This window comes from Pithys albifrons, chromosome 5, assembly GCF_047495875.1.
Source record: "Pithys albifrons albifrons isolate INPA30051 chromosome 5, PitAlb_v1, whole genome shotgun sequence".
NCBI classification, from domain to species: Eukaryota; Metazoa; Chordata; class Aves; order Passeriformes; family Thamnophilidae; genus Pithys; species Pithys albifrons.
Window position 1 is genome coordinate 24,057,585 of NC_092462.1, and position 279,746 is coordinate 24,337,330.

At 40.2% G+C, this 279,746-nt stretch overlaps 1 protein-coding gene across 2 annotated transcripts; it reads right to left on the reverse strand.

The window, feature by feature from the left end:
- Positions 1-12,575: 12,575 nt before the first annotated feature.
- On the reverse strand, positions 12,576-197,237 carry PPP3CA (protein phosphatase 3 catalytic subunit alpha). 2 transcript variants are annotated; one of them, XM_071555919.1, is made up of 14 exons: positions 196,575-197,237; positions 118,846-119,046; positions 65,960-66,084; positions 56,928-57,039; positions 55,575-55,720; positions 53,491-53,630; positions 44,737-44,814; positions 42,851-42,945; positions 34,651-34,776; positions 31,965-32,039; positions 23,831-23,915; positions 20,265-20,362; positions 17,559-17,588; positions 12,576-14,319 (listed from the first exon to the last, which is right to left on the reverse strand). In XM_071555919.1, exons 1-14 carry the CDS (start codon positions 196,630-196,632, stop codon positions 14,126-14,128), a joined length of 1,563 nt encoding a protein of 520 aa, XP_071412020.1. In that variant the 5' UTR covers positions 196,633-197,237; the 3' UTR covers positions 12,576-14,125. The 2 variants fall into 2 exon arrangements, with proteins under 2 accessions (XP_071412020.1, XP_071412021.1); XM_071555920.1 differs by lacking the exon at positions 17,559-17,588 and having other exon boundaries at positions 196,575-197,235.
- Positions 197,238-279,746: the final 82,509 nt, after the last annotated feature.

Here is a 279,746-nt window from a genome sequence, read left to right on the forward strand (position 1 = left end):
TATTTGTTCATTGGGCTGAGGCAGCCTGCTGAGGGACCTTCAACCAAAAAGAAACATGAATAAAAACTGTCATGGATGACTTGCTGCAGGGAGCCTAAACTGAGTGAAATAATGGATCTGATAGGGTGCCAGAAATCTTTATTAATTAATGGACTGGCAGTGGGAACCAAGCAGGCAGAACCAGTCCCTCCCTGTATCCATTAACATCTTTCTCTTCCCAGTCCTACAAGCCAAGATGCCAGGGGTGCACGGGGAGGAAGCAACAGGAACATCCTGATGATGGATGTGTCCACCACTGCTCCCTCCCTCCTTCCTCACACTCCTGTTATCAAGGCTTGCATCCTCACCCAGAGGCAACCCAGATGCCTTCACATTAGTTTTCAATGAAGGATACAACTGGGCAGCCCAACAGGATGTGAATGCAGGCAGACAGCCTGGAAGTTTAAACACAAGCTCTTAAGGTACAGTGGTCACGAAAGCAAACATCTCTCCCTGCCAGTACACACAAATCACCACACTGTGCTGCCCTGGGCATCACAGCAGCACCCACCTGTCCTGTCCTGCAACCAGTGCCAGCCCCTAAAACCATCTTCTGTCCTTCCAGGGCTGGGGCAAATACACACCTTGGCCATGCAGATGTCCCCAACAAAGAACAGCAGTAAGACCCTTGGTGTTGACACATTTTAGCTTGTCTCAGCAATACAAATGGCGGAGACCAAATGTTGCCACCAGTCAAACCAGGAGTCAGCCAGACTTCAAAAAATTGCTACAAATAACTTGCAATCTCCCTGGAAACACTTTGGTTGGCTTTGCAAAGAGCAGGACCCCTATTTGCAGGTGACAATGGGACATTTCAATTCTTTATTTATTTCTCTTCACCTCCCTCCCCAGTTCTATGTCCTAACACCCTCAGGTTGTAATTAGCAGTGTGCTGCTTTCCCACTGCTTACCAAAGTGTAGAGAAAAACCAGAACACGGTGGGCAGGGAAACACAAGCGGGATTAAATACCAACTTAAATCATTCTGAGGGTGTAGGACCAGGAGCGATTTTATTTTTCACATTTCACTCAGTATTTAAAAAGTACAACCACCTCCAAGCTCCAAAAGACACCTCCTCGCCTCCATTGTGCAATGGAAACGAGGGTGATGTGTGATTCCCATCCTCCAGGCTCCCTCCCTGGTTCTTACCAAACTCTTCACTGCCCCCATGGATGCTACCAGCTATGGCTCAGCCCCAGCCCTATGTACCCTATGCTTAGCCAAGTGCCTTGGACCAACCTGGAGACCAGATTCAGCACACAAGCTGTCGATTCTGCATAGGGGCAGCCTGCCACGGGAGGCTGTCACCAATGGCCTTAGACCACCTGAATAATTCCTGTCACTGGCCTCTCTCTATGTATACATGCTTTTTCATCTGAAAACTTGTGTGTCCTTTCCTCCTTTCCATTCCTGCTTTTATAGAAAGTAGCTGTCCATTGCTGAGCTGCCCCACACTCTTCCTCCCTTCCTCTCTGCTTCTAGCATTGTTACATATTAGCTGCAATGGCTTCTGCAAGTTTTGCAGCATATTTCTCACTGCTTGCCCTTTTTTCTCTCCACACCTCATCAAGTATGAGCTATTTGTAATTTTTCAAGAAATCTGTATTAGGAAGGTTTTGGCTGCTCCAAGAGGCTGTGAAGTTCTGGGAGACAACTCGTAGGAGCTGTGACCTCTGCTGTATTCCCTTCTCCTCCTGCTGGGAGGCCAGCGGGAACCCTCACCTTGCATCCCCTCCATATATGCTCCAGCTCCATCTCATCCCACAGCTTGGAAAGATGAGTGTGTGGCTTCTGCTGAGCTGCCTTGCTGACTCCAACATCTGAGGGGAGCTCAGAGCTTTCTGTCAGTGGAAGCTGGCCTGTCCTATCCTGCTGCACACTGTGGGGAGATGAGCACTGAAATCAGCTGAGGAGTGAGCCCAGACACTGCCCACACTGAGAGGGGTCTCACCAACTAGCTCAGAGCAATGTTTTTCTATATTTTGTTAAATATTTTTTCCCCTATGATTTGCAGCACTAGAAACAAAAGGTTTTAGTTATTTTTCTAATTCTCATTGTCCTTTTGGGAGTGCTGGAGCTGAGCAATGGGGCAGAGTGAGTGCCTGGTCCTCATGAGGCTCTCCCTGGCATAGCACAGACAGGGTCAGAGCAGAAAACACCCAGGCTGCTGTAGAGAGCTGGGGCCACTGTGGACTCAAGTCTTACTGCTCCAACAAGCCCTAGCTCAGCGTGAAAGCTGGGCAGATGGGCAGATAGCACAGAAAAGCTCTCACCTTCTGTAAGCAAACACTGTCTCCAATATTGGGAGAGGCAAGCATCACTGGGATGCAACCATGTCGACCTCCTGCTCTCCTTAGAGGGATGCTGCCTTGCAGAGGCTGATGGACACGTGCACAACCAGCCCTTCAGCTTCACATACTTTGCTGCATTTCACACCACAGTTCTCGCTGAGAGGGGCAGGAAAATGTCTGTCAAACACAGCCTGTAATACTCCCAATGCCTGACTAGATTTGTACTGCAAACCCAAGAGGGTGTCTGGGGCTCTTGCATGTAATTACAAGACTGATAATTGTATCAGGTGTAATCTCGCCCTCCCTCCCAGCAGCCCTGCACAGATAAGCATACGAATTGCTGTGTTGCTTTAAGCAAGGAACCCTGCTATGTCAAGGAGTGAAAACGCTGCAATTCCCTCCCTGAGCTTGTAAGATAAATCCACTCCAGCCTCTTATCAGTCACAGCACAGAGTCCCAGAGGCAGCCTGCACATCCTGGAGAGCACACAGGGCGCTGCGGAAGATAAAAATCAGCAACTCGTAATTACCACCACCACCAGCAGTTCAGGGGGTTCAAACGCCTTCTCCCCTGGTGAGCCCCATCAGCAGGTTTCTAGTGTCGGCAGGAACCGTGCACACACCTCAGCAGTTACCACCCACGCGATTTTGGGCATCACAGGCTGTATTTAGAGAGTCCCACTGTCACCATGGCAACGGGTTTTGCTTAAACTTAGGGATTCACGGGCCCTTATGCTCCAAATCTTGCATGGCAGAGGGAGAGGAAACCACGAGCTCCTTGCTGGGGGCCGTGCTGCTGCTCGCCATGGAACAGGGCTAAGGGCAGGGACCAGAAATACTTTGGCCTTTCTTTTTGCTGGAGGTATGAATGAATTGTCGGGCATTAAAAGAGTAGAAAGGAATTACTGTTTCTTCTTTCTTCCCAGCAATTCATTTCAGGAAGGGTGTCCAGAAGGAGGTACCTTGCAAGCCTTTGTTGCAAAACTGCAGCTTTGCAGGGAGGAAAGGGGAGAGGGCTGCGGAATGCATGAGGCAGCTGCACAGCCACCAAACCATGCCACACAAGGTCCTCACTGAAGGCCTGGAATTTTGGGGGACCAGCAGAAATCACTGAAGTTGGAAAAGACCTCTAAGATCGAGTCCAACTGCTAACCCAGACCACCGAGTTCACCACTAAGCCATGTCCACATGGCTTTTGAACCCTTCCAGGGACGGTGATTTTCAAGCCATCACATAGCCCAGTTCCCAGCAGCTGTTATGGGAGTATTCACTGCGATCCACTGATCACACCAGGCAAGTCTGTCCTGCAACAGCCATCCTGGAGTTTAGTACCCAAGCCAATTACAAACCCCGAGGATTTTATTCCAACGATGTACAAATGCTCACACAAGCATAACTCAATTTAATTTTCAGTGCTCAGCAGAATGCATTTTTTGTTGCACCTCAGCTGTGTTGCTGAGATAAATGATGTGTTTAGTCTTTTGACAATTTTGCTAAAGCTTCATTCCCAGCTGATCTCTTTCAAATGATCCACATTTCAGGGGTTTTTATCCTTAATTAATCTTTCTGATAATAAAAAAAGGCATTTTGGAAAAAATGCATGTTCTGCTATTAAAATGATACTTTTTCTCATTCCTCTCTTATTTCCTTCCATTCCCTGAGCCTTGGCCTTTCAATGCCCTTGCAAAAAGGCAATCCCTGAGACCTCTCCAGTACATGTGATAACTGCAGGAGACTGGAAATATTTCAGAGCCAGGAAATAATGACAATTATTCCATTAGATACAAAGATTTTCCTCCAGAAACTTCACTAAAAAAACATTACACAGTTAATAATATTACCTAAAACTCCCTTCCAGCTCTAAGTAGCCCAGATATCCTTTTGTCCTGCTGCTCCATGCCATATCACTTTCTTCTCCTTTGGCGCTGGCAAAGTTTGCTGAACTGCATAGAGTATTTTCATCCTAACAGGTGCTCTCATCATCCTGATGTGCTCTCATCAGTCCTGATGTGATGCTGACTGAGTGACCCTGGCGAACTCCTGCAGGTTTGGGTTTCCTGCAAATACGTGCGGTGTGCTCCAAGCACGGCTGCCATGCCAGGAACAGTAAGAAAAATAACATTACCCAGACATACACTTTTCAGCTTAAAAGTGCTGCTTGCTGGGTTGTGCTCTGATTCTTGAGAAATTTTGGCTTAGTGAGCTGCAGTTATCTGTCCCAGTCCCCTTGGATCTCGTGCTGTGGGGTTTGCACCCACTGGTGCCAGCAGCAGGAAGGGGCTGCAAGTGCTCTTGGTGATGGTGCTATTGCACACAGGCTGAGAGACTTTAAGCCATCACTGGGTCACCTCTCTGCTTCAGCTTTCCCAGGGAGTGGGTAGAAAGTCCCTCAGTCTTTCTAGATAAGGGCAGTGAATCAACCCAGATGAAGGGCCAGATTAGACATGCGGATACAAGGGGAGGGGCAGGAAAGGCAGACATGGCAATGCCCCACTTCTATATCCTGTCTCTTGATGCCTGTGTGATAACAAGGCAATCAAATGCTGAAAAAAGATCACATTCTCTCCCCCAAACACCTGTGCTAGTTAACATACATATATATGTATCTATTTCTATCCATATATCTCCTTGAAGGCAGAGCCTGTGCTGATGCTACATTCACACTCCTGATGACGCGTGAGCAGCTAGGAGTAGTTTTGATGCACTAAATACAAAAGTTAACTTGGGTTAACTCTGTTTAAAAACAACAATAAAAGCACAATCCGTAAGGAGGAAAAATTAGTTCCATAGTTTTACTTAAATCTTCATGCTCTAGGATTAGCACAGGAGCAAAGATGCCAAAGACTGAACCAGCAAGAGATTCCAGGCAGTGCGGAATAACTGTGTGCTCCATAGGTACTGCACAGAGACCTTTATATTAAAGGCTATTTATATCTTAATAGAATAATTCACTGTAGATCATAGAATCATAGAGACCTCAAAGATCGTCTAGTTCCGACCCCCCTGCTGTGGGCAGGGACACCTTTCACTAGATGTCATAGAACATATTTTCACTCATTATAGAAGACCACCCCAGAGATACTCATTCACAAGGATGAACCCTTTGAGTTTCAGACAAGCCACATGATGGCTTCCAGGTTTAGCAGAAGACACATAATTTAGGAGCTGCCAGCCTAGCCACAGTGGGAGCTGTGGCTGGGAAGCTGGGTGAATCAGGACCACAAGTACTGACATCATTCTCCCTATTCCCTTTCAGGAAGCTGAGACACACATCCCCAGAGAGCCTGGGCCAGGGCATGCCTGCTTTTATACCCCTTGGGGCGTAAAACTCTTAGGTCCCACAGAAGCAATTTGCTCTGACTTGGTGGGCTGGATGGCATCTCCTGGAGTAGGCTTTGACAGGAGATGCTTCCCTGGCAGCTGAGCCCTCCCTGAGTCCCCTGACAGCAGCAGCAGTGGGGCTTTCTGGGGATGGGAATCCCTGCACCCCCTCCGGAGCTTACATGAGTCATGGAGCTCTTGGAGATGGGAGGTTACTTCTGGATTTAACTTTCTGGACTGAGGGAAACACTGCCATGTCAGCACCCAGCTGTGCTTTTAGGAGGTGCGTTGTTTGGCAAGTCTTGCAAATCTATTTCCATATGTAAGCACATGCATGAATCACTCCTTTTAAGAAAAAGCTGTAGGGGTGAAGGGGCCAAGAGAAAATTTGCTGGAAGATAGTGAAGACAAAACTAACAAATATTTCTTTCTCCACTGTAACTAGAATAGCCCCCACTGAGGCAGAAAAGATCTGAAGCTCCCCTTCTCTATCTGATCCCTCTGCTTGTTTTCCCCACCAGCTCCTCAGCAAGGTTCAGTACAGCAGCAGCTGCATAGGGAACTGAGGCAAGGACTCTCCTGAGGTCATAAGGAGCTGTGATGCTGGTGCAGCCAGGCTGCTTTGGGGACTGCTGCTCCGTGTCTTCACCATGTATGAAGATGGGTGCTGCAAACCAGGGCTGGCTGGTGTTTCCCTGCCCAGCAAGCAGCTGGCAGAGTCCTAGGGCATCTGGGAAAAAGAACCAGCAGCAAAACACTGGCTGTGAACAAGGGAGAGAAAAGGACCAGGGACAAAAGAGGAAGAAAATAAAGAACAGGAAGAGAAACATGGAAAGTGCTCTCTCCAGCAGCAATCCCCCCTAGTAATCATGATCCGTCCCAGTAATCCTAGTTTTCCATGGAAGGTTGGTGAAGGTGGACAGAAACAGATGCAAAAGAGAAGTGTGAAACAACATTTCTTGCTTTGCTAAATTTCTATCTGGTACATTTGAGGAACCTTTTCACCATCCAGAACTTCCTCTCCCAACATTGACAGCTGTGATCTTCCCTTTATCTGGTTCCATTGCACTTTACCTTTCATGTACACGTTCCCAACATTCGTAACTTATTTCTGTTTGTCACAGCTGTAGCAAACAGCCCCTGTCATGCACATTTTGGTCAGTAGTTCCTTCAAGATTTAAAGCTTTGCGTATGATTATGCTCAGAACAATGGCCTCATGGTTACTCCTTATTTATATATACTTCTGTACTTACATATTCTCCAAGTATATTTTCAAAATATACCACTCATTCAGAGAGCTATTAAAGAACATTGCTATTTGACAAGTAAGCAAATGTGGTATTTTCTATTGTGACTTGGAAAGAAACTATTGCATTTTCCTGGAATAAGTGCTTCAAACTCTTAATTTGCTTCTGTCTCGACTCCTGTAGTTCTTTTTTCCATACTCTAAATCTCATTCTTGGCTTTTCTTCCACAGTCCTTCAGCCAATACTTTAAACCTCTCCCTTATCCTCATTGCATCATTTCCCACTTATTTAACCTTGCTTTTCCTATTCAAGTGTCTGGAAAAGTTTTCTGCTGCTTTTTGACCATGGTGAGCAAAGATAACTTAGCTGGATTCATGTTGGTTTTTACTGTATTCCTAGACTCCACTGGCCATCCTCAACTTACTTGGTTAACAGGTCATTTTTCCATTCCTTATGAGCTTTTTATTTCTCTCTGTTTGAGATATCCATTGCCTAGCTAGCTGCAAGCTCTACCTTGCAAGGCTAGTTGAGATTTAAGGTCCTCGTAATTCCTGCTCTCTTATCCTGCTGAGAGCCCAGGCTTTGGCCAGTCATCCCAGCTGACTTCATGGCAACTCCCTTGTGTCAGGTCCAAACCCCTTAGTAACAGGTATCCTTGCATTTAAGCTGAACTGATTCAACTCTTCAGCATGTAATACAGCACTCAATCCTGCAATCTGAGCTCCTTACTCTGTCAGGGCTGTTGAGTCCCAGCCAGCTCCTTGTCCCAGGTCTGCCTTCCAAAACTTTATTGCCCATGCCATTGCCCGCTCTCCTTTTATGCATGACTGCCTTCAGCTCACAGCCTGAACTCTACCATAATTTTTAATCACACATCCAGTCTAAGGTGAATTTTATCAGCTTACTTTCTGTCATGGTGTCCCAAAGACTTGAAGCTTTCTGTACAGTTTCTGTTCAGTTTCTGTACCACATCATCTCAGACTTGCAGTGCAGCACTGCTACCACCATCTCTTCTCCTGTCTACCTTGAGAAAGGAATCAAATAAACACCCCAGTCTCTCCTGCCAGCTCCATTCCTCATTCCTTTCCTTTCTCTGGCACCCTGGTCCATGGCTGCAGGGCTTCCTCAGCCCATCAGCTCTGCAGCCTTGTTCTAGTCAGCCACAGTGTCAGCCCCACATTCCCTTCAGTGTGTGCTTTCTTCTCATTTTAGTAAAATGCAATCTGAGTGCAAAGATTATTTAATATGTACTGAAACCAATAAAGCACCAAGTGACAGATAAACAAATTACCTTCTCCTCAGGCAACCTCCTCCTCAGGTTACTTCTCGCTCCCCAGGGAGGCACAAGATCTCTTATTTATGTGATATCCTGATAATGTGCAGATCTGCACTACAATAATGACTTTATATAAAAAATATGCTTTGAGGTTTCACCCACTTGCCTGCTGAATGCAGGAAGGGACTATTTCCCTCTGCACAAAACTGGTCAGATTTTTTTGACTTCTTTACCTTCTGAAGATGAAGCAGGAGGTGGGACACAGTACAGAACTGAGTGAAGCAGGTCCTTGCTTTTGTAGTTGATACTTGCCTGAATTATTTGGCAGTCAAATTTACTACCAAATTTGGCAACAAATATTATTCCAGTCTTTCACTGGCCTTTCAATCTGGTGATGCATTAATTTTCTCTTACTTTTTTGGATCTGTATCTCAGCTCTGCACTTGCAACATATTTCTGCTTCTTCCACTTATGTATTATTCCTCCCATCTCTTTGACTTACAATGCCAGAAATGTCTTAAAGGCACATACAGGAAACCAGGGCAAGTAATTTAACTTTTCCCTCCCTCTGCTCAGCACTTGTGAGACACAGCTGGAGAGCAGTGTCCAGGTCTGGGCTCCCTAGGACAAAGACAGACATGGACTTAGAGTGAGTTCAGCAAAGGACCAGGAAGGTGATTAAGGGACTGGAATATCTGACCTATGAGGAGAGATGGATAGTTGGGACTGTTCAGCTTGGAGAAAAGGCACATAAATACTTGATGAGGGGATGCAAAAAGGAAGAAGCCAGGCTCTTCTTGGTGAGGCCTGGCAGCAGGACAAGAGGCATTAGGCACAAAGTGAAATACAGCAGATTTTGAAAAGCAAGAAAAAAATCTTTTTTACTGTAAGAGCTGTCAAGCACTGGTACAGGTTTCCCAAAGAGCTTGCTGAGTCTTCATACTCCAAACCTGACTGCACATGGCCCCAAGCAACCTGCTCCAGCTGATCCTGCAGGAGCTGCTGGGGTGGAGGAGCCAATCTCAGTGGTGCCTGCTGGCCTCAGTGAGTCTCGATTCTGTAACATAACAGGCTTCTCTGGCATAAAACACAGGGAAATTAGTCCAGGTCAGTGTTCAACTGCTCATTTAAAGCAAAATATATTATTTAATACCCAATGTTGAAAGAAATAGGCTTGCTCAATCATAGCATGGCTGTCTACATCAATTGCCTCAGGAATGTAATAGCTAAAATATAAAACAATCACCTCTCCCTCAAGTCTTGCTGCTGTAAGAATTGACTAACTCGGTGCCCAGATCCAACCTCCAGCAAGCGACCACACCAGGCTCTGGCTAAAAGGGAGAGGGAGCCTTGGGGAACCCCAGAGCAACTTGTGATGGCTACTAGTGGGACTCCACAAAGGAGGAGACGCCGTCACGTCTGTCACCGTGCCTGCAGGCTTCCCACTAGCAGCAAAATCAGTCCTTTAGCACATTCTTTGCCAAGTTACTTTACCAAAAACAAGCTTTTAACAGGAATGACAGAGCCAAGGCAGCCCCTTCCCTTTGCAATCATGTGCTGTGGCAGAATACAGCCCAGAGCACACAGCTATCTGTCAGCTTGATGAAACCTGGTGTCACATGTAAAACTGAAACTGCTCTCAAGTTATTTAAAAAATGTAAAAAAACCCAGAGCCTCACAAAATATGTATTTTATAATGCTTACCAGGCTCGACACTGCAAAGTTAGCTCAGCAAGACTCAAAACCCAACCCCTAGCTCCAACAACTTTTCCTAACTCACATGAAGGTGGCTGCAACTATGAAAATTTACATATGAAAACATGTGAATGTAGATATATTTTTTCCTAAATCATGGAAGAACAAGAAAGTTCATCCTTTGGCATGCCCAAAATGGCCATTTTGAGGGGGATCGAACATCATTCCAAAAGCAACTAAGAAAGCAAACTATTTTCCAAATGGTTGTTTTGGTGCTTGTGGTTTTTTAACATTTGGAGTAGCTGATTCTCACATCCCTCTTTTTGTGAAAGAAGTGGGAAGATTCATGGATCTGACTAATCTGAGCAACAGTATCTTGGAAAAAAAGGAAGGGAAACCAATTTCTAAGGACTAAAATTGTAATTTCAGTTTGAACCTAGAAAGTATCCCTGAATTTTAATTTTTTTTTTACATTCTGAATGCCACTTCACTAAAAACTAATGCTAGAGAGGATGGAGAGATCAGGACTGTACTCACAAGCACCATTTTTTGGTGACTGCTTTTAGCCCTGTTTTCTGTTTCAATTTTGCTGGCCACATTCTCAGGAGAAATCCAAATTATACCCATAATTCTCTAGAAGCTCCTCCTCTGGCAATAAAAAGGGCTGTGAGATCAGCTCAGTTGGTTAAAACTTGGTTGTAATAATGCCAAGGTCATGGGTTCAATCCCCTGTGTGGGCCATTGACTTAAGAGTTGGACTCGATGATTCTTGTAGGTCCCCTCCAACTCAGAATAGTCTGTGATTCTAGGAAAATGCTTGAAGAATTTATATCCATGCCTGACAGTGGACAATACTGTCACAAGCTTAAGCAGGGTTAAACCTACTGAAATTCTGGGGGATACCCTGGACAATGTACACTAAGAGGTAATACACTTTATACTTAATAGCTGTTGAAAACTTATGATAGTGCGTAACATACAATACATGTATCCAACATACTATCTCACACAGTGCGATTAGTTTAAAAAAATACAGTAAATCCTGATGTGGGCATCAATGAGACATTTGGCATTAAGGCAGCATATCTGGTAAGAAGGAAGAAACCTGTACTGGGAGATACAGTCCAGTGTATGACACATCACTGACTGAGGCCATGAAGTCCAAAACTCAGCCTTCAGTGGCACCAGGGTTTACTTTCAATTCAACTATAGCTTCTTCTGCTCCAGGAAGAAGGAAGGACACTTAGAAGAGATTGGATAACCTGAAAAGAGACAACCCTTGGAAATTTTTTTTATCCTTTTAGCAACATTTGAGTATAGCTCAAACTATCCCTTGGCACCAGGAACTGCCCCACGGTAGGACGGCGGGGCTTACTCCAAGAGAGCCAGGCCATCTTACCTGGACACCCAGTTCACATTGCTACTTTGCATGTTTAGAGTATTTTTCATTCTTCTGAGCTATAAAAAGTTCAAAAATCTCCTTTGTGACTAGACACTTTGTACATTCCCTAATGGATTACTCATCATAGCCTGCCTTGCTTATCCATAAGCTCTTCAGCAATTACAGCAGGCATTTATAAAACCCACCCCTGATTTGTAGCATGGATATTTTGGGTTCAATCTATCAACTGAGATTCCAATGCCACACTGTCACTGCTGAGTGGAAAAACTCCTTTCTTACTGTCAGATTGGTTTGTGCTACTGCCAGGGCCCAACTCAAATGAAAGCAGACAGCACACACTGCTGCACTGCCCAGAGTGCTGCTCTGCGGTGCACAGGGCGCCTGCCGAGCGCTGGCTCAGACGTCTCCACAGGAAAACTTACCTGAGGTAACCTACGGCTGTTTAGGAGCACGTACACAGGACTGAACGGGCAAGGAAAGCAGGCACGCAAACTTCCACCCTTCCTTTTCGCAGAGACCATGCCCATAAATCAGATGAACAGCTCCACCAACCAGATGAACAGTTAAGACTCTACATGTTTCTCCCCTGTGCTATATCTCTACACAATCTGAAAGGAAAAATTAATTCTGAAATTGATCCAGCTTCCTAGTCCCAGATATTATGAATACTCTTTATTTTTGCCACCTGTCATACTTTGCCAAAATTAGCAAGAGCTAAAATGGGAAAAACTTATATTTAATAATGGTACCTGAAAGGAGGACTAAAGCAATCCCCACATCATCACACCATTGGGCATCGTCCATCAGTTCTTCACAGGATGATGGACTGTGCAGGGATGCTGAGCACAGTTAATGAGAAAACGAGAAAGCAGAGCTTTGACAGTTCACCTCTGACTAAAAGGGAAAGCACTTGAAATCCAAAATTGTTGATTTTTTTTTTCCTTAAAGGTACATCACAAATTACACTAGTTGACCTTTTCAAACACTCCAGATTAGGGGAAAGCACACAGAGGGGCACACGTTTTCTTTGCACTCTACTTGTGTGTTACATCCTGTTTGTTTTAGTGAAAATCCAACTTCCTAACCAGAACTTGGGGGAAGTCTGCACACAGTAAGTAGCCTAAACAGCTGGGTAATAAGTGAACTTCTTTCTTAGTAAAGAACTGACCTTGAGATGTGAAACAAGTCATCCTTCTCTTACACTGATGGTCTTCTCCTGTCCAAAGCAAAAGAGAACAAGAAGCACGCACGGGCATGGTGCCCACACGCTTCTGTGACTACGACAGCAAGAAAGGGAAGAATGCTTAAGTTCATGCACATTTTTATTGAGTAGTAATATAAAATGCTTCTTTCATTGTTACAAGTGCATGCTTTGATTGCCAACATTTCGAAGTCAAATTACAAAGGCAAGGCTGTAGGCTGTAGTGAATTACTTGGGCACTTATACAATTGTTAAAAAATATCAATGGACTGTTTTGTTTTGTTTCCTTTTTTTTTTGAGAATGAACCAGTTGAAACCCGTAACTGATATACAAAGGGAAAAAAGTGAAAAAATTACACATTTTGTGGCACATGACAAAACAGAACAAAATGACTAAACCATTATGACATTAACAGTTATCATGCATTTAGAATTTCACATGTAACTACGAACTTATTTAAATTTCACAAGGTTTGCTAAACATGCTACCCATCTATATGTGCACTGACAAGCTTATGTTAAAAACTTTAAGAATACTCTCCCCCTTAGATTTTTCAAAGCTTTTTTTTGATTACAAAATTTCAAAGGCATTAAGCATTTTTTTAGAGAATATAAAGTACGCCAGTATACATACATTTCCAGTATAAGTCAGACCACTAAGCGCATTACAGTCCCATACAGGCCTATACAGCCATTTTTTCTTAAAAAACATGCATAGGCAGATTTTTACAGAATATAGATGCTTTTCACTGCACTTAATATGGTGTCTTGTTCACTATACTTAAAAATGCACCACTCATAAATATTTAAATTCAGCAAGCCACAACCAAGACTTGATTTACCAAAAAAAAATCCCAGAAAACCTCCCAAACCAAACCCCCCTAAATATAAACAGCAAAAAAAGATAAATGTTATTATTCCAGTTTTTTTTAAAACAAAGAAAAGGATAATTGCTGCCAAATTAGTAAGATAAGTGTTATATTTAAAGAAGGGCATTGAAGCACACTAAAGAAACCTGAGGTAAGCATAATCTGTACAAAATTAAACTGTCGCTCTCGCTCTCTCTCTCACTCTCTCTTTTTTTTTTTGGCATTTTAAACAAATTTCCAACATTCTTTTTTTTTTTTTTTTTCTCTATATTTTTAAAGACTGCCTAATTTATTTCATAGCCATTGTCTGACAAGAGTAGCAAAACATTATCAATAAATAGTCCTTATTTAGTTTGTACATTTTGTTAAAAATGTTTCGATGTTGTTGATGTTGAGTGCTGCAACTGTAAACGTACAATAGTTAGTAAGAAATTAAACAAAGTTTTCATGTCCAGTAACAGAATAAAAGGCCTTTCAGTAATGTATCTAGACTCTCCCAATGCAGTAGGAAAACATGTTCATTCCCCTAACTTTGCAATATATACCAGCATGAGCTTTCATTTTTCTACAAGCATTTAAAGGCATATCCAAAGGAGGTGTCTCTCCCCCACCCCCCTCCCACCAAATTAAAGTTGACGATCTCTTCGTAGATGATTTTTGTAAACTGAATCCAACACCTGGCCCCCAGAGCAAGTAAGCTATTATCAGAGGCAAGAACATCCCACTGCTGATGTGCAGCAACCCCATCGCGCCCTGCAGCTCAACCCCCCCTCCCGGACAGTGGTCACTGAATATTGCTGCTATTACTGCCGTTGCTGTCCGTGCCATTAGTCTCTGTGGAGATTGCCTTGTTGATGGAGTTAAGGTTGGCATCGGATGGCACGTCTCTGCGCGGAGGCATTCGCTCATTAATTCGATCTAAGCCTTTGGCCTCTTCGAAGCTTGTGATCTTATGCTGGGGTGAAAATCCTTTGATAGCTAAATAAAGGATTATTAAAAAGTAAAATTAGCAAGGTAAAACTCTTGGCAGCTTCTTCCCCCAACTTAGCAACAAGTGTGCAAGTTCTTCTTTGCGAAGGCGACAATGAGAAGATCTGACCACACGACCGACTCCTTACCGTGCTCAGAAAGAGCTGGGGGTTCATCACCACCGTCTCTTGAAACACAACTATTGTTTTCAACACAATCAACTTCCAGCTTCTGGGGTTCAGGTTTTAACACTAAGATGGTGACATGAAACTACAGTTTGCAATTAGGAACCACTCTTAAGGCACAGCTATGAGCTGTGAGTTAGTTTTTGTTGTCATCATCTGCAGCTTTAAGGTCATTGTGCCTTGCCCTTACACCCTTTAATGAGGCAAAACTCCCACTTGACCTTCAAAAATCAGGGAAGAAGTTTTGGCTACTTGCAGATGGTGATGACATGGTAATCCCAGTCTGTGGGATATACATTAAAGCTATGTGAGATCTGGCATGACTACAACAAGTTGCCTTATGTTCTCAACACAGGTGAGCTCCTTGTTGAACGCTCAGGGCACTTCCCCTCCCTGGCACATTCCTGGACTTAGAGAAAGCAGGTTGGGTCAAACAGCAGTAACACTGTGCAATATGGACCCGGGATATTGTCATTTTGGTACATTCTTACAGTTTAGCTTTGGACACACACTAACAACAGACCAAAGTTCCAACTGATCCTGAGGACTTTTAATCTGTCTTTCAGCAGTGACACTGGTGAGGCCACACAAACCTCAGAAGGAAGCCACAGGCTGGGGAATGTATTTGAAGAGTGTGATTTTTATTTAATTTTATTCTCTCTTTAATTCAAGTGTTGAAGATCTTTAAAGCGTAAGAGGAAAAAAAGCACTGCAGGCAAATAGCACATCACAGCACTGTAGATACTTTGTCATAGCCTTCTGTGTGTTTTTCTATTGTCTGCACCAAATCATTGAACTGCACTTCCAGCACTGGCATTTCTGCTATGCCTCTATCATAACATGCCATAGAGCAGAAATGGTGTGTTAGTACCAGGAAACTGCCAACTTCCTAGAGAGAAAATGGCACGGGGAGATTCTGAGATCAAATTTAATATTGCTTTCTCCCCTTTTATCCTCTCTTTACCCCAAAGTACTCCTGCTCTCCTTCCAATATGCTGTCCCAATTTCAGACAAGTTGGCAAATTCTGTTAAAAAATGGAAAACACCCCCAAAACTCCAGAACATCCCTGGTCTGAATCTGCCACTCCTTGCATTTTGGGGAGAGTGAGAAAAGCATTTTCGTGCTGACAGTTTTGCCAACCATTCTTGTGAAAATTGACAGATCCTGTTTGCCTCATGATTTAGTTCTTTAGCCAGTTTCACAAATGTCATATTGGAACTTTGTGAAGTGTATGGGTTTTAACACTTATTATACCTCAACTCAGGAAAACAACAAAAACATAATGGTGACTAGTCAAGTGAGCAGGGATGGAGGAGTGAAAACAGAACAGGCCCTAGAGTGAGTTTTCTTAAGGTTTGGGATTTGGGTTGTTTTTTTTCCTACTGTATCTTCTCCCACAAAAACTAAGATGGCTGAGAAGCACCCAGGCCAATCCCTTAAAGCAGTAGTTTAATGGATGGGTGCACTGAAGCTGAAACACCTTCTGTGTCCTGGAGCTTGACAGTAGCACAGCTCAGCTGGTGTTACTGGGCCCTGAATCAAACTGCAGAGGGACAACTGCTAAAGGGTGAACCTTTTTCCCCATCAGAAACTTCATTTGTGCGGAGTAGTCGTTGCAACTATGGTGACAGGGTCTACCTAGCAAGGATGGCAAATCTTTAAGAATTAACCTGAAGGGTGCATATTGCCTGGCATGGGGCACGTTCAGTCAATTGTATTTCAAGTAGACGCATTATCATCTGTAATACTAAGGAGGGTGCTCTGCTGTAGTTGCTGGTCAGACAATGAGTATTAGCAGGTTACATTGAGAGTATACTAAAACACAACACATAATCACAAAAAATCACAGAAAACAGCCAAACTTTCAACAAGAATGCACACTGCAGATTAGAGATTGCTGATAGGAATAGGTAATTCCAACATAAATAGCAGCTTACTCACTGCTATTTAGAAAGCAGTTGTATTTTCTCTTACTTGTTTGTTCTGTAATTTTATTCACTGCTTTACAAAATTCAAAAACAAATTCGACTGGCCAAAAGGGCACATCTTACCAACAGGCAGCAATCATCAGATTTATTTTTTTTTAAATTAACAAAAATAAAAAACACCCACAGAAAATTTGAGAGGGGCAAGAACAAAATACAACTGAAGAATTTTGTTTTAAAGGGGAATTCTGAAAATTCTTCTTCCAAAACTTTATAATGCTGCATAAGTATTGTGCATCTACTTTGCAATACATGGTTACTTAGATTTTAACTGTAGCATTAAAGATCGCTTAAGGGTTAAATTAGAAGTCTGTCAACAAAACACCATAGTTTTCAGTACTGAACATTCACAAGTCTTCCAAGGCAGCCAGTCACTTTATATTTGTAGCTAAAATGGTGCCTGTGTTAATGGTTGCTCTAATGTAAATATCCAGTGTGTAAACTGCCACTACCAGGGGGAAGCAGACATCTTGCAGACAAATGTCTCATGTTGGTTTACTTTTAAAGAGTTGATACAAACATGCTGAACTGTAACAAAGGACCAATAAACTTTTTTTACTAGTTATCTAAAAGAAAGGAAACAAACTGAGGCAAAAATAAGAAAGAGGAGGAAAGAAACAAAATCAACGAAAAGAGAGAATATTTACAAAAAGCTGTGTGTTTTCCTAGACTCCAGATCACTGAGGACAGTTTGAGGCAGAGACAAGAGCCAGTCTCCAGCACACAGCTTTTGAGCTAAGTGTCACAAAGCATTTAGGATCTGCTGCTGACTTAGGTCCTGTGAAATCCAAGTTCCCTGATCTCTTCCTGTGGCATTATTCAGTGCTTAGTTCAACATACAGCGACTCCAACGTGATTGTAACTTTCAGAAAGAAAAAAGCTTCAACAGCAGCAACAGAAAAAAAACAAACAAAAAGAGAACATTTTCCCCTTTAAAGCAATTACATTTTGGTTAATACCGAGCCACAATTGTTAGCCCAACACCCACACAATCTGTACAAGCTACAGCAAAATGAATACACCCAGCAGAGCCCTTATCTGTTGTGGCACCAACAGAAAGGGGACTGGCCAATTTACCTTCATCAGCCTCAATAGCCTCAACAGTAGCTGAAGAGAAGAAAGGGGTAGCAAAACGAATGAGAAAAATGAGCAGAGGATTTTAACTCTAAGAACAAGTCAGTGAACAGCAAAGGAGCTACAACACTAATGTTACTGTAAGTGCTGGATTTTGGCAAAACAGACACACAGAGAATGCTTACACAAAAACAGTAATTTGCAGATTGAATTAAGCTAGAGTTTGTTTTGAAGCACAAGTTTCACAAACTAAAGCTTTTAAAGACACATTTGAGTAGTCTTCTTTCGACTCAGAAGAACTGTAAAGTGTTAATGCCTTTCATACTGCACATCTGACCTGAAAAGGTCATTATATAATTATCCCAGCTCTGAATAAGAGCAGTTTGATTTGCCCTGTCAAAAGAGAACAAAAAATGGCATAAAGCCATCATGCAAAATTCATACCACTTACAAAATCAGCCTAAAAATTATTAGCTGCCAGTACAAGGCAAAAGAGTCCCATATACAGCTTCTCACAGTTATTTTTTTTTCTCTCTCCTGACTAAAAGAAACCTCCCCACAGCATGGGACAGTTTGCTCAGAAAGCTTTCTTTGCTTGCAACCTTGCCCAGTCTGCTCTGTCTGTAAGCTTTTTTTTTGTCAACCCAATCTCCGGAAATAGCATTCTTCTAATATTTTATTTAAATCAATGGATGTAGATATAAGACTGAAAGCTGCTGGACCTCCAAAATTGCAAAGCCTGATCAGAGAGAGCAAAGTCTGTAATCAGGAGGTTGCTGCAGTGTTATGAATACCCTGTTACCACTGTTCTACCATTCATTGGTCTTAAAATATAATTTCATTTGATTTTACCCATCAGCTTTGGTATGAATTTTTTTTCACAGTGAGAGATCTAGAAGCTGATGCAAATCATCAAATGCAATCCAATAGAGTAAATATTTCAAAAGAAATTCTGATTTTCAAGAATTTCTCTGACTTAGAGAATAGCTTAAGAAGTCAAGATTTTAGGAATTCCTCTTTTTTTTTTTTTGTCTTATTTTCCCCTACATAAAATTCCATTTTTTTTGTTGTAGTTAGGATGTTAAATATGATTGAGATAAATTCTAAAGTATCTATACTACTGTCTTGCTGCATGGGGAAATGAGAGGAACCAACCCGCATGCACCAAGGTAAGCCTATGCCTCTCAAGCTGCAGAGCAAGAAGGATGGCAAAAATCAGGAAGTGAAACCAATGCAAACTTAAAAGAAAAGAAAACGTGGTAACTAGGATGAGAAATTAAAATGAATAACCAGATCCAAACCAGCACTGACACATTAGAAAAAAATAAGGACTAAAATGTGTACTTCCACAACAGAACATACTACTCATATTTTCTGTTAATACATATGGTAATATGTGTGCTTAACAGAAACTATGTCAGCTTTAGGGTGTTTGGTGAATGGGGTACTACGTGTTAACTAATGCAGAAGCTTGTGTATAGTAATGTTTTACTCAGCCAGAATACTGCAGTATGAGGAGATTTTCCTTTTAGCCATTCTAACAAGAACTTTTGGCAATTTTCTCAAGACCATTTCTATTCCTAAGATTTTGCCAGGGCAACAATAGCAGTTTCCTTGGACCAAATTTTCTGACAAATGTAAAGCAACTATAGGGAGAAAAGCCTAGGTAAAGACCACAGACCCATTAAGAAAGGCATCCTGTGAAATCATATTGCAGCATTTTCAAAGCAGAACGTTACTATGTCTGTAACACACAAGTCATCAACAAGAAAAAAGGGAAGGGAAAAGAGGGGAAAAGAAGGTTTACCACCATATACCTGAGTCTTCTGGGTAAAAGAGAGAGTAAAGGTAAAAATATGGAGAAAGAATGCTCCAGGAAGGAAACAGGAAAACAAGAGGCTGAGACTGTGTCAGGGTTACAAAGCATATCTATTTCTTAAATCTACTGCCAACAGAACCTCAATATATGAGAGACCTTTTTGTGCGTCTGCAATATACACTACAGCAGTACACACAGAAAAAAAATCACAGAGCTTACAGGAGTAAATTAAGTATTTTGCAGTTCCTTATTCCAAAAGGAATCAAAGCCATCCCTACTATAGACTTACAAATTTCCTGTAACAAGAAGCACTTGGTATAAAACTGAAAATCTATATTGTGTTTGTGTACAAGGCAAACACAGTGTTTCTAAGAGCCTCCCTTCACTTGGGCTTAAATCAGAGAGAAATTGTTCTCATGCTGTCACCTAGAATTGCTAGGAGAGAAAATCTAATTCTAGAGCTATTTTCCATTGGTGATTCTCTATGAGGAAGAACAAATCAGATAAAATAGAAGTTTGAGTGTCATTATATAAGCTGACTCTTCAGTACTCCATGTATCAAAGTTTGTTCTTAAAAAAAATCCCCCAAAGATGCTGCAAACTGTGGAAAGAGCACACTTCACATGCAATCCTGATCTACCCTTCTGAACAGTTGATTTTCAGGGACTCCACCCCCTGCCCCTTTCCCTGAAAATCAGTGGTACATAATAAGGTTTGAGAAGTGGCCTTACATGAACTGCTCACAAGTGCTCCAGCACAACAAACCACCTGTTTTATTCTGTTCTTTGCTTTTTTCTGAGACAGCTGAGGTTACTTTTCTTAGGTTCTGCAGCTGAAAACCAATTGGTTTTTTTCTACACATAACAAGACACAAAGGCAAACAGGCTTACCGCTTTGCAGTGTTTGTTTTCCTCCAGAGAGCACACCACTGGGCAGCATTCCTGTTGGAGTCAGACCTTTCAGTGTCAGCACACTCTCACTCTCTTCTCTGTGAAAGTAAAAAACAAAAGTGAAAAATTCTCTTCTTTTTTCTTAGAACATGTTTTAGACACCTTAAGCTACACATGCCCTACAATGACTTGGTTATCTGTAGTCTCCTCACCAAGACAGACTGAATTTGGTGGTACCATCAGCACCAGTGCAGCTTCCCTCCCTGCTGTGTACAGGGTTAACCTTTGCATCACGCCTTATGCAGACTCCCATTACTGTTAACACCATAATCTGCATCTGTGAAACAACAGATGTGCAAACCCACAGATCTGAGGAGAAGCAAAAGGATCACTTCTTGCCCGCAATGCATTTAAGCATCTTACGCTCTGTCATCCAAAATCAACTTAAATTGTTGTTTTGCTCTTGTCTACAGTAGCAACCAGATGCATTATTAATTGATCATCACTTAAAGAAAGGCAGCTGAAAGTTCATTAAAATTAATAAGCACTTCCACTTTGTTAGAAGTGATCTTAATAGTTTTGTATGCTAAAAAAATACTGGATTCAAGAAAATGGTTTCAAGAAACCTTCATATGTTTTGCTGGTCTTCAAATACATACAGTTTTTAATAAATGGCAAGAGGAATACAACAGCTACCCAGAGAAGCCTTTAAGTACAGCTTTCTACATGGACTGTAATGCTGCTTGTGATGACATACTTTCTCAGCAGCAAAATTGACCCCAATTCCTTAAGAGAAACCTATTTTGAAATACTTTACTTTGAAGTGTATAATGACATTAAGCTGGAAGAAGCAAACACAAAAAATTTAGTTCCACATTTACTTGAGGATAATGTAGCTTTGTCTATCAAAACTGTCTCTCAGCAATACTACTACTTCCAATTTTCTTTAGACCTATGTGGCCTGAATTACTTAGGAATTTTAAACAACTTTTGTTTACCTACTATGCATACTCTTCAAGTTCTATTTTTAGTTTGAAAATAAATCTCCTTTTACTCACTTTTCTTTGTGTAATAGTCAAAATCAAATTGTGACTGTTTTCCTTTCAAATTTCCCAGGCAATTTGAACTAATGCAACAGTGAAATATTTTCAGAATTAACACAGTATTTTATCATCAAGAGTTACACAATAAAGTTTTTACTTTCTCTTGATTATTCAGGCTATTTTATCTCTTTTTTTTATTCTAAATTAAACTGCAATGGGACTTTTAGCTTCACCTTCATAGGATAAGTTTATTCACTGTATTTTTATTATCTTTAAACTGCATATGCACAAGAAAGCTCTATATCACAGATTCTGAGATTTCTTTAGCCTTCAGTGTTCCTTAATTTCCATTTGATGTCACAGAATCACAGAATATTCTAAGTTAGAAGGGACCCACAAGGATCATTGAGTCCCATTCTTAAGTGAATGGCCCATACTGGGATCAAACCCATGACCTTGGTGTTATTAGTGCCACGTTCTAACAAACTGAGCTAATCTCAGTTTCCTCTTTATTTACACTAAAAATACAATAATAAAATTATTAACTATTTTATTAACTTCCCTTCTGTCTAAATTTATCAAAATAAAAGTCAGACAAGAAATGAAGTCAGAGAGAAGCAATGACAGGACCTCATTAGGTCTTCCTAAGCTTAAGCCAATGTTTCTATGATGGCTATTCTCAGCAAAGCTCATTTATAACATTTGAAACCCAATACAACACTATTTTGAGATTTAATTTTGAAACTAAAGTGGATGAAATTATTTCATCTTTACATTCAGGTTACATTGTCAAGGAAAGAGGCCACTCCAGCCCAGAGAAGAGCTGCCTGACTGAGTCCTTTGCAGGTGGTCAGGTGCTGATTATTAGGAAATGCTTTCCAAGAATTAGTGAAATACATTTCATAAACCAGCTATGACTCAAACAAGAACTTTTCCAGAAAAGGTTGGTATAGATGATAGTGCCACTGCAGTCTTCTCAGGGTTACACATAACTACGAGACACTCATGTGTTCCATGTGGATTGTGCCAGCAAGACAGAAAAAATAACCCCGGCTTTTCTATAGGAACTGTATTTGGAAGATTAACTCGCTGTAACTTTTGCTGTCTAGGAGCCTGGCACCTAGCTGAGGAGAATCAACCTTGCTCAGAGAAAAGAGATGACCAATGGGGAGCAATGGTGGCTGGGATGAAATGTCACTCATCCCCCTGGAAGATCAGTTAGCAAAAACCACCCACTGCAGGTTTATTTGCCGAACACACCTCTGACCTCAGGGAGGATGCACTCACAACAGATCCAGAAGCTGTGGTTGAAGGTTATGGGAGAAAGCCAGGTTTCCCAAACTTTGTTTGCTCAACTATCATCAGAGAAAAATAATTCTGCTGTTTTATGAAGGTGGTGGCAATGTCAGCTGCAGGCTCTCTGCCAGATGTGGTATGGAGGAGCAGGTGGAAACATCTTACTGCTCCCTCATCTTGTTCCGGGAAAAGGCGTGATGCCAACTTTATTTTTATGGGCACATTTTGAAGTAGCTTGTGCATCACTAGGAATTCACATGTAACACGCTGGGAACCCCAGGTACGAAGTCTTCTGTCTCAGTATGCTGTTTAGGGCTATCCTGCTGCAATCTGCGTGTGAGGGCAAACTGCTGTGCCCCACTGAGATCCTGCCTACTGCTTGCATGATGCAGGAGAGTTTCAAACAAAGCAAGTTTCAGTTTCCTCTAAAATTAGGAGTATGTTTTTCAAGTAACTATTTTATTTATTCTTCTTTTATCAGTCGTACAATTGCACCAATAAATCTTTTAGATCTCTCTTGATTCTCCACTAACTGTAACAGTCACAAACTGACTAGAGCAGAGCAATACACAGTTTCCTGAGGGAAAGGGAGAACTGTATTTGCTATATTTAGACTTCAGCACAGTACAGCATGTTTTCTCTTCTGCTCAGAGACATCAAATGGAGAGTTCTAAACACTGGGTAGCAATTAGTTACTCATGTTCCTGTGTTCGGGGGAGTGCAGCCCAAAGTAACGAGCTGCTCTTGCCTGCACAGCCATTTCCTGGATTTCTAGTTAAATGACCCTAATGCTTTCATATTTAGTCATCTTTACTCGTGGCTGTAGCAACATCTGTGGGTGACAAAGTGGGAGAGCTGGCTTCTTTTGTAATGAGAGGTGATGCATAACATACTCTTTCTGCATGTTTAAGTCCTGTCTCACAGTGGCTTGAAGTTAATTATTACACCTGGTGAGCAATTTTTTAAAAGAGGTAATTGCAATTTTTTTGCTGATGTCTTTTGTTTGTGTTTTACATTCAGCAAAAGCCCTGAGGAAGAAGGCTATTCAGAGCCATAATAACCAGCAGTATTGTATAAATAAAACAGTCTCGAAAAGGTTGCAGCAAAACTCTGATGAGTGGTATATTAAATAGCAATCTGCTGTTTGATTAACAGTTGAGTGTTCTAAGTAATCATTAAAAGGTGTCCTTTAACATTAAAAAAATCTGCAACAGCACAAAATGTTACCTTAACACTGAAAAAACTCTAGCCATTTTTCCTATTGCTCGTATCTTGTTTCTTATAACCTCTTTTCGAGCAGCAGCTGTTGCTCCTGTGGAAAACACAGGAAAAAAAGTTAACAGGGATTTGTAAACAATTCATCACGAAATACACATCCTGAATACAAGAAACATCATATTAATGCTACAGTTTCCCAAACTAAGTCACAGTTGTAGTCAAAACTGAAACCACTATTTTTTTCATTTACAGGTCAAGACTGATAACTTTGATCCTTTTTTATAACTGCATGTTTATTCATCAACATACTTTTCCATTTCAAAAACATTTTCAGAGACCATACCCTTCACAAACATGTTTCTTAGAAAAGTCAAAATGCCAAAAAGATATTCAACATGAACTGTGCCCAAATCATAAAACAAAGTTAAAAAGAAAAATAAAACAAAAATGGAATTTAAATCTATTTAATAATCTAATAATTTTAAGCAGAAAATAATCATGTTTCATTTAAAAAAAATGGGTTAAACTTAAGGCCAGAAAGGTCCATTAAGAGTTTTCCTATCCCTAGTTAAAAAGTATTTAAAAGGTAATAAACCCTAAAGGCAGAGTCCTGAAAACCAGCAGGAAATGATAGGGATTGTGTTGGTTGGCAGTGGGTAAAGGAATTCCATAAAGCAACTTCCTTCCATCACTCCTATGGCCTGCTCAAAATTACAATTATTTTGAAATTTGTGAACTCACACAATACTCTGCCCTAAATAAAAGAGAGTATGATGCAACACAGACTACAGTTCAGCTGAGTTTGCAGGTGTACTTGTTACTTGGATATCATCAAAACCTGTACATCCAAGAAAGAACCACAAGCAAGGGAAAAGCAAATAGTTCTCATTCATCAGAGCAAGGCATTTATTTTAATAAAGAACCACCCACATCCCCAAGAAAATGCCCTGTTTCACTCAGAAAACCAGTTTCATTTAATTATCAGAATCATAACCACATATATCATGAGGATTTCTCCCAAAGGTCTCTGAAGTACAGGTACCCTTGACTTGTCCCAGTGCTGCCTGCCAACTCCTGCCTCAGAAGTGCCAGAGCACAACCCAAAAACCCCTTACACATCACAGTAACACTTCCTTCTTTGCTACTCCAGAATTCAAGGACAAAAATGAAATTTTCTATTTTCAAATTCTAGCAAATTGATCCATTTTATAAAGTAGAGCCCATCACAGATGCTAAATCAGTAGAAAGGGGCAAAAATGAGGGGGACAGTTATGGCAGTAGAGGAGACAGCCCCAGGGAGGGGCAGCAGGGACACAGACAGCTGCCTGGGGACACCAGGCATGGGAGCACTGCTGAACACAGGTGATGGATGCAAGAGGTGGAAAGCTGCTGGAGACAGAGCCATGGGGCCTTGCTGTGCAGACCCTCCTTTGCTGTATTATGAGAGCACAGTGATTTCAGCTGAAAGGGCTTGTAAGGAAATACAGGCTCTGCTGAACTCAATGGCAAAAGCCCCATCTGTGCCAGTAGCATCAGCATTTCACACACTGCTCCTCCTTCTCCTTCTTCATGAGGTGCCAGCTGCTCTGGGCAGGTCTGGAGAGGTCCAACACTGCCAAGCACGAGATTTGCTGGGTGGCTTTTGGGAGATGACTGTGTAATAATTCTCACAGTTTCAGTCTTCTCAGACACTGTGACCCCTTTCTACTGCAGATTTCTCAATTACAATTAAACTTTCAGTGGTCTGAGACTACCTCTGGAAAGGGAAGCATTGCTTCATTGTAAGCACCAGGTGAGCAGGTAGCGTGGTTGATACCCTGGCACTTTAGAAGAGGTGAAAAGGTGGTACTCGATTCTTTTTTTCCTGCGCTTGAATTTCAAAGGACCTGTGTGTACTTGGTGGGTAATGTGGGAGGATGGTTAAGTCTGGTGTGTGCCTCAAAGGGATTTGATTTTGGGTGACAATAGCCAGCAAATTAAATTGTATTACACTAACTGTTACATAAGACTATGTATTACCTCTTCTATGACAGCTTTATACCCATCACTGTACTGGGTGCTTTGCAGGGCCCATCTCCACCACTACAGATTTTTGGGGATCTGAACCCGACTTCCCTTCAATCATCACATTAGTGAAGAATAAGCTTTGATGAAACCTGACAGGTGCAGTGGTGATGGAATCAGAACTGGCTTCAGCATGCAACAGTCCAACACAACACACCATCTTTCCTGCCCTGAAAGACTGTTATGACAGATGGAGCTCAAGGTCATGGAACTAATGAACTCAGTAGACTTTTACAGGGATGGCCCACAGACTAAGGGAATGGGATCTGTGTGCTTATCTACCAAAACCAGGAAAGGTGATGGTGTATTGGAAAATGTGGGACCTCATATGAGGTAATACCAGGTTACTGTCCTAGTTTTGGCTGAAAAAGTTAGTTTTCTCTTTACTAGATACTTAGAATGCAGGCTTTCAAATCTCCCACATATAAAGATAAAAATATAAAGAAAATATATAAAAAATATAAAAAAGGTATGAACACTTAAGCATAAATGCCTAGTTCTAGACAATAAAGAGTGGGAGAAACAGCTGTAATTCAGCTGTAACTGAATTAAATATAATATAATAGACTTGTAACAGCTTAATGAAAAATTTAAATAAAACACCAGTGATTCAGTTGGGTTTTTCAGGAAATAGAGGGGTGATACCTTCCTGCCTCAATTACTGTGATCTCACAGAATTTAGTCTCAAGATACACAAGACATGGGTTTCAGACTCTCTTACCCTGAAAGCATTTAAACACAATTTATCTTTTTTTTCCCCCAAGTATCACCATCCCTATTTGTTAATTACAATTCCACACTCTTCTAGTAATCTTTTAAGTAAATTAAACTTTTTCAGTCACTGTTTAACTTAGTTGACTAGAGACTAAGACTTAAGTCTAGAAGATTTGAGAACTGAAAACTGGAAATATAATTTCAGATTAAGAAGCACAACAAGGGAAAAAAGTAAACTCAGAGACTATTCTGAGATGTAGAATTGAACAGATATAAAATGATACTGAGTAAAAAAGTCAAACACAAATCTCTCACTGGCATCCTAACATGTATTATCTTGTTAAGCATTAGGAAAATTATTAAAACTTAAGCCTTCTAACTTATTGAATACCTTTCTTCTGTGCATAAATGGGATCTTCTTATGAATTCCAAAGAGGGGGAAAGAAAAAGATCAGTGATGTTTGTAGAAAGAAAATAAAAAATAATATAGAACATTTGACAACACCAATGGAAACGTAATGCTTAAGTAAAGTCTGAAAAACAGAAAAGAAACAAATTAAGCAGAGAACATCCAAAAGGAAAGAAACAGACTGAGAATGATAGGAAAAAAAAAAGAGAAAAACCTTTTCAGCTTAAAGCCTTGTTAGTAGGTTTTGCAGGAAACAAACATGCAGGCAGAAGACCAGCAGTGAAGCTTAACCTTGGTGTTACTACCCCTCAAACACAGACTTTCTCTTACACTGGTGCTGCTTTCATAAAGCTTGATCACTTCTCAGGAACAGCCCCACCTGTTCATGTGGGGTGTGCCTGTGTGATGACACCTCTTCTCTTAAAGGCATCAAGCCAGTTCCTCCAGTTTATTTACATCTGATATCTGAGAGAAGAGCTTACTCTCAACAGCCATGTCTGCTGTGACTAAAAATATCTGTGCTACCTCCTGCACGTGTGCTTTTGTTCTGATGGTCCAGCAGCTTACACTGAGCCAATTCCAATGCCACCACAGTCCAAGGTACTGCGTTTTAAAATCAAGTGTTTGAGGCCAAGACAAATGCAGCACTTGGTGCCCAGGCACAATGCACCCTGACACATGTTTTGGGGACACTGGCAATCTAGTGCACACTACGAGGTGGGTCCAGAGGCAGAGCACACCAATGGGCTGTAGAATGGCTCGCATGAAAAATAGTTTGGGCATGGAAACAACCATATCTGGCCAAATCACAGAATGAATAAATAAATAAAAAGATCGTATTAAAATGCCACTCTGTCACCAACTCACAGAAATAAATTATACACTGCAGTCCAACCTTGCTGGTTTGAAGGAAGAATAAATACAAAAAAAACCCCCTCCATTTCTATCCCAGATAAAAATTAACTCAGTGAAAAGATAAGACTGTCTCTTCAGGCAGTATCATTAACATCCTTGTCAAGGCATTGGTAAGTAACAGACCTAATGACAAGGCCTTTACTTTTGCTCCATCAGTCTCTGTGTTAGTTCTGCTGAGTTTGCCCCAGGCACAGCTTATTGTACTGAAGAGATGTGGCAAATGTCCTATGGCACCGTTCACAGCAGAACCAGGTTTTGATTGGCAGAAGACATTTGATTTGGTAATTCTCTTCTTTAGGCTTGAACTACAGCACTGTATTGGAGAAGTTGTTTTCCAGCTGAGGAATAAATGTTCCAGCTAGTGCTGTGACAGTGGCTTTTCTGCGAGAAGACTGTGAGGTACAATGCTGAAGGCAATAAAAAAATACTGCAGGTAATTTAGGAGTGTCTTCATGCCAAATCATGATAAGAATGCTTACAAAGCAAGCAATGCATTTGTGTCAAGTTGTTTATTATGTCATTGCACCCTTTTAATTAGCAGCTTAGTTTATTCAATCAAATGCACAAGGCCAGAAATGTTGCTAATTAAAATAAAACAGGACTCTGACTATATGCTGGCTAGGTAGAGGTATTTGCAGTTCCTGTTGCTAAGTGATATGTTTGATGCACAAAACATACAGCACATGAGATAACATTTGCCCAAGACATTTTTTCTGGATCAGATTATATTGAAACCACCAGAGCAAATAGGAAAAAGAGAGTACAGCAAGAGGAAACTATCAAGAGATAAGACAACCTGACCTATCATGTTCTCTCATTTTTAAAGTGAGTGAAAAATCAAAAGGCCAATACAGGCCAGCAGGGACATATGGGATAAAGGGCATTATGATATTTGGGCTTTTTCACACTAAGCATACACAGAAAGAGCCTACAAACAAATTGATCAGACCCCCATGATGAGTTTACTTAGGAAAAAAAAAAGGGGGGGGGGCAGGGAGAGAAAAAAAAAAGGAATAACATGCCACTGAGCATCCTGCTCATGGCTAGATGCACCATGCATGACTCAGAACTAAAAATAATAATACCTAAAAGGGCTCACAAGAACACCATGCAGTGAAGTCAAGCAATACTGTTGGGGCTTTGCTTTGAGGAGGGAGTGAGAGAGGAAGACAGAGGGCAAGAAAGTGTAAGAGAAGATAACAAATGAATGATCAGTGCAAACCATATTGATGAACCATTCTCACTACATGTGGGAACCCAGGTCAGGGCATGTTCAAACTGCAAGGAGAGAAAGGAAATCAGCAGCGAGCCCTGAAAAGGACTGATGATCTAAAAATAAGCAATGATTTATAAGAATCATTACATCAAACAAAATGCATCTGGCTGTTGCAGATATCAGGCATTTCCTTCTTTGGGAAATACTGCTGAAGAAAAATGCCAGCAGGTAAAAAGGACTGTACTGCTGCAGTACTCCAAGAAGTGGGACAGAAATTATTGAAGAACACCAGAAATGTTGAGCCACTACAAGACTGTCAATATATAGTCCTTACAGAAAGAGTTTTAAGCTGATAATCATTCTGATCTGTTTAATCAAGAACACAAATGAAATGCATCTTGTAATTTCTCCCCCAAAAGGCAAGGCTTTCAGGAAAAAAAAAAGAAAAAAGAAAGAAAAAAGAGAGGGAACTTAATTATCTCTGAGAGAATAAGGATTTTTGTTTGCTGTACAGATAATACATCAGAACTCACTAGGAAATCATTACAGGTATCAGCTGCTACTTAAATTTAAATCAACCCTCAGATTTACTTTAATGTCTGAATCCTTCAATCTCTTCATGTGCACAGTCCCCATGAGCCCCCTGTGTGCAGTGGGCTGGAGGCACAAGCACGAGCCCACAGCAGCTGCAGCACCAGTGCCACAGATCCCATTTTGCAGCTCTAAGGGGATTATATGGGAAAGCAGACATGAACATATGCCAGCTCTGGTTTTCAGCTACACATGCTAAAGACGACATTTCTAGTATCTTCCTTACCATAATGTTTTACACAGAGAAATCATTCATACAGAAAAAACTGAAAGCAGATTTAGACAACAGTATAAGCATTACGGTACCAGGAACAGTTTAATTATTCCTCATCTGGAAACTTTACCACTGTTAGATATTGTTATGCAGCACATACACATGCGAGCCCAGAGGATTCCAGCCTGTCTTTTTGCTGAGACACCTGCAATGCTGCAAACTCCACGTCTGGAGCAGTGCCATGGTAAAACTCCCAGGGACATGGGGTGGGAATTCACCCTCCTCCCAGAAAAACTGCAGCAGATGCAGAGACCTCCTGCAGCTGGATAGGCTGCTGTTGCCCAAGATCCCTAAAGCCTCAGTATTTCTGACTGTGCTTTTGAAAACATGGCCATGAACTGTAACTTGGGGATGGGAATCCTGACACTGAAATTTTAGAAAAAGACTACAGGCATTGGCATGTCTATGCCCAATGGAAGCTTATAGTACAACTTTAAAAGAAAAGCATTAGGCCAGGCTGAATTAATTAAAAAAAAAAATCTTTGCTTTGGCATTGCATTCAGTGGGATTTCAGCCTGCGCTTAAATTCTTTGTTGAGCCAAGGATTTTAAGCACATGGTTTCGATGCTACTGTATTTAATTTGACACAGTTTTTACTCATTGTATGCCTCCATACAGTTTCACACTCTCTTTTAATTACACAGTACTGACTTATTTAAATTTCATGAGGAAAAAAATGGGCACGATATTCAAACAGGTGTTTTCTTCTCTCCACTGATTACTGGTTTCAATAAATTCAGACTTTGTCCCAAGTTCTGCAAGATAATTGTTCATGTCCACACTCTGTGGCAGATGCAGAACAGGGAATTCCATCTGGCTTTTCAGAATAAAATCAAAATGCTATCATCCATATCAGTCTTCTGGAACAGTCTTATAGAAACATTTTGCAAAACCTGTGATCTGGCTTCCTGTTCCAAAGATTAAAAATACATACTTTGAGAGAGAAGGTTAATTATTAATTACAATGTCATTAAGTATTTGTCTTACTTCAAAGTTCTTAATTCTCCTTGTTCATTCACTCTACCTAGAGAAATCTTAAGAATATTTGGTAGTGGTAGATTTTTCCATGTTCTTATTTTCTTATTATTTTTAGCATTTCTGTTCTTTTAATAGATTACTTTTATTATTTATTATTACTTTTCACAGGGTTTTTTTAAACATTGAAAGCATTCATAGTAAGAATGTTAGGGATGCACGGGTTTTTTTTCAACTTTGCTCAGCTGAGAAGGGACATTTTGCAGAGCTGCAATTTACTCTTGCATGCAGAAAATTATGTCTAATAAAATAAATTGACTTCTAAGAATCTCCAACTTTTAAGATATGAAATACCATTTACAGTCAAACCAGCAGGTACAAGGCGACTAATCATCACATAAACATCAACCCGAATGGTAACAGAAGTTACCATTCCTCTCTTCTTAGCAGAAGTGTCAGGTTAGAACACTTGCTATGTTTACAAGTTTACTTTAATGATTCTATGCTTGTAAAGCCTTTTAGACACACAAATGCATCAAAAGAGGTGACTTAAAGAAATACTTCAACTACAAGTCTTCCAAATTCACCGTACCAATATTTTGGAAGGAGCTCTGCAGGAAGCTTACCTCATTGGAGGAAAAATATTTCACTGATGTAACTAAACTTGCTATGAGAATCCCTTCAATCTTCTGCATGAAATCAACATCTGACCCCTTTGTGACAACACAACCCAGATTTCATGGAGGGAAATACAGGTTTTTTAACCAAAAGATCAAGACCAAGAGCAGGGTTAGAACAGGGCAGAAGATCTATTAATTCTTTCCAGAGCATACAGTATAAGCAAATCCACTGGAGTGTAGCACAACAGTTGCTTTCAGTCACACAGAATGCAAATTGGACACAGAAAATTATTTCAGGGTTAGTAAATAAACTTTAAAAGTAATCTCAAGGCAAACAATCTCGACAAAGGGTGGGAGGCTCTTACCATCAAACCCATCTTCCTCTGTTCCCAGTTCATCATCTGAGCAGATGTTCAGCACATTTACCAGCATCTCTGTCACTAAAACGGAAAACAAGTGCAAAATGTTGATATTATGATTCTCTTGTCTAGCTATAGTAGTGTGAATAAAAATTCAGTGTAATAATGGCACCCACTTTTTAAAAAATAGGGTCTGTTTTACGCATATAGTAATAGAAGCTGAAAGTGTCTTATGTAGCTAATAAAAAGTACAGGTTTCCATAAAAATTTTTCCAAATATAATGAACACCACAACAAACAGACCTTACAAAAGTCATGTGCTTAATAACCTCTCATTTTGCAATTGACAATGAAGTATGCAACATTTGTTTTCTCCCCCTCAGTACACTTTTGCCTTTCACTCAACCTTGATAACAGAACTGATCCCTCTGTTCTTGCTGCTACATGGCAGTAGAATTTAATTTCCCTGGTCAGTGAATGGAACAACATTTCACTGGAAGAAGTTGCAGCAAGAGGGATCACAGAATATTTACTTATTTATCCAGGTTTTGGACACTGTACTTCCAGTTCAACAAAACATTAACCCTTGCACGATATCCTTGGTGTCCCTTGAAATTCAGGACAAATAGACTAGACACTGGAGGTTCCTTACAAATGGAATTATTCTATACTCAGTAGTTACATCATTTTTGGAGACTATATTCAGCTAGCTTACTTTGGAACTTGGGCACAAAAGGGTCAGCCACAGGCTATCCCTACCCTGGTCTCATCTCTTTCTGGAGAGACAACTGAGACGTGAACCAGAGACCACATAAGAGTAAGAACAATTTAAAAAACAACCTCAGCAAAAATCACAACCAAAGAAATGTAATTTAGAGAACAAAAAAAACAAAGTTAGGAGGTAAAATGTGAAACCATTAGCAGATTAAGAAAGAGTTCACTACATCTACACGTAATAAGCATCATTAAATGGGTTACCAGGCATGTCTAGCCTTGTACGAGCTACACAGGTTGAAAATTTAAATTTTTTAGTGAAGTGGTTATTAAGATCCTCTTCTGAGTCAACTATGATGCCTTGGAACATTAGAAGTGTGGGACAAAGCTATAGTTTTTTCCTACTTTAGTGAAGGATTTAATACTTTCCTTTGACAGGATTAGTGGAAACACTTTCCACATTAACAACAAGTGAAACTAACAGCTTCCTACCTTGGTTGGTCTTTGAGGGAAAAAATCTATATTAAAAAAAAGGAAATAAATAACAAGCTGTGCATAACACCAATTTTTACATCCATGAATATTGTTTTGCATAGAAAGGAAAATAATATCTTCACTTCTTTAGGCTCTAAAATTTCCAAGAAATTGGCAAGTGTGACTATTGGAAAGACATGAAGGAGGGAAAAAAAAGACTGAAGAATGAGGAACATCCATGGTCTCAGAACCTCAGCAAATCTGACCATGCACCCTGTAGCCCCACCTGAGGATGGGAAGCCTCTGAAAGAATGACCTTACAGAACATGTTACAGGACTGCAGTGTGTATGGAGAACACAACCAACCTAAAAACAACCTGGCTGAGTTTATGGCCAAAGAAAATAAAACCGTTTTATCTGCTTCACAAGAGTCTGCAACACACGTCAGTATGGATTATGTAATGTCTCCATTAGTGGAAACAGCTGTCTATTCTTTGTTAATCCCTGTTCCAGTGTCTATCTGCTTTGTTCACAGAGACCTCAGGAGTCTCACCAGCAGCTTTCCTCATACAAAAGAGTAGCTGAAAACAAAGCCGGTCAGGACTGCAGGTAAGAGCCACAGCTGGCTGTATTTCCAGTTGCCTATTAAGAGAGAACTGTTATTCCAAGCAGCTTTTAAGAGTTTATTACAGTTTTCTGGCAGTAATTGCTGTTGCAGCAATACTCTATAATGGATGGATCAAAGCAAGCTTCATCTCAGGCTCTGAATAAAATGACTTGGGATTTAGGCAGTTTGCATTCTGGATTCATTTAATACGCTAGACCAAAGTGTTTTCATGCCTTTTGTGTGCTTGCCATTCATAGCATGAAGCTGTATTCAGGCAACATCAAGAGCATCATGTTTCAATAAAGCATCATTTGTGTTCTTTAGAGTCTTGTTGCCAGTGATGAGGCACCATATGCCCTGTGCAGAGAAGGGGCTGAGGAACAGGTTTTCCTTCTTGCTGGCATCTCTCTACTCTCTCCAGAACAGTGAGCAAGACTGGTCTTGGTATCACCAGCTCTGTTTGCTGATGAAAAAGCAACCCACTGTCATCTTATCATAATGGTCAACTGAGTAAAGATGTAACCACATGTACTGAGGTCTGCTGAGATGTCCCTTGAGCAGTAAGCAATATCCAAGGGAATGCCCAAGAGCTTATAAAGGAAAAACTGATCAGAATTTTTGTTCAGTGAATGCACCTCCAGCCTGTAGTGCCATAAAATCTACAGCAGAAACATAATGGCATCATAGTCTGGAAAGAGTGGAAATTATAAAAATATATGAAAGTGTGATTAGGCGTTGGTAATTGCTTGCCCCTCTGAGGCCTGTTTCTACAAATTTGTCCTCAAAGGCAAGACATTTGTCTTAAAATTATTCTTGCCCTTTAAAATAAAAGAGGCCACATGCTCAGTGACTAAGAAATGATTTTGCAGTTTTTATGAACAGAACCAACTGACATACCTTTCTCACCCACAAATGGTAAGGACCAGGTAAACACATCCATGAAGTTTGGAAGCCAGTACGGATGGGGGGAGCAGTTGAACTGCCTGATATTCATAACGTTGTTCTCGTACTTCAATACTGCCGCTAGAAGGGAGAAAGAGAAGAAATAAGAGACATCAGCCATGCATGTATGTGACTGGTGACCAGACCAGTAGCACTGACAGCATGCACGGCCTGCAGAGCTGCTCACCAGCTCTCACCCACTGCATCCAGCGGCAGCACCTGACTGCCAATTACAACAGGATACAGACTCAGTAAAGTCCAAATTCATTTTCAGCCTGAAAGCAGTGTCATCAGCTTTCCCTGGCACTAAGATGGGCTGATAAGTGAATTCGTATCTCTGAGTCAAGAGTGTGAGCTCTGGAATCTGCCACCAGTGAGGAATGAAGCCCACTATCCACAAACCCCCATTTCTCAGTTATCTGAGCTCCTCACAACCATACTTTGGAGATAAGACAGACGAGCATTTATCACCCAGAGTTTCAATGCTGCTCTTCCAATGAACATTTTCAGCATGTTTCATTCACAGCATGGTACAGGAGATAACATTTGCTTCTCACATTATTCAAAGTCTAGGACTGTGCTCCCTATAATATGAATCAATACTAACACAATTTGTCTTGCATCATTTAACATTCACATCATTCTTGTCAACACAGACACACACACACAGACTAAGTTTGTTACTGGGTAGAAATACAGATATTTATGACATAGCCACTTTTAAAGCACTACAGCAAGTTCAGTGTTAACTTCTGTTAATGGACTTCAGCAGGTTCACAGCTGAAATAGTAATCTGAAAAGGTAATTTTGAGATTACCACTGAAGTCCCACCTAAGAGACTTAGAACAGAAAGACACAGAAGTCTTTAAACAATGCAGTTACAAGAGATTGCACGCAGGACCTCTAATCAACACAAGCAACAAAAACAGTCATCACAAGAAGGTGCATCATACTTTGCTTTCCCCTTTCCTCCACCTTCCCACCTGTGGCTTCCCAGGAAGGTACATGGTTCCAGTGACTGGTTATCACTTAACAGCCAGCAATGAAGTTGCACAGCTGCAATGTGAGAGAGCACTGTAGGAAATGCAAAGCTGGCTGCAGGGACCGAACAGTTTCTTCTGATTATTTATTTCCTTTCACTGACTGTGTGTCAATCAGACAAGAAACCTTATGCAGTAGGCTGTTGCTTCTCACAAAAATTTAATAGGGTGCTAAATGTCTTCGATTTTGTGGCTGATGACAGAGTCCAGAGTGATCGGGGAGTTTCTGAAAGCTACTCACTGACAGACACAGAAAACAGCTCACTGGCAATTATGTGAACTTTTGCTAGGCAGACACACTCCATTTAAATAAACCACACTTGACTCTTGCCCATCCCAGTCTGACAGTCAGCAGTCACTGTGCTGCTCAGTAAAAGAAAAAAATGGTTTAGTACTGCTATTAGCAAAATTGAGAAAACTAGTGTTGATGCTTTTAAGATTTCCACCACTTTTTGGCTGCGATCACACACAGCAGATTGAAATTCGTTCTTCTTCTATTAGTGACACAATTGCATAATAAAACTAAATAATTTGCAACTCTACAGAAAAAAAAGAGTCAAAACCACACAAAAAAGACCACTTAATGGTTGTGAAAATTCATTTAGGAGGACTAAAACTCCAAGTTCATCATATTAGTGAGCTGAGCTAGTTCCCCTTCTTCCTATTTCTTAGATTAATCCAGTAAGTCTATTTCTAAATTCTGTGAAATCTGAATAAGGATTTTTACAAGGAATCTTTAAAAGTGGCCTCTGAAAAAGCCTGAACCATATGCAGAACAGTTTGGAAAACATCAAATTAAATATAAATGGCTTTAGTTGGGTTGTTTTTTTTGAAAGGCAGATCATTTATGATAAGATTAGTATAATAAAAAAATCTTCACACCACTGTATTAATTTATATATCTCAGTATCTTAAAAAAGAAAGCTCTGGTAATAGTATTTTAAAAAACTGTCTGTTAATGTCCTGTACATCTCCTCAACAAATTATTTCAAAAGCTACTTGAATTAAAATAACACAATACAATAGAGAAGGGTAATAACAGAGAGTTCTAAAATAACCCTCCCCTTAAAAGTATAAAATAAAGTAGGGTATCACAAAGACTTTTTGGCATTTTTAATTAAAAATCTGTAATTTGCAAGAATAATGCACACGAAATATTTTTATATAGGTAACTAATGAAGATGATATTTAACATTAAATAAACAGGCTCTTGTTATGAGTGTGAAGTTCTGACTACTACTTAGAAAAAGAAACCTTCATCTGGATTGAGAAGAAAATGCCTCTCAGGTAACAGCAGGAGTTTCCCTGAGATTTTCTGGCCCCTTTTCTTCTTTGGGTCATACCTCTCTTTTTCCTCTTTGTTGTCTCAGAAAAGGTTGGGGGTTTCACCTCTGCTTCATTTTCTAGTCCACCCTAACTTGATGCCTAAGGAGATACAGGAGGCACCAGCAGCCTTGAAAGAGCTCGTTTTTTGAAGGTTATGACTGGAGGCCACACAGTCACTCATGGAGGAGACAGAAGTAAGCGGGATAGGTTCCTTTGGTAACAGAGAAAATCCTGACTCTCTCCAATATTTGCTGTTCTAGGCTGCAACCTCACTACTTTTCTTTCCAAACACACACTCAGATGGGTGCTGGCAGACCAAGCCACCAGCCACCACCATGTATCATCACCAACCACAGCAAGAATCATATTATTCTTAACAGACACACACATTTGAACCTAATTTTGATAACTGCTGTTGTAAATAAGTTTTAAAAGCTAATGTTTTTTAAAGTGAAGATGTGCAGATAGGTCAAATGACATTACACTTCTTTCCAATGCTAGTAAACTGAGATACTGGATGCTGAAATCACATCAGAGTGAAAGGAAACACTAACGCAGCAGGCAAAGAGCATTTGTGCTGTTTAGCTTTAAGCATTTAACACAGGTACCCAAGGCTGGAAATACGTATGGTGAAAACTGTGCAGGTAAGAAACTTCCTTCCTTCAGCCAGAAATGGAGACAGCCCTTCTAACCTTCTCAGGGTTAAATATAAGCTCCTGGTGCTGTATTTCCTTGGTGTCCCTCAGTTAAAGATGAGTCTGGAGCAACTGTCTCCTGGGTCATACCTGTCAGATCTGAGTGAATGTCTCAGACCATCTCAAATGGTGCTTTAAAAGCCTATGTATTTGGAGGTGGATTAAGGCCTAAGCAATATGAACAACATTAAAATGTGTGACAGACAGTTCAGAATTTCTCAAAGACATCCCATGTTCTGCTTCAAGATCTGTCAAATAATTTTTCAGTATAAATTAATGGAAACAAATAATAAGAATCGTAGAAATACTAGCCCACAATGTTTTTAGATGAAGAACCTCAAAACAATTTTAGTGAAAAATTTTACTATGTTTTTTTTCCAGACAACCAACCCTGCATTTAGAAAATGGATCAGTGAAAGGTCTCTCAAATTCTTCATACCTAAGAAAGAATTTCAATTTCTGATTTAATGCTGAATTAACTTTAGCATTATCTGTGCAACTGGGAATGTTGCCTTCTCCTCAAGCAGAGTTGCTAAGTAACCACAGCATTTTCTGCCCAAGTCAGATCAGGGATAAGGGTTAGTAAAATGCTCAAGGAGTTTAAACATTATCAAAGGAAAAAACCATTTACTATAGCAGGTAACTATCTAAATAATCCAGTGCAGAAGTGAGTCTAATTGCAGGTGGGAAAATCTTCCCTTACAGAATTCTGAAGATTTTTATTTTACATGTGCAACTGCATTTTCCAAAGCAAAAGCAGAGTAGCATTCAAGATTTTATCAACAGACTGCAAAAATCACTTTTGGCAAACTTCTCTGATTCGGCAGTGAGATGGCCTAGATACCCTGACAGCTCCTCTTTATAAGTTTTTGTTTCCGTGACAAGAACTCATCACAACTGCAGAGATAAGGCATTAAAGAAAACTGACAGGGCAAACACAAGGTTTCATCTCTTTCCTTTCTCCCAAAGTGCTGATATTTCTCAAAGATCATTCTTGTCTTCCAGGTGTATTACTCTGCCTTTTTCCAGATAAAAATTTTCCTGTTAGACCCATTCGGATCAGGTAAATTTCTTAAGGTGCATCCTTGGTATCCTGTACGCTGATACTTTATACACATTTCACTGACTTATCACTTAGGTGATACATTAACAAGCATATTGATCTACAGGTGCTTTTTAATTTTCTAGTATCCCAAACTCTCCTGCAGACTTTGTTTCTCTGCATCATCTGTTTTTCCTTTCAGCAACAACACCTGTATGTTGCCGCATGTTGGGCTTTGCTCTTGATACCTCTGGATTCTCTCGTGGTTCTCTCTCCATTACAAAACCTATTTCTTTAGAAGTGTTCAAAAGATAATAGCCTGTCTTTAAACAGCTAGTTAAAGTGTTCACTCAGCCAAAAAGCATGCACTTAGTGAAGTGACTGCCAGACACTAAAATAACAAAGTATTGCCAGTGTTTTACAAATAAATTTCCTGCCTCTGTAGAACTTCTGTAAAATCTTTCACTTGACTTTTTTTTTCTTATTTTTGGTGTGGGTGTGTGTGTGTGATGAACAGCATTACAATGAGTCCTAATTAAGACATTAAGAAATACTGAATGCAGAAATGAAGGTTTAGACGTGATACAAGGCCAGATCACACCACACAGTAACTTCTGGCACACTCTTATTCTCTTGCTATAGAGAATTTCTCAGTGATGGACACCCTTGACTCCAGAGGCTAATCTGTTCTTACACAATTTTCCCAGAATTTCTTGATAAGTACAGCCTTCCTCTGAGGCCCTGAAGTCACAGGTAACCACCACAATCCAATTAACATTTATCTTCCTGCATAAGCTTCCTCTCCAGAAGCAGCAGTCTTAGAAAAGTCATCAATGCACTGATATTTCTTGTAACAAGTTTTAATATTAATTTACGGTATTGTTTTCTTTATGCCTTTTAATAATACAAATTGAAAGCAGAAATGTTTCAGAAAGCTATGAAGACACCAAACAGGTAAGCTCAGAAGTTGCCAAAAACATGAAAATTACTTCCCTTTGCCAATGCTCTCCATTATAATGAATATGGAAGGAATTAATAATAATGAAGAAGGATAATCAAGGAAAAAGAGGGACATAAGGTTCCCAATATCTAGGTAGTTTCTGAGCCTCTGAATCACTCCCTGAAAGCCTCTCTGTCTCCATTTTACAGCACAGGGAACTCCTGACAGGAGCCTCCCAAAGGAAAACATCACTGTGGTACCCACAGCTGTGCGTGTGTGTGGCCTGGGCTTGTGACGGGACCAGCAGCCACGTGGTGGATGAATAACACACACAGCTTTCATGAGGCAATATCCAGGGACCAAAAGGATACAGGGAACTCCCTTCGGTGCCAGAATTGGGCAGATAAAGCCAAAAGAGATTCCCATAGTGGGCCGGTACGTGAGACAGCCCATGCAGAGGGTCCATGGCAGCATTGTTAACAGCAGGTATGCTGAACAGGGTCTTGTTTGGAGTAGCTTATCTTCAGCTACTCCTGTCAAACCTTCTTTTACTCTGGGATTGTTGCCTCTCTACTACTCTTTGAGGACGTATCTGATCGCAGTGACGGCTCTCCAGTGGTGACTGAAGGAACCTTTAGATAAAGTGGGCAACCAGGTCTACTCCTCCTGAAGTGCTTTGAAGAAGCACAAGAAAGTACATCTGGTTTAATGGGTATGAGAACTATCACCCTGGGGGGGAAATGAACATTCTTAGCCTCTGGCAGCTTTTTAAAAGATGTATTTATCTTAACAACACTGCATTTAAAATTGACCTATTTCATGTCAGTGGGAGCTGGAGCCACTCAGGAATTTATTTAGGGTGACTTCATTAGGTAACTGACAACCAGAGGCATACTAAGAATGCACACTATGACACAAAGGCACTTACTGGTAGGAGATTTACTCCTTTTCCAAGGACCGATAGTAACCAAACCCCAACATGATAAAAATCATCAGGTTCTGCACCAGTGCATGCTGAGTCAGCAGCTAGAGCAACTGTCCTGCAACACCTCTGGATGGAAATGCCTTCTTTCATCTCCTGAAATCAGTCAGTCAGAAACTCTGTGTTCTCAGTTAATTCCTCTGCTGTAAACCAAGGAAGCCAACAAGTAGCCACACTTTACACTTACTGAGTATGATGGTGAGTTTTATTGTTGAAGAGGGAAGCAAGCCCCCAGAGACTAGCCAGATAAAGATGCATGAGCAAAACAGCATGAAAAAGTATGCACAAAGTACTTTAAATGCCAAGAGCCAGTTCAATCAGTCACATGAAATAATGCATCAGAATGCCTAATGAGAGAAAAGGAGGCAGTTAAACTCAATGGAAATTCATTACAAAGCTGCTAAAGGTCAGCTTCTAAATTTACAACAAGCCATATATTAGAGTGGCACACTGGTGCTGATGTCACAACACTGCTGATTTGCCCGAGCTCACTCAGCAGGTATCACCAGACACACACCCAAACTCCAGCTGTGACCACAGATAACCAGTGACTCTCAGCAGCTCCCATACAGCCTTCCATTAAAAGGTTTCCCACTGAATTCAAGCCCTGCCTGCCACAGTCGAGCATCCTGGAACAAGGGAAATGACTCTCTCTTCCGAAATGGAGATAATAGAAAGGCGCTTCTCTTTGCCACCCAATCTCTGGTTTCAAATTCAAGATTATGAACATTGTAAATCACTGCTTTACATTTAAATTTGCCTTCAAGACAAAGTCTCACATTATTCACCCATTGCCTTCATTGCACAGAACTGCCTTCATGCATTAAGAAACAAAAGGTGAACACCTTCTGTCACTTTCCTTCTACCCAAAGTAGCCAACCCAGAGAGTAAACACCCTTCCCCACCAACAGCAATGATGCTACCAAGAAAATTAACACATCTCTTGCTTCATTCTGCACTTTTTTAGGTTGCTAGCAGAGCCCTTACATTATTCACTTTCACGAACGAAGCTACTGACAGTTCTGCTTGCATGGTTTGCAGAATTTTTGCACGAGATAACAGGCATATGAGAAATTTGAAGTGTACATGCCCCATTATATAAGTGAAGTGTTTCCTTCCCTTGCATACAGTTCATGGCACAACAGCTTTAAGATTATACATTTTATAATATAAAATGGTGTCTGAAGAAGCTTTCTTTTGCAAGTTTTTTAAAAAATATTGCTTACTTCCTCTGCAAACAAGCATCCAAATTAAAAATATTCATTCTCAAGAGAAATCAATCTCTCCAAGGGAGATACTTTCAAGAATATCATTGAGAAAATGTTATTTTACTTTCCTCACAGATGAACACAAATAATTTAAACTTTACTGGGAATAGGAGAAAGTGAACATTACTGCTCATTTCAAGATATAGGACGACAGGTTTATTAAAATGCTTTATTTTTAGAAACATGATTTTTTCCCCCAGTTCATTAGAGATTTCTGGGAATGCAATAAACTAATAAATTCAGAGAATTACGTTCAGCCAAGTCTTTATAGAGTGACTATTGGCTCTTATTTGTGCAGTAACCTTTTTATTTTTTGGATAATTATATTTAACTTTCTCCATTACAGTGTGCAAGGACTAAGAAACCCAAAACATAAAGAAACACAGACAATATCCATCCCATGCTTTATCTAAACACTGATGATCTGTCATAAAGTTTGTTAACTGGCTAGGCAGTTTGTCTACACGAACTCCATTAGTTTTATTGGAAAGAAGTGAAGGACTAATAATTAATTATAAGGAACACTGGGCTTTAAATATCTCACCCAGAACATTTCTTAATATATTTCTCTTAGTTAATAGAGCTGATTTTGGTTTTGCTTTCTGTGTAAGATTCACTTAATAACTTGCAGTCAAAATACAGAAATATCCTAAGGCATATTAAGAAACACAGTTATGTTCAGAGGCATACATCTGCCTGTAACAGATTTAATTAGGTCTGTATTATATAATAAATGGAACAACCATGAACTAATAAATAGAGGGAAAAAATGGGCATGAACTGATTAATGAAGGAGTGGAAAAAACTCAACATATTTGAGTAAAGAGAAGTACACTGTATATTGACAGAGTTGAATTCTTACCTTTGTTATTGTATACATCTAGATAGTTTGGTGCTGAAAAAATTGTGATTAGAGATGGGAAGCCTGTTGTTTGGCTTTTCCTGTACATACGATACCTGAGGAGAGAGAAGACACTAATTATTACCCAGTGTTGAATGTCTATTTGTCACTGACCAAATATAGTGCAAAAAACTCCTAGTGCATTACTGTACTGGCTGATGACAAATGCCAAGAAAGAGAAACATATGAGCTGTTTAAAATCCATGGCAAGGAGTATTTCCTGCAGTCTTTCTCATTACATCCATTTGGTGTGACCAGTGATGCACACCATGCTCAAAAGCTGTGCCTCTGCCTGAAGTTTAGTGAGCCGGAGGTGGGTTTTGTTATGAATTTGCTCGGTGCTGGTCCCTGCAGCCATGTGGCCTCTACAGGCATGACCCCAGGACACTCCCAGACCTTCCTCTGTGGAACTGCAGATGAAGCAAGCACCAGCAAATGGCTTGGGGCTGCAGGTACTGCCTTCAGAAGAGAAGTGCAGGTTCTCCATAACCCACTGGAGATGACCACAAGGACAGGGGAGGGGGGAAGTATGAGAATGGGAGGGGAAACAGAGGGTCCAATACTTTCAGTGCTGTGTCTAATCTCGTCCAGTCTATTAGCCATTTATTAATGTCTGCATGTTTTCATTACCTAACCTTGCTGCCTATGAAAAATAAAAGGCTTATTGGACCAACAAATAATCAATCAAGCATTAAACCTGCAAGTAATTGGAAATAAACGAACAAAACTACTTAGACACAAGCACACCAAATACTGCTCTTTAGTCCTCAGCTACAAGAAACTGAAGAATCTGGCAAACATCCACTACAGTTGCACTGAAACTGCTGTATAGTTTCAATGTAATCTCTTTTACAAAATTTAATTTTTCACCCTTTATCGGAAAGCAATACAATAAAAATGAAATTTCATTACCCCTGGGTATTTCGTGCCAGGTATTTTTGGCACAGTAATAGCTTGCTTTTAATTGCATTGACGTTTTTAAGTAGTGACAATTCAAACATTCAGAATAGCTTTTTGTATGCATAATGAATATTGACCTTATTCCTACAATATCGCTAATTTATCCTTTGCTATTCTAGTAGCATATAGTTTCTATCTCCAAACAAACACAATAATAATGTATGCATGATATGCAAAGCTATTCAGATTATGATCCTTCATTAATATCTCACAAGTATGGTTCAACTCAAATAGTGTTTTTAAAGTCATTTTTTAAAGCAGCACAAAAAATTCTATCTTTACAATGACAATAATTTCCTGGGGAACCATCAACACCTCCCGATGCTTGACCTGGACTGTTCTTGCACACAATGTTTTAAACTCCTTAAATTCATTAATGATACTCCTGCATAAAAAAATGTGTGGCTATTGAGTTCCACAACTTTTATTTTTATGAAGTGTAAAATCAGTAGGCCCACAAGTTTCAGGTAGCTATGAAAGACCTGAAAGACAGTTCTGGCCTACATGAGCCAAATCACTTCCCAGGCATGATGGCAGTCTGTGTGTCAAAAGTCTCTGGCATATCTGCAAAACATCTTTTTCTGAGATGAATTTGTTTTTCTTTCCAAGTTTGGCATCAAAATAATTTTGGTCATTTTATTTCACTTAAAAAAATCCCTTAGGCTAAATAAGTAGCATATATAGAAGGACTCTTAAGTCCCACAATTCAGTAATACTAATGTAAAAGACACTGTAATGCCAGTGTGTATTTGTATAGCATTAATAAAAGGTGAAAGGAATTGCAACTTAAGTTTTTGATTTCTTTCTCAATCATCTGTTCTTCCTCTCTGTGCTCTGTCTGAGAATGGTAAGCCATCATACATTATTATTGCCCCACACATCCTTACCCGGCATCCTGGGCTTCATGAGCTCGGAGTATGGATAACAAGTTATTGTGCTGTAGGAATTCACATACAGCAGGGTAACTGTTGGAAAAAAGATAAAAGCACCTGTTACGGCATTATCAGAAGCACCACACAAAGCTTTCAAAAAGTGTTATCATGCAACATGCATCATTCATTAAATCAGCCCCTGCTCTGCAAGCAGGTTTCAAGACAGACAACACTGGCACAAGTATCTATTTTAATCCCAGCTCATAACTGCGTGGAGGGGAATGGTAGAAGTTCCAATTCATTACATAACCAACACCCTACAGCTTGGCATAAAGAAAGCACTTTCCTTTATTACTCTAAGATTTAATGTATTCCAAAAAAGTGAAATGTAATACAATGGTTGCTTGCAACAGAAAAACTTCTCATTCACTAACACTGGTTGCGTGTGGGCACCAGAAAGTAAGGTGGTAAGTGGAAAGAGAGGGAAAGAGATGGAATGAAGACAGACAAATCAATCTCCAGACTGGAGATATTTGATCTTCCTAAACTTTATCTCACTGATAAACAAGAATTATCTTTCCCCTTGGCAAATTAAAATATAAATCCTGTGACTTCTGAAACCCCCAGAAGTGCCCATTGAATACATCGTTCCAAGACGTGGTCTACCATATGAGTGAAAACAGAATCAGGAGGTAAAAATGGTGATGGTGGAATCTCCATCATATTTTTCACTGCAAACAGACACTGCTGCATTTAAGGAGAATGAAAGAGACCTTTCTTACTACCTGAGCCCCGTGAAAACTACTCTTTTTATTTAAGACACTGAACACATGGAAATTACATACAAGAAAAATGGAACACAGCAGTTCTGATAGCACGAGTGTGAAATATTAAGTTTTACAGAGAAAAGCTATATGAATGCTACAGAACTTAAAATTACTTCATTTTGTTGCTTTAAAAAAAATTTCTTTTCCTGTAATGACTGTTTACTTCTTCTCTCCATGCTTCTACTGAAGGATAACATGCACAATGGCCACCTATCACTACAAGACAGGAAGGAAAACCTCTCTTATCCGGTTAGTAATTTAATGCAGAATTCAGGAAACCCAAAATTTCCTGGCTTCCTCTGTCAAAAGCCAATTGTAGCAGAGCAAAACAGAACAAAGAACATGTGTGGAAGAGAATGAGGAGAATTGGCACTGGAGTGAAGAAGACTTCACAGGCAAAACCTTACCAGGCCCCCTGGAAACAGCTAAGGGATGGGAAAGTCTTGATTCAGATGCCACCTAGTGCACTTCCCTTTTGTCCCTCTTCAAGTCAGTCCCATTTAATTTGTTTTGCCTCATCCAGATTTATTTCTCATCCTTGAAGACAAGCAACTGTTCAGGTGGCTGCCTTATATTTCATGATGTTTCAGCAGGGTGGGAAGCTGGCACCCCTGTGAGGTTGCAGCTGGACACATCCACATCCCTGCAGCTCGATGACCTGACACTGAAAGGCACTGCAGCACCGAATGTCAGTCAATGGCAAGGTATGCAGCAAGGTACTGGCACAGTTCTTGCTACCAGCTTAAAGGAGTTGCATTTAAAACATTAAACCTTGAGAGAAACCAAGTGTTCCCCCCTCCTGTCACTATCTGACTTCTCTTCCAGCACTGGCGGCGCAAGTCAAGCTGGCCAGGTAGTTTGAGCTGTGATTCTCCTGGGTCCCTGTGACTGATGTGAGCCTGACTAGCTCTAAGTGCCCGACCTCTGAAGGCAATGTGGTGGAGAGACAGACTGGCATGGGTGGAGAATTGAGCTGCCTTCCAAGTGCAGCCGGCCCCAAAGCAGTATCTGACCTGAGACTGGGACCAGGTCACAGATTTTCTTGGATCTGAAGCCCAGGGTGTGACATATAAATGTTACAATTATCTCTCCAAATTGCTGGGCAAATCAGAGAGCAACAGTCAAAACTTGCTCAAATAAACCCCAAACTGGTGACAAAAGGTATAAACCTTACACAAAGCTCTGAAATGTTACCTGATAGCTGGAGAAAAGCAAAATATACCCTGTGGTAACATCCAGTCACCATAATTACTTTTCACCATCAATTCATCTCTCTTCTAATTCAAATAATAGAACAGACAAAGGGTTGAAAAAAAGGAAATAAAAGGTGTTGGGGAATCCCCACAGAATCACTCAGGTTGGAAATGATCCTTTAGCTCAACCACAAACCCAGCACTGCCAAGTCCACCCCCAAACCGTTTCCCTAAGCGGCATATCTACATGTCCACTAAATACCTCCAGGGATGGTGACCCATCCACTTCCCTGGGCAGCCTGTTCCAATGTTTGACAACCCCTTCTGTGAAGAAATTTCTCCTAATACCCAATCTAAACCTCCCCTAGTGCAACATGAGGCTGTACCTTCCACACTGGCTCTGCAGCACGATGGGCTCACACTGTGCTTGTAGATAACACAAATAGACTTGCAGAGCCTCTCAATCTCCAAACACAACTCATGGCAAGGTATTATGCTAAGAACAGTGCACATTATGAAAGACACTGGCAAGAGCAGACTGTTTTGCAGTACCTTAGGAGCAAGATAAAGTCATACAGTAACACTGTTATGCAAAATACTTCTATTAAAGCTGTCCTAAATATACTGAGCAAGATGAAAGAGATCCAATATATATTACACACAAAAACCTGCTTTCACAGGTATGATTTCATGGACCACCTTCAGTGGCTATTTGCAATCAACAGTCCCATCAGTTTCTAACTTCATGCATGAAAATGATGCAAATTCACAAAAAATTCCCCCAAACAACCAAACGCCCCCACCAATCAAATGCATCATCTTCCTTCTGTTTATGTACGAGAAATGCTACTACTTGCTTTCAGCCTTCCTGAATATTTTGAAGCTGAAATGTCATTTGCAGCCAGAGGCTACAAACCCAGTGGAATGCTATATTGCTGGTTTTGGACTTGAGCCACCTAGCATATATTCTCAGATGCAGGTTTGGTATTTGGAATTGTCTAAAAAGATTGCATTCTACAATAATTTCAATTCCCAAATTACATGGAGTATCATTTTGGCAAATGCAATGATCTCCAATAACTGACAGGTTGCCATTCAAACCACTGGAATATGAGAACTAATTTGCATACATGGCTTTTCATAATTAATTGTGACTAAATGTAGACTTATGGTACATTTTGTTTGGAAATTTTTACATTAACTTCTGAAAACTGGGGTCTATAATGAAAAATGTGATAGACAGTTGATTATGTTCATTATCAGTGCAGCTGCTCGAAATGTCTGGGCTATTACTTTTTTTCCCCCCATAGTATTCTTTTCATCCAGTGTTAAGTACTGCTTTTAAAGAAGATATAATGAAGTGGTAAAAAATGCTCTTCAATAGACATGATAAGTTCTTCTTTCAATTTCAAGCACAGAAGTCGTGGGGGTTTTTATTCCTCAATTATCTTATTCTTTGTAAGTCTGTGGAAAATAGACTTCTACTGGCAGAATTTGGCTGATTCTACAGGGCCCACACCTAGAAAGGATGAGATGCCACACAGTGCTCCATGCAAATTGACCAAAAAAATACCTGCCTGCCATCTGTTCTTCTAAGTGCATAGGATGGGATCCGCAATGTGCCAGCAGTCCTATGACCCAGACCACTGCAACTCAGAAGCAGTCCACGTGGATATGTCATTTTGAAAAAACAAAACAACTCACAGGCATTTTTCTTCAGCTCCTTGCTGAAGCAGGGGCTGGGAGAAGCAAAGTTTCCACCACACGCAGCTATTACATACACTATCCACAGCTACCCATATAGCACTTTCTTAATATCTATTTGCTTTATATTAAACTTTATTCCTCAACACAAAAATACGTGTCCTTCAGGTAAAAAGCAGAAGTTCTGCAACATGCCAACAAAACAGAGATTATGGCAAAGAATCAGAAACAAACTTTCACAGAAATGACTTCTGCTTGGAAATTTTTTTCCTAACCTGTTGAAAATGACTGTCTTGTAATCAAATACCCCACTAGTTTCTCTGAGCACTGCCCTTCCAGAAACACTCTCCTCCTTGTCCCTGCTTTGCAGAGCCCAGACTGTAATTCAGATGAGCCAGAAATAAAGCAGTTGGCCAAGAGGGAAAACAAACAAACAGAAATCCCCCACACAACAGGCTTTTCCAGAGCGACCCAGCCTTCTGCCTTCATGTGTCATGCTGAATCATGGAAGAGTGGTGACTCATGGAGAAAACAAAATACCATTCTGCTAAGCTAGAGAGATGTTATTCCCCATGGAATATGTGACTGTGACATTCCCTTCTTTGGCATCCTTCTTTCATTAAAATGCCTCATGCATAGTTTACTAGTTCTGAGGTCTCTTTTGCATGATCTTCTATGCAGTTCTGGAAGAGATGCAATACTTTGCTAATAAGAACCAAAATGGCAAATGTTTTCAAATTGTTCTTCCACCAATAATGGGAAAAACTGGATGAAATTAACAAAACTCTCTTTTATATCCTTCATCATATCATAAAAAAAGAGGTGTAAACATTTCTCTAAAAAGAGGACATTCAAATTTAGTCCAAAAGCTTCTCTAAGATTATAGACAAATATAAAAATAGGTTTTCAGCAAAACTGACTGGCCTCGCACTTGAGTTTCCAAAAGCAAATGCTTTTTGCTGCTGTGCTGTCTTAAGAAGCTCCCAGAACATCCCTTTCCACCTGCTTTTTCTTGCCCTTAGCTGTGCTGTCTGCAGACCTGCACTTGGAAGTGGAGTAAGGAACTGTATGGGATTAGAACAAACAAACACATATGGTTTTTGCAGAGTCATTCTTTTAAAGTTGGATGTGTTCCCAGGTCTGATGAGCAATTCTACCAGTACATCTGGGCAGATAATCTGAAGGCAGCAAAAACCTTTTGGCCCGTGACACGGAAGGGTGGAAAAGTGGGTAAAAAAAAAAAAAGACTCATACAACTGTGCCTTTCACCCTGAGCTGAAACACGCTACAGTCTTCAAAAGCTTTCAGCAGGTATTTCTCTGGTTTTTGCATACTCACAAACTTAACTTGCATGTCAAGTACACCACTAAAATACGTGCTGGCAGGGCCAAAATTATTACTCTACCCCAGAATACCTGTAAGGCTGAACCATTTTAGTTATTCAGTGGCTACTTCACCAGCAAATGAAGTTCTCAGAGGAGTCTGAAATGTTGGTCACTCTTGCCATTTCTGCCTTTGGTTTTTTTGTTGCTTTGGAAAAATATAACAAAGTAGTCAACAGCCAAACAGCTTTATAAAGCTCAGGGCTGCATAAGCTCATATTGCTAAAGAACTGATATTCAATTCACTAAGAAAACTCTAGAGGTTGGAGCATCATGCCTGGGCAAAACTTCGGAGTATCTGCTCTACTTCTGATTTCAGTCATGCTTGCGCTGCCTCGTGCTCTTGTTAACAGTAATTAACCAAGTTTTAATTACATAGATGATCCCAGAAAGCGAGTGATAAGCTTGCACATGTGCTTAGTCCTGACAGGAAAGCCTTTATACTTTGCATAGGATAAGACACTGCTTATTAACTCAGTGGCTCAACCAAACTCTCAATGTTCTTTACCACAGCTTAGACTCAATGGAAATGAAACACGCTGGTAGGGATCCAATGACAAATTTTCATGGATAGAACCATGTGTGTTCATAATAACTTTGTCCAAATGTGATCAAAGAACATTTTGATTCTTCATCCATCCAGTAATCTTATGTTAATTGGTGACATTCCCCATCCTAGTATGGCTTACAAAGGGGAGACATTTCCCCACACCTAAACAAAGGCCTAAGCTTGCTCAGTGGCTGTCTCTCCATGACTTAGTATTATTTGCAGAGATTAAAAAATCCAGTTCAACTATTAAAGCTTTCTCATGACTGAAAGATGACATCATCAAGATGATAAGCAGCAGTTTATCTTGTCAAGTCAGATACTGTCGAATCATTAAAACTGGAAAAGACCTCCAAGATCATCAATCAAGTCCAACCTTTGATCGATCACCACTTTGTCACTTAAACCACAGCACTAAGTGCCATGTCCAGTTGTTTCTTGAACACCTCCAGGGACAGTGATTCCACCACCTCCCTGGGCAGCTGTTCCAATGCCTGACCACCCTTTCAGCGAAGAAATTCTTCCTGACACCCAGCTTGTTTCTCATAGAAATGCCTGAGTGTTATTGTATCATCTTATCCACTGAAGAATAAACAAAGTCATCCTATTAGCAGACATTTTTGAAAGAGGACCCCCTTTTACAAGCTGAGCAGCCTGGCTAAGGAAATTAATTTATTTTCTCAGTAAGTAAGTAGAAAAGGCAAGGAAAATTAGACACTAGACACGGTGCATTGATGGATAACTTTTTCTGCCAGGTATTACCATTAGGCAAGTAATTATTCACCTTCCAGAGCAACTAGGCACTTCTTTTAAAATGAATGCTTGCCTTTATATAATGTCAGATAACGTGACTAGAAGCCAGCTCTCTGCCTGAATCATTAATCAGTTTTATGTCCCTCACACATGACCTGATAAATTAGGTGTCTTCTAAATATTTCTTCTTCCCTGAAACATGCCTTTTCTGAATACGAGTCAGGACACAGACTAAGTCTGATATGCTTTCTGGGGGAAACTGATACATATTTTAAGGAAATTTTATGGTAATTGTATGAAGCAGGCCTTTGAAAAAAGCCCAACCTAAAATTTAAAAGATGTTCCAGTATATACACAGCTCTGTATTTAAGCACAAGGCATGTTTGCCAGGCTTTTCACACAGGGAAATCACTATTAATCCCTCTGCACAGTGCCTGGCAGTCCCAGGCAGGCTCCAGTATTCGGTGCTGCTGAGAGGAAGCGAAATGACTTTATCACTCAGTAATAAGCCCATTTCTGCATGGATTAATTGTTTGCAACAGTTTGACACTCCCTTTCGTAAAGAATCCAAACACAGGTATCGAGCACCTTCCAGACACTGTGGATCCTGAGGCAGTGGTGTGACCTGCCCACAAAGGTTGGTGCTGGCAGCCCAGGATGCAGGGCAAACTGCTTTGTTCTCAGCCCATTCACACTGCAGCAATTATGGCTCCAAGAAAGGACTAGGAAAACTCATTTCTGAACATCAAACCATCTGTTCCCTTCCTGCTAACAGGACCAGCAAGGGGGTTGGTTTTGTCAGCTCTGTCACCTGGTTATTGGTAGAAGCCATTGATTTACTTTTTACATGTCACTAAACAGCTACGGGGCAGTAATGTTCAAGGTGGGATTTCCTAAGACAACTAAAGGAGCTGGATTCCTCCTTTCTGATGAGTTTGTTGAGAAGACTTAGACTTGGGTGTTGCTGGCATGGGCTGAAGGAGAACTGCTGCCCTTTGAAATGCTCAACAACCTCTTAAAATTTCAATAACATCTTCACATTTCTCCCAAACAAAACTGAATTTTTTGATTAAAATTTCACTGAAAATATTGCTCATTTTGCCATTTAACCTCCTCTTCTGATAACTTTTGCTGATATCCTTGTATGTTGTTCCTAACTACCGTATCAGAAAAACCCCAACAAACAAAAAAAAAAGCTCAAATCCCTCAGAAAAATCCCTACACTGTCTGAGGAAGGTACAACGTAATCACCACCACCGTTCATGAGGTAACACAGGCTGATCCTGTGATGAAGAGAGAATGGAAGCAATGCTTGAGAGGCTCTTCATGGCCAGCTCAAGCACACCTAAGGGGGTGTCCTCTGTCTGGTGTCCACAGGAACTGGCCTCCAAAGCAACCTGCCTACCACTGGAAATGCAGAAAGGCAGCAGTCAGCACCCAGGCACAGCAGGGAAACAGGAACTTTGGGGCTTGCTTTGGTCTCCCTTGCCAAAGAGGAGACAGTAGAACATGCCCCAGCACCCAGGGAAATCCTCTCTTCTGTCCAGGAGAGAGAGTCTTCTGACTCATTACAGAGAGAGACCAAAAAACTCCATAATTAAAGAACAATTACGGTAAAGAAACAGAGAAGAAAGCTTCATTGAAATAGTCACAAACTAACTCATAGATGTGCTTTAGATGCCCTTCTATCCCCTTACTATTCCTTTTTTCAGGAATGTTCTCACAGCTATATTTTACTAACAAACATCAATAGAAAGCAATAATTCCAAAGATGAACTACAACTTGACATCTTTGCATTTAAGTCTATCCATGTTTCTTCCAGAACGTTACAGGCACTTGTCTGCATTTCAGCTCTTATTAAGTCCCATTTAATAATGCTGTTTAAATTCAGAATTTCTTGGGAAGAATTATTCCCAAACATAAACAAAATTTTGATCAAACAGAAACAAAGAAAAAGTACCTGTGAGGGAGAAATCACAATTTTTGCTTACCCTGCAGAACAACAGGTAATCAGTGTTCTAATGCTGGCATCTTTCATTTGAAATTAAGTTCTAATTTTCAAACTAGAAACGCAGTTATATGTACCCCTCTGTAGTAGTGACACATTCAATATCTAACTTACAAGAACAGAGATAAGCAAAATACACAGACTTTGGTGAATAAAATCAAGCCATTCAGGGTTTCCCAGCTGTGTCTTAAAGAAAGAGGTGCAAATAAAGTAAGTGTGCATTTATCTGAAAACAAGGCAAGTCTGCAGAAAAAGGCCTAATTACCTAAATAGTGCCACAAAGCTCAAGCAAACATTTATACTGCAAAAACAGAAGGTCACCTACAGATATCTATTCAAAGCAGTAATAATCACCTGTAGAAGTACGAGCACCCCCTGACTGTGTTGTGTGTAAAGTGTTCCTGAGTCTTCTCGTTTCCGAAGTCCTCCAATGGGTCTGACCACAGGATGTCACACATAGGTCCGTATGCAGGTGGTTCCTTGAATCGATCTAACTAAGAAAAATAGGAGACAAAGAAATACTAACTTCTTTCAACTGTGTATCACAGAAACATTGAAGCAAAATTACTGTTTTTCATTTCATGAGCAGGCAAACAGAGAGACCCAAAGCAATCTGTTTTTCAGCTTTAAAGCAATGGATTTAAGTAACAGTAAAACATTCCTTGCTAACACTGACCAAGAGGAGAAAGAACAGATAAAATTTAAAATTAAGACATACAGTGGATTTCCATTCTACACTAATTTTTGTTTGCTTTTCCCCCTCTTTTCTACTGGTTTTGCTAGTCCAGTGGACAAGAGAGAATATAGTATTTCTGTATTTCGTGATTTTTCAAACCTTATAGCACTCAATTTATGTGAGTGACACATCTCAAAAAAAAATACAATAGCTATTCCAACGCAAGTTCCCATTTTGGTTTCTGTACCTTTTAATAAAAAAGTTGTATTTAAATATCAAGGCAGTATCTCCGCATTACAGCATCTTGCCATGACATTCTTGGTGCTCTCATAACCTCAACCCTAATTAAGAGCAGCTAAAAACTCCTCTTTCTAGCCTGTCTGTATTTAAAATTTAAATTATATAGAAACATACTGCAAATAAGATGAAGTATAGTAAAACAGGGAAATAATAAAAAACAGCATTCTCCTGCAAGAACTCTTTAATATAAAAACACTGCTTGTTATCTGCCAGAATTCTTTGACGTAAGAACACCACTGTTAAGGTGGATGGATAAATACGGCTTGCTGTCCAAAACATTCTCTGCACTGACCAGGAAAGATCAAGTAATAACAGACCTTCCCCCACCTATGAAAAAAATCTGAAGAGAAAAAATTGGGGTTTTATGTTTAACACTCAGTTAAGAAGCTCTAATAAGAAACCTCTACAATTTTCACCTTTGCATTCTCATCCTGAAATATTTGCAGCATACCTACACTTCTAACTTATTTCAGCCCTCTCCAATTGACGCTTATGCAATTAAAATTCATTTAAATTAAACACAAATTCGTAAATATGCAGACCCAATTTCTGCTGATTGCCAAAGATGAACAAACCTGCTGGGCTGGGCAGAAGGAAGGTGAAGATGTTCATGAACCTAATCTGGAATCTGAGAGCTAAACACCTTTACTCTGCCATTATGTTGCTGCAAAGCCAGTTAATTTTTTTGGCAGGGAGTATTTTTGTTTACAGAGATAGCACATCTTTACCTCAGAAACAAAACTTCACATTCAGTAATTTTTTAAAGTGCAGTTAATATCTTAATTGCTTTTAAACCAAAACATGTAATTACTGGCTCAAGTCTGGGGTTTTTTTAACCATAATAATTTCTTAGTAGACTACAAACTAACCTCAGAAGACAAACTACCTTTCAGTAACTTTAAAGCTCAGAAGTACATACGTCTGTTTGCAAGTCTCGAACTGCAAACTAGAAACAAGACACTTTTCCTGCTGGAATCACTAAGAATGAATACTTCAAATATCTCCTTTTAGAAATATCAACTGAAATATCTTCTAGAAAACATCTGAAAAAAATTAATCCTTGATAACATGCAACAACACTGAATTATGTCTAGAAACTGTTTGACCTTGTTCTCTGAACTTTCATATGAGAGATTTCTGAGAAACTTCTTAGAACACAAGAGTACACACAAGTACAAACTCACTAAGCCTCACTGAGACAATTTGCTAGGCACTCAAGTGCAGAGCTATTAAAAATGTGGCAGAACCCATTGAGAATGATGCTATTGACTACTTTGAGAAAAATATTGATTATACTCATTGCACTCACAGGATACTTCTTTGTTACATCTTTTAAGTATTCTGAGGTTTTCATAGAGTTATTTTTGTGTCTTCAAAAAAGTTCAGAATTCGTAGCAAGGCACAAGGAATCATCAGATGGTGCAGTTACATTGTGCCAATGGATAATATTGAAAAGACTTACTTTTCTGATGTCATCTAAGGTGTTGATTTCTGGAGACAAGCCACCATGTACACACAGGAATTGTTGGTTCATCAGAGCAGCCAAGGGAAGGCAGTCGAAGGCATCCATGCAGGCATCATATACACGTTCTGAATATTTGATTTTACCTTTTAAACATTAAGATGGTATCAGAAAATACTATTAATATTTAAGAATAAAAAAGAATATGCTTACTATCTCAATCTTGCTCTCACTATCTTACACTGAAAGTTTGCTTCATGCAAAAAATTCTTCAGGATTATTATTATTCATCTCTGGAAAAATTCTTCATGTTCTGAGGTGAAATTAATAAAAGTTCTGCCAGGTTTATTATAATTTTTCTAAAAAAATTGTACATAAACAACTTAATACACCATTACAATCTGCCATGAAATCTGTACTGCAAGCCTTAAAAGTCTGCTGAATGGTTATCATCTATTACATTATCACTCAATATACCCTCTAAGAAGCAGTCAGAACTTTAGTCCAGTTCCTTGGAATTAATTATCTCCAGAAATGCTATTATGAAATGAACGAGGTGGTACACTAATGCTGAAATGTTAATTTACCAATATGCACACTAAACTCAATAAACCATGAAGCCTCTGAGCCTATTAACATTTCCTTTATCCCTGATGCTAAAAAGGAAACACAGACTTATGGCCACAGCTTCAGCTTACAGTGTGAAGGTGAAGGTCTACACCTAATGAACTTTTATGTGTCGCTGCATCCTTTTTGCAACACAGAAAGGAAGAGAGCATACCAAAGAGGGTAAGTCTGTTTACAGGGTAAATGTGAAAATGCTATACTTAAAAAAAAAACAAAATAGAAACTCCTTGCATTTTTCTCCTGCTGCAGATGAGGTGCCACCTCCTTCCCAGGCAATGAGGGACCTGTGCCAGAAGTGCCGGTGCTGCTGTGCCAGCTCCGTTTGCTGCCAGGCTACTGTGTGGGGCAGCAAACCCTCAGCTGCCGCAACGAGGAGCAGCAGCACAGCTTGCCAAGAGCATCCCGGCCCAGATGGCCCCACAGCAGGCCCAGGATGCCTCCCAAGCCAGGCTGGCAAGCCCAAGTGTCTCATACCTGCAGCACCAAGGGACATCCCCGAGTCTGCATGGGTGGTTGGTCACTATCTGCTGGGGGGGACACCTCTTCCCTCCTACACCACCGAGAGATGACTGCCCTCTCGGGGAACACTGATTATCATTTAAAGTTAATGATAGTTAATGTGAAAAGTACATGAAAAATTATTGATGTTAAGCCAGTATCAAAAAACAACTAAATAACAAGTCGTTGAAAAAGGAGTTAAGAGGAAAAAGATTTAGGTAGACTTACATTCTTGCTTAAATGTGAAATACTCTGTTAAATGTCTACATTCATGATTCCCACGAAGTAAAAACAGTGTTTTGGGGTAAAGAATTTTCAAGGCCCACAAGTACAGCACACACTGCAAATGAGAAACAAGAAGGAAAAATAGAATTCATAATTAATGACATAACAACTTATGTTCCCTTCCACTCCAAAAATAGCAGAGAAAAAAGGTATTCTGGGTGAAACATTTATTTTCATTCTTCATACAGTTCATGCAAACATCTCTCTGCACTTCAGCCCGGACTGGATGAAACTCCTCTGGGTAAACGCTGGTAGAATTTTACACTTCTGCTGAGCGGCCCCTCCTGGGTCAGCCGTGCAGAGCCCTGAGCAGCCCCAGCTCCCAAACACCAATTGCTGCGTGGCTCCAAAACGACGTGTGTACTCCCCACCTGGAAGGTCAGGCAGAAACCCTCTGTTGAAACAATTTCACCGGAAGATCTGCATTTCCTGGCTTAAGGAAAAGTTGCCTCCAAACAATTTAACCCACACTTCAGGAAATACCTCAGCTTCCAGTATTACACAGTTTTAACATGAATGCTTGTTCATTTTTCACTTAACATTATTCTGTACATACAGCAGGGGACAAACAATCCACAAAGCTCTTGCATTAAATGAAGTTACTACAAAGCTACTACTATAAAGCCTTTTCTCTTTCCTGAAAATTTCTATTTGAGATGACATTTCTTCTAGACATGGCTTTAAAGGTTAACAAAAAGGCTTAGAGAAGCAAAGATTTGCTCAGACCTCTCTAAACCACCCAATTAAAATAGTTGTTTTGAAAACAAAGTCACAGCTCCAAGAAAGCTTATGGACATAAGACCCACTCATTCCATGAGATGTGCCCACTGCCTGCAGGAACACTGTGCAGACCACAATGGCCTCTCAAAAACAGGAGTTAGAAAACTGAGTAAATTTTCCTCCAAGCTTTCCTTGTTTCGATATCCATGAACTGCAGAAACATTGCACAAGAAATGAAAGGTGTCAAAAAAAATCACTCTAATTTACAGCTACTTCTAACACTCCCCTCTGTTCTGTTGGAAAAAAAAATTAATTTTAGTTAACTTAATAATCAATACTGGAAATTCAGAATGTACCCTAACCACAGTTTCAGTTTAGAACAAAACCAGCACTGTTGTCAAAGGAATGCCTCTACATTATACAGTATGAATTCCCCTTTACAAGTGAGAGTGTCTTGAAAAACAGAGTAATTACTTTAATCGTCTCAACATGTAGATTTCAGCTCTCGTTTGCTACACAGTCCTCAACTTATAAAAACAAAAGAAAAAGGATGCAACATTTTTATGTTTGCACTTACACTATCCAGATAATCACACAGCAGCAGAGATTTTATATTTACTACTCTTTGCCTTGAATTTATTACATATAAACATCTGAATGCCCTGCCTGTTCTCTCTCTGTAATTTCTGTTCTTCCACTCAAAGGATCTCGAGCCAGGGGAAAACAACAAAAATACATGCAGCATCCTCTCAGCTCACACCAATTCTTCAGCCTCCCAGGCGCTATTGCCACTGCAGGAGGTGAGATGTCAGAAAGCCAGCAGATCACACTAATATAATCCCATGTGAAATTATGCTGTTAGGTCACAGGAATCAACTGCCGTGGCCCAAAAATTCCACAAAGTGTGTGCCTGGGGGAAGTCTTCTCTCCCCGTGTAATTTCCAGCAGAGTTGGGTTTGATGGTTTTGCTCCAATGGGGAAGGAAACTCACTTCTCCACACCACCAGAGCAATTCTCTGTCTCTGATGAGTTCAGCCCTCCAAGAATTCCCAGAACCTTCCACTTTCTATGAACTTAACTGGCTAATGCAAAAATTTGATGTAAATGCTGCGAGATAGGAAGCTTAAAGTGACACCTCCATTCATGCAAAGAAAGTTCCAGCATTGAAAGTTGCATCTAAGTTACCTTAGAGCTTCTAATCCTGCCAAAGCAGCTTTAGAACAGCACAGTGATTAGTGATTAGATGAAGTGACATATTAAAAAAAGTTTACATTGCCCTCATAACTGAGTTGTTCGTTTTCATAAAGCCTTGGCAAGATTAAAAGGAGCACTAGGTACTTAAAATATCCCTGAGATCTAGGAAGCAAGGAAAATCAGGAAAGATGGAGTTTTAATCTTTTTGACATTAGGTACTTGCTTATGGGTAGATCTCTACATTTCCTTATCACAGATTTATTTTTTCTTTTATTTATATGCTTCCTTTGAAGTACTCATGAACATCAGACCGAAAAGATAACAGAGAATCAATGCAGTCCAGAAAGTTGTTTCCCTGTCACTATTCAAATAATGTAAGCCCACCATTCGCATTTTGTGTTGCTTTCAATAATACCATATCAAAGGCTTATTTTGTTTAAATCAATTCTTTAATTTCCCCCCTTTTCTTTCCAGTAGTTCAGTGAACTTATGCTATAATAGTAAACAAGAACTAATTAGCCAATAAGGGTTTTTTCCCATCCAAATGAAACAGCAAATATGAGGGCAACAATTTTCATGGCTTTTCATCTTACAGTCATTTAGATACAAAAAACGTATGTCCAAACAACATATAATGAGAAAATAATTCTGGTTTTATTTTTTCTACCTGTGCTTTGCATATCAGAATTCTTACCAAAGTCAATTGCTGAAAATCTGAGTTCACAGTCTTCAGTTATTTGGTAATACTGCTTCCCAACAGTAAAATTTTAAAATACCTTTTTTTTTGTTCTTCAACTTTTTCATTAAGAACATACTACACATCAGCTCTGCTGTAACTCTGTGCAGAATGTACAGCAGGGACCTTGTGATCTGGACATCTGTAAGGGGATTTTGGCCTGTTTCACTGCATCCTATCAATAAAAACTGTATTTCACAGAAAAGTTACATCTCTTTATGCCAGTCCTCAAGCTGAACCCCTGCTTACTTGTTTTCTCTCTCTCAGCTGTTGAAACTGCAGATACCTTAAGTTTGTAACAAAGAGCTAATCTGCCCATCTCCCACTCCCAGCTCCTGTAATCAAGCTGTTTTTCTGCTGAGGTTCGGGCAGCCTCAGCATCAGGAAAGAAAAGGTCTGTGCAGTCAAGCACCCTGTAAGCCAAAGGTACATATTTTCAAAAAGGACTTGGGATTTAACTCCACTGTTGCGTGTTGAATTTGAGCCTTTGCTCAATTTGACATCTTAGCCCGTCCTGAAAAGGCAAACCAATAACCCCAGAGCTCTTCAACACATTCCAAGTTATGTGCTTAAAACAAGGAGCCTTGAAAAATCATCACCATCTCCACTCCAGTGCAACCACAGCAGCACCACCTGCCACAGAGTGCTCACTCAGGGGTGCTCTTGCACTGGTTGTGCCAGGAAAAAAAAGATGCAGCTAACTGTTAGTTGTATGGCTTTGTATGGGTAACAAAGGATGACCGCTCCCTCCAAATGACTGACAGCGCTGGGCGCTCCAACAGATGAAATTCAGTGTGAGTAAGTGTGAGGCAATTCATACTTGGAAGGGTAATCTGAGCCACACATTGCTAAGGTCTCTCCTAGCGCTCTCTGACCTGTCCAACAGTACACTGGAATAGCTCCTTCACTCTGTGAACACACACCTTATCTAAATATGAAAATTGTAATACTTTAATTGAACAGAAATAATGATACCATCACAGTACCTAATATGGCTTCCTAAAATGGAGCAACTATCCCAATGGAAACCATGTACCTTTTTACACACAAAACTGCATTCCCACTACTGGTATGACTATTTAACAGGGCTTTATTTGAGAGACAAATAAAGATACATTGCATATGTAACAAGAATAAGCTGCACCAGAGGTGCAACTTATTGCCATTTCCGACTTATTACCCCTGAACACAGGGGAAGACAATTCTGAAAATAAAAAACTGTAGTATTATATTCATTACAAACAGGGGTTCATTCTTTCTTCCCAACTTTCAGAGCATTTCAGCATGCTTTTATTTCAGTTGGGGCTTTTTGTGTTTCTAAAACCAGTGCTCTTGTACACACAGGTTTCATATTTAAAAATTAAAAAGGCTGATACTGTGGAAACAGACTTTGCGTGGAGTAACAGTGAATTTATTCCTTGTGGTCAGGATCTCAGATAATTTCAAAAATGTTCAAGAATCTCATTCTGATCATTCAACTTGTGTTTACTTTTTTTATGAACATCTGTTGAATATTCCCAAGCTACTTTGGGATTTTATTTTGACACATGCATGGTACTTTAGCACTTCAGACTTCAATTATTGCATGACTCTCTCCTAGCCAGTCTCCCAGATGATTTTATTAGAAGTAATCACCTGCAAAACTTTCCTACTTGCTTTACAGTCTTTTCTAATGTTCAGACCACATTACTCCCATTTCAGCCTTTAAAAGGACCTCAAAATATCCAAAAAGGAGGATCTCTTTTTCAATTAGGAAATTGTTTTTCTTTAACATTCCTCTAATTCTTATGGCTAATACTTTCTAAACAGGTATCCAAGTGCTTGCTCCTAACTCTTCTCTTCGGACCTCCTGTCTTGGCCCCAGCTGTTCTCTGAGAAGATGGGCCTCACACAGAGATAGAATGCAGGAGAAATGGTGCCATCCCATGTTCTCTTCCCGCAGCCAAAAGGGGTTCTTGGCATGCTGGGGACTCACTCTGGCAACAGCTGGCACAGGACCAGGCAAGCTGCGAGAATGGCTCTGACACAAACAGATGTTCCAGTCTGGGAATCTAATATATATAAAAATAATCTGAATTTGCTGAATTAGTGAATATTCACAGCTCTGAAGAGCATTGCCGTGCAAAAACACATTATTTTACGAGATGGAAATTCTTGCTATAGAGAAACATATTTGCTACTGGTAAATAAAAGAGAAATGAAATTTAGGGTAATTGAAGTCCTACAATTTTCTTTGCTCTGAGAGAAGTGAAAAACCTGCTGACTTTGCCAGTGAAATATTCCTGACCAACCCAAACTATTTTAAATCAAGATGTTTACTGGAAAACATTAACACATTACAGCAAATAGAGAAAACTGAAACAGGTTTATTCTTCCAATGAAGTCCTAGAAAGCGCCCAGAGAGTTCAGAGATAACACACAACTTCACCAGCATTAACTTCACCCACAGTTTACTAATATGAATTTATTTATATGTAATTGTTTCCTTGGGAGAGACTAGTTAATAATTTCTAACAGTTCATCAAGGTCAGAAGCATCTTAAGTCCTAGATGCCTTTTTAATTGGTGCAAGGGTCCAATGGTCAAATTCCAGACTCACTCCAAACATCTCACTTTGTTCTTGCTAGAAGTATCACAAAACTAGTTTCACCTTCTGGAATTTTGGTCTTCGAATTCAGGAAACGAAGATGTACACATGTTTTGAAACCTAAAACATAACTCCAGTTCTGTTCATTTTGAGCATTGGTTTAATTCTCCTTATCATAACTGTTTTCTCTATCAAAAATTATGACTATGTACCTTATGATAATCAATTGACATTTAAGTCTGTATTCTGTTCTATGAGACTGAGAAAGAAAATAATTCCAACAGTTCATTTACACAACGTTATTAATGCATTACAATTGGTATTTACCCTATAATTTTTCTAAGACTGTGATGAAAAACAGTCTGCATGTACACTCCTCCCTGCACTGCACAGGGTTTGTATCTGCCTTTCAAAAGAGAGTTTTCAGACTCAGGTAGAGATTAGTCATTCTTCCCTACAATCCATTCCTGCACAACCACTTATGCTCTAACTATTCTTTGGCTTTAAAAATAGTCCTCTGTTTTGATCATTTAGGTTTCTACTCTCCATGACCATAAAACTTTGAAAGTGAGAACCGAGGCGTTTCTGCTCTGGAGTCAAAGTCCTGGCACAGTGCACAAGCACAACAGGGAAATGTTATCAGTTATACGGCCAAGGAAACAAATGTACCATATCAGATTGCAGAAATTTGTTAATTTAAGTGAAGAAATGCCCAGGCTCTCCCAAAAGAGCACATGGAAAAGAGAACATAGCAGTGGGATAAAGATTCCATCTGTGCAGAGAAACCTCATCTCATTCTACCTACCATTTCACATTTTAAAATTTTACCTGTTGTAATTTCTTTGTTAGTCTCTCATCCTGTGACCCCTTGCTTAGAACTAATTTCAGAGACACAAACACCGCCCTGCTTCAAGCAGCAAAGCTAACTCTGGTAAAAATGAAGCACACACACGAAGAACTGAGCCCTTGGATGAAAAGCTCCATAGGGCAAGGACTGACATTTTTGCTGAGTTCCTTATACAAATACTTTTCTCTTTTTCCCTCTGTATTATCAAATGCCTTCCACCTACCTTATGCAATTTCTTAATGATAATAGCTTGCATTATGTAGTACCTTTCATCCAGAAGAATCCCAAATGCTTTGCAGCCCACAGAGAGGGATTATCTCGCCCACTATCAGAACTGAGCTGGGTCTAAGCTCAATGGTATCACTTTTACGCGAGATATCACACGGCAATCAAGGGGATTTTTTTTAAAGCTTACATTACTCATGATTAGTACCTTGGACCAGCTATTTAATTCTTTTGGAAAGACCCCAGAACTGCAATAGTCTCATGTCTACATAGCAGAAAGGGGAGCCAACAGATCAATGGAAGATCACTATGGTGTGGTAGAAATACATCCTGAGAACAGGTTAGGGTTGTTTACCATTGCAACTTCTCCAGGACAAAGCCCTGGCAAGAGCTGGTGTCTGATGTATGTACTCAGGTTCCTCTCTCCATCAAAAGCATTCTCCCGCTTTAAATGCCAAGTTGCATTCTTGACAATTTTCCTTTCCTTGTCACTACTTATTGTGCTGAGTTCATGCCTGAATGCACAGCTCTACATCCAAATACACTTACGAAACAGAAACCTGCTTTCCTTTCAAAAGCATTTTGTAATCAAGGTGACAGGTGGGGAAAATAAGTTATGTGACCAAAACCACCAGTGATTGGAAAAACTTACATAAAAAAGAAATAATATAAGCGACAGCCGAGATATTTTTTTGGCACTGGCAGAAGCCAGTACTGCTTCCAGTGAAAAAGCAGTGTTCCAGAATGGAAAAACTGAACTTGGAATACAATTTGCTAAGTATGAATGCACAGGTTGTTAAACGAGGAATTTTAAGGGCCTTATTCTCTGTATAGAAGTGGTTTTCTTTCTTTCATGTAGCTTGCTATTGTCTTTAACTGGTAATACCCATGGAACAATTTTGGCAAACTGTCAGACAAGCATTTGAAAGCTCAAGCAACTCTATTTGTTCTCTCGCATATTAAAAGCATATATATATACACACACACACACATATATATAAAAATAAATGAAGACAAAACTTTTCTCTGTCATATACAATTTGACTCAGTCAAAGTCTTCAGAAGATATGAATGAGGTTATCACAATGGAAAAATGGCAGTTCAAGACTGAGCTGCACAATGGTTGAAGTCTGTGAAACCCTCTCCTTCCTTCCCAGCCTTCCCCAAGTGATCCAGCGTGATAATCTACAGCAATGATTTAGCTCACAGTTCACTGTGGATCAGTTCTCAAGAAAATCATGAACTCAAGCTCAGAAAAATCACGATCAAGTGCTGACTTCAGTACAAGTCTAAATCCTGACTATATGCACTTTTGGCAGGTAGCTGACAAAACCTGGCAGTTCAAAAGTTTTTAGAGCATTTGTACTTGGAATAGCATATTTCTATTTGCAAAATGTGCCAAAAGATTCTGTTAACATTTGCAATCAGTTTTAAAATGAACTAATAAAGCAAAAGTAGTTTCACTGAATCTTATTTTCAAGAAACTTTATACTATTAATTTAACACTGGCAAGATTAATGCACTCATCCTTTCTACAAACAACTCAGCTCCTTGGCACTACATACTTTAATATCAATATGACACAGTGTACTAAGATGTGGTATGTAGAATGAAACAGCAGTATATGTGTTCTCACATGATGCCATCTTATCTAGTCACAGACACACAGATATGTCATAGGATCTGTACTGTTTCCAACAGATATTGGGCATTCCCCTTGAATCAGAGGACTTCAATCTGAACTTTTCAAAGAAAGCAGTAGAGCCATAGCTGAAAAGCTGCTGCAAGGGTTTCTGACTGACTGCTCAATGACTAGATCAAATACGATCCACACAAACAAATCCAGATCAAGTTTTATTCAACAGTTGTGCACCTCATCTGTAAGTCTGCAAAATCAAGCAGTAACACAGAACGGAGGAAAAAATCTGGTTTGTTCTATAAGCACTGGAACAAAGGATTTGTCCTTGGTATTTGACTCACTTCTAGTCAAAGGTGGGCAGGTTGAATAGGACACTATTTCTTTTAAAGCCAGGTAAAGATGTTGTCATTCAACCTCCACAAGCTATAACCTGGCACTGGAGTCTGCACCAGGTCTCAGCACCACCAACAGGACACTTGTGCATCACTTCCTCTCTATGGATTCAAGTGTTGCATCAAAAGTCAGAGACTGTGCAGTCCTGCAGGCCATATCTGAACAGAACCTACTCATTCTCTCCAGAACAGCATGTTATGTGCTGTCTTTTTATCCCATTTAATTTCCATCTAGCCCTTCCATTTTCGTAAAATTTCACATTCAGGAAACTCAGATCAAATAAACCTGCAAGTCAAACTAAACTATGCATTGTTCATTCAGTTTTTCTATTATGTCTCTTTTGTATGAGCTCATGTCTATTCATCCTGTTCAGCTTGTGCAAGCTGCAGAGCGACTGCCTCCTGCGCTGTATTTGGATGGCCACTAGTTAGCACCAAGGCCTACTCCATGTCAGCTTTCCAGCACACACAGAGTGGGATTTGGCTGGATTCCAAGTAACCTCTATAAAAACACTACCAGCAAAACTAATGTGGTATCTGCAAAGCACCTTGCAGTTACTCATATCCCTGAACTCGTTAGATGCTAAATACACATAACAGCAGCTTTGCAGCCCAAACCAGAAATTAGGAACTTACTTCAATGCTGAAGTACCCTCTGTCCACATAGTCCCCCAGGAAGAGGTACCGCGTGTTGGCAGGAGAACCGCCCACTTCAAACAGTTTCATCAAGTCAAAGAACTGACCATGGATGTCTCCACAAACTAGAAGAGAAAAGGAGCAGTATTTAGATTCACCATGCAAAGATCATCTTAGGCACGCACATTCTGAAGTCACTGTGTTACAAGAAATATTTTATGACGATTTTGTGCATAATTCACTAGTTAAACAACCAGTGAGCACTGGCAGCTACTCAAGAGAAGCTGTTTTTCTTTGATGTATATCCATGTATGTGCAGGCAAAAGGCTAACAAATAATTAAAGGAGAGCCATCAGGTAAATCTAGCCTATAATTATTTTCATAGGTATCTATCCATTCCTTCTACTGCCCACTAGAGCACACAATACTGTCAACAGTAGTAAGACAAATCAAAGCTGCCCTGAAAGAAAGAAAATGATCAAGCAAAGTTACTTTCTTTCAACATCACTCTTCTATTTTTTCTAGTCTTAAACCCAGAGGAACCACCAATTGGCTTTCCATAAAATGCACAGCATGCCTGTCCTGTGTATGCCACAGGTTAAACAGACACATTTCTGGTTTCTGCAAAGGAAAACGCTCTGCTTGCTTTCCCAAAGCATGCCTTACACAAGAGGACACTGGTGTTTCATGTTTTAACCTCTCTCCCTTTGTTTAACCTCATATAACTGCAGTTAGTTCAACTTCATTGCAATAAAGTCAATCTAACAGGCAATTTCCTTACAAAGAGCAGCCCCAATAAACGTGACAGACCAGGCAGTCCAACCCAAGCAGAGATGCCTCTGTCTGTGCCTTAAGGGCAAGAACACAGCACAGCCACCTTGGGAAATAGCAAACTCCCTGGTGGGTGATTGCAGCATCTGCAGGAGGGCAGGCAAGGCTTTTGGAGGACCCCGTGGAAGCCTAACAGTGCTGTGTCAAAACCTGCTTTGTTTCTTTCACCCAGGAGCAGAGAACTTCCTCCCGCCACACACCCTGTTCAGGGCCAAGCCTGGCCCTTTTACGGCAATGATTCTTAACAAAGATGTTAACAGTCCTGACTTACTGAGGTCAGTTTAGTCTGATTCTCCCTTCAGTGACTCAAAAACTCCATAAAATCTGATTTTCAAACTCTTAAGGGTGATTATGAAGTAACTGTATAATACCAAGGACCCAAGACAGGTTTTATCTGGAAACAGCAGCCCAGCTTCAGTGGAATTCAGATGCTCTCTCTGACGTAATGGTCTTGTTCTGTCACAGATAAGCAAATCTCACATCAGCTGCATGCCGTGGAGAAGCATGAACTCACATCTCCATATAGATACAGAGGGACTATATACAACAGCTGTAACACCAAACTCAACAAACTCACGGTGCAAACAGTGTTCACACATTATTGCCTTTCATCTCAGTCCAGTGTCACATTATGCTTTTTCACGTCTATCCCTTTTCTCTGATTGCATACTCTAATAATAGAATCTATAGTGCCATTCCATCTAAAGAACAAATACAAAAAATGCCTATCCAAACCAAAACCGACCACCCACCTTTTGAGTACAGAAAAAACCCACTGATGTTTCCGTTGCTGCTTTCATGAATATTTCTGTGAAATTGGTGACCCGATCATGATTGCTGACTAGCTGATGGTTCTTCTGTGATAGTAACATGTATTTTCCCCATAAAATAGCATATTTTATCTTATCACCACTGTGCTACATTGTATAATCTCTTTCATCAAGCTGGTTCTCAACTGTGAGTTTTAGATGACAACTTTCATGCTAAAAGCCACCAACAGTTACAATTTCTACCTAAAATAACATCTGCTATTAATTATGCAGAACAAATACTACTTAAATTCTCAAGTGATATAACACCACCACTGTTTCTCTAAAAAGCCATTTGTACCCCAAAAGCAATTTTTTTTGTAACATTTTTTATTTGGATACATCAATCTACCAAACCAATACACTCTTCTTGACTGTACTCCTCTGCATGGACACTGTGGGAAGATTAAAAACACGTGTCACATATTGATGGCCAGGCAATCTGCTCTCCCAACTTCCAGCAGCAAAGCTTTCAGTTATGTAACTGTACAGCTCTACCAATTATCGCCCGCCCCCATTTGCTCCAACTGCAAAAACCTGAAGTTAAGCAAGACTGAAAGATTTTTAAATGGATTTAACTTTTGTACTTTCACTTAAAGCACAAAGAAACTAGACTTCTTTTTGGTGTCTTTTTCCCTGGTATTGAGACATGTGTGAACAGGTAAATACATTGAGGCCTGAGGCCTTTACAGAGAAACCAGAAAGGTTACAAAGCCTTCTCCAAACAGCTCTATGTCCATGAATTTGTCACAAGTCAGAAAAGCAGCAAGCAAATCAGTGAAGACGACAGAAATAAAAAGTGCAGAGCTCTGCAATCCCATGACCTGCAAAATTATGAACTGGTCTTGAGAATTGATACTAGATGGATATTCCAGGCACTTTGCACAGAGCAGCAATACTTGGTAATAGACACAGAAATGTATCCAGGAAAAAAAAATCCAAGCCACGAAAAACCCAACCAAAACTGAAAAGCCCAGCCCTCAAAGCCAACCTTGCACACTAAAGTAGTTTCAAAAGAGCAGCTTAAAATTCAGCAGGTAAAAGCAGTGGGAAGAACACACTCAAAGTTAAGAGTCAGCACTGAGATTTAATTTATTACGGTCAGCCCCTGGAATTCCTACGGAAAAACTACATCATTACATACAGTTAATCCAGATAGTATTTTGCCTGGAATAGCATGGGATATCTTAAGGATCTCACACTTTCCAGGTTTGCATATATAAACTTGACACATCTTTTAGTGTACTCACAATCTGATGAATAGCCTTATTTACAAATAAATTAAGGTGCAATTTTGCATGCCTACACTACTATGCTCCATTTACAGATTGAAAGCAACTGTTTCTAAAGCTACAGTTCTGCCACCTTCCTTTTCCAATACTAAATTCTTATGAATCTCCAATCTGGAACATTTCCCAGGATGCTGAATCAATGCTTTATCTTTCATTAGGTAGGGGCAGAAGAGATTCAGCATTGTGCTTCTATTCATAAAGGCAGAAACATCCACCAGCCAATAGTTAGTCACAGACTTCATGTCTTCTGTTCACTAACGAAGAACTCTGCAGCACTGCCCCACCAAGAGCCCACAGGAAAGGTTCTAGATCCACTCCTACAAAACTAAGGGCACTACCTTCCTCCTTCCTCCTGCTACAGAACAAAAATTAAATGCACACTAGTTATTATGTAGACAGGTTTACTCTTTTACAAGCTTTACCTTTGGACCTGTTGGTCCTGTCAGTGTTGCCAGATAAATCCTATTTCTTTACACCTGCACAGGCCCTTCTTTGGTGTTCTGGAGCACTTGTTATCAAACAACACATGCAAAGACATATGAATGTTTTTCAATCAAGTAACAACAAAATAAAACCTAGCATAGTCAAGCAGGAATTCTTAATGAAGATCTCCAGGATAAACATATTATGGATTTAAACTATGAAAAAGGTAACATAAGACATGGTTTGTACTTGTGTGGGATTAACATTAAAAGCAGCTGTGTTTGTACAAAAAAAAACCACAAGAGGAGGAATTCACGTATTTTCCAGTATCACTGATTCCCCAGAAGTGCTATCAAGTCATGGCCTTTTTACACTCATCCATTTATGAAAACAAAGCAATATGAGAGCAATTTTTCTCCCCTAAAAAGACTGCTCTGCTTTATTTACCCAGTGCCTTTCAACTTCCTTTATATTATTAACTTGTCCCCGGGCAATGACAAAACAGTGTTTCCACTTGCTTACTATTTCCAGCAATCAGTTACGGCATCAAACTTGTTGCTCAAGAGTTTGTCCATCTGAGCCTGCCCATGGCCTACCCAACCTTCCAGGGCAGCAACCCCAGAACTGCACAACACAGTCTACACAAGTGTTTGCAGCTATTTGGAGCTGATCTCCTGATTTCCAGCAAATAATTGTTGGTATAATCAGAAAGTTTAAGAAACACTGGTTATTGGAGGACTCCTTGGAAATCTATCTCTGCTGAGGAAGGAAGACACAGGCCCCACCACAAGATGCAAGTTCACAGGACAGCCCCTGCAATTACTGAGAAATCACATTTCTGAGCAGCTGCTTCTACTTGTTACGATGGGTATTTTGATCCACTACACCTTCTTAACCTATAGCACCAAAATTCTCCCAATGTAACTGTCTGACAAATACCATTTTATTTTAAAAACAGAAATTGAACATGGAGGAGAGACAGAAGAAGAATTTTTTGTCATCCTAGTACAAATGAAATTATGTTTATGATGGCTTCACTGTGAGGATCTCTCTTTGATTTATGTCAAAGGAGCAAGCAATTTTGAAACAGGAACCACTGATTTCAAGTAGTATCAGCAGTGAAGGAAATCTAAAGCTTAGCACTGGTTTTGCCAGTTATTTATAGATGACAAAGTGGTATAACAGCGATTCAGAGTGCAGTTTCTTGGCATAAATAAAAAGTCTGTGAATGCTCTTCACAGATCTTCCTTCAGATAACTAAATGCCCCTCACTACTCAGTCCAGAGATTATTCTTGTGGTCTCCCACTCCAAATGGATATTAAGAACAAAATTTATATTCACAGTACATTAAACACTGTCAATTCAAAGACGTTCTATCTGCACCAGTTTGGATATGCTGCACTTATTTTCTCATTTACCATATACTTAATCGGTGCAACATTATAATCTGATAGTAAAATACCATTAATGTTTCAAGTGAATTTCCATTGCATGAAAGTACTCCCATCTTCAAATGCCATCAGGTATTAGGAACAGACATACAAACTCTATCAGCTTCTGAAGCAACATCTGCAAACTCATACATGTAAGACAATTAATAAGGAAAAAAAGACACCTTTTAAATCACTGCGCAGGGAATAATATTCATCACTTGACAACCTGTTTTTTACAATCACTGAGCTAGGGATGGTTTTGCATTGAGAACCAAGAGACTGTGCTTGAGCAAAGCAGCAAGCAATACTGAAAAACCTGAGAGAGAAAAACACCCTAGTGAGTTACACTGCAGAATGCAGACTGCAAATCCCAAGGGAGGCTGCTTTGCAAAATGTTTTGGAAGCATTTAGCTGCTTTTTATGCCATTAGTGAGCACAGGTTCCAAGAGCTTACTGCTTTTAAGGACACCTGGTACTTCCAAATCCTCACTGACTAAGGAATGAGTGCACCATGTAATAAACCTGCATGTGTCTGAGCTGACTTGTGGATTGTACAGACTTCCAAAATGAGAAGGCAAAGAGGCTGCATGCCCCAATGAGAAGGATATTCTAACAATTTCTCCAGGGAAGTAGTTTGAAGCAATGAAAAGTTACAAAAGACTGAGCAAAGAAGCCAGGTGAGAAAGAAGTACTTGCAAGCAACAGTGGACACACAAAGGCAAAGCAAAAACAACTAGACCAACTTTGGTAGCTGAATGGTTGAAGACTGGGCTTCCTTAGACAACTGATGAATATGAGGGAAAATGCCTGCAAGAGCTAAATGCATGAAATTCTGAGGTGGTTCAAAAAACCACAATGTGTTGCTCCTGAAGGGCTCAACTGTAAACCAGAAGGCTCTTGTTATCCTCAAACTTTAGGAACAAAGTCACATACAGGGGTCACATGTCTTTGATTATACAATCTTTCAGCTTGAATGAGCTTTGTTTCCAAGTGTGTTTCTGAGGAACATTATATATTGCCACAGCAATATGAAATGTTCAGAACACCATGGTTTTATTCCAGACTGATTTTTTTTTTTTACTTGCTAAAGAAAGCAATTTGCTTCCTTGTTTTTTGGAGAACTAGAAGGAAGGAGAAGTACAAAATAAAAGAAGAAACTCCACAAGTTTTTAGTTGTAGCTGCTCACTGAGGTGCTGCTCAAGACAAACCCTGGTTAAGTTACATACATTGTTTATCAGTTCTGTTCCTGTTCATAAGTAAAATGTTTAAAGACCTTGCAGACTTCATTAGTTACTCAAATTACAGTCAGAATCATTTAGACAGCTCAGTAGGTAACTTGTCCTAACAAAACTATGAGACCCAGCATAATGGCCCTTTGTATGAATGTTTGTTATACTACGTGTACTGAACAACAGCTCTATTTCCAAAAGAAGCATGATTTCATTCATATTCATATCTGGTTATCTAACATGATTATAACAGGCTTTCATCTATCTTTTCCCTTCAATCACTCCATGCAAATTGATGATTTGATACTACCAGAGTGAACTGGCATTAACAAAAAACTGTGATTATGTATTTTCTTGAAAAGGCCTGTTTCGCCAAAGAGAAAACCAGAAACCATGAACCATACAGGTACAGCAGAGGAACCAGCACATGAACCACCAAGGCCACGTTTGCCAATGTTTGGCTGTCAACTTTCCTTCTTTGTATATAGCAAAAAAAAAGGCAAAAAGCATCTTGGAGAAAGCTATTTTCTGTGCAACACATGAGGACACTATCCTGCATTCTGCTCTGCCAACACTTGCAACTCTGGTGTCTGTAAAGGAGGAGTTCGTTTTTTCCCACCATTCCCTGGAGGCTGGAACAAATTAATGACACTTGATTTGAAGAGACAGAATGAAAAAGAGAAAGGAAAACATCGTATCAGAAAAGACCTTCAGGACAACAGTCATTAATATTCTATGGTGAAGCAAAACAACCCCTAACCCACATGGCAGCAAGCTCTTCAAGATGTTGAGACTAGAAAAATATCTTAAAAAAAAAATTAAAAATAGCTCCACAATATTACTTTTTGTGTCACAATATTACTTGTAGTGTTTCTAAACAAAATAAAACATAAGCCTAGCCAGCAGAAGAGTGCCTTAGTGTATGTAAGAAATATCAGGAGCAACAGTCTCAGGAAACAGGCTCTACCAATCCTGCAAAACCTACAATGGCAGAGAAAAATCCCTTCCCTCCATGCCCCTACCTGAGCTGAATTTTTCAGCAGAGAAAGTGGGTATTTCTAGGTTAAAGCCACATAACAGAGTTTTAGTGGAAAGGGGATGGTGATCTAGTGAGTATTTTACAGATTTTTTTTCCTAGATCAACAGGGATAGGTATGGCCAAACTTCGTGAACGAAGATTTGGGAAGGGCTCTCCCCACGTGGGGATGTGCCCTTCGAGCCTGCGCAGTGGATTTTTTTTTTTTAGGTGAGGCACAGCGTGCGCAGAACTGGCCCCATCGTTTCAGTCCTGAGGTCCATCTGCCACGGCCGAGCGAGCTTGGACAGTGACTCAGGACTGTCACAGCACCCGGTACTAACCGGGGCTGACCCTGCTGAGCATCCGAGATCTGACGGGATCAGATGGCAGGGAGGCATTGAACTGCTCGGTACAGTCTCCACTGAGACTCGCACTCACGACCCTGTGATCAGAGTCCGGAGTGCTCACCATTACACCACAGGACCACCCACAGGGATAGGTGCTTTCATCACATATAGCAAATTAGGTGACAGAGGGAGAAAAATTCATTCCCATACACATCAAAGAAACAACCACCTCTTCCCCTGCCACCCTTCAAGGACAGCACTGCCCCTGAGCACCCTCTGTAGCAAATCTAAAAGCAAGCATAATTATCTCCTATTAATGCACCCTTACCATCAGGGAGCAATGCACGTTTCACAAATTTCCCCATCCAGAAGGATTACTTGTGAGGAAAGTGCTTCACTGGTGTTTGGGTCAGGATTTCCAGCTCATATCCTGAGATCCACGTTATTTATAGAAATAGGAAAATTCTCTTATCCTCAGTTTTACAGATGTAAAACCAAAGGCCCAAGGAATTTTAATAGTTTATAAGGTCAGAGGTTGAGTCAGTAGGAGGGCAGGGATAGCCTGAGAGGGAACAACATATCCTCATACTGCTCCATCCAATTCAACACACCAGAAGACAACTCTTCTAACGAGGAAAGAAGGTCCTGCACAAGAACTCTTCAGGCACAGCCTGGCTTTAAATAAAGGAAATTTAGGGAAGGTGAAACAAGGCAAAATGAGAAGAAGAGTTTTGAAGAGAAAAAAGCTCAAATAATGCATTTTTTTTTTGTTGATGATTTAATTTAACAGCTAGGATCAGGTTCTTTACAGCTAGTATTTCTCTCAGCAGCACAAATCCCAATCCCAGTAAAGTTAACACAAAGGCACTGGTATTATATGGATATAGTGATAGTTACGTAAAGCCCAAAGAACCTCTTGATTATTTACAGGGGCTTGATGGAAAGTATTCTCGTTTGCTCTTCTTACTGAAGAGTTTTAGTAGTACCCTCATAGACTGCAATCCAATTAATTTCCAAGCACCCAACAATTTACAAGATTTTACAGGTGTAGCAGTATTAGCATGTCACACTTCAGTACATGAATGCCTAGAATCTAAAAACCCATTCATGTTGACTTGTATATACAGGTTTTCCATATTCACCTGGGGATAACATTTGCTGTCACAGTTTCCTCATTTTGTGCCATCACACCCCCTTCAATGCTTCATCCCACTCCCACTAGTGGTTGTATTAAGAATCAGAAGCAATAAATACTCTGTGACAAAGAGCATCCTCCTTCCTTCAGGACAGCAATTTGTCTTATCAGTGGAAAACAAATATCTGCTCACCACAAACAAATGCATTTGTTCATTACCTTTGGATTTGTAGCACACTGTCTGTATTTCCCAGAAACGGAAGTTAAGGGAATATAAAAATAGTATCTCTCAAATTCCTGTGCCCTTAATAAGCAACCAGCAGCATCAACATTGATACTTGCATGCACCCTGACTTGGAAGAGACAGCACAATCAGCTTCAAAGAAATTCAGTGCATGAGTGAAAAGAATCAGCACTGAAGACCTACTGAGCTTTAACCTCAGCTTTTGCACCCCTGCCTTTAACAGGCTTGAGCCATTACTTCAGTCTAACCCTTCAGTATTAGGGGAATTCATGTGAGAGTGTATGGGTGTAAGGTTAAAGAAATCAAAAAACATGCAAATTTGCCCAATTCTAGTTCAAGACACAGATGATGATTTTTTGAAACCACAGAATCTAAATTCCATAACCAAAGTCTTATACAAATCTAATTCTTGGTGAAAAATGCTTAAAGTTTACGGAAAGTTCTTTCAAGTTAAAGCTGTCCACAGTAATTTCTGTTCTGATAAAACCTCTTATGACAATTAGTTATAGGAGCCAGTGCAAAGAGGAGTTGACCACATTAACTTCCTCTTGCTGCAAACATGTATCTAAACACGATCTTGAGTAGGTGGTTAAATTCATATGCTGATCCTAAGTCAACATGGATCACAGAATGGTTTGGGCTGAAAGGAACCTTAAAGAACACTCAGCTCCCGAAAGAAACTGCTATCAATTAATGATGATTATGAAAATAAACACAAAGAAGTCATGTTGATGAACTGAACAGCCTTCATTATGTTTCTTTGTATAACCTTGTTGTTAGGCAGATAATGAGTGCATGAAAGTTAGAGAGGACTCTGGGTAGCCCTAGGGGTGGCAGTCAGGCAGATCTGGGCTAGCTCATGCTGTGCTCCTCAAGCAAACTAACCAGGCTTTCCCAGTACACTGAGAATTGTTTTCCTAACACCTGGCTAAAGAGGGAAAACCCCCCAAAAAAGTCAGAGGAGAGGAGGGACAGAGTAGAAGTATTATTTTGGCAGACAGGCACCAACCACATCACATGCAGTAAGTTGTTTTGGGAGGTGGGCACTGGTATTCAGAAACAGAAATAAAACAAAAAAGTTGCAAAGAGTACCAGGTGAAACAAATGCAAAAAAAATTCTTTACACTGAATTGGCATTTATGGCACTCTTCTACTCTGTAGTCTACACCAGTAATCGCAAATAAGACATCCTTTCAGGCTTCTAATATAGAGTTACTAGATAGATTTTTTTATGATTCCAGATCAGACATTCCAAGGGGAGGTAAATAAGTGTTTAATATGTCATCAATCAGTCAAACAAGACTTCACTGGCATTTGATTAGGTTAAGTTGGATTTGTGAATTAAGTGTATGTGAACTCAGTATCTCCATTCGAGGATCTCCACCACCCTTTTGCCCTTTCAGGATAAAGGTCTCTGCTGCTTGAATCAGCCTCAGCCGAACAGCTCAGTCAAATACAAATCATGCAATCAGAACATACACGGCCTGAAAACGTCTCCAGCTACAATTCCAGACGAGAAAAATAAACTCATAGACTTGGGACTTCAATAAAAGTTGTACAGATATCAAATTATTCCTGAGTCAGCTTTTTATATTGCAAGGGCAAGATTTCCAGGAAGGTCAGAGGATGTAGCTACAGAGTTCATTAGTTCTGATGGGAGCTGAGTGATTACTTCTTCCATGGCACTTTCCAGATTGCTTTCAAAGAATATGGATCCCCACAATCCTGCACATATACATAATCTAAATATGAAGCAGTGTCTATGTGACCTTAGGAAACGTTATTTTAAATTATAATGTACATGCATTTAAATGAGGCATTTATAATAAAGGAAATATCTGAAAATACAATTTATTTCCTCTTAAGCAAAACCATGCTTGCTGTTCTTCAGAGACTGGTGTATGAACTACTCCTACATGCAAGCATAACACTCCAGCTCTGTAAGGCCTCCTGCATTTAAGCAGCAGAATACTGCTACATTACTATTGCTTCCAGTGCAAAAAGGCAAACCTGTATTTTAGCAGGAGATTCTTGTTCTTCAGAACCTTACTGGGCTCTTATCAGCTGCACTTCAACAACATACCTGGATAATAAAGATGTTATTATTACATTAGACCACAAAGCACACACTCCTTGGAATATTTTACGTATCACAACCCAGGCACAGCACACAGCAAAATAATGCTTTGACGGGGCACTAAAAAATGAGCATTTCCCTCTTTCTATTCTATGCAAATTAGGTACTGGTGGTATTTTCTTTAGTACAATACTATGTTTATGCATGGATTGAAGAAGTTAAGCCCTCCTTTCAAAAAGAACTTTGCTCTTTAACTCCCTTGCTCTGTAGAATGATTCATTTTTCAGAAAGAACATTGCCTACTTTTGGCTAAGATCAAATACATTACCAGTTTAAGCCATTCCAGAAAATGTTCTTTGCAAATACAACTGCTACAATTCTAACCCCGAACCAGCCACAGAGTAGCTCACTTTTGCCCTGAAAAAAACCAGTCATTAAAAACCCTGCATGTTCCTCCTCTCTCTTTAGCATGCACTTCCTGCAGCTTTAAATTCAGCTCACAGTGGTAGAGAACAAGGACGATGGAAACATTTATGGTGAAAAATGACTTGACAGAAGTAATCACTTGGAAATGCTCACAGTTACAGAGCATCTCCCTGGCTTGAAATTCTTTATCCAATGTTATTAATTTGTGGGGTGCCTGTGACTCCTCATTAACACTTAGTTTCAGGCAGAAATGTCACTTTACACCACCTCTTACAGGCTGTGAGGTCCCATCCCAAGCTGACCTCTGCAGTACACACTCCTGGCTCAACAAAGCTGTGCAACCTCTGGTCAGAGTCAAGTGAAAATGCTCAAAACCAGACCCCCATCAAGGCAATTCCAGGAGTCTTGCTGACCAGAATCCTCCACTAGAACAATGAAATCATCAACCAAAACAGTGAATCATCATGGGAAACTGAACATTCATTTAAAGAAAACAAAAACCAGTACTACCAAAAAATCCATGAAACCCAAAGCTCAAAATGCTAAATGAAGAGTCAACTTTCTCACACATTCAGGGTAAATGCAGTAAACCCATCAATGTTACAAATTTTCTTGCAATAAAATTGCTGTCACTAGTAAGGAAAACAGCCAACACACAGGACTCCATTGTGGTTTTGAGCAATCACATCTGCATCTATCCTGGGTTTATAAATTTTTATGGGTCCAGGGATACTTCCAGATGCTTAAATTTTACATTGTTGCTACCAAAAAACCCCGCAAAACCAAGAAAAAACTCTGAAAAAAATAAAGAATAAGAAAAGCTTTTAAGAGTCAGAATTGGTAGCTATTGTCTGAGAGAGAGCCAGTACTATCAGTGATATTGTCAAAGTTTGGACTGCAGCACCTGTCAAGAAATCAACTCCAACCTCAGTTCCACAGACTTTTACTACAAAAAGTGGGTCTACTCCAATTTCCTATTCCATTAATTTTGTTATTAATATCTAATTCCCTCTGTTTTCTATAGTGAGTAGCTTAATTGCCTCCTTTACAGCAGAAGAGTGGACCTGCTATCTTCTACAATGAGGACACATTTTCATGACAGAATTCATATATATTTTTCATGCAATTTTGTAGTTATTCTACCCCTTGCTTGCAAACAGGAAAGAAGTTTTATTCCAAAGAACTCGCTGCCTTGATTTTATGAAAGAAAATCTTTTGCCCTTGTTACAGATTCCTTTATGCATCACAGATTGCTGCTGCTGCTGCTTCTCCCTTGTAATGGTTGCATACAACTGATGGTCCAATTCAGCTCTCTCAGCTGTCCACCAATTCCAGGGAAACAATCCTCTTGTGGATTTGTTAACTGTCAAGTGAAAAATGTGCACTAAGAAAAAAATACCCAATTTGTACTTCACGGACTTTTTAGGCTGCTTGCTACTCCTCTGGATTGCAGTAGCCGGTTATTTGAAGTGACTGCAAGGCAGAAACACTTCAGGCACATAAAATTAATATAATTCTAATGTATTCATGTGTTTGTCTGAGCTTGCTTGTGCTTAACTGGAACTGTAAAAATTGCTTGGCAGGGTCGTTTTTTAGCCTCTTGTATATGGCCAAGGAATAAAAAAATACGTCTAAGATCATAAACCTTTATTTATTACACCCAAAAGTTTCCATGTTGTTTGAGAGTTTTTTAACTTATATTTTCATTGAAAATTTCACATAATTATCTTGTATATCTGTATTTCCCATTGAAGTATTTATTACTCAAATTGGTAGAGAAAACTCAATAAAAACCTTCCATCGATGCTGGAAAGCTGAAAAGCATGTGACCAAACAAAAAAAAATGTAAAATCAACAGATGCTTCTTATAAAAAAAGCAAGACATATTGTGTCTAAAAATATGAGTCAGTGTAGATAGGACCTTATCTTCAGAAAACATACGAGTAAGATAATCAGGTTTCAGAAGATCATCACCCACAAAAGAAGTTACTGTGTGTCTGTCTGGTTGGTGTTCAAGAGGCACAGGGATATCTGTGCATCACAGGAAGTAGAGCTGATGAACGTGCTATGAAAAAAGAACCAAACTGGAAAAAATTGACTTTCAATCCATTTTTCTCCTTTTTTGTGCTGTCTTGGATGACACACCATTCTAAAATGAAAAAACTCAAACCAACAACTAATTCTCTTAACTCAAAAGAATATATGTAGAGCTTGGGAAAAAACCACCACAAAGCAGAGTGTATCACCTTTCATAAATGTTAGCACTTTGTTCAAGAATTACAGAAGTCTGAAAGACTATTTTAAGAACTAAAAACATGAAAAAGTTACCTTGGTTTATTTCAAATACCTTTCAGTTTGGATTAAAGACTCACTGCAACTGGACCACATAGGTAAGACCTAAAACACTAGAACTGTTTTGACAATTTCTCCCAGAGGACCAAGAATTACAAACACGCCATGGACAACATCACTGTCATCCCTTTCCTCGGGGACTCACAACCCAAATACGCAGCTACAGGGATCCCAGGACCTGGGCAGGGTCTGGGACATCAGAATCCAGTGATGGAAGAGTTTGAGCTGTCCCTTCCAAGGCGAGCAAGAAACAGCTTCCAGTTCTGAGCTTCGGCAGGAAAGGACTCGGGACTTTCTTTGTGCCCCTCTTGTTGCTCTCCTGTTACAAGCGAACAGCAGCAAGGCAGCACTCAAAAGAACAAAGCTGCATCAGAGCTCTGCAGTCTAGCAAGCCTTCTGCACCAGGCACAAATCTTGCACAAGTCCAGAAAACAGTTTTCTCATTTTTTACTTTTAAAATTATTACAACAAAGTTGTAATGCTACAGGTATTCATATCTCTGCGTAAAAAACTCAAAACCCCAAACAAAACCAATCAAGAAATACCCAAGCAAACATAAACCCCAAAAAACCAACCACAATAACAATAAGGAAAAAACCCCAATACAAAAGTCAACCCTATTTAAACTGCACATTCTTAGTGAGCCATCAGTAGTAGCACAGATAAACAATAAGGATCAGAAGCGATCTGCACTGGAGCAACAATTCTTAATATTCATTGTACTCTTTGTCTCAAGATTGTTCCTGGCTGGCTTATTGTATAGAACTGAATACAAACAGCTTTCTTATATAAAACTAACTCAACTAAAGAACATAATTTCTGCAATTTAAATAAATTAGTGGGCAGTTTACAGCCAAGAAACTTATTAGCATTCAGAAGTCCCTTTACAATAAAATATTTATCCATTTACAAACTGACTCACACAGATCTCATTTACAGACATTGTTTCCCTTCAGAAAAGAACACCTCCAGAAATACTTGCAAAAGAGAAGAGGATACCCAAATAAACACACACTACTTTGCGGGTTTCTTTGTTTCTTTGTTTTCTTTGCGGGTTTCATACTCAGAGTTAGTAAATATCATTATCTTACTTGCCTTTCTTTAATTATAGTGTCCTTTAAGACATATAGGATGACACCGCAAAACACCAAGAGAGTCTCACGCCTCTGAAAACTCATTACAAGATATGGTCATTAAGAACAGGACTCTAACCCTGTCATCTTTCTGTAGATGATTCATATTAATGATGTGTGGGATTTTTTCACACCTGACTACCCAAAATACTTTTCCAGACTGAGGTTCTGTCTCTATCAGAGGTTTTTATTTGCCACCTACAAGAACATTATTCTGTGGAGTTCCTTTTTAGGTAAAAGGATAAAGAACCACCATTTAAGATAACTTTTCAGTGGACTGAGGCATTGCTGTGCTATTCAGGGCAGTCCTTGAACAGGGATGCTCTAATGATCTAAGGCTCATTAACTAGGAAGATATAAATCACCATTACAGCAGGAAACAGACTGCAACATGTAAAACTCAATTAGCGACAATGCAAGCAAATGGTAGGCTGCAAAACTTGGCTTTTCTGTAAACTAAAAGATTTTACTAGAAGAACCAGCACCAGCCTCTTTTCCTACTTTAGTTTGCTGGGCAATCAGGAAATATTTCTGTATCGTAAATCGCAACAGTAAAAGAGTTTAATGGATAACTCAAAAGGCCATTTCTATTCCCTGTACCTTCCCCTTAGTTTTTCATAATTCTTACATGCAGTGTTCCAATAGTCATTATTGGCTGACGCAGTTTCTGAGTTGCAAACCAGCACAAAAACACTTTGTTAGCATTCGAAAAACCAGTAAGCTATTTCATATAAGAGAGTATCTTGATTTTTAAAATGCATTTTAATTCACTAAAATTCTAGAAACTGAAAATTCACATTTTGGAACTGCTGAGGGATACATTCCTCAAATCAGAGAAATGGTGTAGCTGTCAGTCCAGAGAAGAGGAAAGTGCAGGGTACAAGAGGTGCAATTTCTGAGCTGGGAGAGGTCACTTGACCTGCTCCCTAAACTTTCATCACCAAGAGTAATAACTCTACACAAGGAATGGTAATTTTCTACACTCAGAAGGAAACAAAAAAGGCTATATTTTTCTTTCCAAACCATGTGTATCCTGAGCAAAATACATATCAAATATTACAAGCAAGAATGTTTGTTTCTGCTACCTGGTTAGGTCATCATTTCAGGATGAAAAGGGCTGCTGAAATACAAATGTCGAGAAAATATACTGATTTAATCACACAGTTTAACTGCCTGTTGTTGGCCACAGTGTTTAGGAATGGAGACAGTGAGGGGTTCAGAGTGACAGACGAAGATTTTGCAAGAAATTACAGAAAGAGCAATACTAATGTTAAAAAAAAGATCATGTGTATGTATCGATACGCTTTTGCCATGAAGTACAGGCAAGGTGTTTAAATCGTTTGAAATATGAATTTTGCAACTGTCATTTCCTACTTTTATTTTGCTCTTTCCCTTGTGCTTCATTTCACCCTATTTTTCAATACATCAAGACAAAGATAGCAGAGCTACTGTAGGAGAAAAAGAAAGGAGCACAATTTTCAAGGTCCCTGCTTGTCCTGAAGCTTGGACTGCATCACAACCTGGGGCACCCAAACCGATTTTCAGCCTCAATACAGGAACAGGCTCATACTTGAGTGACAGGCCCAGAACAAATAAAAAATAGATGTCAAAAAATGTACATCTGTGGAAAAAAAAGCAAAAAAATGTAGAGATGTGAAAAAAGTGAAAAAAATGTACCGATGTGAAAAAAAAAGTGAAAAAATGTAGAGATGTGAAAAAAAGATCCTGAATTGAATTTTAAGACAACAGCTGTCACCTAATAATATACTACCATCCTTTATTTTTTAAATTATGTAAGCCAGAAAAAATCTGCCATTCTGAAAGGAATAAGTAAACAAAAACAATGTATATTCAAAGTTAGAATCAAGTTCCATGTTTAATTCAAGGCATTTTTTACAGAAAATGGGCCCTCTGTAATCATCAGTCTAATGCTACCCATATACATGAGTCACATACAGATTTTGCACCTCAGACAAAAATTCTCCCTCATTGCTTTCTTTGTATTAGTGGACACAGCTTTATTTCAACAACAACAAAAGAGAAGCATATCGTTTTTTATACTGACAACCATCAGGAAAAAAAGTGGAAAATAGCAGCTTCACAACACACACTCACACATACAAAAAGCTTATGAGGCTGCAAAACAATATTAAATTTTAATACTCCTTCAAGCCTTTAAACTCTGCTGAGGTACTATACTTTTCATATTTTATCTATCAAGAAGAGCTGCATCAGCTTGGACTCTGACTTGGAATGAATCAAGAGTTCTGTGTAGGAGTCAGCATGAAGGCCCCCTCACCATGAGGGCATCGTGCCCCTCTCACTGGACTAACACGGCAGGTTCTGCACAGCCACCAGCGCGGTGACTTGGCCACGATGGCACTGCACGGACTGGGGCGAGCCAGGTCACCTTGCCCGGCTGAGCAAGGACCAGAATGGATGGCCAGAAGCTTCAGGGACTGTTGAGGAACACCTGACAGCCCACAGCATGTGGTATTCCTTCACAGGAACGATGTACAACTCCTTTATTTTTTGTTTTGAAAAAATAAAAGCACTTCTTCAGAAAGACTCTGAGCCATTAATTTCTCAGTGCTTAGTACTCATAATGTAAAACCACTGTCAAATGTTTGGTGGCTGTTCTACAGTAAAGTGAGGTAATACCTGCTTGGCTGCACTTCAAACTCATTTTTAAGGATAGTGCAGGACACTGCCTGATATAATGCAGAGTAGGCACCATGCTATGCTGAGTAGCCTCATTTACACTAGTCACTGACAGTTTTATAGCCTACAATACAATACAATACACTCACCCTCACTTCAGAAACTCATGCCAGTTCTTCCTCCTCTCAATTCAGCTTTATTTGATTTTTCCATTCAAACCTAATTCTGCTTGCCTGCACCTCCAGGGAAGCAGTTCCTGCTGTATTAGGTTTAGAGAGGGCACGCCTGATATTGATACTACAGGCATGGGAATGCATCTGATAGTCAGACACGTTATTCAAAAAGCACTTAGAGCATTCCCAGTTGAAAACAATGCAAACCAGAAATTACAACAGCTAAACAAACCTGTTTGCAAGACACCTTGGCATGAACAACAATTAGGGAAAATATGCAGAATACAACCTAATTTTAACAACTAATTATCAACAAGTGTCTCATTAGATCTTTTTCCTTCACCTCAGCTGTTGATCTCAAGGGTGTACCTTTGGGAGGGTGACAGCCAAAGAAACAGAAAAGAAATCCACCAAATCCAAGCCTACAGTCACGTAAGTGAACTTTTGTTGTTTAGAAATAAGTCCACAGCTCAAAATAAATTCCATCACGTAGAATAATAAACTATCTCTAGAACAGCAATATTACCTAACTTGGAATAGTAACAATTACAGTGGATTTGACCTGAGACGCTGGAAGAAACAACATCTATAGATTTGAAATAAAGGCAATGAAAGATCCAAATGTTAAGACTTTATATTATCATCAGTAGCATAATCCATATGGGACTAAGTACTAACCAAGATGAGCTTCATGAACTGAAGACAGACCAAGAGACTGTACAACTAAATGAAGAGTTCACAGAAAGTAACACACTGATCCTCCTGAAATCTGCCTTTGCCTGGCCACTGTGCCTCGGGCGCCTATGCCCATGAACAGACATCCAAGCTGTATTAGAGATCAACAGCAGCTGACCTGCAGGAATAGGGAAACTCCCCAAAAAACCAAAGTAAACTAGCCCACCAGAAGCTCCAGGCTCCACAGTCAAACCAGTGCAGGTGTCTATGCTGATCTGTTTAGCAAATAACTTCTGGTTTCTCTTCTGCAGATCACTGCAAGTGCAGGGTAGGAGGAAAATGCTTTCCAGGTGGCAAGCTGTCATCAAGCAGGTGAGAAGTGCCATGGTCAGGGAGGCATCTGGGAGGCATCGAGCTCAAGTGCTGAAGTGGATGTTTTGGTTTTGTTCCTACACACACTTTGGCTTTTAAAGAACAAGCACAGGTTTAAGCACATGGTCCAGCACAGACTACAAGCAAACTGACAAGCACAAAACAAGCATATAAGCAATGACTGGAAGAGAATCATTCCACCCAGTCTTATCAAATACTACCCAAGTAACACCAGCTTTATGGAGCTCTGGACAGTGTTACTGAATGGTATGCTGCTCTTTGCAGCTCATGTTGCTCTCCCACAAAAAATCTCTTATCGCACACATTGTAAAAGATGGAGAAGAATCCCATTAGCATTTCTATTAAAAGGGTTTTGAAAGCAAATCCTGGAGTTAACAAGCATGAAACATCAACCACAAAACACATCTAAAAAGCTTTTGGTTTCCCAGGAGGGTTTTGGCTTTTTTTCCTTGCTATTTTCCTTAACAGCAAATCAAATAGTAATAACAAATGGTTCTGATAATTAAATGCCTCCACATGTTACTGGAGGCGTTCATTTCACTGCACTTACACAAAAGTACAATAACTGTATGGTGTGCTGCAGCAGAATTTATTCTTCAAGAGTACTCCTCATGTACTCCTCAGGAAAGAAAATTATTAGTTCGCCAAGTGCAACAGACATTGACATTTCTCCATCATTACGATCAAGACAAAACATAACACAGCACAAATTATTATACACTAACCTAAACTCTGACATTAAAAAAAAGCCAATTAGAAAGAGAGAGTCCTCACCTGATGATACTCTCTAACTATATATCCCTAGAACTGTATAGAAATTTAGCAATTTGTTGTTCACTTCTAAGACTTAATTCATGTCTTCATGCAGCAAATCACTTCTGGATGGACTCAAAGAGGGCTACATAGGCTCTGCTGGCATTTCCAAAACAAAAACTAGAAGATTCCAAAAAAGGTCACAAAAGATAGCACGTGTCCTGATGACTCCTAACAGAGGACTAGGCAGGGTACCATAAGCAACAAAAAGACGTTTAAGTACCAAAGAAAACATTTCTTCTTCCATACTATTAGTGTAAAATAAGTGTCTGTGACTTTAGATACTGAGAGTCACAAGAGGAGAAAATAGCTTTCAAGACGGACCCGAGAAACAAGCAATGACTTTGGAAACCTTGTAAAACAACTGAAACTGCTTCAGAAGTATCAGTGTCCATCTTCTCACTAATCTTAGTTACTCATAATCACTGTTAATTGAAAGTAAGCAATCTTAAAATGGAATTTGTCTTCTACTTTCCCCTTGCTGAAATCACTTAACAAATTAGCTACCAGAACTGTCATTTACTCCATAAATACTATTTCATGGGTTGCAGAAAGCTGACTACCTGTTCAACTATGACAACTTTGCATCCTTCTGACTCAGGACAAGACTCACAGTGCTACAATAAAAAGAGGTCACAGTTCACTTGAAGAAATTAATCTGTACCTCCTTCAAATAAGCCCCTTGCAGTTCCTTCTCCCAACATGTAATAGCAAGGTTTACAACCTCAGTGGGAGGCTGAGTTAATAGCACTGCATTTCCCACATGGGAACAGCAGCTGTAAGAACAAGTGCACTGGCATATTCAAAACATGCAATTATTGGTTTGAATAAGATACCAAAGTGCTAAAAAATCTTAATGGGAAAAAGCAGAAATCATTTCACTTGGATGCTGAATGATCTACAGAGAAGACATCTTGTTTGCTTTCTTTTTAAACTTCCAAATTGATATCCTTTTCTGGCACAAGACATTGTTATTAGTCACAGAAGCTTTTTTTAAAAATTTATTTATTTAGTCAAGTCTCTCCAGCCAAAATTCACAGGCATGTAACCTCATCAGCATGAAGAACAGATGGACATTCCCAACAGGGTCTCCTATCCCCCTGGCCCTGCCTCCTCTTCCAAGCATACTCAGTATTCTTAAGTGACGAGATAGAGGTTTGGCTGCCAGCACTACTACCCATGTGCTCAGTTTTCAGAGTGCCCACCTCAGTTATCTGGCCCACTCAGTCATGTTGAGGGTGCCAATACCAGTGACTTATGATGTTCAGGCTGCTCTCATTTTCTGCTGACAAAGTACCACTACTCCTTCACTGGGTATGTATTGCCAAGAGATATAAGAGTAAATAAAAATAACGCAACTGACCTAGTCTTTTACTATTGGCTTTTCCCCTTCCATTTCAAGGAAAAGTACAGAACTTCAGGGATTTTTTTACCTCATTAAAATAAAACACCTATGATTCTCTACATTAACCCAAACAACAGCATCAGATTGTATACACAGTAAAAGTAACTTTAAGGTTGCAAGTCAGGTAGTGAGTACCTGAGTTCAGTCTCCTTTCCATTTGTGTTACCATCATCTTCAACTAGAGACCACAATATCACCTTCTTATCCCCCAGGAATCTTGCCATATGCAGCACCAAAGATGGACTGTACAGATCTTCAAAGAGCAATGCTGTGGTTTTCTCTTGCTTCAATATAAGGTCCTGTGCTGAAGTCTTGTACTTTTTCTCTCTCACATCAGGATTCAAACACGGAGCCACTTACTTTCTCTGGAGGTTAATCCAAGGCATGCAGCACCAGGCACAGGGGGGCTTCAAGTGGGACACCCTAACAGCCTTTTCACAGGAGCTGGATTCCTGTTAAACACCTATTAGCTCTGGAGATCAATTTGAGCTACAAAGGCTAGCACAAATTCTCAAGGAAAAAAAAACCTAACCAAACAACAGAATACTCAGTATGTGATGAATTCAAGAACAGTCCCCAGTACCTCAGAGGCCAAACTACAGAATCAGCAATCAGCAAAATCACAACTCAGGGTTTCAACTCGGGAGCTCATATGATGAGACAAACCTAATGAAGAGGCAGCTGTAAAATGTCTGGGTTGCACAATCAAGAAGACTGTGCTGCTGGCTCTGCCAGGGGGAGAGGCCTGGACAGGCAGCAAGATTTCAGAACAGCAGAAGGACTATAAATTCACACATAGTTCGTGTGCTTGGGTCCTTTCTGGGGGCTGACTTTAAATCACAGTTCTTGAAATTGGAAGCTCAGGCATGGACATGTACCTTGTCTCTGCTCTAACTAACAGCCTTAGTGGACTCTGCCTGGTTTGTACTACTCAAGTGAAATTGGAGCGAGATAATGAAGCCTAAAGATGACACTATGGCCGAAGTTATCTCAGATGACCTAAGTTAAAATTCCTGTCACTTGTATCAATGTTGTACTGCAGAGATTAAGTGTACTGAAAGACGTTTGGTCTGATCTTCACAGCCTCTACACTTCAAAATCTGACAAAATTCCTTTGGGACATCTGCCATAATACCTCCAATGGCTTAAACTACAATTTACAATACAATAAAACTTCAAACTCCTAAGTATGCCAGTAGTGTTAGAAAAGGAAATAGCTAATGAAATAAGATAGCTCTTGGACTCCTCTTTTTCTGCTTAATTCTGCCCCATGTCCTGTGAATCGCTGCAAATCAGGCAGAAGCACCAACTCCCAACAGCACCTACAACTGGGAGCCTTTATAAGAACAGACTTCTAAATCATCAAGACACTGAAGTAAACTTTGCTTTCAAGATTTGTTGTTGATCTTCAGCAGGTCCTTTCCTCACCCTACTCTAAAGCTATTTTAGAGCTACTTTAAAGACGAGCTTTTGAATTTATTTTTTGGATTCTGCATATACTTCCATGTTTTAATACTATGATAGGAAATCTCAAAAGAAACTACCAACTAGAATTTTGGCTCCTGCATTAATTAAAAAAAAACAACCACATGGCTACTTCTACCCTAACATTACTTTCTGAAGCCGTCAGAAGTCTAGCTGAAGACTGAAGACCTTCTTGTGATACCACACTGTGGGAAGAATTCATTTGTGCACTGAGAACAGTTCAGTCAATGATCTACACCTCTGATCATAGATGCAGAACTTTTCTTCTAACTCCCAGCTGACTTTTTATCTTTATGAACAGATGACCATCCATTCTTGCACCTATGCTGTTTTTAAAGAAAATACACCATCTTCAAGGCTACCACTTCTGTAGCCTTGGAGCATTTTGTCTGTACTTGCTTCTGTTTAATTTCATCTTACAAACAATACAATCAGAAATACATTCGTTATTCCTGACAAGTTTCACTAGGGCCTTTAAGCACACATGGATAAAAATCAGCTCAACACTTGTCTGTGTTTATTAGAAATGTCTTTTCAGACAGGACAGAATTTATATTTTTCGCACTTACAGCCATTCTGCAATTAGCTGTCAAAGCTAGGCCTTTCACCTCCACAGACAAGCTGATGAGCAGGATGCTTCACAAGGGAAACACTCAATTTCATGTAGAAAAACTAAGGATTTCGTTGCATTCCTGCTACTGTGACCTTTTAACACATTCCAGCTCTTCCCTCATTTCAAGTCCCTCTCTACTTGTCAGTGCCTCCCACAGTGTCCTCAGCAGAATTTTTCAACACGTCTGCTCTCCTATGCCAAGATAATTAATGAAAATATTATATATAATTTGCCTCCTGATCAACCTCCAAGCCTTCTGGAAAGTGCCACTTCCTTCAGTAGCACTTGGGGCACCTCATTGTAACACTGCAGTCAGCAATAGGACAAGGGGGCATGGGCTTAAGCTCTGCCAGGGGAAATTTAAGTTGGATATCAGAAAAAAATTCTTTACAGAGAGAGTAATCAGGCATTGGAATGGGCTGCTCAGAGAGGTGGTGGATTCACCATCCCTGGAAGTTTTTAAACTGAGATTGGATGTGGCACTGAGTGCCATGATCTGGTAAATGGGTTGGAGTTGGACCAGGGGTTGGAACTTGATGATCTTGGAGGTCTTTTCCAACCCAATCGATTCCATGGTTCTATGATTACAAGATTGATGGAATTTTGGTAAGAATTCCAACCTCAGGGATGACTAGATAGTTTACCTAGATGTCCAGCCTATACCCAAGCTCTCATGCAGCCAATCAGCCCTAGAACAAACTGACTGCAGTAATACAAAGGGAGTATCTTCACCCTAAGTTATGGTATCCTACGATATTCTCCTGGAATTAATTGGTATGCCCAGTACTAAGGTCCAGCTTGGAAGGACATGACCTGGCAGCTTTTTTTCTGTTGCTGTCATGCTTCTTTATAACTGTGTCTACTCTCCAACATCTGCACACACAGACTGGCAGCTGCACTTGCATCTGAACAGAATAAAGTAGAGACAATTTTGCAAAATGTAATCTATCAGCCACTGTACCTGCTCACTTTTCTTGCCTGGCTCCCCTCTTTTTGATCAACCTCCTGGCATCTCCTGTTACATGTCATATGTAGCAGGAATGCTGCAGCCAGCTTTGTAACAGACCAGCCTGATGGTCAAACTCACATTTCAACACCTTTCCTCTGTAATGCTGCAATCTGTGACCAACTTTGTCCTCAACATCCTGTCCGTAGTTCAGATGCCAACTGCCCAAACAATAGAAAAATATATTCACTGAAAGCAAACAATACTATCAAGTAGTCAGTGCAAAATTGCTGGATTGTCCTCCCCTCAATGCATGTCCTTAACAAGGACTTACATTCAGGATAAAGCCTGTAAGACAAAGCATTGCATCAATACTGAAACTCTGGGTAAGAAACCTCCTAATTCGATTAACCTCCTAATGTCACCATTAAAAAACATGTATGCACAGCCAGCTTTAATCATACTAAAGGGAACAGAAGATGGAATTGCAGATGCATAAATTGCTTTCACAGTGCACTGTGAGACAGGTCTGCTTTCGGCTACAAAAGCTCTCTCAGTCACACAGCACAGCACACACATGTGCCCATGGTTACGTGGCTGTGTGTAAATTGGCTTCATTTCACTTTCTCCACAGAAGCCGTTTGGTCCCGCAGGTCAGGATGGCAGGAGTCAGTACTGCACTGCCCGCTGAACTGCCAGCACATTCACTGATCAAACACCGTGGCTTAAGTTACAGCATTAGATCCCCTAATGTGAATAGAACCAGAAAGAACAACTACCCATTAAGGCACAAAACTGCAAATAAACGATTTCTGACATGGTGGAGGATTCAATTACCCCTCCAGAGTCTGCCATAAGCCAGCAATGTGCCCTTGCTGCAATGAAGGCTAAAGGTTCCTTCCTGCCTGCGGGAGGTGATCCCTGCCCTCAGCTCTGATAGGGACACTACTGGAGTGCTGGGTCCAGTTCTGAGCTTCAAAGAACAAGAAGAACATGGGCTACGAGAAACAGTCCAAGGGAAGCAGAGGTCCTTAAAGGGATGAGTATTCCTCCTATGAGGAAAGAGTGAGAGAAGAGAGGACTCTTTTCAGCAGCAGTGTCCAGTGACATGACAAGAGTCAGCAGACATGAACTGAAGCACAGGATGTTCCCTCTGAACATCAGGGAACACATTTTTCCTGCAACAGAGACTGAGCGCTGGCATAGGTTGCCCAAGGAGGCTGTGGAGTCTCCAGCCTCGGAGATCCCAAAAGTTGTCCTGGCATGGCCCTAGGCAACCAGCTCCAGGCAGACCTGCTTGAGCACTGAGTCTGGCACAGGTAATCTTCGCAATTCCTTTGCAACCTCACACATTCTGTGATGACATGTCAGCATGATGCCCTAAACATCTTAGAAATCCCTAAAATTCTGCCACTCAAGCACCTCTCCTCCCTTCTGCCCTACAATCATTATACAGTTGTACTATCTCAGATGCATAACACAACTGGCAGCCACAAGCCTTCCACTTACTGACCACCAGTTCCCTTTGTGTCTGGAAACAGCATGCTACTGTCATCACAGCTTCAGTGCAATAAAAAGCTTTACCAGCTGTGGTACTACAGACTAAGTATCATCCATGCAGGAAAAAAAATAAAAACCAAAGCAAGCCTCAGGAAAACTTAAGCAGCATTTATTAAATTCAGTGAACCACAGCAGTTGCAATGAAGCACCATAAAAGAGCTCCTCTTTTTTCTTACCTACCATGAGTGATATGTATACATGCTCCCAGAAAATACTAACGGTTTGCTTTTGCTCAGTTCTACTCATAGAAATCACATGCAAAATTATGATTATACCTTGAAGATCAGCAAGGTCTCAAAGGTGCACTGACAGCTCACCCTTAGCAAGGAGGGCAAAGCTCCTACTCAAAGACATGTGTCCAGTTGGTTGCTAATGGATGATCAGTTACTGCTTCATTAGAATTACCAAGTTCACCTGGCAAAAGTCCAGATGAACAGTAAAAGCCGTATCATTCTTCCAAACACCCTGCAAGGTGGTCTCCTGTTTGCACCCAGCTGCAATGTCTCAGAGCAGGCTCTTGTAATATCTGCAGAGAAAAGTCTCTTGTCGTCCCAAATGTTTGCAACCCATATGCTGTAGATCATCCAGGGTTTGACACATGCTCTGCTCACATCAGTCAGCACTTTCCACAGGGAAGACGCTTTGCCCAGGAACTAATTACAACAACTGGTTGCCCCTTTTAACCTTATCTTCTTTCTTCAGACAAGAGACATTGCTGCTGACATTACTGCCAAAGTTGCAAGTCAGGTTCTCTTGCAGCACATCAGCCATCAGGCTGGACATGGTCACCACACAGAAACAGGGCAAACGCCTGCACAGCAGCCAAACACTGCCCATGACTGCTCATCAGCAATGATCCATTACCCATTTGACAAAAGCACCAGCTACATATAATGAGCCAGACACCTCCACAGGCGACTCAGGGGAGGAATTAGAGGTTGGTTTGTTATTCTGAACATTGACACCCAGGCACAGAATTACAGACTCTCTTTTCACGTCCACTCTGCAGTGGAAGCCACCCCACAGCACAGACCATCTCTCGGCAGTGATAAGCAGCATGGCCACCCACCCACAGCGCTGATCTCGCACCTCAAAACAAGTTTAACCCTTCTAGAAACAAGCTCACATTGATACACAAAAGTTTATGAGAGGCACTTGCTTCACAGCATTTAGTATAAAGATATTGCAATATTCTTGTCAAAAAACCAAACATTTTCCATAGCTATCACAAGGCTATTTTAAATGCCATTGTTTGGGGAATGTGCAGTTAGGCATCCTGGTCCTTCCACACAGGTGAAGTCATGGATAAGGGATTACTTTGCTGGCATTTGAGCAATCTAGTCTAGTGTAAAGTGTCCTTGCCCATGGCAGGGGTAATGGAACTAGATGATCTTTGACGTACCTTCCAACCCAAACTATTCTACAGACTCTCAAGATTACAGTTCCTGTTATTCAGAAAACATCATGCCTGTCTCTCCAAAGCCCCTCACATGTATCTGTCTGTACCAGGTAATGGGCATCCCACACTAGCAACATGCTACTGATAACTCCAGGGGCACTCCTGCAACCTCAACTACACATCTAGGATCTGTCTCCTCAAAGGATGTGCTGGCAAAGACCAATGAACCATTTGCATAGTTCTTAGATATTTTTCCAAGAACAATGAGTTTAATTGTTTCAGTTTCAAGAGACCAGTCATAAATATTTCGTGTACATATCCTAATGCAGTAACACAGTGTGCACTAGCAATTAGGATGAGAGACTGATGTAAAACAATATTCTGAGAAGAGCAAGTTAATTTTTTTTCCATCTCATTTGAAATCCCTCAGGTCATTTTTATAGGCATGCATTTTGTTGAGACAGATCACTGTTAGGTTTCCTACTAGTCCCTTTCTTTAAAATTCCTTGGTTTCCCTCAACTTCATTTGCAGATGTTCAATTACCCTACAGAAATGTAACATATTTGGATGCAAGCAAAAATTACCATCTTCACTAATGGCCTCTTGGGGAAAAAAGTTTGCTTGAAGATGCACATTGGAACTGGGACACTCAATTATGCACTATCAGTCATTCCAGCAGCTTCCTACTATGGTAGGTGTCTGGGGATAAAGAGCTGGGAGTAATTTCTCCTTTTAATTCCATTTATGAGATCTCTGTAATCTCCATATTGAATTCCTTGACCTTTCTTGGCTGTACCAGCTGTACAATTCAAACCTGCAAAATTTGCCTTACACGGTCATAAAACCAAAATGGTCAAAAGGTCCGCACTATAATCTTCACATCAATTTCTTGATACTGCCCATATTGAAACTCTAGATCTAAAATCTGGTTGAGACAGTGGAGAAAGGTTGGTACATCAAAAGTTTGCAAAAATCATGGCAAAGGTACTTAACATAGATTTTCTAGAAAATGCAAAATAAACTGTTACATTTATGCTAAATACGACTTTTTGCTGCCTTCATACCCTGCACGTTTATCCTTCTCTTTCACATAATGATCTAAAGGCAGAGTTTCCTCTTCTGTGACATGGGCAACACCACAGACTACCACAGTCCTGCAGCTGAACCCGAAAAAAAAGTGCTTAACTATTTATCCTGGGGTCAGCTGGGATAGATTTAATTTTCTGAGATTGGCTCAGTTGGTTAAAACTTGGTTGTAATAATGCCAAGGTCATGGGTTCAATCCCCTGTGTGGGCCATTGACTTAAGAGTTGGACTCGATGATCCTTGTGGGTCCCTTCCGACTCAGAACAGTCTGTGATTTTTCTTAGTGGCTGGTACAGTGCTGTATTTGACTTTAGTGTGAGAATAATGTTGATAACTGCACCAAAATATGACAGGTAATGTAGTACCAAGAATTTTGCCCCAAATGCTGTTTAGTTCAAATTCTTAACATTGATTACTTAGCATCAGTAATCAAAAAAGCCCCACCACCACCACAAACCAAAAACAACGGAGGGGGCAAGGGTTGGTGGAACAGACTGATTTGTGAGGCAGAAACTATCTTTTACTAGATGACTGCAGAAAGCTTGGCATAATGGTACTGCAATCTGATTAGCATGGCTCACTACTTCTTTTATTAAATAATTTACAATAATAAACCCTCTGATGGCAGAGATTAAAATAATTGAATATTACAGTGAATTCAGGTGGTACTAAATACATGCCCAAATTTGATTCTTACAAGAGTTTCTATGATATGATAACTGACCATCAGGACTCTCCTTCTCCAGATTAACTGTTCCATGTCAATGGTGTGTACTCATCACATCAGGGGCAAGAACCCCTTACAGCCTCATCTCCATTTCAGCTGTCTCACTGACACAGTGGCATATCCAAACACCGAGCAACAACCCTCCTTTGCAGTGCATACACTAATAAAACGGAGCCCACTTATCAGCGCATACCCTCCTATTCTTCACTGGCAGCCAGAAGCTGGGCAATGTGGAGCCCCACTCCAGGGCAGAAGCTACAGGTCTATTCAAAAGGAGAAATCAGTTATCCCAGTGCATGCACAAAGAGCCCCCATGGAAGAGACTTGTGTTTCAACACTGCATTTACCCCAAAACCACCTGCCTTTCTCCAAAGTCATCTACAGTCAGATAAACAGGTCACCAACAGCAAAGCTTTGAAAAGAGCCCCACGTAACACTGATGGATAGCAGAGGGTCCTGAGTTCAGCTCTGGAAGAAAATACATATTGGTACCTGCTCTCTCTTGGATGTTTTGGCACAGGGGAAAGGAAAAGGTCTTATTCTAAACAAGACAATAAACCCCTGGATTTCTCTTTTATAATCACATACATAGATGAGCAAAAGGATTCAGAAAAGCAAAATATGAAAAACAAGACACATTTCTTCTTGCTTTTACTCCTAGTTGAGTTTCCATCTGCTGCCAGCCTTTCATCAAACCTAGCTACTTGCCACAGAAATATTAAATTAACACTTGCCCGCATTTGTAGCCTATTCTCTGATGTGCAAACCCATCCCTGCTCTCAGGCAGGTTATTGTAAGCCTCCTGAAGATAAGCAAGATGCAGATGTGCTGAATCAGGTTATGCAAGCAAGCCCAAATTTGTTATGCAGAGGCCCTTCAAGTTGTACGTAAATGTCTGCTAAAAAGACAGGAAATTTGCTCCAAGGCTGAAGAGAAAGATGCTCCCACAGTGAGAAGGGAGGCACCACCATCTCAATACAAGGGTACAGTTGCATTTTCTGCAGGAAATTCAGCAGTTTAGAGTACAACAGAAAGGGCAGGAAAAAAATCCTTCAAATAAATCAACGTGTGACTGCAAAGATGACTGGATGCTGCCTTCAGAGAAGGGAAGAAAGCAACACAAGATTTGCATGGCTTGCTGTAAGGCCAGGAAGGGCAGTATTCCTTCTACATCTATTTACATATCGATGTTCAGCAAGCCACATATTTATGGGTTTATTACAGAAAAAGGGACACGGATTTTAAAAGTGGTTATCTTTCGTCATTGCACTGTTTAGCAACTCAATGGGTAAAAGCAGGGAATTAACCTCAAGCACAATTATGTGTTGGAAATCCTTCCTCGCCTGCTGCTATTCAAGTATTTCTTTGTGTTCCCCAAGAAATAATCCAGTAAATTTTGTTCTGCCCCAGTTTGGCCTCGGAATATTTTTCATCTGTTAATTCTGGGTTGTTCCTGTTCTGCTTTTAAGGTAAGCTCAGGCAGCAGATTGTCCTGCATGGTCTGGCATCATTAGATTGCACTCTGCAATTCTGCATTTCACTCTCCTGGAGAGAACCATCTGGTCTACAGGTTTTAGGTGCTGACCACCTGGGTGGCACCAACTTCATTAAAAATTAGACACCAAAAAAAAAAAAAAAGAAATAAAGAAAAAAGACACGGTACTTTTGCACAGTACTTCCACTCACTTAGGATGTACCTGTACAACAAAAATACTTTCTGTGTTTTTAATACATTATATATACACTTGCTAGTTACTACGGTATTTCGTAATCAGGGACTTCTTGGGTTTTGTCTTTGTTTTGTTTCAATATAGTGTATTTTTCTACGGTGCCTGAAACCTGCAGAAATTTGATTGATCTTTTCACATCAGCACCACTGACTTCTCATCGGAGCAGATAGCTAGAAAGTAGATATAGGAAGGCTCTAAATTAATTTAGAATTTGTAAGAAATAGTCAATAATGAAGTCTGAAGAGGTAAACAAAATATCTGAATAAAGAGAAGGAATTAAAAAGGGAAGTAACTTTTCTTTTCAGTTGAGAGGCATAAACTGCATATAAAAATTATGCTCTGAGCTGGAAGTGCCTCATTAATCTTGTCAGCATGTATGAACGGGGAGCTTTTCAAAACCTTTTAACATCTGTCTGATTCTGTCCCTTGTAAATCCTTATCCATTTCAGTAGGATGAAACAAAGACTAGGCAGACTACTTTCTAAAAGCCTTTGGCTACAGACAGCCCACTGCACACATCATTATACACAAATCCTCGGGGTGGAATAAAAAATCAGGGTACAAGAAAATTAACTCAGTCTTCAAATCCTACCATTAGTGGGATGTTGTTTCCTGGGAGTTCATAATCCATCTCAATTTACCTTTTTAACCCCTGAAATCTCCTGTTTTCTGGAACACTACCATTACTATTTGTGGTGCTTGTTTGACACCGTGTGCCTCTGAACAGTAAACAAGCAAACCACGTATTTCACCCATGTCCCACTGCCTTTACAGCTCTACAGAGTACTACGTGAGCCAGGTGCTGACACAACCTTTCTGACAAGCAGCAAATTAACATAACTTTTCAAAGAACGAAGCCTCAAACCTCCACATGCTCCAAGAGAATACAAAAGGCCATACCACCCAATTTTCCATGTTTTTTAACATGCAGGCTGTTTTAAGGCTTCAGCACAGAGACTGGAGCAATGTATCTAGCTATAGAGCAAACATGTTCTGCTGCTCCCAGAGTGCACGTTCTTTTTCATTTCCATCACAGTTTCTGAATTGGGTCAGCCTTTAGCTCTTACTGGTAAAAAACGAAGCAGCCCAAATGAACAGAACTAATGGAAAGGGGGAGAGATGTGCACATACTGCAAGAAACACAATAAAAAATGGTGGTTGAACACCACTGAGGACTCACCTGCTCAGAAGTGACTATACCCAACAGGGTAAAACTGCATTTGCAATGTCTAACTATGCTTGACTCCAGTGTCAAAGAAGGGGAAGAGCAACATATCAAACAGCAATATCACCACACACCTTTAAACTAAGGAATTAACAGATTGACCCATGTTCTTCCCAGGTCAACTCACAAATAAAATCATGTTTTGCTCTTTTAAGCTTTCCTTAAAGAACTTCCAATCAGTTCATTAACCAAAACATTAATTTTCCCAGTGATTACTATATACCCATCTTCTTGCCCTTGCCCTTGCCCAGAAACTGCTGCATGAAGATGAAGTGTCAGTGACATGATCACAACAGTATTCAGCCACTGTTCCCGCTACAACCTCTGGAACTCGGCACTTACAGCTACCACAGGCTTAACTGAGACTAGCAGAACTAACTGTTTTCTTCTGGAGACAAGGCAGTGACAAAAATATTACTCCAAGCAAGATGTTCCATACTGTAGCCACCCGACTGTGTTAGGGACCAATAAAAGTCACTTCCATAGATGATATTGTGGCAAAGAAAAAACATTCATAGCAGCCTATGAGCTGCTTACGCTAAGAAGAGCAAACAGCTGCCAAGAGCAATCAGTCTGCCCAAGTAGTACATAATGAGATAACAAATAAAGTAAAGGCATGGAAAAGGCACAGTAGATTTCAGAAAAAGTTGCTACTAATGTGGGAACCAAAGGAGTGTTCACACCAAGGTCTCCTGTGATATTTACTGCCACACACTGCAGCAACCTCATGGAATGAATGATTAAGCAGAACTCAGTAAAACTTCCTCTGACTTCCAGAAACACCAAGCAGGAAGGCTGTACTTCACCCTGGGACAGAAGTAACCTAAAGAATACCTACTTCAACCTTATTTGCATGTATGCTACTACAAAATTAGGAGACCCCTAACAGATGTCTGACAGAAAAATATTTGGAACAAAATGTTAATAAGCAAATAAAAGCATGGTTGAAAGCTCCACAAAAATGAGCATAGCACAGAAGAGATAAGATTTGTGCTCCCTCTGTCACAGTTCACATGGATGCAAGAGCCCTTAAGCTGTTTCCAGACCCGAGCCCACTACATCAAAACTCTCTTCAGCAAACACTCTGCCCAGTTATGAAATATTAACTAGAGCAAGAATCATCGCTCAGGACTAACAGCAAACACCCATTAAGCAGAGGGCCAAGCTTTTCATTTCCTTTGAGAACTGCAGCAAACAGCACTTGCTGCCATTCTTATTCTAAAAGCTAACCTCAGTAAGTGAATTCCAAGTTGATTCTTCCTAAGTTAGGAACAAAGAACACACATACTAAATTCCAGAGGAAAACAAGGGTATTTAATATTCCTTTAAATATTATACTAGGCACTTCCATGGTGTCACATCTGTTACTGAAGTTTATCCCAGAGGTAGTGTCTAAAGTCACTCAACAGCAACACTCCAACACTCACTGCAGTATTACCACTGGCATTACCAAATGCACACAAACTGCACTTCACACTATGGGATACCAGAGGCAAAACCAGAACTAAAGCCTGCACAGCTCATCTGAGATGAGAACTGTAGTAAATTTAAGCTCACATAATACTTCAGGAACAGAAGTATTTTAAAATGAACTTAAAAAAAAAAAAAAACAAGGCCCACAAAACCCCTCAATAACCCCCAGTTCAGAGACATCTAAAGCAGGCTCCAGGCTCCATTCTGCTGGAGGAAAGACACAGGCATTCTTCTCTACATTCAGATTTTGCTGGCCTTTTTTTTTTATGTTGCATCTTACTCCAGAATTTATTAATATCTTTTCACAAACAGAGCTGAGATTAACCAATGCATCTTCACATTTCCTCACTCCGCAGGAGTCAATTTAAACAGCTTGTTAAACTGAAACTTTGTGTTTCCTTCACAAAAATGAATATTCAACAAGTGCTAAGGCACTCGGAGAGATTCACTGTGAGCCTATTGAAGTGACCTGGATTAAAGGCAGAACTAAAAAGAGACTTCCTTTTTCTTTTTAAAATGCAAGTCCTTTCAACTCTGCTTATAATGAGCCTTTCCAAAACACACTTTAAAAAAAGCGAAAACTGAATTTGCATTGCTGCAGATATAACTACCTGCCTTGCAAAAGTTCTGAGCCGTAGGTGGTGCCAGGAACTTTACTCAAGCAGTAAGAGGTGTCATATGCCTTGAGGCTTCACAAAGCACCTGCCCATATCCAGAGAAAAGGTGCCTTAGCCATCTGTCTTCCACCCTGCCTCCAAAAACATCCCCCCCGACTTCAAAGGCTGGATCTGACTTTCTGGGGCTGGGCCTTGCTCCTGACTTTAGACTACTGAGCTTACTTTAGAGCTTACTCTGGAGGTGAAAGATCTCACCCTTCTGTATGGGGGCCCTGATGAACCATGGCAGCTGATAAAAGAACTGGCACTGGTATCAAAAACCTGCAGCTCAGTTTCACCAACCTAAAAAACTTTCACAGAGAATTCTACATTTACCTGTATCTCAGTCCACAGTATTTAAAGAACAGCTGAGACAATGCAAAAACTTGCACCGACTCCACGTGTTTCTGAGGAAAGGAAGTGACCGAGAGAGAAAGGGAGCTCCACAGAGAGCAAGAGAAACAACAGGAAGAACCAAGGCCAGATGCACTGAGAAAGTAGAGAGAGGAGCCAACAGAAAGTCACGAATAGCTTTGAAAGCTGATGTGGGAGTGAGATGCGGAGGAAGATGACTGGATAAGAACTTGCACGGGGCTTTTGACCAGGCAAAGGCCCTTTTGTGCTTTCAACATGAGACAACTTAGCACAACTGCTTCAAGAACATATTCCATGAAGCTTTAAGAAACAGACATTTCCCAGTGATTTTGACTTGCCCGTTTGAGAGTTACAGTTTTTCAATCTAAGAGGGTACCTGAAAATATGTGTCAAGCTTTCCCCAGAAAGAGACATACAAATTCCCTCCCACCACCCCACTTTCAGCAAAAGGTTCTTGTGCAAGAAAATAGGATTTAATAAACAAATGGAAGCAGATTAAGTGGTCTCAGCCTTGCTATTTAAGCAGTCTGCACAGGAACATAGAACAGACATGATATTGGGTACCTGCCCCAGGAAGGCTGGAAAAATCATCAACTCCTTAAGACTTCTGCAAAAGGAGAAGGAGACATCAAAAAAAATCAACTCAGGTCTCCACAGCCTAGATGAGGAATACAGCTTAAAGCTTCCCACCAGAACTGAGGGAGCTGGGGTTGTTCAGACTGGAGAAGAGGAGGTTCAGAGGAGACCTTATCGCTCTCTAAAACTACCTGAAAGGAGGTTGTGCCAGGAGAAGTTTAGAATAGGTATCAGGAAAAATTTCTTTAGGCATTGGAAGAGGCTGTCCAGGGTAGTCCCCTGGAAGTGTAAAAAAACTGTGGGTGTGGCACTTGGGGTTATGTGACCATGATAGTGATGGATTACTGGCTGAACTCAATGATCTTAGAGGTATAATAAAGACACAAAGCAGACCAAGCAGATCCTTTACCACTAGAGGCAAAAATCTTTGCAATCTTTGAAAAGGAGAAAAACTAGCAAATGGATGCTAAGCCACCAGAAATTGCTTTTTAAACTGATATTCCTTGTAGAACCACAAAATGAACCTTGCAAGGGTGGAATTCAAAAGCCTGAGAAAACTGCAGCAAAACAGAGTATGGACACATCTCATAATGAGATACATCTATCTAGTATATAACCAGCTAGTATTTGGTATACAATTAACAAGCAGAATTGCAATTCAAGCCATAATTTTGAGCACTGGCTCAGGCAATATTCCTTTTGAAGAAGAACGTTACCTTATTTACTGTAAACACCACAAACAGAATGGTCAGGGTTGGAAGGGACCTTAAAGGTCACCCAATTCCAACCTTCCTGCCGTGGGCAGCGACACCTTCCACCAGATGAAGTTGCTCAGGGCTCTATCCCACGGATGGATGGAGGGGAGCTGCCCAGCCCAGGAGGACAGGACAGCCAGAGAGAAGTTCAGGCGGCTGCCACAAAACAGCTCCCAGCCAACCAAGCTGGCCACAAATGCTGCTCAAGATCCACAGCCACACTGGAGGAAAGGGTCACATACTGGCTCAGCACTTGAGCAGGTGAAAGGAAAATGTAGGACTTAAGATGCCAAGCTCTGCTCACCTCAGGAGATATCTTCTGCAGGACTTGTTTTGCTCTCCTTGACCACCAATACAAAAAATGGCATTATAATAATTCAGTGATTGCATCAGACTAAAAGAAGTATTTGCAATTATGTGGCTGGCAAACTAGCAGTGAGAATACAAGACCATGTTCTAAATTCCTTATGTAATGGAGCTCAATTTACAACTATAGACAGTTTTACAAAACTGCCTCAGCATTTTAACTTTAAACCCCAAAAAAGCAACAGCATATATATAAGGAAAAAAAAGAAATAAAAAAGAAAATATCAAGAGCAATCTCTTCATATATCTCCAAAAAGGAAGCAATTAAGGCTTGTACTTTTTCCCATATCATCAAGGACACTGGAAAATTGCAGAGAAAATAAGAAGATTGCCAGGAATTACACTACTTTTCTAGATGAAAGGATAGGGAAGAAGTGGGAGGAGAATGAGCTATCTTCCACATTGTGTAGTTAATTTTCCAATTGAATTGTCATCGCAATGCTTTTACTTCAAAGTTTAACACACAATTGCAGAGACATGAACTGCTACCAAATCTTCCACATGCAGCTCAGACTTTCAATCCAGAACTACACTATAATCTTTATATTAAAGATCACAAAGTAAGCCCTTGTGAAAACTCACAGAAACGTGAGGTTGCTCCAAACCCCAGTGTAACAAGCAGAAGTGATCAGTTAGTTCCTCCAACTCTGCTTTTTCTACCAAAAAATTGGGTTACATTAACATTTTTTGCTGTTCTGTATCTAACATCAAGACACTCAGTTTATCAGCCATAACCTTTGAAATATTGTACTTGTCAGGCTGCAGATCACGTTTATTTTTGGAGGATGGACTTCTCTCTCCTGCAAGAAGTATCAAGGTCTACTGAATTTGGACTCAAAGATGTGTTGCATAAAGTGTTTCAAAAGCGTACTCATGCAATGGAGAAGAAGAAAGCATGGAGAGATAACCACAGTCCTTGACTGTGTTTGTAGAGTAAGAAACTATGGAAAAATACACACCTGCATGACATTTTAAAAACACACCTGCTCCCTTCTATTTGATCCAAGAATCTTCCCCACACCACATTCCCCTCAGTTTGGTTGGTGTACTGAAATAATGTACACAGAAGGTACCACGGAGACCCAGATTAAGGAGCCACTGAAATGAGGACTTTGCACGTGTAGAAAAGTGATATTAATATGCTAATTATTTCTTCACAATGACCTTCTTAAACAGTCAGAATAATTAAAGAAAGGACAAGAAACAGCATTTTTTTCCCTGTGATTCTATGAAGCTTTTCTGCCTGATAAAGCTAAAAGGACAGCCATCCTCTGTTATAATGTCTAAAAAGTCACTGAAATTGTGTGATAATAGTAGAGAATTATGAATTTCTCTTGTCTTGAATAATCCTTCTTGCACCACCTCACCCACCCTTTTATATTCGGAAAAAGGATAAAAGGCTCCCATATCGGACAACATTTACTAAGTAAAAACTGCTGGTTTTCCTTACATACTTTATTAAGAATGCAAATATGATCTTAGTTTTCAATGTCATCATAGCCACAAAGACGAAGCTTTTCCTTTTCCACATGATTTTCACTATGCGCTTATTCTTTTAGTTTCTTATTGATACTTCCAAAACCAAACCACTGTTTTAATTTGTGACACAAACCACACAGTTTTTCAGCAAAAACAATAATTAAAAAAACCCGATCCTCCCACCTAACTGCATCATAATGAAGAGTTCTCTTTTCTGTTAATTTTACGAGTCCTGTTGTCACAGGAGTGCAGGAACGCACACGGGGAACATCTGATGGACCACAATAGGAAGGTGTTGGGTAGAAAGTTACTTTTTCTTTAAGAAGTCTCATAAAAAAGAAGTTTTTTAAAAAAATATATAAAACCATAATACTTCACTCTTCAGTCAAAGCACATCATACAATTTAACAAAAGAAATCTGTAACACTCAAAATCTTGAGGATGCTTTCCTGCCCCACGACTCAGCTCTTGTAGAAATTTCTCACTGAAGACTCACCAATTCAAAGAATTACCTTTTCAATTCCTGTTGGTTGGGTTTTCTAAATTACTCTCCTCTGCTTTCTCCTTTCTAATATTTACCTCTACACCAGACTTTCTGTGCCCATTTCTAAATGACATAGATATCAGTGAGTCATCTCTTCTGGTTGATAATGTAATTTATTTTAATTGGAAGTGAAAACTTGAGGGGTGGCAGGAGGAAACTGTTCCTATTTCCTGCTATAGTTCTCTCAGCATCTAATTACATCCATAAAGAAAAACAATGGGGAGGCTGTGTGTTATTCAGTTTAATGTGGTTAATTACACTATTCCCCGTATCCATGCAAATACACCAGAGCCTCACAACTGATACAGCACCCACACAGCACATTTATCAGCCGCAACAACTGTGCTTTGAGATCACATACGGTACACACTCCAGATATAAATACTTGTTTACTGGAAAAGGTTCCTAGTTCACAAGAAAAAAGGTAAAATGCAGCAGAACAGAGACCAAATAAAAAATTCTAACCATTCGCATCTGTGTTTTCCACAAAATTCCTGCCAATATAATTTGCTGCAATTAGAAACACACCGTTCTTACTGAAATACTTTTCTTCATGCTTTCCCTTGAACCTGTTAGTTCACTTTCAAAAGTTTGAAGAGATCTGGGCCACCTCAGAATGGAATTAAGGTACCAGTCAAATTCTTTTCAAGTCAGATTCTGTACCCAGGTATTCCCAAGGACACTAAATTACTATTTTAAACATTATCTATCCCACTGGCCAGGGTCTCAGCTCAGACAGTGACACATCAAGTGAACACACTGTTTTCATTATTACTCTTTCTTCAAAGTCTTGCATAAGCAATGCTTTGCGAGGCAGAGAGAGGGCAGTGGTCAAGGAGGGCACAAGGAAACAGCTGCTGGCACCTCAAACAGCCGCTGGCACCTCAAACAGCCTCTGAACAGCACACTCTCCTCCATACCCTCTGATAAGCTTAAAGGGGAAGAATCATCAGCAGGACACGGCAGAGTAAGAGCTTCTCATGGCAGCTGAAATGCCAACACTGCCTGTCCCAGGAAAAACGACTTGGCCTTGAGAAGACAGACAGCTCAGTGCCCAGAGAACAACTCTTCTGAGGCCAGACTTTCCAAGTGTAAAGTCACCAAGGGGAAAGAACAAATAGGTAGAAGGAACTGCATATGGTACTCCTTCTATGAAGACTTAAATGTTTCAGAGTTTTAGCATGAAACCATCTGAGCTTAGATGAGTCACTGGTGTTCCTGGAGCAAAACAGACAACATGGATAATTGATAACACAGGAGCAGACACTAAGAGGGATAGTAATGATGCTTGAAGAATATGATGGCTTTTGTGTAGAGTTAACCTCCCTCACTACACAGCTGCAACAATAGGGGGTCTGCTCAGAAACATCATGTTAAGAGGGAAGGAGGAATGTGTTCAAGTTGGAAAGAAGAAAATGGATTAGTTAAGAAAAGAATTGGCAGAATTTAACCTGGTTTACCTTTGAACCTGGCCCTACTTTGAACAAGGGGCAGCACCATGTGACTTCCAAAGGTACTGGCCAAAGCAAATTATCCTGTGATCTTAAGGAAAGGGGTTAATGTAGGAAAAGAACGAAACAAAAATAACATTATCTTCACTACTGAATGAAACCAATGCTGAAAAAAGCTGTAGTTTGGAGAACATGTCCCTGGTGCTTAGGCAAACAGTGTGATGAAATAAGAGCCAAAGAACCTGAAAATGTTATGAGAAGATAAGATGTCTTTTGGCAGACTAAGGTTTTGATTTTGTTTAAACTAGCTGAAGTGAGTAATTTAGCTTCCATAGCACAGTGAATAACCACTACTGCTACAAAATTTTAACCTTTACTCATCTAATTAACGTTAGACCTTAGAAGCTCTCCTCAAAGTAAAAAAGCTCTTATATAAAACTAGGAAAGATGATATTCATATTCCTGATATTCGTATAGATTAAAACAAAATACATGCCTTGAGGTTTTAGAACACACACATCCCCCAGGGTTTGCTCAACTAATGCAAAAATTTGGAATTTTTGCTTATGCAACTGAAATACATTTCCTTCTACCATAAAAATCTTTACCAAGCAAAGGTGTCAATCTTCATCATTTCATTGCTGCCTCAATCCAACAGAAATCCAGTTTATTTTTCACTGCCTCCCCAAGTAAGATAACCTGAAACTTTTCCCAAATGCTCATTTAGAAAAAGGAAATCAGACTTCAGAGTCAAATGCTGACTTCCATTAATTGTTTATGCTTATCTTCCTTCCCACACTTGTGGACATCTTCCAGCCTGTGCCTACAGCAAAACTGGAGACCTCTGCGTTCTTGCCTTGCCACTATGGTTACTCTTTCTCTGCTGCACATTAAAGAATGCACAGACTCGATGGCAGGTGCACCAGGAAGCAGCCAGGCATACCAAACACGTGCCACCAGATGGCATCTTCAACCAGTCACAGTTTAAGCTCGTGCCTTCAGGAGGAGATCCTGTATTTGGTAAGAGCCTTTCTTTGTATTCTGACCCCTCAAGCTTCTACACCAGCAAAGGCAGAAGCAGTTCTCCAAGACCTAGATTGGAGTCAATGATCTGAAAGCCATTTTGCACAGCTAAAATCATAATTTTACTGAGGACACACTTGTTCCCTCAACATGGATTCAGGGAGCCACAGAAGTATTCTGCACCATGCTTAATATCCTCTGCCCACACATCTCCTGAATGAGTTATCTCTAATTTTACAGTAAAATCTAGGTACAATGCCATTGGATTTCCAAAGAGGGACTACTAATTTGCACAACATTTAATTACAATCAATACTGGTCCTCTATTATGGGGTGGCTTTGGTCATAAGTAACTTCTCTATGTGTCTGGAAATTGAAGTCCACCATAATGATCAAGTCTATTTCCCTTAGCAGACAGCTCAATAAAAACAAAACAAGCAAACAAAAACCATCCCCAAACTCCAAATAATTCTAAGAGAAACAACAGACTACAAGCCTATTTTTAATCTGCTGCTATCAAATCAATACAGTAATATATATAGCATAAAAACAACCCCCAGATCTGTAACAAGGATGGTTTCACTGTGCTCAGAGAACAACCTGGTCGACACTGACTTGCTAATGCTAATCTCATTTCAAGTAAAATTTTGGTGAAATGGCTATCACCTGCCATAGGCATCAACAATTAACTGCCTTTTAGGGACACGTATTTTCTTACTTGTTTAGACTCTAAAGATGACTTTTTCCTAAAATGAGTTTTACCCTTCAAGTAGAGTTTTTTAGACTGTTGGGGGGGAAAAAAACCAACCTAGTTTTATGTATGTAGGCTGATCTCACCAGCGTCTCGTAGGTTTACTTCTCAATACTCTGTGTACCTGCACTGAGGCTACACTGAGGCTTTTCCCCCTCTTAAAGTCTGATGAGAATCAAAGGAAATGAAGTGGAACAAAGCAGCAACATTAGCTTTCATAATTTATTGCTCTAGACAACTCCAACTATTGCCTGCAACAGGGAGCAAGCCAAGCAGAAAGAAAATGGAAGTGTTCTGCCACTTTGTCAAGGGCTGAAGTCACAGGATTCATTTCTATGGCCACCAGCAATGTCCCCAGCCCACGGTGCCACAGTGCAGCCCTCGTGCTGTATGGGCACTGGGCACAAAAGAGAACATCCATGAAAAATGAGCTGAAGTGTGTTGTGTGTTGTTTTCCAAGGGATTTTTAAGGCTATGGATTATAAATTATACTTTTAAGTGTTCTTTATAATTACAGGTTAATAAAGAACAAAACTGACACAATTCACTAAATTTTACCTACTTGATTATGCAGATTTTCTTTTTGTCTGGATGTAGTGAACTCTGACAAACAGTTAATTTTGACAGCTAAATTCAACCTGTTTTGATTGAAGCAATACTTTTGTGGCATTTTCCACTTGTAAAGGTAGAATTTCTTGCAGAAGTAGATCTGGAGCTCAACATGCAGTAAAGAAAGAGAATGACAAAATAGCATAGGACACAGATTCCTCTGGGACATTTCATTCTTGCTGAATCTTCATTAGAGGATGAGGAGCAAGATCCTCCTCACTTACCATAAACATTTTAACAGGAAGTAGTTAGCATCCCAAGTGGTATCAATACATGAATTTCAACTACATTTAGATGCCCAAAGCTAACAGGAGAGAAAAAGGAGCAAACACAGTCATTGCAGAGACAGCAAGACAGCACCAAATAATAATTTGAAACTCACGATTACATGATGTGATGCCCTAAAAAAGGCACATAATGACCCCTGTGTCAAAGGAAAATGTTATAACTTGACATACTACCAGTACAAACCATGTACATTATTGCCAGAATACCCTGTGACACTTGTCAAGACCTTCTGAAATCTGAAACTGCAGTTCGAAAAGATGCTCCTGTTCAGCACAACTAACATTCATAATTGGTGCATTCATTTAGGGATCATGGATTTTTTAGAGTGTAAAGACTGTTTAAAAACATGAAATTTTTTTAAACTAATTAAAATATTTTGAACTATAGCTGATTTATGTTTTCATTTAAAAAGGCAGCATCTTCACTGATGATATTATATGTACTTGGAGATTATTCTATGAATGTTTTCTTTAGATAAATGCAGAAAATCAAATAGAGAAAGCATCTGTCTCAGCTCTGGTAGTATTTCTTAGAATAATTAGAGTACTAATGAAAAAGCTTGTAAAGGCAGGAAGAAGTAGAAGAACCACCCACCCCAGAATAACATCCTTCTACAAGTATCTTTTCCACCTTCTACTGCTCCCTGAGTTATGCTCTTTCTAAGAAATGACAGGTAATGTTTATAGTATGTCTTTAAGAACGAACCAGCGAGTTATATCTCCTTTGCACTTGCCAGCACTTCTCAGTCGGGTTCTGGTGAAAGGTTAGACACACAAAAATAAAGCACAGATGAAGGCAGGAGACAGCTGGTGTTAGCTCCAAAACACAACTGGACTGAACAACAGAGGCTGCACACCTGTACAGCACTCCCAAATCCAATGAACACACTGGCAGATCCAAGTGGCAATGACCAGCTGACACAAAACACTGTCTCTGACTTGCTCTTAGTTTGCCCCCTCACACTCCTCTAGTTCCTTTTCCTGCTGTCTCCACCACAGCTGCTCTCCAGCTGTTGCAGGTACAGTGTGATTAAGATCACATCAGCTCCCTTTCAGCCTCACGCACGTTTAAATGATGAGACACAGAGTGGGGAAAAATGGGTCATGTGTGACTGGTGGATTTTTGTTTCCTGAGGGGAAGGCAAACATGCTGGAATTTCCCTTTGCCCCCTTCTAGCTCTTACTCAATTCAGTAGTTGCTCCATCCAAAATGGTGGACAAAGGAATGTGGAGGCTGTGATTTCAGTGGTGATCCCACTGCATACCCACAGCCTTTGCCAATACAGACTATGACCTAAGATTGAGCTAAATTAACCTGAGGTGAGACTTAAAAGGAGGAATAACTAGGCAAAGCTGAGAGAATACAGAAGGCAAGAACAAAGGTTCTCTCCTTCTAAAGAGGATTACAAAGTACAAACATAATGGTTATTTGCACAAAAGAATCCAAGTGTCAAAGACCCAGTTCTAAGTGTTGTGCCAAATAAGAAACCTGATTTACAAGTTTCAGAAAAATATTTGAAAAGGTGTAATAAAAAGCACGGCCATGATGTACTTTGTCTGCTTGGAACAGTTCTTGAAGAAAAGCTAACATGCTATACTGTGCTGTCAGTATTTACATGACAAACCACCCCCACACTAAATAAAAGATGGCAAGAACAAAGTCCTAAAGGCTCAGGTATTTGCAAGCACTTGTTTTTGTATTTATGCTGATGGTTATATCTTAATAAACGTAATTCCTGTGCTGACTTAAAGCCTAATACAGATTTGATCCTACATTTCACAGCATCAAATTAAGCTCCATATCTGAAGGACACCTCAGATTTCTCAATTTCAGTTTGGTTTATTTGACTATGATTTTTGCACCAAAGAAAGCAAACTATAGATAGACTACTTATAAGAACAAGTGAGGTAGTTCTAAAGAATACAGTCAGTCAGTAGTATCCACTGTCTTGGCAATAATGACAGATTTAAGCAGCTGCTACTAGAAAACATCAGCTCTGCCAAGATGTCAATTCTGATGTCTCAAGTAGCTCAATTAAGCTACAAGACACAATCGCTTTGTTCTATCAGGGATGCAGGCAGGCACATTTCAATCTGTATCTGCAACTGACAGAAGCATTTAGAGAAGGAACAGATCAAAAAAATTTGAATACACAGAGCCTTACATCTTCACCTCTTGGAAGGCCCAGTTTTTAAGCCACAAATGATTTGATGCATTATGAGTTCTCAATAAAGCAAGCAAAATAGGTGGAGTCATGTCAGTTTTAATCAGCAAGCCAAATAAAGGATCCAAACAAGTTCACTTAGCTGTTCAACTGTATGTTTGCATGATAAATTATTTTTAATATAAGTTTAAAATGGAGGTTTTTCTGTAGTTTAATGATATTCAACAGTGATATATAATGGGAAATAGTTGTTGCAACAGCAAACTGTGTTCATGCTACATTAAGAAAAGAATATATTTAACACAAATTAAAAATTATGGCAAACATTTCTTCATAAACTCTAATTAATTTAAGTCAAGTAGCACATCTGCCTTACACAGGCATGTAAGAACAACTGGACTATCATTTGTTTTCAAGGGGGACACAAGAGTTGATGGTGCTATTGATACTTGCCCTTTCTTTCACTTCACTTTCTGCTGAAATCTCGTTTATGCAAACAAGACAGTGAATTGATATTAAGGAAGAAACAAGTCAAAGTTCACTTCTAACATTTACCTCACTGCAGGCAAAGTTAATTTCCCTGTGATGAAGGAGAATTAACTGCAGGCCATTTATTCTGAGAGTGAGAATGATTTGCTGAAGTGCATCCCGTTCTCAGGTGTTACTGGCCCAGATCAGAAGTGTTTTACCAGCACAATGCAGAAACTCAAACTGACACAGTTACACCAGGAACGTTTGCAACTCTCATGCATTTCTAAGATACAGAAAGAAGAGTCATACTGTAACCAGTACCCTGTTTGGAGGGCAGACCCCAACACACAATCTTAGTACCACAAACAAAATTAAATATCCTTTCTAAAGATACCTGTACTGAATGCATTATGGCAAAGAAGGGAAAAGAATATATCTTACCCTCAGAAGTTACAGGCTTCTAGACTTCAACAATTAAGCTTTCAGACTTGTGAATTTGAAGACACCAGCTGCTCAGGAAGACGTTTATAATTTTGATCATGTAAATGCTTTTCTCATGACACGTAAGTATTTTAGTTATACGTGTCCTGGAAATTTAATAGTTTCTTCGACAGTAATCACAGTACATAGGGTTTAGAGTATAAATTTATTTACGTAAATGTGAAATAAAGAAATTTTAGCTAAAATTGCTTTTACTCAACTGCTCATTTCAGACATACTTTGTTGTGCTCATACGGATAGATCTTACAATACTTCTACTTCTCTAATAAGCATCTTGTATATGTTCTTGCTGAAATCTTATCTTAAACTGTTTCAAAAGTAAAAATCAGAAAGAACTGGTTTTGTTTGACTGTCCAGTTGGATCAGGTCATTCCCATGTGTGCTACAGTTCAACATAATTTTAAATACTATTCCCTTTTACTATAATGTGGGCATAAATACTTTTATCAGCTCATCTTAACATTGATACCTTAGCAAGAAATTATTGATATTTATGAAGTTTTAATTTGCACAGCACTAGCAACCTACCAATATTATTTCATGATACCAAATGAGAGAAACTGGGCAAAGGAAATTTCAACTATGTGGAACATGAGAAATGTTCAGGCCCAGAAGACCCTACCATTCCATGGAATAATGTACCAGAGAATACCTGGAAGCCTCAAAGATCATAAGGCACAGGCTGGCAGGAAAGTGCTTTCCCCTTGTAGGTTTTATGGGCCTCTAATGCACAGATTTCCAAAGGTCGCCAAAGTTGCCACAGTTTTTCCCACACAGGTTGCCTCCAGATGCCTACGACCTTTCCCCTCCCATTATTTCAGAGTTCAAATTCCTAAAACCGCGTGGTCACTAAAATAAAAACATTTTAGTTATTTAAGTTGTATTTCTGTACCACTGCGACATTCAACCATGGCTATGGAATTGCTACCTAAAGACACTACAATTAAACTGCAAGGCAGTGTATTTCCCCTTAGCATGCACAAGTGTAGTACTTCTATACCTGTTGGAAATACATCCACGCCTTACCTTATGTGTTGCAAAGGGAATAGCAAGGAAGGCTCTGCAAACAGCAGTGGTTTCCTTGCATCTATCCCAGCTGTAAACAGGGGAGCTGCAAAAAACAGGACTAGTAGGGGAAAACAGTATGTCCAAGCAGAAGATCCGCAGAGACAGAGACATTTCCTACACTGCAAGAATAAGCTATTACTCTGCATTCATCCAATGCTCTCCTACCTTCACACAGCAAGCTGCATGCACGTGGCATTTCAGAAAGCTCTGAACATGGGCCAGCACAGTCAGGACTTTTCCAATGAAGCACATGAGGGTTTAAAACAGAAGTATATGCTGTTTTACTTATTTTCCATTTTTTCTAAATGAAGGAGTAAGAAATGGTGCCCCCTGTGCCTGCACATGGCCTGGCTACAGTCACCAAGTCAGAAACCACCATCATGGCCACTGCTGGTGGCGGCATCCACAAAACAGAACTGAGAACATCTGTACACAGCCAACTGCCTTGCTGATGGTCATGCATTACATATCAGTACCATATGCAAAAAAGCACAGGGTTAAAAAAATGAATATGACTTGGGTTTTTGCATTCTTAGTTTATTGCAAGAAACTCTTTTTAATAATGATGGCAGAGATTAATAAAAGGACTGCACATCAAGCACAAAAAATGAGAGATGTCACATATTAATTATTTCCAAAGCAGATATTGACCTATCTTAAACACACCAATACAAATATCTTACAAGCTTATTCACATGTGCAGTCATATGTGCAAAAGATATCATGATATTTTAATTCAGTATCTGTAAATCTAACAATATCCTCAAGAAAAATAATCGGAAAGGTACAAGCAAAGATGTATGTCAGACATTAAACAGACATACTACTTACATTTTAGCGCTATCCTGTAGTTAAGTATGTCATTTAACGAGGTAAAAATTAACCTCACAGAAATGTTAAGGTTGGAAGGTCACACAGCACAACCTGCCAGCTTTGAGGCTGAAACTGGCTGTTGCCATCAGCTACTTTTCTGTTGAAATCAAATTCTGCAACATGATTTTTTAGTTTCTGTATATTAATCCAAGCCCTTCAAGATTAGTAATACTATTTAACCTGTCATAGCTGGTAATTTTTGCAGATGTTAGCAAACAGCAATTCATCACATTCCAAAAGTGCGAGTTTGGTTGCTATGAAAAGGACCAGTAAAATGAGGCCCATTAACGTCAATAAATCATACACCCAGTAATTAAAGTGAACACCACAAACGTTGGGGGAAAAAAAAGCACTTCACATTTAGGATGTGATAGAATTAAGGCTTTTAGAACAATCTCTCTTGCATATGCTCTATGCTACAAATTCTTTTCCAAGAAGTGGGGACAGAATGAACCCTACTCACACAGTGAGCAATTCAAGCTGTGTTCTCTTCACTTGTGAGAAATGTGCTCTAGTTACAAAACTTGTATTAACCTTGCTCTGAAGACAGCACGAAGCTTGCTTATACACTTTCAACATAACTCAGTACAGCAATATCTCATCTGTCCATCTCCAAAACAGGTGAACTAAAGGTCCCTTTTACAGACTGGGAACCAAGCAAGACAACACTGCCATCAAAAGCTTTACCTAAACTTGTTTTTCTGACACTACACATTTAAAAACCCAAATAACATAAAATTGTATTGATAATTCTACAACATACAAAGGTATGTACATACAGTCACGCACAGAGAAAGTTACCCGTGCACTGAAGACAAAGGGACACATGTTTGGCTTGCAACTAAGAATGTTCAGTACTTAACAGCAGATCTTAGATCTGAAAGTGAGGGCCCATAAAAACATGCAGGTATTTAGCCAGTCATCATGCAAAGAAAGAGTAGTGTTTAGCACTCTGTATAGTAATGAACCTTTATAATAAAGCCACGTAATGCTACCCAGGTAATTATAAATCTGGCATTCCCAACTGTACTTTGGAGTATGACTTCAGTAAATATTGCTGTGAGAGAGGTTCAGAGATATACTTCCTTAGCCTTCTAGAAAAAAACCCAAAACAATTAAAATGAGCCAATTTCTGCATGAATCATTACATTGTTATGAACACAATACAGGACTGGAAATTCTAAAGCTGCCATAGAGGCATCTTTCCTATCAGCACTGAACTTCCATAGTCTAGTGGTAGATCCAACTCAAGTGGCAGATCAGCCACAAGCTTAAAACAAAGGCCACATGTCTGCAAGTAAAGAGATTATAGATAAAGAAGGTGGGAACAATCTGTTTGCAGAAGGTGGCTCCCTGTCCCCTTGCCATCTGCCTTTTCCCCAGGGGGTGAAGGTTGGCATGCACACTTCCCATGGTGCTGCAGGCATCTGGAAATCGTCCTGGGAGCCCAGGGGGTCCGACTTGCTTCTTCCACACACTGGAAACCTCACAACCCTTGTGCCAGCCCCTCACTGCTGCCAGTCTGAGACAGGTCAGTACTGGAAGCTTCTTCTCCCACAGCTGTCACTGCAGCCAGGCCCACTCCACCATGTGCCCTTTATGTCCTAGGCTGGGTGCCTTGCCCAGGTAGTCCCAACACCCTGTCAGCCTCTTGCACATCTTTCTACTGTCTGCCCAGCCATTCTCTGCCAACCTCAAACTCAGCTCCTGGCCTTTTCCTTTCCTCCCAAGCTTTGCACCTCAAGAGACAAGGATCAACCATCTCCATATAATCTCATGAGCAGTCCCTGTCATGACTTTTCAGCCCTACTTTCAGCCTTCCCCTCAATATGCTCACCTCTTTTGACTCAATTCTCTCCTCCTCTCCCAACTCACATTCACAAGTCAAGACAAAGCTGCCTCAACGCTTTACCAATGCAAGAAAAGAGTCCTGACAGCAGAGCACATGAGAGTGTCTTCTTAGGCAGGCTCTGTTCAGATTCCCATCCAGTAAAGAGCAGTCCTGCGTAACAACTGCAGGAATATTTCACCGTTGCTGTCAGCCAGAACTGCAGTGAGCAATGCATGCATGTACATATGTAGCAAATGATGAGCATTTGAGCTAAGGTCACCAATGAGTTCATCAGTAATACTTCAAAAGGCTTATAACCTTGCCAAACTTGAAAATTAAATATTAATTCAAAATGACAATCACATTGATGCTTCCAGCTAACCATATTTATACATAAATGCAAAATAATTGATTGTGCATTCCACATTAAGGCTCGTTTGATGACTCACTCCCAGTTAGCATTTCTTACTCAAATTCAGGCTTTCTCTGTAACCACTTCATTGCAGATGACTTTACTTATAGACACAACTCTGATATTTTTTCTGAGGAAAATCTTATCACCCCTTAAACAAAAGTGAAATTTCAAATGGATGGACAGCTGCACAAGGCTTTAAGAAAAAAATTTTTGTGTTCTTTAACATTTATCAAGTATATCACTGTACTAATCCACTATGCTTTTACTTCAACAGTTACACTCTTCTATCTCTCTTCTTTTTGGTGATCACCATCTCATAAATAAGCTACAGGGATATATTTCCAAAAGATGAATGCATCTCCCACAAAGGATTCTGTATTAGTGGGATTTATTAGTGATTTATGACTGTCACTCTTCAATAAGACTGCTTCGCTTCTACAAAATTTAAAATTCATTTTCTTCTCCACTGAATAAGTGGGTTTGCTTTTTCTTCCAAACGCTTGAAAAAAGCTTTCCTCTACTCAATAGTTATTTCTTGACTGCCTGTATACCTGGCACTTCCACCACATCATCAGTCAATTGACATTCTCTTTATCCAGTCAACTGCTGTCGTACTACTCACACAAAGAAAACTGTCAGGCCCACAACAACGTGCCTCACAAGCTTTCTCAACCTCCCCCTCACAATTTATTTTTTTCTGTCTTTTGATGATGACTTTCATAACTGCAGCTTTCATGTTTGTTCATACAGATTAGCACCTCTCAGCTACCCTGCAAACAAGCATTAGGAGCCCAGCTTTCCTACCCTAGCTTAAATGAGAGAAGTTACAGCCACCCTGAAGAATGCTGCAGGACCACAGTCACCACATGAGAATAATTTTAAAAGCAGCAACAAAGCATATGTAGGCTCAGCTGGAAAAAGAATCAGACTTAAATTATACCAGTGTCATACAATGGGGTAAAGTTCAGGAGATTAATCCCCAAAATACAATCCAGAACCATTCCAACACCTTCAAATGCATTTAAGAAAAAATTTAAAGAGAAAAAATAAAAAGAGGGAGAGAGAACATTAAACACGAGCTTGTGGAAATCAGCTGGGACACAACACACACCAGAGCTATCTTACAACAGTTTATACCTCTCAATGGATTAAAAAAAAAGAAAGAAAAAATTACTCAAAAAAAAAAAAGAGAGAAAATCTATGGAGAGGTAGAATTTTCTGTGTGTCTGTCACTCAGTTATGAACAATGGTATTGCACTTCTACAATTCCTTCCATTTATTCTGAAGTGTCAAAGAAAATGTCTGTAGAACCTTATTCTCGGTCAACTAAGTGCATCCTTTTATTCTTTCTATTTTCTTTATTCATCCATGGGCTGCAATATGATCGACACCTTTTCCACCAGAACTGTATGGCAGCATCACAAGCTAATTACTCCATAAAAGATGACACACATTACCTCTTCAGGTCAAGCCACAATCCCCTAGTTCAATGCAATTTTTAAAATTACAAGTCTTAATAACTTGAGTATTATTCTAGTCCAGACATTACACTCCTCAGTTTCAGAGAACATTTCCTGAAAATGAAGGTTTTGTTATTTCTGTGTTTATTTTGATGACTGCTACCAGTATTGCTAATAAAGATTGGTAACCCTCGTTCTGCAGCAGACAACCCTCCTTCTTGTACTTTTGTCAGAGTTCTTGAGAAACAAAAGTCATAAAAGGACCTGCCTTCTTAAATCAAGTTTTATACTTTGGCTTCACAGTTTAAACTGGCTGGAATTACACAGCTTTTGCCCCACAGCTCACTTTCTGTGCCACAGATCAATTACTTGCCTTCATATGCATTCATATCTGATAGCAACAAAAAGCACGGGAGGAGGCACATTAGGGCAAGCAAATGCATTCACACATTCAGAATGCAGGCAAAGGCAGGAGACAATTAGAGAAGGAAATTCAAATCTAAGGCATTTCTGGAGGATAAATGAAGGGGTGGTAGTGTTTCATAGCCAAGGGCAGGATGGGTTCTGCAACTGGCACTATTCATTAATCCTCCAGGCAACACAAACTGGGATTCTGCTAATTTTTTTCTGCACTTGTTATTTTCCTTAACATTTAATTAAAATTTCCACTTACTCTGACACCATTGTTCCTTCATAGAATCACAGAATGGTTTGTGTCAGAACTGACCTTAAAGACCAACTAGTTCAAACCCCACTACCACGGACAGGGATACGTTCCACTGGATCAGGTTGCTCAAAGCCCCATCCAACCCAGCCTTGAACACAGTTAGGGATGGGGCATCCACAGCTTCTCTGGGCAGCCTGTGCCACTGCTATACCATCCTCACAGTAAAGAGTTTCTTTGTAACATTTAACCTAAACCCATCCTCTATTAGTTTGAGACCATTATGTCTTGTCCTGTCAGTACATGCCTGTATGAAAAGTCCCTCTTCAGCTTTCCTGCAGGCCCCCATCAGGTACCAAGAAGAGCTCCCTAGAGCCTTTTCTTCTTGAGGTTGAACAGCCCCAAATCTCAGCCCATCTGCAGAGAGGTGCTCCAGTACTCTTGAGCATCTTTGTGGCTTCTTCTGGACTTGCTCCTACACATCTGTGTGCTTCCTATGTTGGGGCCCCCCAGATCTGGATGCAGTACTCCAGGTGAGGTCTCAGAAGAGCAGAGCAGAATCATCTCCCTCAACCTGCTGGTCACACTGCTCATGATGCAAGACATGTTGAACTTCTCACCCACCCAATTCCCCTCCATCATGGTTTCTATCTATCTATTCTCAGTCCAGCCTTTATTTGTGCTTGGGATTGTCCACAAGCCACATACAGGACCTTACACTTGGTCTTCCTGAATTTCATGAGGTTCCCAGCCCAGTGCTGCCTGCATGTCTGAACGGTGCTACTATGGTAAATAACACCTGTCATGGCTCGGCTTCACGAACGCAGATTTGGGCAGGGCTCTCCCCACGTGGGTGTGCCCTTCCAGCCTGTGCAGTGCATTTTTTAGGTGAGGCTCAGCGTGCACAGAACTGGCCCCACCGTTTAACTGCTGAGGTTCATCTGTTATGGTTGAGCGAGCTTAGCCAGTGACAGTGAAGTCCTCGGGACTAGAACCTACAGCCCCCGGTATTCCCAGGAGGTCTCCCATCCAAGTACTAACGGGGGCTGACCCTGCTGAGCTTCCGAGATCTGACAGGATCGCGTGTCAGGGTGGCATTTAACTGCCTAATAACATCTGTAAAATTATGGAAAACTAATACCTGGAGCAAAAGCCCAGATAACTTTTGAAGTGTCAGAAAGTAGTTCTAATCTTTTCCTAAAGACTAAAAATGTTCTCTGCCTTAGAAACAGAAAGGGCTCAGCAGACGTGATCCCTTCCTCTAAATTACAGCTGCTTGATGGCCTCCATTATCCTAGTGGTAGCAGGCAAAAAGCGAATCAAGTATTGGAGAGAATAAATGACTTTCCAGCTGCCTTTCAGCACCTTAGGAAGCCACATAAACCAATGCATTATTTAACATGTCCCTGCCAACAACCATACCCCTCCAGCATCATAAGTCCATACTAACCTGTGACAGGTGCATCTATGTCCAGCAGATTTTTTTCCTGGCGGAGAATCGAAGCTCCCTCTGTTACTATTCTCAAAGCAACGCTCTCCTCCAGTCTCCCTTCTTTCATAAGGTGTGCCTTTAAGATATCCACACGAGGTTTTCCATCGTTATCAAACACTTCCTTAGCTGTGAGCCGGTGACTTGGAGGAAACGGGACAGCTAAGAGGGAAAAAAACCCAAAAAATATGTGGTCACTTTTTACAGTAAATTTTCAATTACTGACAATGACACATTTCAAAACACATCCCTCCTGTGAAACAACGTTAACACAGATTTTCTACTGCCTCTTATAACTTGTGGTTGAAATTGTACATAGATTACCAAAGATATTATTAAAATGCATGTATTCTGCAGCATGTATTATTCACACATGCAAGAACAACTAATTCATGCTTATAAGAACTTGAAATGAATATTTGGGCCATATTTACAGGTATAAATATTCAAACAAGCCCCCCAAAAGGTATGGGAATATCAGGGAAAGGAGGCAATGGAGTTTAAACTGCTCTGGTAGCACTAGAGAATATTGATAGAAGACTTCCTTCAATTAACAGCATAAAATGCAAAAAACAACTGCAATATTTAATATCTTTGCATGAACATGCATAGATACACTCCAATTAAAATTCTAAAATCCAAGACAGACCTCTCTCTAATGACTTTGGGTAGGGGGATGGAAGATGTTTTCCCTGTGTAAGTAATAGCTAGCTACACAAGATACATTTGAAGCCCATCAAAGCACGCTTGAGTGCCAAACAGACCACTCCAGCAAAGGCAGGGCAAATGATGTATCCGACTGAAGTTGGAAATAAATGGATAAATAGGAAGGTTGTCCTAGCAACATGGCAGCGAATAGTGAGCTGCGTACTGCAGTCACATAAGGTCTGAGGCAGATGGCAAACTTCTATGTTCCTGTTCTCCAGCTGGAGTGAGAAGGCTCGGAGGTGATGCTGTCAGCTGCCAGGAAGAGGCTGAAGCCTTATCCCAGCTTAAGCCCCTTTCCCCTGCAGTTCAATCCAACTGCCATTAGGCAGCACCAGCCTCACCAGCCATAGGGCATTTACGCTGATCCCATACACAGCTGCGAGAGGGTCGGGTTGTTCAGGAGCTCCAAGCTGGGAGAGGAGGTGGCTGTAGGGCTGGTCTCAGCTGGCCACATCTGCAGCGCAACTCCGTCCCTGCCAAATGCCCTGTCTCCTGTAGAGTGTCTTACTGGCAACTTCGCCACAGTGTGAGACACAAAACTCTAATCCAGCAGATCAGTGTATCTGTTGGCTTCAATTTTTTTCTAATTTCACAATCAGTGTACTTCAAAAACAGCTCATAAATCACACACACTACTTAAAGTTCAAGCCAAGCACTCTTCACTTACACTACCAGAAGTAACAGAGCAGAAAATCAAAAATTCCACTTCCTGCAGTTATTTCTCACTGATATTTTTAATGCAAAGAGCTTCAGAAAATGCCCCCTCTTCCCCTTTTCTTTTCCTGACTCTTTTTTTCCTCCATTTTGCTGCCCCAACTCCTGCAGTCCATTCACTGAAATAGTCTGGTGGGGACTAATGCATGTGGATCCCTGAAGCCTGACTGTTGTTAGACTTAAACATGAGACAAAAAAGGGAAAAGGTGAAAATTCATGACATCCCTGACAGAACTGGGACTCTCCTGAAGAAATTACACTACAACCAAAGTTTAAAACACAGCCCTCAGCTCTGGAAAGCCCTATAGCAGCTCTGTGATGTTCCTTCTCTTAGACTGCCTTAAATCAAGCCATGTTTTGAATGGTACTGGTACCAGAGGAGGTACTGTTAAAGGCAAAAACCTTGTTGCCCTTTTCACAGCTATTGTGGGTTGAGCCTATTTCATGATGCTCACAAAAATGAGTTTATATGCTTTGTCAATATCTGCACCAGACCTTCAAAAGCAAGACAGCCATATAATAGAATGGTTTAGGGTGAAGGGGACCTTAAAGGCCATCTAGTACCAAACCCCTGCCATGGGCAGGGACACGTCCCACTGAACCATGCTGCTCAAAGCCTCATCCAACCCAGCCTTGAACACCGTGAGGGATGGGGAATCCACAGCTTCTCTGAGCAATGTGTGACAATGCCTCACCACCCTCACTGTAAGACATTTCTTCCTAATATCTAATCTAAACCTCTTTCTTTCAATTTAAAGCCATTTCCCCTTCTCCTATCTCTACATGTCCCAGTAAAAACTCCCTCTTCAGCTTTCCTTAGTTTCTCTTTAGTTACTGGAAGGCTGCAATGAGGCATCCATGGAGTCTTCTCTCTTCTATTCTCCAGGCTGAACAGCCCCAAATGTCTCAGCCTGTCTGCAGAGGAGGGGTGCAACAGCCGGCTCTCTGAGCACCTTCATGGCCCTCCTCCAGACTCTCTCAAAGAGGTCCACATCTGTCTTATGTTGGGGGCTCCAGATCTGGATGCAGTACTCTGGGTGCTCACCAGAGCAGAGCACAAGGGCAGAATCACCTCCCTCACCTGCTGACCACACTACTTTTGATGTAGCCCAGGATATGATTGACTTTCCGGTTTGCAAGAGCAGTGCCGAGACATGTTGAGTTTCTTGTCCATCAACACCCACAATACCTTTCCATCATGGCTGCTCTCAATCCATTCTCCACTCAGCCTCTTTGTGCTTCTGACTGCCCAGACCTTCCAAAGCTAAGTCAAGATCCCTTTCAAGGACCTTGCACTTGGCCCTGTTGAACTTCTTGTAGTTTGCACAGGCCTGCCTCTCAAGCCTGTCAAGGTCCCTCTGGACACCATCCCTTCCCTCCAATGTGTCGACCACACTGCAAGGGTTGCTATCGTTGGCAAAAAATACTGAGCATGCCCTCAATCCTGCTTGTCCATGTCACTGACATGTCACTGTCAGTCCCAAAATGAACCCCGAGTAATGTCCACCTGGACATCAAGTTGTAGACCACAGCCCTTTGAATGCAACCATCCAGCCAATTCCTTAGGCACTGCATGGTTTATCCACCCAATCCACATCTCCCCAATGTAGAGACAAAGATGTCACACAGGACAGCGTCAAATGCTTTGCAGAAGTCTGTGCAGATTACATCAGTCACATTTCCCTTACCCACCAAAACTGTAATCTCGCCATAGGCCACCAAATATGTCAGGCATGATTTGCCCTTGGTGAAGCTACATTGGTTGCCACCAATCACCTCCTTATTTTCCATATATTTTAGCACAGATTCCAGGAGGATCTGCTTCGTGATGTTGCCGCACACTGAGGTGAGACTGACTGACCTGCAGTTCCCTGGGTGCTCCTTTTTCCTCTTTTGTATAATGGGGGTTATGTTTCCCTTTTCTCAGTCAGTAGGAATTTCACCAGAGTGTCACAACTTCTCAAATATAATGGATAGTGGTTTAGCCACTTCACCAGTTCCCTCATGACCTACAGCTGCATCTCATCATGTCCCATGGACTTGTGCACCTTCAGGTTCCTTGAATAGTCTTGAACCTGGTCTTTCCCTGCAGTGGAGAGCAGTTCTTCACTATCGCAGTCCCTGCCTTTGCCTTCTGTGATTTGGGCAGTGTGGCTGGAGCACTTCCTTGTGAAGACCAAAGCAAAAAAGTCATTGAGTACCTCAGCCTTCTGCACTATCAAGTAACCAGATCTCCTGTATCCTTCCACAGAGGGACCACATTTTCCCCGGTGTTCCTTTGACCACTGATGTACCTATAGAAGTTTTTCTTGTTGCCCTTGATATCCCTGGTCAGATTTAATTCGATCAGGGCTTTAGTTTTCCTAACCTGATCCCTGCCTGGTTGGACAATCCCTATGTACTCCTCCCCGGCTTCCAACCTCTGTAGCCTTCCTTTTTGAATTTGCTTCCTTGGGCCTCTCTTCCCTCCAGGGTTTTATCCCACAACTCCACCAAGATCTTTCAAGAGGCCAAAGTCTGCTCTCCCAAAGTTGAGGGTAGTGAACCTGCTGTGCACCCTCCTCGCTGCCCTAAGGATCTTCTACTCCACCATTTCATGATACCACTACAGACCAGGCTGCCCTTCAGCATCACAGTTCCCATCAGCATCTCCTTTTTAACGAGAACAAGGCCAGCGTAGTACCCCTCCTCATTGGCTCCTCTACCATTTGGAGAGGGAAGTCATCATCAGTGCATTCCAGGAACCTCCTGGATGGCTTATGCTCTGCTGTGTTGTCCCTCAAACAGGTAACAGGGTGGTTGAAGAATCCTCTGAGGCCCAGGGCTTGTGCACATAAGGCTGCTTCTACCTGCCTATAGACAACCTCATCTGCTCAAGTCTTCCTGGGCATGTGGCCTGTAGCAGATTCCCACTATAATGGTGCCTGTCCCTACTCTCCTTTTAATCTTGACCCATAAGCTTTTGTTCAACTCCTCATCCATCCCTATGCAGATATACGAGCTATAAACAAATCATTATGCAACACAGAAAAAAAAGGTGAGAGAGAAGTCAGCAGTTCTCCAAGCCTCTCTCCTCCTTGTACAAAAATAAACCCCAGGAAAGCTAGCTAGTTTTAATGATCCTGCATTTCCTGCATGGAGGAAGGACAAGAGGGAGAAGTTGGTACTGACCTGCAGTCACTCTGGCAAGAAACAGCACACTGCACTAACTGGCCTTCCTCAACAAGGCAACTGTCACTGTTCCTCCCCAAAGGCACCACCATGTAAAAACCTATGCAGTGCACCATTACTTCCAGGTAACCACCATACATGCATGTATGCTGAAAGGAGATTTTACATTTATAAAGGCAAAGCAAAACAGAGAAACAATCAAGCAAACAAAAGCTATGACATAGAACCTGCTGATTTTTTTAAAAATACAGCAGACAGTGCAGCATTTTAAGGGTTCTGAAGGCAGAGCTTTAACAAAGATGTACCAGTGGCTAATTAAAGAAAAAAGATACTGTTCCAATAGCAGATGATTCATGATTAATTAGCAAAAACATGAGCGACTGAATAGACCACAAATTACATCCTCCATTATGGGAATATTAATTTTGAATGTACACATACACAGAGCTTCCACAGAAGGAACAACGTAAGAAATGGTCATGTTCATGTAGAAGTCAAACATCATTCTTTACTGGTAACAGACAAAAATCCTATAAATACAACAAACATTTTATTTCCACTGCTTTATATATAGCAATGTTACCATCTGAATACACAGGTATCCATCTGTCTCTTTTTCTGTTTGCTTTTTCTGCTTTTTCTAACCTCTGCTATTAGTGCTTGCAATAAATAACTCTCTCCCAGTGGCTTTACTGTTATCAGGAATGAACCTGAGAGTCTCATCAGACACCAACTGTGCACAGAGCATGCACAAGGAGGGAGAGCACAGAGCTGGGAGAGGAGGCCAGCAGGGAGAGGCAAGAGGAAGGAAGGAGTGGGGGTTGGCACTGCCAGCACCAAGCTCCTCGCCACAGCACAGGCTCCGGGGATGTTTTTGTAAAGAGACAGGCCTGTAAAGCAAAGGTCATAAAATGGGAGGGGCAATAAAATTTGAATCTACATACCATGTGTATCTTTAGACGTTTAGTGACAAATCACACTACCAGGTCATCACACAAGAGTCATGTATGCTTCATCATATTCTGCAAAACTTAAATCCTGGACTGGTCTCCATCTTGTTTACATCTTTATATTTGCATTAAAGTAAAAAACCAAACAAACAAGTATTCACCATGTGAAATACTACCCTGGTGGTTTGGTTATAAAATATGGACAGCAACCAAACGCGATAAAACGAAATTCTTAACCCTTTACCTCAGCCTGTCAGTAGCATTCTCCTGAAATCTGAAAACAAAAGAAAATACTCTTTAACTACTAAGTAGTGGGGATTTTTTGATTTTGGTTGGGTTTGTGTTTTTTTCTTTTACTTGTGCTTTCAGGTCTCTTGAGCATGTTCCAGCAAATGGAGGAAAAGATCAACCTGCTATTTTACTGTTCTTGCAGGCTCCTGCAAAACCCATCTCACCACTAACACAGCCACTGCAAAGGTCAGGCACATCGTTACTGTTTCCCTCAAATATTAAGCAGCCTCGCTGGAACAAATAAATAAATCATAAAGAGCTGTGCTTAATTAGAGTGGACCATGTGTGCACACATAAATAAAACACGAGCATGTGGCAAAGCAAGCACTATTTTGTTTATATATTATTCATTTTTAAATGAAGTTTTGCACTAAATTAATACTCTCAGAGGAGGCTGCCCATAGGAAAAACTCTCTTTCATCAATATTCAAGTTCCCTGCAAATTATCTTCCTCTGTAATGCCTATTCTATAATTTCATATAACTTATTACTATATGTCTGTATGTAACTATGTTTATAGCACACCATACTTTGATGAAAAATAAATGCTTTCCTCTTCATTTGTAGGGAAAACACAGCAATAACTGCCAATGTCTCAATAACCCAAAGCATTGCATTTGTCTGATGGCAACTTGCAATCTTTGGGTTTGAGAAACACTTGCCCTACAGCAGTGGCTGGAGCAGAAATTATTAAACAGGTCAACACTTATTCTAGAGGTGCCAAAAAAAAGAAGTCACACAAAGAAAGCTTTGCTTTCTTTTCATCTACTTTTTCAAAACATTCACACTTGCTATGCATAAAAAAATTTCCTGAAATGATGATAAATATCATCTCAGAAACTCCAACAAAACTGTATTTTTGAAGGCCCAGAACATTTTTAATAGTCAACCAACACTTTTTGCAGGCTGCCTTTGAAAATCTACCCCCATTTTTTATAGTGTGGTTGAACACATATCATAATGGTGAGCATTCCTGCTGAACAATAACCACATCAGTACTGCAGTTTTTACTATTTAATCAGAGTTCTGCAGTTCTGTACCATGCCGGGTCTGACTACACAACAATACATAAAGAAGGAGGCAAAGATCCACTTTGCAACCTAAAGACAACAGTTTAACACTACCTACCTAATCCCTGTACAGTTGCCTACAAACTTGTGGCTTACAGGGTTTCTGTGAACCAAAAGGGAAAGAAAGATGAATTTTTTTTTTCAAGAACACTACTTACTTCAGGTGACAGACAGGAACAAGAGGATGAGTCACTGCCATCCAGAGCTGCAAAGGGAAACAGTGAAAACCCCCAGGCAGTGCAGGGCTAACCAAAGTGGTAGGAAAGTAAAAGGGCACTACCAAAGATGCTCAGCCATGCAGGACATGGTGTTCTCATGTGACAAACCTGCCCCTTCCACAGATTTCCTCAGGCATCACAAGAATGATGCTTTCATCTCCATGCACAAGTTATCTGGAGACAGACATCATCCAAACATGCTCAGTCATTGGGACCTCTCTTTCAACCTACACATTATGTCCTCAGCAGGTATTTTTAGGAGTAGCATACAAAAAGGTGAGTTATTTAGAAGACAATTTCTTTTTAGTATGAAATTTTGCTCTACAGCACTCACGACATGTGCAAGTTTTTTGTCTCTTTGAATTTTAGACACGAAAATGTATCTCTATCTGGTCTAACTATTTATATGACAGCCTAAGAGCCAACCCAAAATCTTCTCAGTGCAGCTAAAAGTGGAACATGTCCTGATGTTTTCTAACAAAACCTATCGGGTTTCATTTTACATTAGCTACTGTCATTAGAGTAGGCACTGAAATTGGCAATCCCTTTCTAAAAGATCAAGCTTTCACCAGCTATTTTAAGCCATGACGTATTTGAGGACTGTTTTTACTAAATCTGCTCACCAGATGGTGATAGTGTTGGAAATTAAAATCTGGAAAATACATCTACAATATGAAATAAGAAGAAGCTATAAGGATTCCTATAGAAATTTAGCATGAATTTTACCCCATTGCCAACAAGTTGTTGTAGTGCAATCAGAAGTGCTCACAGCTGTATTTGTTTAAAGACACAATTAAATCAACTCCACTCATGAGCAAGGTACTTTGCTTCACAGAAAGCTGGGGTTTTCACTGGGCAAGTCAGTCAATACTGCATAAAGAAAGAGTCCAGCAAAAAGAATGTTGCATGAAGACACCTTACAGTAACAGAACCCGATAACCAAACCAGGAGCGGACAAGAGGGTCATTCCTCAACAAAACCCACAAATACCAAATTTAGGGAGAAAACAGAATGGAGTTCCTTAGACAGATATCTCAGCTGACAACATGGGAAACGGGCCACTTGAGAAGAGGCAATAACACCTGTGGCCCAGAAATAACAGAAGGTACTACAGGTTGACAAGGAAACTGCTTCACACAAGGCTGAGATGAGCCTTGCTAGCATTATTTTTTGACATACAAAAGCTCAAAATAAATTAAAAAAGGGAACAAAAGGCATTTAATCAAATACCCCAGTTATGATGACTATTTTTAATATCTTCTGACACTCCTATCAAAACTGGAGAACGTAACAGCAAAGACAGCCTTGCCTCAGAGAAGTTTGCCTAACTTTGGACAGAAGCTGTGCTAGGAAGGTGTTTGTACAAGGAAGGGCTGTGTCAATCCTGCAGTGCTGCCAACACATCGCCAAGCTGCTCCCAGGCAGTAAGGCACTTGCTGTGGCCATGCCATCACGAGGCTTCACCCCTTCATTCCAGTGAAAAGTCCCCCTCTATGAGTCCAACCCATTCCAGCACACTACAAGCAGTCTTCACGCAGTGTAACTGATACCTAAGGGAAGCAAATTCCTTACATAAAATACCCTTGCCAGAATTGAGCCTCAAACTTGCAAGGAAAAGGTGGAGTGTCCCCTGCACACCTTGTTACTTACCAAGAGAAGGAGGCTGCCTCTGACCAGCTGTGAAGCTGGGACTGACTGCACAATGTGCCAGGAGTTATTTTGTTACCTCTCAACCATAGGGACAGGGTTTTGACAGGAGGATCTCGCCTTAACTACCTCTGCCATTTTAATGAACATACAGGGATCGTTCTGCAAAGAGGTGAGTGGCATAACAGAGAGGAAGGGCAGTAACAATCACCATTAACTTGGAGCTACAGAACAGGGATGAAGCCCTGTCATTTCTGTCTAATTACCAAGCTGAGGTGCTAAGGGCTGACCCTGGCTGGACGCCAGGCATCTGTTCTCAGACCATGAAAGGCTACAGTACAATGTCCCACCACTTCAGGAACTGTTATGGTCTTTTCATGGCATTACTGGCCTTCACCAGAATATACAGTACCTACACAGCAAAACTTTTCTTCAACTCTTTAACAGAGCGTAACTGATCTCATAAGCTCAGGTCAAATTATACTTAGAAAGAACAAATATAAGGAGCTATGTCACTTTGACTCATCTCAAAAAAAATCCCATTAAAAACAACACCCACTGCTACAGGATTTGATTCTCTTTACATTCATCACAGGAAACCTTAAAAACCCTAAAGAAGAATTTATATGAAGGAGTTCTTCAAATGGGTTAGAGCAGTGATACATTATTCTTACTCTGGACTCAAATAAAGAGTAGTAATAAAAAGCAAAAAGGCCTGGATAAGCACACAAGATTTCCTTGGTGGTTTGACTTTCAACTGTTGAACTGATTGACATGTACCCCCATCTCAACCACTCTAAACGCTTTTATAATAAATTGAAGCATTAATATCAGTAACACAGAAAAATGTGTATTCCTGTAACAAGCCACATCTAACTCTAATTTTCAATCATTATCAAGCAATTAGCAATAAAAATGTTTTGTGGTTTCTAAACAAAGTCTGAAAAAAATGACATAAAAACTTTTCCAGAACATCATTTACAGGCCAACAGATACATCAGAGTGCACAGGCTGAGAACTGTGAAGAGGTACTGGTTGGAAAGGGAAAAGGAAGCAGGTACACTTGAAAAGAACTGCATTGAAGAAAAGCCTCAGAATTCATAGAAATGGGTCTGTTTGAAATATCATATTGTTGGTTATGTGGTTATTTATTGGTAACATTCTCAGAGTTATCTTTTGGCCAACTACTGGAATAAACAAACAAATCCTACCAGGCCTAGAGAGTACAAAACAACACACATCCCTATAAAATATTACAAAAATGTCTCCTTTCCTGGTGTTCAAGATCACATGTGAGTATCTTTGACCTTTATGATCTGTTCCTGTCCACAGTTCATGGATAAAAAACCAACGACAAAATAAAATAGAGGGGGAAAATTCAGTTTAGCAGGAAGCATTTCCAGTTAGGACCAACACATACAGTAAAAACTGGAAAATGTGATCGTAGCTTCCTGGCTCCATCAGAAAAGTTTGTTTTTCTACTTTGTGTGTTACACCCAAGTTTTTCCATAGGCTCCCAACTGAATACTGTTGAGCTTTGTTTTTATTAGCTTTTGGAACAGAGAACAATAATTACCCAGAGTTAAAATTCCTTTATAGGAACAAATCATTTGGAGAAAACAAAGTCAGGGAAAAAGAACTCTGTAACAATGGAAAATGCCACAGGTCTTCCAAGACTTAGATAAGGAATTAGGCACACTCCTCCATCCACAAAATACTTAAGTGATAGGTAATTTCTTTTCTATGGTAAAGCTGCATTATTGTTCCTAATTGGAAGCAATTAGGAAATGATTGCATATGAAATTATTTCGATCTACTGAGAAAAAACCAACAATCTAATCTAGGGCCTGAGAAACCTTCAGATATCAAGCCAGAATTTATGGCATCATTTTTTCCGACTTTCTGTTTCAACCTATTTCAGTCAGTTGACACTACCAAATTTCAGTGTCTTGTATGGAAAAGGTGGCAAAAAAAGGCACTGCAAACAATTCCTCCCCCAGAAGCTGAGTTGTCTCTCTGACTTTCTGAGCCTAATGGGGTACTAAGTTTGGTCAGATATCAGCTTAGCTTTGAGGCCCACCTCAAAGTTTCCAGCAACATGCAAAAGGGCAGAAAAAGAAATATCCTTTCCTTTCCAAAGCTGCTCCACTGGGGAATGTTTAAATACAACAAAGATTTAGTTTCCAAAAACTGACCACTGTGCAAAGTCTGGCACTAGTCAGAAAAATTTGTTTAAACATTTCATGGAACCATAGAATGGGACCTTAAAGACCATCTAGTTCCAACCCCCCTGCCATGGGCAGGACACCTTCCAGAACACCAGGCTGCTCAAAGCCCATCCAACTTGGCCTTGAACATTTAGTCCTAGAAGGAGGGATGAGGAAATGCAAGTAAAGCAGCCTTTATGTGCAGACATTCTGTTTTCTAACACTGCTTAAATGCCACTTTACAGAAACTGCTCAGCTTAAAAGTCAGCCTGCAGAAGTTGCTTCCTGGAACAACACCAGCACGTCTCTTGCTGCTACAAGGCAGACCACTGGGCAGAGGAAATGGAATTCCTGCTGGTGTTACAAGTAACCCTTTAAAAATACATCTTACATTTCAAATTCAGGGCCATCAGGCTGGTGATACCTTTCCCAAGGAGCCTGCAGCCTACAGGGCAGACAAGGGGACAGGGATGCTAACAAAGCTCATTACTTTACTGCCTCTGTCTTAGAGGTTCTAAGCTGCTGAACACTGATTTAAGGACTTGACAGTAACATCTTTAACTCATGTAAGTTTTATTTGGAATTTTTTTTAAAAACAAACCTTGGAAAAAACAAACAAAAAACTCGAACACCTGACCTAAATCAATAAATATCAGGATGTAAAGAACATTCAAAGCATTAATGTCTGAACTAAATCAAAAAATCATGCTAATCTGTCAGTGTTCACCCATTTTATTATTTTGCTGATCATGAGACACGCAGTAAGTAGGAGATCTACATCAGCACTTCATAAATCAGTCAGACAACTATAAAGAGTAAACACTTACAAATACAAATATGTGTAAGGACTAAGGGTAGCAGCAGCTAAATTAACATTAAAAAGTAGTTGAAAACAGCAGTTGATGGGTGGAGGTTTTCTTTGTTTGGGAGGTTTGTTCTGATTTTTTGATTTTTACTTTTATAATCCCAAACAGCTTTGCTTGCTTTAGTAACATTTTTGCCTTTGACAGAAATTTTAAATCAGTGTAATTCTACACAAGTGAATTTATCCTCACTCATACTGGTTAATGCTGTATGAGGAACTGGCCAAGCTCTACACATACCAGAGTGAAAAATACCATTTCAGAATTCAAACAGAATTCTGCTTGTTCAGCCATAATCAATAAACAGGAAACACAGAACAGGCATAAAAAAATGTGCCCAATTATATGATAAACCTAATTAGTGCTAGGTGACACCTATTACTCATCCAATAGCAGTGCTTTCTTATTCAGGGGTCAGGTCATATACCTGGAAAAACAGCATCATAAAAAGGCACCTGTCTTTCTTTTTTTTTCCTGTGCAGTTTAACATCTGGACACCACCAGTCCCCACAGCATGGCTTGGCTGTGTCTAGATTAGGATTTAGAGGCACACACTTCATGTTACACACAGTCATATTTAAACAAACAAGAACCCCACAAAGTGTTTACTAAATACCCAAAGACAGTTGAAATGACTGACTGGCTCCTCCTGGAATTGAGGTGTACTCAGCACATTGCTCAGGACAGTTTGTTATCTTGCCTGATATTGGAAATAACCCAGTTCAAACTAGAATATTTAATAGTGAAATTCGGCCCTTCATTTACAGAAGGGGCACGAGCTGAAGGCAAAGCAGGCCCTCCATGGGCACTGTAGGCAAAGATGCCTTTCTCTTCTGATGAAGTCCCATACAGGACTTGATTTTATTCCAACATGCTCAAAGAACTGATTTTCTTGTGATGTTAATAAAGTTCACACAGATCAATACTAAAGATTATGGACCACATTCACCACCATGCTATGCTGCTGTAATGCCATTAAACAAATGTTCTTTCTAATCCAGCATTAATGGATCACACTGAGCTTTGAAACTGGGTTCAGTCTGTTCTTGATGTCTAAATAAAACTTAGCAACTAAACCCAGTGACACTGGCATTACTCTCATGTAACATGGCTTTGAATCAGCCCTGGTATTTTTGTTTGGATTTCATGGCTTGCCTCTACCAGCACTTACACCACGGAGCATCCACATGGAAATTCTGCCCTGGACTCATCTCCAATGCGTATTTATTTCCACCAACTACCCTGGACTTCTCTAAAATGTTGCTTTTATTTTAAAAGTAACATATGAAGGACTTGTAAGAAAAAAAATATTTTTACAAGCAAGTTTTTCTTGACTGGACCATTATGTACTTTAATAGGCACTTTAGTTTTTTAACTGTTGTTCTGGGTTTTTTTATGGGTATACGTGGCAGAAATAGTTTCAAAGCCCTCAGAAGAGGCCTCTAGTCCGGTATTTAAAAGGATATTTAACCCAAATCCTCCCTTTATTTATTAGAGATGCTTTTATATTTTTTGTAAACCATATCTTCCCTCACATCTCAACTGCTGCTTAATAAATGTGTTAGATAAAAATAAATCTCTCTAAACTTACCATTTTGCTCATACTCTCTGAAACATTCTGTTCTTAAGCAGAACATTGGAGTTTAAAAAAACAGTTTAATGAGGCAGCAAGAGAATCAGACACCTGTGCTTTATTCCAGATCTCTTGTGTGCAAGAAATTTAATCTTCACATGCCAATGACTAAACACGCACAGGGACCTCAGCACCGGGGTGCTCAATTCTGTCATGCACCATTACGTGTTGGTCATGGTGACTCCGTGTCATGCTCTGTTAAGACCGGCACAACACAACAGGGCTCTCACAGCACACTTTCCAAAAAAAACCCCCAAAAATCCCATGAACAAGCACAGTTTCCAGAGAGACACCAAAAAGTCAGGACTCTCTCATTTGGTAATAGCGAGATGGAGTCAGACACTTATGGTCACATCTCAGTTCTGCAATGTCTCAGTGCAGAACAGGTCACTGTTATTGCAAACCAAGATCACAAGAGATTCCAATCAGCCAGAATTCACCTCACCCAGTGAAGTGCTGTGACTGAGAGACCTCAGCTCAATACCCTCTGCTCTTCTCCTGATGCACATCTTGGCTATAGAGCTGTCCAAACTGAGGTTTGGTGGTCTCCTCTCCTGTCTGTGATCAAACCCAAAATACTTTTCCAAAGATGACTCAAAATCCCTGGATCAGACAGGAGGAGGGGAAATGTGATGCTGCAGCCTAGGTAGATGCAGGCGCCAAGGAAAAACACCTGCTACAAAGGCCTCTTCCACATTTCACATTCAGTAGTCCTGGACATAAAAAATGGCCTCATCTATCCCAGAGTCAGGAATTCTGATGGCAACTTTCCACTTCTGCATGAGTGACTTTTCTCTGGTCCTAAGGAGTCTGATTTTTTTTTTTTTAATACTAAAAAGTTACATTTTCAAGACAACCTGAGGAATTTCTCTTTTCCTCCAGGAAGAAGTAATGGAGTATTAGTGCACCTTGCCAGAAGGTAAGAAATTTACTCCTCCTTGAACTCAAAAGTTTTAATTAGCCGAGGATGAAGGGGTAAGATTACGGAGGAAGAAGAGAGGGACAACTGTGGCAGTTACTGCTGCAGCATGGCAGGATTGCAGTGTGCATACATTTGTAGAAGTTGGTATAAATAATGAATGTTTAGACAAATAAAATTAAGATTTTTCTTTACATAAGAAACCATAAAAGCAGGACAAACAGGATTCAAGCGCTCTAACAAGTATGTCAAACTCAGGTTTCTTTGATTTCTGCTTCGACATGAAAGTAAGCACCATTAGGCAGAGGAGAAGCTCCAGATGCGATTTATCACGGAAATATAAAAACAGATCCATTCTGCAATGGATTGCAAATGGTAAGACACAGCCTATACATTTTCACTGGTTCTTAATCTCACAAGACCCCTCGCTAACTGTACTACCAAGAAATGAGCTTACATGTAAGGTTCATCAGAATTTTTTGGTTAAAGGAACTTAGCAAGAAACAGGAAATTTACACCTATTTGAAATATCATTTTACTGAGACATTACTGGACCAATGAATACAGCTGGCCTATTATATTATTACCAACATGAAGCAAAGTAGGACCTAGAGAAGCACACCAAGCTCACAGCCTGGAACCAAGGGGCCATTCAGCACACACAATTCTTGACGTGGCGCTTGGCTCTTCTGTCTCAGAATGCTGCGCTGCTCTGTTTCTGTTCGATGCATCACTTCAGCCCTGTGCATCATCTTGGCTCAAAGAAAACAATTCTGACTTAAGTGGAACACGGTTGTTAGTGCTTTCATTCAAACATCAAGGGGCTACTTCCTGCTACTTGCAAATCAAAGCACCATCTTTGCAAGAGCACAGTTATCACTGAGCAATGGGTTTGCATTAAGCATCTGATAAAGACCTTCGGATAAAAGGCGCATTTCACAACTCAAACAATAGGGCACACGGCAGCACAAGGACAGAGAATTCACTAGTTCTTGCTTCATGCAGATCTCCCCACTATTGAAAGAGGCTGCAGGAGGGTCACAGAAGTTCAGGGGAAAAGAACACTTTGCAGCATAAACGGGCAGTGGGAAAACAAGCACGGAAGAAAAAAAGAATAGGGAAAAGGTTCTAAGTGCTCAACACTACCTATAACACATCTGTAAGTACACACAGAGGATTTTCTCCTGTTTAATTCTTTTATATTCGTATGTACCACTGCAGTTTTAATAAAGTCCAGGGAAACAATGATCAATAAAACTACCCCTCATAGACTTCTTTTCTGCTACATAAAACCATCTCCAAGACCTCTGGTCTAGAGCTGGTCTCTAAAATCAAATGTAGTAACAATACCAACATAAAACCTGGTGATTCTCAAGGCATTCAAAATATTTAGGGTTTGGGAATTGTCTCCTCTTTCACGCTTTTAATGGCAAATTTCTGATGCAGCACACATTTAAAATGCCTGGCATGGCCTCACCTGTGATTTGATAATGCACATGCAGCAAAATCTGTGAGGTGATGCTGTGGGCTAATGCTCTGATGAAACCTTGGCTGGGCTGGGTGAGAATAACACAGAAGCAGCAAAATATTTGCTACATCTCTCAGCTGAGCCTGCAGAATAGATCCTGCAGGTACCTGATTTTTATCCCCAAAATGAGTTCTTTGAACTGTTCTCTGTCAAGGCTGGCTGTGGTTCTCTCCTTGGTAAGAGGATGAACACCTTTGGAAAATGGTTTGTTGTTCTGAGAAAGGGCAAAGCTCATCTGGTTTTGACCATATGCAAGAATTACATTAAAAAGAATACATAATATCATTAATTGGAAGTTGGAGTCAAAATATACACCTTAGTGATGTGAGAGGTACGTGAAGACTTGCACAGCCAGTACCTTATCACCACTTCCCCACAAATGCTTTGACCAAGGCAACAGTTACTCTGGGGACCAGCGTGAAAAAAGGAAGAACCTCTAAAATGTACAGAGGTATCCCAAACCAAGCAATTTGCCCCTACAAATCTCAAAGATCAGGAGGTTTTGTAGGTTTGTGGTTTGTTTTGTTTAATACACTCAGGTTTGCACCACTAAAATTAATCACAAAAATTCAAGTGATTACACTTGAAGCGATTTGTAACTTGTCATCCCGCACCATATGCAGGGAAAGCAGAAGTACCTGTAAGGTGGTCAGACTGCTCATGGACATGAAGTATTTATAATACCTATCTATGCACAATTATTCTAAACAAAACTCTCTGATATGTCTTGTATTTAACATGCAATCTTGAGGAAATAACACATGCCATAGTAGTATCAAGACATACTGCTGACATCCCTGTTACATGCTGTATGTTTAATAATAAAGGAGTGAATTAAAACTACAGAAATTAATTTACATACCCCCTCGCCTGTGTTTTTGTGTACACAAGTGAAAACTTTAGATTACAGATGTTATCTATTAATGCTATACAGAACTGGAAAAAAGTACCAAAGGCTGTACTGACTTCTACTCCCTTTTCACACAAAAAATCCCCCCACATCACACACGGCCAAGAAATTAAAAATGCTTCTCCAGGCTTGCTGGCAGGTAACATTACATTGCACTGATGTGAACAATTGGTCACTTCTGATAGTGCTGCCCAAAGAAATTACATTTTGTAGAAGTTTGAGGGAGTGTGTATCTTAAAAGCATCACTACCTCACACAAGAGATTCCATCTGAATTTGAAATGCAATGGATGCTAATTCACATGCTCCCAAAAGCTTCAAGGACCATTTCTTGCAAACACACCGAAGTGCTGAAACATTTCTCAACTATACTAATTCTTGATCAATAAAAATTCACGCACAAAAGCACATAACCATGAGAAATATCTAATCCATTTGAACAAGTTTTTGAGGGAATGGATAAAAAGAAATGCATTTGGGGGCTGGGGGCTGGTAATCCAAATTACCCCAGGCAATTTGGATCCTCAGAACCTTCCAAAACAATGTATTATACCCAAAGTGCACACCAAAAGAAACTCCTCAGTACAGGCTACATTCATTTTGACCCAAATCACTGCAGTAACCTTGCCTCTGTTCAAGGAGTATCTTCAGCAAAGACATTATCTTTTTTTCAATATTGCTCTGAGAGAAGAACACAGAAGACTCTTATGTTCTATGAGCAGCTAGTGGGCAGCTCCAGATTTGAAGTATTGTATTGAACACTGTCTTTTATCACCAGAAAGCTCATGGGAGAAGATGAGCCTTTCAAAATCCCTGCCTGTTCCACAAAAAAACTATATACAAAGAAACACAGACAGACATGCCAAGTAAGGGTTCAGTGAGGGACAGCTGCTCGTCTCCTCTTTACCCTAAGGACTAATTTTTGGTTAGGTATTAAACACTTGCTCTGTTACAAAGGTCTACAAAACCCAACCAAAAAGGTACAGAATACCTTTTTTCCAATAATCTGGTTTTTCAATAACTTTTCCAGCACAGAACAAATGAGCGACGTGACAGCAGTTCCCAGCCCTCCCATTCCTGTTCCTCGGGAATATCACTGGAGAGCTGAAACAATATTTAAACTTCCTTCCACACTTCCTTTATAGGTTTTTTTGTATTTGTGACACAACAGATACCAAGCAGAGTGAAATGTCTGCTCTTATCAACTTAATTACAGCTTTCCAGAATGGCCTACAGTACTTCCTTGTAAATGCAGCTGAGAGCTGCACTATTAATACAGCGTATGAACATAACCAAAAAGATGAAACACTCCAGCATAAAAAGAAAGTAGCGTAAAGATAAATATGTTTATAAATAGTCAACAGAGATCAATGATCACCTTTACACTGAAAATAACTTTGTTTTTTCCCCTAGAGCCTATTATGACTGGATACACAAAATCATTTTTCTGTACTTATTAAAACCAGCCCTTTGCAGACTCTGTAGTAAATGTCAGAACAGAAAAAGACTACTTGAAATGAGAATACCTGCAGTCCATTAATCAGGTCCCAGTTCTAACACAGAGGAAAGCATACCTTTTGCCATTCACTTAACACTTATTCAGTAGTGTCTTTAAGACTGCAGAACCTCTCTTACTTTGCTTTCCTCCCTCTCTCTCTCACACATACTAAAACATACTGAAAATATAATTAAACATGATGTTTACCATAAAAAAGCTGCATTTTTCACAAGGCATGTACTGTACTGCATAAGACTTACTTAACAGGACTGATTCCTGTCCTTCAATATGCAAAATCTCTATGTCAGCTGCAAAGGCCTAAATTGGCCTTTCATCTAATTTGGTTCTGAAAACACCTCATAGTGTATTTTCTGAACACTGAAGTCTAATTAATGTTACAATGCAATAAACTCCTGTGGCCTGGGTGTGTGGGGGTTGTGGGGGTGTGTAGCCATTACTCTCCGAACTCCAGCTGGCACTCCAAGTGTAACTCGTTCTATGCACTCTGCCTACGACCCAGTGGTGACCCCCCTGATCTGCTAGGGTTGATGAAAAAAGAAAGTGGGGGGGGAGTGGTTGGCTTGGGGTTTTTTCCTATTTGGAGAAGCACATCCAAGAATTAATCCATCTTTGAATCCATACATACTGCAACCCAGTTCAATGTGTATTCAAGCTCCAGGAGTCTGGGCTTCTGCCCTCCATTTTGGCATGGCCAAATTCCTTCTTTCACAGACTGCAGAACCAGCAAGGAGGTTTTCATCACAGCAAACAAAGCACAGTATATTTCAGCTCAAAGTCGAACCACATATGCTTCACATCACACACACAGGGCTTGTGTTTTTTTCTTCCTGCCAGGAGAGGTATGTTAAAAAGAAGAGAATTTGGTACTACAGATTACAAAATCTTCTCCATCAGCCTTCCTTCAACATAACTATGCACGTTCATTTTCCAAGGCACTTGCCGTGCCACTCTCATGAAGTCACTGCTTCTGACACATCATCTCCTGACTTGAGAGATCAGGTGAAGAGCAGCTACTGCCAGCGTCAGCCCTACCTGAGCCACACAACCATTACTTGGTTTGCTTTGTCACAGACCTACCTAGAGCTGTGGCAATTACTTGGCACAGAAGCTCATCAATGTACTCCATTTCAAGCTCCTGACCTGAACTGGTAGGCTTCAGCTTTCTGAATAATTTTCCAAATAATTTAATGGAATGCTTGAACTAAAGACAGTTTATGCCATGCTGCTCAGACTTCCTCTGTCTCTTTGAGGTATGACACAAAACCTCACAATACCTCCCATATTGCTTCTTAGTTAATGCCCCCAGTACTGCACAGCAGTGGAAATGTCACAGACTGTGGAGAGAGTATCCTTCACCTCAACCAGCAAATAATTTTGGATTTTATTTAAATTACAAAATAATAGAATTTAATTAGTCATTATTCATGTAAAATTTTTTTTCCTTCCCTTATTTAGCTCCTTCAAACTGCTTATCTGTGACTGCTCTGATCACAAACTATATCTGAGCTTTCTTTTCTTGAGAGACACTTTGTTTTCCTGAATAGCTTTAAGTTAATAGCCTTTAATAAAATCAACACCATTTTGTTAGACAAGAATGAGACAACTTTAGTTTCTAACAGAAAAGGATGGTGAAAGAAAGGGAGGAAATTTGCTGTGTTTGTGGGTTAATATTTCTAGTGTTATCTTCTGGGGAAAATGCAGAAAACCCTCCACTGAATTAGAGAGTCAGTAAATAAGCACCAAGTAAGGGTGGGGCGGGATGAGGGGGCAGAAAAGACCATTTGATCATTTTCCCCTGTATTGGAAAAGAAAAACTGGGGACATGCAAGTGAGACAAAAAGAATTACCTTTTTCACTCCTGTTACTATCAAGATGATTGCAGTGACTGATGATAACTGGTAAGTCACAAACAGCACCAGTTTGCCTTCCAGCAAACTACTGTGAGAAATAAGCTGCAAAACCAATCCCAAACTTTCATGTGTTCTCTCACTCCTTCTGAGCTACTTTCACAAATGAACTAAAAGAGATCCATTAGGAAAATCTAGAATTCATGGGATAGTGAATCAATTATTAGTCACCTCGCTGCCAGCAATACTTGTATCACCAATTCAGCATTCCCACTGAAAGAGAGTAATGCAACAACTGCATTGTAGATGCACATTTAACTGAGTCCTCCACCAGCTCTGAACTGAGTCCATAAATGGCTTATTTGCAATGTGAATTATGCTGGAAAGTAACATCCACTGACCTTTAAAAGGGTCCAGGAGAAAAAAGAAGAGCAAACTAAAGTCTGATTTAACTACAACTTTCTGAGCACAAACTGAGGCATTTTCAATTACCTTTCATCAAATACTCACTGAAACAGAGGAGATTAAATTAAGTGCACTTCAACTGAATCATTTACTGCAGAATCAAGCAGTCTCAAATTGCTCTGCAGCTTGATAAAGACTAGAAAATCCTGCCCTTCTGTCATGTAAGTGAAAAGCACGTACAAATGTATTATATATTATATTCATATGACACAAAGGCTTTTCTAAGATTAATATTATCTTAGCATTAAGAACATAAAGATACTGATGTTTACTAAGTAGGATTTAACACACAAGAAACAAAATCCTTTGTGCTTAATTTCTTGAACATGTATTAACAAAGTCCAAGACCGCCACTGGGAATTTCCCAAAGCAGCAAAGAATCCATCCCTTATCCAGACACAAGCAAGTCAGCAAGCTCAAACTCCAGTTTTTCAGGTTTTACCATTGTCCATCACGTTGTCACAGAATCACTTTCACATTTTTCTTGATTTAAAGATTAGACTAACAATAATCTCAAAGATTACTGGGCTAATTGCAACATCATCCACAGCGCAGTAATGTGGGTCTGAAAGATTTGTATACAACTATCACCTGCTCCCCTAGATGCAAATAATGTTATAGTTTCTAACTTTCCTCATACTAGTTCAGTATAGCGTGTCATAATTACACCTTAGAAGTTAAATAACCACATAAAGTTTTACTAATAATTTTTGGCATCATTTTCTACCTGATGTACTGTCAGACAAGCACTTGGGCACAACCTGCACCATCACCAGGCTCTTTTAAACCCCTGCTCTGATGTGACCTTTTACAGGTCTAATCTTTACAGAAACCCTGAAAACCAAGAGACTCAGCTCCAAGAGGGCAGACCTCACACTTCTAAGGCCACCAATTTCAAACTCAAACCTGTTTAACAGTTGTGTTCTGTGGGATACATTAAAGAAACACAGCACACTGACATCCAATCATTTTTCAGTATCTGAAGATCGTAAAACTTGTGTCACTGCCCTAGTAATTTAAAGGTATTTAAATATTAAAATGAATAATTAACAGCAAATTCGAAAGGATAAAATCTACATTAGAATCTTTACAATCAAACTTAATTGCTTCTGATTTAACTTCTTTGGAGAAAAAAACAAACACCAACTTACCAAATTACCTGTCTTACAAAAAATGTTATTTTACATTATTCAAGTCCTACGCTTATACTTCATATGTTGGCAATACCACTGTCAGAATCTTCCCTGCATGCAGGCAGAGGCAGACATGCAGGAGATCCACTAATTCAAAATCACAAACTCTTAAACAACAACCATCACTTGAATCGGCAACCTCAGCTGACAGGACAAACAAAACACTACTCAATTTCTGGTTTTAGTATTTCCCTCTTCTGCAGGCAGCCAAAATAATCTGACGCATCTATGCATGTCAACTTTAGCAGCAGATGTCAAGCAAGTTAAGTTGTTTGCCTATTCCCCATCCACCTCACGCCTAAAACCTTCCAAATGGAATCCCAGAACATTTCCTGACTAAAAGCTGTGCATTAAGCTGTTTTCAAGAGGAAAAAGAAGGAAAGATTGTTTGGGCTAAGCCAGCAAGAAAGAAGAAAATGTTGGGTTTTCTGATGTTCCAGAGAATGGAAAGAAAACATTACATATCCATCTTTTCCATATGAGGAACTGTGTGATTTATTGCATAATGCCACAACATAGATAGAATATATGAGGCCTTCCTCTACAAATGATGGGCCTTGGCAAAGATCCTGCAAAACAAAACTGATCCAGTTTCCACAGAAGTCCCTCTTACCTCAATCTTCACCCTAAATTTCTTGGGATGCACACTGGACTGCATTCAAATTTCCTGTTCTCTTTGGAATTTCTGACTCAATAACGAGATAAACGTAGTGAAATCACAACTCCAGCAATGTAACATACAGCACACTCAAAACGAGTTAGATAAAATTGGTTTGTGTTGAAAACAGACGATTCAGCACAAGAGCAGAAGGGCTGCTTCCCAGTGCAAGGAATCAGGTCTATAAATGACTAATAATGCATGGCCTTTCATCATGTGTGGGAGAGCTGCACTGCATAGAACACCAACAGTTCACTCAGCTGAACTCACTTCATACATTTTCCAGCAAAACACAACACAGAAGCACATGCTGAAGACGTATTTATTACAAAAAACGTTGACACACGGAAATAATGACTATCAAAAAGCAAAATATATATATCCATATATACACATGCTAATGGGAACAGGTTCAAATCCTCTCATCCAGAATTCAAAATGAACCAAGACATGCAATCACACTACATCTTGTTTTCTTTTTCCATCACTAAGAAGTGAAGTCTGCCATTAGCACCATTCAACTCTACCTGGTTGCCCGAGAACTGACATTTCAAATGCAGTAGTTGTGAGACAGTCTCTCCCTCAGCCCCCAGCGTTCAGCAGCACATACTGGAAAAACCCTAATGGCAAACCACAAGCACAGAATAAACGCATCTCTGAGGCAGGCACAGAACAGGGGAATGTATGTTTCTCTAATTAACAGACTGGTACAGTTAATGAAAAATATGAAAAGTCAAAATAAAACCACATCCAGAAACAATAACCTTCCCTGCAGCAGTAACAGGCAACACACTATTTCCAAATAGTTGTTTTGGTCCAAATACTGAGGAGCTCTATAAAGGTAAGTTTATCCATAAAGCATGGACAACCCTATTAGTCCAATAGTATTCCAACAGGAGGCTGCATTCCCTGCCTTGGCCTCTCTACTACTGATGTTTTTTCCTTTCCTTACTTCCTTTTCATGAAGCCTAAGGGCCAAGGAAAGGCTTTCTTTTTTCCAGAACTGAAAATAACCCCTGAATATCTGGAAGCTTGCATTAGCTCAGCTCTCTCAGGTTTGCCACAGAAGTCAGGCAACACTCACCATCACAGATTCCAGCAAGAAAATTGTTAGTTATTTCTTCCCCCTAATATATGGATTTTCAATTCAAATATTTTTCTTCTTCTCAGGAACAAATATTTGTATCGTTGCATGACAGCCTGCAGGGCTTTAAAGTTCCTGTGGTATGAGAATAGAGCTGGAATTTGGGTGAGAGATTTTGGGGTTTTATTTGGGAGAGCAGGAGCAAGTGGGTCCTTTTTCGTGTGCTAATATACCAAAACAGGTATCTAACATCTCACTGTGTTTACATAAGCAAGAATCCTCACCATTATACAACCAAGCTATTTGTTAGATTAGGGTTACTCCCACTTAAAAAGCCCAGAGGAATAGAAATATCTGGAGTTGTGGCACTTTCTAAGATAAGTATGCTTTTTGGACTTGCTATCAACAAATTCCTTCCAGAGTCACTTTCTGAATTCTTTCAAACATTCATCATGGCTTACCATGGCATTCAGAACAGTCCTATAGCTTAATTAGGCCATGTGGTAGTCCAGCGCTGCTCTGAACGTGCAGATGTAGGCACACCACTGTACAACCACGGCTCACTACTAGCCCTCTGCCTTTCCCCTTCTGACACCTGCCATTCCATCTGCTGTGCACTACTGGGGCCTCCTGAGCATCAGGCTCCTGCCTTCCAGAGTCATCCCGGGAAGATGATCCTCGAGCCACAAGTAAGGGACAGCAGCCAGGTCAGAAACTGGTATGCTAGAACTGTAATTTTCTCATGTTTTCCATTCCCATAAGTGCATTCACATTTCTCTGTATTGGACTTCATTTACAATTTTGTGGCTTAGTTAAGCAGGATTGGAAGAGAATTGTGTAATTCCTTAGATCTGGCCCTTAACTACCCTGAATAAATTAGTACTTTGTTACCTCACTGTTCACCTGCTCTTCCAAATCATTTATACTGCCAACACAACAGGGACTAGAAATCTCCTCTTATTTTTTCCAGTATGTATTACAATGTTTCCAGCTTTCCACAGTTGATACTGCCTATTCCAAAATTTATTTATACTTGGAAGTTACTGTTTAATTTGACATTTGGGGCTACAGAACACAGTGCTTTTCTGCAGGGGAAAAACACCCCACTGTCTTACTCATGCTCTTCATTTTGGCAGTCTCCCTCAGAAACACTTTGTCTCATCGCAGAGATCATTATCCTGAGATCATGCAGCCTGTGCAGGAATGAGCTGTGTGCCATTATGTCTCTCGCAGTAACAGACATGATTCCAGTTGCGCACAGTTACAACACATCACACTTTGTCCCTATTGTATTGCTCTTGACTCCATTAACAATGACAGCTTGATCTATTATGTGCGACTTGGCTCAAAGAGAATATAAAATAAAGAACTGGAACTTCAGGATAAGTACTGAGCAATGCTACTAGGAAAACTAGAGTTTTAATGTCATTTCAGCACACATACACAAAAATGCTTTTTCCATGTGTACAATACACATTTTGGCTTTTGTTAACATTTTATAAAATGTTAAGTCTAAATGCTACTGCAGCCTCACTGCAAGATGAACTCCCAATCTGGTGGGCCTCTTGCCCCATGACCACTAAAGCACAGAGACATATTTTTGAAGAGTTAACAAAACACAGGATGCAGACCTGATGAGACTTCATACATTTGAGCAAGGTAGAAAGCAAGAGGAGACACAAAAAGCAGTAAACAGCTGAGCGATGACATTTGTAAAGAAATCTAACTCAGCAGCTTATGCCTAATAACAAGTCAGTGCGGGGCTTGCAATTAAGTTACTTGAGATTAATAAAGGACAAAATTTTCATAAACTTGAAGTAGGTGGCCAAAATTTAGATTCATGCTTAAGAGCTAACAGATGGAAGATGAAATCAACAGCCATGGAAATCGGGACTAAAACTTCCAGGCAGCACGTTTTGATTCCATGCAATAGCTAGTTATGGGAAAAGATAGTAATGGATTTACTTTTGTGCTCATCAGCTTCAGCAACTGATACCTTATAATGCAATGAAGAGCAGGTACAAAAAAGATCTAGACCTATTTCTCAAAATACTGTGGAAAGTGACAATCTGCATGGTGGCTGAGAGGTTTCTCTGAAGCACATCAGTGTATTACGGACTGCAGTAACTAAGCCAGGAGGAAAACTGGTCTCAGATCAACTGATAAAAGGCAAATTTTGAGCACATAAGTAAATACCTTGCTAAGTATTTGCCTAAGTTGGAGTGGGGTAGGGAATCAAGGGAGTGATTATTCCTCTGTACAGTGAAGTATCCTAATTGCCCTTGTTACACACAGATCTTCACACTACACATTATCAAACATTTCACAAGAAAACATAAGAGTTGGGGGTCTAACTCACCACTGCTTATCAAGTCTAGTAACTAGAAACTGGCTTAAAGACAGTAAAGTGAACCTTTGTTCATCTGTATTGTAGCCGTGTAGCATCATTTCATTGATTTCCTGAAATACTTGAACAGGAAGATAATGGTAATGTAGGATAGAAGGTAGAGGCAACCAGATACAAGCAGCCAGTGTGATTACAAGTTAATTTATTTAATATTTCCTGAAAAATCTCTTCTTTCTGTGGTTTTCTTAGTGTTTTTTTCAGTTTCATCTGCCTTTTCAGATTTTAACAGAAATTACTGCTTGAAGCAGAATGCAAGACACAGCCCAAGGCCTCAATTAGAAATTCAAAGACTGCTTTTGAGGAAGACTTTTTTTCCTCTTCTCTTATCTGTAGATTGGTTTTGGTCTCGCTTCTTCACACAGGTGATTTGTTTTTCCCTTTTCCCCCCTCCTAAATTACAGAAGAGAAGTAGTTCTATACTTCTGTGTACCCTTTTTCATCTGCCCAACTGCATGGTTAAGACTCCTGCTCCTGAGCATTTCAGACTCCTGCATAAAACATTTGGCTGCCAAAATGCTTATTTTTAATGACTTTTCAATCCAATGAAACATGCTTATCATGGTATCATTACAAAACTCGTCACACATCACACTGTTAGTCTTTCACTGGTAGTGCACCTTCCTGATGATGATGGCTGGGCTTCGCAAAGGAAGCTTTGGGCAGGGCTGTCCCCATGTGGGTGAGCCCTTCCAGCCTGTGCAGTGGATGTTTTAGGTGAGGCTCAGCATGCGCAGAACTGGCCCCACCGTTTAACTCCTGAAGTTCATCTGCCACGGCCGAGAGAGCTTGGACAGTGAGAGTGAAGTCCTTGGGACTAGAACCTACAGCCCCTGGTACTGCCAGGAGGTCTCACATCCAAGTACTAACCCCGACTGACCCTGCTGAGCAGCCAAGATCTGACAGAATTGGGCGTCAGGGTGGCATTTAACTGCCTTGCATCTTCATAGGGAGAATATTTTCAGCGCTTGAGTATTGGGAGGAAGGGAGAAGAAATTATCTGAGAACTGCAAGCACATGGTTTGGAGGACACAAGCAGCACTAGGTATCCAGACCTTGGCTTGTCAGACGTGCAGTGGCTGCACAGTTCTCTCCCTGTCTGCTCTGAAAAGAACACAGCTCCTGACACTCACCCAGTGATGCTGGTTTGCTGGCATGTGGATTGCAACAGCCCTAACAACACCAATCTGTCACTTCAGCCCAGTAGCAAGGGAAGATCAGCTAAGGGAGACTGCAGCGGAAGATACAAGGTCAAACAGGAGGAAAGACAAAACCAAAGAGGTGGCAGCCTGTGCTCATCTCCTGTCATTCCAAATTAAGTGACTGCAGAAAAACCTGCACAACAGCATGAACTGATGTGACTGAACAACTTAACCTAAAGCAGAAACCTGGACTGCTGTAATTTTCAATCTTAATCTCTTTAACATTTTCACTAATCTTGCATTATTTCCCACTTATATCTTTAGGTTCTCACAGGTGGCAAAAGTGCTAAAGCTGCGGGCTGTGTACAGTTGTGTATTGAGCATCTCCAAGGACAAACATTCTACAACCTCTTAACAAACAGCAACAACCCTCCCAGTGAACTAATTTCTTCTTATGTTTAAATGAAGTTCTCTATATTTCAGTTTTTGCCCACTGCCTCTTATCCTGTCAGTAGGCACAAGAAGCTGACTCTCTTGGTCTTTATTCCCCACTCCTTTATGAGATATTTATGCATCCTAGCAAGACGCCCTCTGAGCCTTCTCTTCAATGGGACGAACAGTCCCAGCTTTCTCAGCATGCCCTCACGTGAGAGATTCTCCAGTCCCTTAGTCACCTTCATGGTTCCTTTGCTGGGTTCACTCCAGTATGTCCATGTCTCTCATACTGGTGAGCCCAGAACTGGGCACAGCACTCCAGGTGTGGTGTCACTAGTGCTGTACTGAGTACTCCCTGCTTTTGCCAAGATATCTCAATGCGTGCTGAGATGCTGGCAGAGAAGCATCTGTGTTTCACGCCCAGTACAAAGACATTCAAGTAATTTAATAAGGAATGCAGTCCTGGATTTCTGTAGATTGTCCTACAGCAAAGAGTGATCTGATGCACTCCCAAGTTGTAGTAATTAAGGATCACTCAAATGGAACAATGTCATCACAAACTAAGATGACAATTGCACTAAGCTTTCAACTTGTAAGTTAGTAGAATTGGTCAAAAAGGTCACAAATCCCACACAAACCCCCCTGACTTACAAACCTGGATTTGAGTTTGCCATACTCTGGCTAACCAGAGCAGGAATTCGTTCTCCAATACAATTCTGACACACAGAAATACTGCTAATCTGACACTGCGACCTGCTCACCAAAGGAAATGGGGCAATGAAGAACACTTGTATTTTCTTAAAAAAAAGAAGAGAAGCCACAAGAAGAAAGTCAACTCTGCAAAACAGTTTCTTCCTTACTCAATGCGTGGAACTCAATGGCACAGAAACAGGAGGTAAAATTTGAGAGGCAAAGGGAAAGCATACCACAAAGGACCTGAGAACCTGGGAGGCCAGTGCAGACTAAAAAGCAGCTCTCTGGGGGGACTTCAGTTCTGCTCACACAACTGACAGTGGTACCACGATATGCATGTAAGCAGCAGCTAAACAGATATTGTCACTTCAGGAAGGTTTGGTCTGTAGGCTCTAGTGTTTTGTACTGACATTATGTCAGCTGCTCTGTGAAAAGCCTGTGTTCCACTCTCCTTACTAACAATGCAGAACCACCTGCTGAAACCTACAGGAACAGGTGCTGGATTCTCTTCTGACTAATGCATCGTTAAAAGAGCTCTTAAATTTAACCACAGAATCTCTCTGTAACAGGAATAATGTGTGTACTAAAAATGCATATTGTATTGTTTTTCCTTTTCATACTCTAAGCTATGATTGAAAAGTTGGCAATTACAATGTCAGGAAAAAAAGCATAACTCAGTCATGATCAATTGTGCTCTAAAAATTATCTGTATTTTACAAATAGTTCTCTGGTGTTGGCACGGGGGGAAATCTCACCTCTAAGCCACCAAAACTTATCTCACCTCTAAACCAAACATTATTTTTTGTCACAAAAAAGTATTACTTAAAATCACTAAGGGTTAAACAATTCTATGGAATCAGTCTCCCAATTGTCATTTTCACTCAGCATGTAAGTAAAACATCAAACATACATACAAGAGGCACAGAGTGGTTGGAATAAACTTTAAAGATCATGTAATTCCAACATCCCTACTGTGGGCAGGGTTGCCACTCACTAGATTAGGTTGCTTAGGGCTCCATCCAGCCCGGCCTTGAACACTTCCAAGGATGGGGCATCCACAACCTCTCTGGGCAACATGTCCCAGTATTTCACCACCCTCTAATTAAGGAATTACTTTCTAACATCTAATCTAAAGCTGCTCTCTTTCAGTTTAAAACCATTGCCTCTTATCCTGGCACCATCTGCTCATATAAAAAGTCCCTCTCCCTCCTTTTTGTAAGCCCCCTGAAGGTACTGGAAGGCTGCAATAAACCACTTGGTTTGTGGGCCTCTCAGTTGTGACTGTACCATTATTCTTACAAAACTCTCAATGAAAAGAGGCACCAGCAAATTCTGATTAAAGCTTACCTAGATTAGTATCAACAGCCAAACTAGACAGGGCACACTCAGCATATTGATCAGTTAATTATCAATACCTACTATATCTTTTTATGTCTTCCTACAATTGAGGGAGGAATCAATTTGTAGGTTTCCCCAGAAACATGGTAAAATGCCTTTATTCCTCTTGAAAAAAAAAAAAAGACTTTAAATATACTTACAGAAGAATGAAGTGAGGGGAGTATTATCTCTAAAATAAGAAACCAACAAGCATGTTCTTGGAAATTAAAATTAGGTAATGACAGGTTTCAGGTGTGATACTGCTGCCTCCAGAGTAAAAGGCCAGTCAGTATTTCTCATTCTCTGGTTTAACTATCCTTGCAATCAGTTAGAGCAAGAACAAAAAGATGTACCAGATCATTTTACTGACCTGTATTTCCTACTGCCTTAATTTCAAGGAGTTATCAAGAGACTAAGACATGGTCTTCCAAAACCTCTCTCTTCAACAATGTACTCATAAAATTGGAAGACAAATGCACACACAAGATAGAAGAGCTCTGCCACTTGAATACTTGGCCTTTACACACTCAGTCCCTCAAATATCCTTGTTCTTTCTTCACTGATTACCATCACTGGCCTTCCAAAGCATATTGAATATTGCCATCCATATACCTTAAACATCTCCTCAAATGGAATAGACAGCTACAAGCAGACATGAGACACTTCATTCCTTTGAGCACTGGCATTACTGTCACTCATTAACAATCAGTAAAATGAATCCCTGCACATGCCCTTCACTTGGTCACCATCACAAATCAGTGCCAGACTGAGGAATGGTGTGCTCACCTCCCCTCCAACTTACCACAGGGAAGCTGAGAACACTCTACCTCAGGGACAGTCAGCAGCTACTTCACCTCTACTTCAAAAATCTCCTGCAAGTGCCAACCGCAAGGATTACACAGCTTTTTACCCGCTTTACAGCAAACAAAGCAGTTGCCAAGATAAAGCCATTCCATGCAACCCAGCAGGGTGACAGACTTAAAAGGTAACAAGAAAAGCAATAACTACTACTGCCCATTGCTCTCTGTGGCTATACTGGAGTAAAAGACTCATGCACATTTGAAGCCAGGAGATGAAAAGAAGGGGATAATCTTCAGTTCTGTACATGATTCTGCTGTTCAGATAGAGCTGTCTGCCACCTCCTGCACCCTGACATCAGGGTTTGATGTTGCCAGGGGTTTTCTTCCCCTTCCATTTACTTCTATAACATTCACGCATACAAGGGATTAGGACAGGACAACTCACTTCTACCAGCAACCCTTGCCAAACATTAGTATTTAAAATTAGCTTTAGATCATGTAACAAACTGCAAAAACACGAACAAATTTCATCTAACGTAGTATCAATTTCAGCCATATTTTTTTGACACTTTTCTTTCTCCTTGTCAGATGTTTTGGGACTGGCAGGCTAGGCTAAGAGAAAATGAGGTTTTAGCCCAAACCCCAACTACATCTGAGTCTACAACCAAGATGTCTTCCTATCTCTTAAATCTCATTATCCCCCATTAAGGACAGGGATTTACAAAGCAGAAATTAAATGTCAGGTTTTAAAAATTACAGCTGTATGCTGTTTTTAACATGCTTTCACCACTGTAAATCTGTTTAGTTAGTTGCTGTCCCCGTGATTTTCTTGCAAATGCAGGTTTGCAGTTTGGATTTATGTCTAACAGATGCAAAAGCTGTCTATTTTCTGTGTTGGGCGACAAAACACAGTACATTATCCATCTAACCTATAGATCAGCATAAGAAGCATAACCCTCTTTTCACAGCACTCAGGAGAAAGCAGCTCAAACTCAGATGAACATACCATGTATCTTGACTTCCAAGTAAAATGCAAAATGGAGCAAGGAAGGGTTTGGTTTGAGCTCTGTTAGAGAAGACGAATGGGGGGGATGCAGTCAGGTTTATTTCTCAAAACACTGGACCTCTCTTATTTTACTGAAGATCTCTTTACATTCAGTAGACTAAACCTAGGATGAAAAAAGAACAACTCTAGCTCCGCCTGACCCAGTTATGAAATTGTAGTCAGGTCACATTTAGACTTCCAGAGATGACCTAATATACTGCACATCAAAGCTAGACCAACCTATTTCTTTACTCTTTGTTAGATGAACCTGAAAGTTTGTTCAGAGGCCTGGCTTTCATATGCTCTGAACATTTCTGGCTCTGAGACAAAGTTGCTCCATGACTGCAAGCAAATTTACCACTTTGCCATACACTCTCTTCTTTGTCTACTCTGCATTTTCTGTGAGAATCCAGGAAAACCAGAACCCAGATCACAAAATCATCCAGGTGACCGTGACAGACAGAACAGCATCAAAGATCTTTTCAAGTCCCTTTGAATTTCCATTGACTAACCAAATACTGAGACACTGTCCTAAAGTGAAACATGTTAACAGAGCAGAGACCACCCAGGCAAAACTCAACATCAAACCTCCAATATGCACCACAAGGTATTTTAAGACTCCCTTTACTAGAATTTTGAGAGCACAACAGAGCTTTTTCTAGGGTATGAATCTTAAATAGCTTGAGTTTGTTCCATGCATACATGTCATCCCTCACAGCCTAGAAAAGGAGATGAAGGCAATTAACTGAGGTAGAGACAAAGGGTAAGATGAATCCAGGCCCAGGTCTCCAACAGTCCCCATAAAATGGTCCCTCCCCTCAGCAAAGGAGGTAACATCACAGAGTCAGCAGAGCAAACCAGAGCAGAACATCAACCCCACCAGTCACAGTCCATCCTCTGGCTATGTGCAATGTGACAGGAATACATGTAAGCCCTAAATATAAAAGCTGGACTGTCCACCTATTTGGTTTGACTGCTTACATGACAGGAATCAGAAATAAGCAGCATTCTTTCTGCTATCTGTGGCTCCTTCTTTAAGCTTTTTTTGGAAGAAGATGGCAACCACACTACCCACATGCACAATGCCTACAGCAGGAGAAACTGCCAACTTCACCAGCCTCCCACCAGCAGAACCGAAACCATCTGAGCTCTGAGGTTTAATCTGATTCAAGTTAACCAACCTCCTGAACTACACTCAGCAAAACATATTTCACTTTTTCCCTTTCAGGAATCCCTTCTTCCCTCCCAAGCACTTCAGAACACTGCTCAGAGTGACTAGCTTTTTTGAAAACAGATTTTTTCAAGTGACATGACAGACTGATCTGTGAAGAAGACAAAATTCATGCCTTTATTTTCAACCCATATACTCAAGATGTAGCTTTCCACATCTCCTACTAGACAGCAAAAATAAGTATAAAATCCTGACAGTATGATAAATACCAGTTTATCAGGTAATGAGTACACTCTAAATGCAAACTTAATTAGAATAGAATTGAAAAGTTAGGAAGACATAAAAAACAGTAATACTGTCAAAGCGTACAGATACCAGATAAAAAAATTCCCCTTCCTTTGCCTAAGTCCTTCCCTAAAGTCTGTTACTTTTACAGACATATTTTGCTCAGTGGTGCATGTACTAAACTGTGAGTGCTGTAAAGCTCTGCTCCTAGGATAAAAATCTGACCTAATTTTTGCTGGTATAAAAATCCTCTACAATAAAATAAATTCTAAGAGGACAGGAGCAGTTTCTCCCCCACTGTGCAGGTTTTCACATACTCATCTCCCAGCTGAGGGACTCCAAATGAACCCTCAGGAAGAGGATGGTGTCAAGCCCACACTGTTAACTTTCAAATCACAGCCTTAAACAGACCTGCTGATGTAACCACACATTTGAATTACAGCAAGTGTAATACTGAACTTGAGGATTGTACCATAAAAAGACTAAAGCCTTGAAAAGATAAAGCAAAAGTAGCTTGCATATGACACACCTTTAAATCAGGGAATGCGTGACTGGCCAAGCTGCAAGTTTTCTCTGTGTTTCAATTTTACTTTCAAATTTGTGTTGATACTTTTTTCTTTTAAGGGTAGTAACAGATACTCAGTAAGCAGGGAGAGTTTTTACAGATGCTGCCAAGACAGTAGTCTATGATTCCTGCTTTCTTCAGAGCTGACAAGACAAATTTTGTGTATTTCTACCAGGTAAGATTAGTCACTCCAGCGCCCCAAAAGGATTCTTGCATTTAATGAGCCCTTTCCCTTTTTGTGTTCCATTAGTACAATGCAGTCAGAGTTCAGAAGCATCACTGCAAGTAACAAAAGGCATTATTTATTAGCACCTGAAACAAGCAAAATGCTTCATATGTAGTCAACTATCCACTGCATTTGAGCATCACATGGTTAAAGATCAATTATTCATTTGGTGCAGTACAATGCAAAGTTTGGCGTAGCTGTCCCATTTGCTTGTTTCTCAAAAATCAATTATGAAAGTATTCTTTTGTGCAAAGGCTTTATTTGACTTCTTGCTAAATGTTAATGCCAAAAGAAAAACAAACACAACTTCCTGCTATTGGGGAACACTGTACTGAGGACTTTTTATGTATTTTCTTTCTACTTACATTCTTACAAATTATGTATGTGAGAAGCAGATGATAAGCAGCAATTTGGCAACACTTCACCATCTGCTATTTGCAGATCTAGTCAAATTCAGTTAATTAAAGATTAAAGACAAGCAAAGAGCCATCTTCTTTCCTGTTATGACTTCAAGTAACTTGGGTAGCTTGTTCCCACTTACTCCAACACAATCATAAATCTGCAACATCATAAGGGCAACACAACTTGCACTCATAATATACCTGTTACTCTTCTATTTTAATTGACAAAAAGATACTAAAATCCCATCAGCTTTATTAGAATGCCATAATCACAGCAGGCTACACAAAGCCCTATTCAGGAAAACGTATAACCTATCTACACCTCCAAGAAACAGAAATTATAACCAAAAGACTCTTGTAGAAAGGGTTATAGAAAATGCCAGCCAGAGAAAAGCATTTTAGTCACCTTGCAACATCTTTCACCTTTTACTACATCCATATTTAAGCAGCAATATTTAATTGAGGGTGAATGAAAATGAGATGACCCAATAGCTCCTTTGCACCACTACACTGATAGCCAGGCTACCTGACTGTTCAGTCTACACCTCCTACACTGCTTGCTTCTGCAAGAACCAGCCCATGTTAGAATGCCATCCTCCCTCCTGGGGGCTCCCAGACCCTCTTCTCTACAGCCTTGGGTCAGTTGCCTCCTCCATTTACAGAATTTTTCTACCAGAGCTAGGAAAGAACTGGAATGGGTGTGACAAGTCCCCCCAAGATGCCGACTCAGGTGCACGAAGCAAAGGTTTCTGCTCAACTGTGAAGTGCAGTAACCTGAGCTTGCTCTTTTGCAACAGGTTGGAAAGCCCTGCTCTATTTCCTCTGCTCCCTCAGACCGCAGCTGAGCTGCACCGGGTCCAAAAGCTGACCAGGCTGGTGCACAGCAGCTCTCCGTGGCTGGCTGCCAACTAGAGCAGTGCTGGTGGAGCCGCGCTCCCCGAGATGCCGGCTGCCAGCTGCCCCTGCCTGCTGCTCAGCACTCCTCAGCCAGCTGGGAAGCAATCCATAAAAACATCACAACTGCAAGGGTGTGGGACACATGGGTACAGAAGCTATTCAAGGACGGGGAGTCAGCTTGAGGATGTTGTGGGAGAGAGCAACAGAGGGCTATGAGCTGAAAAATGGCACTGTCCTCCCTCCATCAAGCAGAAGCTGATGATGGGTTGAGAGATAATTACTGAAGAGTAATTATACTAAAACAGATTACTTCTGTAGATTTTTAAAAAAATTTTTAATTAAATGCCAAACATCAGTGTTCCCGCTTTCTCCTCCTCATTTTCGCAGCAGCAAAAACTTTCAGAACTGATTGTGAGAGCATCATGGAAGCAAACAAGCTCTGGCTCACCAGTGCTTCACTGAAGCTTGTCTCCTATGAGAGTGTCCCGTAGGAAACGGCAAATGGGAATTTAGAGAGCCTGATTTGGATTAAAGGCTATTTTGTTTAGACTAAGAGATGTTGAGCCACTTGAAATTTTATGTCAAAATATTTAATTTCTTTCTAAATGCCAACATTAAGTTCTCCTCAACTTCTGAAGTACCTCTTTGCAAGAAGTAAACTACTGCATAAAATCAAAATGAATCCAGGCATACTTTAATATTTCTAAAATTGCACTTCATGCCACAAGTACCAATTGTAAATTCAGCCCAGTTCACATTAGATGTTGAACTTTGTATTTCCTGGGTGAAGACTGTCATGGTCTAACCCCAGCTGGCAACTAAACCCCACAGAGTTGGAGCTTGGTCATCTCCCCCTGTCAGGAGTGGGGAGAGCATCAGAAGAATCAAAGTGAGAAAACTCACAGATTGAGATACAGACAGTTTAATAGATGAAGCAAAAGCCACACAAGCAAGCAAAGCAAAACAAGAGATTTATTCCCCACTTCCCATGGGCAGGCAGGTGCTCAGCCATCCCCAGGAAAGCAGGGCTCCATCACACATAACAGCAATTTGTGAACAAAACCACCACCCTGAAACGTCTCCCCTTTCCTCCTTCTCCCCCCAGCTGTGATGCCGAACACACCACCATTCTGTGTGGGATATCCCCGGGTCAGCTGTCCCAGCTGTGTACCCACTCAAGCCCTTGTGCACCCCCAGGCTCCTCACTGGTGGGTAGGATGGGGAGTAGAAATATTGAGGTTAAAAAGGAAATGCTGATTGCATCACCATGAGCATTCTCCTGACATGTCAGTATTTCAACTATTTGGCACAGTCTAACTTCAAAATATTAGGCAGTAACTTTTTAATTTATTCTTATCACTTATACTGATTTACCAGAAGAGGTTGAAGGGTCTTCTGCTTTCCTCCTGACAGACTTTACTATTTTTTTTCATTTCACTAGTCCAAGTTTTATATTTCTGTTTCTCAGACTTTGTAATTTCAAAACATGCCTGGTTCCAGACATTCCTTGTTTAAGTTAGTTTCATCCAGTCAGCCTTTCAGTTTCTAAAGGCAGTAAACACCTTAAATTATTTAATACGTACAACCCTGGAACATATCGGAGAATCACGGAATCATTAAGGCTGGACAGACCTCCAAGATCATCAAGCCCAACCTTTATGCAGCAAGTCTGAGATACAGTAACTGGGAGGGCTGTGGTGAGCGATTGGTGGGAACACCATATACAGCTCTGGTCACCTGCAATCAAGAAATCTCGTAACAGATGCAGAGCAAGGCTGTGATGATGATCACAGCAACCCTGGGTCTATTTTATGACAAGCTACAAGAGTTTGCCTCCTTCTGCTATATAAAAATTAAAGTGGGGGGAAGAGAGGGAATAGGTTGCCTGCTGTGGGGACACCAGAGCCATAAAGGGGAAAGATGGGCTGGAGAGAAACTGGCAGACAGCACTGAGCAGAGAACAAGGGGGTGTTCATTGGGTCATCAATAAGAAGCTTGCCAGATATGAGTGTTAAAGAGGTTTCAAACAGTCTTTGAATTCAGGTAGAATGAGAAACAAAGCTCAACACTGTTAAAGTGGAGCTTGAACCATTTCTGGAGGGGGCTGCAAGAGCCCTAGAGGTGGTAAGTGGATTCAGTGCTCCACCAGAGGTCCTTCCCGCTCCTGTAATTCCTCCTTTTATGATCTAAAATAATCCCTCCAAATTTCCAGTCAGCTGCCATTAACTACTCTGCTAATTTCATCAGTGGTGCCATACATACGGTGCTCTGCTTTTGCAAACAAGACACAGAGTTCACGTAGGCAGCTTCCCAGAGGACCAACAACTGCTTCTCATTATCAGCCGAGGAATTGCACATGCAGAAACACATACAAGAGCCCCAGCAGCCATAAGGCTGGTGAGGCACTGGGGCACGTTGCCCAGAGAAGCTGTGGATGCCCCATCCCTGGAGGTTTTCCAGGCCAGGTTTGCTGGAACTCTGAGCAACCTGATCTAGCTGAACTAGAACTGAACCGGAACTAGATGATCTTCAAGGTCCCCTTCCAATACAAACCTTTTAAATTTCTTTTAAAATAAGTTTAAAGGCAGCACTGCACAGCAGAGAGAGTACATAGGCTCCAGACTTAGAGGCAGGAATTTCTTTGGAAATCAACACTTGCAGATGTGGTTTGGGCTACAGCACAGGCAACTCTGATGCAGCTGCCACTATCAGCATTACCTGGTGGCCACTATCTTTACATTTGACATATTTCCTCTATGTGACTTTAATAATTGCACAGTGCCCATACACACACAACCAACTTTATTTATTGATTTTATATATATATATATATATATATCTATATATATATCTGTGTCTATATATATAGATATATATCTAAAACATTCTTACTGGAAAGTTGCTTCAGGTAAATATTTAGGAAATCATAAGTGTCCAGTAACCTCTCTGCTAAACATAAGACTGTTCACATACAGTTTCACTGACTTTCCACATCACTTACCTTAGAGTCTTTTCTATAAAATAATCCATTTTGTTGAGTGAGGAACTTGCTTTTTGAGCTAGCAGGTCTCTTCTGGCTCAAAAAGCCAGAATACTTTTTCTAACCATTGTCTTTTTTGTTTTCTATTTATGATGTATTACCACCAGAAATAATCTTCCAACTGTTTCTGTTATGAAACCTTGCTAAGTGTTAGGCACTGCCACTTCACAGAACTCATTTGATGTAAGAGGACAATTATTACTACTTTTATTTTATCACATGGATTATTTCTGCAATTTAACACAGATGCAGGAAGAGTTCATGATCTTAAGATCAGCATTTTTTTATAGGTATTTATTTATTTATAAAATTAGACTGCTTCCAACTTGTGCTTGTCTAACATTTTGGTACTTCTCTCTTCTTCCAGCAATATACACTTGGGACATTTAATCACGAAAATAAAGAACATTTTAACAGATGTGAGCTTAAAAATCTTACTAAACAAAAACAAGTCTGATGGTTCTACTATTTAGCACGAAAGGACAAAAAGCTTTGACCTGGACAGAAAAACATACTGTTACGTTTCTGAGAGAGCAGTTAGCTTAAGGTTGGGGGGTTGCTGCGTTTTTGCTTTGTTTTGTAGGAATCCTACTTTTTATCACTAAGATGCATTCAAAAGTTTAAAGTACACTGAACACTTTTGGTTAAGGAAGCACCATTAAGTATTTAAAGACTATCTATGCCAATAGTTTTCCCCCATGTATAAGCATTTTAAGTTCCCAACACATCCTACTTGAAAATGCAGACATCTTAAGTCTCATTTCTTTTGCCAGACTTTTCTGTTGGGTCTTTTTCTTAAAATACTGTAGTATCATCACCATAAATACATGAATTAATTTTAAATATAAGAAAATTTTAAGTGGCATATTTGAAACTGCATCACAGTTACTTTAGAGTTCACTTTCTTAACTGAAGTTTTGATCAACTTTTCACCGAGATGAGTCCCTTAATAAAGATGACAAGGCAGAAAACAGAAATTACTCAAAATGGAGCATTTCAGTGTTTACAATTCACATATTCCTTTAGTGCCTTTATCTCATTCCCTCTTCACCAGGAAGACTGCACTTAGATTTTACAAGTGTTGGGTTGAGGGTTTAAAAGATAATGGTTTACCAGTTTAAGAAAGGAAAACAAACCACACTTTTGCAGAACAAGCCAAACAAGTTTCCTATAGATTCTCTTATTTTGAACAGTCCTGTGAGGAAAAAGAAACAGACCAAAGCGATGGCCTGCACGCAGCAGCAACAGTAGACAGGTGTAGTTTTGGAGCCTACCCCCTGATCAAGACAAGACTTCTGTGTGGAAAAAGCTTTTGCAAAACATACAATAATAATGAAACCCCACAAAGCAATTAAATCATCCAGGTTTGTTTTTAAATGGGTAGGGAGGAAAAGAGGACTCCCTTGTGAAATGCCTTCTAGCAAAGGCAGCTCTTGCTACATCTGACAAGGATTACAAAGGTCAAGCTACACAGAAGTTTGAAACTAACAGATGGCACCAGTCTACTTTTTTCAAACCCAACAGGAACAAGCAAAGGAAAGCAAATACTTAAATAGTGCTAACAATTATCTGAGTAAAGAACTAACACAGATCAAAACACCCACACATACTCATGTCCTGGTACATGCACAGCATGTTATTGCAAATCTGACATTAAAAAACCAAGGGGAAAAATTGTGGTTCACTTTCGTTAGAGAATATATTAGAACAAATGCCAATAGAAAGCAAAGTACCAGAATTCAGACAATGAGACCAAATAAATTCTAAGTATTTGGTCCTGTAAAAAACTGTGCTGTAAGAAAACATTATCAAGACATCACTTTCATCTTTTTCATTTCGGCACAAAGGAGTATCATCTGTGTGAGCTGGGAAAACATTTTTAAATTTTAATACACCATCATGCACATTTCATATTAAAAATACAGTGACAACTTCACCACTGACCTCAGAAGAAAAGTTGAAGTAAATACTTACCTTATCCCTCCTTTCCTGTAATAATTTCTAGGAAGCACGACACAGGAACATTCCCATGATATCAAAATGCATTTTAACATGCTGCATTTTGAAGCAATAGCACATTAATTTCATCAAGTATGTAAAGCAGTAGAGATTAGCCAATTATACCATGGGTACCCAGACTGCTTCCATTTTTTCCTAGAATGTGTCAAAGCCAGATACAATTTAAAAGTGTAAACCATAAAAGAAGGTGGCTCATCTTCTGTAGCCTTGCAGTGACTACTATTGATTCTATCTAGCTTGAAATTAAAGTGCTGAATAATACTAAGCTCCATTCTTTTTAGTTTCAGACCCCTATCACACTACATGTCTTTTACATACACGTTTGCCTGTGAAAATATTCTGATTTGTTTGCATTACCTTCCTAAAAAACGTGATAGCTGCTGTTACAGTCTTAAAATGCCAAGTCTGTCTGTGCAGAGCCCACTTACTCACCTCCCCATGTGCCTTTTAGAGACTGAAACAATTCTGCCTCATTCCAGCCCTGGACTCTGCACTTGAACTGCAACTTTCTCAATTTTGCTGTTCTCCAACATTTTATCTGGGAAAACACAGCAGAAGACAGAGAAGGACTGATGCCAGTTGAAGATGAAATTATACAGTCACTTTTTCCCCTAACACTTCAAAAATCACCTCTTTTTTAAACATGGAAGATAGGTGTGTTTGCAATAGACTGCTTAACACTTTAGATGAGTAAGAAATACTCATGGGTAATTTGGTTGAACAGCCCAGTTATGTCCAGTTACTGCCATATTTATCCACTGAACCCAGCCTCAAAATTATCGTGTTTTTAGTACACATGGGACTAGAAACAGGCCAAAAAGCTAGACTGAGCTCTTACTGAACTCACAGAGACAGAACTGCAGTGTCAGTTTAACACCACCATGTATGAACAAGGCGTGCTAAACTAAGTGCCTTTTGGACAGCCCAAAAACCATCTCTCCTGAGCTCCACCTACAACACTCCATCCCATGTGTTTGTATTTAAATAAGATGCCCCCTCAAGCTGCAAGTGGATGCACCTTGCCAACATGTAGCATTACTTCCCTCATTTTGAACACACAGCTTAAGCACGAGCAGAACTGTGTGTGGCTCAGTGCCTCCTCATGTCGCTGCGCCTTGGACCCCCGGCCATCCCCTTCCCACGGGCACATGGAGCGCCTTGCTCTGACGTGCTGTTATGGCAGACATCACTGGGTGGCACTGTTAGACAGTGTTTGTGTCCCTGTCAAGGTAAGCCGTATCCTCTCCCCCCTCCCCCGTCAATTTTTAGCTGCCGGTAGTGCAGCTGTGCAGGTTTTCCAAGGATGCCGTTCCAAGCAGCAGCACCAGCAGCACTGCTCTCCAACATCCCTTTTCCTGCTACATGCTGGGAGAAAACACAGCACTAGCTCGTGGAGGAACTGAAACCTGGTGGCTTGCAAAATTCTAGAAAGCAGTTCTGCTTTCCCCCCACTTTGAATAATGTAGGTGTACAGTGTTATATTTGCAAATCCTCAAAATACCGAATAGTTGTATCAAAATTCCAACATTATTCCCTGCATCTGTTTTAACTGGCAATGCAGTCAGTGTCCCAGCAATCTCAAGGGCTGATTTCTGAAGGGCTACGTGCACTAGAACTGTTAGAGATGCTCAGTGTCTTACCCTGTCCACACTCAAAAGTTCAATTTTGCCCAAACGGAGAAAATACTTAACAACTGTCTTCTATTGCTCTGCTCCTTAAGACACTGTCAACTGCCAGTTACTGGATTTGATAAGATTCTAAAAGCAAAACAAAACTCATTATTAAATAATAACACACTTTTTTTTTTATTTACAGGGGCAGATAGTGCCGGGAGGAAGGGGAACAGTTACGTAATGAAAGATGAGGGAATTAGATTAGTTACTGGGGGGAAATTCTTTCCTCAGACGGCAGGTAGTGAGACCCTGGCAGAGGCTGCCCAGAGAAGCTGTGGATGGCACCTCTCCGGAAGTGCTCAAGGCCAGGCTGGATGAGGGAGGCCCTGAGCAACCCGTTCTTCTAGTGCAAGGTGCCCCTGTGCATTGGGACAAGGGTTGGAACTAGATGGTCCCTACCAACCCAAGCCCTCTGTGATTCTATGATAATTCTGAAATAGAGGTAACTGAGTTGCAATTACAATGCTTTTAAAAAATTCCTTACTAGAATACTCCTCTTTACAAGTTAGTATATTATCAGCAACATGCTCAAAACAGCAGAAAGATACTTCTAGAAAGCTGGTAAGGCTATCCCCAACAGCCCAAAACGTGTGCTAATGATGGACCAAAATGTGTGGCTTAACAATTATCAGAAATTTCATGCATGTTTTTCAACTTCCAACACAAATTGCAAGGTTGATATAACACTATGGGATGTAGAAAATTAGGAGCCAATGCCTTGACAATGACTACAGGACTTCAAATACAGCTATTTGGCTAAAAGTAGGCTTGACTCACACAAAAAAATGCCAACTCTACAAGTATGTCTGAGAGTCAGAAGTTAACTACCTTATTTCAGTATTGCAGATGATACAGACACTTAGGAATAATAGTTAAAAGCTTCTTTATTATTAACTATTTGCATCCAAATCTTACAAGTTTGTAATGACAATCAATAGTTCCACAGAAAAAACACCCTTTACTTTTTAAAGAAATAGAATGGGAAGGAGGGTGAAAAACGATGTTAAGATCTAACAATTTGACAGCTTACAGGTTTTCAATGCTGACTGTGTACAAGGAATTTGGAGTAGGCAAACACGGAATTCAGAGCCACAAAGATCTCAGAACAAACACAATGCCACTGTGAAAAGGGATACTGAAGATGTGAACAATGGGGGGTGACTGTCTCGTTCACTCAGGGATTCCACCACATATCCCACAGATACATACACTGGACATTACACACAGCATTCAGCTTCCATGGACACAAATGGCAGCTTCTGGGTGACTGAATGAGACAGGACTAGTTAGGGCTTTGTTCTTCACCTCTTAAACCTTGCAGGATCAATCACCTTCCATTCCTGCATTTTGCTCTTGGGACTGAGACAAGTCAAAACCACTGGGAAGCAAAACCCAGATGTCACCATTGACCAACTGAACTTACTGCACCTTTGCCGAAACCACACTTGACATTTGAGAATCTCAGCACTGAGGAGACCAAACACATTTACAGGATTCATGGCAGTGGAGGGGACTGCCAGTGTTAACCCACAGCAGGAGCATCTCCCAGTTTATTTCCATGTTATAACAGCCCAGCAGCTAAACCAGAAAGTCAACCAAAATAAAGGAAACGGTACTGCCAAACAAACATCACATCTGAGCTGCTGCCTGTGATGTACTTCTTACCCACAAAATCAGACTGTGACATCCTCATGTAACACGCAGAGGTCTGTTTTAAACTAGAAGAAAAATATGAACTTTCTCATAAAAACTGATATGGCAATGAAAAAGCAACGTTAATGCTCGGGTAAACTGACCCTTATAATCTGTTTTATTCTGTTTTTCATCATTCAATCGCCAACATCATGTTAAAAAAGGGGGGGGGGACTCAACTCCCCATACCCTTACTTTACTAACTGGAAAATTTAAGTCCTCCTACATACTATCTCCAAACTTGGGATCTGACCCTCGAACAGTCAGAAATCAGTATGTTGTATCAGAATTGAATTCAAAGGAGTCCAGACTAGCAGCTTGCACCTCAACATCAACATGAGCTGGTCTACGCGACACAAAGCTGTCACTAACCAAAGCAGCTACAGTGAAGAGCTGCCTTTAATGCATGTTGAAAATATTTAGCCCCCTTGCTGTTTTTGCTTTTCCAGTTGACAAATATGTTTGCCTTCTGTCTTAACAGTAATACTGTTTTCAAGTTGGTCAAACCCACAAAATTCTGACACCACAAAATCATCATCAAGAACAAACGTGCCACTAAGCAGAAGTATTTTATAAAGCAAAGATTACAGATCTATTAGGATACACACATTAAGGTCTACTTTAAAAATAAACAGACAGATGCATAAGGAGACATCTCTGTTTTGTCAGAAAGCAGTATTACCTGGTTTCCACTCAGTCACAGGTCCCAGCAAGGGAACGCTGCCCTTCACATCAATAAAAGCTGTGCTTTGGGCAGTTGCATTTGTCTCTTTTCTCTTTCCTTCTTTACCCTTCTTGAAGATATAGGATAAAAGCCTAACCAAAAAAAACCTTTAAGAAGCTGCACTGTACATGGTCATGCACATTACTCCCTTTCTTTTAATGTTCATAAAAACATCAGTTCTTCACAGAGAAAATGACTGGGCTGCACAGGATGACTAATGGCCCCAGCTGAAGACAGCACTCAGCCCGGAGCACACGCTCGTGGATGACCCAGTGAGATGAAGAAGAACTAAGTGTTTTCCGTCCTCGGGATGGCTGCCAGAGTGCAAGGCATGCAATGCATTTACAGTTTCACTTGACTTAAAAGACCCGTATACAAGTAGCAATAAATGAAACTCCTACTGATGTGCTTACTTGGTCCTTCTCCTTCCCTCCCACTGCAATTCCTAAAATAAGTAAATTAGAATCCCAGAGTGGCAGGTCTCTGCTAACATTGGATGGGAATTAATACATTCATTGAAGCAATTAGCAAGTTAAGAGAGAAGAGTTAATCATGACTGGGAGTAAAAGAGCCTGAACAGAGACTTCACCTTAAACAAGTAAATCTGATTTTGAAGAGTTTAAAAAGGGATGAAGCAAAGTGAGGTTTTCATTCTGACATTTAAAAAATACATTTTTAAAGGCTATGCAAATCACTGTGTTAAATGGTATAATCTACACGGTAGATTCTACAACCTCGCAGCCAGCAGACACCTTCCTCTTGCACAAGCTTAAACCACACAGGCATTTTGCAAACTGTGACCCTTTTATCTCTCCTCCCTTGGGTACAGACTTTTATTAAAGGCTTCAAACTGTTGCCAATGTGCTGCTTTAACCCCCGCAGTAATTACACGGAGACAGAGTATTCCTTGCCGGGGAGCCGCCCGGGGCAGGTCCCGGTCTGGTCGGGCACAGCGCCGGTCACTGCCCTGCCTGCAGTAACTCGGTCCCTGCCCCTGCGACGGGGCTCGGGCTTCTCACAGCACAGTGGCCACAGGCGGTATCTCAGGATCAGCTTTCGACAGCTGAGACTAAAATCTTTCTGCTTTTACAAAACTCCTGTGTACTTTTCAGCTAAAAAATCAGCTTTCTTTCGCCCTTGCTTTTGTAAGGGAAGGACAGGAGCTGGAGGAGCGCCCCAGTTGCAGCACCGACCACCTCTCCTCTTGCACACCTTTTGCCATCTGCTTTGCTCAGGAATCAAGACCACATCATTTCAAAGCAAACAAAAACTAGCATACCCAGTATTTTCAAGTTTGCAAACATCCTGAATACAAACATTTTCCCTCCCTAGATAACTTTGTGCCTCAAAATGGAACCAAACTGCACAGGCAGCAAAGTCATAGTTGCTATTTCAAGTAACTGCCTAAATACCTCCATTTGTTAAATATCTATACTCTTCTGGTCCTACCAGCAACAATAGATGTCATAACATCAACCAAAACAATGAATAGTTTGTTTTTAAAAAGCACCTCTCTAAACTACCTTTTTCTCACAAACAATTCTGAAATGCACAAGTCACTGTAGGTGTGTTACTTTAAAAAGAACTTGTTGCTTCTGTGTTTTTGCTGCAGCTTTATCCCTTAACCTGATTCACCATGACCAAAATCCCTAGAGCACACACAACCCTAAACCTGAGTGTGCTGGACCCCTAGGGGACCACAAAGGGGAAGGTGGTTTGGAGTTCAAATGTTGTGGCACTCAGGCAAGTGGAGCAAGGATATACCTGGTCAAGTTTCAACAACTCCCCAGCTGCTGCTCCAGCCCTGCCTCACTGCAAATCCAAAATCGTTCTGGGGTGCCCAAGTGCTGCTTTTGCTACGTGATCACTGTCTCACTGCTCAGCTCTGCTATCTGGACTCAGACTGCAGCAAAGGCAAACATCAAATGAAGAAATCTGTAGCCCATGTCATTCAAGGAGTTAGAAGTATTCCTTTAAAAAACAATGTCCATGACCACTCCTAATACTTATCTGCAAAATGGCACAAGAAGGGTTAGCCTTCTTCTTCAGATACTTTTATCTGATGATGATGTCTGCTTGCCAAAAAAATATTTTATTATATACCATTAATAGGAAAAAATATTGATTGCCCTTTTTTCCCATAAACAGCTTTTTTCTTCCTCATATAAAAATATACAGGTGGCAAATAGCTACATATGGGCTTCATGTACACTCCCTTCTGCTGATGATACTATCCTTATCACTGGATATGTAAAAGGAGAGATACTGAGCATCCAAGAGGACCAAGAGACACTAAAACACATATGCCTCTTAGCCATACCTGCCATTGAAGGCACATTTATTGTCAGAATGAAGCTTCTCAAGTGCCATCCACTTGGAAAACACAGAAATTAAAATATCTTCTCTCCTCTCCTTGCTTCAAAAAGCTTTTAAGTTCCACTTGAAAAGAAACACAAAAGAGTCTTCAAAACAGAAGAGAGTGGGTGGACAGTTTAAAAATTCAAGACAAAGCCTGCAACAAGAGTTTTGAGACATTACTTCTTCAGGCAGTAAGAAGCAGGTAACCAGCTACATCTTTGCACATATTCTCTATAAAAGTCATTTTGCAAGCTCTCTCATCTGTAGTAAAGGGTTTTTCCCTTCCTGTCATGCCAGCAGGAGACTGCTGTGCAGATAAGATGATGTCACCTCCTGGAATCCCCCCTCAAGCCCTGCCAGCTCAGTCCTCCCAGTAACATTGATACTGGCTATAAATAGTTATCTGAGGAAAACAAGCTTAGAGAATTGTGAGGAAAACAAGAAATGAGAAAGACTTTAAAAATTATGCATTTAATTTTTTCTTTTTAAATCTTTGAACACCTATAGTTAAAATTCTTATAAAAAAAGAGAGAACCCCTGGGAGAACACCTTTGCCATGTGGTAACTTTGCAAAATCCATTATCCAAATTTGCTACCGTTCCTAAAATTATCTGAGAAGCAGAAAGGATAGGAACACACACAAGGTTATATTCAAAAAAATGTACTTCTGTCATACGAATCTGCTATTCAGAACCATCTATGACAAACAGAGATACTGAATGCTGAGACACATCACTCCATGCTTTGCTGTCTTGAAACACAAAGCTGCCAACTGCAAAAGCCTCGTTTAGGGGAGCACTGTACTGTTTTCCCAGGATGGCACACATTTCAAATGTTAGCTCTGCATGCCTGAAAGAGTATTTCAGAAGTTCTACAGAATTGTAAATATGGGGAAATGTCTCTAAAAATATGACAAGTTTTAGCAATTCAGAAAGCCTAGAATACATGCTGCAGAGAATTACAGGTTTGAAAGCCCTCCTATGCAACTGCTTTGGTGACTATGAATTGTCATTAAGTACATGATGTTCCAAGAGGGACTGGCAGTAAATGCCCCTCACAAAGAATTTAAACAGACTTCTACCAGGCAATGCCTCAGATTTGTCTGACTCTGGAACATACAAATGATGTCCTTAGTACTGAGTTTAAATCAGTATATTAAAGCATGTGACATTTAATTAGTACATTTACATCCCGAAAAAGTAGCAGGAGCTGCTGGTACATAAAAGTCTATCAGATGATAAATAATAAATGCCTTTTGACTATGGTGAAAAGTGTTCAGAGTGGTCTAGGGGGGATTTTCACAAGTGCTGGTGTGTGGAAACCCACACTGAGCTCTGCCTAGACTAGTAAGAGAACACTAGTCTCAGTGCCACAAGCCTATGTCAGACATATGTAAAATATTTATGAAGCCTGAATTTACAACACTGAAAATTTTTACTTCCTGTTTTCAGAGAAGTTGAGTCCATTTCTGACACCATTTGATATTACACATGCCAAATCCCTTGACAAAATACCTGTCACGCCTCGTATGGTGAGGGTGGAAACGCCGCAGAGAAACAAGAGAATGGACCAACCAATTGTCTCAGCACAGAAAGGCAAAACAAGCCAAATGAATTAATGAGTTGGCTTAAAAGCACAGTGCCAGGATAGTAAAGTATCCTCTTCAGTGCTGTACTGAATAAAGGAAACAGCTGTATAAATATTTGGGGTTTTCTGAAAAAAACATTACTATCCTATGGCAAAGAGCAAAGCCAGTGCTTTCACACAGCGAATTAAGAAGTGACCAAAAGCAAAGCGAATCCTCATGGTGATGTTAGCCAATTAACAAAGCTATTTTCACTTGAAATAAACTGCATGAGAAACTTCTGTAGGTTTCCTGTCAAAGAAGGAAATTAAATTTAAAAAGACTAGGCTAATACAAGCTGCTAAATGAAGGAGTCAGTTCGAGTGAAACCAGCCTTGCTGCTGACAAGGGGCACTGAAAGAGCTCATTACCAGACTGCCCATTTTATCATTTAATCTGCATTTCAGTAACTGCCACAAAACAGAACTACGGACTACCTGGGAAAATCTTTACACTATTAATTTTACTCCCAGCAATAAGATGGACTTCCAGTGTAATCCTGGAACCAGCTGAAGAGGCAACTACATCAAGTGTTTTATCAGATCTGGAGCTGAAATATAGAGATCCCAATAAAGAGAAAATGTAGGGATTAAGACTAGTCTTCACTTCATGCCATAAGTCATGAAGTCGGAATACCACCAGATGCAGCTGCCAAAGGAACAAGGTTTCCCAAATGAAATGTTCCCTTCTCCATAAGAGGAACCTGTGCAAGGAATTAATAGCAGCAGCCTGGGAATTACACTGTGCTAAAATGTAATAGTCATCTCCTGTAAATTATCCAGAACACGTGTCCCTGCTGCACCTGACATTTTAACTCTACTTACCTGAGAATGGTAAGGCAAATGGCCTCAATGTTGAAAGCTCATATTTTGGTTTTGTACCTTTCATTTGACCAGAACAGAATAATATAGAAAGGTATGAAGAATTTAATGTTTGTAGCACTTGGAAAGTCACTTATAAAGTGACAAACTTACACAAAAATCAGTTTCAAAATTTTAGCCTCTGCAAGTTACATAATCATAGTTAAAAAGCCCATTTGTTGTCTGAATGAGTAAATACAATCATTTCACTTTTATGCACTTTCTCCCCCCTCAAGAATTCAATCATTTTACAGAAGGCACAGGTTAATGTACTCCTCTTATCAAAATAAGCATTCTCCTCATTTGCAATAGCACCTAAGGTAAAAGCAGCTTCTCTGAGCTCAGAAGCCAATCTCCAGCAAAGCCTCAAACTAGAGTCCCATAATTTCTATAAAAAACGTTAATTGACCTTTCCCCAAAACTGTCTCATTCTTTCTTTTGTGTGCAATTGTTAAGACATTCATTTCAAAATAGCAATCACATTTAAAAGAAAAAAAGTCATCAGGATCTGTAGGATCTCTTATTCATCAGTGCAAGCTGCTCCTACACCGAGTAACAGCAGAAGGCAAGCGAGCAATTTATCTAAGCCCAGTGCTCTGTGCAGCTGGAGAGATTTGGACAGGAAAACAAAAAACATTTTGACTCTAACTACCACCTAATTCTCCAAACACGGTAGTTAAAATAGCCAGGCTGGCTCAGAAAGAGCAGTCTGGTCAAACACAGTGCAGGGGCAAGACTGCTCTTCCCTGTACCACACCTCCGGGCCTGGGGAACATGCCCAGGACTCAGGTGGGCCACTGCTGCAGAGTACCAGGCCACTTCTCATACTATTCGCTCAGGTACAAGAACCAACTTAGCTGTCGTAGCACAGAGGCTCCTGTAGGCAAATCCACCCAGCTGAGAGGCTAATCCTGCACTGCGCCTCAGATGTGCACACTACAGCCTACTTTGTTATTTTACCTGCTCCTGAGCCTGGTCATGACAGCCCTGGGCAATCATCTAAGCCCCTTCTTCCCAACTTGAGAGGTGGAACCCACTGTTGAAACACTGCAGAAATCAAGCAAGGAATGAAGACCCTTCTCTACTCCAAGAACCACATACTATAATAAGACAAGCATTTTCAGAAGGAAAAATTAGATATGGACTAGAAAGTCTGAGAAGCCCCAATCAGTCCCAGTCCCTGCATGCTATGGCATCTTTAAGCCATCCCTACTATACACAGCATAATTTGTCTGCAGAATTATCCTGGGCAGCTACACAAACAGAAGCAGATATCCCTGGCTGCACCACTGTAGCTCCAAGGCTGAGGGTTAACAGGGTTAACTTGCTGCTCTGTTGCTTTCAGAGTCCATCTATGACCTCCTTTCCCATGCCGTGCAGCACCGCTGGGGACTGAGGGGGTTCCCTACTTAGCCCAGCTTTTATTTGTGCATCTTCACAATGGCGGCAACATTTCATCAAGCCTTGTAAGTCTCTGGAGAATTTATTTCAGCCTGTGAAACATGCTCAGTACTGAAAAATTTCCATCTTGTGTTATACAAAGCTGCAGCAAAGCAAATTAAAATAATGTATTTTAGCTTCAGTAGCAAAACCAAATAGTTGATCTCTATTGTACTTACAGCATCTTTTTGTATCATTGAAGATTTAGGCATTCTCCAGTCTTTTTCTAGGCTAAAAAACCCTCAAAGCCTTCAGACTTCCCCCAAACGTTGTTTTTCAAACCTTGTGTCCGAGCCTTGTTGGTGCCATTTAGACCCTGCCCCTTTATCTGCCACATCCTTCTTTAATAAGAAGTCTAAACCAGAGGCTAAAAGCACAGCGCGAAGCACAGAAGAATAATTATCTCCTTCACTATTTACCTGACAAGTTTCATCACCTATGGAGCCCTAATGAAATCTCAGTGTCATGCACACCACCCCAACAAGCTGCTCAGTTTGCAAAGCCACTGCGAATCCTAGGTCCTTCCCAGCCAACAGGCTGCCCAGCCCATTCGTATTGGTACATTTGATTTCTCCTAAGCATAACACTTTACAGTTGACTTTATTAAATTTCATCTCATCGATTGCAAACCATTATTCCAATTCATCATATGAAATTCTAAATCAGTCCACCTGTTCATTCATAATCCCTTCCCGATTCGTCTTCAAAAAATGCTCAAATTATCCTCTTCAACAGCAATAAATGGATGATGAGTATGGGGAATATCAACTAGTAAACAACTTAAGCCAGTCTCCCCCAGGAATTAACTTAATAGTCTGACAGCAAACAACTCAGCCTGGCTCAACATTTCAGCCTAATTTCTCAGTGGACTGAAGCACTGCCTGTCATCATCCAGGCACTCAAAAGAAATCATTTCTTCAGCATCTGTTTTAGCGACACTAATGTGATCTCATCTCTGTGAATGCTTCTTTCCTCACTGAGACTTGTAAATGCTAATATTTAGCTGGGTGGTCAGTTTGAACAGGGCCTATTTTTATAAACATGTACCTATTTACTGTCCTAAATAACATTATCATTGCCAAAGTATTTAATAAAGCAGGAACCAAAAAGATATCTGGAAAAAGAAGTCACTGTTTAAGGAATGAAACGAACTACAGGAGTATACAGATATAAGATATAAGGCAACTCTCACAGAAACCATGTGCACCCCTAAGTGGGGAAAAAACAAAACAAAAGACCCACCCTTCCCAAGCACATAAAAGACACTGGTAATAAAACTATACTAAATGATCCATGTACTCCAAATAAAGCAGAAACACATCTATGTAGATTAGAAAACTATTCACTTGGTTGGGGAATTAGTTCATGTTTGCAAAGTTATACAAAAAAAGCAACTTACTGTTTAAGTCCCAAAAGATCAACTACTCTTCAACCTGAAAACTGTGCAAGCATTGTCTACAGAGATGAAAATAATTTTATTTAATTAAAGACCTACATCTTCAATTTGAATCACAGAACCTTGAAGGAAAATCCATATAAACAAACTGCAGTTTAATCTATCAAAATTCTGTAGCATCAGCAGTCTACTGTAACATTATACAGATCATTTCAGTAGGAGCAGTGCCAGCCTTTTTAGGAGTTCTGTTTATCTTCCTGTTGCTCTGTTCTGCACACAAATCCTCAGTTCTTCTTTCCAACGCTCATTACTGGAATAATTTCTTAACTCTACAACCCCTTAGATTTGCTTCTGGGTTTAAAACAAGAAGATGAGGAATAATATCCCTTCTCTTAGCTCAACACCTCACCTGTAAACTCCCTTGCATCCTTCATTTTCTGCATAGGACACACTTGGGCACCTCTTCTTGAAGGAGGAGAGCTGTGAGGAAGCGCAGCTGCAGGTGCCCGGCTGCCTGTGCTTTCTGCAGCCCACCCAGGGGCAGCAGCTCCTGCCAGGGCAGGGCTGCACAGCCCCCAGGCTCCCCGCCAAACACCACTCACAAGCTTCCTCTTGTTGGAAAATACAACGGAAGAAAGCCTGGGAAAGGTAAAAACATGCTAGTCATAATTTTCATCCTGAGATAGAGTCATGGTGTAACTGAGACAGGTATGTAGGTCTGGGAAGCCACCCTGATCCCACTGCTTTGGATGAGTCCCAGCAAATTCATGTCCTCTTTCTTCTACCTCACCACTAAACCTTCTCTGTAGTTTTGGAGACTGCCCAAGGAACACATCATTAACAGAAAGCATCAACTTACAAGTCACATCAGTGCTTCTGACAGCTTTTATACAGTGTAGCAATTTTCTGGTTTAAAGAAAAGAGAAAGCTCTGCAGTTTTTTCCTGTTTCATGCAAGACTGACCAAGAGAGACCAGTAATTTACCTGTTACATTCTAAAAGGAGGCATACAAGTATAAACTAAATCCTGTTCCTTAGGGTAGTAGTTAAAACCTTGTTTATTCTACAAAAAGAGAAATGCATATTTCCCACACTTAGTTCATATATGTTTTATCTAGAAATTAAATATCAAAAAGTAAAAGGATCACCTTCTACTAACAAACTAAATTAAGATCATCTGTACTTAATTTCCTGTCATTCAAGTAAAATAAATCAGTATTTCATAATTCACAATATATTGTATAATAATGAAAATAAGCCTTTTCATGAACACACTTCAAAATGCAGAACTAATAAGCACAGTCACACAAGTTGGCAAATTTGCTTCCAAAGGACGCTGTAGGTCATGTGAATCTTGCCACTGGCAAATTAAGTTAAACACAAAATAATGATAAAACAGGAAACACATGAATACTGTCTTCCTTTTCAGTGGTTTCTATTTCTTATCACTATGCTTCTGTTTAACAAGGTTTGCAAAGTCCACTTGCAAAAAAAAAGTATTAACAAAAGTATGATCTCAGTTGAAATAAATTTCCTACTCTCAGTTTTTAGAAATTTCATTTCCATTGTTAACAAGCAGCCATCTCAGCAATCACCAAAACTCCAAGAGTACTGCTTCTTCTTGTCAATCACTAGGCAGGATTGCAAGAATTATTCAGGTTTTATTGAGCATAATAGAGGTTAGATCCGGTATTTATGCAGGCAGAACAGCAAGAGAAGCCATCCCAAAAGAAATGAAGCCCCACTTTTTGGATCAAGCCAAGTTCTTCATTCATTACACACTTCATGACACAGCTCCCTCAGGCTGTCACTACCAAACCCTGGTTTTGCACCCTAGTTGTGAAACACATAGTAAAAATTTATCAATCAGAAGGCTTTCACAAATGTGAAACTAATAATATCCAAAACTGCTCTGAGAGCAGGTTATCATCTCCATTAATCTGAAAGGCTGACAGACAAAGTGTTCAACAGGTCAGGTAACGGGAACTATCCTTGAAACAGTCAGAGCTTCAGCTCTGCTGCCAGGAGAGCCATACCCACTGTCACTGCCCTGCTCACCATGGTGGGGGTACAGAGCCTTCAGCCTGTCACCTTCTGGCATGAACAGCCAAGGCAAAATGCACCCACCTGACGGCAGCTCTGGTGACCAGCGTGCTGTGTTACATTGGGTGTGAGAACAACCCTCCCTCCCTCACTTTTACTTCCATACCATAATTAAAGCCACAAAGTCACACCTCAAGAAGACACAAGGCCATGTACCAAGAAACACAGTCTGCTTTCCAATCTGTGAATCAGGCAAATACCTCCACATTTAAAAGAAAAACAAGAGAGGAAATCTACTGAGGCACCATCCATATCCAGGTGTGGGAAAAGCCTCTTCCTTGTGACCTCATGAGCACAAATACCTGGCCAGGCACCAGAGCACACCCCAGATCTCCAGAGAAGGGTGGGAGAAGCCTGGGAGTATCTGGGCAGTGCTTCACAGCCATCACACCATCCCTGCAGGAGATTCCCACCCACTGCTGAACTGGCAGGGAGCACAGGGATGCAGAGGAAAGCAGACACTATCCCATACCTGCCATGCATTCTCCAGCCTTTCATGAGTTTTGCACTTCTCATGCTAGTTTGGAAAACAACAGTATGTGGTATATACATAGCTGGTGCTACATTAAGCTGGCATAAACACATTTTTTCTGTTTTACCATTAGAATACCCCAATGGATCTTTAAACAATTTGATAGAGAAATAAAGGAGCAAGGTGTTTCATCCACCAGATTCGTGTTTTCTAAGCTTTAGCTTTGTATACAATGTCAAAAAGCCTCACCCAATATGCTACCCACAGGAAACCTGGCAGGCTTTAGAATATTACGTGAAACGCACCTGTAGACATGCAAGTACTGTCATTATTTTTTCTGAACTTCAAAGGAAAGAGTCAATGACTAAAAAGAGAGAGTATGAGAAGTTTTCCTAGCATTGCAATTCCAGTAGAAAACAGTGTTGGTCAACTGTTTTGTCAATAGCTAAATATTTTTGTTTTCTGTTCTGCTTATGAGTTCTATAGTTACCCTTGCTCTATTTCCAACACATGAATTAAACGTACACTCTATATTAAAAAAAAGACAATCCTATTGAGGCACAAATCATTAGGCTTAATGTAACTTCCGTTCAGCCTGCATTATTTGGGTCCCAAAGAAGAGAGATGGATGCAAAAAAGTTCATCTTGGAAGCCGAGGTCTGTAATTCTCCACTCTAATCCCAATCAGGATGTTCAGTATTACAGAAGATTGGTACCAACACAGAGACCAAATAACTCACCCCTCAATAAGCAGGAAAGCCTTCCCTAGGGAAGATGGAAAGCACTGCAGAAGGTTAACAGGCAGTGATCTGGCCAGTGGCTCAGTTTTCTCCATTGCGAACGGAATAGCACTGAGATTTCCAGCTGGCTGAAATTCAGCTGACCATGGACAGTGACAGGGTTGCTATTAGTTTCTTAATATCCATCAAGGAAACACATCTGGTTAATTTAATTTTGCAGCCCTCTGAGCGATGTTAGAGGCCCTGCAGCTGCTTGTCTCAAGATATCAGATTTAAAAAAACCACCATAAAATCTCACATGCTCCCACCCACCCACAAATATGGATTTGGATCTATTTACAGAGGGCTCATTCTCACTGCTGCGCTCATAAAGAGCAAGGATTACTTTTTAAAGTCACAAGAGCCCATGCTCTGCACACAGCTAGAGAAAAGTTCTGCACAAACAACACCAGGAAGCAGATTCACAAGGAAATGTCCCTACCCAGGGGCCAATGTTCCACTGCAAGGGCAGCTCTGCATTAGTTCAGGAGTCTCCAGGATAGGGGAAAGATTTCTCTATGAATACAGAATATACAGAATATTCAACTGAAAGGCAGATTTACAGTATAGCAAGTCTACTCCCTCCATTACTGATTTTCAAAAATGCACGTGACCTCTTCCTTACACTTCATCTTCAGAGAAGATCAATGTCCGTTTACTGTGTTTGGACATTTACCAAGCTGAAATGTACAACCCAATGAAACCTTTTTAAAGAAGTTACTGCAGTTTTTCAAGTACACAAAAGTCAATCATAAGGGGCAAGTACATCCATAGCTACACTGCATGACTTTCAGATGTGCTGCTATCAGATGTTCTACAAAATGGTCTTGGGATTCTTCATTTTAGAATAGATAATTTAACAGTGACTTTAGTTAGTTAAATAGAGACTTTTGCCTTGCATTACAGTTGAAATCACTGCAAGTTTTAGCAATGGGCTAATGAGCTTCATGTTGGGAAGGGAAAAGGAGGATCAGACACACCCAGCTTCTCTCTTCTTTCCTCCTTCCACAGAAATAAAGACATTTTAACTAGCACAGAGGCTTTGAAGAATCCTACCAAGGATCACAGGCCCTTTCCAGACTTAGCGGAGAGTCTCCTTACCTGTATTATGTTACAGGGATTGTGGCAACAGCACAAGAAATGCTGAAACTGCTCTGTCTGGATGATGGGAGACAACAGAAAGAATCAGGCTACTGGCAGCAAGTCCTCCTCTCACATGAAGAGGAACAGCAACCAAGACCCTTAGCAAGCAGAGGTCACAGGTATTCCGTAATTCAGAAACCCTTAAGAAGGAGGGATGGCAGCAGAATTCATTTAAAACACATTTTTATAAATTACTAAATCAAAGCATTTCACAGGTCAAGCAAACCAAGGGAAAACAGATGTCAGATGTTCCTAGTACTTTATACCCCAAAGGTAAAGCAAGAGAATGACAAAGTTTAAAAAGAACTGTAACTTTTATATTCATCAAGCAAGACACCATGAGCTGAACAAGACCTGGCAACACTACTAAAAATACATCATTTGGTTATTAAACCAGCATTTTGCAGTTGGCTTTAGGCAAGACCCTGAGAAAACACATCATCATCTAATCTTTGCAAGAAAATGTCAAGGGTTGTCGCTCCCTCAGAGACAAGACACTATACCTCTTAATTATCCTTTCAGCTGATGATGGAACAGCAAATGAGATGTCAGCAAGAAAAACCCTTTTTATTCATCTCTGTTTCTACAAAACAACAAGGTGTCAAACTCCAGCCTCTTGCAGAAGTTTGCAAAGCAGTACATTTAAATTGCTCTTCTAAACATTCCGAGGCAATGCCGAAAGTTTTACAGTTTTTAGTAACAACTTCCATAAGACACCAGATTATACAATTCTGGAAAATATAACTAACCCTTTAAGAACAAGAAAACTAATAAAGAGATTCCTACTGTATTTAATTAGTCTGCTTCAAGACCACCCATACATGATTTTGTGATTTATTTGAGAGCTTACCATCACAGACAAGTAAACTCCAGCTGGCCTCTTGAACTAATCTACAATCAAATACTTTCTTTTCATAGAACTAAGTGAAAATCATTTACCACTAGCCATTTACAAAAACTGTTTAGGTTAACAGAGATAAGGCAGACAGTATTTACCAGTCTTCAACTGAATTTCCTCAGCCCTCTATAAATTGTTTTGCTTATCTGATACATCTGGACAGGACTGATGCCAGCACAGGGAGCACCCACAGCCGCTCCGCATGGACCAACTGGCTCCTCGGCCACACTGCAAACCTGCATTAGCAAATAACCAAAGGGGGAAAAAAGAGAAAGGAAAAAAAAAGGGGGGACAATGATAAGAAATGGCTGCATCTGCTACTTTATTAGGCAGGCTCAGTAAGAAACTCTAAGCCTGTTGCCCATCCCTGAAGAGGCTTTTTGCACCAAGTGCTGTGGACAGGGGCTGTGCTGAGCCATCCTCCCGAGTGCTCAGCAGCCAGACCCTGCTCCTTGCAGATAACCAGCCACCCAACAGCCTTCACTGCCTGCTACAGGAGTGAATTAAAAGCAACACACAGTCCTCACAGAGCTAAAGTATTTGTTAGACAAGACTGAAGAGAGTGGTCCATATTCACTCATGTCCAGTTCAGTATGTGGAGGCTTAGGAGACACTGAAAAACACCTGTGAATACCCACAAATATCCCCTTCAGCCAATTGTGAATTTACATGAAGTCTGTTTATGTTTAAAAGTAACAGTAATGTAAGAGTTACATATTTATATATATATACATATATATACACATGCACACATATACACACACAGACTTGCAACTTAGAACTACACAACGTGTCTATTTTACTTCTGTATACAAGTATCCCAAGGACGACACTCCTGACAGCCCACCTGAGCCAGAAAAGTGTTGTAATAAGACAATCTTTTCCTGCTTTGTAAGTGACCAAACTGGAAGTAGACTCTCACACAGTACTTGATCTGATTTTCTGCACATGCTAGAATTAGGTATTTTTCCAAAAGCCTTCTGGTACCAGATCTGAAAGAACATCCACCTTTCAACACACTTTGTCTTTGCTATCTTTGGGATCATGTCAAAAATTGTCACAGTTTAGTTAAAAAAAAAAGGGGGGGGGGGGGGCGGGGGAAGAAGCAAGGGACAAAAGCAGAAGGAAGGTAAAAAGGGACAGGATTTCTTCCCCAGACAACATCACCACTTCTGCCATAAGCCATCATCTCTAACCCACAGAATGAGCTGATCTGCAGACAGGACAAACCTTGGTCCTTCTTTTCATTAAATGCACAAGTCATAAGCCTTCATGAACAGCAATGTTAATTTTTTATTTGAATTGCAAAATGCTTTTTCAATTGTTGCCACTTGATCAAGGTGAAAACATGAACAATTATATTTTAGCAACCCTCCCTAATGCTGTAAATTTAGGAGGCTTTCAATTCATAACAACACTTTCTCCTTCTGAAAACTTCTGAACCCTGTATTTTTCTATACACAGCTCTTCTAATGAATTTCACAGATTTTCACAGGGGGAGAAAAATCACCACAGGAGATTCAGATTTTACAGAATAATCACTTTGCCTTAACAAACCCATAACAGTATGTATTGGGGAAAATCAAACCTTTTCTTTCTAAAATTTTAAGAGGCTTTTCAGAGAGTGTTTTAATTAATCATTGCTATATAAAAAGAAATTACTGCAAACTATACTGGGATCCAAGCAGTTTTCAAGGGTCAGGATAATCTGTATTTGGCTGAGTGCCCAAGAACATTCTCAAGGTTTGAGGATACACCAAAGCAGTACACACATTGTTTTAAGATACAACAAAGCCTTAGGAAAGTTAAGTGACTGCACATCTGAGTCATTGTCTGAAAGAGACATTTTGGCCTTTTACACAGATAGATCCCAGTGCCAGAGAGACTCTGGAATTCAATGAACTTGTATCAGAGAGACAAACCAAAAGCAAAAGGTGCTGCAAAAGCAAGAGACTTTTAAACTATTCTCACTGTAAACTTTTAAATACTGTGCTGCCAGCAACGGCACTACTTTCCATCCATAGCAGTTCAAATAAAGTAAGAGGTAACAAATATTCCAGTGAAAAAAGAGGCAAGAAAGAGAAGCTGTGACTGCCCTGGAGAAAATAAAGAAGACATTTGTTACTGAAAACACAAGGGCAAGTGACTATAATATTTGAGTCCAAGCTTCACAGTAACGATTCATACTCATTAAAAGACCAAACCTTGCTTTTCGTCTGGAATCCCAGGTATGGAGATCATGTATGGGAGGGGAGGGGCAGGGAATATATATGCCCTAAGTTAAGAAAGAGACGAAACTGGACCAGAAGAACACAGATGTGTAAATACCAAATCAAATGTTTTCATTACACAGGTACCAACAAGTAGCATCATTTGGAGAGTAATATTGATATAACAGATTGGGGCACTAGATTCCAAATGAGAAGGCCAAAATGCCATTCCTGACTCTACTACTGGGATTTTGGCAGACTTATTGTAAGGAAAATAGAAGTCTACGCTGGATTATATTCTGCACAGGAGAAAGTTAAGTCATTTGTGACAAATCTTCCTGGCTGTTTTACAAGGCATAGGAGTGAACAAAACCAAAAGGGAAGCAAAAGGAATACCACTGACCTCACTACACTTTCCTCCTGGGAGAACTCGTGGGCTTGTTTCCACTATTCTTTAAGAAAACCTTGAGGTAGTTTTTGTACATCATCCTACAAGAGACAACCTTTAGGGGAGAGGACTGTACTAAAAAACAAAGAGCTGGCAAAAAGGGATATTCTCAGACAGAGATGAAAAAAACTTAAAGCCTGTTAGGGAAGACAGACTGCCCAGCCCAACAGGGCAGGGCAGGGCAGGGCAGGGCAGTCAGCCAGGCATGAACAGAGAAATCCTCAGCTCAAGCTACAAAAGCTACATGGCCACACATGAGGGCATGATTTTCTAACAACACTTGTTTTCTCTTCACTTCTTGTTCTTACATCATCCTCTTTTTGCCAAGAACCCGAATCAAATTAAACAACAATCAGCATCTGCAACATGAGGCCTGAACTCTCCCTTTCCACAGATGGAGCAGCAAGCAGAGAGCACCCTAACTTTGGTACAAACACACAGGTTTTAAACAGACTAAAAACTGCATCAGAAAATGCAAGGTCAAAGATAAATGTCTTACACAGGTGTACAGAGCATAAGATCTAGGATCACCCTTCATCCTAGTGGAAAAAGAACTTGATTCCACAACTTCAGTCTAGCAATAAAGCAAAATCCATATCCTCTTGCTGTGGCTACTTCTCTTGAGCCACAGAAGCAAAACCAATTCATTTGGAGCTCCAAGCTCCAGCATAAAAGATTCTGTAAGTTCCCTAGCAAGGAGCAATCCAAGTTTCTTTGACTGCCCCTGGGTGGGCACATTTTTTCATGCCTCCTGAGCAGGCCTGGCAATCCAGTTACAGAAGAACACCATCTACTACTGCCACCAAATCCTCTTTGTGTCCCAGGCTCAGTTCAAGCTATGCCCAATTTAAAAATATGAGTTTTAATTAAATGTGTAAGTCAGGGTGAGAAGGTTTTCTGTGAACTTTGCCTGTCAGACAGGAAATACTACACTGTAATTGTTTTGGGCTACCTTATTTCCCATGGGGCTATCAGGATCTGAAACAAGGAGTTTCATCTACAATGCACTGGCCTTTTCAGCCAAGCACGGCACCAACTGTTCACAGCTCTTTGCACACAACAGAAACAAAATGTATCAGACCAATGAGACTTGCCCTGAAACTCCCCTGTATCTCACAGGTACTGAAAGCAACACAGGTGGGGGTTATTCGTAGGTTGGTCCTGGCCATTTGAAGTGTCCTTCAAAACACAAAGGCTTTTCCAGCAAATGTGTTCCAGGATTTATCCCCCCACTGCTCAATTCCATTCACTGGATCCATGAAAAGGTTTAAGACTCTTGAGAGATAACCCCTTGACACAGAATTTGGCAGCTTCAGTAGAAACTGGAGCATTTGGTTTTGGCCTGTGAAGAGCTTCAAACTTTGCCTGATAGCTTCTTTTTTGTGTTTAATTTAACTAGGATATTTTGTGAGTGTCTGCATAGCAAACCTCACATGGCAGAGAAAGAAGTTCGTCTTTTTATTAACACCCTAGGTGAAAAAAAGAACAAAAAAACCCCCAAGAGACAAATCAGGACATAAACTTGAAAGGCAAAAATATATAAGGCAGCTACAGAGTATATGTGTAGATAAGATGCTTTCCTGTAATCATGATATTGTAAATATTTCAAGTACCCTGATTACAGAAGTTGACAACATGCATTCCAGTCATCACAATTTTCTTGGTATAGGAGAAAGGTATAACATTAGACAGCCCACATTAACACAGGTTTTATAGCTGTGAGGTCACCAAAGCAAGAAAACATCCTTTTTTTTCATTAGGACTACAAATTTGCATATAAACAGAAAGTAAAAAATAGTCATGTACAAATACATACATTTTTCTAATGTGTTTGTTGATTTAGAGGAGGGGGGTTTTTTGGGGGGGGCAGGGGGTGGTGTTCTTATTATCTTTTTAAATAATCAAAAAGCATTCATTTGAGTTGACTCAGGAACAAATTCATTCATTTTCAGTAAAGAGTAAGTAACCTGGGATCTAAGACTTTTCCAGGGTTGAAAATAGACAAAAAGTTATCCAAAGCTTCAAATCTGTCCAGCACATTGCACAAATTATCAAAGCTATTGCCTCGGCAAGACCTGCCTGGCCACACAGCCACTCACAGCTATTTCCCCACCTGAATGGGAAGTTAAAGGCTAAAAAGAAAATTGGTGGGGTTTCAAGTGGAAAGCTTTTAAAACTCACTTTTCCCTTATATAGTGGTTCTGGTTCTAATACTCCCTCTTCTGCTGCAATGTCGTGAACCAAAAAGAGGCACAGACGCTGCCAGGGGATCCTGCTCTGTCAGAAGGAAACCAGCACTATGCCATGCCTGGTGTTTACCATTGGACAGCAAACACCCAGGCTTCTATTTCTGGTTCAGAAGTAAAGGTTGGAAGCACCTATTGAACTAAGGGAAGAGGTTTATAGGATGTTACCAGTCCTGCCATGTACATACCCATTGCCTATACTGAGCTGTTTTGTTCTGGGGGTTTCTTTCAAGAGAAAGTGGCAGGGGGAGCCATCAGCAAAAACAAACAGAAAAACTCCAACATGCTGCTTTCAACAAGCACTCCAGGAGCTAAATAGTTTCCAAGTATCAGTCCCATATTTACAGATTACTGTTTACAAATGCTTTTTTAGACTTTTTTAAAAAAGGTGTCTTTTTCTAAAATAGTGATGTTCAGGAAGGAAAAAGAACACTTTGAAAGAAACTGTTTTCATCACAGTAATCCATGGTATTTTTATTAACACATACTCAGGCTAAATGTAACTCACCCTACAGTTAAGATACAGTCATGAAAGGACTTTCTTGCATTCTCTGGCTAGACAGGCCTTCTGATCTCACTGACTCTAAGTTGACTCAGCTGCTCTGCTCTGCACATTAGGAAAAGTATTATTACAAGTTATCTTTCAATAAAGATAAAACTTGCATTTTTGAAGCCAAAAAATGTTTCTGCTAAACCTTTAGGGAGGCAGTTAAAATCCTGGCCATGCATCAAGGCACAGAAAGAATCCACCTCCTTCCCACAGCCATTTATTTTCTGGGAATCATGATGGAACCAGGGTTTAGTTCTGCCAGTTTGGTTATATTAAGGCTTCTTTTTTTGCCTGAAGTCCTACAAAACCATGGTAATTTGTTAGGATTGGCTGATAAAATTATTTATGAGAAGCAGCTTGCATCATGCATTCAGATAAAGTAAGGCACAAACTGAAGTCAGCTTTTAATCTTGCTCACAATATCAGAGCATCAAGATACAGTAGATTCTCAACAACAGATCCCAGCATCATGGATTTCCCATCATAAATAAAGACATGTTTTAATACCTGTACATTAATGGATTCTCCACGGTCACTCCAAGTAAGTTTTTCATTTAATATAACCCATAGAAATAATTTCCTCTGGTGACTTATTTGTGACTGTGACAGGTGCTCACTGTGCTAAAAAGACTTATTTTTGCATGGCCTGTATCTGAGCAGCAGATAATGGCATAACCATCAGAGCCACTTCAAAAGAAATGTCCTGCAGCACAATTAGATGAGATATCCCTGGAATACACATTCATGCTTCAGGTAGGTGAAGACAGGCTATTAAGAGCATCTGCAGGTTGTTGGGCTTTCCCATCTGCTCTTCATTTCCATCTATTCAAAGCACCTCTTCAGCTCCTTTGGAGTGTTTAATTGCCAGGAACACCCTTCCAGGTCATGATATCTATGTTAAACCTAATTTATTTTTTTTTAGTATCTTTAGAGGTAAATCTTCAACACTCTGCTTGCCTTTTTGCAACCAGAGGTTCTCCAGTGTGAGAAGTGATCTTTTGACGTATGCTTTTCTAACAAATAACTATGTCAAAGACTTATTGGCTGTACTAGCAAGCCCTCTTCCCGTTGTTGCTCAGTGTGCTGCAAAGACAGTCAATGCATATTTTACAGCAAGGCAATTCACACTTTAAATTACACTTTTTCCTCAAATTCATCTAGTCACCTGAGCAAAGCTAAAAACTGCATTTGCACAACAAAAAAATTATTTTCATTATCCATATTAATAATCCATGAAGGTGATTCCATCTACAGAACTTGCACAAAACTTCCAGTACAGTAGCCCTACCAACTTTTCAGAAGCAGGCAGCATAATTTTGTCACACAAACTTTTCCAGATCTTTCTTTTCATTCCCTGTCACTCACTTCAAGAGATTCCCTTACTACAGGTTTGATTTTACTTTTACACATGCAAGATTCAGGGATTTCCTAGTCAGGTTTAAAGAGCAGCATGCATCTCCAGAAGGAAACAAAGAAAGCGGGAAAAACCAGCAAAGAAAAAAACATGCCAGAGTGTATCAGAGTTGAGAGAATCACCATCACCCTCAGTCTCAACTGTTGTGCCACCATGGAAAATCAAATGAACGAAAGATTAGCACAAGACAAGCACTCCCTTCCAATAATTAGAAAATGGACCTTTCTAATGGTTATATCACAAACATTGGTAATAACTAGGAAAGATTGCTATATAAAAGCTTCTTTTCCATTGTTTTTTACTTTGCCCAAACAAAGTACAGTGGCCACACTCTTCTTCCTGTTTTCCAGGTACACCGAACTCCAGAGCTACACATGCTGAAATTTGTCAAGAGTGATCTGTGCAAATGTTTTGCCAACAGCGCTACTATAGCTATATATGGATGCATCAATCATAAAATAAATATGATTTCCTAATGACACCTATCTTCCTACTATTTCAAAATAATTATTTGCATAGTGGAGCCTCATAATCACACAAAGCATTCTTCCTGTAGAACACCTTATTAACAAACATAACCTTTTATTTTTATAGGGAGATTTCTGTATTTCATTTTTGTCAAAAGGTCTGTGAGTTGATAAAAGAGTTTTAATGGCCAATTCAATAAAGTTCAGTAAAAGATGATCACAGAATGGCTGAGGTTGAAAGGGGACCTCTGGAGGTCAGCTGGTCCAACACCTGTGCTCAGGCAGGGCCACCTACAGCCAGCTGCCCAGGGCACATCAAGATGGGTCTTGAAGGACTCAAAGCACAAGCCTCCACGACCTCCCTGGACAACCTGTGCCATGTTTGAAAACTAAAAAATTCACTTATTGTGAGAGCTGTAAATTTTTGCCTGTTACCTCCTGCCCCATCACTGGGCACTACTGAGAAGAGTCTGTCTCCCCATTCTCCATTTTCTACAAGCACCTTTCATACACTTAAGATGAGGCCCTTGTCTCCTGCAGGTTGAACGGCCCCAGCTCTCTCAGCTTCTCCTCACATTAAACATGTTCCAGTCCCAGGGTCAACTTTGTGGACCTGCACTGAACTTGCTCCAGTATGTTCACATGTTTCCCATACTGGGGAGACCAGAACTGGATCCAGCACTCCAAGTACTGCCTCACCAGAGCTGAGGAGAGGGGAAGGTTCACAACCTGCTGGCAACAATCCTCCTAACACAGCCCAGAAGGCTGCAGGCAAATTCACTAAGGTAACCTATACAAGCCTCTGTCTCCATTAATCAAGGGGTGGGGCAAAAGAGTCCAACACATTCAGAAGCCACAGCAACTGGATTATAATCAAAATTGTATCTGCAGAGTAACTTTCAGATCGGCAGTACTTCTAAGATTAGCTTGGGTTATACAAACAATGGTGTGTGTGGCTCGGTTTCGCGAACGAAGATTTGGGCAGGGCTCTCCCCACGTGGGTGTGCCCTTCCAGCCTGCACAGTGGATTTTTTAGGTGAGGCACAGCGTGCACAGAACTGGCCCCACCGTTTTAAGTCCTGAGGTTCATCTGCCACGGCCGAGCGAGCTTGGACAGTGACAGTGAAGTCCTCAGGACTAGAACCTACAGCACCCAGCATTTCCCAGGAGGTCTTCCATCCAAGTACTAATCCTGGGCAGACCCTGCTTAGCTTCTGAGATCTGACGGGAACGGATGTCAGGGAGGCATTTAACTGCCTATACAAACAATATGCTACAGCAAAACAGGACGCAAGAGGTGAAGTTGCCACAGTACAGAAAATTCATATGCATTTAAGACTTGTTTATTAACAACAGTGATATCCCTCATTTTCTCTGTGGTAAACAAACAGTATTTACGCATGAGGTGTCACCTGAGATTCAGAGCTCCAGGGAAGGAACAATACATTGTTTAAAAGGATAAAAAGTATGCTACTCCCTGATGTGCAAGTTCTTTTATGTACAGATTAACTTGTACAACTTTTATACTTCACACAAACTGTGAGATACAGAGCAACTGTTCAGAGTCCAGAAAAGGGCCACTAAGATGATTTAAGGGATCAAGGCATCTCTCCTATGATGTAAAGTTGAAAGAGGTGGTGCTGGACCAAATGACCTCCAGAGATCATTTCCAGCTTCAACTATTCTGTTCTTCTGTGAAGTTGTCAGAGCTCATGCTTTGTAGTTGAGGGTGACTGGGAAAGGTACCTTGACACACCATTCACAAAAATTATTTATCCAGTCAAGTGGAAACCCAAAGATTATACTATAACAGAAAAAAACCCCATACCTGATAAGGTAGTCAACAGTCCAGAAGCTAAGACTCATCTCTCAATTGAAATGAATGCAGGTTCTTCCCCTTTTGCAGTATGATTTTTTTTGAGTTCAGTCCTTTCCTTCATCTACCAAAAACAACCCCATCTCAGGATGCTCAAAAGACAGCACCTTAAAAGTAATTTTCCTCTCATTTTTACTGATAACACAAGGACAAACAGCTTAAAAGCTGTTACAGTTAACAGAGACTATAAGCACTTTATCTCAGGAAATGTCACTTAAAATATGAAGAAAGTTCATAACTCACAACCTAAACTTAACTGAGGTTTACACACACAGAGTATACAAGTAACTAAAAATTTCATCAACTGCTTTTGCCAGTTCTATGTTTGTTGAGATAAGTTCCCCAGCAGGTCCCACACAGACACCTCCAACAGACTCACCTGACCCAACACAACTCATTAGGCAAAGTACTCCCAAAGCTCCTCTCTGCTCTGAATTTCTTAACTAGACAGGATTCCCTAAGTAACCCTGCACTGAAAACACACCCTTGCCTACTGTGCTCTTCATTTCTTCCCAAATTCCCCATCTGTAAGCCCAACATATCTTCTTATGCCATTAGGCTCCCCTCTGGTAATAACAGACACCTCCACTTGTGTGACACAGAACAGAAGGTTTCTCAGGCAAGAAAATAATGCTCCCACACAGATCTGGTATATACATTTTCAGTACTACCAGTGTGATTTAATATTAAGACTTACTCTATCACATCAGGAAAGTTAAAATACATAAATTTTAACTTTTTTATATGTTTTATCCAAGGTGACACAAATGTGTTCATTAATGAAAAAAACTCCTTTGTAGGGGGACAAAGGAAAAAAAATATACATGAGGCAGGCTTCTAGTTGTTTTTCCAGTGATAAAAAACAACACATAGACAGAAAGCGTTTTAGACTACACTTCTGAAGGCACAGCAACAGAACAGCAAACTATTTCTTGGCAAACCAGCCACTTCTAAGCAGGCAAGTCCCTTCTTACTTGGTAAATGAGAGCATCACAAAGTAGGAAGGCACTTAGCTCAGTCTTACAGTAAGAGCTAAAGCTGTACTGCTCTGTGTAAGATCAGATGTAACAAAGCAGTTTAAACCAAAGAGAAATCATGCATTGAAAGGAAGGCCAAAGTAAGAAAGCCTAGGATGACAACTTGATTCATAGTTTACTTGAGTTAATGAAAAGACTCCAACTCCCAGAGATTTCAGTGAGTTATGAAACACGTCCTGCAGAGGGAAATGTTCCAAGTCACAAACAGCAATGCTGTATTTTGATACCTAATTGCCACCACTGCCTATGAAGAAATCCCTGGTGTAAAATAGAGAACAAATACCATAATCTTGCTTTCTCATTTTAAAAATGGCATGAAATGAACAACAAAAGAAAGTTATTGAAGAGAACTAGATTGTTCCCAGCTGTTGTCATAAAACACTACAGCTGTTCATGTCATTGCAGCTAATGACCAGTTGCACTTTTTCAAAGATTGTAACACAGTATGACCATTGTAATCTACATCAAACTGAAACTTGGAAAAGAGACCAAAAAACTACTTAAATTGTGTTTGATTTTTTTTTCTGTCCATGGATTGTTTTTGTGTGTTTTGAGGGGACAGGAAAGGATTTTTTATGAATGGTTCTGTATTCAAATTGTCAATTATGTTCAACTGCTTAAAAAAATCATGCCAAATAAAAGGTAATAAATTAAAAAAACAAACATCTTCTTCCAGTAATAAAAAAGAACAAATCTCCAATTTTTTGTTGAAAAGAGGTGTGGTGACTAAAAGTATCTTAAGTCCAAAGAGGATGATGAAATACCCCTTCTCTGAAGCCAACAATAGGGTTTTTGGTTTCCCCAGCTAGAAGCTTTTAACTGTTTTGTTAACTCTACTATGTATGAACCAAAGCAGATTTTTCACAAAGACTCAAATACACAAATGCAAAGAAAAGGTTGAAATAGAAATCCCCATATATATAGATGCAGAAAGAATTTTCAGATACAACTCTCTCTGCTGGAGCATTACTCCTTGACAGATGGAGAAAAAGCTTGGGAAAGCAAGTATTCCCACATAAATCTCCACAGAACCTGAGACATGCTATTTCAAATTATTTCATTAATTTCTCAAGAAAATGGAAGAGTGTAGGTTCCTCTCTGTCCTCTGTGCCTCCCCCTCCAAAACCACCCATACAGAGCTATAGATCAGCAAGAAATCGCAAGCTGCTACACTGCCTTTTCTTTTTCCCCTAGTTGCCAAGAAAATCACTTATTCATGAAGAAAACGAGCATTCATTTTATCAGTTTCTCCTCTTTTGTAGACAAAAAACACTGCCAGAGGAATTCCAAATACTTCAGAAAGGCTGCCACCTAATAAGGCACCTCATACACTCTTTTTCATAGGCACCAACCTGGGACTTTGCAACAAGTAACAGAGTCATAACAAAAGAACAATAGAAACAATGAAGCTTCCTTACCCAAAGAAAGAGAAATAACAGTTAAATGTGTGGTTATAACCAAACATAAAAATGCATAACACGTCAGAAGCTGAGACTCTTTTCCTCACTTTGGGCCATCTATCTAGACTGCAGAGAGTTTTCTTACCATTAATGGTTACTTCAAAAACACAACTCCAAAACTTTGCTTTATGCGGCCTCACAGTTACTGATCTGTCATTATCAGCAAATAAAGATAGTAATAACACTCCTTTCCTGTTATACAACCCACTTTCAAAGACACTCACGAAAGTCTAAATTAAAAACAAAAATCTAATCACACATTAAATTAGGCCAAAAACCTGTTGTTTGGATTCTATTAATTAAGCCTATTGAACAATGCCCAGAGTGAGTGTTAAAAGACTGTCTGCAGCATCACATCTGCACTACCCATTATTAACACATGTTATTTTACCCATTCCAATATGAAGTTCAAAGTGCACTCCCCTTCTTGTGGCAACATTGTGCAGGCTTGATAGTTTTGTACAATTAGCAAGTATTAGAGCCAACATTATAGCAGAATTTCCTGTACAGCAAATTAGTTATATTGTTTTGCTTCACTCCATTAAGTCAAAATTTGGGAACAGTCAAGATTACTAAAAAAAAGTATTTTGGTCAAAAGGAATGTGATGCAATAAAATGCTGAATGCCTCTAAAAGATGAGATGGAGAAAAAAAATATGGTATAGAATACTGGTATTTTTATATCAATACCCATCTCCATCAGTACATGTTTAATCCCACTACAGCCCTTTTTAATTTTGAAAGCTTAATTTTATTAAGCCATATATGCCTATCTGAAAGATGAAAAGATAGGTATTACTATTGGAAGATTTAATACAATCATTTTTTAGCATACTTTTTTCCTTTGTTTCCCACGAAGATTTTGTACAGTCTCCATGCAGACTCAGCTCTTCACCTTCTATGCTTAAAGCTTATGGTGGGGGGTTAAAATTCACTCACGTGTGGTGAACTTCAGGGTTTTTTTCAAGTATTATCAACTTGACCAAATCTTACCCTTCATTGCAAACTAAGTTTCGTGCCTGACTGAAGACACCAAAGCAAGAGTGCTTAGACCACCTCCCTTCCAAGTTAACCAAAACACACCGCTGTCCATGCCAGCTCTCAGGGCTTTTTGCAAACTACGTGAGTTAAAACTTACAGTCACACTGAGTTTTCAACGTAACTGCAAAGAAACCTGCAAGCAGCAGCTGAACTGCAAAATAGAGACATTCTTCTGTAACAAGCTGGGTAGAGCTTGAGCAGCTCACTGACAGTGGAGCTATTCACTGAAGTGAAAGCTCTGGAGTCAGCAGCTGGTTGCAGAGTTACACCAGAACTCCCCGGTCTCTCAGGCTTCCCCAGGCACCCACAGGTGCACTAAAGGAAACACACGGTGTTCAGTGAACCTGTTGCATTAGGTACACACACCCAAAGTACCCAAATCTACCAGGAAGCACTTAGGCTGCTTGACATATTTTGTGATAAGCATGAGAGCACTACAGAGAGAAAAGTTTGCAGAAATACAGGACAGGAACAGACAGGAAAAGAAAGGGTATATTGAACCACAAGAGGGAGAAAGCGTTACAAAAACAACTTGCTGAAGAGAAAAAGAAGCTGCAACAGAAGTTCAGTACAGCACAGATTTTATTTTCAAGTAGGAAGAAGTTTCAGTGGTAGACAATTCTCAAACTAAGTCTTTTCAAAAACTTATTAAGTACACCCTAAAAGAAAAGGATGGCACCTCCACCTTTAGCACATGCAACCCTCAGACACAGAGGAATTTACTTCCAATTAAATCCACTATTTCTGGTATCTGGTGCCTTTCCACTCTCTTCCCCCTCTTCTCCAGCTCCAAACATATAAATAGTATTAGCTGGAAATTAGTTGGAGACAATGCTGGAATCCTAATTCAATTTTAAGTAAGACAGTCATGTTCTCCTCATACAAGTGTTGCCATATCAATGCTACCATGTCTAACCTCTCTTATAAACAGGGATATCAGTCAGTTTGAAATGCACATGGATGACTGTCAAGGAGGTACTACTCTACAAGTGTTATTTCAACAGTGGCAGCTCTCTGGGGGAGGAGTAAGAAGGGTAGGAATAGATAGTTCAGATTTTCACCTTTAAAAGAAAGACTTACCCTGACAGTACTTACTGTTTCCCTGTTTCTCCACATAAATGATCTCCTGCCTCTTCCTGCACTCAATAATTATAGGAAAACAGCAAATATGTACCTGGAGTACTATCTCCAGCAGTTGCACATCTGAATCTACAGCCTGAGTGGGAAACCACTCAGTGAGCCACACACTCACATGAACGAGGCTGCACATAGACTATAAGGTTTTTCAAAGCTGGAATGATACTTTCCACCATTATTGAGTATCCATAAAATTATGTTTTCTAGGGGAAAGTCAAGGGAAAGGACTGATTATCAGAAAAGGAAATTATTTTAGCGTTCAGCTGAAGAACTACTGTGAAATTACAGCTTGCATTTGACTCACAAAACCACATACGAAAGAATGTAAGAAGACACCTTTTTACAAAGATGATTTGAAGTGGCTTTTACTTCAGAAACTTGTGGCTTCTTTTATGGCACACTTACAGTAAGTGTTAAGCGATACCTCTCTATCTTAAAATACTCTTAAGGAATTACTTTTCTCCATATTCATTGCAGCTATAAAGAACAGACTATCCCCCACTACATGCTGCTTCAAAACCACTGAGAAGCCTCGGCCAAATTAATATTTGTATTTAAAATATAGTCCCGATTTTGTACTTGCAAGTAGAAGCCACTCAGCAAAACAGAAAAATCGGGGGGGGGAGAAAATCCAAGCTACAGTTACTTACTGACATTACCCAAAACTACTTCTGATAGAAAATCCCTTCAGAAATACCAGACAGAAAAGAATGTGCTGAGTTCAAGAAGTCATGGAACTACAAAAAGACAATTTAATGTATAAAATTATATAACCAAAGGTGAATATATTTTGCACTTGATCTTCCTGCCACAATCTGCACAGAAATGCAAGCATAACCGTGCAAGAACTACCATCTCTAAGTGGGATATATGTGATGGAAGTAAATACCATTCAATTTCAGAATGCATGGAGAGAAAACAACTGTTCTATACAACATCCCTCCCCATGGAAAATTATCTCAATTGGCTTATATTTTCCAATTAAGTTTAATATTGGGATCATCCTGGATGTACTCCTCTTTCACAATTCTCACACCACCAGCGGTATCAAAAGCACCAGCTCCCTTGCTAGGCTCAGTCAAAAAGCAGGCGACAGACAACATCTTTAGCCAACATGGAATTCATAACTATACAAAAGATTTTTAACACAAAAACAAGGCAATTTTGTGCCTCATCTTGTATCAGTCCTGTGACTTAGCAAGTCACCCTCATCATACAGAGCATGAGAAAAGCCTCCCACCTATGCAGTGCAGTAACAGCTACATAAGAAAGACATCCCTTCAGCGCTGAGCATGATTTCCCCCTTGCTTATACAGCAAAAGGCTTGTTTCACTAAAGGGCTTATTTACAAAATGATCTTAATGACTAAGAGGCTCAGTTGAGTTCATAAATCAAAATAAATCACCACCCTTATTACGCATGGTTGTCAAGCACTGTACTTTGGCTTTGTTTCAGTTTCTCAGCACCACATTCCCAATCCTTCACAAGTGCCATACACCTGTCACACACACACAGGTTTACACAGCGTCAAACGCACACACGCTGCAATACCCAATCCAGTGGTCTTTCAAACATTAATTTAAGTTTTGACCACAAGATAAGAACAAAGTAGTTAGATATAGGAAAAAAAAGTAACACACCACTCTCATATTCTTTCCTAAACCACCAAAAAGTCTGTGCAAGTACGTTCAGTTGTTTTCTGCTTTTACACACCTTCCTTCGTGAAGGTACCAGGGGGATCTAAAACTACAGTTACCAAAGCCGAGGGAAATTAAGGGGAAAGTGGATGGAGGAGAGCAGATAATCCCCAAATGTACCAGTGACACCTTTCTGGTGTAGCTAAAGGTGGATTCTCTAGTTAATAACACTCCTTAAACTCAAATGCAGGCTTCCCCAAAGCAAGTACATTCCTAAGTACTAAAGGGATAGATTAATAAAAGAAAAATGAAGTTGGTTTCCTAGGCCAATAGAACAGGTACAAAGCAACTCCTTTTTCTTTCATGAGGATCAGATAGATACTGAATCCTCAGCGCCCTCAAATGACACGCACATCACCATTGACTCAAATTTACACCAAAATATGTATTAAATTCACCAACACTACTGACATTCAAGTCATCACAGAGTTACTCAAAAACCGCTGAAGAGCAGCCCAGCACTTGCAGGGCACATCTAGGCTGGAACAATTGGACTTGATTCACAGAGAGACAGAGGCTTCTGCAATTCACCAATGCTGGATTCCGGCCTGGAGCACATGCCTTTGGCGAGTTCCCTGGACTAATGGGAATTAGCAATGAAGTTTAGAGTTTCCCTTACAGACAGCAATTTTACCGTTCACAAATCTGAAATTAACACTGATGGTGAACATATTGATCATGAGCTGGCATTGATATTATATTACAAACAACTGTCAGCCTGCACATTAGAACAGCATTAAGGACATGGTTTGAAATTCAGAGACAGCAGAGACTGGTGTCTAGTTTTGTTGTGTGCAGCCAGTTGTTGGCGTAACTGTGCACACCTCAGCATGCAATGCACAAGAGGAAAGGACACTGCCAACACCAATGTTCACAAGCCATGGCTGCAGCCCATCCAAACAGCTGAGACAAAATGATTTCATTAAAACTCTGCTTTCCTTCTAAGGAAAAAACCACACAAAAAAACAGACAAACAAAAAAAACTCCAAACAAAAACACAACCAGCTGACCAGCCAAAAAAAACCCCAAAACATCAAAACAATCACTATCCTTGCTAAGAGCAAGATTTCCAAGAAATACTGACTTCGCTTCTTTGCATGAGTATTCCACTTGACTTTCTAAGGTTTTTACTTAGGATTCTCTGCTTTAGCGCAGTATTTCTAGGCAGTAATGCAACACAACTCTGAAGAGGTCAAGTAACATGATACATGGCTTTTTCTTCCACATTAGTGGGGTTCAAATCTTGCCAATGTCACTAGTGACCAAAAGCTGTTGACATCAGGCAGCTGTTACATGACCCATGAAGAATGAGATGGTATTTTCAGTCCAGTTTTCTTCTGGACAGGTATTCCTACCTTCACAAGAATAACCAAGCCCAGACTCTGGCTGGCAAGTCTCAGGAGTTAGAAGCAGCATGAATAAGAAACAGCTTTCTCAGTCCTGAAGGAGAACAAGAGCTTAAAGACAGCTCTGTTCAGGTGAAAGCTGCATCATACCTCTAACAAAAACGCAAGGAATTTCAATTAGTAAGTACAAGCCAGCATGTCTCGCAACAGTATGTTGTCCTGAGCCTTGACCCCACAAACTTCTGAATCGTACAGGTTATCCTATTTGCAGTCAAAAGACCAAAGTATTGCTCCTGTACAGGATCACAAAATCCAGCGAGTAAAGGTGAATTGTTTAATATGCACCACAATATGCATACCATTTTAAGGAGAGCACAAGAGTAAATCAAAAAAACCATAGCCATAACTGCATCCTCTGGATTTATTCAGCTATGGATTAGCTCAACAAAACAGATGGTTTTGACAATTTCAACAACAGTTAATTTGTTTCTGAAAATTTAACACTGCACACAAACTTGAATTTCTTCTTTACACTGTTCATTACACAACAATGTCAGATCTGCATAACAGAGGGAGGAGATCAGGGCGCTGTAAACATTAGGGGCTCCTGAGCAGTTTTCCTCTCCTCCCATAAGCATGCTTTGTTTTTAAGACAAATCAGTTTAAGCACAGTTCACACAATTCAATAAGCACAGCAAAACGAGTGTGAGATTAAGTCCTCGCCTATGGAAATCCCCCACTTCTCAGTATATTTGCGTATTCTAACCATGAGAAGGGAAAAAAAATCCCACAGCAACCCCCTGAAGAAGCAGCTCTCAGCCACAAGCAACCAGCACAAAGCTGCTGGAACTGTAACCCCCCAAGCCCGTCCCACCATTATGTAACAGTGCCAAGACAGCATTTTCACCAGCCAGCCCAGAATTAGTTAGTAGGAGACATCTCCTATCATGCACCACCATTAGAAAGTGTTTTTCTACAAGTATCAAAAAAAGCCCGTATATGCAAACAGAAGAAAAAATTAATCTACATCCAAACATTAAAAGCACTTCCTTTTCAAGGTCTTATGTGATATTCTAATACAAGAGTTGTTTTTTCAGGTTATATATTAGCAATGTCAGAATAGCTAGTTTCCCCCTCTACAATAACAAGACTCTCCAACTACTAGAATAGGTGTTTACAAGGTATCTTTTTATTAAATTATTCTTTACCCATTGAAATTTGCAAGCCTATTTCAGTTGTTCATCTCAACAAAGTACAAGTCATGCCCTATAGGACGCAAAAAACAAAGTGATCTTTTCCTACCTCTATTACCACCAAATGTTTTCTTACTAGATTTCTTTATTGTCTATATGAAGACAGTATGAAAGTGTCCATGATGCAGCAAAGTATAATCCTATTAAGAATCAGTTTACTGTGCACTAGTCTCTTCAGATGCTATTTTAAGCCCTTAAAAGGATTTCAATATTTAATAGAGGACCGAACCAGTTAAACAAATCTTCGCATCTCCACCAAAACACTGACATTATGAGAAGTAGTTACCTGGGGAGATGGACACCTAAGCAGCATGTATGTTCTGTTCTTTTTGTTTAAGTCTTTAACTCAGTTTAATGAAGTTGATTTCTATTTCATTTGCTTTATAAAAGTATCCAGCTACACATACTTCTAAGTTTTCTTAGAAATACTGGTTTTAGATGTTTGAGATGTTTACATGCGTGAAAAATGCAAAGAGCAATTGCTGACAAAACAGATTAAGATGTGCTGAAACTACAGAGGATTTTGTAAATATTGAGATAATTCCTACTCAGGATGAAAATCAACTTAAGTCAAAGGAAGTTCTGCCATAGCAAAGATCAAGACATTTGGTCATGTGTTCAGACCATGGCAGATTAAGGAAATTAAAAAAAAATAAATTAGGCATCCCATAATCATGAAGAAGTCTTCCCAATAGGATGGTCATTTGTTGTTTCTACAGAGGAAAAGTATCAGCTAAACATGGCTGTTTCAGGCTTCTAAAGCCTACTCATCATGTGATGTAACAGACTGACTACTTAAACAAACACTAAATGTGCCAGATATTAAAAGGAAAAGGTGAATTTCCAAGTTAATAAAAAAAAATCTTGTAATTATGTTTCTTACAACATCTGAAGATCTACAATTGCATTTGGAGTTGAATAAAATGAAGTAAGAGGGCAAAAGGCCTAAGTAGGTAAGTGTAAATAAAAACATAAATAATGCATCTTTCCAAATATATTTACATTGAGTGTTTAAATTTGGTATACACTCATGTGAATACAGAAGTGTGTATCTCTCAAGACCATTTCCATTTCTACCCTCCCAGGAAATGTACACCTGGGATCTGTGCTGTCCACCGTAACAGCCGGTATTGATATAACCGGGTGAAACATACCCTAGCCAAGGGTATGCAGCTATGCGACCAGCGTAGAAGGGAGAAAAAAAACGAATAGAAAACAAACAACACACACACATACAAATCCTGACCACTAAATACACACGCATTTCATATAAACTGAGAAATGCACAAGTGCAATTTAAATGAGGCACTACCCCAGTAAGAAAGACCTTGGTCTGTACTGCAGGGCATAGCGTGTTGTTAACCCAAACTCCAATTTGTTTATATGGCCGAGGCTGGCAGCACACGCGTACCTTCGAAACAGAGCAAAAATCATGGAGCCGATGCGCGCTTGTGCCGAGCACTCCCGCGCACATCTGCAGGCACACGGGAGCACGGCCACCGTACGCCCGCGGGATAACTCCACATCCACGCAGGCCGTGCCGTCAGCAGGAGACGGCGATGGAGGAGGAGGAGAAGGAGGAGGAAGCAGCCCTCGCCGCCTCCCACAGCGCCCACAGCCCGCCCCTGCCGCCCGGCATCCCCGCCGCGGGTGCCGCGGGCGCGGCAGGGGCGGCCCTGCGGGGAGCGGGGACGGGGCTGCCGGGCGGCACGGCCGGTCCGCCCGCAGCGGCGCTCGGTGCGGGAGCGGAGCCCACGCTGCTGCCGCGGGGAGGTTTCCAGGCATCCTTGCTGCATGCGGGGAGCAGAACGGCAGTCACAAGCGGCGGCGCAGCCTGCGGGGGTCTCGGGGAGCGCAGTCCGGAGGAGGAGGAAGGGAGGATGCCCGGAGGAGCAGCCGGGCTGGGAGTGGGAGCCGAGCCCTGCCTCCCTCTGCCCCAGGCACGGGGCGGGGGAGGAAGCTGGGGCTCCCCCTCTCTCTCACGCCAGCCCTGTGCAGCGCCTTCAAGGCGGAGAGGGGGAGGCGCGGGGGGAGGAAGGGGGGGAAATGCTGCAATGTAGCGCCGGGCGGGCAGGCGAGGGAAGCCGCAAACCCTCCACTGGGGCCCGGCGCAAGCCCCCGGGCCGAGGCAGCTGCTCGCAGCGGCCGCGCCGCCCGCAGCCCCGCGGTACCTGCCCGGGGCGGGGAAGGGGGGCACGGACGCGACCCCAGCGGGACGACCCGGCCGAAAGGGCGGCGGGGGCGCAGCACCCACCTTTCACCACCCTGTCCGTCGTCGATAACTTGGGATCAACGGCCTTATGCTCCGACATGTCCGGCGGCCGGGGAGGCGGCGAGGCTCTCCCTCCTCGGGCAGGGCAGGCGCGGGCTCAGGCGGCGGCCGCCGCTGCGGTCACGGCTCCGGCTCCTCCGCTGCGGCCGAAGTTGCCGCGTCCCGCCGCCGCTCGCTGGCTCGGCTGGGCTCTGCCGCGCGGTGCCTTCCTCCTTCGTCTTCCTCCACCCCCGTCCTCCTCTTCCTCCTCCAGTTAATTATTGCTCGCTTTCAATCACGCCTCCGGGCTGTGTAGGACGGCTCGCTCTTCCCCCCCCCGCCAAAGACCCCGGCGACAACACCCGAGGCGGGGGCTGTCAGGCAGCGCCAGCAGGAACAGCCGCGAGTGGACGCGGGCAGCAGGAACAGCCAGGTTGCACACGCAGCGGCCAGCCCTGCGCTTCCTTCCTCCGCGGCGCGCCGCTCCGGCTCCTCCCGCCGCCACCGCTGCCGCCGCCGCACTGGACCGGAGTCGGGCTCCGAGCCGTGCCCGGCGCGCCCCGCGGAGTCTGTGCCCAGCTGCTCCCACCGCGGCCGCGGCCCCGCCGCCGCTGCCAACGCTCCGCCGCGCAGCCCCCGCGCGCCGCCCGACCCCGCCCGCGAGGCTCCCGCTCCCCCGCGCCCCCATTGGCCGCCGCGGCGCTGCCGCTCACGGCCGCGCGCCCCGCCCCGCGCGCGCCGCGCCGCCCAGGTGCGCCCGCCCCACCCCGCCCGCGCGCACCGGCGCGCGGGGGCGCGGCGGGGGCGCGCGCTCGGCGGGGAGCGCGCCCGGATACCTGCCCACAGGGGGTACCTGCCCACAGGGGGTACCTGCCCCTGCCCACAGGGGACACCTGCCCACAGGGGGTACCTGCCCCTGCCCACAGGGGGCACCTGCCCACAGGGGGTACCTGCCCCAGCCCACAGGGGGTACCTGCCCCTGCCCACAGGGGGTACCTGCCCACAGGGGGCACCTGCCCACAGGGGGTACCTGCCCCAGCCCACAGGGGGCACCTGCCCACAGGGGGTTCCTGCCCCAGCCCACAGGGGGTACCTGCCCCTGCCCACAGGGGACACCTGCCCACAGAGGGTACCTGCCCCTGCCCACAGGGGGTACCTGCCCCAGCCCACAGGGGGTACCTGCCCCTGCCCACAGGGGGTACCTGCCCCAGCCCACAGGGGGCACCTGCCCACAGGGGGTACCTGCCCCAGCCCACAGGGGGCACCTGCCCACAGGGGGTACCTGTCCCTTCCCACAGGGGGCACCTGCCCACAGGGGGTACCTGCCCCTGCCCACAGGGGGCATCTGTCCACAGTGGGTACCTGCCCACAGGGGGTACCTGCCCCAGCCCACAGAGGTGCTGGCCCCGGCGGGGCTGCCCCGCAGGTACGGGCAGGAGCGCAGCCAGTACTGGCCTGCGACCGAAAGCAATCTTCTGAAATAATATCCTTGGGCCGCGGGGTTGCTCACAGATCCCCCGGGGAAAGACCGGCATAGAGGGAAGCACACCTGGCACAGGCCAGCTCGGCAGAAGGTGCAGGGCTTGGCCTTGCTGCTCGGGCCCGTCCAGCACCACCATCTCCTTAAATTGTCCTGCAAGGACAAACAGTGGTGGTCAAATATAAGTGAGAAGTGTTCGCTGCTCCCAGCTGGAAGACAACTCTTTACATCATGTTTCTTAGAGAACTGGAAAGCAATTTACATTAGTGACAGCGTCCCCCATGGTTCCAGACAACATAAATATTGTTTAGAGCTTGTTTATACATGTAGTTGTTCAGGTGGAGCTATTCCTGACTAATTTCATGACTAATTTCCAGAATAAGACTGAGCTGTTCCAGTTCAGTTTAACAGAGTTTTAATTAAAGAGGAAAATAGGGCACACCTATTCTGCAGAAGGGATGTTTACAGAATTGTTGTTGAATAATTTCTGTGTAGATGAGCCAAGAATCAACAGACACCTAAACCAACTTCCCATTTCCCTCCAAGGTGATGTACAAGTTACTTGCTTAGCAGACACTATTGCTTTAGAAAACCACAAAGAAAATAAGATTGCAGTTATGACACATATTCTCTACTTTGATTTGCTTGAGGGTTTTAGGGGACAGTTTGTTAGCTTTTTGGTATTTTCACTGAACATGAGAAGACATTGTGACTGACATTCAGTACACCAGCATGACTTCTCAGCTTGTTCCAACTGTGGTGAGTTCCATGTGCTGTGGCCATCTTCTGTCCCAGGAGCACGAACTAGCTGGGTAATAATGTTGCCATCTGACACTGCTATCGCAATGGTAACACAAGAGTATGAAACAGAGCTAGGGCTCAAGCAAGGGTATTTTTTATTGTGTCCCCAAAAAACCCTAAGCCCATGACAAGTATGCAAGAAACCTCCACATATGTTAGGCATACCACAGGAAACACCAAGGACACAGAAGAATCTGGGCAGAAGAAAATCCCACATCTTCCTCCTTTACTGCCAGAAGGTGCCGCTTAGTGGCACTTGGTGCCTGGACATAGAAAGAGAGGCAGCATGTCAGGAATGCAGTATGGCCAGTGTTGCCTACACCTTGTGGGCCACAGCTTCATGAGATGCAGACAACCACTTTGGATCCGTTCTTCTGTGCCTGCAGGCTGTTTGCGTGAGTCATCTGGATTCATAGGCTGCAGTAAGACAGACTGGGTCTCTCCAGGTTACGCTTGCTCTCTCATTAGTCTCAGGACAAGACGTCAGCTTTGATTTTTTAACAAGGAACTATCATCGTTGTTGGTTATATAAGGACATCCAGTGTCACAACTCCAGCATGTTTGTATTCATTCTAAAAGCTGCAAAGGATTTGGGTTTTTTTAAACAGTTTTCCTTCACGTCTAGTTTTCAATTTTAATTTGCCACCCAGGCTAGGTAAAGTTCTTGGACTTTATCTTGCGGAGGATCCTGATTATTCATTGATTATTGAATGTGTTTAGTCTTCCTTTCCAAGGTAAAACTCCCATTTCAGGCCATTTCTTCTTTAGGAACTTTCAGATAAGCTTTCATAAGACAAAGGTCCTTACCACTGCCAAATACCTTGTATCATGCCACTTCAAGGTTTGATACAGCCAAGGTTCAAATCACAGGTGGAAGATCTCATGACTCTGCTGTCATGGTGTAGTGCAATCTTCATGCCATGACTTGTTTCAGGAACAAAATCCTTATCCTTTCTGTGAGGAAGGGAGAGGAAGAGAGGGAGAAATCACCAAACACTATCTTTGTTCTGTGATAATGGCAACACACTAGAAATATTCTGTGTTTCGGAACTGTGTTAGTAGTAAAAGTTTTATAGCCATTCCTGATGACTTAAATCTGTCCTTTAAATCCATCTACACAGGTGGTCCTTCAGCTTTTGTCACACTCCTGTATCACAGAGGTTTATTTTTCATGGGATCTGAGTGCTATTAGATTTCTTTCTCTCATTTAATAGTGGGAGGAGAACATGGAGCTCATATATTTGAATGAAAAGAACACGGTCAGTGGATTCTGGGAAAATTCTAACACATTTGACCTCTTGCATCACTAATCCCTAGTAGCATCTTTAGTCATTTCATCCCCTAGTAGAATAGAAGCCCAGCATGATAGACTGCAAGCTCTGATCTCCCAAAGAGCAATCACTTCTGATTACTGATTTTGAACACAAGCTCCGTGAGAGCTGGGGGAGAGAGAATTTTTTTCAAGTCTGGAAGAAGTCAGTACCCACCTCTGCTTCAGATGAGCAATTCTTTTCCATTTTAGCTGAGACATGACAATTCTATTAAGCACACAGTAGCCCTGAAAAGTAGCAGCATCCAGCTGAAGTGCAAGAAGGAATAAATGCACATACAATGAGAAGTCAGTAATTTTAAGTCAGACTTTCATAAAGACATACAGACTAATGGATTCCAAGCTGTGTCATAAATCCCATGAAAAATTAGCACTCAAGTTGTGTTGACTCTATTTCAGCACCAAGGTGAAGATTATTTTCTAGAAATGTAACCATACTTTTGCATACTGACTCAGCCAATTAAGATACTGTTTTGAAGAATCAGTTGTAAAAGAAAGTGTTTAAATTTTAATCATTATTGTTATAGAAAAACTGTTTTAGCTACAGGGAGTCTGTCTTTCACGCATTAGTTTTAGCCTCTGGAAGTTCTGGCTTCACATATAATAAATATATTTTCGACAGTATCTTGGAAATAAGGGGGAATTAAGGAGGGTTCTTGAGTATTATGATTGCTGGCTGGAAAATATGTGCAATGAAGTTAGTCTGGATACTGGTGCTGCTTTAACAGATGATTTTCCTGATTTTTCTTTTGAGAGAGATTTGTAATTGTTTCTGTTTACTTTCCCTCAATATAAAAATTATTGGGGATTCTTAACATCCATGTATCTAGGTCTATTGCCTAGGCCATATTCTCTATAACATGGTTGTCTACAAGATTAAAACCACTACCTACTAGTCTATATTAGCAGTGTCTTCAGGAGATGCTCCACAGTGGAATCAATCTCCTGTTACAGCTGACAGTCACAACATAGACTACAAGCACTTAAAACTTTCAAAAGAATTAGATTTGTCTACATTTGACTAAAATAAATTTGATACCAATTGCTGTATACCGGCATAGGAAAGCCAGTATAATTTATCAGAACTCCACATGTCATTTGGTTCCATCTTATCCAAGAGAGGAAATTCACCGCAGTGTAGAGAGCCTATACAAAGGACCATATAGCAATTTAGATCACTATTAATGGGCACTGTCTGAGGATTTTTTTGACACTCTTATTCTACCTTAGTACACAAGGGGGAGATAGATAAAGGGCCTAGAGCAAGTGACAATTATTTGTATCATCCAAGTGCTTTCTGGCTATGTTTACAAAGAGATGAAAAGTTCAGATGGCAAAACGCAGACAGATAATCCATCACAAAATGTATCTTCTCCTTCCCTCACGTGGTCTTCATGCATACACTGTGAGCACTTAACATGTTGCATCATCAGCCTCTTTGGAGCCTTGTATGTTTTTCACTGGCATACATCTGTTGGGCTTTTGGCTCAGCTAATTATAAAGGCTCTGGATTTGGTCCTGAAGCTTTTAGCAGAATTTATACACACTGTTAATGATACTGCACCTGGTGTAGAAAGCAAAGCAAAACAGATAATTCTACAGAGAGGCATGGAACTGATGACACCAGAATGAATTGTGCTGCAATCAAATGCAAGCCATGGCATCTGGAATACAGGAGAGGGAAAGCAGGTTAGCTCCAAATTCCAGATGCTGAATCAACATGGAAAACAGTAACAGTTGGTGCCATGAACTGTTATACAGAGCTTGACTGACATTTGAAAAGTCAACAAATAGTGAAAGAAAAGAACACAAGTGAGAGAAAATAACCTTGAGCCCTGGAAATAGTTATACTCCCTGACAAAACTGGCCTGCTTTCAACAGGTTTCAATACAAAAGAAGCATAACTATGGTCATCTAAGGCTGCAAATGAATATTTGCATTCAGATTAAGCCTCTGGTGCAAAACTGATCCCCAAGTCATGCTTGTAATCCCATACAAGATGCAGATTCAAGAGGAATCATGCAAGGAACTTCCACATCTGTCCCAATTTCAATACTGCTGAGAACCAAGCTAATGCAAGTTTCTTCCACTGCAGTTCCAGATTTCTTAAGAGACATGTACTTTCATCAGACTGCTCCAGGAAGTTCAAAGGTGAAGACCAGGTTAGAATTAAGTTTGGATACAAGTAGAGTGAAGCCAGCATAAGAATAAATCAAGATACCAGAGATGGAAAGACTCATCATAAACTGAAAACATAGTCAGAAAGTTACAGAGCCAGAAGTCTGAAAACCAAAGACTCCTTGTCATAAGTCAAGTCAGGGCTGGGACAAGGTGAAGCACAGGACCATAGCACAAAGGGAGTAGGAAACAGGAATCAAGACTAAGAAAACAAGAATGAAAGGCAAGAGAATCAGAAGTGAAACTACAGCCAAATGGCACTGCAGACTGCCAAGAGCAACTGGTGGAATTGCCTGACGCATCTGCTATTAGATGAAATTGGCCAAGCTTTAGCTCCTGCACAGCTGGGCCACAATCCCAGTTGCCCTATTGCCTCCAGCTGCAGGGTCAGTAGCCCAGGCAGAGCCTAACAGTGTGATTAAATGTGCATTGACTTAAAACTCAGTTTGCAGGAGTAGCTTGTCCCTATAAATTTACTGATGCAGGCAGCAGGTTTAACTCAACTTATGTATCCAGTAGGACACTGCACTGGTTTGCCTAAATGTGTTTAAAATTATAGCTTTAATTAAGCACTACAAGTTTGTGAAGTGCAAATGCCTTCGTATAGAAGAAATAGATGTATCTGAAGGCAGTCAACAGTGCCAAGGTTCCCAGAAGTGGAAAGACATCCCCTCATCTCCCCCTACTGGTGTGCACGTCCCTGAGCCTCTGCGGAGTGACAAGGAGCAGCTACCTCCTCTGCGCTGTCCATGCCAGGACTTTGTGGAACTGGAAGAATCACAGAATATGCTGAGTTGGAAGGAACCCACAAGAATCATCGAGTCCAACCCTTAGCCCTGCACAAGACCCTTGGGAGAAGCTTCCAACGCCAAACTGTTCTCAAGATATTGGCAACAGCTTAAAACCACAGTCCCCCTATCAAGAATTAGTCATTTGCTCCCAAAGAGTTCATCCTGCAGGCTTTGGTTGTTAATTAGGCATTGCTTTTAATGGGAGACTACAGAATACAGATTTCGCAATGGGCTTTAAGATGTTATCCCAATGAATATTAAAATCTTCCAGAAAAATATAAATTAAGAATGGAATGTAAGGGAAGCTCACTGCTTTTTAAAAATGTTCTTGCAGTACATCATGACAAACATGACAGTGCAATGCCTGTTGAGAGAATGGAACAACACCTGAAGAAAATGGGAACAGCAAAATTACAAGATACATGTTCATTTTGTATTATAAGTATCTAATATATAGCTAATTTAACTTAATAAAAACTACTACTGTCAGAAGCAGCTGAAGAGATCCTGAAGACCTGATACTCAGTATGTTTAATACCCAGGATACTTTTCTGCCTCCTTTTTCAGGAGCAGTGCTGTTGACAGAGGCACAAGAACAAAGAAGAATGTGTGTAAATGCTTTTGCAGGAGTAAGCCTTATTTGTTTTCATAAAGATGCCATGATTTATTATTTATTTTTGCTGCCTTTATGACCAGAAAACAGTATAGATTAAATCCCTGCCACTTTAAAAGTAGCATGCATGGAACACATCCTGGAGTAAATGATTTATTCAAGTGCCATAAATGCCAGCTGAGGGCTCAGTGGTAACAGACCATAACTGGTGCTAAGAGTAAGACAATTAATCACAATAAGTTGATACTTAAGCAACAAACACTGAAAACTTTAATTTAGTTGCCAAAACCTCTCAGAATATAAAGTGTCTTGTGATGTATCATTTAAAGAAGCATAACAAATATGAAAAGGAACAGTGGACTAGAAAGCATTTTCCATACTGACCTCCTGTGCTATGTCTTTTCCTAGGAACTTTGGAATGGAAAAATAAAAAAAGGACAGAACAACACAATCTCTGAATGTGTGCTTGTAAAATTCCCAAATAATTACACAGCAAAACACTGAAACATGGAAATTACCATACAGTTTAAGGAGCTCTAATGAATACAATTGCAATATTGAATTAGATGTAAATAGTTTGCTCAAGTTGGCTTAGTGGTAACATTGCAAAATATAAAAATCTTCAATTAATTTTCAGTCATACCAACCATAATTTATACACTGGAAATCCAGATTTTCACTCACCCCAAGGCTTTAAACTGCTGTAAGATGCAAAACTGCTTTATAGTGGTTCTAAGTTACACTTGCACACACTTAAAATACATTTTATATTTCCAGGGTGATGTAGTGCAGCCTGAAAGTAACGGAGAACCAGGTTTCTAATTGACTACAAATATTCTCAACCAAGGATGCAAATTCAGTGCTGTCTTAACCAACTGCTGCAAAGGGACTCTGTCACTGTAGCAGTGCCCTACTAGTGCCACAAAGCTTTCCTGCAGGGCAGCTTGCAAGGATAGATATCCATATCCTTAAAAAAACAACAGAAATATCAACAACCAAACTGCCCCCTCCTCCTCCATGCACCTATGTCATTCAAAAACATCAGCCTCAGGCATGCTACAGAACATTCTTTCAATCACATTTTAATCAAATAGGTTTTCATCAGCTTCTCAAATTTTATGTAAGAAGCGCATGATCTGCTGTCATCTTTCCTCCTGCTCCCTCACTTCTCAAAAGAAAGTTTCAGTGCTCTGTGCTTACTCAAAGAATGGCATTCAGCACAGCAACAGACATATAAATCTTCTGAATTGCTAAAAAAGTACTACCCAGAGGCTGGTATGGCTCTACGTGATGACAATCAAGTGCACAGGACTGGAGAACACAGTTAAAAACACTCAGATAATAAATTTTCTTTTTAAAGGATCCTTAGAAGCAAAGACGTGTTATTGACGTGCTAGAAATGATGGGGTGCCTGAGAATGGTCATGCTGGAATTAAGGCTTCACCCCTCAAAAAGCTGATGGAATCAATAACCCAACTGAAGTGCATCTACACCAATGCACATAATGTAGGCAACCAACAGGAGGAGCTGGAAGCCATGGTGTAGGAAATCGACAACATAGTTGCCATCATGGCAACAGGGTGAGATGATTCGCACCACTGGAGTGCTGCAGTGGGTGCCTGTAAGCTCTTCAGAAGGGATAGGCAAGGAGGAGAAGTGGTGGGGTAGCCCTGTGTGTTAGGGAATGGTTTTATTGTCTAGAGATTAATGATAATGATGGTAGGGTTGAGTGTTTATGGGCAAGTATCGGGGCAAGGCCAACAAGGCAGATATCATGGTGGGAGTCTGTTACAGAACACCCAACGAGGATGAAGAGGCAGATGAAATATTCTATATGCAGCTGGAAGAAGTCTTATAATCACTAGCCCTTGTTCTCATGGGGGATTTCAGGTTGCCAGATGTCGACTGGAAATACAACAGAGCAGAGAGGAATCAGTCAAAGAGGTTTCTAGAGAGTATGGAAGGTAGCTTCCTGACACAGCTGGGGAGGGACCCCACTAGGGAAGTTGTCCTGCTGGATCTGCTGTTTGTGCAGAGAGGACTGGTGGGTGATGTGATGATTGGAGACCTTCTTGGGCAGAGCTATCATGAAATGATTGAGTTTTTGATTCTTGGAGAAGTAAGGAGCAGAACTGCTTCCTTGGACTTCTGGAGGGCAAACTTTGGCCTGTTAAGGATCTTAGCTGACAAAGTCCCTTGGGAGGGGCAAAGGAGTCCAGGAAGGCTGGACATTCTTCAAGGAGAACATCTTCAAGGCACAGGAGCAGGCTGTCCTCATTGGTGAGACGAGCCAGTGGGGAACAAGATGGGCCTGAGTGAACAGAGAACTTTGACTGGAACTCAGGACAAAAATGAGTGGTTTTAACCTTTAGGAAAAGGAGCAAGGAACTCAGGAGTATTTAAAGTATGGCATGAGTTTATGCAAGGAGAAAATTAGAAGGGCCAAAGCCCATCTAGAACTCAATCTGACTACTACTCTAAAAGACAATAAAGTTTCTGTAAATACATTACCAACAGATGGGGACATAAGGAGAGTCTTTATCCTTTACTGGATGCAGAGGAAAAGAGAGTGACAAAGGATGAGGAAAAGGCTGAGGTACTTAATGCCTTCTTTGCCACAGCCTTTAATAGTATGACAAGTTGTTTTGTTCCAGCCCCCTGAACTGGAAGACAGGAAAAGAGAGCAGAATGAAGGTCCCATAATCCCATAGGAAATGATGGTCAGTGACCAGCTACACCACTTAGACATGCACAAGTCTGTGCAGCCAGATGGGATCCACCCAAGAGTACTGAGGGAGCTGGGGGAAAGCTCACGGAGCCACTTTCAATCATTTACCAGCTGTCCTGGTCAGCTAGGGAGGTCCCAGCTGACTGGAAGTTAGCATATGTGACGACCATCTACAAGAAGGGTTAGAAAGACACAGGAAATTACAGGCCTATCAGCCTGACTTCGGTGCTGGAGAAGGTCATGGAGCAGATCATCCTGAGTGCCATCCCACAGCATACACAGGACAACCAGGGAACAACCAGGAGATCAGGCTTAGTCAACAGGAGTTTGTGAAAGGCCAGTCCTGCATGACCAACCTCATCTCTTTCTATGACAAGGTAACTCAGTGAATGAGGAAAAGGCTGTGGATGTTGTCTGCCTACACTTTAGCAAAGCCTTTGGCACTGTCTCCCTGCATTCTCCTGGGGAAGGTGAGAGCCCAAGGCTTGGACTGGTGTACTCTTTGCTGGGTAAAAACTGTCTGGATGTCTGGGTCCAGAGAGGAGCAGCGAAAGGAATTAAATCCACTTGGCAGCCAGTCACAAGTGATGTTCCCCAGGCCTCAGTATTGGTGCCAGTCCTGTTTAATACCTTTATCAATGATCTAGACAAGGGGATCGAGTGCCCCCTCAGTCAGTTTGCAGATGACACCATGTTGGATGGGAGTGTTGATCTGCTGGAGAGTAGGAAGGCTCTACAGAGGGATCTGGACAGATTGCATTCGTGATCTGAGGCCAATTGTATGAGGTTCGACAAGGCCAAGTGCTGAGTCCTACATGTTGGTCACAACCCCATGCAGCACTACAGACTGAAGGCAGAGTAGCTGGAGAGCAGCCAGGCAGAAAAGGACCTGGGAGTGCTGGTCAACAGTAGCTGAGCATGAGCCAGCAGTGTGCCCAGGTGGGCAAGAAGGCCAATGGCATCCTGACTTGTGTCTGGAATAGTGTGGCCAGCAGGACCAGGGCAGGGATCATCTCCCTGTAGTCAGCACTGGTGAGGCCACACCTTGAGTGCTGTGTCAAGTTCTGGACCTCTCACTTCAAGAAAGACATTGAGATGCTGGAGTGAGTCCAGAGACAGCAACAGAGCTGGTGAAGGGTCTGGAGGGTAAGCCATATGAGAAGCATCTGAGGGAGCTACTGTTGTTCAGCCTGGAGAAAAGGAGGCACAGGGGAGACCTTATCACTCTCTGCAATTACCTGAAATGAGGTTGTAGTCAGGTTGGTCAGTATGCTCTCACCAGTAACAAGTGACAGGACAAGAGGAAAATGGCCTCAAATTGCAACAGGACAGGTTTTGACTGGATCTTATGAAACAATTCTTGACAGAAAGGATTGTCAGACATTGGAGCAGGCTTCCTTGGGAAGTGGTTGAGTCAGCATTCCTGGAGGTATTTAGGAGATGTGTAAATGTGGGACATGATTTATTGGTGGGCTTGGTGGTGCTGGGTTAACAGTTGGACTTGACGATCTCTTTTACAACCTAGATGATTCTATGACTCTTATTGTTACAGAACACATCCATTCTATAAATAGAAGTGCTCTACAGGATGGAACAACTTTATCATCTCGACTTTAATGGTTTGTGAAAGTAATTTAAACTATAAACAAGGAGCAGACATTATCATTATTCAAAACAATGAAGATGTTGCTTATTGAGTGTAAGTAAACACTTTTCTGTTACTCTTGCTTTCTTAACTTTGCCAATAAACCCAGAACTTGTGTTAGTTTCTTTATATGACACTGCTTTCTGCCTAAGAAGGAAATATTTTTCTAACTCTCCTAGAGTTCACAGCTATCCCAAGAGTAATGACTTCTCACTGGTTGTCTTCCAAAGGATGTTGTCAGCCTCTCAGTAGTTCATTTCGGGTGAATATAACCCTTGTGCCAAGGCCAGGCCAAGATCATATACCAAATAAGTCCCATTAAAATCTTCAGATAAGGCATAAATGACATTTAAGTACTACAGTGCTGGCCTTCAGCTCAGTAGCAAATTAATCTAATGTCTGCAACAATGGGTTTGCTGTGAGTTAAAAATGAACAAGTGGTTATCCTGACCTCAGAATGGGATTGGTGAGACTTCAAAACTGAGTAACCCAGGACACACATGCTCTGCTAGATTCTCTGGAGTTTTCCACTTAAATATATCTGCTGGCAGAGGGCTGATGACAACTATACCAGTGGAGGATCTGGATGCCGTTACGATACATCAGTCCCTGGATACTTGAAGACTGGGAGCAGCCCTGACACTGTGACTGGTGCCAAACACGAAAGTCACAGAGAGTGCTAGCACCATGAGCTTGTGTCATGTTCCCCTCAGCTGGAAAGAGTGTCACTTCATTTCATCTATGTATCTACCTATTTTAGTAATGAAGCTTACATGAGGAGAAAGGGGCAGGAGATAAGACAAAGGAAAGTGACTGCTGCTATGCAGATATACAATTAAACAAGGTCTAGCAGATGACAGATGACCTGCCCTCCATCACTTCACTAAAATGCTTTCCTTTTGCCTCTGTCCTGTCCAAAATTTGCTTGAGCTGTCACTTTTTCTTCTTACTCCAATTTCTTTTAGCTGTCGGGTCAGTTGGGGAAAAAAAAGTGTTTTTTACTGGAAAGAAACAAGACAAATGGATGTTTCCAACACCATATAATTAGAGTGCAAAGCATAGCCACAGATAAAATATAGATGCATGTAAAATATGGGAACCAGACCTTCTGCCTTACTAATGCAATTATTCATATGCATGGCAACACAAATATACTGTGGAAGGGAATCTGTGTCAGTGATAATGTTTGTTCCGATACTCACTTGCATATTCATGGACTCAGATGGAGAATACGCAGTGGGGAATGATGGGTTCATCTCCTTCCATTTCTGTGTCCTCAAATTTTTTCTCCTTTGTTTTCTCTTCCTCTATCTCTTTTTAGTTTGGATTTCCATGCCCCCCACCCCCCTCCTTCATTTCAGAAGTACCTGAAAGAACATTTCAGAAAAGGATGTAGATTGCATCCTGCAGCACCATACACGTTCCTTTTCTCCTACAAGAACCTTTGTAACATCCAATTAGAGCTACTGTTCCAACCTTCCCTTTGCTCCTCCCTCCCTTCTTTTTCCCCTCATCTTTTTAACTCTGTTGTAGACCATGGTGGGCAGTGTTAGGGAGGATGGCTAAGGCTCTGTTGTCACATTATTCAATGATTCTTTCCCAGGAAGGAACAATTTCACAGCCTTCCCAGCTATGCTCTCACAGTGTCTAGAAGTACTTTCCAAAGTATTCAGGAGATTCTTAATTTTAAACTCCATTATTTTAGGTGCTCACCAATTTTTCCTCATCAGAGTGTGTACTTTGAATGACTTCGGGCTTTCTTTGGCTGCTGCCTTTGAACTATCTACCTAAATAAATTAGGGTAAACTCTGACTATGTCACTCACAAACAGATGTGATCTCAGTAAATAAATTTTTTTCCTATTAAAAAAAATCACCAATACTGCTCTAAATATATAGTCACTGCCAACAGTAACATGCAACACAGCCAGCTTCTCAGCACTGAGATTTCCCAGACAAGCTGCACAATATCAGAAACTGCTAAGCCTTGGCAATAATCAAAAGATTGTTTGGGAGACAGTGCAGAAACAATGAATAAAGTTAATGAGGGAGGTCAATTAAATAAATATTAGCATAAAACTGAGGAATAAGAAACTGCTGACGTACTAGGGACAGTCACCAGCCTTTTACTCTAAATTCTGCATATTTTGTGTATCATTCATTCATAATATTCAAATTCTATGAAGACTATACAGGAAAACTTGTATGAAGTAGTGCTAAAAGCATTACATTGACTTTCTCCTAAGAGTATGCAGATTTTCCAAATGAGGTAAGAAGAGTAGAGAAGGAATACCAACATCCTTCTGTCCACCCTACTCAGCGATTGCAGAGTGTGCAGACAAGCTATATAAGTAATAAACAAGAAGAAATTTTTGCATTCAAAGATCCAGAGCATGGAAGTTGAACTCAGCAAAATTCAAACTGGAAACAAGACACACATTTTAATGCTGTGAGTAATTAACCACTGGAATTGCTTGCCATGGAACATGCTGTGACACTTGGAGCTTTTAAATCCAGTCAGGGTGTCCATAGAAAGATGCTGTCTATTCAGCTGCAAGATACTGAACTCAGTATAGAACACATTGGCCCTGTTATGTATAAAGTTAGATTAGATGGTCCCAAGAGCGTTAGTGGCTAGGAAGTATACTCAGAAACATGGCCTAGTATAAAACAATTTGCACAAACACTGGTAATGCACACTATTCATGAATTCACTTGTGCTGAGAAGGTCAAGCACTTGAACTTAAAGTTAGCTCTTTGTGGGTGCACTAGTCAAACTGGAATATACAATGTGTACAGCAGAATGTGTACAAGTGGAAGGAAGCATGGCTTCAAGTGCAACTATATCAAAATTCCAATTAAATGTGAGCCCAGTGTTTGCACATTTTTGTCCATGTATTTATTTTTTAAAATCAGTTCCTTTTAATAGCCTGAAATTGAAGAATAATCCAGTAAAAATAACACAATGACCAGCTACAGCTATGGAATGAAAGGACAGCAGCTCAGGAAAGTCACACTGCTTAACCCTGCACTGACCAAGACCAAGCTGCTGAGACTCCTAAGGCTCTGCAGTCTGGGTTTCTTCTGAGACAGCTATATGTCTTCATCATTTAATTTGTATAAACTACAGAAACCTGAGCATAATTACAGTTTTGGCATAATTAGCCCCCTGAAAAGCAAAATCCTTGTTGCAGAGTGCATAGAGAACAATTGCACTGTGCTCTCACCAGCCATTTCCAGAAAGAAACTTCATCCCCTACTGACAGAGCTTTCCCTTGGGGCACAGGTCACCCAGACCAGGCAGCAAGAATGCAGTGAAGCAGTTTCCATAGCTCATGCCCTGCTGGTTTGGATAAAAATTTGGCTTTTATCCACAGAATCCATGGCAGCTTCTCATTCCTAGGAATCATATTTGAATGTTGGATGCCCTGCCATCTCCAATGAATTTGGAAAGTTCTTTATAACATTTTATGCCAGCAAACTTATCAATCCAGCCTGCTGAGTATGCAAGTCTTTTTTCTAAATACTCCACCCTGGGTATCTGTAGGCAAGTAAAAGACGCCATGCATGAAAGTACAGAACTGTGTTTCTTAGAACCTCAGTGCCAAAGTGTCTTTCTTGACTCCTTCCTGGCATTGACACTTGGGACACCTTTCTAGTAATACTAGTGCAAGTTATTGCTTATTGTCCATCATGACTTTGCTCAACTTTTTCCAGCTAGTCATTTGATTGTTAGATGAATTTCCCCAATTAGACTAGCTAGATGGAGTATTTTAGGCAGAACTAAGATGCACCTTGTTTACGATTTTATTTGAAAAAAAAAGGCAACATTCAATCCATTCAGCCTGTGCATGAAAACCACTAAAGCCAGTGGTTTTACCTCACTCCTCAATTAGTCATTTTCAGTGAAGCTCCACAATCTTCCACAAGAGCTAAATGTGTCTCCCAGGATATTTTTATTGCCCAGAATAATCCTTGTGCAACTCAAGAGCTCCCTGAGCCACCACTTAAGCAAGGTACCATGGTGGTCTCTGAGAAACTAGACCTCTTAGGTGAGATGTCAAACTGAGGTCCCCAGGATTGCATTTCCAGACAGTAAGACTGAACTGAAGAAGCTGTGGACATCACGGTCCTGCCTGCACAGGCCTTCTGTATCAGTGAGCTAGCTGTTCACCATCTTGCAGTATGAACTCTGCCCTAGTGTGTCTACATTTTGATTTTGAGACTTGAGAAGGAAAGTCTGGAGCATAGTGCTTTTTCAAAATGTAACACATGCCAGATACGTATTTGTCCACCGCGTGGTTATGTAAGAGTGGATCAACAAGTCTCGCTGCTTCTCCTTTCCCAGGGCACAGCAGACATGATTCAAGTCCCAGTCTGTGATGTCTTCTGTGTGCTGATGTCTTTCCACATCGAAGGTTTGAGATGTCAAAGGCTACAGGACCACAGGCAGAGAGCTAGCTATCAGAGCTGCAGGACTGCCTAGTCTGTGGCTAGATATCAAATAGCTATAGCAAACAGGAAACCCTAAACAGCCTTTCCTTAAAGCTGAACTCCACCAACCTGAAAACTGTCAGAATTCATCCCCTCTCAAAAATGCAACAGAATTTCAGGAAACTTTGACCTATGAATAAACAGAAGTTACTGAAGAAGATACATACAGCCTCTGATTTTCCTGATTTCTCCTCTTTTCTTCTTTTTCCCTCTATTTACGTGAGTTTTTAAATCTAGATGATCAAAGCAATATGTATTGCAGCAGTACAAGAAAGAGAGCGTCCTTCACTCTCAGTGGTTCAGGCCCACACACTAATGCTGAGGTACCATTTGATGTCCTGTTCTGGCAACCATGTAATTATATCTCAAGTAGCACAATTAGATTTACTATACACGCACTCACTGAACAAGAGATGAACAACTACAGTGGCTTTCAAGATAATATTTTTTTACTGATGCTCTTTCTGCTGCTGTATGAAAATTCTTGTAGTGAAGTCAGTGAATCACAGTAATATGTAAGTGTTGACAGCTATTTATGTTAGGTCCTTTTGAATTTGTAAACAGAATATGACAGAACTAAAGCAAATGCCAAGAGGGTATTTTGCACTCTGCTGAACTGCATGAAGTGATACAAAGACATTTCAGAAAAGTTTTACAGAGCTGGGGAAAAATGCTGCACTGTAGGACAGAATTCAAGGTTGTTAAAAACCCTAATATGGTTTCCACAGTGGAGATTCATCCTTGTGACATTGCAGTAGTTCACACGAGCTTCCTATCTGAATAAAGCAGATAATTACCAACCCAAGTGTGCTCAGCATGTGCACTCTGACAGCAAGGGTGTAGTGCCAAGGCACGGGCTCTGTATTAGCGACATACGCTGCTGTGGTGAGCGTTGTCTAAGGACCTAGTGCAAGAAAACAAACAGCAAGGGTGTGCAAGCTTTGGCCAAGCCACAGACAGGATGTAGCCCACAGAGCGTTTCAGCAGCCAGCCACATCCTCCTCCACTGTTTCTTTTTTAGGTTGTATGGGAGTCCCCAGAATCCGCATGGAGCAACACTCATTTGTTCTTCATTCTGCTCTTTCCCTTAACCTCCCACTCTCATCCCACTAGAAATCACCGAATAGAGAAAAATAAATGAGGACCTGGGTATAAGAATGTGAAAAGCTTGCTGGTGAAGCTATTAACAAAATAGGTTTGGACTTAAAATTCACAAGAAATCTCTGCTCTGTATCCCAGTCTTAGTTTTCAAAGCATTGACTGCCAGGTATTCAAGATTTGGGGTCTTTTGTTTGTTTGTTTGCTAGTTTGTTTGATTTCTTTCACCTGCCTTGCCTTGCCACATTCCTATTTCTGAACATATTTCAAGGCAAAGGAACAGAGCACTTCCATGCAATCAAGCCCAATTCCCTTTGCGATAGTGCAATGACTTCCAATGAGGCTCAGGCTGACCCAAAGTACGCTCAGACTGATCTTGTGATATTGTAAAGCAGTAGAGATGATACATATAAACAGATTAACATGAGACCTAACCAGTCTGGCAGCATGGATGCTTCAGCACTGCTTCAGTTCTCCATGTAATAGCACAGTATGCCTTTCCATCTACAAGGGCTTTTGCTTACTTGATTCTTAAAGCGAAATGATATGGAACCATGCCATTAGGAAGGGGCAGTGATCATGTAAGTTCTAACAGGTAAAAAAATATGTTATTTTTGTTGCACACAGTCATTTTATAGCTTATTTATGCAGTATTCTGATTTACTTGAGCTAGTATAAATCAGGAGCAACTCAGCCACTCAGCCAGCTGAGGGAATTCTCAAAAGTGAGATATTTGGTGTTTTCTCAGCTCGGAGAAGGTCACAATATTTTGTGTGAATGTCTGCTGTCGCTTTTGCCCTCCCCCCAAGAAAACACATTTCCTGCTAGCCACAGGAAAATGCTTGAAAGTGTAATCACTCTGGGTTAAGAACTGCAGAATGTATTATTGCTTAAAACATTATAATTTTCAAGCCAATTTCATGATTTTGAACACTCAGGCTTGGCAAGGGTAAGCAAGTTGGAACAAATGAGGTGTAAATGCTAAGTAAGGCCAAAGAAATACTCACTGCATGAAGAGCATCATATATGAATTTGTTGCCCACAGTTCTGTTGGCTGACCTTTAGATAATATCTGGAATGCCCCTTACCAAACGTTGCTTCAGTAACCGCTGTCCTACTGCCAAAATCAATACTCCTGTTTGTGGTAACGTGGCCTGTTATGATACATGTTATTTAGAGGTGGACTGATCATAAAGACCCCAATGAAAACTGGAAAGATTGAGGGAACAGACAATATTGTCAGGAAAAATTTATAAGACATGGAAAATTTTACTTATTTGGGCAGCTGAGCACAGCAGATGGCAAGATCTTCAGGGAAATAAACACAAAGTTTGGGAAAGCAAGAGTGTGCTCTAGCAGTTGCCAGTGATCTCATGCAGCAGGAAAATCAGTCAAAAATTAAATAGACACTCAGTAGCACCAGTGTTTTGTCAACACTTAGTAAAGAATGGGGACTTGGCAGACAGAAAGGATAGGACAGAGGAGGCTGACTGGATTAGAGGGCCAGTGTTTGCAAAAATAATTTTCAAGATCAGATGGTATTATAAATTCAGCAATCAGGAGATTTCAATGAAGATTCATCAATTGTACATCAAAGAGTGTGCAGCTATAAAACTAATCATAGAATCATAGAATCATTAAGGTTGGAAAATGCCTCCAAGATCATCAAGTCCAACCTTTGACTGAACACCACCTTGTCAACTAGACTGCAGCACTAAGTGCAGCATCCAGTTGTCTCTTGGACACTTCCAGAGATGGTGACTCCACCATCTGCCTGGGCATCCTGTTCCAGTATTTAACCACCTTTTCAGTGAAAAAAATTCTTCCTGCTGCCCAAACTGAACCTCTCCTATTGTAGCCTCAGGCCATTTCCTCTCGTTCTGTCACTCATTGCCTGGGAGAAGAGGCTGATCTCCACCTTGTTATAACCTCCTGTCAGGTGATTGCAGAAAGTGAATGTTCATCTGCTACAATCCAATCCCAAGCTAGTGACTGTCAAGTGATGAAACAAACCACGAGCAGGAGACGAACATATTACATGATGGAGCAAATAACATTGTCCCAAGGACACATTTTTATCAATTAATATGGTTCATAAATATTCTCATTGATTAATATGGTTGCTAAACATGAAAAAAATCTAGAAATGCAACTAGTGAGTGTTTATAAGTCCATGTTATTCCACAGAAGGCCCATAACCATCTTTTTCAGCTAAAGACTGACTGAGATGCTGCTCAATATCTTACCCAGAATTTACCCTTTCTCCATACATTGCTAGTCAGGTTCCACCTTCGACATATATGGGTTAAATAAGGATGACAAAATTTGGCCTATTATGTCAAACTGAATTAGCAACTGATTTCATTTTTAAACAAGAAATTTTAAATGTCTAGAATTATCATTGTTCTGCTTGTGCTTCAGATTTAAATCTCTACTCAAGGTCTCTTTGTACCTGGAATTCTTTCTTAGTCCTCATTTTAAATTGCTGCTGGCTCTCCAGCTGCCAAAACTTGAAAAAAGGATAGCTATAGATGCAAGGAACAAGTGGTGATGGAGAGAAATTATAGATGCTTTCTCTATGTAGACCATAGAAGTGTAATCATTGTGGAACAAAGTTGATCGTTATTTACAACCATACAACTTTGTAGTATCTGCCTGATGATCAAGTATCAATTTAAAGAGAAAAGGCTGGGTCTATAAACAAATTGGACAAAAACTTTTGCATGTATCTCTACCTGCATGTGATACTTATGTCTGCATGTGTATGCCTAAGACTGGCAGGGAGCAGGGGCTGCCTCTGGCACTTGCACAGGTAAAGACCACAGCGTTGATACAGTTCCAGAATTTCATCTGGGTACCAACTTCTACCTTCAGAAAACTCAGCTTTCTGCCCATAAAGAGTAGCTGATTTAAGCTTGCAGGTGGGATGAATAAAGTGCTCTCCATGGGTAAATTAACTTTGTAACTTTTCCTTTTTTTTATTCAGAATTTACACATTCAGTAGTAATCCTGCACTAATGACAGGAGTGAATTCCTTGTCTAGTGATGTCAGAGGTTTTTCCTGGCCTTCCAAAAAGAGGAAAGGATTTAACGCAGTATTTGAGAAGAGCTGAATCAAGTAAAATGATGCATAATATTTGTATGCATGTGGATACCTTAGGCTTAGATCTAGATACAATAGGACCATGACTAAACAAAGTAATTCATAAGCTTTAGCAGGAATTTTGGACAATTTATGGTACTTTGGTAACTTACAACAGCTTTTAATCTGGTTTTAGGTATTCCCAGAGGCATAACACTAAGATCCGCAGAAAACAATCCCTTTAATTTTTGATGATTTTTATATTACTTGTATGTTCCAGCAGTTAAGAAAATTTCTCTGGAGTCTTAGACTCCCAAGTATTAAAAATAAAAGGCACACCATCTAGTTCAAAACTTTGGGCCATGAGTGATCAAGACAAATTGTTGTTCATCTAGTCTAGTATTTTGCTATTAATACAGGCAAAAAGGTACACAGTGGTCAGTTTCAGAGATATGTCTCCAGAAAGAAATTCCTCCCAAAATTTAGTAATTTGAAATTTATTTGTTCTCTGAAATTGAGAGTTAATTATGTACTTTCTGTGTTTTTAATATTATAACTCTGGATATATTTGTTTTCTAAGTATTTTTCAAGAGTCTCTTTTTACCCAAATAAAGGCGCTGACCCCAAATGTAGCTTCCACTACTGAAACCAATCATCTAAACGCTTACACAGGAAGAGTAGTCTTTCCATCAGTTCTGCATTTACAGTTGTTCATTTACAATGAACCCTGCTCTCCCCTTAGCTGAATGTCTTATCTAAATGCAATCAACATTTTCTTTGTTGCTTTTAGTTTTTCAATGAAAAAGCATTTCTAACCATCCTTCAAAGTTATGCAGAATGTTCTCAAAAAAAGAATTTCTGTACCCAGTTCTCACTGAGCAGACTCAGATCTCCTCGGCAAGTTTTTTGTTATAATCCAGTCAAACACCTACCTTATCTCACTGATGCCCATCATCAGAAAAATTAAAAAACCAAAACCTGTGAAACAGTTTATTCCTCAGCCAATGTGTCTACAGACTTAATACACCCTTGAAATTGAATAGATCTTAATGTCTTTCCTATTAGGATCTGCAACATCCTGAGCAAATTCCAAGGCAGACAAAAAAATCTCCTTCCTCTCTTTCAGTGGGAGGGACTTTGAGACACTCCCCATCTATTCTGTACATTTAAACCCTTGCAACATAAGACCTATGAGTCACTGAGCGCTCATCTCTGTGTTCATTTCAGTGACAATAAATAACTTTTGTTCTTTATAAACAGATTAGTACATACCTACAAACATATGCACATATACAATTCTGGGATATATAACAGGAGATAAATAGATAACCTACTGTGTCAAATATGGGGAAAGTAAGTCTGAAGTGTTTCAGGTTATGGGGATTTCTATTTTCTTAGCCTGGTGGCAATTTTTTTTGCATTTAGCAATGATTTTATAGTCTTTAATCACATTACAATTGTCTTGAAGATACACACCTTATTTATAAGGAAATTACTTTTACAGCTGGATGTAGACAGACAGAGAATATACACAGCATGGAGAGACTACCTCATCTTAATTAAATGCAGCATTGCTTAACATTTGAACTCCTAGGAACACAGATCTGTTCTTCTCTGATTTGTAATCCAATGATATTGAAAGCAAACCCATACATGAGTAACTTTATAGCCACCTCCTCCTCCTTCTCCCTTTAAACTTTTAATTAAATGTCCGAGTAACATTTTTGATGAAAGACACATCAAAATTTAATATTTTAACAAAGCAGTTCTACATCATTTCCTGCCTGAAATCCACACAAAGGCACAGACTCATTGGTCTAATGAGAGGGACATTTGGAGCAGAAGTTCTGCACTGTACATTGCCTCCTGAGGGAAAATGCATTACATGTTGATGGCAGTGTAAGCCAACTATGGCAGGAAGTAAATGTACCTTTCCAGTGTGAAATGTCAAAATTACTTTTATTTTCAGCCAAGAATGTCAAACAGAAGTTCTAGAAATAAATCCATTTACAGTTCAGGTAGTTTTGCTTTCACATACTCTGTCACAAAAAGCACTGCACTTGTTTGCACTTAGATTTCATCGCAAGCTTATTTGTGGGTGTGTCAAAAAGGAGGTTTCTTTCATATCTGTAATCCATTTGAATTTGCAATAAAGACAGCTTAAAGTTTTTTAATGGATCATAGAATTGCAGAATCATTAAGGCTGAAAAACATCTCCAAGATTATCAAGTCCAACCTTTAACTGAATACCACCATGCCCAATAAATCATATTGCAAACTGCCATGTCTAGTCAGTTTTTGAACACTTCCAGAGATGGTGCATCCACAGCTTCCCTTGGGAGCCTGTTCCAATGTTTAACCACTCTTTCAGTGATCCAGGAGTTTTGTCTGACAAAGATGGTTAAAACAAAACTCCTAGCAGATGATACTCATGGCAACCATGAGCATGGTTAGGAAAAATTGAACTGTTTATCTGTAAATCTATCTAAGCCACTCATTTTAGTCTGGGTCATATCTGAAACACAAATTCATAGCTATGTTTCCCAATTCAAAGCTAATGTAGGAAACAAAAAACCAAGAGTAGATTCAGAGAAATCATTATTTTAAAAAAGAAAAAAAAGAAATGAAAGCATTTGCTAGCTATTTCAGTGCATATGTTGATGTGCTTTGTAACCCGGCAGGTTGTTTCACAAAGGAGGAAAGCAAACATCACGACTGTGTCCTTTAAAGGTCCTTTCTTCACAGAAAAACTTATCATTAGAATACGAAGACATAACACAAACCCAAATCTACTTGGCTGATCAGCATTGGCCTCTGCCCTTGCCTTTGTATGGTCAGATAGACACAAATCTCTCTGGACTGTTCCTTCACTCTTTCAACTACTTGGTTCAGGGAAAAACTGGATCAAAATCCAAATGCTGTATGTGCAAACATGTAATGGACAACCAATTTTCTCTTTTGACCAGTAAAAGACAATTTTAAGTGGCAAGACTAAAGCTAAACTCTTAGATCAATATGATAGGAACTCTTTTGCAGTGTCTACTTACATCTGCATCACAGAAAAGCAGTTATGCAATTTCTATTTCTCTAATACACTTCCCCATGCTGGTGACTATTTAATGAAAATAGAGTGGTAAGAAGAATTATCGCCCACTGATTGCTTCTAGTTTAAGCTTGGGGAGGAGGGTGTATGAGCCTTCATTTTCACATTCTGTTCCTTCCCTTAAACATGCAAGGCTTGGTCTGTAGATCTGTATCATGTTAAATATATATATATAGCTTGTGAGGTGTCCATAGTGCTGTGATGAGCAAATCCAGCTTTGAAGTCTACACCTCTTTCTGTTTATAAATAGAGTCCTGAAAGTGAAATATTTCATTGAAGCAGATGGTACCTTCCAAAGGAAGACATCACATAGCTTTAATTTTACTGTATCCATTATTGTGCAGGCAGGTAGAAAACGCTTGCACATTTATGTGGATGCACACGCAAATTATGTCTCATCTTCACACTTTTGACAAGGCTCTAATGTTGCAAAATCTGTGCATACCTTAACATAAAAGGGCTCTTCATGATATTAGAAGCACCATACACTTTTCAAGCCCCACCCAAATGATAGGCACACGAGCAGGGGTTTCTGTGGCTGGGACAGGCCCAGGGCAAAGCTGAGGACACACTATCCCACCTGGGCACAGACTCTGCAGCCCCCTGTCCTGATCCAGCCCTGAGCTCCTCTGCATCACCTGCATGGCCTGAGATTAGCACTTTACAACTAAGACTTAAACAAACCAAAAAAAGCTACTGGGAAATTGTCAGCAAGTGTCTAAAGAGAATCTTATGCACCAGCTTGCAAACAGATTCAGGAGAATCATTACAAGACTGACAAAATAACTGTATTTAATGGGGCATGGGAAAGTTAATTCTGAAGTCCAGAGGCTCCTTACTGGCTGGAGACTGGAAAGGCAAAGGGGCAGAGAGATGGAGAGACTCCTGGATCCACTCCTGACAAAGCTGCAAAAGTGACAGCAAAGTCTATGTAACCAAATTGACAGACACAAACCACAGAGGGATGTTGGTGCTGGATCTCCAGTGAGCTATTGTAAATGAAGATGGCTACTGCCAAGCACATTGTCTAATTAAAAAAGGCAGAGTGTGAGAGACTAGTATTTCTAGATCAATCGGACTGGATTCTAAGAAACCAAAGTGCTGATTTACTTGTGAAGAGAGCTGGGTAAAACAATGTACCCTAATAAAAGTTTAACTCCATATACTGGAACAATCTTGGGAAGCTAAATTCCCTTTCTTTTCCTTGGAGATTCCACAATATGATTGTTTCTTTCTCACTCAAAGTCACTTGATATATATTCCATTTTCCCTCTTAGGAAATAAAACTTTTTTTATGCTGTTCCTTTCCCATATATTTAAGAATTGCTGGTTTTGTGCAGTCAGTTACACTGGCAGTGGTTTCTGGCACCTTCTGTGCTGCAGGTACAATTTGTTCAGTACTCTGTGTTGTCTTCAGACATCACTGGGAAACAGAGTAATGTTGTGACGCCAGTGTGTGTCACAGACCTGACTGACAACCTCAACCTCCCCCTAAAAACACAAGTCTAATCCTCAATTTGATAATGCATTTTTAACAAAGGAATGTATTTTGTTAGCAGTAAGCCATGCAATATTTTTTTAATTTGAAGCATTCAAACTACTTCTAGTTGCTAATTAAATGCTTGTCACTATTAGCCTCCCCATAGTTTCAGTAGCATAATTATATCCCATCTTTCTCAGCAGAGCTCATTTGTGAAAGCCTTGCATAAAAATGTCAGCTACCTAATCGGAAAATAAAAAAAATCCCATGATAATTGAGGGGACTAGCTCTGGTAACAGATTTAGAAGCACAGCAAAGGTAAGTGATTCTCAAACAAAATATAGCTTTTTAGTGGGACTACCTGGGTAAGCATTACATATAATGAAAAAAATCAGGGGAAACTGAGACTAGGACATAATTTTTTAACTAAAACAGAGCTACTTAATTATTTTAAAATAACTGTTTGACCTGGAAAACAGTATACAGAGAGTAATTGTTACAGAAGCTGTGTAAGTTGAGAGATATTTGGGAGTTACAGTAGGTGTGGGATGTGTAAAGATAGAAAAGCTTCCACTTTTTATGTAGGATGAGCAACGCATTACAGTGCACAGGGATGTGCTGATAAAGTTCTTAAAAACAAAGATCTTGGATCTACCATTATGGGAAGCATTCAGCAGAGAATACAGTCTGGAAAGCTGCATTTCAAGCATTAAGGAACAGCATTTGCTTTGAGATGCATCATTTTCAGTGAGACATTTAATGCGTTACATCTACAGAGTTACTCCTAATTGTGTTGGGATTGTAACAATAGCTGACTTTATGCACTTTAACTTGCCATAACAATCATTAACTGGGTTCACAGCAGTTGGTGTTTTCTATGAAATGAAGATGACCAGGTCAGTAATGAAGGGTTTGCCATATGTTAGCAGCTGGGATTTTACTTGCTTTATCAGAATTTTCATGTTCTCACCATATGCGTTTTTCCTTACCCTAGTGTCTGGCCTCTCTGCCAACTGAGCATTGCTTCAAAGGTGCAGAATTTGGAAAAAGACTTAATCTCTTATTTGTTTTTAATTTTTTAAAAAAGAAGCTTCTAACCTCAAAGTTTTGGTACGGTAATTAAAAATATTACTGATTATTGGGCTAAATGCTGCAAAGAGTTTTGCCACATCTGAGCAATGGAATGAGAGCAGGACATTCCATGCAGAAGTGATTATGTTGATTACAGTCCAAAGCAGAACCAAATCAATCCCTTGGTCACTTTTGGGACTACTTACTTAGCACTATTCTTCTAATGCTCATAGCAAGTCATAGCGATGAGTAATAATGTAGAACTTGTTCGAGCAGGCAAAGGTTTCCTTGTAAGGAATATATGCATTGATAACAATGATTTATCATGCTATAAATCTAGGGATTTATAAATCTAAAATGTAATTACCAGTCTGGAGAAAATGCCCAAACAAATGACATGCCATTCCACAACAGAGCAGCACAGGGAACACTGAAGGTCTAATTGACATGACCACAGTGTCACAGTAGTTTGTTACAAAGAGGGACTGAGAGATACTCTGAAATTCTGGGGGGAAAAAAGCCTTGTCAATGTCATACAAGATCACCTTCAACTTTGAGAACTCTTAGAGAAGTTTGCTTACAACTGTGTTTGCAATCAAACTGCATAAAGGATTGTGCTGGGCTTAATCCCTTGCCTCTGGCCTTAATTAATCTATAGTGTATAGCTACCCATCACAGCATTGATTTTTTCACATGGCTTTCTAATATAATGTATCTTCAGACTCTCAGGCATGATATCAAATAGAATTCCAGTCTGTTCTGTTCATTGGCATGTTGTTGCAATGGGTGAAATAGAAGCATAAGCTTGAAGAAATACAATGGTGAGAGAAATCCAGTAAAAACCTTTGTATACAGGGTATATAAATTGAGCAGCAAATGAATTATAGTCACTTGTATCCATTTAAGGCTTAGTGGCCTTGCAGAATGAATGTAACTACATATATTTGTCATTTGCTGGGTTCATGTTAAACCTTGAAGCAGGGGGAATGTATACCTAATAAAGCCACACAGAGCTGCTTTTGGAACCTTGAGGAAGGTCAGCCATGCCTTAAATTGTACAATGCTGAGGAATTAACTTTCATATTTAAGCATGCACGCTTACTAAGAATCATCCTTCCTGGTAGTAAGTATTTAAATATCTTCTCTCCAGCCTGCACCTGATATTTAGCTTGTACTGTACATTTTCATTGTCAGTTAACATTTACTCTTCTATACCTAAATTAGGGAGCAGGAAGCACAAACCCTACAGGTGAAAAAATGTTTCCCTTCAGTTTTTCTACCGTTGTTCATTCTAAAAACCACTACCTACTACTCCCTACTGCCATGTTACTAACTACATAACTCAGTTCATTTTTAAAGTGTTTTCTAAGTAGCAAATGGATCTGACCTTAGAAGTGGGGGGAAAATATTCCATCTACTCTAGCAATGCAGTTGCAGTACTAGAAAATGTACCTATCCCTAGTGGCACACCATCACAGGAAGGAATTCTGAAGTCCTTCCTGGATTAGAGGTGATGACAAAATTACTCCAGTTTATAACTTAACTTTAATAATCATGGTGTTCACAAAAAGTTTGGTATTTAGCCCAAAAGTTTGGTATTTAGCACTTTAGAATAAATAAGGTCATATTTCTATGCTATTTTCCAGATAGTAACTTGCATAACACTAAGTAAACTCATTAACCCTTTAGATAGGGAACTGTGGCAGTATGTGTCTGTCTTTTCATCAAGGCCTAGAAAAGTCAAAGATTGTTCATATGTCAGACAGGGGCACACAATCTTGTTTTACAACAGGACAGTAATTACAGAAGAATCTGAGGTCAAGGAATTCTTCACTCAAAGTATCTGAGTGCACTGCTCTGCCTCAAGGTCTGTAGGCATCGAAGAGCAGTCAGTCACATTGCATTTGGGAGAAGGGTGGCTGCTAGATTTTAACACTAAAATTATATAACAAAAGCAAGATTTCTGTAGTATATGTTTCTATACATATTTCAAGAAAGACTGTAAAATACTGCTACAAAGAGCTCCACACCCCAAAGCTGTTTAACTCCTAGTGGAGTCAGTAGGATCTATGCAGCAAAATTATCATCCCAGCAAGGAAAGATGTCTATGAACACTTTTTAAATCTTTGTCTTTAGACCATTATAAGCTCTCAGTAATGGCAGATAATAATTGCCATCCTTTCTTAATTGTTCTTTGGTACTTCTCTCAGTCCTGATTCTTAGCATCTCTGCATCACTATCCTTCCTAATGTGATGCTACTTTGTCCTAAAAATGTCAGCCTTGGTATAAATGAATTAAAATCTCCCTCTCTCCTGTTGGAACCAGGTTATTCCCCAAACAACAGGTCTGCAAGGGCAAAGAGTGTGCTGATCCAACCAGATGTCCAGTCTCACACCCTCTGGCTGGCCCTTTGCACCCTGACTACCTGTAGAAGAAGCCCACATGGCATTGCTAGGAGCTTGGTGACAGAGACAGGACTGCAGGGTATGCCATGGAGCCAACCTGCTCCAACACAGCCAGAGACAGGTAATGCCAGCAGAACTGAAAATATGTGGTCAAATCTTAAGAGATACTGGATTTTGCCATCACCCTCTCCAAATTGTGAATAGTTATTTTTCTTGTTTCTTGCAAGATGCACAAGTAATAAAAGCAAACATGGAATAACAGTGTCATATAAGGTATCTTCTTGTTTGGTTGGGTTTTTTCCTTTGTCTGATAAGCAGCATTAAATGCTTTGTGATAATTTTATATGCCACTATAAACTCAAATTCAATGATCATCTGAGAAAAAATACGTAAAAAAATCACATGGTTCTATGCTTTTTTAGCAAGTAATTTCATAATGAACAAACTTATGATTTATTTGTATAGTCTTTTGAATTTAATTTTAATGTATTGTATAAGTGTAAGAGCATCACTAATGTCATTTTCATGCCTCACCAGTATTCTGGAGGACACTGGAATTTCTTTTTGACTTCCTAAAATCATTCTAAGATCTTGATGTGAACAGTGTGTTGAAAAAAATAGTAAACCAGATGTTGGCCTGACAAGAGTGGAACTTTGGTTCTGCAGATCAAATTTACAGTCGTACATTTTCAGTTAGGCATAATCAAAATATGACAACTGCAAGAGTTTTATTTGGATTTCTAGTATTTTATATATAGAAGCTTTGTTATGGATAGAAAGAGATCAGCAAATAGCTCCAGGGAACACAGACCCACTGTATTTTTTCACAAGTTTAGCACCTAAATACTTTGAAGAATCTGCGTCTGTTCCACAGAAAAGATGCACAAGGGAGTTGAGAGTGATGAGAGGAAAGACACTAGAGACTTTATTTCAAGATTCAAACTAATTGCTTTATTTTGTCAATGTTTTCTGCTCAATCAATATCTTGTGTCATAAGGCTGGGCATCAGAATGAACTCGAGTATAATATTGATGATATTCTTCTGGTGGTTTTCACTGTTGTAATCCAGATAGGGAACTAAGGGAGAATTGTTCACTCAAATCTGTGTTGAATCTCTTCTGTGTCAGAGTAACTCAAACTAAACTTTTAAATAGTCAATGGGTTATGAGGAAAATTAATTGTGCCAGGGAAATGAAAATTAAAGACTTTTGATGTTGTGCACAACATTGTAAACCTTGGAATAAGAAGTGTTATGCCTGTGCATGGCCACTCACTGCCCATTATTTTGCCAGGGACAAGTATATTTCATTAGGGTTTGGAACCTTAGTAGCTTGGGAAGTGCCTTACAGGTTTTCAAGGTGCTTGACACAGTGCCCAAGTACCAACAGCTTAATCAGCAACCATGCTATGGGCTTCTGCTTCTACCATGACCATGTGCCCATACAAAAACTGGATCATCCTATGTAGGATTTCTTATACACCTTTAATTTGCATTTATACGTAATTTACATTTGCATTCCCATATATTTGCATTGAAGTCAAAAGGTTTCACTGTATGGTGTATGATAGACCTGAACTCTGTAATTAGATTTTTCTTCCATGCATGTAAGACATACATTAGGCCCATTTTGTACTGAAAATGTGTGTTTCCTCTGAATGTTACTGAAAGATGAAATCATGCATGGTTTGGACAGTGAAGCAGAAAACTGTGTGACTATTTTAGGGAGATTTCAACACAAATAGGCAGTACACAATAGCAGTATAAGTGAGGTTATTTATAGATGCATATTATGCCATGCAGATAGGCTGCGATGAGACAGTAATAGAACAAGTTCTCAGTTCAACATATTTGATAAAGTTGTTCATACTCTCTATTTTCAAAGGAAAACTTTCCATTCCCTCTTTGGAGCATTTATTTACTGTACTTTCTTTTGCATTAATATGTACTGATCCACATCTGTGGTAGATTTTAAATTCACTAAAATAAATAGTTTTATTAGATTAGAAAGTCTTTTTCTTTCATAGAGTGCCTTCTGTTTCTAAACCTGGTTTTTTTTTCCTGGAGAATGAAGATTTCTGAGCAGAAATCTATGTGGGGAAAAAGAAACCCTTTTCAGGTCCCAGGGTTGATAGAGCCCTAGATATTTATCATTGCAATCAATTTTTTTGACCTTTACTCATAGAGTTTCTCCTCTGATAACCTTTAATTTTTCTGAGTGTAGTTCCAGTAAATATGAACATTGAAAACATGAGTAAAAGCTTCCCAATATACAAAGGTTGGCTTAAAAACACAACAATTCTTGAATTTTGGAGAGGTTTTTAATACTCATTTTGGACCCTATGGACCCTATATAAACCTATGGGGTTTATATTCTTTGACAACCATAATCAACAGAAACATTGTTTTCATAAATAAAAAAATCAGACTTGCAGCTAATTATACAGATACACAGATCCAAAAGACTTGTAGGAGAAATGTGTGTTTGTGGAAAAGAAAATTTTTAAAAAAGGTGCATTTTATGATGACTGGATCATTTCTGAGATCTGTGAAGGGGGTGAGGGGGATGCAAACCAGTTGAGGAGGCAAAATGAAAAAATAAAGGAAAAATACATAATAGAGCATTGAAAGCTGATGATTAGAGATGTGTAAAATGTATCTTTTCATATTCTGAGTTGTGGATTAGTGTTAGTGATGACACAGTTATTGATGGCACCTCCCGATTTTTTCGCTATTGGCAATGAAGGCATTTTCATAAATTTTTATTCTATTTTGCCAAATATTCTTCTTGCTATCCAAGTGAGCAAGTCCAGCCTTTTAAAAATGTAAGCTGGACAAAGGACCCACTTGGGATTTTTTGTGAATCTCTGTGAGAAGCAGCTGTACTTATCTACTCAGGGATATTTAATATACAGGCAAGATGGCACATTAGTTCTACTAGTGTTAGATGACCCTTGCTACGAAAAGTTCCATATGACAAAAATGAAAGCATGAACTTTTTTAACAACATGACACAATTCTTCAAGTTACAGAAATAGTTCTGTTCTGTGGGTTTGGGTTTTGTTTTTCGTTTTTTTCCCTTACTGTTTGTTTAGTCCTAGATTATTTTTATTCTAAGAAACCACAGAAGGCTATGTAGAATATGTTGCATTCATGGTGTCTGGGCTAAAAGCATTCATCTAAAAATATCAGAGGATTATGGGTTACAGTAGGCAAGTTTCAGAGCTGCTTAAAGCTAAATAAACATTTTGCATTTGTTTACTGAAATAACGTAAGAAACCAGACCATATCAAATTTCTTGAAGTTATAGCAAATTCAAACCAAACTTTATATACATATGTAACAGTTTGAGTTATAACTGTGAGAGCATATATTTTGTACAGTGCTGGAATTTGGTTGTATTTAATTCCATGTAATTTTTAGACCTAAATATAGAGCTTTTAGCAGAGGTTGGTTTGCAAATGTTGGAGAAGGACGTTCATCAGGTGGGCACTACAGCAGCTGCACAGACATCTGTGGAGGAACCATGGTCAGACTGAGACTGAAAGTTTGCCATTAGACCCTCTCACTGAGGCTGCCAATGAAGCACATACCTTAGCAGGGCTAGTGGGTTTTATGTGTGCAGTTTTCTGTGAAGTTCACTCATTTTTTATAAGTCAAAAACAATTCTTAAAAAAACACAAACAAACAAACAAACAGCTTCTATGTGATTTGATCTGGAATAAGTACAAAATTAACATGCGGAAGCTGCTTTTGGACTTCCGTTCTATCTCCTCATCCTTACTCCCACTGCCTGCATTTTTGTTGGACTTTTTTAAAAATTGAGTGCAGAGTCCTCAATGGTAAGCACAGCATGATTTTCACATGGCAAGAAAGTCAAAGGAGCCCTCCTCCGCAGAAAGGGAACAGGATGATCTTCTACAATGGACTGAATCCAAGGCACATGGACTACCTCAAGACTTCTGCAGCAGCAGCCGGATCTGCTTTGGCTGTTCCCCACACTGGCCTTTGCAGAGCCTCCTTCTGCTCTGTGCAGGCAGAAGTCAACTCATGAGACATCTCCTAAACTTACACTCAGGCTGTCTTTACAATGAAAAAGTTAAAGGCCTATGTTTCTTTACAGCAAGAGCTCACAAAGATTATGCACTAGTTCAGTAATTCTCACTCACACACATTCAGCTCACACACACCAGCAAAAAAATGAAAGCACACTGGTTTTGCTGTGAATGTGGAAAAGGAGCATGAGATTTATTGTTAATCAACATCTTTCTTAAAAGACATCTAGCATCAGAATGACAAATCAGACATACTAAAGCAGGGTGGTTGTTCCACATGCTTCTGTCTGCATGTGCCTCTTTCATATCACCATTTCTTTAATTTACTGCAATCAGGCAGCTACATCAACTTCTTAAAACATTTCCTCAAAGACGATCTTTGCAAAAGTCAAGAGTAAACTCATTATGTAAATCTTTTCCTTGCATGTGATAAGAATGTCATCACAGGGAAAGTAGAAACCAAAATGCTTATGGGGTAACCAAGAACTGAGAGATGAAAGGAAATTTTAAAATCCATAAGTCCATGAGAAAAACAATTTATTCTGGAGCTTTCAGGTTATTCACAGTGACACTTTCCCAGAATTCTTGCCAATTTCTGTGATAAAGACTGAAGAATGGTTTATGTGTCTCTCTCCCTTTTCAAAGGGCTTAATTCTAGCAATCCTTTTGCCAGTTTCACCCATTGCCTACCTACTAAAAAGAGAAATAGAAACTTCTAAATTGCTTATACAGCCATAACCCTTCATAATTATGATCTATATCTCTTTCCTTTTTTTTAAGAAATTCCCACCTGATCAGTTTATTTGAATTAATTTCAACTCCTGAGTAGGCTAAACCTGTCCTCTTGGTATTCATTTCAGTTTAGTGCTCCAAACTTAGTGTTAGTCACTTTTACTGCAGGGATTAGATGTCCTATTATATCTCCATGGTATTTTTAAACTCTTTTTCTTAGACCATCACCTCAGCCCAGTTTAACTGCAGAGGAGTATTTATGCTCTAGATGCATCAGATTAATTTTGTGGCCACTTCCCAAACAAGACAAGTTAGCATTTCCCAAATATTGCTAAAACAAGCATGCTTCTACAGAAAACTGTAGAAGGAACATTAAACGTAAGATTCTCAAACTTGTTTAAAACCACACACACAAACACATGCTCATATATCCCTTGCTGTGTATATGTGCTAAAAAATGAGTAATTTCAGTGTTTTTAATTTATATGCCTTGTCGGTGTCACATGGCACATAATTTTGCTGTGTTATACTTAACAATTTATCTTCTGTTTGTGAAGATGCCACATTGTAGGACGTGTAAAAATGTAGCTAAAGCAAAAGAGGTCCAAAGAAAAGGGTGAGTCAACCAACAAACAAAAACAAACCAGCCAACTGAACCAAAAATCTACTTTATGACATCTTTTGTTTACTTTCCCACTGCCTTCTTTCAAATCACAGGCTGTGCTCCAGGTTTAAGAACGTTTCCAAAACCTCTGAATTCGCAAAGCATCAGCACAATTTGAAACAGATTGGTGTACAGGCTGCCCAGGGTAATCATACAACCCATCTCCAAGGCTATTTCCCAGAAAATGGGGGTGCACAGGATGAGTTTGTTATCCTTGTTTCTAAATGTGCAAGGTTTATCTCTCAACAGCTATTGACTTTTTGTTAGCATTACTGGCCTGCAAGCTTGTGTATAGGAGGTGCATGTTTAGGAACTGATGTTTGACTTGAAACCTTGAGAGACATACACTGAGTTAGGGCTGAAAGGCGACCTCAGAAAACCACATGATGCATCCGGGGGCAAGATCCCTACAAGGAATTCACACTGGATGTTCGTGTCTGGCACAGCTGCCCAGCTGCTCCCCTGCAGAGTGGGGTGAGCACAGCTCCAGCACTTGCTCTTCACTGTCTGCTTTCAAGGTCGATCTTTCACATTATTGCAACTCATTGCTTGGTGTTGAGACTATATCAAAGCTCCGTGAGATCCTTGGGCACCTAATACATATTTGTTGGCAGACGTTTTTAATAGATAAAGGAAAAGATGAATCATCGGTCTCTAAAACAACTGTTTATTTAAAACATGCCAAAATTGGGTTGTTCTGTGTTGGTGGCTTGCATTTGCAAAAGCCCGTGACTCCCTGCTTCATTTATGAGCAAAGCACACAGCACTGAGTTCCAAGGGTTCGGGCTCCTTGAGAGCTTTCAGTAGAGATGGAAGAGGGACATTTTCCAAACAGAAACACAAAGCTCTTTATTTCTAACATCCCTTTGTCAAAAAGCATCAACATTCTGTTCTGGATACAGAACAGGGAGAAACCAGTAGGAGCAGAAAGCTTGTATAACCCCTTCATTTGGCATTCCTGCTGCAGTTACAGGCTGACTATCTCCAGCTCTGATATTGACAATTTAAGGAGGTTAATGCAAATGATGCAAAAAATTTAGAGAAGAGCCATGAGAATTCTTAAAGGATTAAAAAATATCCTGCATCAGTGAAAAGCTAAAAGCTTGGTCTATTTAGCTTACAATGGAAAAGGTTCAGAAGCAATTTAACCCCTCTCTGTGAGAAAGGGGATGAGGAGTAAAAGGCCATTTGGATTAGTAGACATAACTGGCAAAAAGGGGCAGATGGACTGGCCTAGATGGGGAATAAAGTTGTCTTTCTGTAAGTGATGATAACTAAGCACTGGAACAAATTGTCAAGGGCTATGGTGAATTCTCCATGACTGGTAGTTTTTGAAAAAGGAGCTGAAAAGCAGTGTTTTGGAGGGAAGACAAGATGGGATCTCTGTGGCAGCTTATGATTTGTAATCTACAGGTCATTGTATTTACTTTAAAGGACTTTATATGACTCTTTGTTTAAATGCCTTCTGTAAGTCAGGTCCTGGTTAATCATAGGTTTCCTGTCTTTACATGGTGTTGCAACATTCAAAAAAGGGAGCATTTATGAAGGTTTTTCATGATATCTCTTTAGGTCAATAAAGGAAACATACCTGGGGTATTGATCATAGGTCTCATTTTTACTGAAGTGTTTCCAAATGGCTGTATGCATTAGTAGCATGTGTTAGTCTAGCTCATTAATTAAATAAAATCCTGAATTTCAAGAAAGGCTTCTGCAAGCCTCTGTATTTCGGTATGTACTTTACAGATAAGACAAGAGAATTAACAGTTTCTCGGCCAAAGACCAAATAGTCAATGCAAAAGGACAGAAGACCCTCAAAGTAAAAGAGCACCTCTGTTTTTGTCTTTCAGTTTGCACTTTTCATAAGGAAGAAATTTAGTAATTTCTGCACTGTTACGTAGGATGGCTATCCTAGCATTGCTAAGGTTTTTGTTATAGGATCAGTTCTAGCAGTGCTTAATGACTGATAAAATTACTTTTTGTAGCTTTTAGGCACATGATTTTTACATCAAGACATTCGCTGATAGACAGTGCTCAAACTGAGGTTATAGTCCAATTCAGCAATGCTATATCTGAATATATTTTTGAATCAAAGTGTACTGACAGCATTTTTGTTCGTGCTATTAACCCTTTATTGAAAGACATTGAACATCTGAAGAGTTTTTTGTGGTCAGAAACATCTACAAGAGAAAAATACACCTTAGCATAAGAAGTGTAACTGAGTGGGAGGAGGATCTCTTTTGCTCAACCCCTCTTACTCCAAATGTATGACGATACAGCAGAGGGAATGCAGTCCCATGCAAATGATTTAGTGGGCTCACAAGTGGAAGAACAAAAGCATTCCCTCTGAGTAGCTTTTGACTGCACTGGCTATTGCTGTCCTTATTATGACACCAAGTCACTTAACATTTGAAGTCCCTTCCTTAGGTAAAGCTATTTGAATTTTTCATAGGCACTACCATAGCTAGTCTTCTTAATAAAAACTCTTGATAAAAGGCATTAAAGTCCCAAAAGAAAGCAGCAGCAGTGAGCACTGGCTTCATTCAGTAACAGGAAACAGCTGGTAGCTACCTTGTACTGAGAGCTGCCAAGGAAAGCCTGATTGCCATATCCAACAGTGAGGATACAGCAGGCAAAGAGCAACAGGGCTTGGGGATTTCCAACAGGATGGGGCTGAAACTCGGCTGTGTAGCAATGATCCAAACATACACAGCAGCTTCAATTTGAGTGTTTCAGTTTAAGTTCAAGGCAGATTAGAGCCCTGCTGGAGACCGGTTTGAATTTCCAAAGAGTTGAAAGTCATTTAAGTGTGGTGTTCATTTTCTTTTCAGGTGTAGTTATTAATCTTCTCTATTACCTTACAATCAGTGTCTATTTCCACTAAAAATGAGATGGCAGAGGATCATGTTACCCTTATGGCTAGCAGATACAAATGGATCTACTGGACACCTGCAGGTATTAAAAAGTTCTTATGTACTGGAAAGTGAGGTGTAATTAACTCTTTTATGCTAGTTTGCAGCTATTTAGCTTGCAGAGAGGTTATTTAAAGGCTTTAAATGTTTTCTCCTCAGTACACATTAGAACTTTCATGCTATTTTCAGCTAATATCTGTTTTTCTGTATTCAGTGTTCCCTCATACTTCCCAAAAAGTTTTACATACTTGGATGTGATGAATTGATCCATCTAAGCTTCTGGAAATTTACCCACGCTTCCTCTGGAGTTCAAGATTGATTATATTTTGTCCTGGCAAGTCAGACCCAGCTCTTTCCCTGGCCACCCAGAAATCATTCCCAAAGAACAAAAGTGAATGAGACATGGTCGTTCTGGTCCAGCTGCCACAATACCTGATGCAGTAGGTTCTTTGCAATGAATCAGGTAGCAGAGTTCTTGGAATCTTTTCAGAGACAACATAAGCTAATATCACACTACTCCAGCCTTGTCTTGGGGACACAGAACATAACAGAATCCTAACAGAACAACTCAATTTTTTTTAAGAAGGACAAACACCTCAGAACAAAATTACCTCTTGGTCTTTACTTGCTCTTTTGTTGACCAAGTTTTCCACAGGTGCTTCTGTTCACCTGTATATACATCTCAGTATAAATGACCTTTGAAACCAGCTCAGGTCATGCTTATATGTACATGAACCATCTCAGGGACACATGAGCCCCCATAGCCAGGGCCATGCCAGGAAATACTGTACACTTTCACTTGCACTGAATAGCAGGCTTAATGGAAATTTGTCCAAGGTTCAAGCACATGGAAAAAACACATGCATTGCTGTCACCATATCAGTCCACACAAAGCTCTTCATTTTATGCAGAATAATCCCACACAATATGTATTCATACTCAATTGCACAGATCCCAACAACTATGCATAATAGGTTGTATATACAGTCATGTGCAGGAATTTCATAAAATTGCAGCATGTGCTGCCATCTGTTAAGATTTTTTCATGGTTTCTACAGACAGTCAACTTTTGTTTTCAGAAACATCTTTCTAGACAGAAATTGCAGTTTCTAAAGTCAGGACTGAGTAAACTTGAACTTAGTGAACATAAAATTCCTTTGCAGACGAAAAATGTACCTCAATCAGATGCTGAAAAAAAAAAAGAAGAATGCTTTCAATGTAGCCAAAGTAGGTTACTTTGATTTAAAGAATAAATCATTCCATATATATGAGGAGATATATGTCAAATATTCATTTCTCTAGTAGTTTTTGGCTCTGCACGCAAATCAGTAGCAACTGAAATTACTAAAATTTTCATGTCCAAAATTCCATGCTTTTCTCATCATTAAACAGGACTTCTCAGACCTGGTCCAATTCTGAATCAGACAATGATGCAAAAAAGAAGACTCTCGCCTAATATCATCAGGAATTTTAATTCTTGTGAGGAAAAAACCCCAAACAAACAGAAAAAACCTTACATACATATTATCATATATTAAAAAGAATATGTATATAAAGAATTAAATGAGAAAGATCATTCCCCTTCAGTTAAAAACATGAGGTATAAGTACATTATCACACATGTTTTCCAGGGTCTGGGAATCAAGACAGAGTAAGAAACTAAAAACACCCAAACCAAGCCTACATAACAGAGTATATTATAAAAAACTTTGCCTTCTGCACAAGGACCTTTTTAAAAAATAATTCAATAATAATCTTTCTTCTGGTACTCAACTTCATGTCTCCTCTTGGGGCTATCTTCTTTTTTCTACTGAATTTAAAGCATTGTTTTCTTTAGCAAAGGACCAGTGATAAGAAGTAGATGAAATAAGTGATTACCCAAAAAAAGGAAAAATAAATACTTTAGTATTTTCTTAGGATAACAGAATCCATAGGGTTATTTTAGGAGAACACTCAACTCCTTATAAGTGAAATATGGTAGGTCTGCCAGGATGCATATGTATATTGAAACGCTCGTTAAACATAGTTCTAAATTTCAAGTATGTTTTCAAAAGTTGACTGCCTCTCTTTTGCTGTTGAACTTAGTACTTTTCTACTGTTTGGGTACTTTTAAAGATTTCCTCACAAGACAAAAGGGAGAATGAATATTCAGCCCACACTCTAAATCATCTGTCCCCACTGTATTTGTGCTATTATGTTTTATTATATTTGTTCACCTCCTCCTACAAAGTTCTACTCAGGTTTCTTAGATAAAACAGGATGGGAAAAAAGGTCCAAAGGGGATGACCCAGAGTTGTCCTCCTGCTCTGCTTTTTTCTAGTAGCTAGTAAACCAGAGTAAAAACTGCATCTGCTGAAGAGTTGTCCCACTTGTTTTATTGATGAGAATACTTCTTTTCTCTGAAAGAATTTGCTTTTTCATCACAGAAGACATAAGGCAAAGTAAGAGAGGATGAGAGACATTAAACTGAATACTAGTTGCAGATAACAATGGCTCAATACAGAGTCTAAAAAGAAAATATTATATAAAATTCATGTTATATATGCACATATATATAGTGATGTTCTTTCACTTCATGACAGATATCTTTGCCTTAGCTCTACCTGAAATAACATATGAAAAATATAATTCACAAAGATTTTTTTCAGGGAATATGCAGGCAGAAGTATGCAAAAGGAAACAGCAGTTGGGGTAAAAGAGGAGAAGGCAGCAACAGTGCAATTACTATGTAAAGTGCCAAGGATAATCAATACAGAAATTACTGAACCATCAAACCTAGAGTGAAGGCCTTTGTCATGGGAAACCTTAACAAATCTGCTCACACAAGAAGCCTTCTAACATTGAGGCTGTTGCTATTGCTAAGAGTGTATCACCACTCTGTTCATGCGTAATTTGGGGTGGATGTGAGTTTGTTTGTATTGTGTACTTCTTTTACTGAGTCTTTTTTTCACACATAATAGCTTCTAAATATTATACTTTATGGCAGTTAGAATGATATAATTCATAGAATCTTAATTATAGAATGGTTTGGATTGGCAGAGCCTTTAAAGATCACGTAGTTCCAACCCCACTGCCATGGGCAGGGACACCTTTCACTAGATCAGGTTGCCCTGAGCAACCTGGCTCAAATAAACAGGCTACAGAAATGTGAAAACTCTTCATTATTGCTTCTATCTAGACATGGAATTATACTTTTTAAAGCACGTTGGGAAATACTTTCCTTAATGGAAGCCAAATGGAAATGTCCATGCCTTTCTTCAGACCAACCATAAGGCTACACCTTAGTCTTATTTCCCCATTCCCTGCAGCTTTCCATGTTACACTGTGATCTTGTGTGACCCACAGCCTAGGAGTGCCCTGGTTTTCCAGCTTCATGTCTCCAGAATCCAGTCAGAGTACAACACTAGCTGAGAGTCCCCACCAGCACACTGCCTGGACTCCTGCCACTGCAAAAGGATATGGATCCTTCTACATCTGACAACAACCAGTCCCACAGCACCACCACTACTGAACATCCCGACACTGATGTGCTTGTCCCAGTACTGTCTTCCTTTCCCCCACGCATCGCGCAAACAATGCACAAACATTGCTCAGTCCTGCACAGGACAGACAGGACTTGTTTGGAAGCTCATCTTCACAAATAAACTGGCAAAAAAATATTAGAGATTCACAAGCAACATAGCTGTATGGCATGGTACCAGCAAAAGCTCCGACTGACTCACAAATGAATTTAATCGGCAAATAGCTGCTGGAATTTGTTTCCCCAGATAAGTAGTGCTATCTTTTTCATGCACATACACAGTGCAGTATTCTAGCCCATTGTTTCTTATTTAAATAACTTACCTTTTCCTAGCACATTGTAAATTTTTTTTGCCATTTTCTCTCCATGAATTTCACAGCAGATTGGAGAATCAGACCGGACACATCTGATGCACGGACCTTGTATGTCTTCCAAAATAGCTGATCAAATTTGATCCATAACAATTTCAAACAACAGAAGGTTTCATTAAACTATGTATTAGTTGTTTATAGTATGTACAGATGTTAACAACACCTGGAATTATGTACTCTGACTTGTGAGATAATTTCTGGTGAAAAAAACATTGCATACAGATGTGATATATTGCCCCTTTAAATCTACTTGTAAGAAAAGTTTGGGCGTCTCTTTGAGTAAATCTCACTTTCATCCTCACCTTTTTTCCTAGTGGTGGAGATATTAAGCATGTTGGTTTTTAATTTGTCTCTCAAACAACTCAGTTCATTAGAAATAGAAGTAAATTTGGTGTTAGAGAGATTATGTTTAGCTTTGCAATTCTCATATTGATTCATTCTTACAACGCATCACAGGGTGACATAGTTTTATTTTCTGAGGAAGCTTGATAGTTATTTCATAAGTTGTTGCCTGAAGCTAAACTGTTGCCTTAGTAGCAAAAAATAAAGTACAGATGCCCTCTAGGCCAGAACAACTAAAACACTTGGTGCTGCATCCTGCCTGCTTCAGTTTTGCTGTTAAATGTTAACATATACAGTGCAAATCAGAGAATAATAAATGCTGACCTCCACACCAAGGCATTTGATTTTAGCATCTACACCTCAACAACATTCAAACTGCTAGCAAAATCCTTAACATGAAAAATGGAATATATGAAATAGACATAAGAGATGAGATCAAATACAAGCATGAAATAAAAGACCAACTTACATTCTGGTGCAATTTCTGAGTATTTATGGCTCAAAGGAGATGAAAACACGCAGCTTTGGTACCTTCAGTGAAGGACGGTTTCTGTCAGTGACCTGCGCTGTGAACACTGACTTGTGCTGTGCCGTATGTCTGCATGGTGATGTACAGCCCCACTCTTCCTTGTCTTCATTAATGTACAGTATTCAGAGACAGTATTTACTATTATGTTATGTAATATCTCTCGTATTATTGGATGCATAAGTCTTTTCAGAGTCTTCCTCTGACCTAATGAGGTCACTCCTTCGCTTGAGAGGTTGGGGTGTCCCTGGGCTTTTGTCACTTTCCATATTATCACGATCTAATGTGTGACATACACTGGCCCTTGGCATCAGCATGAAAATCAAATCAGCACATGGCACAGGACATAACCCTTTTGTAGTTTTGAACACTAGCTCAGGATATTTCAGTTTGCCATGGCACCAAAGAGCTGAACTCTGTGCAGTAGTGGCAGGATCAGGGCGGTCCCATGGTGTAATGGAGAGCACTCTGTACTCCAGATCCCAAGGCCCTGAGTTCAAGTCCCAGTAGGGACCGTCCCCTGACAGTTCAATTCCTCCCAGCCATTCCATCCTGTCACATCTTGGATGCTCAGCAGGGTCAGCCCTGGTTAGTATCACTTGCTGTGACAGTCCCGAGAACTTCACTGTCACTGTCCAAGCTCGCTCGGCCGTGGCAGATGGACCTCAGGACTTAAACGGTGGGGCCAGTTCTGCGCATGCTGAGCCTCACCTAAAAAATCCCCTGTGCAGGCTGGACGGGCTCACTCACGTGGGGAGAGCCCTGCCCAAATCTTCGTTTGCGAAGTCTGGCCATACATACATACAGTGGCAGGATTTGCCAGTGTGTGCCCTGTATAAATGGCATTGAAGGTGTTACTGAGCTGCAAAGAATAAAAGTCCATACACACAGGTTATCATAGCCATCCTGTTTATACTACTTGTGCTTCAGCTATTTTGTTCCTTACAATTTTTTAAAAATTTATTTCAGTGAATTAAATAGTTTTCTTTCTGTATGTTTAGGGAAGTGTATCCATTTATGTTCAGCTCACCTTTCTATCTTGGAACAAATACACAGTGACCCAAACATACAAATTTACACAAGATTTTAAAGAGATTGCAGTATGACACACAATCCTGAAAGCATTCACTCAATGCACAAGAATGATTTTCATTTAATTTACTTTGGAGGCAGGGACAAGGGGGAAGAGAAACACAATATGCCTCATCCATAAACTACATTAAACTGCTTTTTGTTGAGTCAGGTTATCCTGGGCACTTCTAATTCTAATTCAGCCTTATTACATTCAGAGAGGCTGCTATAGTGAAGCCTGCGGTAAATGAAACAGTGTTCAGATGCTACACCTCACATACATATTTCAGATGCTGTCTTTGAAGAATGACATGTAACGGAAACAGTGTTTAACTTCTCCTGGAATGCACCATAGAAAAATCTTCTGCTGCCCAATTATAGTAACTCAAACACATTTAAGCTAGGAAGGTTATTAACATTTCAAGCATACACCACACCACAACTACTGCATATTTCCTGACATTCCCATAAAACTTGGTGCTCTTGGGAAACTGATGGCTCACAGGGTTACTAAGGAGTGAGAGACCCCTTGCCTCTTGATCACTGGTCTGAATTCTGTTTAATCTGGAAGCAACAAATAAACTGTCAGTGGCTGCTGGTGTTTATGAATTAATTTGATAACTACTCTTAGTTTAGATAGAAGGAAAAAATCCCAATAAAAAAAATTGCCTACCCTTCTTGTCTCTTATTCATGAAATCATCTCTGATGTATCTGAATCAGCATGACACAGAAAAAAGCAGACTCCTACAAGAGACTGGGCAGACAGAATGTCAGTGGCCATACAGCTTCACCGCAGCTTGCCAGGGTGACCATATAGCTCTCTGGGTACACAAAAAATGAAGTACAGACCTACTCACTGCAGGTCACATTACAAACTCCTCTTTCTCCTCAAGGATACTACTGTGTGCTGGGAAGAAAAATTCTCCTTTATGAATCAATAAGATCAAATTATGGGATTTGCTTTAAGGGCTTTTGCTTTAAGAGCTGCTTTGTGGGGTATTTCTGGAAAACATGAAGGCATTTTCACCTCATCACCTAATTTACTTATGATGAAGTTTCCCTCTAAATCAGGGGGTTTGGTAAAGCTAGTTATAAAATCCCTTTTCTTACAATTTGGAAGATACACAATCCAGATATGGCCCCAACAGTGGTCTGTTTTTCCCTGGCATATGGGACTTTTAAATGTATTAGGGAAGAAACATCCTGGAGGGGTAGCAAGGGTGAGACTCCTCTTACCTGGCAGACAGATGCAAAGACTCTTTCTGTTTCTCCTTCTCTTGTCCCTCTTTCCTTTTCATGCTGGACCTGTGTTAATTTAACCAAAAAGTAGTATGAACTATTTAGGAAGAATAGGCTGAATCAGACAAGGTATTACCAGATGGTTCCCATTATTCTTCTAATGTACATCATTTTACTGTTCACTCTTCAGCCTGGTTAAAGCACTTTCCTGATGTGTTGAATGAATACATTCCTGTGACATGTAAGACAATAAGCATTATTTTATGAAATAACAGTATCTCCAGGTGGAAAGACTGAATTTTGACCAGAAGTAAATAGACTTCTCCATGTGTTGGTATCTACCTTTTTCATTCTGAAGACAGACACCTTCATGGGCTGCATCTGAAGTGATGGGTGGATCTGTGCCATGATGTTGTCAGGTATCCTGTGATCATCCAGGGCAGAGGCAAGCTCAGCCTGCCACACCAGGATTTCTATCCATTACACATGCCAAGATTCCCACTCAGTGAAAATCAAGACGCCAAGGAGTGGCAAACCAAAAGAATGTTGATTCTGACCCAACATGCAGCTGGGATGTGGCTAAGTGGAATACACCAATAATATGTATATATATATACATATATATATATATATATATATATATATATATATATATATATATATATATATAGTCTCCAAAAATGAACAGCAAGCAATTTTTTTGAGTCTTTTTCTGTTAACCTGGTAGAATTTTGAGTACTGAGAGGGAAATTCTGACTCCACTGCAGAATATGAATGACTTAAGCAAGCATAGCATATTAATTTGTTAACAGCATAGTTTAGCTTCTCACTCTTCTAGAAGTTCTTCCTGGTTCATCTCTGATCTACGAGGAGGACACAGTTAACACCACCCACAGCTCTGCAGTCCCCAGATCAAAATATTTTGCTTCTATTTTATGACATTATCTTACTGTAGTTAAGTCTAGCAGCTGCCTGCTCAGAGAGACAGAATGGGAATAAGTGTGATAGACTGTAAAACGTCTGTAAGTCTTATGTGGCAACTTTGGTGATATTTATTGCTTCTCACCTTTTCTTAATTACAGGATCAGTAGAGAAAATCATTACTTACCTAATTTTCCTGCCCCTTCATTTGCCACATGCAACTAGTTACAAAAATCAGCTCATTAAGTAACAGTGTCTCAGCATCAAGGCTGATTCTACAGAGATCTGAGACTAATATTAATGACTATTTTTAATTAATTTGTTATAGGATGAAAATGGTTGAGAACAAACTCAAGATGCTATAAGTTGGGAATGCATGGCAAATTTTTCAAGGATAAGATTAAAGTGCATCACAATGAATGAATGAGAGACCCAGACATGATCAGTAGGGCAATATACGGGTGGTAGCTGACATCCCAATAGGAGATGGAGAATTCCAGACTTCTCAGGTATACTTTGTAAGAGACCAGAGAAAGTCAGGTGTGTTTGAGAGGTCTCCTGGTCATTATCTGCTGCCTAAGAATGGTTCTGAATTAGGTAGATGCTGCTGTTATACCTGTACCAGTGTACCGACTGTCTAAACATGGAAAGAATTTCAGCGCTAGCTCATTACTGTTTATATAGTTGAATAGTCTGGCATGAATTTGGTCCATACGAATTAGTGCTTCACCAGACAATGACATGGTGTGGCCCAGCAGTAGGATAAGGCCCATTTTATGTAAGTAGAAAGTATGGATTATACCAGGAGAAGACCTCAGTCATGTAGTTATAAGCTTCAACATGATGTGCCAGAGACCAGGTCATGGCTTTATAATGTTTATTAGCATAATGAGACACAGCCCATATGTTTGCATCATGGCATGCCTTTGGAGGAAAGCCACATCTGGAACAAATCTATCTATACCCTCTCCTTGTAAAATAAAGTTTTTGTCATGTCTTCGAAGAAGGGACAGATATTGTACAGAAATAGTGACAAATAAGATGGCTTTTATCACTTCAGACCATACAGACAATAGTCTCACTGTATGTGTTATAAAAGCTGCAGCAACCAGCTCTGAAGAAGCAAATTAGTGCACGAAGCAATATGGATGTTTTCACAGCCAGGAAACACAATCCCAGACTTAGATGTCTTTTCATATTTGATGATTTCTTCCAGACACATACTTACAGCTTCAGCAATAATGATAGAGCTGTGTCTGCTGGATCTTGAAACAATAACTTTCTAAGATCTCAACGAAGATGACCGTATCACTAAGGTGTGTCATTCCCAGTCGTCACTGGGCATATGTGAAGCGCGGCAGTGAAAAATGTGGGCAATCCCTGGTTTAGCTGTAAAATGGCCGGAGTCTAGAACCTACTGTGTTATTCCCAGCTGAGAAACAAGCTTCCTGCCTTCCTGCCTCATGTCCATAAAGCAGAAATGTTGACCTTGCTGTCCAAGTTGTTGACCTTCAGGTCTTTCTTCAGGATGTGTTGTTTTGCCTGGTCTCTGAAGGATGAGAGATGCAATTTATATTGTTTACAAGTTTCTATTTGAGGGATCTGAATTATTTTGATGACAGCTACTTTTGTAATGCATAGGATGTCTAAAACATGTGACGGGCAAGGTTTTTTAAATTTCTTTTTACACTAGCATGTTTAAAAGGTTTATTTTCCCTGTCAAATTTAGCTATCCTTTCAAAAGCACAAACACTTCTTGGTAGGACAGCAGACATACTTGTAAGAAACTCCAAATCGTTTCCTTCGCCCACTCCCCGTTTAAGATCATCTTTCATATGGGAACAGCTTCCCTCCTTCTCACTCATCTCCTCCTCCAAAAAATTCCTGACATCTGTTCCTTTACCAGTCTAGAAGCCAATCTCCCTTCAACATTTGCCTTTTATTTAATGGTATCCACTTGTGCACTTCACCTCTATGCTCCTTAGGGTATGAGCAGTTATGTGCGTTGCACTTCTAACCCTTTGAAAAGTATCTTAAATATTACAGACTTTTACAGCACAATATAAATGATAATGTAGTTAGACTGGAAAGGCAATTCCCTAGTTAACACCTCCCACATGTGGTGATTAAGTACTAGGCTCCAAAGCATACAGCATACCCAGTGCAGATACATTTCTAGAAAGAGACTGCAAATTCCTAACTCCAGATGGTCTGCAGTTGGCAAATAATTACATGGATTGTTTGGTGCTTCACTAATCAATCATGGCAGCAACAAGGATAAAAAGCATGCCTGGGTAAAGGAAAATGTCCTTTGGAAAAACCACAAGTTATCACTTTGTGCATTTGATCTACTCACCAAACATCATCTTTTTTTTCCCTTTTCTGGTATTATGCTGTTTTATTTTTTTAAGAATAAATCCAGAAAAAGTAGTTCAGGGGTTTTTTTCTCCTATAAAATACTTAAGAGGGGAGGTTGAACAGCATCAACATGACTGCAAGGCTGCATTTTATTTCAAAGACTGCAAAAATTAGTCTCCAGCATTATGTTTTGGAGACCATGAAGCCTTCTCCAAATGTTTCTGTAATATCAGCACAAAACCTGTAATTTAGCATGTAGAAAACAGGGATTGGAAGGCTGAATGCTGATCTTCAAGTTTCTTTCTCACAGAATGAAAACAGTTTCAATAAAAAAAATATATATATTATATATAAATCAGGCCATAAGCAATGAATATGGGATCAGCTTCAACTGAAATGCAAAGTCCGACACCGTCTTGATTACGTACTGCCCAGTTTAATTTGATCTCTCTGTGCATAGAAAGATGAGAAACAGTTCAATTAAATACATAAAAGATAGAAAAGGTGGATGAAGATACTGCAGGAGTCAGAAGTAGACGAGGCAGTTTGGGGCGTTTACTTGGAGGGGGGAGAGTGTGAACCCGTGCACTCGAATATCTTTGTGGTTTCTTGCACTTATGTATAGTATTTAAGTCTCAAAGAAACAAAATGCACAGCAGTAGACACAAAAAAATGTAATGACTATGATAAACTGTGTGGCTGTTGCTCAAAATTTGGACATAAGAGCAACAGAAAGAAGAGATACAATGTGTTGTATTTCAGTCTGTCTAGATTTTCCAGCAGATAAGCAAAACCAGGGTGTTTCTTTAAACTAGTTGTTTGTGATTTTTTTACTGTAGGCATGACTCAGAAAAATACGAGTGGGCAGTATAGAAGGGCTGTGAAAGCAGTGAGGTAGAAAGTATAGAATAACTGGATTTCAAAAATCTAAAAGTAGAAAAGATTTATCCATATTAAGGCTAGCTACTGTTTGTCTCTCAGTACTACTCCGGTAGAGTCAGGTAGAATAAAACTAACCTAATCTTGTTAGGAAGGACAGTTGCCAAAAGGTGGATACTGCACACTGATGGGAGGGTGGTGGGGAATGGAACATGGCATTCCTTTTTATTTTGCAAATTTTTTCTCTCAAAGAAAATTCTCTACCCACTGAAAAATTTTGGGCAGCATATTCATCTGTTCACATGCTGGGTAATGAAATGGTTGCTTGCTGCTGTTCACAGATGTTCAGAGCACAGTTCTGACTTACCAGGATGTGTTTATTGAAAGCTCATACTTGGCAGTTTCATTCCACAGCCCATTTGGGTTAACTGACTACTCCTCCATGTCAGTATCACCAGTGTCTGGACAGACATCACATAGATTTTTCTGTGTGTGGACAAGAAGCAATGGGCTGCTGAGTATCCATTTTTTGACATTCTAAAAGCCAGCAACTGATTTTCTGACTCAGGGTGCCCTTCGCTTGCTACATGTTTATCCTTTAGCATCACTTGGCTCTTAAGTCATGATTCCATAGCCACCTATACAAATATCTTGGACTTTGAGTTTAGGTGTTAAATGCAGAAGGCAAGAAAGTTCAGATGCCTGTTTCATTCAGTAAACTGAGTAGTCATTTCCCATTACATCTTTTGGAGAGTTCAAAAATCCGACAGCCAAACTTGCTTAATTAGGTCCCCAGTTGCAAGGGTGATAGCTTTGCTTCATTTTTAATGAATGTCTCTTCAAGCTGTTGATAGAACTTATCAACTGCATCTTTGTCATCTGCTATCGTAGGAGTGCTAATCTGTATGATCGACGTACTGACTGAATTTGCTAGGGAAAGAACTGTAATGATTTTTTTGCTGATTGAATTATACCCAAGCAAACACTTTGATCTCCTCTTGGATGTGACAAACACAGTGCAATTTTCTTCTAATTTTTTTTGAGCTTAAGGAGCAGCCCAAGAAGCTGTTCCTCATCCTAGAATGGCACCTATTATTCCACTGCAGAGCTGATTCTATATTGATTTACTCCAGATTTTTCCAATTCTTTTATCAAAATAAGGGTTTTCCCCCTTGCATTTTATGTTCTCAGATTAGCACTTGGTATGCAGGAGATTGGTGGTATAAGCTTCAGGCATTAACTTCCTAGAGTTTTGGTAGAGCCACAAATACTCAATGTGACCAAATAATCTTTGTGAACCTTTTCTGAGCTTTAGGATCTTGCATTCTATCAGGTAGAAAGATAAGTGGATGGATCTGCTGGCTATATCTCTGCCATGCTCTTTTTCTAACCCAGTCATCTCTCTGAATGTCACCTACCTAGTCACGCACCCATCTTGAATTTTTTCAACTTAACCAGTACCATGATCAGCATTTGGAGTTTGTATACTCTGCTGATCCTGCAAGTAACGAACATTTGACAAGAGTCAGGTGACTTGGTGAATATTTGATCCAAAAAAAAGAGTGACCAAAGTGGAAGTACAAAAGGGGTGAAAAACATAGTTATGGTAATGGATGAAGCAGGTCACAGAAGCTGAAGGAAGTACAGAATATTTGAAAACCAAAGAAAGAGTTTGAATATTGAACAGGTTACTTTAAGGAATGCACATGGCAAACATTCCCTATCTCTAAGCAGGAGTTGGGGGAGTAGTGGGAAACCTCCAAAACACAGCAGATCAGGTTAACACAACGATGGACAATCTTCTTTTGCATGTCATAACATTTCATATTTATATTTGACCTAAAAACTTGGCTAGTGTCAAATTTAAGTCAGGACCCTACTAAAACTAAAGGTATGACTTAAGTTGATTTTTAAAGTGATTCTCTTCTTGCTAGAGCATGTTTCCCTTCTGAAGGTACTCCTTTGCTACAGAACACAACATGGGTGCTTAAGGAAATAGGGAAAAAAACCCCCAAGAATAACTTTCTATTCTTTCTGGAATGCTTACATAACATTTTAAACATGTTTGTCTGAAGTGAAATAAATTTTAGTTCTAGAGCCAAAACTGCCACTCATGTTTCACTAAATGATTTTGCTTTTCAGGAGTGCAAGTCAAAGCAGAATTTGGAATATTTCTGTGTTCTCTTCATAATTTCACATGATATTCCTCTGTGATTTTCCTAGCTTCATCTTCAGGATTTTTCTCATATTGATTTTTACACTAATTTTTTTCCTTCCTTCAGCTACCTGTGGATATGACCTTGTAAAAATACCAGAGTGTTTTTTTTCAGTCCAGTCAGTACTTCCATCAATCTCTCTTCCTGAGAAAAAGAGATGAATAGCGGGGTCAAAGGCTGCCTATTCTTGATCATTATGAGATATTGTTAGGACATAGTGTCTGGTTTTTGGTCTGTTTACCTGAACACATGAAAATTTCTGTCCTAAGGATCTGTTGACTCTAAGCTGTGATGCAAATATTTTAGGACCCTGTATATATCACCAAAAGAATTCCTCTGACTGATTCCACCCATGGGTCTAACTCTGTCACACATCAGGTTCTGCAGCTGCCTAGAGGCTCTCCATATGGCCATAGAAACCTTTAGTGATGACAAAATGACTGAAAAGTAAATTTGAACCTGGTGCTGGCAATCAAAGCAGTATTTGCTTAGTCTGGTCTTGACAAGTTCTTCATGTACTTCTCAGGGCAATTCTGTAATGCAAGAGGTTGCATTGACTTAAATAGACTCTTTTGCTTGGAATGGCTGCACATGAGATTTGAAAATAAAAAATTGCTGCATCTAACCTGTTCTCAGTAGATTTAATAGATTTATGTAGCCACATGTTTAAACTGCTTAGAATTATATCCTGGTACTCTGGAAAAATGTTTTCATTGTGTACAGTGTAAATCCATAACCTTTACCTCATTTATGAAATGTAGACAACAACTATTTTTTTCCTTGTAATTTTGCATTATAGTCGGCAAATATGATCTTTTATAGACAGATGCTCACCACAGTTACAACAAATCATTATAATTCTAATTACGAGCAATTAAACTACAATAGCGCTGTGTTTCATTTCAGATGCACACCATTCTTCTCAGGGTCTATAGGCTTCAAGTGGCAGTATCATAATAATCAATATGAAGTAAATAGAAAAGCAAAAATATGAATGAGGGGAAACCCCTTGGCTGGATCCTGTCTCAGTAGAGTTTCAGTGTAGCTGCAGCATTGTCAAATCTTACACAAGTCATTTTTTAAAGCCATATTATGTTGAAGAATTTCTGACAGAAAATGGCCACGTGAGTGATCCAGACGGTATGGACTCTGTGAGACTGAAGCAGCCACCAGCAAAGAATAAACAAAGGCACAGCTGCTGCTGAGTGGTAAAGAAGAAACCACTCCCCAGGAGTTCCCAGCAACTCCCCAGACTTTCACACAAGAACTCTTGAAAGTTTCTCACTGGACTTTTGAGATTCACCTGGGAACCATTAAGATGTTTTATCAAAACACTGGTCTTGGGAGATATGGAATATAACCCATAAGAAATGTTGTTTTATGGTGTGAAAATTACTATAGCAAATTAGCAAGTAGCTTTGACCCTATATAAATGACTTGCAGTGTATCAATAAAGGGCATTCTACCTAAAACCATAATCGTTTGTTGTGCGATGTCCTTTGATCCTTCACATTATTATCTGCATTAATATTATAATGTGCTTTATTATTTTTGTTGAATAGTGGGTTTGGGGCTTTTCAGTTACTCATGAGAATATGGAGAAGAGTCCTTATCTTTAGGAAAATTTTTAGGAAGATTTTTTTTGTTCCTGATATCTAGCTTAAACTTCCTTTACTGCAACTTAAGCCCATCAATTTTGCCTTATCCATCATAAAGTCTGAAATATTGTCCTTCCTTTGAAGCAAGTTATTAAGCATTTGAAGAATATCAGTGATTCTCCACTTTTCTCACCTCAAGTCTCACTGTTATTGAAGCAGTTCAGGTGTGTAAACCCAAGCTTCAGAAATTATTTAGCTGGATGGCATGCTGCTTATACCCCTTCACCAAAGGGAGTGTTCAGACCTATAAAGCCATTGTCAATATCAGACATTGTACTTCTAGGACCAGAATTGTTGCAATTGCCAGCTTTCACCAACAGTCTTTTCCATGGTCTTTTCATTAACAGCTTCAGCTAGAATGGAATGTTTTTGTATTTAAAAGTCAGGCAACTCAGCTGTTTACCCCTGATAGGAACAGGGACAAATGGCCAAGTGCCAAAAGCACTATGTAAATGTGAGACTATGTTTATAAGATTTACCTAAGCAACATAGTTCCAGAAGAAACATCCAGACACTACTAAGTACCAGTTTGTGGAACCCCTTAAGGAAATCTACATATTGAAGTATTTTAAGAAATATGAAGGGCTTGTGGGAATAGCAAGTTCAGAACAAAACTGCCCTGTATTCAGGTAGAGTGGAGAAGGAGAAAACTGAAACATTCTAACTGCTTTCTAAATACTGACAAAAGAGACTTACTCTAATGGATTTTCCAGGGAACAATCTTGAAGATCTTACCCAGAATTTGCATTTACCCAGTCTTCAAATTTCAATGAGATCTCTAGAGAAGAAATAAGAATTTTTGTGGACAATTTATGCTTGCGCCCATGAGACATAACTTTTGTCAGGAGGACATGAACTGTTAAGAGGAAAATATGGTCCAATGAAAAACAATAAAGACAGGTACTGATAACCAGAAGGCTGCCTGATAAACCAGGAGGTTGCCTGATAACTGAGCAGGAGCTGTGTTCCTCTGTGCTTTGTACAAGTAAGGGTCAAGTAAGGATCCTTCCCCTCTCGACTGCCATGGACAACTGATCTTTCAAGAAGAGAATTCCGAATAATCAGAAATGTACTCGAGTAGAAGTGAAGGGAGGAGCACAAGAGGGAAATGATTCATTACCGTAACTGCAGTAGAAGAATAACCCATTCATATGCAAGGTCGTCTGTTGTTCTGTGTCATTGCGCTAATGAATCACCGTTTGTTTATACACTGGGAGTAGTACCTTACCAGTACAGAGGGGAAACAGAGACTGTTTGTCGCAGGGATTACGCCAGTAATTTTAGTGAAAACAACTAATTTCAAAACACCTGATTGAAGAAAGGGCGGTATTCATACGCAAACCTGCAGAGACTTCCCCACTTCTTTGGACTGTGTGCAATTTAAACATAGTTGCCTTAGTGCCAGATCTGTGGCCAAGTGATCTGAAGCAGAATTTGACAGTGCAGGCACTGATATATTATGAACTGCCAAAAGTACAAACTAGGGAGCACAATGTTTGTGTTTTTTCTATAGCTAGAGTGTTCATTAGTGGTTTAGAGGAGAAGAAAAATGGAAAGGCTGTGATAGGGAATAACTTTACTGGCAATGCGACTAATTTATGCTTTAATTTTCCTTCTAAACATCTTAAGAAATAAGTTACCTCAACTATGAACCATTAATTCCAACAAATCTTAATTGGTATATTAAGGAATTGTTCATTATGTTCACATATTGCCAAAGAATCTGAACACAGAGAATCTTTTATCTTAAATTCCCAAGAGGTCATCTCTTGATTTAACTAGACTAGTTGCTGCTCTCAGAAGAGGATTGTTTTCTGAGTTAGTCTGTCAATAAGAAAATCTAAAGGTCATATAAAATCCTATGATTAGACTAGACAAGTGCTGAATTCCAGTTAAAGCCTAACTGATAAAAGAAAAATCAATGAAGTTCAGGAATACTTTTCTGAGAAAACCTATTTTTCTTCCACAACATGAAAGAGTTCTTTTTTTTTCTTTATCCCTTTATTCACACGATGTGAGAATTCCTCAGGCCCAAATTTCAAGGTCTGCCTGAAGTTTTATGAGCCAAGCATGTCCTTGGGAATCACTATGAGACTGGGGTATAACCTGTCATGGCTGAGCTGATTGCAATGTTTAAATATAAATATAACAGGCCATATTTTGTCAGCTTCCTCAACTGATAACTCTTGCATTAAATGCCCAGCTGGGTTGGAACTACATAAGTAAAGGTGGCAGAATTTCAACCTTTGCTTTAAGAACCCATATTCAATCATGGTCAGTGTGTATGGAAATCCCTTTCCTGAAAGCAGCTTGACATTTTTCCTTCTTTACTAACCTGATACATAAATTGTAGAAATTGCAAGTGTTGGAAAGATTAATAACAATACATTTATGGGAGAATAACAACCAATAGCATTGCAAAACGCATTTTTCCCCCTACTTTGTCACAGGAGCCCTCTACATTGATGTGTATCTAAAAGACTATAAAACAGAATTGGCAAAAACACGAGACTGGATTAATTCAGGGACATTACTTCTTAGTTAGTGTTTAAATAACATGTGATGGATGAGAAGTATGTGCAGGGTACAGACTGTATTTTTAACAGTTGTCCTGAAATTTGCAGGAGGTCACTCCCATGCTTCATGCAGCACAGTTGCAGGGTGTCCCACTCTACTTTGCTTCCTGATGTGCAGAAATAATGCAAGATTCAATAATACATTACTTCAGATAATCTACTGATTTTTCAGAGAAGAAAAACAAACACCAAGGAAACAACCTCTGTTACAACCTCTGTGCAGGTTATCACAACCTTGTGAAAGCTGAATAACACAGGGTGCACTGCAACATTCAACTTTCAATGCCAGATCTATGAGCAGTGGGCAAATAAATACCACAAAAGGAACACAGGAGGGACTGGAATTAGACAGATACTTCACTTACTACTCTGCAGAGCCACACACTCTGGAAAGAGCCTGGCACTATCCATCTGTGTGTGCCTGATGTACCCAAATGCTCCACAGCTCTTCAGACCTGCTAGTTGTTACAAGGTGTCAAGCTTATGTTACTGCACATCTTTGCATGTGAACTCTAAGCCCTAGATTTGCTTCATTACCCCTTCCTCTAACTCTCTTGGAAACAAAATGGGAGAGAACTCCCAAGGTCCTGGTGATCATATCAAACGTCTAGTCTTAGGAAAAAGTGTGGAAGATACCATACCAAATTAAAGACACAAGAGAGTCCAGCACTGATACACAGGTAGATATATCTGTATAGCCATAAAATTATAGTTCTTGATACCAATTAAAAAAAAAGGGTATGGTTTAGGAAATTGTAGGAATAGATGTAAGGAGTGAACTAAACCAGATGAAAACTATTTTAATGTTTAGTTCAGGGATGAAACTGAGCTGAACTTCGAAGAGTTCCACAGTAGGCAAATGATTAAATTATTATGAGAATCTCTCTCTAGTTGCAAATTTATTAAAAGACAGTAATAACATTTTCTTTTTTTCCCCCTAAAACTTTAAGGGAATTTACATGCTATGCACTGCCTGAATAAATAGTAGACAAGGATAGTTGCTTAAGGTTTTGATGCTTAAATGTATTCATTGCTTCATAATTTTATAAACTTATTTATATATTTTCATTTAAGTTCAAATGCCTGCTTTAATTTGGTATACCTGTGGCCTAATAACTTACAAATATCTCAAAGAAACTTTGCCCTTCTTTTCTTGTTGGTTTCCCTGTTAGGCTGACTATCCCATAAGAAGATTGCAAAAATAAATTCAAAATGTAAAGGAAGGAACCAACTATAATCTTCATCTTCTGATTCAAGATAGGGAAGAAAAGAAAAAAAGAAAGTATAACACAAATACATTTATCTGGATAAAAACTGAGTTGTTGATAAAGATTTGGAACAACATGGCTGAACTCTAAGGTCTTGATATGACAGCTCTGCACAATACCATTAGAAAATTTAAAAGAGAGAATAGGTTATGCTCAAACATTAATAATCTACATGGAAGAAGGAGTCTTCACCTCTTGGCAAAAATTCCAAGTATTTAGTCTTCTCTTTCTTTTCAGTATCTACTTCATCATAAATATACTAAGTTCTACCATCAGCATGACTTGGGCTAGCCACAGTAAATAAGCCCTTATTTATGTCTTGAGTACTAGAAGATATTGCTAACTCTTTTAATTGCAGTTGAACTTTGTCTGTTCACATTAGCTAGCCCCTAGACTGCCTAAGTTACACACTAAAGCAGTTCAGTAAAAAACCTGTCTTACCCCTACTCTCTGAACCTACCCATAAGCTGATGGAGAAGACAGGACTTCTTTTGGGGTAGAACATTTCCATAATCTTCCTATCAAGTCAATTAGAAAGTTAAAAAATTAAGTCCATACTAATAAAACGGGCAGGGACAGAGTATGTTTTCAAGCTTGGCTCTCTCTCATCTTAACAGATGATTAACTAAAACTATCCCTGGCATGGATTTGCCCTGTAGTAGCTTGTGTTTTCCTAATCATTTCCTGGGATGTTTAAAGTGCTAAAATGGCCTCAGAGTCATTTCTAGAAGCAATTTAGACAGAATGCCCAATATAGACATGACCTATACAGGGCATATAGACCAGTCTGCACCTTATGGCTCTCTTCAGACTACAGCAACTAGCAGCTAGCAAGGCATGTAGAAAGCTTGGGGCATCATCACAAGCAAAAAATGGCCATCCCATCATGTGCTGGGGACATAGACACCTAAGTATTACCTATGGATGTGTTAACTCTTGGCTCTTCCTGTAGAACACCGTGGGCATACATAATATCCATTCCAGCTAACAGTGTTTCACTTTTCATTGATGTGTGATGTAAGGCAGATATTAGGGCAGTTATCAGGACATGTATGCAAGTTTTATAAAGGACTGTGACACAGTTCACTGAACAAATTCTACCATTAAGTGTCTTAGAGTAATGCACATCTGAAAGTCACTGAACTGCAGGATAATATGTTTAGTAGGCCAGTGAAGCATAAATATATGCATTGTTAAAATTAGTTTCTTTTCAGTGGGACAAAAAAAACCATAGCTCTTATAAAGACCTCATCTACTAATTTGTAGAAAAAGATCTGTTCAACTACGACTTGTTTGAAAGGGATTATCTTGAATTTCATCGTATTACAGAATAATTCTATTAAAGAGCTGAATTCTACATTTTGCCCCTACTAAGGTTGTTAATCAGTTCCCTGATGTGATATTAGTTGCATTTAACCTGAAAGGAAATGGATTCAGTCATGCATACATGACTAACTCTGTTAAAACATCAACAGAACTGAAAAGCTCCCATCTAGATGTTAACTGGACTAGACAAGTAACAAAAGCCAGTGCTTTGAGATTCAGAGCCCTAAAATGTCAAATCACACTAAGTTATGACAAACAAAATCGGTAAGTGCAAAGGATGACACCTAGTGTGTACTTAATTGAAAGGGAGGAAAAAGAAAACACGTGGTACTTTTTTTTACAATTTAGTCTATATTGTAAAAGTTGTCAGTCAGAGCTGTCTGTTCAAAGAAAGTGGCAACTAGGCAGCAATTAAGCACAAATTAACAGATGTCAGTTTTACCAGATATTTTACTCCTTGGTAAAACTTACACTTTGGAATTAGACCTTTGTCTTGGCAAAAGCCATTGATTTGCTTTGGCACAAGGGAGACAACAAGAAGGAGTTCACTGTACCCTGATATATTAAAGACTCAGAGGATAACTCTGACTTCATTGACTGATGGAATACAGTTGATACCACTGGGTACTAGTGAACTCAGACCCAGTATTTCTTTCTGCCCTGCTCTCCTCTTGATTTTGCAGAGCAGAAAAATGTTTTCCAAAGGAAGCAGAGCAGAGTTCATTTCTCAGAGGTCCAGCATTTCCCAAGTGCTTCTGGCTTGTAGGCGCTGGGTGGAAAGAGGTTCTGTGTTCATCCGTTTGGTTGACTTAGTCAGGTTTCCCAATCACTGGAGAAAGGTTTAAGGATCAATCTAAAGATACCCTTTGCAGCATTAGATGCTTTTGGATATCCGTTCCCCCCCATCCTCTAGCTGTCAGTCAAGAGAGGTATAGAACACTTGTAGGGTTATGACATAATGGCCATCCATTCAACATATAAATGGCACTAGATGACTTCATTTAAGTATCTGCACGAAGATGAGTCACCTAAACTTGAGGTATTTGAAGTAGTTTCCTATGATGTCAAACTAGATTTATTAAAATCAGATCAGAAGGGATGCACCACATAGGCACTATTTTCTTTTGATGAAAAGGTGGCTGAACTAGAATGTTTTCCACAAGAATTCCTTTTTTCCCCCTCTCTTCATTATGAGTTATTCTTACAACAAGAAAAGGTTGTTACAGAGGCCAAGCATTTGTCTTGAAGGCATTTAAGAAGGCTGTTGTATCTTCTGCAGAAAACACCCTGATATACACGCACTCCCACTTCACTCCATCAGTGAGTTTTGTCCTTCTTCATGCCATGGTTAGAGGCAACTTGGGACACCCTGGACACAGAGTCAGGTTTTCAGGGTTTTGGGGTGTTTGTTTGTTGTTGTTGTTGTTTTTTTTCTTTAAGATCCATAGTAAGATTTTAGCTTTTATTGTCTTTGAGTGCACTGGAGACCAGAAACCTAAATCAACATGTTGGGGATTCTGCTTATTGATAAATAATCCATCTTCCGGATATGGCGTGAGTTACTGAGGTTTCACAGTTTAATTGCTATGATAGTATAATCATATAATCAATGTAACAGCCTAGGAATTAAAAACATATTGGTCAGAACTGTGTTTGAAAGAACTAGCTTAACAGAGAGAAGACAGTTTTATTTGCTGTTACCAACAGCTTCCTACCAATTCTATGATTCCAAAGTCATAACCTTTGAAAACACAGCCCCTCACCTCAGTAGTAAAGCAGCACAACAGACCTGCAATCCATTTACAATTATGGAGTGTGTAGAATTTTTCATTCCAGTTGAATATTTTAATCTATAAATTCACCAAATCTTTAAAGTCAGAGAATTCTGCCTGAGCTATTAAATCAGTAGCTGAGATGAATAAAACTAAGAGTGGGTATATAAACCCCTTATTTAAATAATCCCAAGTTCTCTCTCTCTTTGGTAGGCAACACTGGGCCCTATTGAGAACCAAGGGCTGCACTCTTTGAGGTCTGAAGGAAAAGTGATCCTCCTGGATCACACTCAGGCAGTCAGCTTGCACCAGCCTGAGCTGAGTGGGAATGATTGCTTCCAATAGGACTTTTGGGTTTGCCTCTGCAACTCCCACAGCTGCTAGGATTCCCACTGGAGATCAGTAGGCTTGGTATATGTTTCCTACCAGTGATATCATTTGTTTACAAGCCATAAAACTTGCAAAAGAATGAGCCAAAACCTTTTTATGGAGGCACAGTTGCTGAGGAAACCATCTCTCTGGATCCAGTACTTCAATAACCCTTTAGGCCCAGTAAAATGAGGAAACATACAAACCATGGCCAAATTTCCTGGAAGCATTCAGAGCATTAATGCTACTTTTTTGGACCTTTACCTCAAAGAATATTCCTTTATTCTTTATGGTTTGTATAGGTTGATATGCCTGTTTTCTATCTGTCATTGCGTCTCCATACTTATTTTTGAACACAGACATAAAGCAAACATATACAGTCTAAAGCCATTTGTCCTTACATTCATATTAGTTTGCTTCAGAAAGGGTAAGATTTGGAGTTTGTTTTAGCTATTACACCAGAAAGGTCTGTGTACTTGTAAGAGCTGGTGAACTGTGTGAAGAAGTAGAAGCACCAGAAGGAACTTGACAGATGAAAATCAAAATGATCTCCCCAGGAAATTTCTTGCAGCCTGATAGCCCCTGTCTTAGAGGTCTACCTTTTACTGCTGGTCTCAGCAACTCTGGAGATGTTACCATTTAACAAACACTAACCTTTCTTCCAGTCTCAGCAGTCTCAATTGCTTTAAATTGCAGTGATCAAAATAGGTCAGGTTCAAGCCTGCAAGAAACCACCACATGTGTGAAAATTTCCAAATGCTTGTCTGTGACACTGTTTGGCTTGACTGAATCCTCTGCAAGATCACAGGTCTGTTTTGCATCTCCTTACTTTGTGAGCTTAACTGTATCTTCACATGAATTTAAATAATATCTTTGTATTATAACAGAATTCAGGTATTTATTTCAAATTATTTCTTACTCTCTAGCATTGCATAAGCACTACTGTGTTTCTTTACAATGGCTACTGTTACTAGGTTGTTGGAAGCCACAGATCTTACTAAATTTTCCCAGTATTGCTAAGTTTGAGTAACTTCTGCCAGGAAACATCACAACCTCAGAGCAGGATGTATATATAATCATACAGCAATGAATGAAGATTTCTAAAAATGTGCTTAGGAATTCTTGTCCTAATTTTAGCAACCTGCAATTATTTTTCAGCTTATGGGTCCATGAGTTTCTCCATTAGGCTTAACACTGCTTTGCAATTGTAAACAGTTGGATTATTTTTTCATGTCCAAACATATATTTTGAAAATTATTTTGGAAAATGAAGTACATCAAAACTTCATCCCAAATATAGATATCAAGAACAAGAGGAGTACAAGCTGAAATAATACAATTTATGGTAATAATAGACAGGAGCTACCCACTGGATGTTTTCACTACTCCAAATGATCAGTTATGTAACTTCAGATGAAACCTATTTTTCCTGATACATAAAACAGACATAAATGCCCAAAATGTATTATGAGTTTGGTAATTAAAACAGTAATATGATTCCAGTAGGACTACTTTGTGAAGTTTGTTATAATACCAGTTGGTTTGAGCCTAATAATGTATGGCAAATTACCACATAATTTTACCAGTTTGCAGAAAGGATGCTTTTTAATTTTTCTCCTTTAATAACTGAACACAAAAAAGTCAGACCTAGTTCAATTTAGTTTTACTTACCTAATTTCTTCCTGCTCTTTTTGTGAAACATTAACCAAATATGTTTATATACAAGGAACTATTCCTTGCTGTTCCTTCCAGAATGAAATAGTGCACTGCATGCTGGTCTGTGTAACATTATGCAAGAGTTTGTACGTAGTATTACTGCAGAGCATGGACAGAGTACAGCAACAAGGCCTAATGGGCTGCCTGTTACCCAGCTGTCTCTTTACATTTTGCGTGTACTGCAGTGAGGGCTCAGTGCCTTCAGCCATTCAGGAACTGCCCAGCTGTGAAAAAAAAACAAAGCACATTTAGCATGTTTGAGGCAAATTAATCTTGCAAATTTCATTTTGCCAAGCAGAGCAGGAAGACAAGGCAACCAAGATCTGGCTAGGCTACAGTTTTAATTATCTTCACAAACCTGGAATTCTAACCACTAATTCTGACCAAAGAATTATTCTGAATGACTAACTGTAATGAATGTGATTATTCTCCTAGAATCTGGACCTTTCACAACGTTTCTGCCTATCTCAGAGGATGTTCTTCATTTAAGTACTTGGGAAATACAGGAACACCTTTATGCCGGCCATAAAGAGGAGAGATTCCCATTCTGTGTCTCCCTGAGGCTGGAGAGGTCTTCTCCCATACTTTATCTAGAAGGAAAATGGCACCTTTCCACCACCTTCTGTACAATCCACCATCCAGTTTGTATCATCACCTCCTCAATATAGCTTGACACTCTTTATCAGGGCCTAGGTTACTGAGCAAAAACCACTGTCGGAGGAGAGCCGGGGTTTACACAGTGGCAAAAATACTACAAGAGATGGATAGACGAGGATGCCGAAGTCCAGGAACCCGGCTCCCCGAATATGGAAGCTCTGCGAGAGATTTATAAGGACTCTAATAAGTTCACACCCTATATTGATGTTTCCCCAGTTTGAATGTTATACACCCCAATATGTCTACCCTAGTCACTTCCCCTTAGTCGTTCCTTATCCAAGTTTCCTCTTCCCACAAAACCCTCCGGGTCGCAGCCCCCTGTCCTGGCCCGACCCGGCCATGGGGGCGGTTGCCGGCGGGGCCGCCCACGAGGCGCCGCTGGAGCCCGGGCGGGGGCTGTCCCTGCCTCGGAGTGCTGGAAGCCCTACGGTAGACTTTCCCCGCCCATCTCATTCTCCCATTGGTCCTTTTGCTGCTCCTCCCCTCCCTCCTTTCCTTCGTTTGCATGCACCCAATGAAGTGCGTTACTCCGCCCCGTCTCCACCCCTCTTCCCCCCCTACATCCGGGGAATTCCCATGCTCTCCTTATAAGCTAGCACGCGGCATTAAACTTGGCTTTTCCTCGTGGACTCCTGGCAGGTGCAGACTTGTTCCGTTCGAGGCAGTCACCGGGCCGGGGGCGGGAGGAGCCGACCTCGCTTCTAAGGGGCCTGATCCTAGGGAGCTCCGCTGGCCGCTTTCCTAGCCTTGATCCTGGAAGCAGAATCCTTTCCACCGTATCGGTGGGCTATTTCAGGGCCTAGGTTACTGAGCAAAAACCACTAAAGCATTCTAAAAATAAGGGCAAATAAAACATCTCGTTCCTTGCTTCTAAAACACTTCCAGCATGAGCCAAAGGACAAGATCCTCCTCAGACAAACAAGAGATAAGAAAAAGCTGCCACTTCAAGACAACATTGAGATATCCAGGCTTGGAAACCTTTTCCTCACACACAGGAGGCCTCAGCATTACTAGCTGGCAATATTCTCTCTGAATGCTCTCAGATTCGTGAGGTAGTGGAGCATATCCAGGGAGGCATCCTTTTAAGAAAAAGGCTTCTTTTTCTTGCTAATTCATGCTGCTGTCTCTTGCCTAAGCCATGAGCAGTCTCAAAGATTTATACATCAACCTGAATTGTTTTCAGATCTTTGGTTTTATTTCTTCATTAGAAAACTCTTCTATACTGCTTCAGAAACTCTGTTTTGTCCTTACCTTCTCATTTGTTCTCTGGAACAATTTGCTCCCTCTCTATGCAATTTATTTGGCCTGCAAGTTGAGTATGCTCCATAGACTACCCCTTGCAGGCCAACACACCTTTATTATTTTGTCTAAAAGACACATAACACCCCATTTTACCTTATTTTGCTTTTCTCTCTTGATCTAAGTTTCCTCTAAGTGTTTTCTTAAAGTACTCTTGTTAAATTGCTTGTGCTAATCAAGCAATCCAATTGCTGACAGAATGAGGTGGTCTCCAGGCTAGCTTACCAAATGCTTATCTTGCACATATACTACACTTTAACTCTGAGCCAAGATACCTGCTGACAGGTGGCAACTCCTCCAGGATCTGTTCTCCTGCGACCTGCTGAGTTGTTTTCTTGGCTTATTCATTTATTTCCTGAAGAAAAAACTAGAATCCTTCATAACTTTTGCTTGTTAAGCCTGACTCGCGTTCTCTGGGACTTTGGCCAGGAACTGTGTGGTTGGAGGATTTATATGAAGTGAAGAGGTTATGATTCCAGCAAGAATGCCACATGACCCATCAGCTGTGATTTATTGCTCCCTCCAGTGACCTAAAAATATGTTGAAGGGTTATATTCTTTGTCAGTGCTCAGCATTTGAAAGCAACACTTTTCCAGGTGATGCAAGAATGTCTTCAGATTAGTGCAGCGCATTTTCTATAATGATTATTAAGTTCCATAGGGTGATCCCGTGGTGTAAAGGAGAGCACTCTGGACCCTGAATCCCAAGGACCTGAGTTCAAGTCTCAGTGGGGACTGTCCCTTGGCAGTTCAATGCCTCTCTGCCATCTCATCCCATCCCATCACATCTCGGATGCTCAGCAGGGTCAGCCCTGGTTAGTACCGGGTGCTGTGACAGTCCCAAGGACTTCCCTGTCACTGTCCAAGCTAATTCAGCCATGGCAAATGGACCTTAGGACTTAAATGATGGGGCCAGTTCCGTGCACACTGTGCCTCACCTAAAAAATCCACTGTGCAGGCTGGAAGGGCACACCCACGTGGGGAGAGCCCTGCCCAAATCTGCGTTCGCGAAGTCTGACCATACATACGTACATTAAGTTCCATAAGATGTGCACTGTAAGGCTATTGTGAAGAGTCCTGACAAAGTATTGTCGGCCTGATATTTCTGCTCAAATTTTTCGGCTTTTATTGGCATTACTGGAGGCTTGTTGCTTAAAATAATGTACTTGTAGAGCACATTGTTCAGAAAATATGTATTTCTTTAACCTTCTCTCCCACCTTGGTATCACTGTGTGCTGAAAATTTGGTGGTGGTCTTCTAAGCTCATCAGATGTCCCCCTCTCCTAAGAGTGACCTGACCACTGTGCTATAGACAGCTCCTGGCACCTGGGCAGGTGACTGCTTTCTGCATGGCATCACATCTTTGAAATTCAGTGGGAGAAAGAGAATAATATGGAACAAACGCAATCCTGCAGCAGTGTCAGGCCCAGTCCCCACTCAAATGCCCAATTCTACAGTTTTCTATTAAACATTCATTGAGCAATACAGAATTCTGGGTAGAAGGACTAGAGTCCATGTCTGCCTCTCCTTTCCCTGTAAATAAATACTGGTCTACCTGTTAGGCGGCACCTTTGCCTTCCTTCATACAATGTTAATTAAGTGAAGGATGTAGTAGAGGGCAGAGCAAACAAGCAGCAAAACACTCTGACAGCAATTATTTTTGGTAAATCATGTAAGTCTGGAGCTGCCATGCAGAAACTCTCTGAAATACCCTCAACCAAGCTGCTTAACCAAGCGTTCTCTCTCCCATGCCACTCCAGAGGCCATCCAGCATTCAGGAGTGCTTCTCCCTGTGCCAGTTACAGCAGCCAATTGATGTTGTTGTGTTGCTGGGGAAATAATATTGGGGCAGTACAGCACAGCATTTATATCCCTTTCTCATTCCTGTTCTTCTATCCCCAGACTAACCCCATTCCTAACCAAACCATTCCTTTCCCAAACTGCACTACTGCAGACTGTTCCACTGGCTGTGCTGGCCAAAGCACAGGCAACAAGACCATGTGCTTTGTACAATACTGCAGTAACATCATCTGTTTTAGGAAATTAAAAAATAATAATCAAAAAGCCTACTATAAAATAACTTTCACTAGGTTAAATTGCTTGTCTTGGACTTTGGCCTCCTGACATATTTTTTTTGAGTAACATGTACTTCTTGCTATTAAGACTGAATTTCCTTTGGTTACAATTGCCCACACAGCCTTTATAGTTATTAATAAAGTATGCATTGATACAATCCAGTATGGTAGAGGGTCTGAAACACTGTTGACTTTGATACTGCTACATACAAAGAGTGAAAGTAAATCACTGTAAAAAAACCCAAAAAACAAAACACAAAAAATCCCCAAAACAACCTATTTTGTAATTCTAAAAACATGAATGGAAGTGATCTTTTATCTTTTCTGTTCTGAATATAAGAGCATGATTTACCTTTCATATAGACCACAGCTGCCACTGATGTTAACAGACACTGAATTAGCCTTAAAAAGACAATAGAAGAAGTGGTTCGTAATTTAAATTCAGACTTTGAACTCTGCTGTTACAACTTACACAACACAAGCTACAAAGAACAAAATGCTAGAAAAATGCCTCATAGAAATGAAAGCATTCAAGATGCCCTGATCTCTTTATTCCAGTAAATGGTCAATAATATTGCCATGCCCTGCTTTACAAATCATGTCTTATCTGTACAAAAGTGAACAAATGAGAGCTTGTCCTGGATCCCACTCACAGTCTGCCTCAAGTACGAAAGAAGAAAAAGGTTTGCATGTGGACCACACAGCTGCCATTCAGGGGAAAAGACAAATACTCAAAAGTTCTGTTATGAAATCTAAACAACTAAACTCTCTAAACTTTCCAGCTTTGCAAGGCATAATAGCAAATGCAAAAGAAGTGTGAACAGCATCTGGAAAGATGGAAATGTGAATCAGTGGCAAGGTGGCTGTTTCTTTTTCAGCCCTGATATCAGAGCCTGATGACAAAAACTGCTAAAATGAATTTCCTTGGTCTTGTAATCTGAAAGGAAGAAACCATACTTGGTTCTGGGTAACAACTAAGATACCAAAATATTGTTAAATTAAATAGAAGGCTTCCCTTAGAGAATGTTAGACTATCACAACAAATTTATATTTATTATATTTATGTATATTTATATGTACTTTTTAATTTTAGACATATAAATTTAGATTGTTAACGACAGCCCCCAGAAATAAAAAGGCAAACGTAAGAACTAACCACCCTATGAAATTCCAGTGTTCTACCTTCTTGTTACTGGCAATATTTCTCACCAGGACAGTGGCCGTGGGCCACCAGAGGGAGCCTGCACAGCTTCACAAACTGCACAAGCACAGCTGACAGCGACAAGAGGAAAACCGGCCGAGTTACTCGTACAGAGCCTAAGGAGGACAAGAGAAGTCTTTTCAGGTTCCACAGAAACCTTTCATATAGAATCCAGGCTTCATGGGACATTATTTTGCTACTTCAGTGTGGAAAGGATAAGAAGATATCCAAAGTGAATGAAAACGGTGAAAAAAGTTGCAGTAATCATGTAAGAAGGGGGATAATAAACAACTTCATAAAAGTGAGTGAAATAGGAAAAGAATAATTTATAATATTGATTCCATCATATTCCTGTTTCTGTTCTGCCTATGTGGGGCCTAATCTGCCTACAGTGGAGGTGATTTCAGAAAACAAATTCTCTCATTTTGTGTAGGTGGGGTATGGGTAGAATGAATAAGAACCAAAGCAATGGACTCTGTACTTGTACTTCACCAAGTATTTGATATTGTTTCAAAAAGTGTCTTTATGAATGAAAAAATGATTCAGATTATTCTAAAAATAAGAAAACTTAACACCATTTGATAATAAATATACAATTCTCACCATCCACTCATCAGTGGATGCTTCTTTGAATATTTGTCCTCTGAATACCTTGTATTTATAGTCATAGCATTCTAAATGCATTCAGTAATTTCTTCTCAAGCACCCTGTGAAATGCCAGGTTGGCATTTATGAAAGTGGTAAGATTTATGGGATGCTCTTTCAGAACATATTAGAAAATTCCTGTGATGACTTCATTGGAAAAACATCAAAGAAACATTTCTGTAATAATATTGATGGTTGTTATGATGGTAACTGTGTATTTTCCTGTAGAACATGGGAATGAAGAAACAACATAAGGAAAGTGGCAAAAGGGAGCAAGAGATGAAGAATCAAATAGGGGGGCACTGTAGGTAATCAAACTGACCAGAAAATATGAGGAGTGGTAAAAGGGGAAACAAAAACGACAGCGGGTATGTGAGATGTCTGCCTCTTGAATTTGACCTATTACACAACATCCACCAGTGAAATTTTAGTGGCTTCTGCCCCCTGAGCAGAGAGGCCTGGCTGCCTTCTTGAATTACAGCCTGAGGGCTGGTACAGGTATTGTTGCTGCCGGCAACAGTGTGGTATGGAGAGATGGCCACCTACCCCCTACCTGCATGTCAGAGGGTAATTAAGCTCATCAGGGGCCTGCATCCAGGCTGTGATTTCTGCTCAATGCAGTAACCACTGGATGTATGGGAAAAAAAAAAAAAAGATAAATGTCTTGGATCTGATAATTAGTGGGAATGAAATAATTATCTCTCCTGCAGTCAGATGTCTTAACTCACAACTTTGACTCCAGCTAATCATAAGCTACCATAGAATGTGCTTGCTTACACTATTTTCATACACCCTTTATATATCTTTCCCAATGTCATTCCACACTAGAAATGTCTCAGGTAATTGGAAAATGTGTTACAGCTCATAAAAAGTTAGGTTTCTACCCCTCTGAAGAAATAGCCTCCATGTTTGGGCCAGTTTGACAGTTATGAGTTCAGTCTTTTGGGAAACTATAATTTCAAGCATATTTCTTCCATTTCTCACCACCTACAACATCACAGATTGGCAGAATGAGCAGTACAGAGAGCTAAGAAGCTTCTATAAGACAAAAATTGTTCAGTATTGCCTCATCCTAACTACAGGACATGTCTTGTGCCGTAACAAGAACAGACTTGGTTTAATTGCTTCTGCAAGGCTGCCAATTTTTCATGTTACTGGAGAGTACTCATAGTATTTGATTCTTTTTTTCAGTGACTTTCCTGCACTTAAGCTTCTGCTCAACTTTTACTCTGAGCAGCCTAGGGCTACCCTTCCATTGAATCCATTTAATTTCTGCCCTACTGTGTCCAGAAAGCAGAATACTATCAATGTATATAGCCTTATCTATATGACCAGCCCAAACCCAAACAGCTTCCCCTTCTCTAATACCCATCCTCATACTAACATTCTCTTGAAGAAGAGAATTCAGAATTACAAAGCAATTAGAAAGGCTCAAACATCTCTTGTGCATTTTAAGTTTCAATAAAAAATTCTGAGCATTTTAGTTGTTCATTGGAACACTTTACATTGTTCAGATGAAAAGATTTGACTCAGGCAAGTCAGTGATATCTTCAGTTCCTACTTCCCTAATCCAAGTAATAAAAGAACTTAGAAGGCAGTAAAGGAGGTATTTTAAGGGCCTTAACCACATGAACACAAGCCTTTGTATTTGGGGTCTGACATCATGGCCACTTTGCACTGAGGCATTCATATCTCTTTACCTAGATCCTTCTTTGCACATTTAGTGTATTTTACAGGGACCTTCTGTTCTCTCCCCTGCACTAAGACATTAAAATGTTGTGTCACAATGTCCCACATAACATATAACATAAGTGATGCGTTGTACCCACCTGCTTTGTACAGCCTTGCAACCCATTTAAATCAAAAGCAGCAATTTTCATACAGGAAAAAAAGGCAATAGGTTAATTTAAAAAATTAATAACTTGGAGCTTCAATTAATATTTTTTGTTACCTTCAATGTTTAAATAATCTGATTATCTCCTGAGGCCTGTAGTAGTTTCACATTACAAATTTTATTAGTAGCTCTGGACTCAGGTTGGAGTTTTGAAATCTCTAAGTTTCAGGGATAAACTCTTCAAGTTTAAACTCTTCACACCAGTAGTGACCCAAGTATTTCAGTGTACTGCTATATTTTGATATCAAATTGTGTTTGAATGTATTTTCAGTATTTATACAAGAATGTCCAACTGAAATGCAATGTTTTGTTAATAGCAACATCTGCTGGGTTCCATTACAACGAGCTAATAATGGCAACATGTCTGCTGTATTTAAAAAATATAGGAGTTTTCTCCTACAGTTTAACTGGAATGGAAAGTGGAGAGACTACAGTCTTCACTGAGTAAGGAGGTAACTCAGCAAAGGAGATGTGTGTGTGCTTCATAAAGGTATCACTTTTCTTTCCAAATACAAAGTGGCAGCTTTGGATGTGGGAAGGAGTGCTATGTCTATTCATTTAAAAATATGGCCAATATTTATAGCATTCATATATTCTCATTTTTAGATCTCTACTTAAACATAATTGTCTACCATACACATAATTCTAACTGCTGAACCCAAAATTACTTTCCTCTTCAATTTTTAGAGGATAAACAGAAGATAATCTTTACATGTAACCGAAGATTCTGTATGCATATATGCACACCACATCTAGGCAATATTCCCAGATATACATAAATCTATGTACATGGTGTTGGCATTTCACAAGGAACAAAATAAATATGTAAAACTACTTAGAAAAGGTAAATTAAAACACCAAAACACCTTTAATGTATTTCAATCCTGAGCCTTGACTTTATTTAATCAAAGATATTGGAGGAAAACAATCTGTTACAAGGCTCTAAAACACTTTCAAGGTATTGCCTGAACATAAGGGGTTGAGATACGAAATAGGTAACACGTGTGGTGTGACATGAGTGTAGCTGCAAGAAATGCACCAAATTGGTCATGAACAGCATAGCAATTAAAGTATTAAAAATGGCTGCCACTAAAACCGTTATTCTACAAACACTGTTTATCCTACACACTTGTTGAAAAACATTTTTTAAATGTATACATATGTATGTGTGTGTGTGGGTATAAGCATTTTTTATATATACATACATTTTTATATGTTGACATTTAATTTTTCATCCTTCTGAATATAAAACCAGCTACAGGTCTAAAGGACTGACTCAATATCCACTAATACCAACAAGAGTCTTTCCACTGTTGTCAGTGGACTTGGTTAACTATATAGGTTTCAAAAGTAGAGAAATTGAATAATCAATAAAGCCCACCAAAATTCCAGAAAGAGGAGCTGTCTGGAACACAAGTATGCCATTGTTTTTAGGGTTACTATTGCCTGGCTTTTTAAGCTAAATCTTTAATTTCCTATTGCTTTAGACAAACACTAGGAAACAGACATTGCACCATAGCTTCCACCTAAACTGCCAACCTCAGCAAGAATTATTATCCTTTCTCTTAAAACTGCACTAGCCACAACCACAGCCAAAAACCAGATGACTAAATGGCTCCTCAGTGTGCACTGTATTTCTAATTTTGGTGATAAAATCCTGGTTCTAGCTTTGAGGATTTCAGATATACAATATTGCATACAGTTGCTGAGCATCATGTCTCAGCTTCCCCACTTTGCACAAGGATAATGGGTGAAAGAGCTCAGGGGAACAATTGTTAGTTTTCTACATCATAAAGTCAGCAACCGAATGTCTTCACTATGTAGCCTTTATTGCATTCCTTGTTCAGTGTCCAATAATCCCTATGAGCCACAATGCTGGAGTTTCACATCTCTGAGCCATTTTCACACAGCCCACACACCACTCAGCATCCTGCTGCCACAATAGTTGCTTCCAAAAAACTGTTTTGAAGTGGTATATTTGAAAGGCAAGGCTCACAGAACTCCACTATACTAACAGAAAGCACAGCATAATTTTTTCTGAAGCACGGAAACCTGACAGAAAAGTCATCATTACCTGAATCTTTTGATTTTGTATCTGCACATGCACCATAAAACTCTGCACATGAGACTGAAGATAACATAAATTGTTTGCTTACAGGATACTAAAGTAGTGGGTGAGAAATATGGTTCCACTACCAGACTCCTACTTTGAAGAATACATGTATGCATGTATTCCTGCGTATATGAACTGACGAAAGAAGGTGGGATGTATCACTGATAAGGGGGAAAAACTAACTTCTGTTGTCCCCTAGAGCACAGAGAAGCACCAAAGAAAGGAACTGTAATTCTGTCTTTAACGTTTTGTACATCCAGTCCAGAACATTGTCCATGATACAAGTGAGCATCAGAATTTTGAAATGAAGGAGACAGATACAACACATTGTCTGTCCTAATCTTGTCCTAAGTTCACTATTACAGATTCAATCTCACTTCTTAAGTTTGTATTTCTAAGTACTATGACTTCAGATGTGTTTCCATGAATTTTTCAAACCTGCATAATTTTTGACCTTGATGCAACTCTAGCTAGAGGCTGCATGAAAAGTATCTAATGAACGTCACTTTGCTGGACTGTGACTCAGTGGTGTAGCTCTGAATCACTGTGCCTCTGAGGGTTACTTGCAGGGTATAACAAGGGCAGCTTCTGGGGGCATGGGCTTGCCAGCATCTGGAAATAAAGCTCAGTGGTTTCCTCTGCCCTACAAAGCCACATCCTTTTTCACTTTGGTGTAGCCCATGTCATGGCCTCTTCCCTGAGCTGCTCATACGCTCATCCCCTGGTCCACTGCGGCTTGCCCTGACTTACCATGCTGCAATGCACTGCAACGCTCAGGGAAGGTCAACACTGGCAGGCCATGACCTACCAGTTTCTCTAGAAAACATGGGAAGGAGGCAGCAGTATAGAAGGATATGCAAAGGGAAGGAGAGTAGTGAGGGATGCAGACAATATTGTGCTTGGTCTGTGGAGGCTTGGGAAATCCTGGGGGTTTTGCCTACTTTGGGTCCTCCTGTTGTCACCCACTGCAAAGCAGCCAAACATGGGTACACTGTGGGTTGAAGTTAAAAGTCAATTGAAGTAGCATTACTGGGTGATCCATTGATCTGACTGTGCTGACTGCATGGGCAGAATGCCATCAGCATAAACCACAACAGCCACTGCTGAATCAGCTCCTTTTCTAAGGAAAATGAAGCTAAGCAACCTATAAATTCCAGCAGCTACCCCACTACAGTCCAACAGAATCACACACACTTTCTCCCCCAACCCCTCCCTTCCATTTTCATTTAGTCAGCAATAAAATGCAGGGAGATTATCCACCAGAAAAGAACTCATTTAAATATTCACATAAGGGCTATTTGGTAGCTGGTCTCTGACTCATAAACAAGATGTCTACATATAAGGAAGGCCATAGTAAGGCAGCTACTTCCAAGCACAAGAGTGCTCAGTGATGGGGGAAAAATGGTTTGGATCATGAACAGATAGCACCTCTTTTACCTATCCATTACTAAAAGAAAATAAATGGTTGTTACTGACACTGCCTGAGATGAGTTTCCCTGGATAAAATAATTAGAAATCAATTTTTATTCTAATTTATCATGTATGCACATTGGAGAGTTGAGTTTTGCTTTGATAATTCCCCTTGAGTCTTCAGAAATTTTGCTTAAGGAAGCTGTGAAAGGATCTGGTCTGTGAGACAATGAGCATCTCCGATCAGTACAGGTTTTGAAGGCAGTCCATTCCTCAAAGAAATTACTTCTCTGTTCCCAAGACATAAGCTATAGGACAAGTGAAGTTCTCATTCTAGTCTGGGTTGTGTATTTTGCGTTTTCCTTTATTTGCATTGCCTGCCTTTGGTGTGAGATTCATAGCCCAGCTGTGTAAAAGTCCCAACACGAACAATTCTGCCAGGAAAAATGAAAAGCTGCACAAACATGTATTACTGTAGCAGTTACAACTGATTCATTGAATGTAAACAAACATGCAACCATCTGTAGTTCTCCATGTAAAAGTAGTAAAAAAAGTTAAGTGCAGAATAGGGCAGACATATTCTGATGGCTGTTACATTTGTGAATGTAGACATGGGCTGGATATTAGCTTTTATTGTATTTTGCCCTACACAACAAGTTCAAGGGTATTTGTTCAAATCCAAGGTTGTAGCACATTGTTCTCAGATTATAAGAAACAAGCAGTGGACATTCCCCAAGTATGCTCTTCAATATGGATCTACAATCATTAACCAGCATCTTAAATGTCTATGATAGGCTGTTTCCATTTTAATTTTAAAGGAATTAGTGCTTACTATGGCTTGCTGTGATTATGTGCTTTGTTGTGTATTGCTTTGATTTTAGTTTAGAAACTCGGCTATTATGAATATCAGGCAATTTTAATCATCTTCATCATTTGCCCTGTAAACTGGTAATTAAGAAAGACTGTAACAGGCCACTACAACATCCATCAAATGACATTAAAATCTATTGCAAAGAGAGATGATGGAAAGAGAGAGTAAAGGACAGAAAGACAGATTTCCTAGATCACACTGTGCCCTGTGGGAAATTATCTAATTTAGGCAAAGCATGGTACAAACATTTCTTCTTATTTTTTGTGTGTGTGCAAAAGAAAACAAAACATCAGCTTCATTCTTGTCTACACCTCCTCTTCATAAAGTGAAATAACTGCTGTCCACTGTAATAGAAGGTTCTGGACATTTTGTGTACTAAAATGCTACTCTTAAACAACAAAAAGGCAGCATTTTATAGCATTCTGCCTGTGTTACATAGTCCCCAACACTATAATATGTTCTCCAGTGGCCTAGATATCAGGGTGTAGATGAAGATCTTCAGTTTTTAATTAATAATACATAGTGCAGAATCTGAAAGGCTATCTATAATTTATGTATCAATGGCTCAAAAGCAGTCATTCATACATTATATATTCAGACAGAAAATTATCTCGCTTTTATTTTCCAATAAAAAGTATATTAAGATGTTACTATGTACCCTCCAAAGTGGAGCAATGCTACCCAAAGCTTTGTAGCTCTCAAAAATGCCAGGTTCCACAGGGTTCTCTTTGCTACAAGAGGCTAAAGGTGCAAAGGCATTACTGGCTGAACACCTCTCCATCTCTTCTGATGGGCTTTTAAAAGTTATCAGGCCACTTCTTCAATACATGCTAATTTACCCACAGAGGGGCAAGATAATGTGAGAAAAAGAAGTTTATAAAAATAGAAGGAAATTATTTAACAATAAAGGCTTCCAAGTTGGACTTAAGAAAAACTGATTATGGTAATAGACCAAAAGAGCCCTATAAAATAGATGGCCAAAAAAGTATTTTTTGAAGTACAAGTTTATGCAAACCTACTGCTTATAAAGCATGTTTAATATTAAAAGCCATTCTCATCAGGCTGTCCTATTTTCCAAGCACCTGCCAACTTAAGGGCACTTCAAAAAGTGAAAACAAAAAACCCACACTGTATATGCCAAACATGCAACACTTAAAAGTTGCTTTCAATACTATATTTTCTCCCCCTCTCTAGCAAGCTGCAAAGCCTAAAACTTCTGCATTTTCTACTCCTCTCTATCAAGACACAAAGCCTAAAATAGTGATACCAAGCCACATGATGCAAAGCAAGTCAGTCTCTGTTACATCTTCATCTTTGTTGCACCACTTTTATGTGCAAAGCAACGTAGCTAAGATGCCAGCAGGATCAAAAGTCTTGCCTCAGGTGCTGGAGAAGTCATTTCTGGGAGGCTGGGAGGTCCAGCAGTGTGACAGACTGTTTGAATTCTTTCCAGTACAGAGGGAAATAAGTCATATTTACACTTGCTTTGCTGCAGCTTCACTGCAGTGGATGTGGGACCAACCATAGTACAAGTTCCACTTTTTTTTAGACTTGCTCCTTTTCTATGTTCTACACTCCTAAAAAACCATTAACTTTTTTTTCCCCAAAAAGTACTGAAAAACTCCAGCCTCAACAGCAATTTAGTCCAACTGAGAAAAGAAATATTTTCCAATCTCATAGAGGCAAAGACATAATAAACCAATAATATATTTGTGATGCATCTGGATGTATGATGGTTCGTATGTAGTGAGCCAGTGAGGTAGGAGATCAGAATTCACAAGACAACTTTCAGTAAAGTGAGAAAAGGAGTATCAACCCACACAGAAAGTAGGTATAAAATTATCTTTTTATAAATGTGGATTTAAAGCTACCATGTGAATTTTATTTCCTCAGAGCAATATTATTTTGGAGAAAACAAAACAAAACAGTTCAACATGACGTGCAAGCAAATAACCTAGAAAAGAAACATCAACCCTTGAGATTCATATACTATACTTTATGAAGTCACAGAATCATAAAATCATAGAATTATCTGGATTGAAAGGGACTTTAAAGATCCTCTTGTTCCATGCCATGGGCACCGACACCTTTTGCTAGACCAGACTGCTCCAAGTCCCATCCAACCTGGCATGGGAAAACCCAGAACACTCATTAAGAACATTTTGAAGATTAGAAGGAAAAAAATTATAACTGGGCAGAAAGAAGCACACTGTGACCCAAAATGTCACCATCTGTGAGAAAACGTAACCTTGAGGAGACATTGTCCTTTCTTCAGGGTAATTTTTCTCGAGGAGATATAGGTCACAGACTGGTATGTTCCACCTACACAGATTTCCTCTGAGGTTAAAGTTAATGTCCCCACTGACCTCCACAGATCAGTTAGGCTTTCCAGTGACTCACAGTGAACAAGAAGAATCCAGATCTATCCTCTGATGGGACACAGAGGAAGCAGCTTTGTGTAGACAGTTCCACAGAAGATCCACACCCTCATTTCAAAACTTGCTGAGGACATGATTGAAAGCTATTGTAAATCTCTATCCACACAATCCTCCCACTCCTTGGCCCCCTAAAGAAAGGTACAATTTTTGCACTTACACGCTTTCTGCCAGTTTCTTGGCTAAGCTTCATCTCTCTGGAGGGTTTTTTAAGAGAAGCAGATTTTTCCTTTGCTATTCTCTCTCCTTTTTTACCACCAGGCTCAGTGTTGCCCTCCAGCAATGTCTTAATGTACTCCTCTCATCCTTTCCCTTGAGATACAGTCCTTTTAGTGGAAGACTGGTGTCTAAGCACTGGAGACCTTTGCCATGAGGAATACCCTCTGTATGGGGGCAACCTCAACTCAGAACAATAGTCACTACTCTTCCCTTTGCCTCTCCTAGGATGTGGCTGCCATTGCCAGCAGGAACGAGATACCACTAAATGAGCAGGAGTAGGAGAGAGTGCAGGAGGAACCTGATTTTGTCTTGGAGTAGGTCTGCAAACATCTAGAGACAGAAGCAACACGATAGGAAGACCTTGACCTTTAAAAACCCAGAGCACCCAGAGCAAAAATACATGAAGATAATTCAAAACAGTCACTCTCCCCAGGTTTTTTCCTTGCAAATTTGGTTTGCAGATTTTTTCCTTTCTCTATGTTTATGTCAAAATTTCTTTCAGCTGCTGCCATAATGCTCCTGCCCTTTGAAAAACAGATATAAACTTGTAAAAGTTTCTGCTTACAAGACAGAACAACTGCTGCTCTGTTAGCGTAAAAACATACCAGAAGGGTCAGCCTATTTCCACTTACTTGTGCCATGTGTAGTACCAGAGCTAATGAGGGATTTAAGGTGGCTACAATGGCCTCTGCTGGAACAGGAACACCCATATTTTTTCACCACTCTGCAGCTATATGCAGTGCAAGTCCTTTTGGTGACAGGAAAATGCAAAAAGAGCAAGTCTGAATGACTGCAGCACACTATCAAACATCCAGAACCCATGATTTGGCCTGAAGACAGCAAAGCTCAATTTTAAAATACAACCTTAGTCTACTTAACTGCATGTAGTTTGGCTGCTGAGGTGACTAGGAACTTAACAGCTAATTACAATTTAACAGTGATGGATTGAGCAAACAGTGTCTGCTGGTTTTGGTGTTGAAGAGTGCAAAGACCATCTTGAACAAACTTTCTCGAGTCACACCTGCTATGAGAAGTACAAGAAAGGTACCTCCTGACTGAAGCAAACAGCAGCAGGGATGTGCAGGCACTGAGATGGAAGAGAGAGTCAGATGTTGAACAATAGAAACCAAAGACCTGCTAACCCCTCTTTCAGCAATAAAGCATCTTTTACTGAGCAGATATGAGAACACGTAATAGAAACATGCACATGACTGACCACCATTTTTATACTCTAAAAGACTGGTCTCACTCTTTCATGGTGGAGATTTCTAGCATTCCTCCCTAAGGTATGATGATCTTTCTCTTGGATGGGGACACCTGTTAGGGATAATCCTCGAGGCTGAGCAAATGAGATTTTCTCACAGTCCTTACTATTCGTGAGCAACACCAATCTCTAGTTGATAAAATAGCTCTGATATTTTTGATTTATCAAAAAGTGCATTGCATTAGTTTTATCAGGTAGTAAATAATTCTAATTACGGCTTTTTGTTCTTTTGTCCTTTTGTCCTTTTGTTTTTTCTATTTTGCACTGCTACCTTTTTTTTTTCATTTTTACCTAACGTTATCATTAAAAATTTAAATAAAGCATTCAGTTTATTCATACTGGATATCAGGTTTGCCACCCTTAATCCTTTAGGATAAAGGCAAATACAAGCTTAACTACACCTATACAATTCTTTAGACATATACTTCATCTGGAGATCTCATTCAGCTCCACGGCACTGCACTACTTAGCTGGCTGTTTGCACAGAATGCACGATACTGATACTGCAACTGTATGGACAGGGGTATGGAAACAACACAGCCAGTCAGATGTCCCAGCAAAATCTTGAACCCCCCCTAGCACCAGCCAAGGCCAGTGACTGTATTTCAAGAACAATCCTACTTAGGAGCTCCTAGACTCAGCCTCTATCCATACAACTCAATGCCACGACTCTAGGAAAGATACCAACAGCATCACTAACAGAGTGCTCTGCAGGCTCTGGATCAAGTAATTTGGGGGAAAAAAAACATCAGCTACCTCAAAACCATCAACTACCTCCCAGTTTTTTCTTCAAAAGTTTTTCTTTTATTATGTTTTAAAGAGCTGTTCCAGGTATGTTCATTAGCATCATTCCTCCTCTCAAATCCTTCCCCAGCTTGAGGTTTCCTTAAAAGCAAGTCCGACCCTTTAAGTCTGGGTGGGTAATTTCAGTTTCCTGTTTGAATTGGCTTATTCCTTTTTCAATTCTTTGTTGAAGGCTGGCTTCAGTTTCTTCAGATCTTTTACCTCAGTGAGAGGAAAGAAAGATCTGAGAAAAAAAATCTACTTTTTCATATTCTTAAAAAAAGCAGCTTTAAAAAGGCCCTGCAAAACCAGAAACTCAAAATATGAAAAAGAGCTGTATCTTACCCAGTAGTTAACTGCAGGCAAATGACAATGTAATGCATGCTGAAATTGCTTCTGCAATAGGAACTGATAAATATTCTCATTAGTTGAAATCCAAAATATTGGCAAATTAGACTGTAATTTCAGCAAAAATCTCTTAGATCACATGGTCTGTCTTCTATTCTGACAGGACTGAGATGTTCATTTTGAAGTGTTTTCTACAACCTGTTTTGGACAACTCCAATTAAAAAATGAGTAAGATCATTTCAGTGAAAGGTTCTTTATCACTAATTTGCCACCTGACAAGTTGTCTTTGAAAATTACCGCAAAGTACTTGAACTTTGTGCTATTAGAAGATATTCCTTAATAGACACATTATTGGGGTTTGGGTTTCTTTTCATACTGCTTAGGTTGTATCTGAAAAGGAGTTTCTTACTTGAAGAATAATGACTAAAATCTGGACTAAATTAAATCTATGGTCAATGGTTAAAGGTATGAGCATTACTGAATAAACAGGCAGAGGTTGTAAATCAACATTGTTTCAACAAACCATTACATTACAATTATTATGTTGTGAAAAATAACAAATAGATCTCCACAAATCAAATGTCAGGACTGCAAGGTGTTATATTGTTCCTGAGAAGAAAATTATATCACCTCAGTTCTCTCAGACACATATGATCAGTAAGAAGCGAATGCTGACTATTGGTCAGGAACTACATAGCACCTTTGCTCTGGTTCCATTATTGGCTGTTTCTCAAATATCAAAGTCAATAGCCTCATTGGTTTTAGATTTCCACATGGTGCTACCATCCTATTAAGTCATCTTAAATAGTCCTTCCTCTTTTGCAACTTAGGCATCTTCTATTTTTTGGGGATGCAATTCAAGTGTTGCCTTCCTTTATCTTCCACACCATTCTTAACAACTAATTTCAGAGACAAGACAAGCATTAACTCCTGTGTGGTTCAAGCAGTCACTACTTTGATAGACTACTGGCAGATATTTTATTTATTTGAAAAAAAATTACAGTAAGAGAAAAAAAGAATTATTTATAGGACGATATGTCCATGGACCTTGAGGAGAGTAAAGAGGGAATAAACTTGTCTTGCATCAGCCAAGAATGCAGCCCAAAGACAGTGAGAAATCTAGGTCTAGCAAATCCAGCATGTATGCATTTGGTGACGCTTCCAGTGAAGGAAAGAAACTCAGTGCTACTGGGGGTCTGAACTGACTTCAACAACTATTTATTGTCTTCCTGATCATTCCTTTGTTTGTGAGTTACATATGGTAAGACAAACCAGCAGTTCTTTTATGACCAAGTTTTACTTATAATCCATAAAAGCTTATTGTCTATTTAATCAATTCAATCTACATTTTTTTAACATCCTGTTTGGCACTGTATCAAGTTATTTATTACTGGTGTAGGTCTGCAATACATACTTTCATTAAAGGTCATCTTGCCTTATAGCTTTATATTGGGTCATTGACTTTCTTACTCTGTAAACAGCATTTGAATTGGCTTCTAACATGATTAATTCAATTTTTTAACACTGAAGGCTTAAATGTGGTAACCCAATTCATAGATTTTTGTTAAGCAAAATCTTAAGGATTAATGTGACCTGTATGGGCATACCAAAACTTAAATCACAGTAACAGGTAACTGTACATGAAATTCTATTCCATAGATGGGGGGAAGAGGGAAAAAATTATTTCTGGTCTCTGTTATAGCTGTAAAAAACACTTTAAAAAGTCCACAAAGATGTATAATGTATCTGAAATTTCTTCAAAATGACATAAAACTCTGTTATGAGCACTGAGGATGCTATGAGAGGACACAGATTTTTTTGATATGAATAAGAATGAACATAAAGAATGACACAAATAATTTTCATTACATACTGGCAGTGCTTTTATGTTCCAGGCCACCTATTTTATATTCTCTTATGCTTCATCTGTGTCATTAACCAACTTAATCATAATGGTACTAGAGAAAGAAGCTATTAGATTTGTCTCACTTGACCCATTTTTTCCTTAACTGACAGTGTTACTGTGTACAGTAACATTTTCTTTTGGAATCATGTTCCATTCTAGATCTGCCTTATTTTTATTTTAGTTGGTGTGAATTTAAGTAACAAAAAGGAAGATCTCAAGGACTATTTTCTTGCTCTCTGAAAGCTATCATACAAACCAATTAGCACTCTTTATTCTTTTATATCCCTTCATAAGATTTAACCAATATTTATAAATAGATCATGTACTTAGTGTCACCATTTTTCCACCAGACAAGAAGAGTGGACACTCGGCTAAATCCATGTTAATTCCCGTAGTAAGGCTGGATATTGAAATGCAGTGTCTGTGTGCATGGACAGAAACACTAACATGACTACACAGCATGAATCTACAAGGACCAACCACACACAAACCCCTGCTAATATACAAAACCTAAGAGTATCATCTGACATGCTATACTTCAGCTGCTTATGTTAGTGATTATAGTGATATTATCTTTATTGTAGTATAACCTAACAATACTTTGTGTGGATTCTACAATGAAAGTTGCAAGTAAAATTAAGAGTTAGTACTGAACAGTGAATAAATCTTTCAAGACCACTTCAAGCTCTTCAACAGACAAAAAGTTGTTTAAACCTTCGCAGACCTGTAGGAAACAAACATGTCATACGTGTAGGAAATTATGTTGGCAATGTATTGAATATTCACAAAGGGAAATACAAAAGCAAATTTAGCAAGAAGTGAGTTTTGACAAGACCAGTGAAAATCCAATGCTAAAATGTATTGCAGAAGTATATAATTATCCTCAAGTTAGTGTTATGAATCTGAGATGTTTGAAGGTAAACTTTCAAGTACATTTATTAAAATTGAGACTGAAATTCATACTGAGGACATCCAGACAAGTTAAACACAGCACTGACGTCATTCCCAAGACATGTTTTCCATGATTTAACACGGAATTTTTGCTTGTTTTCCTTCTAATGTAGAAACAGTGAGTGTTCTTGTTCTTACACCTCCAGCATGGATTATAAATTCCTTGGCTTTATGATATGTGCAAAATGCAGGTTGAAGAACTGGGGAAACCTAATTCTTCTGCTGGACTTGCAGAGAAGACCCTGACATGATAGATGTCACAGCAACCTTAACTTGTCAGAAGGAGTCTGCTAGCCCTGGCAGCAATATCTAGTCATATGCAGACATTATTACACCAGAGAAAACCTTCATGATTTGGCAACTATAGGATGTATAAAGTGAAGGCAATAAGCTTGCAGTTAGAAAATTCATCTTCTTTGTTCTTAGAAATATTTCTGCTGGGTGTAGGCCTTGGTATACCTAATACTGTCTTGAGCTGCAAATAGTCAGAGCAGCACCATGTTCACCTTGTTGTTCTCACTGTTGTCCTGTACAGGCCAGTATCACCATCTCAAACCATAGCTCAGGAAACCCATGTTTAAGTGCACACTAGTTAAGCTCAGTAGCAAAGGCTCAGTTGGGTTCACATAGAAGCACTGACCCAGCAGATGCAGCCCAGCTGTCAACAGGCGGAGGTGAAAGTACACACACCATGGCAAATGAACTGCATTACACCAAGTAGTCCTTAGAATGGCCACATTCCAAGTTTTATTCTGCCTAAACTGACCTACCAGCACAACTCCTGCATTGCTTCCATCTCTATCCATCTTCTCAGCAACCTGTCCTAGATGGTCACCCTACACTGGCATCATGCCCAAGGGATGAGAGCACACATTTCACCCATGCCATTGCAAGCCATTTTGCATGCCATGCACATTGACCAACACTTCAGCAAGGCCTCCATGTGGAGCACATCTTTGGATCCTGATGTAGGCTTTTCTTTCTATGACTAGTAGAAGACCTCCTGTTGTTTGATTTGAAATCTGAGTTAAACAAACTGTATTCTTCTTTTTAGGACTCATTTTCACAGTGTTGGCTTACTTTTTTTTCCTCTCAAAATGTAAATAATTAGCTGATCACAATTCCCTTTTGTCCCTCGTCCTAGGACCCAGGAAAACTTCCTAACTGTGTTTTGTTTTCACTGGAATGACAGCATTCCAAGTTCAATTTTAGTTATTTTTATATGTATGTACATTTCTATTTAATTATTGCTTTTCTTTTTTATGAATTCTTATTCCTACAGTGAAGATCCTCACAATTCAAACTGCTAAATCATCCCAACCACATCCAACCCCATTATCTAACCCATCTTTTAAGAAGCAGCAATCATTATTGCCATGGAAAAATAATCAGATACAGTATTTCCAAATGGTTTATCTTTGACATATTTCATCCTCCATTATATGATATCTCATTCATGTTCATTCTGCACACGGGTCAAGACTACTGACACTGTAATGCTGTGCTCCCTGTGGCTACAATACTGTACTGGAATGAGATATTACCTAAATACCTGCCAGTTCAATAAATGAAACTTGGAGGGAAAATATGAGTGGAAAAAATGAGCAGAAAAAATATTCCAGGCTCTTCCTAATGCACATGTAGACTAGATTGAAACAATTGGATCTAGTTTGGATTTTCCCTGTGTCTATGTAGCTAGATGTTTCCTCTGTTTGGTAGGCCAGTCCAAATCAGAAATTCATCAAACCCACCCACACATTAACAAAAGCAACTAAAAAACCCCACCCAAAACATAACAAATAATCCCTCCCTTCCCCTGCCCCAATATCTACCTGCACAATGACAGAAACAGGAACAGCTTATGATGGTTCAGTTTTCCAGACATTTCAGATGAACATGCTCCCTGCCACAGGCAAAGCCTTTACAGAAGTTCTCTTCAGTTCTCTGACTGAAGTCCAGCCTCCTGAAGATCTGTGGTTTGTGGTTGATTGCAAACTGTGAAGCTTTTCTCATACTGAGGCATGTATCCAGTCTGTCTCTGTGGATTTTCCTTTCTCTAATACTGCTTGAATTCACTCTGCAGCCTTTCCTTCAGTTCTGGCAGAATCTCTTTGGACACCCACGTTCCTGAAACTGGTACTTAGCGAATTCACTTTTTGAGATCTTAAAACCTTTGATGAGTTTCACTAAAATCGGTCACAAGCATTAACATTCAGGCAGGAAAGGTGAACACAAGAGTTCAGATGGTTGAGAAGCACACACCTATGCTTAAAGTGCAGTTCAAAAAGCTTTGCTTCCTTGGGAAACTAACTTATTTCGG

What these genes read in the sequence shown, in the direction of transcription:
- PPP3CA (XM_071555919.1), bottom strand. Translation starts at nt 196,632, where the DNA reads ATGTCGGAGCATAAGGCCGTTGATCCCAAGTTATCGACGACGGACAGG. An exon ending in CATGAAGCCCAGGATGCCGG is followed by an intron (nt 42,946 to 44,736) that starts GTAAGGATGTGT and finishes CTCTCTCCTCAG; the next exon opens with GTATCGTATGTACAGGAAAA. An exon ending in AGATGTATACAATAACAAAG is followed by an intron (nt 34,777 to 42,850) that starts GTAAGAATTCAA and finishes TCTCCCTTCTAG; the next exon opens with CGGCAGTATTGAAGTACGAG.